This window comes from Sorghum bicolor, chromosome 9 (genome assembly GCF_000003195.3).
Source record: "Sorghum bicolor cultivar BTx623 chromosome 9, Sorghum_bicolor_NCBIv3, whole genome shotgun sequence".
Classification (NCBI taxonomy): Eukaryota; Viridiplantae; Streptophyta; class Magnoliopsida; order Poales; family Poaceae; genus Sorghum; species Sorghum bicolor.
In genome coordinates, this window is record NC_012878.2 from 56,088,792 (window position 1) to 56,341,478 (window position 252,687).

At 44.5% G+C, this 252,687-nt stretch overlaps 26 protein-coding genes and 1 long non-coding RNA gene across 34 annotated transcripts; 11 read left to right on the forward strand and 16 right to left on the reverse strand.

Moving 5' to 3' along the window:
* Positions 371-4,101, reverse strand: LOC8061090. Of its 5 annotated transcripts, none has more exons than XM_021446961.1 (13): positions 3,911-4,101; positions 3,613-3,760; positions 3,354-3,529; positions 2,935-3,131; positions 2,653-2,817; positions 2,377-2,523; positions 2,112-2,269; positions 1,609-1,705; positions 1,447-1,509; positions 1,272-1,334; positions 1,087-1,161; positions 907-999; positions 371-652 (listed from the first exon to the last, which is right to left on the reverse strand). In XM_021446961.1, exons 5-13 carry the CDS (start codon positions 2,815-2,817, stop codon positions 590-592), a joined length of 924 nt encoding a protein of 307 aa, XP_021302636.1. In that variant the 5' UTR covers positions 2,935-3,131; positions 3,354-3,529; positions 3,613-3,760; positions 3,911-4,101; the 3' UTR covers positions 371-589. The 5 variants fall into 5 exon arrangements, with proteins under 5 accessions (XP_021302636.1, XP_021302632.1, XP_021302635.1 ...); XM_021446957.1 differs by having other exon boundaries at positions 2,653-2,826; XM_021446960.1 differs by having other exon boundaries at positions 2,653-2,826; positions 3,220-3,529.
* On the reverse strand, positions 11,144-12,885 carry LOC110430490. The gene is made up of 2 exons (XM_021448204.1): positions 12,434-12,885; positions 11,144-11,482 (listed from the first exon to the last, which is right to left on the reverse strand). Exons 1-2 carry the CDS (start codon positions 12,883-12,885, stop codon positions 11,347-11,349), a joined length of 588 nt encoding a protein of 195 aa, XP_021303879.1. The 3' UTR covers positions 11,144-11,346.
* Positions 13,112-15,764, forward strand: LOC8061091 (protein ANTHESIS POMOTING FACTOR 1). Its single transcript, XM_021447670.1, has 9 exons — positions 13,112-13,285; positions 13,372-13,472; positions 13,904-14,077; positions 14,172-14,271; positions 14,396-14,512; positions 14,597-14,734; positions 14,840-14,921; positions 15,298-15,347; positions 15,423-15,764. Exons 1-9 carry the CDS (start codon positions 13,211-13,213, stop codon positions 15,540-15,542), a joined length of 957 nt encoding a protein of 318 aa, XP_021303345.1. The 5' UTR covers positions 13,112-13,210; the 3' UTR covers positions 15,543-15,764.
* Positions 16,261-20,016, reverse strand: LOC8061092 (farnesyl pyrophosphate synthase). The gene is made up of 12 exons (XM_002441413.2): positions 19,570-20,016; positions 18,873-18,897; positions 18,669-18,784; positions 18,496-18,582; positions 18,258-18,374; positions 18,083-18,171; positions 17,853-17,904; positions 17,650-17,745; positions 17,516-17,560; positions 17,324-17,413; positions 17,176-17,247; positions 16,261-16,648 (listed from the first exon to the last, which is right to left on the reverse strand). The coding sequence occupies exons 1-12, from the start codon at positions 19,711-19,713 to the stop codon at positions 16,520-16,522; spliced, it is 1,062 nt and encodes a 353-aa protein (XP_002441458.1). The 5' UTR covers positions 19,714-20,016; the 3' UTR covers positions 16,261-16,519.
* LOC8069000 (myb-related protein Hv33) lies at positions 37,333-39,543 on the forward strand. Its single transcript, XM_002440127.2, has 3 exons — positions 37,333-38,095; positions 38,225-38,354; positions 38,491-39,543. The coding sequence occupies exons 1-3, from the start codon at positions 37,954-37,956 to the stop codon at positions 39,185-39,187; spliced, it is 969 nt and encodes a 322-aa protein (XP_002440172.1). The 5' UTR covers positions 37,333-37,953; the 3' UTR covers positions 39,188-39,543.
* On the reverse strand, positions 41,275-44,733 carry LOC110430617 (chaperone protein dnaJ 10-like). The gene is made up of 10 exons (XM_021448442.1): positions 44,525-44,733; positions 44,280-44,408; positions 44,089-44,148; positions 43,551-43,633; positions 42,883-43,045; positions 42,636-42,765; positions 42,203-42,361; positions 41,953-42,125; positions 41,782-41,862; positions 41,275-41,625 (listed from the first exon to the last, which is right to left on the reverse strand). The coding sequence occupies exons 2-10, from the start codon at positions 44,364-44,366 to the stop codon at positions 41,545-41,547; spliced, it is 1,017 nt and encodes a 338-aa protein (XP_021304117.1). The 5' UTR covers positions 44,367-44,408; positions 44,525-44,733; the 3' UTR covers positions 41,275-41,544.
* LOC110430200 (phosphatidylinositol/phosphatidylcholine transfer protein SFH8-like) lies at positions 49,849-55,434 on the forward strand. Of its 2 annotated transcripts, none has more exons than XM_021447391.1 (15): positions 49,849-50,006; positions 50,151-50,239; positions 50,930-51,218; positions 51,459-51,555; positions 51,654-51,920; positions 52,022-52,099; positions 52,285-52,386; positions 52,490-52,539; positions 52,616-52,709; positions 52,968-53,066; positions 53,157-53,270; positions 53,538-53,664; positions 54,292-54,695; positions 54,916-54,990; positions 55,098-55,434. In XM_021447391.1, the coding sequence occupies exons 2-15, from the start codon at positions 50,206-50,208 to the stop codon at positions 55,116-55,118; spliced, it is 1,851 nt and encodes a 616-aa protein (XP_021303066.1). In that variant the 5' UTR covers positions 49,849-50,006; positions 50,151-50,205; the 3' UTR covers positions 55,119-55,434. The 2 variants fall into 2 exon arrangements, with proteins under 2 accessions (XP_021303066.1, XP_021303067.1); XM_021447392.1 differs by having other exon boundaries at positions 49,876-50,006; positions 50,109-50,239; positions 55,098-55,429.
* Positions 57,852-77,005, forward strand: LOC8061093 (DNA-directed RNA polymerase I subunit 1). The gene is made up of 21 exons (XM_021447390.1): positions 57,852-58,111; positions 59,402-59,571; positions 60,311-60,470; positions 60,564-60,860; positions 61,679-61,906; positions 61,993-62,172; positions 62,246-62,405; positions 64,845-65,032; positions 66,988-67,251; positions 68,303-68,391; positions 68,489-68,636; positions 69,082-69,294; positions 69,397-69,951; positions 71,153-71,294; positions 71,390-71,598; positions 71,702-71,904; positions 73,371-73,569; positions 73,686-73,954; positions 74,199-74,339; positions 74,498-75,308; positions 76,098-77,005. Exons 1-21 carry the CDS (start codon positions 58,088-58,090, stop codon positions 76,644-76,646), a joined length of 5,199 nt encoding a protein of 1,732 aa, XP_021303065.1. The 5' UTR covers positions 57,852-58,087; the 3' UTR covers positions 76,647-77,005.
* LOC8061096 (anaphase-promoting complex subunit 10) lies at positions 78,590-80,782 on the reverse strand. The gene is made up of 6 exons (XM_002441414.2): positions 80,485-80,782; positions 80,317-80,377; positions 80,137-80,229; positions 79,828-79,898; positions 79,317-79,421; positions 78,590-78,999 (listed from the first exon to the last, which is right to left on the reverse strand). Exons 1-6 carry the CDS (start codon positions 80,688-80,690, stop codon positions 78,930-78,932), a joined length of 606 nt encoding a protein of 201 aa, XP_002441459.1. The 5' UTR covers positions 80,691-80,782; the 3' UTR covers positions 78,590-78,929.
* On the reverse strand, positions 82,243-87,958 carry LOC8069001 (probable E3 ubiquitin-protein ligase HERC2). 2 transcript variants are annotated; one of them, XM_002441415.2, is made up of 11 exons: positions 87,715-87,958; positions 87,450-87,499; positions 87,203-87,277; positions 87,007-87,093; positions 86,834-86,923; positions 86,606-86,692; positions 86,368-86,484; positions 83,902-85,944; positions 83,672-83,818; positions 82,890-83,272; positions 82,243-82,708 (listed from the first exon to the last, which is right to left on the reverse strand). In XM_002441415.2, exons 3-11 carry the CDS (start codon positions 87,218-87,220, stop codon positions 82,618-82,620), a joined length of 3,063 nt encoding a protein of 1,020 aa, XP_002441460.1. In that variant the 5' UTR covers positions 87,221-87,277; positions 87,450-87,499; positions 87,715-87,958; the 3' UTR covers positions 82,243-82,617. The 2 variants fall into 2 exon arrangements, with proteins under 2 accessions (XP_002441460.1, XP_021303675.1); XM_021448000.1 differs by having other exon boundaries at positions 87,203-87,320.
* Positions 92,627-94,281, reverse strand: LOC8069002 (mitogen-activated protein kinase kinase kinase 3). The gene has a single exon (XM_002441416.2). It carries the CDS (start codon positions 94,169-94,171, stop codon positions 92,711-92,713), a length of 1,461 nt encoding a protein of 486 aa, XP_002441461.2. The 5' UTR covers positions 94,172-94,281; the 3' UTR covers positions 92,627-92,710.
* Positions 102,975-104,957, reverse strand: LOC8069003 (mitogen-activated protein kinase kinase kinase 2). The gene has a single exon (XM_021448230.1). The coding sequence runs from the start codon at positions 104,475-104,477 to the stop codon at positions 102,990-102,992; it is 1,488 nt and encodes a 495-aa protein (XP_021303905.1). The 5' UTR covers positions 104,478-104,957; the 3' UTR covers positions 102,975-102,989.
* Positions 109,563-110,456, forward strand: LOC110430608. Its single transcript, XM_021448427.1, has 2 exons — positions 109,563-109,724; positions 109,824-110,456. Exons 1-2 carry the CDS (start codon positions 109,631-109,633, stop codon positions 110,159-110,161), a joined length of 432 nt encoding a protein of 143 aa, XP_021304102.1. The 5' UTR covers positions 109,563-109,630; the 3' UTR covers positions 110,162-110,456.
* On the forward strand, positions 114,433-117,812 carry LOC110430174. The gene is made up of 2 exons (XR_002447478.1): positions 114,433-114,847; positions 117,451-117,812. It is a non-coding gene; the product is annotated as an uncharacterized LOC110430174 (long non-coding RNA).
* Positions 119,084-122,081, reverse strand: LOC8069004 (DNA-binding protein DDB_G0278111). The gene is made up of 7 exons (XM_002441418.2): positions 121,929-122,081; positions 120,911-120,976; positions 120,738-120,787; positions 120,564-120,628; positions 119,773-119,864; positions 119,602-119,673; positions 119,084-119,419 (listed from the first exon to the last, which is right to left on the reverse strand). The coding sequence occupies exons 1-7, from the start codon at positions 121,929-121,931 to the stop codon at positions 119,381-119,383; spliced, it is 387 nt and encodes a 128-aa protein (XP_002441463.1). The 5' UTR covers positions 121,932-122,081; the 3' UTR covers positions 119,084-119,380.
* Positions 122,223-123,308, forward strand: LOC8069005. Its single transcript, XM_002440131.2, has one exon. The coding sequence runs from the start codon at positions 122,367-122,369 to the stop codon at positions 122,982-122,984; it is 618 nt and encodes a 205-aa protein (XP_002440176.1). The 5' UTR covers positions 122,223-122,366; the 3' UTR covers positions 122,985-123,308.
* LOC8061097 (transcription initiation factor IIB-2) lies at positions 127,051-128,354 on the reverse strand. Its single transcript, XM_002441419.2, has one exon. It carries the CDS (start codon positions 128,337-128,339, stop codon positions 127,251-127,253), a length of 1,089 nt encoding a protein of 362 aa, XP_002441464.2. The 5' UTR covers positions 128,340-128,354; the 3' UTR covers positions 127,051-127,250.
* LOC8069006 (transcription initiation factor IIB) lies at positions 132,126-133,355 on the forward strand. The gene has a single exon (XM_002440132.2). The coding sequence runs from the start codon at positions 132,225-132,227 to the stop codon at positions 133,158-133,160; it is 936 nt and encodes a 311-aa protein (XP_002440177.1). The 5' UTR covers positions 132,126-132,224; the 3' UTR covers positions 133,161-133,355.
* On the forward strand, positions 138,674-144,986 carry LOC8061098 (ABC transporter B family member 11). The gene is made up of 12 exons (XM_021447634.1): positions 138,674-138,918; positions 139,426-139,480; positions 140,067-140,242; positions 140,481-140,702; positions 140,788-141,026; positions 141,451-141,976; positions 142,065-142,338; positions 142,417-143,067; positions 143,108-143,373; positions 143,469-143,735; positions 143,816-144,079; positions 144,195-144,986. Exons 1-12 carry the CDS (start codon positions 138,790-138,792, stop codon positions 144,864-144,866), a joined length of 3,741 nt encoding a protein of 1,246 aa, XP_021303309.1. The 5' UTR covers positions 138,674-138,789; the 3' UTR covers positions 144,867-144,986.
* LOC8061099 (ABC transporter B family member 11) lies at positions 147,678-152,300 on the forward strand. The gene is made up of 9 exons (XM_021448205.1): positions 147,678-147,710; positions 147,974-148,195; positions 148,272-148,331; positions 148,667-149,221; positions 149,308-149,581; positions 149,668-150,602; positions 150,946-151,212; positions 151,288-151,548; positions 151,662-152,300. The coding sequence occupies exons 1-9, from the start codon at positions 147,678-147,680 to the stop codon at positions 152,298-152,300; spliced, it is 3,246 nt and encodes a 1,081-aa protein (XP_021303880.1).
* On the forward strand, positions 153,109-154,893 carry LOC8061100 (pentatricopeptide repeat-containing protein At1g07740, mitochondrial). The gene has a single exon (XM_002440135.2). It carries the CDS (start codon positions 153,412-153,414, stop codon positions 154,723-154,725), a length of 1,314 nt encoding a protein of 437 aa, XP_002440180.1. The 5' UTR covers positions 153,109-153,411; the 3' UTR covers positions 154,726-154,893.
* Positions 155,075-158,042, reverse strand: LOC8061101 (uncharacterized membrane protein YuiD). The gene is made up of 5 exons (XM_002441420.2): positions 157,652-158,042; positions 156,764-156,920; positions 155,993-156,043; positions 155,766-155,861; positions 155,075-155,263 (listed from the first exon to the last, which is right to left on the reverse strand). Exons 1-5 carry the CDS (start codon positions 157,849-157,851, stop codon positions 155,204-155,206), a joined length of 564 nt encoding a protein of 187 aa, XP_002441465.1. The 5' UTR covers positions 157,852-158,042; the 3' UTR covers positions 155,075-155,203.
* On the reverse strand, positions 160,502-165,488 carry LOC8069007 (phosphomethylethanolamine N-methyltransferase). Its single transcript, XM_002441421.2, has 12 exons — positions 165,002-165,488; positions 164,717-164,841; positions 163,497-163,634; positions 163,272-163,409; positions 162,890-163,033; positions 162,673-162,783; positions 162,439-162,580; positions 162,070-162,350; positions 161,625-161,786; positions 161,467-161,520; positions 161,152-161,226; positions 160,502-161,046 (listed from the first exon to the last, which is right to left on the reverse strand). The coding sequence occupies exons 1-12, from the start codon at positions 165,066-165,068 to the stop codon at positions 160,951-160,953; spliced, it is 1,533 nt and encodes a 510-aa protein (XP_002441466.1). The 5' UTR covers positions 165,069-165,488; the 3' UTR covers positions 160,502-160,950.
* Positions 173,898-180,216, reverse strand: LOC8069010 (putative clathrin assembly protein At2g01600). The gene is made up of 15 exons (XM_002441424.2): positions 179,888-180,216; positions 179,637-179,706; positions 179,334-179,431; positions 177,991-178,129; positions 177,777-177,904; positions 177,547-177,639; positions 177,390-177,440; positions 176,784-176,849; positions 176,638-176,703; positions 176,448-176,528; positions 176,290-176,367; positions 175,789-175,965; positions 175,633-175,708; positions 175,421-175,542; positions 173,898-174,546 (listed from the first exon to the last, which is right to left on the reverse strand). The coding sequence occupies exons 1-15, from the start codon at positions 179,975-179,977 to the stop codon at positions 174,187-174,189; spliced, it is 1,695 nt and encodes a 564-aa protein (XP_002441469.1). The 5' UTR covers positions 179,978-180,216; the 3' UTR covers positions 173,898-174,186.
* LOC110430223 (serine/threonine-protein kinase STN7, chloroplastic) lies at positions 183,863-191,873 on the reverse strand. The gene is made up of 10 exons (XM_021447489.1): positions 191,203-191,873; positions 191,033-191,122; positions 190,578-190,697; positions 190,318-190,422; positions 189,557-189,725; positions 189,384-189,477; positions 189,141-189,234; positions 188,987-189,043; positions 184,695-185,108; positions 183,863-184,345 (listed from the first exon to the last, which is right to left on the reverse strand). The coding sequence occupies exons 1-10, from the start codon at positions 191,587-191,589 to the stop codon at positions 184,187-184,189; spliced, it is 1,689 nt and encodes a 562-aa protein (XP_021303164.1). The 5' UTR covers positions 191,590-191,873; the 3' UTR covers positions 183,863-184,186.
* On the reverse strand, positions 208,034-211,631 carry LOC8069011. 2 transcript variants are annotated; one of them, XM_002441425.2, is made up of 7 exons: positions 211,450-211,631; positions 211,152-211,298; positions 210,675-210,907; positions 209,812-209,894; positions 209,033-209,144; positions 208,571-208,645; positions 208,034-208,502 (listed from the first exon to the last, which is right to left on the reverse strand). In XM_002441425.2, exons 2-7 carry the CDS (start codon positions 211,267-211,269, stop codon positions 208,320-208,322), a joined length of 804 nt encoding a protein of 267 aa, XP_002441470.2. In that variant the 5' UTR covers positions 211,270-211,298; positions 211,450-211,631; the 3' UTR covers positions 208,034-208,319. The 2 variants fall into 2 exon arrangements, with proteins under 2 accessions (XP_002441470.2, XP_021302513.1); XM_021446838.1 differs by having other exon boundaries at positions 210,675-210,913.
* LOC8069012 (tropinone reductase-like 3) lies at positions 213,860-217,059 on the reverse strand. Its single transcript, XM_002441426.2, has 6 exons — positions 216,506-217,059; positions 216,240-216,356; positions 214,828-214,962; positions 214,629-214,754; positions 214,462-214,563; positions 213,860-214,197 (listed from the first exon to the last, which is right to left on the reverse strand). The coding sequence occupies exons 1-6, from the start codon at positions 216,635-216,637 to the stop codon at positions 214,048-214,050; spliced, it is 762 nt and encodes a 253-aa protein (XP_002441471.1). The 5' UTR covers positions 216,638-217,059; the 3' UTR covers positions 213,860-214,047.

The following is a 252,687-nucleotide window of genomic DNA, read 5'->3' on the forward strand; positions in this document are numbered from 1 at the left end:
CTCTCTCATCTGATAAAACTCTTTCATTTAATGACTCTTACCAAGTCAGCAATTTTACTTATGTAGCACCCTATTTAATATGCATAACATTCTCATAAAACATGCATTGAGACTAGCCTTATACAACATTTCGGGCTACCACATTTCTAAGTTGCACGGGCGGCCTACAACTCACATTTTGACGGATCTAGATTGTGGTTGGGTCTGACAGAACGGATTGTCATACCAATGACAAAGCTGAACACAAGGAATAAGAACAGGGTTTTTTCTGCGGGTTGAGCGCGAAGGAGACGAACTTTGTATTTTTACAAGTCATCTGGCAGATGCAATTATGCATCAACACATGTATAAACAGTAATAGCAGGACGGCTGCAGCAACAAACTGTAGAAATTTGAACACAGTTTATCCAAACTAGATAATGTTTGCAACGTGCCAAAATTTCATCATCATAGCATCAACACATTTCATTTTCCTCTTATGAGAAAATAGTCTAGAGAACTAATCACAGATTGTCCATAATAAGAGCTACGCCAATGCAGCAAAATAAAGAAGTTCATCTATTAGATGAGAATTCGGCATCATTATTCATTAGCTTGCTGTTCCATCGGTGTTCCCTCGTCGTTTCGCAAAATTAAAGCATCCTGAAAACCACTGTTCAAAAAAGCGAGAAAAACATTTAACCATATCATCGGGTAACAAGAACCGTGAAAACCAGGTATAAAAGGGCCAAGGCAACCATAACATGAGGTGGGCGGGTTAGTGTTCTGTATAAGTTCATTTTATCGAGGGGATGACACATGTTTGTCATCAGACCAAGATCACTTAAAAGATAGTAAGACGCTAATAGAATTCAATTAGGCAGAGCAGAAGAGTATGCCGAGATGCTCAAGCTCACAAAAACAAACCTTTTTGTGCCCACCAGCTTTTCCATACAGGGGACTGCTCTGTTCTTCACATACAGGGAGGGGACTGCTCTGCTCTTTCAACACATCTTTCAGCTAAAATAAAAGTTCGTGTTAGCAAGGAATTCCATGAAGAACATACACAAATTTAGCCTAGCTGCACTTTTTTTTTGAAATGTCTACCTTATTCTCCTCAGAAGTGGAACTATCGCCCTCATTGCTGCTTCCCACCAGGTCAACTTGTTTTTCTGTACTAGCCTTCAAAAAAAGCCCATGCTGTCAGATGCTTCGCAATCCAATATACATGTTAGTAACAAATTCCACTTTAGTATAGAGCACTGAACAAATTTTCTTTGAAAGGACTCTACCTTGGTTTCTGGCTTCACCTCACCCTTCTCCAGGCTGTTTCTTCCTAGTTTCTCATTGGGGTTCTTGACATTGATTCATCATAATTCAATGCATATCAGAAAGGGGCTCCATGAGAAGAACACAAAGGCACCAATTTGGTTGAGCTAGCTGCCCAATTGTCAGTGTAGACTATACCTGATTTTCATCTGTCTTGTTGCTTTCATCCATGTCATTTCTTGCTAGTTCCTTCGTGGAGTCCTTTTCATCGGATTCATCATACAATTCTTATTAGTAATGAGTTACACAAACAGAAACCAACTTACTTGAGCTAGCCACCAAATTTCAGTGTAGAAATACCTTATTTTCAGTCACATTGCCCCTTTCCCCATGATTGCCATTATCAGCCAGTTTATTATCTGATTCATTGGAATTCAAATCTCCAGTAATGTCACCCCTGGTGATAGTAGGGTAGAAAAATACATCATTATACCTTGCACAGATGAAAAGAATATGTATGGGGAAAAAAACTCAACCGGTGGGGAGAAGAACCTCCACCATGGTATTGTAATTTAAAAGGGACTGTATGGCCCTGGTCAAGAAATCCCCCGGACCCTAGCCTATGGCTGTTAGGGACAAACTTGGGCCGGCGAACACCGTAGCCACAAGCCAGCAAGGGGGTTGTTTTTGTGTGGAATACGAGGATTTGAACCCAGGTCGGTAGGCACAGCCACATCTAGCCACACCACTGAGCTATAGCTCAGTTTGCTATCTATATGGAATACTTGTCATGTACTCCTATATATTATGATAATCGAGAAATATGTGTGCAATGACAGGAATAGTATGTTACTAGGTCATACACAGTAGGCTCTACAACATCAGAACATTCATCACACAACTCCGACATAATAAACAAGGTACGATGCCGGAGATGATCGGTACACATCATCCTTGCATTGTTTTTCACTTGATCTCCCTTCAGCAAACCAATCAGCGACTCAGCCTCTTTCATGATGCCCTAAAAGTTATATTGCAAGCAGCAAGACATTCATAAACATCACGGGATTAATACTGAAGATTAAGTAGCTAGGTCACAGATTGTTTTGGTAGAGTCAAGGCATGTACCATCATGGCAGCGGTGGCAGGAACATAATCTGTGCAGGTCATTAAGATCAAGGCACGCCGCCGGACAGCATTGCTTATAGCGAAGGACACGACGCGATCCCCAGTAATAATACACTGGCACATCAGCTCAGCCTCTTTGGTGATACACTTGAAATTAAACATGGTTTGCAATCGGCACAAGAGGAGTCAATTTACAAACATTATTGATGAATATAATTCCAAATTAAGGAGAGTTTGCTTGGCATGTTAAAGGTAGGGATAGGGATGCAAACATACCTTAAGGGCGATAGCAGCAGTAGGAAATTCAGATCCCGAAACTTGAGCCATTTCACGAGTGTGCTTGGTGATTTTGTGACTCACCAATGAGACATCGTTCTCATCACCATCGATAGTGAAGGATTTAGCACGGCATTTCCATTGAAGTTGAAGATTATCCTCCATCTTGATACACTTCCACATGATTTCACAAATGTTATGAGCATATATAAACTAATCAGAAGATGAAGCTAGGAAACTTAGAAGCTAAACAGGACAACAAGGTGCCAGGCAGAAAGCTACCTTGTTGGCCAGAGCTGCTAGCAGGCCATTCCCATGATCATCTCCATCGAGACTGAGATCATCGGCACCAGCAGCATTGCCTTCCCTTTGATGATTGCGGATGTAATACTGCCGGAGGTATATATTGTATATCCATAAAGGAGTAACCAGATCGACTGGAAGTAAGGTATCCCATCCCCAAGCTCTCTCGAAATACTCTGCGTACACACACACAAAAAAACAGAGAACAATCGCAAAGTTATGTATTGAAGAAAATAGACATGGCATGGGGGAAGTTAGGCTCACATCAGCAGTGCTAGTGTAGTGGTGGACATAGTCGACAACTCCAATTTACCCAAATTGAATTCCAGTGGAGGAGGACGGAGGAGCACACAAAGGCAAGGCATGCACGCATCAAAAAAAATTAAAAAAAAAATTACCTGGATAATCGACTAACTCGGTGGTGGCGACGGGATTTCACCGACCCTCCTAAACATTTCCCCGCGTTCAGCATAAACGTTCAACAACACAGGAGTAAGTCTTCGCAGTGCGCCCTTACTAGCTCTGAAGAGTTCCATCCCTTCTTCCACCTCTTCTTCCCTCCGTGTGTTTGGATCTGCACAACTCTGACCTAATAAGATCTCTACGTGGGTGGGCGGATTTAAGGCAGGACAGGGTTTGGGGGAGGGGAATCGATACCATCGGCGACGGGGGAGGGAAGGGGAGCCGCCGATCCAATCTTCATTGTGTTTCCTACTCCCCTTCTTCTTCCCCTTGTCTGGCTAGGGGTTTAACGGCAGTAGAGTTTGCTGTGGCGGCTAGGGTTCTGGGAACTTGGAAGTCGGAACTGCTCCAGGAAAGGAAGGGAGAAAATGAGAAATGAAGGCAAATAAAATGGTTTCATATTTATTGTGTTGTTCTGCAACTATTGTGCTGTTCCTGACAAAAGCTGGGTTTATAGCAAACGAGGGGGAGCGGAGGAGGAGGGCAGCCGCACCTGCGCCGCCCCGCTCGCACGCTCCGTCGCCCCCACCGGACGCGACGGCCGGGGTGGCCGACGCCGTGAATCATAGCTAGGGCCAGAAATCAGAGAAGTTCGCAATGCGGTCGAGGTTTGTGCGAGGAAACAATGGACGGAGCAAACCAAGAGAAGGAAGAAGAGGAAGCGTCACGGAGGAGAAGAGAAAGAAGCTGCCGACCCGGAGCTGGAGGCACAAATATCAGATTCGAGAGAGAAGCCAAGAGAAGCTTAAGATGGGGCACAAAAATCACAGTAGGAGCCACTTCTCGCAGAATCCATTGGAGCTAGTAGAATCCACTTCAGCAAACGACAGCCACAAGATGCAAGATCGAACTGCCATCGTTTTTTTTGCTGCCACGGCACCTGCTTCCGTCCTGCAAGCTGCCGGATGGTTTAGGAGAGAAATTAGCGTTGCCTGCTGCTTAGTACTCTCTCCGTCTACGAAACAATTAATTTCTAGAGTTGTCTTAAGTCAATTTTTTTAAATTTTAACTAAATTTCTAAAAAAAATACTAAGATTTATGATATTAAATTAATATTATTAGATTCATCTTAGAATATATTTTCATATGATGTGTATTTCATGTTATAGATGTTGTTATTCTTTTATATAAAATTAGTCTAATTTTAAAAAGTTTGACTGATACATATTTTAGGAATTTATTCTTTTTACGGACGGAGAGAGTAGTATATAGTACTTTTTCGGCTGTTGGTTGTAGAATACTCCTTGTATGTACCATTGAACATGCATGGTGTCTTTCAGTTGTACTTTTCAGCGGAAAGCCAAATTTTAGCGAAACATTACTATTTAATTTGACGGTGAATACAACACTCTGAACTTTATTTGGGACATGGTAATTACCTGTACTTTTTCGACGTCGTTTTATTTAAGATGTTATGGTGTTGATTCTTGGCCAGCATAGTTAGCAAATGACAATGCTTGAGTACATAAACTGCGGCACATTTTGCATGCTGTCACATCAGTGAGTGAGAGAGAGACCGAAAGAGAAAGCATAGTCATAATTTAAAATATTTTTTACTTATCTCAACAAATCGGCGAACAATATTTTTATCCATAACTTTTCAGACAAACAAACAGGGTTGCTGTTTAGCAGCAATTATTGAAAGATATAGCGGAAGCTATTAAAATTTCGTATTTTTATATAAAATATAAATATTTCTAATTAGTTACGCACAGGAAACAAGAAAGTAAGAAAAATTCACAAATGCAAGCTCTCAAATATGTATAGGCTTTTAGAAAAATATCACCAAATCCATTTCTTAACATTTATTCAATCAATCACATGAGTAAGATAAACATCCACATTTATTTAGCAGTCAATAATTATTCAATAACCCATTACAACTTGTATTAAATAAGAACACAGCAGGGAGGCGTAAAGCTATGAAAATGCTATAACCAACTATTTAAAACCATGTATTTTATAGAATACAGAATATGCTACTACAGCGAAAAATAAAAGAAAAATTTAGAACTTACAACACAAAATTATAGAACTTACAACACACATATACATGTATGCAGCTACGGTTTAAGCTGAGTGGATGACGCCATAAGCTCAAAACTCCAGCCCAGCCATAACCTCAAAACTCCAGCCCACCCAAGGGTTCTTTATTATGGCCGTGTTTATTTGCTGAAGGGAAAAATTTCGCGACACTGTAGCACTTTTATTTGTTTGTAGTAATTATTATCCAACCATGGACTAACTAAGCTCAAAAGATATCTCATAAATTTCGACCAAACTGTGCAATTAATTTTTATTTTCGATCAAACTGTATGCTTAAACTCTATTCAAAATCTTATTCATATTAAAAAGCATAAACCCTAAATATTTAATGCCAACAAAGTTGCCGATAGAGTCACCAACACTATTGGAACTTGTTAATATGATCAAAACTGCAGATAAAGCTACATACAACATTCGACAAACTATGTGTTACCAAAGCCGAGTTTGTCAAGTGCCTTTTGTCGGACACTCAGCAAATGTTGTCGAGTGCCACTATGACCCTCGGCAAAAAATGGAAGTGTGCTTGGCCTGTGGCACCCGACAAACATCAATTTTGTTGTGTGTTTTGTGTTTGCCGAGTGTTCTTCCCTGGGCACTCGGTAAAGTGGGTGTTTGGCGAGTGCCCAACAAAATGCACTTGATAAACCCGCGGGTACTCAGCATTCAAGGGGATTCCGGTAGTGCAAGTAGTCTATTCTAGACAAGACTATGCAAGAGGCACTCCAAGGCCAAACGATCAATTAGGGAATCTTGTGCACAATTTCTTTATCACATTTAAATAATTTAAAAAAAAAATAAATCGCATCATTTTGAAAAAGAACTTAAATATATCCAAGTACATTTTGTTATGACTAATATATCAAAGTACATAAGCATGCTAGTTATGCGAGAGTATATAAAAAAAATAATAAGAGAAGCCTAGAGCACTCACAATGCAGACTCTATCAGTCTAAAGTTATTTATTACCTCAAACAATGTGGACTTAGAGTGTAAATAAGACTTGAAGTCTTATTTTTTTTTTATCTTTTTCTTCAATAAATATGCTATCATATTAGCAAAATATCATAAATAATATGTAACTAATTATGACTCTGTGATAGAGCTTTGCATTGTGAGTGCTCTAAATCCATGCAGGGGGTGTTCTACCACGCCTCACCCCTTGTCTTTTAAAGGATCAGATTAGGGAACTGATTCCGAGTAAAACTCCTTTAAAAAAAGATTAGGGAACTGATCCGAGCAGCAGAGAGGCAAATCTCAATCCATGTTAGTACGATAGATTCCCTAACGGACCTGGACTCGCGAGTTCGGTCCGGATCCGGATCCGTGCAGGTGTCCGAAACAGGGCGGATTACAGGGTGACGATGAAGGCGGGGCGATAGGTCGCCGTGAACCGGCTCGCGGTCGACGGTGGCGGCGGGGATGCAGAGTGCCGATGCGCTCGCGGTGTTCTCGAATGCGGTTCAATCCAGGCAGTTTTTAATTATAAAAAAATATCAGGCAGTTTTCTTTTTTTCATACAACAGATCGTGTCGTGATCGGATGATAAAACTGACCCAAGTATACCAATTTAAAGAGACGCTGAAGCTCATAGAGGATGAAGGTGATTCACTGATTCTTTTTCAAAGAAGGCTGAGATGTATTTCCAAAGAAGGCCTCTGCTTGTAAATCATGTCGAGAACTTCTATCGCATGTACCGTGCTCTTGCTGAGCGTTATGACAACGAGACTCTGGGGAATTGCGCAAGGGTCTTGCACTGCATGCAGTCTCAAGGCTCTGGTATATCTGAAACTGATTCCGAGACACAATCAATTTCACCAGCTCCAGAGCCTAACAAGGAACAGAACACAGCAAAACCGAAGCACAAAACAAGAGCAGTTGGCTTCGATGTGTTCCTTGGTTCTGGTGGAAGCTCACACATTTCCAAGAAGGGGAGTGATGGATCATCATCTTCTTCTTCTTCTTCTTCAGATTCTGATTCAGAGGTTGATGAGGCAAGTGAAGGAAATGGCAATGGGATTTCTTATATAATGGATGGACGGATTACCGAACTAGAAGATGAGCTTCAGAAGCAAGGCAACAAATTGAGGCACTTGAGGTAAAGAACATGCATTGCCAATGTGAAAAACTTGAAGAGAGTCTCAAACAATATAGATTATATCAAATTGTATGAAAAAAAAATTCCATTGCCATTTCCTTCACTTGCCAATATAGGTCATTGCAGGGCCTATGCGTCGAGGAGCCCTGCATGAACGTGGACATGAAGCTGGCCAACTGGACAGTCGAGGACGCATCCGCCAAGGCCCTATGCGCAGTGAGCTTGAGCGTATATATGGGCATGCAGCCCGGGCCCGTGAGCCTGGCACAAGGCCTGATATTTTGGTCTGGCCCAAAAACGGCCCGGTCCAATAACTAGCGGGCCTGGGCTGGCACGGTCTGGAGGAGTAGGCCGTACCTGGGCCACACCCTAGGCTCGTGAGTTGGTACGGCACAACCCGGTAAAAGAAGAGAGGCCTGTTAGTGGCCCATTATAGTTTCTTTAATTTTTTTTAATAGTACCATGTCATCAAGAAAATATTTTTTTGGCAATGATAAAAAAAAGAAAAAACGAATAGATGATCTTCGCATCAAAAAATGTTAGAAAAGATTTTAAAATAATTTAATATGTATACAAATTTGGTCTAGTATTTTCCTAGTATCTGGTGGGCCTTGGGCCGGCCTGGCCTGCTAAAAAGGTTGTGCTCATCGACCCGGCCCATCACAAAAAGTGGTCCAGTAGGGCGTGCTTGGGCCGGCCCGCAGGGCACGGCGTGTCCATCTATACTTGAGCGCGACGTCAAGTGGGGTTAAACGGAAGTGCGCGGGAGGGCAACCAGCGTGGGCGTGACGAGGAGGCATTGACCCTGCAATAGCCGCTGCGGCAGTGCTGAGTCGTTGTGGACGTTGTCAGAGGGCGCTCCCGTTCATCCAACGGTTCATGAGCAAGACGGTGGTGGTCAAGAATGGTGGCACGCCGTTGAGTTTATCAAGCAGTTCACGAGCAAAATGGTAACCCCACTAAGAGTATTGAACAGAGAGGATGAGAGGCTGGGCTAACGGACATCTATTGGCAGTGTTGGGTTGGGCAAAGAGCTTTCGATCTTGGCTTTTAATCTCGTCCAAAAATTGACTCGGGGCTAATAAAAGATTTAGTCTAGTTAAAATCACCAATCAGGACTAAAATCTTCTGACCAATGAATAGTGTAGCAGACTTTTGCAGTAGGAACATTTATTTACGGTTCATGGTTCAAACTAGGACTAAAGGGTAGCTTTTAGTCCCGATTGATTTTCATAAATCCAAACTAAAGGTCTTCTACTTGAGACTAAAGGTCTCCCACGGTTTAATTAAAAGAGAGCATCCAAAATTTTGATAGACATGAAGAGTGGTCTACTAGGATTTCAACTATTTTTTTAGTTGTAAGGATGAGTTTTAGTCTCGGTTGTGTAGCCCGGGACTAAAGATCCTGACCTTTAGTCCCGAATCCACAATCTCGGTTGGAAAAAACTTAAGTTGCGAATCCACAATCCTGGTTGAAAAAACCTTTAGTTCTAAACCCGCAATTCCGGTTAAATTTTATGCAAGGTAAAATATAGGTTTTTTTGCACAATGGCTGTCAGTCTCATAGCTGTGTTGCGCAGTTAATTATGCAATGTCTTTTGTCAAAGTGAAGATCATAAGTTCGTGACGAACTGGAAGTTCCATGTCTCTTCAAGCTATATTCTATTGAATTGTTACTCTATATTTTAACTTTTATAATCTTTCTTTTCTTTTTCTTCTTTGGGATGCAAAAATAATGGGAGTCTCAGGGTGTGACTTCAAATACATTCTTTTCTTATTTATTAATTATATTTTCATAGTATACCTATTTGATATCACAAATTTTTATAGTTTTTCTATAATTTTAGTCAAACTTAAAATATTTTGACTCTCTAAAATTCTTAAAATGCCTAGGAAATATGTAACAAGCACTTGTTCTATGTTGTGTGCAAAAACGTCAAACTGGTTGCCAATTGTTGTATGTGGTGGTTGAGAATGACTTTATTTAGCCACAAGGTCTGGTGTGTAACAACCACTTGTTCTATGTTGTGTGCAAAAGACCTCAAACTAGTTGCCAATTGTTGTATATGGTGGTGGAGAATGACTTTATCTAGCCACAAGGTCAATACACCCTACACTTTTTTTTGCTCCTATATATTTTCTTTATCTCTAATACTATTTACTATTTCTCTTTTTTTCCCTACACTAGTTAAGTGCCCGTGCGTTGCTACGGGTGTACAAAGAATCTCATTATGTAAGCTACACGTATAAAATAAAATATATGTAAAATCCCATAACATTTAGTAAATGTTGAAATTGGATCATATTGAATAATTTTGTTAGCAACTTTAGCCGTTATTGGGCATTGCGTTGAACAGGAATTTATTGCAATTTTTTTTGTGACTTGCTTGCCTTTCATTAAATCAACCGGTCGAAGCCTCAGACATTACCAGGTCAGACACACGCTCCGGAGTTACATACCACATCTCCAAGCGGTGTGTGTCCGAAACTTGTTTCGCCAAAATATGCGCTACCTTATTACAAGATCTATTAATGTAACAAAAAGAAAATTCCTGAAAGGCAAGTCTTATAGCATCTATTTCTTTCAGCAGTGGATCGATGATGGAGCGTTGTGTGTCCCTCTTAAACCACAGATTGATAAGCTCTAGGCAATCAGTTTCAAGCATCACCTTTTGCACGCCAACTCTTCTTGCCAAGTTCAGACCATCCCTGCATGCTATGGCTTCCATCGTGCAGGCATCTAGACCCCTGACATACCACTGTGCCTGCGCCGCTTTAAACAGCCCATGGTGGTCTCGGATAATACATGCCGACGCACCACAAGAATCATCCGTAAGAAAAGCAGCGTCAGTGTTGACCTTATGCCATCGTGGAGCTGGATTCCTCCACTTCTGCATCTCTTGCGTTGGCCCCTTGGACCTCAGCTGATGGGTCAAGTTCCAGAGATCAAAAGCAATATCCTTCACCCATTCTACAGCATGTTGCAAGCTGATTAGATGTTCATCATGGCGCTTTTTGTTTCTTCTCATCCACAATGCCCACATACCACACAAAAACACTGCTAGGTCCTTTTCTGGGCACACTCCAGATATAATATCTGTTGCCCAAGTTAGCGGGTTCAGATGGGGGATTTTCACTCCTATCCCCACCCTTACCTGATGCCAAAATTCCTTAGCAATTGAGCATTCCAGTAAAACATGGTAAATTAATTCTTCTGGAGCACCACATACTTCACAGAAAAGAACCAGCTCAATATTGCAAATTTGTTATAATAGATATACTGCAGAGTGCAGAACCCTTGTCTCTCTCATTTTTAGTTGGTGAATCATTGTTTTAAGTTTTTGGGCATGCCATGCAAGAATTGCACGAATTACTTATACTCGAATGTACACTCAGATTTAACAACATTTCAAACGGAGAACAATGTTACACAATCCCATACAAGATAGAATAGAAACCAATTGCAAAGAAAGTCAATAAATAACTTCAAAAGCATATAGACAGGATTCACACAACACAGAAATAACAAAGGCAACAGGATCAGTAGGTGTCTACCAACGTGTTCTGTACAAATAAGGAATCGTGAGTTGGTATTGCACAGTTTAATCATTCTTACATTGGATGATGGAACAATATCAGGCCTCCAAGATGTATGAGGCTCAATCAGTTGGGTAGGTGTCAAAAATCATTATTTAGCTGTGTCAAAAATACAAAGGTACACCCATTTATCAGTGATCCAAATTTCCTTTTCATTTGACGCATACCAAATAAAATTAGGGATGGTGCTCCTAAATTTTCACAACCATGCATTCATGGATCAACAAAAATAGATAAAAGCTCCCTCTGTAGTGTCGAACCAGAAGCATGAAGGCATCAAGAATGATATCATGCATGTTTCCAGCACCCTCCAGGGACACCACGGCCCTGCAGATGTTCATGCCAATATGCCATCAACGAGGAACTGTTGTTACTGATCCTTCAGGTCTTGTTTTGGAAATTTCAGTCATTTATTTGCCCAAAGATCAGTACCAATTGCAAAAATGCAAGAAACAAATGCTATAGAACCAGATGTCTATAACCCTCTGTTTCTCAGCGAAGGCTTTGCGACCTTGTAAATTGCACTGCCTTTGAAATTTAAATTACTGATTTCTCCTAGTTTTTTTAGATAAACTGTAGATTCTATATTTGAGATCACTTTTAAATTTAGAATTTATGACTCTGCATAATACTGCGAATTTCAGTATATCTGAGCCAAGCTGAAAAAATACCGATTTAAATCATCTGAATTCTAAAACCCACATTACAGAGATTATCAGGCTTTATAGGTACTCACTGTTTTAGTGATTTGGCAGAGGTTTTAGCTTATAAACTCCATTAGATTCATTGCTCTTGTAAGTCCTACAGTGGATGGAGTATGTAGTCCTCAACAATCCAACTGTTAATTCTAACATGTCACTTTCCACTTTGAAATGTTCAGAGGTATATGGATCTAGTGAATCAGCTAGCTTAATTATTTCATATCAAGTAATCATGACCGCACGTTGAGAGATCGCAGCTCATCCTCAATCGCCATGCATATAGTTATACTTAGTGTTTGGTTGAACTCATTCGGATGATCCAGCTCACATATCGCCATATAGTTATACTTAGTGTTTAGTTACTGAACCTACTTGAATGCCAGAATGCCCATTTGTGAGTGGTGCTACAGTGGCACATCTCTTCCGCAGTCACGGAGTCACTGACGTTCCAGCGAACAAAAAGTTGCTCTTCAACTAAAGAATTATATACATTGAACTAATGTCTCATCGGAGTGGAGATAATGTGTTCTACAAGAGAAAAATGATAACATTCAGATCGAAGCACAAAGAACCGCACCCGATGACGATCTGGCAAAGGGACCGACGAAGACCCTGAGCACCACGGCAGCCGACGTCGTCTACGAGCGCGTGGCGTACAACGGTGGAGACCTTGCCTGGCGTGACAAAGCAGGGGCGGCCTGGCAGCGTCGCGTCCCAACCATGTTGTACAGAGCAGCCATCGACGGACGGTGGGCCGGAATTGGGGATGTCGGGGCACTCTCCGTGCCGGAGCCGAAGGACGCCCGTCAAGGAAGGTCGGGAACTTGGGAGCAGGTGTATCGAGGCTCTCCGTGGCAACGTCGTGACGGCGGCCAAGTGCGCCAGATCAATGGGATTGGAGGGAGCAGGGAGCGAAGGAGCCCGGGGTTCAGGGGTCTGCAACCGGTTGGAGGCAGGCCGCAGGCGGCGTGGGCAAGACAGGAGTCGTGCGTGGGTGGGGGCGGCAGTTCCGCACGGGCGGGGGCGCATGGCGAAACTCGCGGGGCAAGGATGTTTAGCGGCGGGATTAGCACTGGCGGGGTCAGTAGCGGGGCAAAAACGATGACATTTGGATCTTTTTAGTTGTAGAGATAGCTGGGCCGGGCTGGCACGGGGCGAGAACGTGGGAACGCGCGAGATGGGCTGGGCCGTGGGATAGAATCGCGCGCTGGCGCGCGAGAAGATTCCGTGGTCGGCGTGGCACTGGCTGCCACCCGGTCGGACTGTAGTCGTCCCCCATCCTCCTCCAATTGAGATCGAAAACCTGGGCTGCGGCGGACTCGTCTGTAGCATAGCAGCAGCCACCGGGAACAAGATGGCGGCGGCGTTGCCGCAGCTGGACGACGAGATCGTCCGCGGCATGGCCATCGGCGCTGTCTTCACCGACTATGTGAGTTCCGGTGCTAGAAGCCCCAACCCACCTATTTTTTGGAAGTTTTTCGCCTCGCACTAATTCGCCACCCAAATCGATTGCAGGCCGGGAAGATAAACTGCCTCGACTTCCACCGCAAGGAAGATCTCCTGGTCACCTCCAGTGACGACGACTCCATCCGCCTGTACAACATCACCAGCGCGACGTGGGTACCCTAGCCTTTCCTTGATTTCTCCTCACTTTTTTGATGCAGCTGTAATGTGTGGAATCTAATGTGTGTGAAGGAAAATATTGGCTTACTGATTGATTTCAATAGACAGTTCGTGTTGCAATGTGATTTTTGGGTACCCTACTGCAAGAGATTATAGAATCCAATTTTTTTTTTTTTGGTTAGAATCAATGTTACTGAAGTAGATGCTATTGAAGCTAATTTCCTAATGGGTAGATGCAGCATGTCTGGCAATGACCAGAGATAAATATACATGGGTTATGTCTTAGTGTTCCTCTTCTGTCATGTTGACCATATTGCTAGAGATGCGATTTACTTGTGCTGTCAGGCAACATTTGTTCATTCCGGATGTTTTATGAAATCTTTGGATCATCCAACAAGTTAGAACCTGCTGACTATTGTTTCAGGTTGTTGAAGACTACATATCACAGGAAACATGGTGCTGACCGTGTCTGTTTTACTCATCATCCAAGTTCTATCTTATGCTCTTCACGATACAACCTAGAGTCTGCAGAGTCACTTCGTTATCTGTCATTGTATGACAACCGTTGCTTAAGATACTTCAAAGGGCACAAAGACAGGTTTGTTTTATTTTTCTTCTGATGCTCTGCATTTCTTCTTTGTGGCAACACATTTTGAGGGGCAGATGCTGATAGGTGTTCCCTTTCATCTCAGGATCGTTTCATTATGTATGTCACCTGTCAATGATAGCTTTATGTCAGGATCACTTGATCACAGTGTCAGAATATGGGATCTTCGCGTAAATGCTTGTCAGGTTGGCTACCAATCTTGGGTGGAACTTAGTTGATGAGCTCACTATAGCAATCAACTATGATTATTTTACATTTATGAGATGAAAGATGCCCTTTATCCTCTAAGCTCTTTCATGCTTGATTCAGGGCATACTAAGGCTGCGTGGTAGACCTTCTGTTGCATATGATCAGCAGGGACTTGTTTTTGCTGTAGCAATGGAAGGGGGTGCTATCAAGTTATTTGATTCCCGATCGTATGACAAGGTATGTAGTGAACATAACACAGAACAACCATGTATTTGTGGAAGGGGTGTGAAATATTTATCTTGTGAATCAATCCAATTTCAGGGTCCGTTTGACACTTTCTTGGTTGGTGGCGATACAGCTGAAGTTTCTGACATCAAATTTAGCAACGATGGCAAGTCTATGCTTTTGACAACAACTAACAACCATATATATGTTCTGGATGCATATGGAGGGGATAAGTTGAGTTATATTATCTTGCCTTTTTCTGTGCTTCAGATACCAATCCTTTTGGTGCACATTTTCTGATCTTACATCCTTTTGCTAATATCCCAATGTAATTTGCAGAGATGTGGCTTTAGTTTAGAGCCATCTCCTAATGTAACAAATGAAGCCGCTTTCACTCCAGATGGTCAATATGTAATTTCAGGTAATTGCATATTCTGGTTGATATTGAAAATTGCCCTCTAGTTTTCCTGCACTTAAGACCTAATAAGGTGCTTTTTCTTTGCATCGCTTTTGTGGATAGATCTGACAAGTAATAGAATTCAATATGTTATTTGCCTTCAGCTTCACTTTTGCCATTAACCAACCATGTATATTTAGTAACCTATACTGCCTAAAGTGTTAACCTTCCAATAAAAAAAATGCAGTGATGATCATTGTATCATATGATAGTATGTTGCACTTACATAGTTCTAGCACATCTTAGACTTTACACATGCTCCTATGAAGAAACCTTGGAAATTTGAATGTAGAAGATGATTTTTTCCTAAGAGAGCTACCTGATATGTTTGGTTTTGCAGGATCAGGTGATGGAACCCTGCACGCTTGGAACATCAATACAGTACAAGAGGTGCTTTTCTTTAATCAGTCTTTTAACATGTGTTGTTAGGTTGCTATGATTCTTAGTGTCAGATTTGTTTTGCAGATTGCTTGTTGGAACAGTCACATTGGTCCTATTACTGCATTGAAATGGGCCCCTCGTCGAGCAATGTTTGCAACTGCATCAACTGCTCTAACTTTCTGGATTCCCAACCAATCGAATTAGAATTAGGTGCCTGGAAAAAGAAGGGATGGAATTTCATATATGTTAACTTAGCAAGTGTTTATATCCTGTTCTTTTGTCCAAAAGATAGATGTCATGTATGCAACACTTCATTACCATCTGCGGAAACAATGACAGTTCCTGCTCCCTTTCCTTTTTATATGTACACTTGCCTGTTAAATTGTTGTGTTCTTATATAAAGTTGTCTTGGTGATTTACTCCAAACTCACTGGACTGCTGCTTCGAAAAGCTATGCGCTTGTAACTTATTTGCTGTTTGGTTCGTACGACTATAACACAAATGGAAATCAAATTAGTTCAAATGATATGTCTTGCGGTAACGGCCACAGCTTTAATTCGATTCCATTTGCGTTACCAATGCTACAACCAAATAGCACCTTATTCTTTTTGCTCTTACTGGAACCACTAATATAATATGGACATGTTGGAGAATCATTTTGTTGCGTAGAGTAAACAGTGCTTGTTGCTCAAGCTCCTGAAATTTAGGTTTTGGAATATTCTTCTATCATGTCATGGCGCTTTTGTTTCCAAAATAGTGTACCACAAAGTCATAGAAGATGCGGGCATCGTCCGGCCCATAAAATCCCGTTTCGATGAACAAGTAAAGTTCACTTTAGTTTCACCGTTTCACCTTAGCCTACTAATTTCCTAGATTTAAAGTGGCGCGCTAGAAATTTATTTGAAAACGGCTAGGAGGGCGGTGGCCAAAAGAAGAAGTCGATAAGATGCAAATAACAGAACAGCCAATTTACTGTTTGCAACATGCGGTCCACCAAACCGAAACAGCACCTTGCCTGAGTTGCCTGTTAATATTCAGAGCAGCAAGGTGCATCATACTACATCGATTTTTTTTTAACTATATAAGCTCCACATCATACTAGAGCAGCAAGGTGAGGAAGTCCGGTATCTGTCAAGCATGGGATGGAGTAACAGCTCCTGAGCTCCTTATCCAAGAGCACCCTACTTCTGCCTCTTGTAGATCTTGTGCAAGAAGGACTTCAGCACGTTCTGAACCGCGATGCTTGGCTGGGCTTCAATGTCTGCAATCAGCTTCTTGTAGCTCTCACTCTCGTACTCCTGAAATACCGCCTGGAACAAAGTGATAAACAAAATGTCAGACTTTAGAAAGGTTTGAGAAAGTGCTTCAGTATGTCATCCTATTTTCAGACAAAGAAGTAAGAAAAGGTGTGGCTGATTGCTACTTCGTCCAGTGAAACTTGTCACATTGCACACGTGTATAGTCTCCAAAGCATCAATATCATTTCAGTAACATATGGGGCATATGAACATACATATGGGGTGTTCAATTTGGTTTGAGAATAAGGTGGGCCCATCCTCAACTTTTTGTTTGGTTTGTTGAATGGGATGAGTTGATGCATCACCACCTCATTCTCACAAACTAATAATTATATAAGCATGAGGGATGGACTCATGTTGAACCACCTCATCTAGGATGGGATGGTTCCTCAAACATAACACCCCCGTACTATATGCAAAATGCACGTCACATTGATCTTTAATCAGTATTTACTGCATCATGTTTATGGTGAGCTTACATAAGCAAGTGATTACAATCTACAAATCAATAGAAAGCTTCATCAGGGGTAGAGACAGACCTCTAGGTTAAGTTCTTTGTAGAGGTTCTTCACTTTTGCCACACAAGCTGGATCTTTCTTGCCATAATTTTCCTGCAGAGCCATCAATTGTATAAAGCTTTAGACAACAAATTTCTAATCATTTGAAAGAGGTCTGGAGATGACTTACAAATAGAATGCGCTTTTGGCTCTCATCAGCACGCTCAAGGGCTTGCACAACTAGCCATGAGCACTTGTAATCTTCAATGTCAGTTCCAATCTATATTAAAAATTAACATCGATCAAATCACAATAGCTAAGAGAAAAAAAAAGTATGACAAGGATGCTAGTTCAAGTTACTAAAATAGATAAATGCACCAACCTTGCCAATAAATTCAGGATCACCATAACAATCCAGATAGTCATCCTGATAGAGAACAATCATATTAATACTAAGTAGACTAATGCTTGTGACAGAAAATAGTTCACATAGATACACAGCAAAATAGGTGTTACCTGGACTTGAAAGTATGTTCCCATTTCAACAAGGATGTTCTCTACATCACCATACTTGTCCAAATTCTCGCCAGAGAGCAGCAGGGCACATGCAACCTTTGATAAAGCAGCATATCAGTAACACATTCATGTGGTACTGATAATCTAGATAAGGGGTCACACGAAAATAGTATATGCAAAAGTTAAAAAAAAGAGTTAATTACCGGCAGATAAAATGAATAGTAGGCTGTCTTGTATTGAACAATACGACCGTGACTGCAAAACCAGTTGCAGGAAATCATCAGTAAATAAAAGGGACATCCTGAATCAGAATTACCATATATATGCTATTAAAGAACATTTCTCTAAAGCTAAACATCACAATGTGAGAGGAACATTTAGTTCACATGGTAAAGCATAGGAGTACAAAAGAATGTTTTGCCAGAGTCATTACACTGTTATGTTGTACTTTGTCAGATCTTTTTCTCCCTCATGGGTTGTGATAAGGTCCAGCAGCTGACCTGAAGCTGTCTTGAACTCAACCTAAGAAAACAAAACAACATAATCAGGACCTACAACAATCTGAAAGCTTGAGCTGAACATTGATGTGCATCAGAACATATAATTACCTCATTGAACAAGTCAAGGAGATCAGCATAGTAAGGCTTGCCCTTAAAGTGGCGCCTAAGGATCCGTGAGATATGGTTGCGAAGGATAATCCCGTCATTCACAGCAATGAAGCCAACCTATCGCAAAGAAAATCCACCCTTAGCTATAACTTAACAAAGAGAATTAGAAATTTATCTGCACTGAAGTTACTACACAGAGGAAAAATAGACGAATGCTTTGGTATTCAGTATGGCTAACCTGAGGCACCCTGAACCAGCAAGGCTGGCCACGACGAGTGTGGGACTCATCCATGATATCATCAAGCACAAGAAAGAAAGCTTGAAGCTGAAACAGATCAGCAAACTTTTAGATGAGCTACTCAATTGCTCGACTGACATTCTTCCTGACAACATTGGGGGCAAAAGCATTACCCATTCAATGCACCAGCCAAGGGTGCAAGCAAGGAACATTTCCTCCTCGCTCAGAGTATCAGCACCCTTCAGCAGCTTGTAGCTATCAACCACAGAGAGCCCACGGTTACACTTGCCTGTCATTGGACAACAGCTATGGATCAAAAGTGTGACTAGTTTTTTTTGTATAATGTAAAAGCAAGTAATTCAGAATCATCTCCTCACCTCCGAGTACAGTGTAGTCAACCATCTGTTTGAAGGAGGAAGACAGAGAAATATCATATTAGCAACGCACATCAAAAGCACTAGCTAATAGAACAAACAGTAAGCGACCTGCTAAAACACCCAAGATCCATTAATAGCTGCTACGGTGGTTTGGATTTAACTGCGGAGCCTAATAATCACGAGCTCTGCTCTGTTTTGGCAGCAATTCAATGTCCAAAAGCAGAGCCCGTCAACCCAACCCAACACCCAACTGAACGGAAGTTCCAGTTCCACTCCCCGTACGTGTTGATCCGTTCCATCCAGCCCACGTAAAAACATACTACTAAATAAACAGCAGTAACAAGCTGTTCTCAGAGGACTAATCCTCGCTCATTTATTTACCAGTGCGTGATCCGGTGCTTTCTTCATTTATTTCACCCATAATATGTCCACCATGTGCACGCGGTAAACAGAATTAATTTCGCTTCAATTAGAACCCGGTGCCTCAACGAACTACAGAGAGTCCGCCGATCCGGGGTGGAACCTAAACGGGACATCATGAAGAGAACCCGCTGGACCACACGGCGACGGCGCACGGAGCCCACCCCCACACGCCACAAGGATCAAACCAGGAAACAGCGACAGAAAAGGAAGGACCGCAGCGACAGCGAGCGAGAGCGAGAGAGAGGGAGGGAGGGAGAGGGAGAGGGGTCATTACGCGGTCGATCCACTGGTGCGACTCCTCAGTGAACTCGAAGGCGGGGTCGGTGAGCAGCTCCTCCTTGAGCGTCTTGTAGATCTGCGCGAAGACCGCCCTGGTGTCCCCGCCGGCAGCGGCCGCGCCGTTCCCGTCCGCCGCCATTGCCTTCTCTCGCCTCCTGGCGACGCAGACGGGTCCGACGACCGAGAGCGATCGAGGGAGCCGAGTGTGAGTGACTAGCGCCCCCCACTCGCGCTGCGCAGTGCCGGGGAAGGAGGGAGTCAATAGGGGCGGGGGAACCAAGGCAAACGTGGGACGCGGGCCTTTTCTAGGCCTGGCCGGGATTGGCGACGGCAACGGGCAAAGCTGGAGCGCGGGTGGCTGGCACTCGGCAGCGGCACGCGCGGGCACGGCACGAGGGGACGCGAACGCGACGCAGAGTTGCGCTTGGAGTTTGGACCGACCGGGGCAAGGAAACAAACGAAGCTGACGAGACGGAGGGAGACGGGACAGAGCACAAAACAGGGGCCGTCGTGTGGATCCAGATCTGGTGCCGCGACTTATTGGGACCCCGAGTTCAGGTTTACCCGTTTGTTTATAGTTTCCGGCACGTTTGCTGCCAAGTGGGTTGGTGGGCTGATCCGCTCATCTAGCGCCGGTTCTGAAATCTGAATGAATGGCAACAAGCTGGAGCGCTGGATCGTCACGTGATTAGATGACAAGGATTGGATCGATGCGATCATAAGCCGTTTGAGAATCGTGATGGAGCTTTTACTTTTTGGATTTGATTTGATATTACATTATACATTTTTTTTCGAAGTTTGTATTGCATATACATTTTCATCATCCTATGTGGGAGCATCTCGTTGGTACAAAAGAGGTACTGTTATTTCGACAACACCATTGGCTTTCGTCTTAGATAGATAGGTTGGATGCGTAAGGAAAGCGTGTGCAATTGTATTTGTTTGATTACTCGGTGCAATGATAAAAAGAATATTAGTTGCACTGGCATGGGTTTATGTATGGCTCAACACATACGTAGAAAGCCGTGAGCAAGAGAGTTAGTTGGTATTTTATTTTATTATTCTCGGTGAGTCCAACTCCATTTATACAAAAGCAAGCCGAAAGTTGAAGTTTTTTTTTGTTGTATTGATAACCGAAGACTTCGCTTGTTCTACAGCCTACCAAAAAAACAGCGGCTTGAGACGCACACAGAAAGCTATGAGAAAGAGAGTTAATTGGAATTTTATCTTTTATTATTCTCGACGAAGTCCAACTCCATTGATATCAAAGCAAGACGAAAGTTAAAGCATTTTTTTCTATATTAATAACCGATGACTTTGCTTATTCTGTAACCTATCTAAAAACAGTGGTTCAACACGCACACAGAAAGCCGTAAGAAAGAAAGTTGGATCAAATTGTATTTTATTAATTTTGGTGAGTCCAACTCCAATGATAAGAAAGCAAACGGGTTGAAGCGTTGTTTGTTGTATTGATAACTAATGGCTTCACTTTTTTGCAACCTACCAAAAAAGTGGCTCAGCACCCTCACAGAAAGTCGTGAGCAAGAGAGTTGGGTTGGGATTATATTTTATTATCCTCGATGAGGCCAACTCCATTTATGTGAAAGCAAGCTAAAGGTTGAAGCGTTTTTTTACTATATTGATAACCGATGACTTCGCTTGCTTTGCCTAAAAACTGGCTCAACATGTACACAAAAAGTCGTGAGTAAGAGAGTGCATTAGAATTATATTTTATTATTCTTGGTGAGTCCAACTCCGTTGATACGAATGCAAGCCGAAAGTTGAAGCGGTTTTTGTTGTATTGATAACCGATGACTTCACTTGCTTTACAACCTGCCAAAAACCCGTGGCTCAACACGCACGCAGGAAGTCGTGAGCAAGAGAGTTTGTGGGAATTATATTTTATTACTCTTGATGAGTCCAACCCAATCGATATGAAAGCAAGTCGAAAGTTGAAGCATTTTTCTGTATTGATAACCGATGACTTCTCTTCCTTTAAAGTTTAGATACATCACGACTGGAATTAATGCGGCTACATATATGGATGATAGCACTTCTAACTACGAGGTTAGAGAAGGCGGGTGCTATAGTTCTTGCTAAGTCATGAATAGAAGTGGTTGCTTATAATATGGGAACAAGTATTTGAGCACAAAATGCAACAAATAAATACATTATTTTTGTAAATGGCAATGAAGTGGGTCCACACACACCCCTAAACAATGACTCAACATTTAGACGGAAGCCAAAGTGAGAAAGTTAGTTGGAAGTGCATTCGACATCTTAGTGAGTCCAACAGTCCAACTCTAGTGATATGGAAGCAAGCTGAAAACTTGGGCATTTTTTTTGTTGAACTAGGAGGATTCCCTGCGCGTTGCCACAGATATGAAGAAGGAAAATAAATATGGTAGAATGTTAATTACTAAGAATTTATATATATGGTGTTAGTAATACAGTAATATATATTAATAAATAATGTGGTTCACTAATATGAATAGCTTAAATGAAGACATATGCATGTTGAGATAAGTTGAATGTGCTAGTGGGATGTTCTAGTGGATGTTGATGTGGACACTTTGCATGGCAAGAGAAATAGTTAGTAGGATTTACCTTGATAAGATATATAGATATAGATTCATGTATTGATAACTATCGGCTTAACCTGCTTTACAACATATGAAAAAGATAAACATCGTAGATATCATTATTCATCTTTAGATGTTCAACGTTATCCATGCTCCTTCGCCTCTATGAATAAAAAGAAATTATTTTGCGAGTAGCAATAATGTGGGCTGGTTCAACACACACATGGAATCTATGAGTGATAATAATGTTGGTTGGAATTGTGTATTATAGTTCTGAGTCCAAGGGATGTGACGATGAGTCCAAAGAGAATAATTGTATTAATAATCAACAACTTAACTTGCTTTCAAGCCTACCAAAAAAAGATAAACACCACATATACCTTTATTCTCCTTTTAAATGTTTGATGTGACTTGCTCCTTCTCCTTCACCTCTACCTAACAATGATCCTTAGACAAACCCCTTTAAGTTTTTGATTCATCACTAGTTTGGTGTGGCTACAAATATGGGTGATAGCACTTATAGTTGTGAGATTTATAGAAGATGGATGCCATAGTTGTTGTTGGGTCACAAATAGAAATAGTTGACTAGAGTAGGGGCACAAGCATTCCAGCACCCGACACAATAGATAAATAAATCATTTTGTGAGTAATAGTGGCATGGATCAACATGCCTTGAAGCAACGGATTGAAATGCTGATGGAAGACCCGAGTAGAAAGTTGGTTGGAATAATAATGTATGTTAATTCTCGATGAGTAGAATAATATTGTATTTTAGTTCTCGATCAATTCTAATTGTGACATAAAAGCAAGCCAAAATATAGAATGTTTTGTTGTACATAACTGCCGACTTAGCTTGCTTCAGTACCAGAAAGATAAGCATCACAGTTATCGTCATTCACATTTAGATATTCGAGGTGATCCACACTCCTTCACCTCTATCCAATGGTTCTTAGACAGACCCTTTAAAGGTTTATTACATCATAGTTGGACTTAGTGCGGCTACGCATACACGTGATATGTGAGTTTATAGAAAACGCGTGTTACAGTTCTGACAAGGACACGAATAGAAGTGGTTGGTTACAATGGGGAACAAGAAATCAAGCACACAATGCAATACATAAAGCTAGAAATCATTTTTGTGAGTTGTAATGACATGGGTCCACACAACATGATACAATGGCTCATGGAAGCCAAACGAATGACATAGAAACCTACAAAAAATATTGCAATTTTTAAGTAAATATTAAAAGTCAAACATGACCCATTTTGCTTGAAGCTGGTATCATAGCTTTTTGAAGTTTTGAAATCAAAATGCTTCTCAAAATGCTATATTTGAGTTTTTATTTAACCTATTTTTTATTATTGATCCAAAATGAAGGACCTATGGACTTCAAAAAAATCTATTATTTTTTTCAAGTAGATGTTAAAAATAAAAAGAATCTTATATTTTTTTCAAGTAGATGCTAAAAATCAAGCATGGCCCCATTTTGCTTGGATCTAGCATCATAGTTCATAACTTTAAGATTTTGAATCTGAAATTAAAGTCTTCCCGAAATATTATATTTTAGTTTCCAATTCAATTGTTTCGCCTTTAAATGTTTTCCAAAAATCATGGAAAAATCATCTAAATCCTTGGTATGAAAAGTATTACTCAAGTAAAGTCCAAAGTTCCTTAACAAAGCACATGCTTAAAAGTTAGGTTTTAATGTGAACTCAGATTTAAATGAGTTCAAACAAACTCAAAATCTTCATGGATCAAACCATAATGTGTAGTGTTCTGGCAAGTGCGAACCTCTAATCCGAAAACATGTTTGGCTATACATTAATTGGAGATTGGAGATCAGGAAAATAATCTGATGAATTTTCGAATTTTCCCATTGAGTCATTCAAAATTTCAATCCATGCGTTTTGCAGAAAAAAAATCAATCCACGCGAGGCCTGTTCTGGGTTTATTCGAGAAGATCACGTTCGTTTCTCCAATCTGTGTGTATCCATGCAAATGTTGGCTCTCTCTCTCTCTCTCTCTCTCTCTCTCTCTCTCTCTCTCTCTCTCTCTCTCTCTCTCTCTGGAGGAAATGTTGGCTCCATATATTTGATCCAGCGTGGTACCTTGTACCTTCAAGTGAGTGGTTTGTGGCCGAAGCCCATGTCCGAATTGCAATTAGTTTCAGCCGTTATGATGGCCCAAAAAGTACTCGTATTACGTAACGGGCCCCGTTACACAAGTTACGGCCTGTTAGCTGGAATGCAAGGATCAAAAGCTGGCCTTGACAAGAAACCAAAGACTCATCGGACTAGTGTCCATTTTGTCAATCGAAGTGGGTCAGGGTCGCGGAGCTGCAGAAACCTGACGGAATGCATGCAGGTATAACTCTAGCCTATTTGACTACTACTATTTGATACTATTTTGATTGAATTTTTTTTATGACGGAATGCGAATCTGTATGCATAGGACGCGAGCAATACAATGCAGGTGCACAACCTGACACCAGTTCCAAATCCATAGACCATACCACACACAGTTCGGACATCCCGACACGACCAGGGCCGGTTAGAGGCTTGCGGCGTCGCCCTCCAAACCAAACACTAGCCTAACCACCATGCATGCACGCACGCACGCACGTCGCCGTTGCCGTGAAGCTACTCATCGTGCGCGCCGGGCGAGCGAGCGCTCTCGCTCTCGCCCTCGCCCTCGCATCTCAAGCAAGCAACTGCCTTTTTACGCCGGACCGGGATCGGACGTGTCTCTGCCGGTCTCCTCCTCACGTCGCCCGGCGCCGATCCACCTCGCCGGCCCTACGTGCCGCCCCGGCCCGCATCCTGGAAAAAACACGTCCCCTTTCCGCTCGCTTTTCTCTTTTTCGGGAGGCGAGGAACACGCAACGAGAGCGAGCGAGAGCCCCGGCCCGGCCCCTGGCAGTGGCAGTTGTGAGCCTGAAGAAAACGCAAGAACCTCACGGACCCCCAGGCCTGTTGCACGTCCAGCGTCGCCTTTAATTCCCCTGGCAGAGTGACAGGAACCTCACGGCGGCGCGCATGGCCCAGCCGCGCGCCAGGTGTGAGACGGAGCGCGGCGGCGGCTGGCCATTGATCGACACCCTTCATCCCGCGCGTCGCCGTGGGCGCCGTGCGTCCGGCATCGGCATTGTTGCGGGGGGAGCACAGGTGTGCGCCCGTAGAAATCGCGAAAAGGAGGTGACGGCCATGGCCCGTCGCTTTCCTGGAACGCGCAAGCTACAACGATGCCATTGACGTCGAGGGGAAGTGGAAGGCGCGCCCGTCTTTTTCGCGCTGCAGGGACAAGCAAAGGGACATTGGGAGACTCTGCGCCTGGTGCCTGCATCCAGCATCCTTTACCCTTACCTGGCCCACGCACAGTGTCGAATGAGCACGAGAAACAATGGATGGTGGTGGACACAGTGATGACACCGCAGACAGCTGTGACGAAGAAGCAAGAGAGACAACGTGTGGTAGTATCTCTCAATGTTGCACGCTCACATTGCGTTGCATGCCTCGTTCCTTCTTTTTTTTTTTCCCCTCAAGTGAACTCTAGTACCTCAAGACGATCGACCATGCACTCGGCTCAGCAGATATATGATTGATGGATGCTTCAGCTGATGAATGAGATTCCTGAACCTCCACCCGATCTCCTCAATCGTCATTAATTGACACATGTAGGGCGGCACAGGCCGTACCGTGACGAAGATGCAGCACTAATTGACACACACACACACACACTCTGTCACAGACGACAGAAAAAAGATCGGCTGCTTGTGTTGGTTGCAATTATGCTGGGCTAATCACGCTTAACTTGCCAATTAAGCCAGTGCGACGCACGGCGGCCCTGACCACGATTTGCAAACCGATGCGTCATCTCATGAACATCCATCCGTTTTTCCTGGCTGTGGTGGTCCATCGAGCTAGAACGAAACTGGAGACGCCCGAGACCGAGAGCATCATCATTCCGGAGCGAGAAATCACTGCCTGAATCTGCATTGGAGTCGTCCGTCGTGCTGCCAGACGCTCCAAACGGGTCGGTCAGTTTGCTGTTCTCCGATTCCCCCAGCACAGGCCCGTGGGCGTGGGCGTGGGCGTCGGCCCCAGGGCGCGTGTGCCATCGACAAATCGATCGATGCGCCCATGAACATCCCGTGCCCTGTTGCTGATGGATGGATGCATTGCTAGCTGCCGAGTTCGTTCGTTCCTTCTCAATTTCTCATCTCATCGGTCATCACCCAATCGAAACACGACAATGTGTCGACGGAGCTGGTGACAAACAATCTACAATCCATCGGCAGCGCCGGATTACAGCTGACGAGCACACAAATAAAGGCGCAAAGGCGTGGCACACAATTTCCACGCTTTTGATTCCCCCCGGGCCCGGCACCTTTCGTGCGCCCATGCAAAGTTTCAACATTAACCCCCCCTATTTTTTTTCTCTCCCTTCGTTCCTAGCTACTACTACCAGGGTCCGGCCGGCCGGGGACAACCATATCGGCATCCTCTCAGTCACACAGTACGTTTGACGAATAATTACCCAGCCAGATGCAGGCCCGAGTGACGTGCACGGGTTCCCTTCCCTCCGGCCGGTGTCGCGCACGGCCGCGACCGGCCTGCGATCGACGTCTGCCCGCGCTCTACGATGAACCGAGCAGGCTCCATGGCGCGTCGGAGGCACGAGATCAACGCGGTCCATTCCGGAGACGTACTCATTTCGATCAAGAAACAGAGGAGGAGGTGAAGGTGGCCTTGGCCAAGACTGAAGACCTCAGCTCACGGCAGCACAAGTGCAGCGAGAGGAGGATCGTCGCCTCGTCGGAGTAGCTAGCTGCCGACACTTGACGCGGTCAACCCTCCCCGGAATGCGCCACGCGGGCCCCGCCACGGCGCCGCGCGGCGCCGGGCGTCGTCAAAAAAAAAAAAGCAGGGGCGGGACGCAGAAGCTTCCGGCCAGGGCCTGGCGTATCTATCGGGCGAGCTAGCTGCTAGCCATGGATGGACCCGATCGTCCTCGTCCCCCCATGTAGGAAAGCAACGTGTGATCATTTCTCGCCCTGCCTGGGCTGTAGCTGCTCATGATCACATGGTCAGGATGCGTGTGTGCGTAGTACAACAGAACGGAGCTGCCCGTGGCTGCCGCAGTCAGTGGCAGTGGCAGTGCCCTGACAGCGCGCGGCCGGCACGGTCGACAGCGCACGCCCGACACTTGTCCATGCACGCAGACAGAGCATCTGAGCATGATGACTGCATGAGCAGCAGCAGTAGCAGCAGGACGGACAAACGGATGTCTGTGCGCGTGCGTGCGTGCGCGCCAAGGCCCCTGCACTGCAGCAGAGTCTATCCAATCTGCAGGGTCTGCTGTAGTGGCACCATCCTTCGTAAAAGAAACAACGTCTGCAGTCTTACGTTATGGCAAATTGGCAGTTGCATGGCCTTTGGCCTCCCTCGAGTCGACGCCCAACACCTGTGCCTGATTGAAGCAACGGGCAACAACTGCTACTGATAGCTGACGCACTGGCACTCAGTTTCTGCGTTGCTGAGTCACTAGGCGCGGTTCTTAATTGCGTTTAATTCGCAGCTCTGAAAAAAAAAACCCCCTACAGCGACAGCAACGGCTTCGATCAGATCAGAGAGGCCGTCAGGCAGGTTCTCTCCTCCATGAACTGATGATGAACGAAGCGGCGGTCCACATCAGGGAAAGATTTCATGGGAAGCAACCGGCATGCATGCAACGCAACGCAACTACGCAAGGCTCCATCGATCAGTCGCCATGCACTTCACAGCGCGCGTTTAGAATATTAGTTTGCGCGCGCAAAGTGTGTGGCTGATGGGTTAACATGATCTGGGGCGAGATTGTTTGAGGTGGTTGCGCCTTTTTCACTGGGGAGTAATAATGCCTCCGATGGAGCCCCTGCCTGACGTGACGGCGGCCGGCCGGCGACTCGGACTAGCTTCTTGATCGAGGTGGCATCCTGCGAGGCTGCGATCGATCGCCACCGCGAAAATATCGTCGATCGCTTGGGAATAATGGAAAAGAACACTGTGCAAGGAACCGGAGCTCCATCCACGCTCGATCGACAGCGGGCCGGCCGGGCTCTGAAGAAAAGAACCGTGTTGTGCTGCTCATCTTCTTTTTCACTGTTTCTTTTTTCTGACGATGCATAAAAGGCACTGCGATTCTTCCTTCTGTCTTGTTATGTTGGAGGGGAAAAAAGAATTTCCAAGCATATATATATCGTGATTGCTTGCAGTTTACATTAGGTTATTAGCTATGCTTATAGGGTGGTCTGTACTAATTAAGTTATGCGCTTAGCTGTACTGTCAGCAGACTAGTGGCGCATCAGTATGAAAATCTGCTCGGGTACTGTTGTACAGATATTCGCATACAATCGTCAAGATTCTGAGAACAGGAGCTTCAACAGTTGGGCAAATCAATCGCCTGAATGATTTGTCGGTAAGGTCGATTCGATCATATATCACCCCCTCTGAATTGATTCCCCTTCTAGATTGACTGCCTATGGAATAAAATACGATCTATCTGACAAGCCAAAAGTAGCTAGCTGCTGCCCATCACAGAAAATGATTGTCGAGGAGGCCAAATAGTAATTCTGATTTCTGAACAAAAAATCGTTAGTTAAGTGTATAGTATAGACATATATATAAGCTTCACCCTAAAACCAAAAACTTTTCAAGATTCATCGTCACATCAAATCTTACAACATCTCATGCATGGAGCATTAAATATAGACACGAATAAAACTAACTGCACAATTTACATGTAAATCGCGAGATGAATCTTTTGAGCCTAGTTAGTCCATGATTGAACAATTTTTGCCAAATAAAAACAAAAATATTACGGTAGCCTAAGCAAAAAAAATTGGGAACTAAACAAAGCCATGCCGCTAGGTTTTTTGATGAGGTGCGTGTCGAGCGGGAACTGCCCCATTCCGGCCCAAGAGCAGTCGGATCGCCGCCCAGACGTTGGCATACATTTTGGCCTCCAAGCGGGGTGAGGTTCTCCTAAACAAACGACTGGGGATCGCTCCGCCGACTGCTGTGGTTTCGTCCGTGCCGAGAGGGATCCTCGACGCCCTGCGTTTCGGGACTTTATCGTCGAGCGAGGTGGAGGGCCTAGACGCGTTGTTCCAGTGTTCAACGGACGCGCGTGCGAGCTCTTCAAGGAGGACCTGTAGGCCGCGACGTTGAGCGCATTTTGGTTGACCCATTTATGTAATATTGATCCACGAAACCTTTTGCTAGGTCGGTCCAGTTGCTGACCACCTAGCGCGCTTGTTGCACGTTGGTTATATTTTAAACTTTTTTTTAATATAATGATACATAGATCTCCTGCGTATTCAAGAAAAAACTATAGGCCACATATATAGTACATGCTTTCTTAGGTTAGTATGTTTTACAGTAACTAATTTGAATTATTATATTCATTTTTAATTAACTAAGAAATAAAAAATGGCTATTAATTTCGTTTGCCGTACCTTGGCTGAAACAAGAATGAAGCGTGATTTTTATCTTTATGAAAAAATCTAGGGATAGTTCGAGCACTTGTAAGAAAAGGGCAGGCTAATTAAATTAGGTGAGCTAGCCTTCATTAGTGCACGGTTTGGTTTTGCATGGCTTGAACGAACGCTACCCGGCCGGCCATTGTACCGAACGGCTTAATCATGCAGGTTACTCACGCAAGGCAAGTGCACATCACGCTATCTGTTGTGATGGCAACGGCATGGCACTGCACACCAACCTCCGTCGCCATGGACTCGTAAACAACCAACATGTGGCTGCTCATATTTATAGCTAGTTTTATATCATTGTGAATTTGATATATGTACTTACGAAATATTATATATATGCAACCCCAAAGTGTATGTGTGCGTATGCATGGTGTCTATTAGTTTGCATAACTTCAAAGAGGAGCCAACATGATGCATGCTGCTCCCCTCCCTTTTTTATGCTTTCCTTTTCACCTTCTCCCTTTCCTTTCTAGAGGAGGCAAGTCAAGATCAGGGCAGCGAGTAAGATTCTAGCCGGATCTTTTTGTCCACAATAGGGACATGCACTTGTAGACACTAATCGAGTGGCAATTCTACGTGTTCCCGTAGATTCGGCATACGACGTAGTCTAGTCATTATAATAACATTATCACATATATGCGGTGGTGTTGCTCTTTATCTTTTACGTACTGATCTCCAATCGAAAATATCAGTCCATTTGGACATTGATACGGTCAGCGTTAAATCAATTGGATTTTACCAATGACTAATATCTATAAAAGTATATTTTAAATGGAAATGGTTACTCCTTTAGTCCTTTTGTAGTATATATGACATTAATTTGTTCAATTTTGAACTAACTAACATCATATAAACAAGGGTATATATACTATAAGAATACTTATTAATCGAGTATGCTACTCTTATGTTGTCAAACTATATAAAATTTGAGAAACACATAGTCAAATGTAAATAAGTTTTACTTCGAACAAATATATATAGACTTAGGTTTTCGATATGAGGAAGGACTTGCATTCTCTAGTGTGTTGGCTTTAGATTAAGTACATATATAGATAAAAGATGGTACTACTGCCAAGCGTGTGATGGAGTTTTTTTTCTCCATCAGCAGTGGGGGCGAATCTAAGGGCTTCATCGGGGTCCGCCGACTCCGACAAAATTTATAAAATTCTTTGTAAATTACTGTTTGGACTTACAAAAGTTTATATCTCATCGTGACGTTGAGCCCGATGACCCCAACGATGTTTTCGGCTAGATTCACCACTAGTGTTCAGCCAGTTTTTCATTAAGAGGAGGGATGATGGAGTTTTCTTGAAGAAATGAAGAGAGCAAAAGGTACACACACTTGAGTCATCAGTCAACAAATTATCATATATGCTACGTACTCTCGAAGTTGTAACAGGATGAGAAGCAAATGATTATCGTTGAATACAGTTGGGTGTACTGAGAAATATTTAGGTGACAGTGCAAAGTACGTACTAACCGTTGATATAGAGTTGAGGCCGTGAATAAATTCCGAATCATTTGCATGCGGCTGCATCTGGAATTAGTAGGTCGTGCGCTCTAGTCATGCGGATCGGAGTCATTCGTCCATGAGTAGAAGCACTCACCGGTCAGTAACCGACAGCTTACACGTTTGGGCGAGATGATTAGTATACGAACTTTTTAATTAAAGCAGCAGTGGCGACCCCCCGTTCTTTCCGTGCCCTTTTGTTTGGTTTGAAAATGGCACACACTGTTTGTTGATAAAAAAAAAAGGGTCACACACTGTAGTGTGTGCTTTGTGCGTAACCGCTGGACAGCTTGGTGGGACAACGAAAGCCCGCCTACCTTGGTGTGTGAAGTAGCTTCAAGCTTTGCCAAAGGAACAGGACAAGCTGCAAACGCATGCATGCATGCAAAGCCCATACATAGATATATCCTGTATACGCATCGCATCGCATCGCATTGCATTGTCCCACTGATATCGGATCAGATGGGCACGTAGTATAATAATGGAGTGCATGCCCTAGCTAGCTAGCTAGTAGCTAATATAACGACTCCCAAGTCACATCAAAAAACAAACAAAACCGCTACCACGCATCATATACATACATTATATTCCCGATCTATATTCTGTTTGCAGCTGGAATTTTGTACCGAAATTAAAGGGAACCAAGCAAAAGTGGTGGCCGGGGCCTGTCCTCAGCATTATATTGCCGCTAACCTCTCTGGATCGATCTCGCGTTACCCTGAGAGGGCTGATGGAGAGCCCGCCTGGCATGGCATGGATTTCCTCGTACGGACAATCTGGCGGGAGACCGATGCATCACATGCACGTCGGTTTCGCACGAACATGCGAGCGGGAGAGTAGTAGCCCAAACGCGAGCAGAGCAGCAAGCAGGGCACAGCAGCGGCAATGCCAACAACGAAGCGAGGCCGACGCGTCGCGCTGTGGGCGTACGTCTACGTAAACCAACCAACGGCGCCAACGGGCGCATCATGCTAGCTACCAGAAATCGGCAATTTGCCGTGTGCCGCGTACGCATGCGCATACCAAAACCACCGTCCCCATCGTCGTACGTCGTCCATTCAGCTTCCGTTGTTGTTGTTGCAGGAGTACTGCAGCAGCAATTAACAGGTGGCAGTCACCATGCAGAGCGCGCGCGCGCGCGCCTACTACATACTCCGAGCTAGTAGCTAGCAGCCACTAGCCCTGTCGTACCTCGATCGTCCAAGTCTTGGACCATGCTGGAAGCAACAAAGCGAGATTGGACTCTATCTGATCGCGTACCACGATGCACGACCGCACGAGCGAGCGCGCCGTACGTACGTGTCCGGCCGGCCGGCCGGGGCGCTGCATGCCCTCGCGCGCGTACTACGTGAGGACTGAGGAGCTGGGGCCGCCCAAGCCCGCGACCGGCCGGCTAACGCTAGCTCCGGCATCACGTACGCAGCGCACCCGCGCGTGTGGTACGCTCTCGCCGAGCGGCGAACGAACGGCGCCGCGAGAGCGTGTAGGCTCGATCTCGCTTTCTCCAACTCACGCTTCCTCCCCCTCCTCCAACCCCCCATTGTGGTCGATCGTGGGCTTTGTGGCGTTCGCAAGTCACCTCGCTCCACCGTTGGCCTCGCAAGCTAGCTCTCGGTCTCGGACATATGCACTCGGCTAGGGCCTTGTTTAGATGTGAAAATTTTTTGGATTTCGCTACTGTAGCATTTTCGTTTGTTTGTGGTTAATATTGTCCAATCATAGACTAACTAAGGTCAAAAGATTCATCTCGTGATTTACAGTCAAACTATGTGATTAGTTTTTGTTTTCGTATATATTTAATGTTTTATGCATGTGCCGTAAGATTCAATGTGACAAAAAATCTTAAAAACTTTTTGAATTTCGGAGTGAACTAAACAAGGCCCAGTGCTAGTGGAGTAGTGGTAGTGGCCAGTAGCAGGCGTTATCATCATTCGCCGTTGCTCCGCAAGCTACGTACGTACGTACCTGCACTATGGCAGAGGCACGCATCCAGTAGTGGCATGTACATATACTACGCGCTAGCTAGTACTCCGTACACACACAAGTTGTGCGATCGATCGATCACCACGCATTGTGCCAGGGCCATACTGGCTAGCTACCTAGGTCGATCGTCCGGTCGCTCGCTCCATTAGGGCCTTGTTTAAAAAAAGTTTTGCAAAATTTTTTAGATTTTTCATTATATCGAATCTTGCGGCACATGCCTAAAGCATTAAATATAAATAAAAGAAATAACTAATGGTATAATTTATCTATAATTTTTTAGACAAATCTTTTAAACCTACTTAGTCCATAATTGGATAATGCAATATTTGTTAAATATAAACGAAATTGCTATAATATTTATTTTGTAAAAAAAAAATTGAACTAAACAAGGCCTAGTTGCGATATGCGAACTGTACAGCAACGGGCTCCATATATATGCAAGTTTTCTACCAGAATTTGAAGGCTCCAGCACTCCAGCCCGTGTGCACGGCCGGACGGTCTGCAACGAGAAAACGGTTGTTTGTTGCCACCAAGAACGCGGCCGGCGGACCTACCGCGCTGCAACCCCCGCAAAACATGTGCTAACGTAATAACCACTCGTGCCAGAACAAAAACTTCAACGCCATCTTATGATGCGCTGGACGACGGCAGCACAGCTTTTTGACCTGCTGCTAGGCCGCTGCGGCGCTGCCGTTTCCCAGGATGATTTTGGCCAATCGACCGGTGGATCCATCCATAGCGCGCGGCCTGTGGACGGAGCACCAGGGGCCTTGTTTAGTTCACCCCAAAAAGCGAAATCTTTTCAAGATTCTCCGTCACATCGAATCTTACACCACATGCATAGAGTATTAAATATAAATGAAAATAAAAACTAATTACACAGTTTACCTGTAAATCACGAGATTAATCTTTTAAGCCTATATTTAATGTTTCATATATGTGGCACAAGATTCGATGTGACGGGAATCTTGAAAATTTTTTGGTTTTCAGGGTGAACTAAACAAGGCCTGGGGAGGCCACACACCGTACCCGCGGTGCCGTACAGTGCAGGCGACTCGTGCGCGCCGTGCTGCTGCTTTCTTGCTCGCTAGGCTGTCTTTTGCTGCTGTGGCTGTGCACCTGTGTGATCACGTACGCACAACTGTCGTCTGTGCAACATCTGTACCACTGTACGCACGCGTACAGGCCTCCTTTTCCCTTCAAGTACAAGGATCAGATCGGGCGCCTATTCCGGCTTCCGCCCTCGCATCCGATGGGGCCCCCAGGAGACCGTGCTGCCCTGTTGTCTCTTGTTCTTGTCTGCACCATATGGGCCTTGTTTAGTTTTTTTTTCTAAATAAACACGGTAATATTTTCGTTTGTACTCTATTTGACAACTATTATCCAATAATAAACTAACTAGGTTTAAAAGATTTGTCTCGAAAATTACAGTTAAACTATACAATTAGTTATTATTTTTATCTATATTTAATGTTTCATACATGCGCCACAAAATTTGATGTGACAGAAAATCTAAAAATCTTTTGTAAATTTTTTTGGGAACTAAACAAGGCCATGGTGGCTCCGCTCAACTCAGACCTTGTTTAGTTCATCCAAAAATTAAAATTTTTCAAGATTTTCCGTCGTATCAAATATTACGGCCCAGAGTATTAAATATAGACAAAAAACAAAACTAATTGCACAGTTTACGTGTAAATCGTGGTACGAATCATTTAAGCCTGGTTAATCCATGATTCAATAATAATTACCAAATAAAAATGAAAAGTGCTACAATGATCCGAATCAAAAAAAATTGGAAACTAAACAAGGCGTCAAACCAAAGTAAAGGCCTTATTTAGTTCACCCCCAAATTCAAAAACTTTTTAATATTCTCTGTCACATCGAATCTTACGTCACATGTATGGAGCATTAAATATAGATAAAAAATCACTAATCGTACACTTTGGCTGTAATTTGCGAGACAAATTTTTTGAGCATATTTAGTCTATGGTTGGATAATAATTACCAAATAAAAAAATGTTACAGTGTTAAGTCCAAAAACTTTTGGATCTAAACCAGGCCAGCCTTGTTTGTGCATGAAATTTTTTGAGTATCACATCTTTCATGGAGTGTCAGAAGGAGTGTTTGATACTAATTTTAAAACTAATTATATAACTCGCCTGGAAACTGCAAAATAAATTTATTAAGTGTAATTAATCCATTATTAGCACATGTGTTACTGTAGCAATCATGACTAATTATAGAGTAATTAGATTTAAAAGATTTGTCTTGTGGTTTTCATACAAGTATATTTAGTTTTTTTATTTATATTTAATGCGCCATGTATGTGTAACATTCCGACAGGATGAAAAGTTTTTGGGCGGAGCTAACCGTAATGCATGCATGTATATTTTGTCACGTTCAGTACTCGGTAACTTTCAGGCTTCAGCTTTCTTGCTTCGTTTTCTTATCTCGAGCTACCTGGTGACAGCAGAGAGCAGACAACCACTCCTTGCCTGTTCTTGGACATTTTAGTATTGGCATAGTGGACACGAGTTGCACGGAGTACGTACTTATTACTGAGTATATTCTTTCACGCACTAATGTCCTTTTCTGAATATATTGAGGCACAGCACTAATGTCAACACCCTGACGCATGCTTACTACCACGCACGTCCACGTACTGATGAACAAGTGGCATGGTAAAATAAGCTGAAAGGAAGGAGACGAGCAAAGCAGGTTAGTTTCTGAACGCTTTTACCGTTTACGCTAAACACACACTGTTCACTGTTGTCGACGCGGCTTCTTTCCCCGACACTGAGATGACGAGCGATTCATCACAGCCATCCTTGAGAAGTTATCAGCCAGCTTAGGTCTTGTTTAGTTTTCAAATTTTTTAAAATTCTCCGTCAATATCGAATTTTTGGACACATATATAAAACATTAAATATAATTTAAAAATAAGTAATTACATAGTTTTTTTTTAATTTGCGAGACGAATCTTTTAAGCTTAGTTAGTCTATGGTTAGATAATAATTATCAAATACAAACAAAATACTACAATATCCAAATCTAAAATTTTTCACCAACTAAACAAGACCTTATTACGCGCCTTTCCTGTCAGTTTTCTCTCCTTCTTTCCATCTCAGCTACAGCGAGAGGTCATTAACGAGAATGACGTGTGTTAGTAGTACTTTGCTTGAGCATCTAACAATTCTGCTCGATCATGCATGTTGTACTCTCTGCATAGGAGTACTCCTATGTGTGTTACTGTCAGGGCAAATCGGATCCACTGCAGACGGGAGATCATCGAGAAGGCGAGATGTTAAATCTGCTGTCATCACTGCCTGCAGCCGTAAAACGACTGATACTACAGTGAAGCAGAGCAGTTGCAGCGAACTGGAGGGCTGCGGCGAGTGAGTCACTGACGAGTGACGACCCCCAATTTTTCTTCCGCGACGACAGTGCAACCCCAACCGTCGTCGGCGGCGGCCGCTATCGGCGGATTGACGGGGCAAACACCGGCGATCACCCGTTCTAAATTATTCGTTATAAAAAACTTACCACATCGGAATCTGACGTGCAAAATCTCCGTAGACGAGGCCAATCAGTAGGCTGTAGACGAGGCCAGGCCACGAGGGCAGGGCATACATGTTCGTGCGCTGCAGGGTGACGTACGGACGGGATGGGACGCGGAGGTCGGCAGGCAGCCAGGCACCGCAGGCCATGGGCCATTTATTTACTAGTACACGCGACGTGATTGGTGAGGCCGATGGAGATTAGCGACGTGATTAGCTAGCTAGCTAGCCCAAGAGTGACCGGGCACTCGATCGCGCGCCGCGGGCGCGCGGCTGGCCAGCGCCCAGCGGCGGCGGCTCCGTGGCGCGCTCCGCTCCGTTTCCAACAGTGGACCAGACCAGAGCAATGCAAGCTGGCCAGCGCCGCTGGGCGGCGACGGGCGAGTGAAAGGAAAAGGGGAATTGAACGTGACGACGCGATGAGAGGAGGAGGAGGTTGTTTCGATCGCGTCGCGTCGTACAACGGGCGCGGTCGCGATTAACTAGACGTAACTCGCGAGTCCACGGGCCGCATTCATGGCTGGCTTTCGATTCCACAGTTGCCATAAGCAGTGTTTAGTCACTCGTAACAGGATGGCAAGAAAATTAGAGGGGGAGGAAATGTAGTACTAATGCAAAGGTCATGTCGCCAACTAACGCCGTGTTAAGGAGAGAGGGGGAGAACCGGAGAAGTTGCTCTCTTTCCTCCTTTCTCTCTCTCCATTGCCGTTGCAAGCCAGGAAAGCTCTCTATCTCTCTCTCCTCTCTCGTCCAGCTCCAGCACGGCGCACTATTTTAGGCCGCCACGGCGCCCACCATCTTCTCTCACAAACGGGAGGGAGTCGAGGTATCTTAAGCTCCAATTCATTGGCGCGAGAGAGCAGGGGGCCGGGCGCACTGCACCTTGCTTAGAACCCACTTGATCGCTGCCTCACCTCACCTTGTTCGTCTCTCACCTCACACCAGAGAGAGAGAGAGAGAGAGAGAGAGAGAGAGAGAGAGAGAGAGAGAGAGAGAGTGTCTGTGTCCGTGTGCAGGGCGGCGGGCAACGAGTTCTTGGTACGCACGCTTCCCCATATATACCCCCCGCCCATACATAGAGCTAGCCACAAGCAGCCACACCGATCGCCATTGCAAGTGTGGCAGCCGTCGTCGATCACCGACGTTGCCCTTGCCGCGTCTCTTAATTTGTTGCCGTCGTCCTCGGAGCAGAGAGAGAGAGAGAGCGCGCGGGAGGGGAGAATGGGACGGCTCTCCTGCGGCGGCGGCGGCGTGCAGCCCAAGCTCCGCAAGGGCCTCTGGTCGCCCGAGGAAGACGAGAAGCTGTACAATCACATCATCCGACACGGCGTCGGCTGCTGGAGCTCTGTACCCAAGCTCGCAGGCAAGCAACACTCTCTCACTGTTGTATCCATCAGCCTGTCGTCGTCGTCTTCTTCTTCCTTGTACACTGCCATCCATGGCGCGCCTTGCCTGAATTGCCTTCTCGCTCGTTGTGGTGCCGTGCGTGCAGGGCTGCAGCGCTGCGGCAAGAGCTGCCGCCTCCGGTGGATCAACTACCTCCGCCCCGACCTCAAGCGCGGCAGCTTCTCGCAGCAGGAGGAGGACCTCATCATCGCGCTCCACGAGATCCTGGGCAACAGGTCGGTTACAGCCGTCGCAATGCATTCATCCAGTCTCCACAATGCGGCGGAGGAAGATAGCTAGCATTATCATTATCAAATTGGCAACTGCGTTCATGGCCGGCGTGATGGACTAATAAGCGAATTATCCATGCAGGTGGTCGCAGATCGCGTCGCACTTGCCGGGGCGGACGGACAACGAGATCAAGAACTTCTGGAACAGCTGCCTCAAGAAGAAGCTCCGGCAACGAGGCATCGACCCGGCCACGCACAAGCCAATCGCCGCGGGCGCCGCCGCGGAGGCGGGCACGGCGCTGCCGGACGGTCGGGACCACGACCGTAAGCCCGGAGGAGCCGCCGACGGCGACGGCGACGCGGACGGCCTCGCCCAGAGCAAGCAGCTGCAGCCGGCGGCGGCCGTGTTCGACCCGTTCCCGGTGACCGACTTTGGCTTCGACCTGGGCGTGGCGGCATTGTACTGCGGTCCGTACGACGACGGCAAGGCGTCGCCGGACGCCGGGTTCGTGGCCGACTACAGCAGCGTGCTGGACGTGTCGGAGAACCTGGGCTACGGGGAGAGCTCCAGCAACAGCAGCAACTGGAACTGCGGCGCGGAGATGAGCAATGCCGTGCTCGACAGCGAGGTCCTGCACTGGGCCTCCGGCGCCGCCGCCGCCAAGCCGGAGCCCTACACAGAGCTGGAGCAGCAGCAGCAGCACAGCGGAGGGTACAGCGGCGGCGGGGGCCAGGCGGTGGACGACGACGACGACGCGCTGGAGCACAAGTTCTTGCTGCCCTGCGGCGGCCAAGAGCAGAGCCTGGCGCATTTCGACTTCAACTTGGAATACTTCTGAATTCTGATCTTTTTTTTTTCTTTTTCTTTTTGGCCCTTCATTCATCTTTGCCTGCCTTTCCTCCCTGAATTATCCACCCATTCCCCTACGTTTTTACACACAAGAGGAAGAGAAGAACAAGAATCATTTGGAAGATTAGGGATTGTACGTATAGTAACCAATATGTTAATTTTGTCTAGTCCATGATACACACTCCCCTTTTCTTTTTACCCTTTTTCTGTGTACTCTGCTCCTGCTTGGTCAGAGGAACAGAAGACATTGGTACATACGAGATTATTGTGTACTACAATATACAAAGGTGTTTCTTTTTGTAAAGAATAAATAAATTATAAACCTGCAGTTATTTCCCTTGTGAATAGTTTTTTTAAAACAAATATTTCCCTAGTGAAACGAACTTCACTTGTAGGAGTACCACAGAAAGCACCTGTACTTTTTTTCTGAATTTTTTGACTCCTCTTGACGGCGTTACTGATATTTTCTTACTCCTCTGATATTTCTCTGTTTTCTCTCTCTCTGTGCTGGAGTACGTGAAGGAGTTCGCCAGGCTTGTGTGCTCAGAACGGTTCTTGCTTGTTTACGTTACGCCGGTTGCTGTCGCGCTTTTATCCTTTTGTCCTGATTTGTGTCTCACGAAACCAGAGTGGAATGGAAGGTGGTAGCAGCAGCAGCAGCAGCAGCGGAGTTTGTGACAACGGTGCTCTCCTCTCCTGCAAGGCAGGGCAATGAAAAATATTCAAACCAAAAATATAGCCGGCCATGCCAATGCAGTGTGGTTTGGTTTATTTATTATCTGGGCGACGCACGGACGGACGGACGGGCGGACGATGCTTGCAGCACACTCCCGTTTGTTAAAGACGGCATTGGCTTGTGGGCGAATCCTCTGCCCGGCAGCGTCCCTTTCGGCAAGGTCATCACGTCAGTCCTAGGATCGGAGGGGGCTCCGCTCCTTCACGGTGCTCGCGTCGCACGCTCGGATAGGATCGACAAGGACAAATCCGATGGCTGCACTGTTGTTGACTAATGGCCACAGTTTTACGCGACGGTCGCGCGCGGCTACGATCCGGCCCGGCCGTCTCCATTTCCACAGGCTACTACTGAAGCTAGCCAGCTGCTGCAGGGATGGACGTGTCGGTAGAGGGGATGAATGGGCGCACGTCAGTTTTGTCGCTCGCCATGGCAATGGCACCACCAGATCGATCACCTCGTCGTGCAGCGGCAGGCTGCAGCGGACGTCGAGAGGGAGAGGAGAGCTGAGCTGAGCTGTAAGCCTGATGCCCTGATGTAGAGGGGAAAGCGTTGGGGCCAGACGATCTGGGCCGCCTTTGGAAGGCGAAGGCCTACTTTTGCGGGCATCATTTTTGGGCCAGCTCAGCCACATGTGCGGGCAATTACGTGGTGGATGGATAAACACCCCTGGGGCAGCCTCATGTGCGCGCTAATCGGGGGGTATTTATGAGACGACGAGGAGACACAAGTATGGACATGATGGAGCTTAGCTGGGGTGCAAGTGTAACCGTGTAAGCAAGGATTAGGAATGAAAACGGATCGGATACACATGGATATCACCGATATTACATTTATTTTCATATTTCTAATCGAATTCGGATTCAAAAACGGATAATGTCAACGATATCACATTTGTTTTCATATTTCTAGTCTAGATTCAAAAATAGATAAAATCAACCCTGTCAGATAAGATATGATTAGATATCGATATTATAAATATATAATTTAAGTATTTAGATATGGAAACGGTATCGAATGTTAAATACTCGGACTTAAATACGGACAGATCTGAACCCCTCTAAACGAATTCGGTCTCGAATACAAGTCCTCCAGCTTCGCACCGCACCTTGCACTGCCACGTGTGCTTCCCTCGTCGTGAAGCCCCTGCTGTTCGCCGCAGCTACCAGTGGCACGGGCGACGACGGGCCGAGCAGAGCAGCAGCATGTGTTCTTGAGGCTTGCCAGAAGATGAGGACGCTGCAGCAGTGCAGCATGCCCCACGCAGCGTACCGCACCAATCTGACCAGACTCAAAAGGTGCAGAAACGGCGAGACATCGGCGATTCAGAGTGAAATATGAAATGGCACAAAAGACACTTGGCGAATAAAAGTATACAGATAGTACAATGCTACTATCCAGAAAGGAAAACACAGCTACAGGTTATAATATAATGCTGCATCAAGCGCAGTTCACAGCCTCATGTTAAACGCTCACATAATCTACAGAAATTTAATAGAAGGGTACTGTAGACCGGATTTGCGTCTTCCGAATGCTATTGTTAGCAAACAAACAAAGGTGAAAGCCACAAAAAAAAATCATCAAATCCCTTGTTACACGGTGGTCCATAGGCTTCACTGTGATGGAGTAGCTTGTTGATTTGTGGCCGTTTCAACGCGCAGGCTGTTTTCACGATGGTACATAGACTTTGCGCCCTGAATTTACACAGAAACTGTTAGTTAAGTACTGAACCCACTGGGCCGGAGACAAGGTGCCACATAGAAGATTAATCCAAAGTTCATTGACTCTCGAACTCTTTTGGGTCGCAGAAAAAATAGATGGAGCAGCAGAAAACACAAATAACAACTCACTTGGAATATCGTTCCAAGCTTTTTCAACGCTTTGGCTCGCAACTTCAGGACATCTTTGGAGACAGTGTTATCTTTCAGAACCTGAAATATCAAAGATCATAATTTCTAGTTCAATATGCATAGTGGCATGCAATCTTTGATCCAACAAGTCTAAGGCCACTCAGGACTTACAGCTTGGCAGACACGTGAAAGTGTTGACTCAATATCAACCACATTAATTTTCCAAAGTGAGCTAAGCATGGCATCTTTTTTCTCCTCAAAACTCTTCATAAGTTGCTCTTCACTGTTCTCACTTCCCTCCATCTTTTTCATCCCTTCTTGAAGTTGTATTAGAGAGATAGCACCTACAACGGAAACTCGTTAGCAGCAATGAGACCACACATGGATCAAACAAAGCACTAAAGGGTGTCCTTGGAAGTACCTGAAGCAGCATTAACCTGTGATTTAATGTGGTGTCCTTTGTCTCTAACCCACTCAGCTATAAACGGTACACCCATATAGATTCTACTTTTCCCGAGTTCTCTTGCTGCTTGCCGCACATAAATATACCCGATAGTGTGAAGCATAGCCTCACCAAATGCTGAAATTTTTGTTTGAGACAAGTTAAAAACTTGGAAAGCCAATACTAAAACATCATATGTTCAACGAATAAAATGAAGACATCAGAGGACCATCATCACTGCTTGCTACACATAAAAAGATATATAATCTATTCAAACAAAAGTAAATATACTGTGTCTACCAGATGATAAATAAAATTGAAATGAAGTATTTGCAAGACACAGATGATGCCCTTGAAAAAAAAAACACATCTTGGTAGTTGTGCACAACAAATACACAATAGCATGATGTACCTGCTTCGGATAAACGCCTAGCTTCTGCACTTGCGTAACTCACAAATTCATCTTTTCTCCCATCTACATATGGTTGAAGTCGGTCCTTAAGGCTCTGAGTAAGCTTCCCTTCTCTTTCTCTTTGTAACTCCTGTACCATAGTAAAGTTAATTAAGTTCAACTTATAATCAGCAATGTGGATCCTAAATTGAACAATACCCCGAATGCAATTGATTCAGAAAAACAGCAGGAAAGAGAAAGAACATACTTTCATCTTTTCTTGAACCTTTGCTCTTGCCTCTTGACTGTTTGAGATTTCGTCAATCTCCACTGAAGCTATAGATGCTAGAGCAAGCTGACCAACGTAGTCTTCAAAATAGTCACTTCCAAAAAGCATCCCAAAGACAGCAGCAGGATCCACCATGTTATCCCTGAATGAGTTTTAAAACAACTAAGAAAGTAAGAAAATGATTTACAGAACAGCCACAAGTAATCTGCATCCCTTTTTTTTTTTCCATAGAAGCATGTGTAGCATCTTTCAACTTTTTATGAAAAGATTATGTTTCAAAAAGAGTGTTAAGATTGCAACTGAGCTTTTGAACAGCATTCAGTTGTCCATCCTCCCTAAAACAGGCACAGTGGCGAAGCTACATTGGTAGCTTGTGGGTGCAAATGCACCCACAAAAATTTAAAAAATCACTACTAAAATCAATTTTTCACCATGGTTGTTGCTTATATGTTTACATCAATAAGAGAAGCGCACCACCCTCTAAATAGCTTCGCCACTGCAGGCATTCTTTTATAGCTTGCACATTGTGATGCTATCATGTTCTATGCTCCCAAACCAGATAAATCACTTCAATCTGAATACTCATGAGCAGACTGCCCCCTTTTACAGAAATATTTATCAAATATCAGAAATGACACATGACTTACTGGGGAATACCCTCCTTTCCGTACTTATCATAAGCCTCCTTTTTCCCCGGATCACTTAGAACTTGATAGGCCTCTCCAAGTTCCTGTTAAGATCAAGTGATTTAATTAAATATTTCATAGCAGTCAAACCATAGAGAGGTGATACAGATTCGTCCCAAAGATTATGCATGTACAATACTAGTCAATAGTTTGGGTATTTAAAATCGGAGAAAGATCAAAATCAAACTACTAAAAAGCAACCTCCTATCACATTCAGACATTGAAGCGCCGTCAGTGATGCTCGTAGCTAACACTTTTTAGATGCTAATAAGTAATAACCAAACTCTGTCACATGGGAAATTAAGAATAGATGCTACCTTGCAAAGCTATGGTACCCCTAGAAAAAAATCGAGGCAAGCTGTAGAACATTGATGATTTACTTCTATAGCCAAAAGGCCTCAATGTTCGCTGGTTTCAGAGAATTTTATCTTCCTATATATGCACACATGGTATTCGAGGGCAGTCAATGGTATATACGGATCCAACACGGAAAACCTACCTGGAACTTGAGTGCCGCGTCAGGGTTCCCGGGATTCTTGTCCGGATGCACCAGCTTCGCCTGAAGAAAACAGGCACCCAAACAATTGAGAAAGGCGAGTCCAATAGCTACCTATCCGCGTCACAACATGCAACCGAACACAAGAACCGAAGAGAGGCGCGGCCGAGGCGCGAGGAGATGGTGGGGGTCACCTTGATGTAATAAGCCTTCTTGATCTCGGCGGGGGACGCGTCGACGCTGACCCCGAGGACATCGTAGTAGGCGCTGTCCTTCACCATGGCAGGGGAGCTCCTAGATCTCGCCGCCGGCAGCTGTCAAAGCTACAGGCACCGAGAGGCGGTCATTAATGCCAACGGCAATGGAGGAAGCCGGCGCTTAATCGACGGGGAAGAAGGGCCGGATCTTTCCGCGGCGAAAGAGAGGGAGAGCTCGATACCGGGGTCGCTAGGGCCTTCTGGAAGCCGCTTGGAAGGTTCCCGGGGAAGTGGAGAACCGGAATGGGATCGCCGGATTTGGGGAAAAATCTATCAAATCTTCTGGGCGGCCAGGCAGAGTGGGGGAGCGAGCGGGGAGGACGGAGGACGGAGAAGTCGTCGGGGGTGATGCGCTGTCTGTCCGATGTGGTCGTGCTGCGGAGAACACAGGAGAGGTTCGTGAGCTGGGGCCACGCGTCAGTGTCGTCACGTCACGCGGTGGCCACGCGGACATCGGGAGGGAGTGAGGGACATGGACGGACGAACGTCGTGGGGATGCGAGGTGTCGGGCGCGGCGCGGGCCTGGTGATTCCTGCCTCCTGGGCCTGGTGTAGTTCAAAAAAAAAGTAAAAAAAAAATTTCTTATCATATCAAATTTTATGATGTCTAAATATAAATAAAAAATAATTAATTATATAATTTATTTATAATTTGTAAGATAAATATTTTAAATCTAATTAATCTATAATTAAATAATATTTATTAAATATAAATGAAAGTGATACAATGTTTATAATTTATAAAGAAAAAAGAACTAAGCAAGGCCAATCCCCTGCAGGTGAGTACTGGACGAGATGCACAGGTGGCTTCGTTTGGAACACAATGATGTTTAGGCCTTGTTTACTTGAGAAATGTTTTGCAAAATTGCTACAATAACGTTTTTGTTTATATTTGACAAATATTGTCGAAGCATAGACTAACTAGACTTAAAAGATTCGTCTCGTAATTTTCGACCAAACTGTGTAATTAGTTTTTATTTTTATCTATATTTAATACTTCATACATACGTCTAAAGATTCGATGTGATGGAGAATCTGAAAAATTTTGCAAAATTTTTTGGAAACTAAACAAGGCCTTAAGAAATACTCCCACTGTCGGTTGAAGTTGAATGAATGTAACTCTCACTTTTTTAAAAAAAAATTATACCATTTAAACTTTGATTAAATTTATATAAAAAATAGTAATTGTATAGTACAAAATAAATACTGTTAAATTAGTTACAAAATATTTTTTAATAATAAATTTATTTGGGTACATAAATATTAATATAATTTATTGTAAATTTACTCGAACTTGAGTTAGATTGGCCGGCGGATTCTGTAATTATAGTTTTTTTAGACGGAGATAGTGATATGAAGTATTGTACATACTATATACCACAAGTAGAATAGATTTTTTCCCCGCGTCTTAAAGGATGATGAATTTCATTTCCATATCTGTAAGGCCGGAAGTCCGGAACCCACAGACGATGGCACCTGAGTTAATGATGACATCTTTCGTGATCAGCTTTGATTTTTTTTTTCATTTCTTTTTGCGATCGATCAACTTTGAATTTTGATACCGCGTCTGCGATCATCATCCTAAGTTATTGATTGATGAACAAACAGTTTTTTTTTTGAGTGGATGATGAACAAACAGGTGGAGTCGGTGAACGCGTTTTCTACGAGTAGGCCGACAGCAGCAGCAGCTCCTGGGCAGCTGGGCCGTTCCTTCGCGGGCCGCGGCAACACCACAGTGCTACGGTGCCGCGAGCCCACGGCCGGCCCGCGTGACGGAGAAAACAGGCGCATTGGGCTGGGCCAGGCCTTTCTGTGTGGCAGGATTGCTGGCCCCTACTCCCTTGCTGTTGTGGTGGTGATGCGGTGACTGGTGACTTGGTGAGCAGTAACTGTCATGCTGTGAATGTGATGCAATGCAATCATGCAAGAACAGCAAGACCATACGGTACGTCCTTGCGTGCATTTTCGCTTTCCGGTCGTTCCCTCGAGATGCCGTCCTCGTGTCGCCGCCGCCCGTGCTGCTTGTTTCTGGCGTTTAATTTCTTCCATTCGTCTCTGGCGTTGATTCAGATCTCCCGACCAGCCTCTCTTTCATCATGTCCTTGCTTCATCATGACAATTGAGTACAGTATACTGACAAGTCTGCATCTCCCTTGTTGAAAAGCTAATTCACCAGTAACTGCAAGTCTACAGCTTTCTCCAAGTCTATACTCTGTCACTCTGTTACTGGGATCAGAGTCTCAGGCTATGGACGGACCGCTGCTCCTTGAACTTGAAGCGCATCAGCTCTCGCCGACTGCTAACCTAATTTGCCAATTTGGATGTCCGCATCCTCCGGTTGCATGGCAGCTGTGCCTAAACTCCTTTCGGTAACCTTTTTTCCTTTCTTGCAAAACCCTTCTGTTAACTTTCTAGGTGAGCGTTTCTGTCTGCTGCTGAATGCAAATGCAACTGCCAGAATGTTAACGAAAAGGTTTTGCAAGAAACAAATGCAACTGAGGCTTGCCAAACGTCGATCTGTTTGGCAACCCTTTTTCCTAACTTTTTTAGTTGCATGGTGGAGTCCCTACTCCCTACTACCTTTCGTCGATCTGTACACAACACAAATGCAACTGAGGCTTGCCAAACGTCGATCTGTACGTACAGAAGCAAATAAATTGACACCTGAACTGAACTGTCTGTCCTGCAGCTGGTTCCAGTGCATCAGGGAGAAGAGAACGTCGGCTGAAGCTGCCTGTCCCCAACTCCAATGCTTATTTTTTATGTTTCAATTCTTCGAAACGCAAGGTCAAAGAACGAGTATTTAATCGTGAGTGTGTGTCCTCTGGCTGGCAAAGCTAAAAGAGTCAGCTGGCGTTCCAGTATTCAGTTCATGAGCTGCATTAATTAACACCCTTACTTATTATGAGTTTTCAGAAAACGATTAAAGGAACAACTGCCCCAACAGGGACCCTCTAACCTCCTCGAGCTAACGCCAGACAAATCGCTCATTATAAAATCGTCAGTTGTTTCGTTTGATGTGCATGATTATATATCCTATAAATCTATTTCGTAGTGGATTCTGTATGCACTCCCATTATGTCGAACAGGTCCAGCAGGCGTGTTATTCCCTGAGCACCTACCCCTACCGTTCCTTGGAAAGTTCTTGGCCTTGTGAATCCATGCATGGATCACAAGCCGGATTGTTTATTTATCCCCGTTTGAAATTTTTAATGAATACTTGTTTGGAACCAGTCATGTCTGTGCTGTAAGCCCCTTTCTCGGTTCAAACGAACAGAGATTTTGCTAGTGCCTATTAGCTACTAGTAGTAGATAGGAGATGTCATCTATCATAACATCAAAATATGCGGCCGAATTCATGAATTATTGTAGGGTTACGTGGCTTTGATAACCTTACTTGCTGCCACTGACAGGTATGCAGCTGATTCAACCAGTTTTATAGATCAAAACTCGGTGCATCAACATCATTTACAATGAAGCGAGATTGGAACATTCAACCGGTTACTCTTACATCGTTTGTGTCACAATCACCGGGAAAACCACGAGGTCACTTGATTGATATTTTATATCTGCGAATTGGCCGTAGGATTTTCCTGCTTTATCTGTTCCTTTCACAATACTTTGGACTATTCTGTCCACAAAGAATGGAAAGGAGCAAAATCTATAAATAAAATCAAATGAGCCGTGAAAAGCTCACCCAAGTTTGGTCATACACCACAAGTCATATATGTTTCTTTGCTTGGTCCTATCATATATATAACCTTTATAACAAAGCACATGCTCTCTCTTTAATCTTTTTGTCCTATTACCATATCTTTTATAATATAACAAAGCATATGGTCTCTTTACTCATTTTGTCCTTCAGGCTTTCATCAGATCACACTACAAACTTGTTTGATTTGCCAACAAACCCTTTCCCGTATGATATGATGACAGCCGAAAACTGCTTTAACATGGTTCACGGGTGTTTTGCAATCAGTGTAACTAACAACTAAAAGATAATAGGTAGGCAGCGGTAGGTTCAATAGACATGGACAAAAAGTTTCCTCGATGCCGACCCCATTGATGTGCCCATTTGTTTGGTCACTGTTCTGATTGATGCCAACAGAAAAAACACAGGTCCCAGTGAACCCTTCAATCAGCTCCTCTAGCTTATCTGCCTGTTCTTTAGCTGAACAGAGCACAATGGCAGGCTACTGTACTGTGGGCTACTGCCAGTAACTATTACTATCCGTGTATTATTAGTACTATGCATTTCAGCAGGAATTTTACTGCTATTTTATTAACAGTAGTACCATTTAGAGTTCAAATCTGTGGTGCCGGACTGAGACATGGATATAACCGCGGCGAAACCATCTATGAGTTTTTGGTAAACATCACTAGGTTATACGGAGTATAATCCAAGGCGGCTGGTATTAGCAATTTTTTTCTTGGTCTGTTCAGGAACAGGCTACCGTTATTATTATATAAAACAATAGAGTATGGCCAAAAAAGCTCATTGTTATTGTAGCCACGAAATTTAAACCAAAATATACTAGGTTTAGGTACTTCCTTTTGGCAAAAATAACATGGCAAGCAGCAGCCGCAACTGATCAAGAGAGACAGAAAAGGGTTATCAAGGTGATAACAAAACACCAGTCAGAGCAAAGCAACGCACGCAGGAATTCCGCACGAATTATGTATAAATTTTATCCAAATCAATTCACATTTACTAGAAAACACAAAAAAGAGATTTTTTTTGGCCTAAATGGACAGAAGTGCACAGGTGGTATATACTTTTTTTTTTGACAATCTGACAAACTTTATTGGTCAATAATGGTTACATCGTTTGAATAACAACGGCACAATAAAAGAAGGGGGATCATCGTCCCAAATTCAGCTCATTTTCATAATCATAGCTTTGCCTAGGTATCTCATGCGCCACCTGGTTAGCTTCCTTGTTTAAATGTTCAATAGAGATCTCCTGAAATCCTCCCCAAACAGTGATGCATTCATCATATATTGAAGCAGCCAAGCTCGCTGTGAAGTCTCCATTCTTCATAACTTCTACTACTTCCATGCAGTCAGATTGAATGCACAGGTGGTATATACTACTATACTTCACAAAGAATATTTCAGCATCACATATTTAATTCCAATTTGATTTCTGAAGAAGTCCCCTTCCTAAAAAATAATCACGGAACCACCAGCAGAGCTGTAGACCAGAGTGACGAGAGGAGTTTGTTCAACTTTTCCAACCAAACGAAAATAGTCTGACCTGGCCAACTCCTCTTCCACGTGTCACATCACCGGCACATGTTCCTTGAACGCGGTCTACGGTTCATGGCCACTGTTCTGTGGGCCCTCCGAAATCGTGCCGCGACACACGCTTCCACAGATCGTCCAAATCCAAATGTAACCGAGCCTACCAGACGCCTCGAGGCACCTGGGTGCACCGGGTCCATGGACCGGGCACGCGCGCGCTGCGCAGCTCGACCGTTCGGCTAGTCCGAGCGTATGAACCGGGTCCACCTGGGAAGTGACCGGAACCTCCCCTTCTCCTCGCATCTCCCTCCGGCCTCCGGAGTCTCCCCCCTCCCACACATTGAAAAGCAGAGCGGCCGAGGCTGGCTCTCCCTCTTCTCCTGGACACAATCATCAGCTCCCGAAATCCAAATTGATACAGGTGAGAAAGAACCCCACGAAATCCCCCGAACCGTTTCCTCCCCTGGGGTTTGCATGAATTTTATGAAACATCTTTATTGGAGTTTCGTCTTTTGGTGCGCAGTTCATCAATTACAGTGCTTTTCTCCTGAATGGCCGGTTGCAGGGGATTCTGAGCTTGGGGTTTGTTCCGGGGGCCGATTCTGGGGGCGGCGGACGGGATGTCAGGCCCCCTCGACCGATTTGCTAGGCCATGTGAGTATGAAGTGCTTGTTTCCGTTGGGACACGATCAATCGATTCCCGACGAATTAGCGCATGCTATCGGTTCATCTTGTTCGTCCTTGTTTCTTTCAAATTTATGGAGTTGAGTAAATTTCTGTTTGGGTAATAATGTTCTTATGGAGAGCGTAATATACTAATATTAAATTGTTCTTTCATGGTTATAGTTTAATAGGTTTATTAGGGGCTAGGGGAAAAAACCCACGCACTACTGTTATTGAAAGAAATCCCAATACAGAAGTAGATGTTTACCAACTGCCTAATTTTTACCTGTTCTCATGAGAGGACTTGAAGCTTATGCTTGAAGTTGGCCACACCTTCAAGGATAACCACAAAATGGAATCTCAGTTAAAGCAGAAAATTGACATATAGCAATGTTGTAACATGTGCAAATTAATAAGTTCATAAATCATTCAATCAGTCCATGTCCCACCTACTGTTACCATGTACTGTTTGTGTCTATGAAGATATGTTAATACCTATATTAACTTCTCTCTTCCTCTCTCTAGTTTAGCATCAATCTAATAGTCAGGTTGCAGTTCTAGCTCCCTGTGAAGCACAATTTTCTGTCTATAGTCTAACCCACCTAATAGTAACTGCTGCTACGGAACAAATAGCTTTCTTTGCTTGGATTTGGAGATGGAAAATTGAGACAGCCTGTGCAGGTTTTGAAGGGTTTGTGCATAACGATGAAAGGAAAGAGAGCAGATCTGATGCAGACAACTCAGAAGGAGATAAGAAGACTAAAATCGGATCTTTCAAGAAAAAAGCAATCAATGCAGGGAACAAATTCAGGCATTCCCTGAGAAGGAGAAGCAAAAAGAAAGAAAGGGGGGAGTCCATCAAGGACATAAGGGACGTTAAAGAGCTTCAAGATGTTGAGACATTTCGACAATGCTTAATTGATGAGGATTTGCTGCCACAACAGCATGATGATTATCACATGATGTTAAGGTACAGCACTTCTTGTTCACAGTTTTTTTCTTCTCTTTTGAATAACCTTCAAAAGATAGGAAGTTCCTTGTTCGCAAGGTTTTGATTTCTCTTTATGCTGCATATGTTCGCCCCCTTTCATATCTTCCTAATAGCCACACACTAAACCTTGTACATGTGCTCAAGAGGCCATGATTAGAAGAAAGTGGCCACCATCCTAGACTGGGCTGGGATTCTCATTTGATCTCACTTGCATTGCAGGTTCCTAAAAGCAAGGAAATTTGAAGTTGAGAAAGCTAAGAATATGTGGTCAGACATGCTTAAATGGAGGAAGGAATTCGGGGTCGACAAAATAGAGGTAAAGCTGAAGTTAAATAGCATATCATAATATGTCGTAGTTATCAATCTTGCTCAGATTAATCTCTTATTTTAACCCTTCTTGGTCCTACACCTCAGGAATTTGACTACACCGAGTTAGATGAAGTTACGAAGTATTACCCACAATTTTATCATGGGGTAGATAAAGAGGGAAGACCTGTCTACATAGAGTTAATAGGAAAAGTTGATGCAAGCAAGCTATTACAAGTGACAACTCTAGATCGGTATGTGAAATACCATGTCAAGGAGTTTGAGAGGTGTTTCCAGATGAGATTTCCAGCTTGCTCCATTGCTGCAAAAAAGCACATAGATTCATCGACTACTATTTTGGACGTGCAAGGCGTGGTATGCTGCATTATATTATAGCCAAATATTTTTCTTTACAATATAATGCTACATTGCTAAGAGTTAGTACTTTGTTCTTTACTTCTTCTTTGTAAATTTAGGGTTTCAAGAACTTCTCGAAATCTGCCAGGGAATTAATCACACGATTACAGAAGATTGACAGTGATAACTACCCAGAGGTTGGTAACACTGTCAAGGATCCTGAATGACAAGTTTTGTTCCAGCTTTTTGAAAAAAAAACAAAGAATGTTTCCATTAATAATTTTACTAAAATTCAAAAGAAAAAGAATATACTTCCTTCTTGGCACTATGTCTATATTGGCCCAACTTTACGACCCCTAATGCATTTTGGATGCTGTTACAGACACTGTGCCGGATGTATATAATTAATGCTGGCCAAGGCTTCAAGATGCTATGGAGCACAATAAAATCATTCCTTGATCCAAAAACTGTTTCCAAGATTCATGTATGTAATGCTTTGTTAAGCACTGATTTGATTGTGTCTTTCTTGAGTAATTTGATAAACATATAATTGCCAGTTAATGACCCGTTCTCATTTTCTTTTGAAGGTTCTTGGGAATAAGTACCAACATAAGTTGCTCGAAATAATTGACGAGTGGTTAGTATTTTGTTTCTTGGCCATACATTTATGTTGTTTACTTCCATTCTAATTTCTGCTTAATGCATGCATGCAGTGAATTGCCAGAATTTTTCGGTGGCAAATGCAACTGTATTGAAGGTTGCCAAAGATCTGACAAAGGTCCTTGGAAGGATCCCAACATAATAAAGGTAAATATCCTGTCACTTGACCCCAGTCCCCAAGTATTATGAGAAGGAAAACATGAAGTTGTGGGGTGTCTGTGTGTGTGGGTGTTGGGTCTCTTGGACCTATGTACCTTTTTTTCTACCTTATTGAAATGACACGCAGTTCTCCTGCGCTGTTCGAGAAAAAAAAAGTATCAAAGAAGAAAAAGGATATGTTCCATATGAGACTTTCAGCTGGACAATTCTTCTGTTGCTAACTTGATGCATCTCCAATTTCTCCAGAGAGTCCTCAATGGTGAGGCCAACTATGGCAGGCAAATTGTGACCATATCCAGCACTGATGGAAAGATAATCAGTTATGCTAGGCCAGGGCACCCAACTGTAAGTCTGTGAATGCTTGAGTGTACAAATTTCGAGAAACATCATTCTCAATCCTCAGTCAGTACTTACTCGATTATTTTACTGAAGCAGAGAAAAGGCAGTGATGCGTCTGCCGAGTCTGGGTCTGAAGTGGAAGACGTAGTATCTCCTACTGCATCAAGGAACCTGATTACACATCCTATTTTGACCCCTGTTCACGAGGAGGCAAGTGGCTAACCATGTACTGTTTAGTGTATGAATAAAAACCTGACACTACTGGCATAATCTGGAATTGTTGACACTAAATTATAATCATTCTGTAAACACTACACCCCCTTTGTTTTTCCTGTTCCTTTTGGTAATATGGGATTTCCGCCAGTTCGCTTTCCTAACAAGTTGGAATGTAACTTTGCGCTACAAATGCTATTGCCATTTTTGCTATTGTCTACCAGACTACCAGTATTAATGTGTAACCTATGTTGCTACCTCCAGTCAAAATTGTCGGCACATGGATCTGCATTTGTTGCTCATGCTTCTATTGAAGAAAGCATTCCTGTTGTGGACAAGGTTGTTGATGATGGATGGGGTAGTCCCAAAGGTAGTCTACAAGCTTCTTCAGGTATTCTATGTTGCTATATAATTGTTTTTTTTATTGTGAATCTCTTGCCTATAGTTTTTGTTCTTCATTTTACACCTGTTCAATTTAAGTTAGTCCATGTGTGTTCCCACCAAATTTTTTCTACTATTGATATATAGATAATTAAGCTAGCAAAAGTATCTACTGATGTACTTCGTCAATCCTTTAAAAAAAATAACTCCTATGCCAATGTGCTTACATTTATACCAATGTTTTGAGCTTTTGGTTGAGTACTTCTTTTCTTTACTTTTTATAAAAAAGAATTTTGAGGGAGTCAGCTTACAACTTAAGCTGGAAAGTTGATATATAGATAATTAAGCTAGCAAAAGTATCTACTGATGTACTTCGTCAATCCTTTAAAAAAAATAACTCCTATGCCAATGTGCTTACATTTATACCAATGTTTTGAGCTTTTGGTTGAGTACTTCTTTTCTTTACTTTTTATAAAAAAGAATTTTGAGGGAGTCAGCTTACAACTTAAGCTGGAAAGTGCCCTGTAGTGTTAGGATGTAGTTCTCAAAATTACAGAAACATGTGATGCATATGCAATAATATTGCTCTATATTACTTTGTGCTGAACCCTGAACCTTTTATAATTCTCCACACCAGGTTCATTGTCCTCGAGAAATTCACATGGCGCATTTGAAGGACTCCGCATTCAAATTATCACATGGTTGACATTCTTGATCATGACCCTTTTTGCCATGCTTTGTTCTGTCCCAAGCAAGATGGCTAGAAGGATCTCTAACCAACCTAGTAGGCATGATGACTATCGTGTTGAATATCCTCAAGAACAGGAGTACAAGGAGGAATTTCGACCTCCATCTCCTGCCCCATCCTATACAGAAAAGGATGTACTTTCATCGATGCTAAGACGACTAGGTGAGCTGGAGGACAAGGTGCAGGTGCTTGAAACAAAGCCGTCTGAGATGCCATTTGAAAAGGAAGAATTGCTCAATGCAGCCGTCCGCCGCGTGGATGCATTGGAAGCTGAGTTGATTTCCACAAAGAAGGTAATTCTGTTCAAACCTGCTGTTTTCCATCTTTGGTCTCATCTGTTAGACTGTTACTCCGTGACAATGACTAATACATGAAAAATATTGTTCTAACCCTTTTTTATGATAAATGAAACAAGACTGTAGAGGCTGTGATGATGTTTATTCCATCATATAGAGAAAAGGAAATACTAACAAGGCCATGAACTTAACTATCTATTCCTACTTCCATGAGCAGGCCCTTTATGATGCTTTGATGCGACAGGATGAGCTACTCGCATACATTGACAGGCAGCAGCTGATCAAATTTCGTGTATGTTACTGTTCTCCCACCCTTCTTTCTAGATCTAAAAGTGTATTATTACGTTTCCATCAATGTCTGATCTACTGTAATTGATTCTTGTCCCCTATGTGCTGCAGAAAAAGAAGTTCTGCTTCTAAGGTTTGACCGTGGAGCAGCTGTTCATGTCCGGAGCCGTTCGTGTATATTGGATTGCGGCTAATATGTTGAATGTAATGTGTCCATCTGTAGAAGTGTGTAACAGTGTAAGTATAGTAGGAAAACAAAATAGTTGCGTTGTGCGCCTCCCCTCCCCTACGTATATCATGTTCCGAGTTCTCCAGACCTACTGGAACGACGACTTGTTCAGGTCAAGAATGTGTTGTGTGGTCTAGCACTTGTGTGCTAGCCTAAATTGTAATCTTGCAAAAGTTGGTGCATAGCTGATTCCGTGCTAATACATAGCTGTAAATGAAACCCCGTGTGCTCGTGTTTATATATATATATATATATATATATATATATATATATATATATATATATATATATATATATATATATATATATATATATATATATATATATATATATATATATATATATATATATATATATATATATATATATATATATATATATATATATATATATATATATATATATATATATATATATATATATATTGTACACGTACGTGTAGTTACTCTCATCTTCATAAACTACATTGTGTATGTATTCATACTTGTTTATCAGTTTGAGTATGTTTATATACTCATATTAAGATACTCAGGATCTTACCACGCGAAAATTTTTCAAAAAAAAATTATTTTAGATATATTACTAAAATGCCACTACTATATTATATACAATAAGTATAACCATATACTCTATGTATGTATGCATACTTAACATACATATCCTCTAGATGGTCTAGTATGATCATATACTTTGTCTATATACATTTCGTCCGGTCATATACACCTTAAATCTAGAGATACATAGATGAGAGTAACTACACGCGCGTGTAAAAGAAACGCGTCCTATATATATATATATATATATACAGAAAAATCATAAAATGAAAAGGTTCAATTTTGATGGACTCTACATGAGTAGATCTACACAGTGAACATATACTATGGTATGCTTATCATAAAGTTTTTGTTGTAACTTTAGATCTATGTTTTTTAAATTAATTGGAATAATTCATAGTTGTAGCTTCTATAGTCTAATTATAATAGCATAGAAAAACCTAAGTAAATCTATAACTAAGCTATACATGATCCAATGAGTATGAAATTTTTACTATAATTCTAGCATACAATAATTAGTCCACTATAAAAATTTCACCACAATTGGACCATAGCAGTTACAACTATGAATTTTTTAAATTAATTAAAAAAGGTATAGATCTAAAATTACAACAAATAGTTTATAGTAGAACATACCATATTATATGTTTACTATATAGTTCTCCTTTTGTGGAGTCCAGCAAAATTGGATATTTTATTTTATGATTTTTCTATGATTTACTAAGATTTTTTAAAGATTCAACAAAAATAAATAAAAAGACAACGACCATTGTTATTGTAGCAAAACCACCGTTCAAAAACGTTTGGGGGTTATTTGACCGGTTTTAGAAAGTTCAGAGGTAGAAAAAATCGGTTTTATAATTTAGGGTGAAGTAGTCTATCCTCTACAGTTGAAGAGGTTATGTAGAATTTTTTCTAGTTATAAGATATTTTTTAAGAATTATTTGGATTCTCCTCTCTAAACTTTAGAGCTAAAGCTTCAAACTAGAGGTCTAAAGCTAGCTCTAAACTTTATTCTACATCACATTAGAGCTCTAAAACTTAAAAATGCCCATAAAAATGCCTTAAAAAGTGATCTAAAGTGCTCTAGAACTTTAAAATCTAGAGGAAGGATCCAAACAAACCCTAGATGCTAGTTTTTCTTATGTATTTGGATGTTGAAGGATTATAAGCTTGTGTTCATCGGAGGATTCCTCTAGGTGATGTTTTTCTAGTGGATACTAGACCTCGTTGTTAGCGGTGAGTAGATTTTGCGGTCTTCAAAGCTATGTGTGTAGCGAAGGTGTCTGCATATGTCTCTTTCCTTTGCCATCTTTGCAATGCGATCTTCAAATTGAAGGCGAACAATTTAGTCTTTGATGTATTCTTATTTTTTAAGGTCATTTTGTGTCTTTTTTGTTTATCCTTTGTACGGACTTTGTTCTCATTGAGATGTGTCAAAGTAAATCACTCTTTTAAGGCCTTGTCTAGATCCATTTTTTTTGAATTTGGATACTGTAGCATTTTTGTTTATATTTGACAATTATTGTTCAATTATGGAGTAACTAGACTCAAAAGATCCGTTTCGCAAATTAAGGTAAACTATATAATTAGTTATTTTTTATTTATATTTAATGTTTCATACATGTTTCATAAGATTCGATGTGACGAGAGATCTTAAAAAGTTTTTGAATTTTAGGTGGAACTAAATAGAGTTAAGTGTCTTTATAAAAAAGATATACATTATATCTAGATATGTAGTAAAACATCGTCTTGTAATTGGAATGGAGGGAGTAGCATAATATTTTCATGCAATCATCAAGTTTTAGTGGATTTGTAAAAAACTCACTTGGACATTTTTTCCGTAAAAAGGAATTAACAAAGAAATAAAAATTTTGTGCTCCTCGAGTCGTTACTCGTTAGCCACCTCGTCCCAACAAGGGCCAAGGCCCAACAGCAGCAGCCCAGCGACTCACGGGAGCCACGACCACCAACCACCAGGCCTTTTGCTCAAAAAAAAAAAACCAACCACCAGGCCTGACTCCTGAGGCCTCTCCCTATCTCCCGACCGGTGATCGCTCGTGCAAGCCAGAACCCTAAATAAACCCTCGGCCCAGTACCTTCCCCACCCGGCCGCCGCCTCTCTCGGCGCTCTCCGCCGCAGGAACAACACAGCCCCCTCACCTCCCGCGTTCGGACTCCCGGGTCGCAGGCAGCCGCCTGAATCGTCTTCGTGCTTGCTCTGGGCTTGTCGCGCTGCCATCTCGGCCATTCGCTCCGGCCTCCGTCTCTACGAGGTTTATCCGGCGAGGAGAGAGGCCGCACGCGCGGAGTCTATAATGGCTGACGGGCAGCCTATTCAGGTTGGTGTCTCGTTCTCCCAGCTGTGAAACTTGTGTTTTTGATAACCTCATGACTGTTCTCCTAGTATGCTGTTGTCAATTGCTCTGTTTCAGCCGAGGAAGTTTCCTTTAATGATCGACTAGCTCCATAATTTAGTAAGCAGTAGTAGTTAGAAACCTTTGCCGAATGAACGGGCTCGGCAATACAAACACCTATTAACTGCGAGGTTGTTAATTCATACTAACGTGACAATTGACGAATGAACTTAACGTGATGCATTGTACGAAGTTTTACACCACACCAGGTGCTGAATCTTGCTTTATCAATAAGTTACCAAAATTTATACTAGAAATTGAGACTGGGTTGGGGATTTGGGTTTAAGGTTTGCGGTTTACCTGTTCTGGTGGCTGTAGAGGGAGATTTGGGAAGACATTCAGGCAGCGAGTGGTAGGTAGGGAGATTTGAGGCACGGCCTGCCAAAGTTATAGAGGCTTGCTGGTGGGTGTGAAGGTGGCAGGTCGACGGTGTGGAGGTTTGGGCCACCAGACTCGAAGAATATCTCTGGGCATTCAGGGAGGAGAGAGGAAGCTTGCATGGAGGAGGAAGGTGCTGGTGCCTGGCGGGAGGTGGTGGAGCGACAGTAGGCAGGGAGCGTGTGCATGTGGGCAGTAGTATCGTGTCGCATGGTGAGGATTTAAGAAGAGGAAAAGAAGGTACATGATCTGTACCATTAGATTTGGACCGGGCAATTAAAAAAAGTGACTGATAAACAAACCAAATTTCAGTCAACCGTTATGTCGATAGAACCATATGTTCTTCACTAGATATGACGTGCAGAATTGTAGTGACCTTGTGTTACCCTGTGCTACATTTGCATTACAGTTTGCTTAAACAGTAGCAACTACAGTGAGCAGCAAAAGATCTATTCTTAAACAGTAGCAACTACAGTGAGCAGCAAAAGATCTATTCTTAGGACTTAATTTTTTGACCTGTCACTTTGCAATGAATTTCATATTTGAAGCATGGTCTTAGCCGCTATTGAAGGTTTTGTGCAGTTTTGTCTTTTAAGTTTCAGTTTCCTGTTCGCAGAATGCCATTGCTCTTACTTTTGTGCTTTACTTCCTTCAAGAAAATGCATTTTCATTGTTTGTATCACTATAATTGAAACTCTTTGTAAAGTTATCTGCAAACTACTAGTTTCAGTTTCTGTAGACTTTGGATGCCACGCTATGGTCTTTTGTACTCTTGCGGCTTATACTTCCCTATTAATGGTTCAGTGGCTGATGTTACATTATTTACTTCTTGAGCAGGCAGCATCAGAGGAAGTGGATTCACTCCACTTCAGCTTCTATAGTGATGATGAAATTAAGAGGATCAGCATTAAAAAGATCACCAAGTTGGAGCGCCTTGATGCCAAAAACCTTCCTGTGCCAGGTGGATTACTGGACCCTGCAATGGGACCTATCAATGATACTGATACGTGAGTTCCTTGTCCCACTTCTGAAATCCTGCTTCTGGACTTGACATCTTAGTTATGGTCCGGAGTCCTTGAGATCAATTTACAAGGAAGTGACATTGTATTTTCTTATGTTTTAAGACCAATTTCTATATTTCAGCCCCCAATGAAAACCATATGGCTTTGCCTCAGTACATATAAAATGTATCAGTATCATAGAAGCTGAGTACCTTCTGTATCGTATCTTAAGTTGCTGTCTTGTAAGATTATGACATGGTCGGATTTGGTTAAGCCAAACACTCCTGATGTGCTCTCCACTTCTCGTTGGTGAAGCAAACTGGCACCATAAAATTGATGCTATACAGTGGCTTGATAATACACAACATTTTGTAGGTGTACAGACTACAGAGTAGTTTCATTAATTCTTATTTAGACTATGTGACTTGTTGATTTATTCGTAGTTGATGACTGGTTGAACAAATTCATGAAATGGAGTGAGCATATATTTATGTTTTTGCATCCAGCACTGGGGAGAACATATCTATGGAATACGTTTGTGGTGTATCATGTATCTGTTTTATGGATCTTGGCAAACAATAGAAGTGACATTATTACATGTTTTGATAATTGAGTTCAGGTTCTTACAGTTTATTTGATTCAAGTGAACCTTGTGGATGTGCTCCCCTTGGATATTTGCATATGGTATGGGTGTAAAAAAATACATTTCTCTAGTTTCTGACTATGTCGAAATTTTAATGGCCAGCTGCAAGAGTTGTGGTCAGAATTCTGTTCGTTGCCCTGGTCACTTTGGTCATATTGAGTTGGCAAAACCATTATTCAATCCTTTGCTGTTTATGAGTCTGAGAAACCTTCTCCATGTCACATGCTTCTATTGTCACAAGTTCCGCTTGAACAAAGAACAGGTGAGTCCATTTTCATCTTGCTACTTAGGTTTTCATCTTGGGCTAAGGTTATGCATGCCAATGCACAATCTTATTGTGATTTCACTTTATTAGGTTGACAGATATGTGAATGAACTTGAACTTTTAGTAAAGGGTGATATTGTTGGTGCTAAAAATTTGGAAGACTCAGTTAAAGAAGCATATCTTTCTGAGGAAGATGAAAACATTACCGAGACCACTTCAGGTGATAAATCATCTTCTGTGAAAGACAATAAAACCTGGACATCGGTTCAATTGAAAGAGGTTTTGTCTATTTTTTCCAAGATAATGAAAAAGAGACAGACGAAGTGTGCAAAATGCGATATGAAGAGCCCAACAATCTCAAGTCCTATATTTGGTTGGCTGGTCAAGGTATACTTGATTTTAGCAGTTTTTGGTTAGTGCTTAGTGGTTACTTTAAAATTTTGTGAACATATTCCAAAATGGACTTATTTAATTTTGTTTGATATTTGCTTAAATCACATGTTTCTGATTAAATTGCGGCAGATACACATCAGTTACCTGACACTTATGAAATTTAGACTACTGTTTCAATCTTCTTAAAACTGAACCATTCAAAATTTCTTTAGCAATTAAACAACTTATCTCTATATTATCACTAAGAAACAAAATCTTTTTGTGTATCGTCATTGGGACAGGATCACAGCTTCTGAGAATACAAAACCGGAAGTGTTGGTTTTATATTGTTTTAAAACCTGGATAATTAAAACTTCAGACTATTTGAACATTAGTATACATTGAAGTATGTAGACACGTATGAATATAAAGTTATTGAATTTCCTATAACAAATATTAGTGTAAGCCCTTTTCATAAACATTAAGATTCCACCCTATAATTCCATGTGTTGTCATACACCACTAATGCTGCACTGGCATGTGGACCAAGCCCTGTCAAGCACACAATTAGTGTGATATTATGCGCTTTGTAGTTATTCAGTGGCATATCATGGGTTCTCATGATGCCATAACTGTTGCAAGTACTCACATGAAATCCTATAAAACTTCTAGACAATGTACATGGAGAAAGGACTTCATTATCTATGTCTATTTTGTGTTGGGTATGTTTAATTTTAATCTTCATCTCATATTGTCAATTCAAATTCCTAATGGGAAAGCATTTGCTGCATCTTAATTCTTCATTGCATGTGATTGCATCTTCTGATTTGTAGGACACAAGTGCTTCTGCTGTAAGAGCAAATGCAATTGCTGATTTTAAACTCAAGGGAGATGGTGATGCTCACAACTCAGGGGACACGGGGGTTTCTGGTCTTGACGAAGAGACAACTTCACCTGGAATGGTCTCCAAAGGATCAATCAATGAAGTTAGACGCCTTTCTGATGATGCAGTTAAAGAGATGGTAGCATCATCAGGAAAGAAGCATCTATTGCCTACAGAGGTATGTTTTGTGTCTTCTTGAGTTTAAAAGGGAAATGCAAGCTTTGGAAGCAGATCGCTAATAATTTTATTACTCATTTTCTTCAGGTTGAATCTATTCTCAAGGACTTGTGGAACAATGAAGCCAGGTTCTGCATGTTACTCTGTGACTTCCAGAAGAATACGTTAAGTGAACCAGAAAAGAGAAGGGGTTATGAAATGTTTTTCTTGAATAGTCTCCTTGTGGCACCAAATAGATTCCGCCCATCAACTAACTCTAGTCTTGGAGTAAGTATCTTAGTCATCTAACCGACTGAATTTTGTTCTAAAGCTGACCTCTTTAGTTATTTTGCTGTTGTAGATGATGGAACATCCTCAAAGTGTTCTGCTAAGTAAAGTGCAAGAAGCCAATCTTGCGCTACAGCATCACAATGCATCTTCTAACCATATGGATGTTATTCGAAGATGGATGGATCTACAACGGAGTGTAAATGTGTTATATGATAGTAGCAAAGGCCTTGGTAAGGATATATTCTTTTCATAAGGATTTGGACTGGCGCCTTTCACTTCCTGATCCAATCATGTGTTACCGCCTTACTGGGACATGAGTGCAGTTGTTGTGTCTGACTTGGGTGTGGGCGTCTGATTCGGCAACTATAAAATAGGATCTTTGGATTTGTCTATTATATATTTATTTATACTATTTTTAACTAGAAAAGGAAATACATTCATATTGTGTCACATCTGTAACTAGGCCCTGTTTATATCCTGCTAAAATTGGCACATGCTAGCAACATGTACCTTGCTAATTTTTGCTAGTAGCTAGTACACCTGTTAGTAAGTGGCATGTTTGGTTCCAGGCTTGCTAATTTTCAGTTGCTAGCTATTAGCAACATCGATCCAAACAGAGCATGATCTATATATGTCAAATCCAAAAGCAAATGCATCACATGCTTAAAAAGGAGAGGGATAAAGAAAGAGAGTGCTATTAAGCTGCCTTTTGCACCTGTGTGTATGGTATATCAGGGCTCTTACCCCATTCTTCTTTAATATAGTGATACACAGCTCTCCTGCATGTTTGAGGAAAAAATTGCACCACTTGGCCCCACAAAAATAACTTACCAGTTGCCCTGTAGGCCTGTACGCAGGCATGCAGCTAGCAGCTGCTGCCGCCTTTCATTCCCCTCGCTGTGCCTCTTGCTCCCGTTGCAGATCTGCTGCCACCATAAGATGGCCATTTCCTTGCATATGGGACTCACAAAATTGGTTGCCCTGCCCTTCTCATCCCTCCGGTGCTCTTCGATTGCCTAGGGATCAGATGTTGCTAACCCAATGGACTGTGAAGGACAAGGCTGCAGACCTGCTATCCTCATTGTCTTCAACCTTGGCAGACTGGCAGCACCGTCGGCCCTTCTCTATATTCCAATCCTCTTTATTCGGTGGTCTTCGCTGTCTTCCAAAGGAACTTGTTTGATTTTGAAGGCATGGCTGATTTTTTTAAAGGTCCCAGAATACAGGGTGGTACCTCCTCACGTCTATGCATGCACTTATTTCATGCATAGCTGCAACTCCTTGGCTGCCATACAGGGTGACTCTTACTCTTCCAAGTAGTACTGCACCAGCACTTGTATTCACCTCTTGGAGGTGGTTCGGGCTGATCGCAGGCGCCCTGACACATGCCGCTGCAGATGCAGGTGGAGCTCGGTTGTGCAAGCCCTCCATGTCATCACCGTCTGCTTGCGGCAGCATGTGCAGAGGTTAGCTATGCAGAAGTGCTCTGTGATCACGCTGTCTACATCAGCTGCAGACAGGTGGAGCTAGGCTGTTTGCGAGCTTTTCTGCGATGGTGGCCAACTGGCCATGGCAGTGTGGTTGAATTGGTGATCATTGGTGAATATGCATGGCATGTGGAGAAAGCTGATCAGCAAGCGTGTGGGGGCCAGGCGGTAGGCGGAGAGCACATATAGAATTTGTTATTTGCGTGTGTGAAAAAAAGCAGGAGTGTGGGCTTAGCTGCACGTCGAGCTTTGTGCTGGGCAGATGTTGGGCGAGCAAGAATCAATCGCTTCATTGGTGTCTGCGTTGAGAGCAGTTGTGCCCTGTACTCTGATATGGAGTAATTTACAAGTTGGGCCAAAGGATGCTAGACCAGCTGGTTAAGCAGTTCCGGCGGCACCCCTCAGGTCCTGAGTTCAAACTCTCATGGGAGTGAATTTCAAGCCGAGGGTAAAAAAATCTCGTTGCTCGCCCCAGGCCAAAGCACAGGTAAAGAGATCAGCCCTTCTCATGGGTAACATCTTGTGTATGGATGGGGCGGGGGTTCGCGGATTTTCTCGGTCAGTGTGAGAAGACCTTCTTCTTAAGCACAATACCCGTTGGGAGGTCATGATATATAACTACTTCCTGGGAGTAGGAAATAATTTCCCTAAATACATATACACACACATGTTTATTTATTTATTTACAAGTTGGGTTTGGGGGGGGGGGGGGTTGAGACAACCATGCAACTTCTGGGACTAGTGGCGCAATTCTCTCTTTTCTTTTCGATTGTGGTTGGTAGTGGATGGTTCTTGGTATTATTTGCCAATGGACCATCTTAGTCCTGAACTTCAAGATAATTTGATGCTTATTTGTGCAGTATTGATTTAAAATGTCAATTTGAGAGCTGTTTGAAAATAAGTTTGCGTTCATTTAAGATGCAGTAGTTCTTGCTTCTTGGGAAGGGTTAGGTTATGTATAATATTGTCTCTACTCATTTGTCTCTCTGTGCTGTTAGTTTGTTTGTGAGCCATTTTGAAAATAAATTTCTGTTCATTTAATATGCAGTTGTTATTGGGAATGGTTAGGTCTAGTATAATATCACCTCTAGTATTTGTCTTTGTGTGCTGGTTAAAATATTAGTTTGCGAGCTGCTCTGAACTTAAAGGTTGATGGCTAAATGTTTATGTTGACAATAACAGTAAAAAGCGAGAAGAATGCTCATGGTATACGACAACTATTGGAAAAGAAAGAAGGAATTCTTCGACAGAAGATGATGGGAAAGAGGGTTAATTATGCATGCCGATCTGTCATATCTCCAGATCCGTACTTGGCTGTTAATGAAATTGGCATTCCTCCTGTTTTTGCGACACGGTTGACATATCCTGAGGTATGTGCTTTATGCATTGTCCATCATGCTGTATGATTATTTTTGGAACAGCTTCGTTTATGTTTGTGTTCTGACTTGCCTTGGCCCCTCCTATCCCTTTTTAACCATGTCATGCCTTGGCCCCTTCATACCATCTTGATCTAATCTATTAATATCTGAGATATCAATTATATACACAAGGAAATAAACCCAACTAACAAGAAACACAAATATTTTTATCTTGTCCAAATTTTTTTCTGGATTCTCATGCAAGAAACCAGGTTGGCACAAGAACCAAGAAAGGGAGAAGTGGGGATACAGAGAGGATAGGATAGAGAAGAAACGGGATTGGATGAAGTCATTTTTGAAGAAATCATCCATGGGGAATATAGTTTCTATATTTGTAGTGTCTACATGACATGACAAGTATGGAAACTACCAATAGTCCCACATAATCAGCCAGTCTGGACCGTATTTTAAGCACCTAATGAACACCGGTACCTGATAGACTGGACATGCTACCTGGCAGTCTGGGGTCTGGATACCACTAATCTTGAACATCTGATTGTTCAGAGTGTACCATCCAGGTGGCAGGTTAGCTGTCAGGCTTAAGCTGGAGAAGGGTATAGCCAATGGCAAAGTGCATGATCTTTCTCTTTGGATGCAAAGTCTGTAAGGTTTCTAGCCCCTCAAGTGAAATGCATGCTAGTTTGTGGCTGAGACACTAAAACAAATTGGGAAGTATTAGCAAATCATTCTCTAGTGCAAAACACAAAACTTTCCGGACAGCGATCCCAACTTTTGAACAGGTATAATGTTGTGAAAGCATCCTTAGCCTTCATTTTACCTTTGTCTTGAGTAATTTTCAAGTACCCGAATTTCTTGTTAGTTTTCTAACAATGCTTTCAGTTTCTGGGACTGTTCATCATATTCCCAATATGGTACCATTATCAAACAACCTACTAGAGGCCATGCTTCTTTACTTTAGTAGTATATATGACCTGATCATGATGTGCAGTGCAGCATAGTGCCAAGCGGTACTGTCCTACTGTATTCCCAGCAGTGTGCTGATGGTCATCTGGGTTGTGGGGCTGGGGGGCAAAACATTAAAGGGTAGGGTAAGAAATACATATGAGTTGTTTGTAATAAGATTGTAGTTGAATGATATGGAGGGTCGAGATATGGGATTGTCTGTATCCTGTCGCATTCCCACAATACAAATAGCCCGAGATAAGGGACAAACCTGATTTAGATTTTTGTACCTGTTGGGAAAAGGAAAGACTACTAAAAGTCTAAAACTAGGCATCCTATTACAACCAGACCACAAAAGTAAAAAAATACAGAAGACTTCACATGACTATAAATTCCATTTCCATTTGGCTTGTGTAAATCATTTGGATCAACACGGCTTCTTCAGGCATGCTCCGGTGGATATTTGATCTGACCATCTTCAATTCTTGGCACTCCATTCATGGGTGGATATTTGACCTGACCATCTTCAATTCTTGGCACTCCATTCATGGGGATGCTTGAAGTTAACACCGAGATACTCTTAGTAGTCTATCATAATGTGCATGACTTCGATCATCAATACCTGCATCTCCACTCCACTGAACATAGCATGTCTATTGTTGTGCTTAGACTAACTGTTCCTTTATGCCAGTGATGCAACTGTAACGACTTCATCAACAGGTGTACTTGTACTGATATACATGGTGAACTTGATCTTTCATTGTAGTTTTGATAGCTTGTGTTGTGATTTAGTAGTCCTAGACTTTTCTTCAAGATGTTACAGCTAAGAAAAACAAATGCTGAAACAGCTTTATATCAGAATAATTTCCTCTCTCCGTTCAAATATTCTTCTCCTAATGAATGATTCATTTTTCACTGCTCTTTCCAAGCACCTTCTATCTTTGAACTGTTGACTTGTAGGATTTTCCATAATTTTTGACATTCTTTATCTTTTTTCTCCGCAGAAAGTAACACCCTGGAATACCAAAAAACTCCAAGAAGCTATAAGGAATGGTGCTGATATCCATCCAGGTGCAACACATTACAGGGACAAAAATAACACGTATAAGTTACAGGCAGTCCCTGCCAAACGCCATTCCGTTGCTAAGATGCTACCTGCATCCAGAGGATCGATTTGTCAGCCAGGGAGAGATCCTAATTGTGAATTTGAAAGCAAGGTTGTATATCGGCATCTTCAAGATGGTGACATTGTACTTGTCAATAGGCAGGTGTGTTTATACTCTCACAGTTCCATATTCTTGATTAGTAATATATGATTTTCCCCCTCCAGTCCCATTGAGACACCATTTTAGCAAAGTGGTTTTGGTTTGTTATCGATTGCCATTTTGTTTTTATACACAGCTCAGGCATCCAAATACCCGTACTACTCATTCTTAGTATTGTTAAGGATAAGGATGGGTGGTTGTGGGGGGCAAAATAATTTGCTAAAAAGTAGTTCATAATGCTTTGTTGTGATTCCGCAATATGCATGAGATGACATTAAATATTTAGGTCAGATGAAATGCAATTTGAATGTTTAACATATCTGAGCTCAGGCAAGTTCCTGCCTGTTGCTCCCTTGCTGCCCACAGGTAAGCAATTAGCTTACCAGCACACTCACTCACTAGGCTAGAGGTAGAAGAAGAGGTTGAGCTCAGACACGCACTCGCACAGCACAAGCACCAGCGCTGGCCAAGGCTTCTGCCTCTGTTTGTGGCAAACTGAACTGCCCTTTTCATTGCATTGCTTGTGGTATATATACAACTCTTGTACGATTCTGCCCCTAACCATACTGCTTACGATTCTGTACGGCAAGAATATGGCTGAGTACAGCCCCAACTACTCCTAATACTAGCAGTACAATACTTACCTAAACACACTACCCAAGACATGGTTGATGTATTAGCTACCAACTAATGTACTAGAGGTGGCCTATTGCCATACTGCTACAGCAACTAGTACAACAGAGAATGACCTATTGCCAAATCTGCTGTGCAACAATTAAAGAGAGGGAGATAAGCAGCTGATTATGTCTTACACTGCCTGCTTCCCTAAAAGTTTCAAAGCACACTTTGGAAACAATTCAGGGCTTGATTTTGCGACAACTCATCATTCTGCCCCTAACCATACTGCTTATGATTCTGTACGGCACAGTGGCTGTTGTTGACGATAGGGCTATCACTCTTTTTGTCAATCAACCATGAATCCATCATATAGCTTTTCCTGTTTATGGATCATGAATTTCACTAATGTCTCATTTTTCTTGGTTGTGATTCAAAGCCTACTCTTCACAAGCCCAGCATGATGGCTCATTTTGTTCGTGTGTTACCTGGAGAAAGGACGTTACGAATGCACTATGCCAATTGCAGGTACTTGGATATCATCTTTTATTCCATGCTGTGCTACCAAATGCAGGTACTTTGCCTACATCACACGAGCAAACAATTGACTGCTATCTCTTTTTAGCACCTACAATGCTGATTTTGATGGAGATGAGATGAATGTGCACTTTCCACAAGATGAAATATCCCGTGCTGAGGCCATGAATATTGTTGATGCAAACAAGCAATACATTGGTCCTAGGAGTGGGGATGCTGTCAGAGGTCTCATACAGGTATAGAATGCACAGACAATTGTTACACCTTGATTATTTTGTGCACTGATGTATGGAAGACATGTCATACTATACCCATATGCACTGGTATAGTGTGCATGGTTTAATGTCAAATTCATCTATCCTCATTAGTAAAATAATTCTTCCTGTTAGACCTTGCAATCATATTTTTTCCTGGTATATTGTGCGTGGTTTAGTGTCAAATTCATCTATCTTCATTAGTAAAATAATTCTTCCTGTTAGACCTTGCAATCATATTTTTTCCTGTAGTGCCTTGTTTCTAGCTAGTTTTTAGCTTGTTTTTCTCTGCTCATTTTGTAAACTTGGTTGTTTCTAACCCCTCTTAATGATACACTCACAAAGCACATTCTTTAAAAACTATATTTTCTCTTGACGTTGTAACTGTTATTGTTTTATGTTAAACTTGTTTTATTTTCATTTATAGGACCACATTATTGGTGCTGTACTACTGACAAAACGAGACACGTTTCTAACTCGTGAAGAGTATAGTCAGCTTGTCTTTGGGTCTTGTATGCCATCCTCAAATCGTGGCTCTCGTCACCCTGGTAAAAAGGTGTCTGCTATTGAGGATTATGGTACACTCGAACTTGTCCGTCCTGCTATTTGGAAGCCAAAACCCTTATGGACAGGAAAACAGGTTAGACATTTCTGAGTTCTGACAAATAATTCTGTCCTGTTGATGTTGAGTCATTCTTGGAAAATGGCTTAAGAACCGTCTATGTAACTTTTTTGTTTACAGGTTATAACAACCATCTTGAATCATTTAACAAAAGGTCGTCCTCCATTTACTGTGGAGCAGAAGGGAAAAATACCAAAAGAATATCTAAAAGAAGGAGATCCTTTTGCTCAAGAAGAAAAAGATTCTCCTGCTCAACAACAAGAAGAAGATCCTTCCGCTCAAAAAGAAAAAGAAGATTCTTTGGCTCGAAAAGAAGATCCTTCTGCTCAAAAAGAAAAACAAGAAGATCCTTCTGCTCAAAAAGAAACACAAGAAGATCCTTCTGCTAAAAAAGAAACACAAGAAGATCCTTCCGCTCAAAAAGAAAAAGATTCTTCAGTTAAAAAAGAAAAAGAAAAGCAAAACAGAATATGGAAACAAAAACAGAAGCAAAAGCAAGATGATTGTTCTGAACTGGTCTTATATATTCATGATAATGAGCTCATAAAGGGCATAGTAGATAAGGCCCAGTTTGGGAAGTATGGGATAGTTCATACAGTTCATGAACTCTATGGTGCAGATATAGCTGGGATACTGCTCTCGACATTCAGCCGCTTATTTACACTTTTCTTGCAGGTAAACTTACAAATAACACTACCTTTTTTTTAATCGTGGGTGATTCACCAGTAACATCTGTAGTTTTTATTGTGAGTGCAGCCTAATTGTCCAACCAAACTAAAGCATAGTGTGGAAACTCGTTAGCAGTAAACTATTACCTGCTTATTGAATGTCTTTGTGAAATATGGCACATTTATCATTACTTTTGTGCCTAGTGTGTTTGGCCATAGGACATTTGATGTGATCATTTATCACTATTTTGCTTTTGTAAATAGCAAGACTAGCCTGTAGCACACTACCAACATATCCAAATTGCCATGTCAATGTTGCATTTAATGTGTTTTGTGCAAAACATGTATATCTAGTATCACATCATGAACTTCGAGATGGGCCATGAGGGCCATGAAGAAAGGGGAAGAAAAGAAGGTTGGATGAGTGGTTCAGAGTAGTTTTCACTGGACAAACACACTATCAGGCCGGCTGAGTTTGTGTTATTCTACACTCGTTGAACCTTTAGAGCAGTCATATGGCAGCTCATAAAAGATGAGCTTTTGCAATACAGTATCTGTGCACTCTGGTACATATGACAATTTACTTATCTGACACTAACCTCAATTTACTTAATTTTTTGTTGACCAATTAGTGTGTACTAGTGTTTTGAGTAACACAGTGCCCTGATTTTGCTTAGCCTTACATCTCTTTTTTTTTTTGACATATCATGTAACACCGGCTCCTGCACATGTGTAGTAAGGCATAGGCTGTGTATGTCTGCTCCCATCCTGGCCTGTTCTAAAATATTGTTTGATCTACTGGTACCTACTAGGAGTCATTCTGTAAGATATTTAAGATGTAGCTAGAAAGGTATTTTAATCACAGTATCATCAGATGCAATTAGAAAGTCCTTTAGATTCTACTTTTACCAGATCTATTGAATTTTGATGCCATATCTCTTTTGGATCTTGTAGGAGAATACCACTTGAGGATGACCTTGCATTTTTTTTAATTATTTTTTTAGTTCGATTGCATTTCTGCTGTTAGCTCCATATTAGTTAGCTGGCTAATTGTATAATATCCTATTTGTGTCATCCTTTTCCTAAGCGGTTTTGTGTTGGACATTTTTGAGCCTTTGACAGATGATTCTTTTAGTCTTTCTAGTACAAATTTATTATTTGTTTGTGATTCCATAATTGATGAGGTAAAACGATTTAATTTCTTTCAGTTGCATGGGTTTACTTGTGGGATAGATGACCTGCTACTATTGCAAAAGGCGGATAAACTGAGAAGTGACATTCTTAGTGGAAGTGAAAAGTGTAGCGAAGAAGTCCACCTGAAATTTACTGGAGCTGGAGAGGATCTTAAAGGTTTGTGGAAACTGGAATGTTATAGCAGAAAATAAAATAGTTGATATTTTTTGGCCTTTCCTTAGCTTCATGTTGATTGTTTATTTGTTATTAAGGTGATCCGGTAAAATTGCATATGGAGGTGGAGAAGGCTGTAAGAAGTAAAGGTGAATCGGACACGGGTAGCTTGGACAATCTTATGAAAAGTGCTCTAAGTGGAATAACAACCGAAGTCAATAAAAACTTATTTCCTGATGGTCTACAAAAGCCCTTTCCTGGAAATTGTCTCTCTCTTATGACTACAACTGGAGCCAAAGGTGGCCCAGTAAGTTTTTTTTTCCCTTCAGTCAGAACTTAAAATAGTTTATTATTAATTTACCTGAAAGCAAACCAAGGCTAATATGGTACCGTTTTATATGTCTTGGTAGGTTAACATGAATCAAATATCATCATTGCTAGGCCAGCAAGAGTTAGAAGGAAAGCGTGTTCCACGGATGGTTTCTGGGAAGACTTTACCATGCTTTCCGCCATGGGATATTTCTTCAAGAGCTGGTGGTTTCATCAGTGATCGATTTTTAACTGGTCTGCGCCCTCAAGAGTATTACTTTCACTGTATGGCAGGCAGAGAGGGGTAATTTGCTTCTCAACACTTCTTTCTGACACATAATAAACATACATTTGCATCTGCACTATCCTCACATTAGGTTAATTTGATTAAAATAGACTTAACAGGTTAATTACAGTATAAGATCTAGCATCTCGAGGTTGTATAGGGCACCATAGGTCACATACACTGCATGGATATGTGAAGTTGGGATACACGACAGATGCATATCCGTGAAGTATCGGTGAAAAATAAATGCAAAATAAATCCGATACTTGGTCTGATATGTATCCACACGATTTGATGAATTACGATGCGTATCCGCCATGGATGCCTGGCTGCACGAGCGCCGCCGCCTGACGCGCCTCTGCCCACTCGCATGCGTGAGTGCTGACGATGCAGCAAGCATGAGGCACAGCACCTCCCGCCCGGATGCATAGCAGCATGACTGCCGCCGCCTGAAATAGGGCTTCCTGCCAGTATGCTCGAGTGCCGATGGCGCAGCCTGCCTGATGCCTCCCTCCTGGTCGCCAGCCTGCCTCGGTGGTGCGACGACCTCCTGAACTTCCTGGTGTCGATTCAGCAGTGACTGCCGGTGTTCTCCCCTTCTTAATTTCTTCTCCTCCTGATCTAGTCACTTGTTGTTTCATTTCTTCCTCAATGGCAACCTCTGTTCAGTTCTTGTTGCCGGATGATTTCTGTCTTCCTCTATGGAATGGGGTTAACTGGGGAAGCAAAGGATACAAACTGCGGTGGAGAGCTGTGCTGATCTTTTAGTGGTGTTGGTGGGGTTACCGGGTGAGTGGTGGATACAGAGAGCTGCGTCAGTACTTCTGTTGTACGAAGCCATTAGTCTAGATAGAAGCAGTTAAATAATTGTAGATGTGGCTCCACAGTGCGTCCATGCATCTTGAATTCCTGATCAGCTTCTACTAATTTTAACATGTATTGTTATTTTTTAAAAAAACATAAAACATAACCCCCCCCCCGTCCCAAAATACATGATGTTTTTGACTTTTGGACATCTTGTTTGACTGATTGTCTCATACAATTTTTTTTTGGGAAATATTATTTATTTTGTTATGAATTATTTTATCATTAGAAATACTTTAACAATGACTTATTTAATTTATTATTTGCACAAAAAATTGAATAAGCAATTGATCAAATATGATCTAAAAGTAAAAAACGTCATCTATTTTGGGACGGAGGGAGTATCAGCGTATCGGAGTTTTTAGAAAAGTGACGTATCCGTGCTGCATAGTAGGTCACTTTTTGAAAACAGGCATGTCAAGTTTTGAATTACATGGGTATCCAATATTTATGCATCTTCACAGCCTAAACTGTATGGATATGAATTGGTTGGCTGCATCTTTCTAAAGGAAAAATTGATATTTTGATACTTATTAGAACAATATATGTGAAATTCTGAATGTTTCTGCCACATATATTCTTTATATTTACAATATTAATTTTTTGTGAGTTCTTTGCAGGTTGGTTGACACAGCAGTCAAAACATCCCGTAGTGGATACCTTCAGCGTTGTCTTATGAAATGTTTGGAATCATTGAAAGTCTCCTATGATCACACAGTTCGGGATGTCGATGGATCAATTGTACAGTTCCAGTATGGAGAAGATGGAGTTGATGTGCTGAAAACTAGCTTTCTCAAGGAGTTCAAAGAACTTGCTAATGTAAGGAATTCATTACTCAACTATAGTTTAAAAAACCACCTTGAATTTGAAGTATGTCTCCCTATTGCTTGTTTGGTAGGCTTCCTAATGGTGTGCTTATCTGATCCAAATTGCAGAACAGAAAAGCTGTCCTTGCCAAGCTCGGTGGCCACAGTACGAAGCCCACATATAATCAATACATTACAAAACTGCCTACAAAGTTGAATAGTGACGCGGAAGAGTTTCTTGAGCATTCAAAGGAATTTCAACACTGTCGATACAACATTGAGGCAGAGGAATTAAAGGAGTTACTGGAAGTCAAGTACCTCTCTAGTCTTGTAGATCCTGGTGAGGCTGTTGGTGTGGTTGCTGCTCAGTCAATAGGAGAACCTTCTACGCAGATGACGTAAGAGGCTCTCTTAATTTATATATAGTTGTTGAGTTCCCACATTCATTTCTCCATTTTATGCTAGACCTTCTGTGGTTGAACTTATATATATCTTATAAAAAGAGACAGTAGTATTTAATTATTTATGTGCTAACTAAGCTTTTTGTCCTCTCCTTTTGCTTGTGCTGTACTATTGTTTATCTATGTTATATTTTAGAACTTAGATATAACAACTCAAATATTGTTTTACTATGCATTGCAGGCTCAACACTTTTCATCTTGCTGGAAGGGGTGACCTGAATGTAACTCTTGGTATACCTCGGTTGAAAGAAATACTGATGACTGCATCAGCTAATATTAAGACGCCTGTTATGAAGTGTCCTTTGCTTGAACATACTTCTATGTGAGTTTTAATTGTGATTACTTTTAGGATAATGAAGAACCTGAGTTTTGTTTCTGCTGTAATTTCATTACTCTATCAAAGCTCATGCGTTCATAACTTCCACGTGCATCAAATCTGTGAGATATGTGCATTCATTTGTTCTTTCGGTGAATGTGTAGGGATGATGCTAAAATGGTGGCTGCAAAGCTTATGAGGGTTCGTGTGGCTGATATAGTGGAGAAAATTGAAGTGTGCACAGTTCCTTTTTACAACTGTAATGGGCATGTTTCAACCCTGTACAAGTTACAGATGAAACTCTATCCAGAAGACCAGCTTGAGTCAGGCCTTACTGTAAATGAGTGTCAGGCAACCTTGAGAACAGTTTTTGTTGACGCAATGGAACATGCAATTGAAAAGCATCTAGATCTGCTACACAAAATAAATGAAATCCGTGCTGTTAAGGTAAAAGATACAGATGGCTCATTATCAGATGGTGGTGAAGAATCTGAAAGTAGACATGCTGATGGAGGAGACACTGTTACAAGTGATGATGATGATGATCAAAATGATAATGATGATGACTTGGGAACTGATGCAGAAAAGATGAAACGGCAAGAGAAAGATGAGATGGAGTATGATGATGATACTGAAAACGAGGAGGGAATGGGTAGCGAATCTGAGGAGAGCGATGATGATCCAGCTGGCGATGATTCACAAGAGGCTGACAAAGAACACAAAATCAAGTCTGAGACGACTTCAGTGGATGACCTGTCATATTCCGCAAAAAAGGGGAAAAAATCAAAAGATAATCATGGAACAGCTAAACTAGAAGAGAAAAATCAAAATAAGGGACGGTTAGGTGACCAAAAACAAGATCAAATAACGAAGCGCAGGAAAAAGTTAACACGTACTATCCATGTTGAATCCAATGACTTGGATTTTGAGATTCACTATGCCTTTCTTGATGAACCTCATATTTTACTAGCTCAGGTAACAAGTGAACTTGAACTTTAATTTTCTTTCTAGGACTAGTTACTTTAAAACTCAAATATTTCCTTCATCGGGTTGACTACATTTAACTTGATAGCGTCCATTTCACTATTGAAAGCTAAATAAAATACTTGCACACCATGTTTTGTTCTCACCTGTAAAAGAACCCTAACCTATTGTATAGTACGTTCGCAAGGGTCAGCATACTGCACTTGTATTCAAACAAGATCTTATTCAGTAGTACAGCTTCTGGGACACTTGATTAGCTGGAGTATGAGCTTTGCTGATTTTTTCTTGTCCGACACCGCGTTGGCCATCTATATAATGCCCCTTGTTCACATGATATGTTCCTCTTTCCTATCCTTAATTTGTGTCGCTCTGTCATGCTCATGTCACTGTCAGACTATATTAAGTTTGTGCTACTTAATTTCAGTAGCACTATAGTATCACCTTTAAGAAGCTGGTACTTTGTTAAGTATTAGTCATACACTATTGCTAATACTAGTAACCTCTGTTAGTTAATCTGTACAGAATTATGTGGAGCGTGTTTTACAGTTTATTTCTAGGTATTTATTATTGTGCGTGACTACTGGCTGTAACTACCACCGTGTAACCTTTTAGCACTTATCATTCTTGTAGATGGCCATTTTGTTTGGTACTTTTTAAAATATGGATTGGGCCAATTTTCAGAACAGTCTGCTTTACGTACTATTGTATAATTATTAATGCTCCAGTTGGAAAATTCTTAATGGATTCTTCTTTTTTTACAAAAAAAAAATCTTTGTTCAGATTGCCAAGAAGATAGCTAGGACTATTTTTGTGAAGGCCTGCAATAACATTGATGATTGTAAGATCGTCAAGCCAAGGGACGACCATGCCCGTATACAGACGGCCGGAGTGAATTTTGAAGTGGTCTGGAACCTCAACGAATACATCAGCGTGCATGACATCACATCAAATGACATCCATGCAATACTGAAGACATATGGGGTGGAGGCCGCACGGAATACCATCATCAACGAAGTGAGCGGCGTTTTTAAACCCTACGGCATCGATGTTGACATGAGGCACCTGAGCATGATCGCGGACTTCATGACCTTGGATGGCGGATACCGGCCTATGAACAGGATAGGGATCGGCCAGTTCAGCACCTCGCCGTTTGGCAAGATGACGTTCGAGACAGCAACCAAGTTCATTGTGGAGGCAGCAACACATGGGGAGGCAGACTTTCTGGAGTGCCCTTCAGCGAGTGTCTGCCTTGGGAAGCCCCCGAAGGTTGGGACCGGGATCTTTGGGCTACTGCAGAATCTTGAATTGGAGCAGCCCATGGAAACCTAAATCTGCATTTGGTGCACGTCTTTCCAAGCTGCCTTCTATAGGTTCACAAGTTTTGGTCCTATTCCTATCTGCCTTTGCACGGCAGTGAAATGTGCTTTAGTTTGCTTATATGGTTTGGTACGCTGCTGGAAAAACTAGCAGAACATGTCAAATACCAGTTAGTGATCTAGATTAATTTACAGCATGACAGCTAGTTGTACACATGCTTTAGAATGCTATATTGTTGAGAACGAACTGGTTCGTCTTTGTTGCTAGGGTCTCAGAAAACAACTCTGCATGACGTCAAGGAACCCAGGCACCAGCATTATGTTTTTTGACGGTCATACATCATATATGGGCGCAATATTCTATTGGCACAATCTCAGGTCGTCTGCTCACCTATATTACTCAATCTGCCTGTGGAATACTGAAGCATTCGTAAGACTTCTTAATTGGAGCATGCGTTCAGTTCATTGCAGGCACCGTACTTCCCGGCTAGATGCTTACTTCAGAATATACTACCATTCACATCCAAATCGCACATGCGTTCATGTAGTATACTACTGTGGTAGATAATCTGATGTATCGTTGGGAGTAATGTCCAAGGAGAACCATTCTTTACGAAAATGATAATGTATGTGCTGGGCTATTCGGACTGCTCGAAATGGCAGTATCTTTAGAGGTTTGCAGCATGGAGTGGCTTCCTGTAAAGCCACCTACAGGCGCTCTAGTTAAGCTTAGACTTAATAATAGCTTAAAAACACTTTTAGATCAATGGCTAGAGCACTATGTGCAATTCTTCTGATTTTCTTCTTTACTTTCTTTGTTTCTTGAGATACATGCTCAGAACTGTAAATCTAGTTTTTAAATTTTAATAAAAAGTTCAGTAGGGGGTAACCCCTCCCGTTAAGCTCAAAAAAAAAAAAGTCCAAGGAGAAGGCAACATGGGGAAGTGAAAACCTGCTCTCTCCTGCTACTGTCCATTTAGGCAGCAAAGAGAAGAAAGAAGAAAGCAAAGAAGGTGCAACACATTAAATTGAGAGATATTTACTTGTATGGTACTGAAAAAAATATCTGTTTCTTATATGGTCTATTCTTTTTTTAAACTTACCTGTGAGGTTCTGAAAAAAAAAATTATCTTATCTATATGGTCTTTCGTCAAGTCTGTTAGGGTGTTCTGTTAGTTTATCCACTAATAGATAAGCAGAATGGCTAAATTGCCCTTATGCTCTTCATCTGTTCTAGCGCCCGGGAAAAAAAACCCGAGCGCATACGACCGAGCGAATGGAGGAGGGCGGTGACCGGATCTCCGGCCAGGGGTCGCCGGATCCGCCGCCGGCCGACTCGACGGTCCCTGGCGCGCGCACGGCAGAGAGAGGAAACGAGCGGTTGCTGACTTGCTGGACTGCATGCGACCGCAGGCCAGAGGGACTGCGTGGTGTGGGGCGCTGCTGCTGGTTGACCAGAGGCACGGCCATGCAAAACGGAGATCGAGAGAGAGAGGTGCCTGCTTCGTTGTGAACACCGCTGTGCCGTCAGCCAGCCAGCAGGGCGCCGTCGTCTCCGACCAAGATGGCATAAGCTCCGAGCCTCCGACTAAGACGAATGGCTTGAAGGAAGGCGTTTTACCTTTCACTTATAACACCTTTAAGTGCCAAAACGGATGGAAGGTCATAGAAGAAAGAAAAATTCATTTTTAGGCCTTACAGATAAATATGTCTTAAATTAAAGAGGTCAAGAGGATGCACTCCACTCTGTACATGTTTATTTTTACACCCGGTACAAATAATAGAAAACAATTTTTTTCTTGTCTCATCCTCTCGCCTTGAAAGAAAACGGCTCTCTTCCTTGAAAGTCCTGCGTGAATTTTGATCAAGGCTCGCACTTGAAAACTTCTCTTTCTCCATTCTACTGCAGATAACTCCAGCAAGGACTGCACCTACATATGATTAGGTACTCACCAATTGTCAGTAGAACCAAATTTCATTACCAACATAACGAAATTACAAAGTTCAAAGGTTTAACAGTACTACCGCCCGGCGCCCACAAACCACATACCCTAACCTAAGGCACTGAACACCAAGGGCTCAGAATCACTGGGACCAACCAAGCAAACACTGCAAGCCAACAGAGGCTGCGGAACAAGTTCAAAAGTATGTCATAGCTACTTAACGACTTCATTACAGGCCTAACACCCGACAGACAGCACGCAGGAAGACAAAGAGACTAACTACAGGGCACGATCATCCAGAGCCATGAGCTGCCGATCCTCAGTGTTTTCTTCTCTTCATTGCTCACCCATTGTCATCTAATAGTAGAGTATGTGATGAACTCCCTGGAAGTGAAATGAAACGGCTGGGCAGGAACAGGATTCCTGAAACAAGAAAAAACATAAAATCAAGACTTTAACCACATTTTTGCTAGTATGTCAGTCACAGTAGTTTGTTCCCATCCTTGTAAGATTTGCTCTAGTTCACTGTCTGCTCTTGGAAACTCTTTGTATGAATGGAATTTCCGTTGTTTTCAATGGAAATGGGGGAGATCCCTCGTCTCGAAAAAGATGTGACATGAGATGGGTACAAGCATCAAATTCTATGTTAACTCTACTATAGCTCCATAGATCTTGGTCTAGTAGTCAAGCATACTCATGTATTACAAAAAATTAATAGACATGCAAGGCATCCAACTTACGGTCTTGGCCCATAGATCTTGATCTGTCGGACATGAGTATCCCTCCCGTTCAGATGATTGGATAAAACCGCAATTTGGAGCATAAATGTGTGAATGAATGTTTCTCTGCATACACATACCCAAAAAGAGAGTAATATATCCGTCTACTTTACAGAAGTAAAATCAAGTAGAAGTAGTACAAGGTTTAAACAGAGTGTCCCTTCCACTAAATTTTTAAAAATAGTTTCACTTCCTAAATTATTACGATTTTCAAAATTCTTCAAGCATTCACTAGAAATATTTTGACTCTTTCCTGGTGACATTATAGATGCCGTATTATCTGCCTCAAATGTGTCAGTATCAGACAACAAACCTGACAGGATATCCAAGTCTTTTCAAATTCAACACATAGATTCAAACAATAGGAACAAAAAACCAAGGCTGTCAGCTTAAGTCTGCACATTTGTATGCATAAAGGGAGTATACTCATAATTTTGGGAAGTAGCATTCATCTCCATCTTAGCATGCATACCGTGGATCAGCCCCGGATAATGATATATGGACCCATCCAACTGGCTTTGCAAGCTCCACAGTTTTAATCTCCTGGAATCATGAGATATATTATTGGCACGAAATAGCAGAAAAAACAGTCCAGTTACTACAGTGTATAAAATCAGTTCAATCTTAGCCTCAGAATGATTACTTATTTCACATGTTGAAACTCAGACTCCCTGTCCTACTCAACTCGGACGAATCAACATGTTAAATCTTGCTTAAATCTACTACAGCCGACAAGCTTCTGAACATCCTTCAAACGATCTCTCATGGAAAACAAGCGTACCTTAAGGTTGTGGAAGCCATCCCCGGCACGGATGGAGATCTTGCTCGGCGTGTAGCTCTCGTCGAGCTTGAAATCCACGTAGAGCGCAACAAGCTGCCGCGCAACATAGAACCAATTAATCTAAAAACCATCAGAATCACAAGACAAGGCAAATCTTAGCATCTCTACTGAAGCAGGCACCTGCAGCTGCACCTTCTTCTGGAACTGGATGTTCACCAGGTGCGGCTGCGCCCCATCAGACCTGAGACCAAAATCGCAGAACCCGAATCACCAACGCTGGCCTTCTAGCTTCAACTAACAATTCAACAAAGAAACAAAAAAAATCGGTGATGCGCGGTTGCCACTGACTGCCAGTAGGTGTCGAGGTTGTCGTCGCGCAGGGCCGCGACGCCGTTGCCGGCCTTGCAGGAACTGACGCTCCACGCGGCGGTCTTCGCCATCTCCCGCATGTCCGCGTCCACAGTCAGCTCCGGGCTCCCCTTCAGCCGCCCAGCGCCTGGTGCCCCCGCGGCCGCCGGGGTCGCCGCCGCCTCCTCCTCGGCGTCGGATTCCATCGGACCAGTGCGAGGAGGGGAAGAGAGGGTGGGGGAAATTTTGGACGCCTCGAGCACTTCTGCGGGCAAGGAAAGCGGAAACGGAAATTTTGGACGCCTTGTGCAGCGCGGCCCAAAAGCGTGCAACTTGCAGTAGGCCTTGCAACAGGAATCACAAAATGTAACAGGCTGGTCGGCTCCGACGTGTGTGGCTTCCCGTAATCAAAATGGGCTGGTGGTTCGGCCTAGCATGCACGTGGAGTTCCACCACGCATCATTTTGGTTTGCCTTTTAAAAATTTGATATATTTCTAACAGAGTACCCATTTTTTTAAAAATCTGTATATGCACCATAGCATTGTTTTACAATGAAATCTATAAAACTAGACCATGAAACGTTGCGGAGGGGTTTCGACACCCTGGTCTTCTTGATTGGCTGGTTGCTTTGGAAGGAAAGGAATGCTAGAACCTTCGATAGAGTGGCTTGGGAGTCGGCCGGTTGCAGTCATCTTGGTCTTTTGCTTGCCAGGCTTTAGCGTGCCGCCTCCAGTTGCTTTCTTTCGGTAACCTGTAGTCCTTGTTTCGCTTGGTGGTGATGGTCGGTCCTTTTGGGATACATTCTGGTAACCGGTTGTTACTATTGCGTGTCCGGTTTGTAAAGTCCTGCAAGAACTTTGTTTCAACTTTATTCTGCTTAATGAAAAACACGCAACGGCGTGGTCTCGAAAAAAAAAACTAGACCATGATACATATGTTTTGAAACATTTTTTTTTTGTATATTCACAACTTATGTTGTATGCAATTAGGTAACTACTATGTATTATTATGATGGTAGTGCAACTACATTTAAGTTGAAAAAATGTTATAGAAGGCTTGCAACATCCATACTGATTAGGGCGCACAACATCCATACTACCAGTTACGGTTGCAGCATCCCTACTAATTAGGGTCGCATTAGTCATGTTGATTAGGGTTATAGCCGACATGTATATTAGGGGGTCCTACCACACATACCGATTCCGTTTGCTGAGGAGACGCTGGCAGCTTGCGAATTTCAGTAATTTTGGTGATGCAAAAAACTTTAATACACTAATACATATTCTATTATATTGCATATTCTTCTATTCAATAGATATATAGTCATAAATCATACTAATATTTGTTTAGATCTATTTTTTAAGGAAAAAACATACTTCATGCACTAGTCTCTAAAAAAATCGACGAAATTTCAGTGGTGGCTGAAATTTTTGAATACCGAAATTAAAAACTTTGGGTGCTTATTAGAGTCACAATGGTCTTACTTATTAGGGTTATACATTTTTCCTTACCGTCCACTCATGTTGTTAAATTTTAAGTTCTTAAACATGGGCCTCCTTTGCTGCTTCGGTGAGTGGTTATTGGCTAGCTCGCACATGAGGAGCGTCAGCCAGCACGGCTGGCCTGCTGGCTGTGAAAAATGCTACCCGTTCCTTGACACGACTTTAGTAGTACAATAAATATCTCACCATTACATGCATTCTCATTTCTCACACAACACAAGCCATCAATGGAACCTCATCACAGTCACGACGGTGGAAAGCATGAACGGTTGAATGAATAATAAATGAATATAAAATGAAATATCAAAACTTTGAAACAGTTAACTATACGAGGTGAACTGTAGAGGGTAGTATCCTCCACGTGACGAACCACACACTGCCATTTCCGTAGGTAGCAAGCACAACAACAACAAGAATCTATGTCAGCATCTTGCCCATTCACAACCTAATTCCACATCACCACAGCACACAGCAACAAGAGCAATGCTCCAAGCAACACGAAGAAAACTTTGCTTCATTCAAGTACATGTTGATGATCACCCAATAACAGGCTCATCTCCAACTCCTCATGAGGGGGATGGGAATGGAATGGATGGCGTGTCCAGTGGCCGAGTCTGATGAGGCTGCTGGTTAGTTGGCCGGGTGATTGTATTTCCTGAATACTCTCTCTTGGTTCTCCCTCCACCATTCCTCTGCCTGCTGCTCCGCAAATCTCCTCTTGCTGATCGAGAAACCACCAAGAGAAAACAAATGGTCAACCCAAGTTGTTCCTAGAAGCAAATTTGTCTTGGCACAAAAATGAAAACAACGAAGTGCTTTGGAGCAATGTAATTAATGTACTAAGTGATTGGTGCTGGTTAATTCTCTATGCAATGAAAGAAAAATGACCTGCGATAGGGTACCTGAATCTGACACGTTTGAACACTTTAGTGCCATCTCTAAGCTGGATGAGTGTCACATATACCCCTGGTTCAAACTGCTCAATCAGCTGCACTTCTCCATGAGTACCAAGCTTTGGTGCTAAGTCACCATTAGCTCTTGAGCTATTTTCCATTATACGATGGCATGGAGATTCGCTCGCCAAGGAAACAGTCGAGCTACTTGCAGTTCCAGCGTTGCCGTCTTGAGACATTACGAAATTACCGATGCTTGCAGACTTACGATGTGTACCTGTGACTTCTAATGGACGCATACCTTGTTCTGTAAGAAATCTCTCTGAATGATTTTGCAAGGTTTTTAAATTGTCAACAACATCACTGGGTACCCTATCTGCAATACTCTTGAGCTGAAGAATAAATGGATGTGATACAATGAGCACTCGAAGACAGATCAAGCAAACATGTAAATAAAAGAACCCCTATTTTATGTGTGAGCTTATATTGACTTAGGTTATTCTCTATTCAAATTTAAAAATAAATGCTCTTAATACTATACTTTTTCATTCACAACAATGTTGAGCCACACCTATGTTTGTATTTTAATTGTATTATAGAAATCTTGGTACAGCAAAAGGAAGCATAATATTGAGTCTTAAGTATGCAACACAGTAAGACTTGTAATTGCTCTCCTAAAAGCAGAGTAAATCTTCTTTCAAAAAAATATGCAGCATGTTAGGCACTTGAAATTTAAACATGCAAGCTCAAGAGCTGCATAGCAAACTTACAAAACTAGTTTAATAATTTACCTCATTGTCAAGAAACCTAATGAACTCCAAGACACCATTACGCCTTGAAGACTCTTCTGCGGCTATAGAGTTAGAATTTTCAGCTCTCCTTTCTGCTTTTTGTAGTTGCTCTTCTTGGGCGTCACATTTTTGTTTTAGTTTATTAACCTGACCAAAAAATCGACCATTTTATCAACATAAAAAATAAACATGATAAAGGCAAAAAAAACCTATGGTATTCTAAATCATACCTGAGACTGCAACTTTGCGATATCTTCATTCAGCACCTGTTTAGCTATTTTCAAGTTATCAGTTTCACTTTTACCACAAAGAGGAGTCGTTGTTGGTGGACATGGCTTCTTTGTGAGAGGAGATTGTGACATAGGCATGGCCATTGGCATTGGAGCCATTACCATAGGCTTCAGACTAGCTGGACCACCAAATGTTGCACCAAAAGCGAGATTGTTAAAAGGTAACACAGAAGGAACTTGAGGTGCCCTCATTGTGGACATAGGATCTGGTTTTATCTCGTTTCTAACTGGTTTTATCTCAGCTTGCTTGAGCGGTTCCGCTGTTGATCCAGTTGCAAGCCTGGAAGGCCTTATTTCTGGCCTCTCTGACCTGTCTTTGCTATCAACAGAGCGGCGAGCAATGGCATTTCTTTTGCCATGTGAACTATTGTTGCTGGTATCTGCAGCCTTAAGTTTCATGAAGCATGAATCACATACGCGATGTGGTTTGCCAGGCGTTGGTGCCAAAGCAGCTTTCAGAACTTTTCTTGAACTACACGCATGGCAATGAACAAGCCCGCAGTTATAGCAATTATGTCTCTTTCTTGTGAAGCCAAATGGTTGCCTACAACCTGAGCAGACTGACTGATCAGCACCTGAAACCCACTTATGTATACAAATACAGGTTGTGAAATTAGAACCACATGCTATACTTTTAACATGACGATCTTTTAATGCTTCCACAAGAGTTGGTTTTTTCTTATCTTCAACACCACCATGTCCAAGCCTCCCATTGGCTCCCATTCCCCATGTATATACTTCGCTTCGTGAAGTCAAGACTGCAACATGGCATGAGCCACATGAGATCTCTTCGACCAACTCTCCAGACAACCTATCTTGTACAGGGATAGGTTGTTTACCGTCAGACTTTGGATTCCCAAGCTGACCATTGCTAGAGCTACCCATTGTGAAAACATGACCAGATGTAGAGAGGGCGATGGTCATACTATGTCCACAAGCTACTTGATGGAAACTATAATCAATGAGAGATTGAACGCAAGTAGGAACTAGCCTAGAATCTTTATCCCCATGACCTAGTTGATTCTTGTCACCAGCACCCCAGGTATATAGCTTCCTAGATATCACATTTATACTTACATGATTACTGCTCTCCACAATTGCAGCAGAATGCCAGAGTCCACATGCAACTTTCATTGTTCTAAATCCACTCAAAGCTTCGACTTCCTTTGGGTATCCAACAGTTTCACGTTTCCCATGTCCAAGGGCACCAAATGTTCCATCACCAAAAGTGAACACTTTACCACTTGATGTGGTCAGTGCTGAATGCCATGAGCCACATGAAACAGACAATACCTGAACCCCTTCTAAAGGTCCTGAGACTCGTTTTGGAAGCCAGTGGCTAGCTCCAGCACCATTTCCAAGCAATCCAACATTGTAGTATCCATCACCCCAGGTGTACAAATCACCAGAGGCAGTTACAGCACAAGTATGGAACTCCCCACAGGCAATATATTCTACATTTGACACCGCTAAGGCTTCAACAAGTTTAGGACGGCTAATATCCGCATCAGTGCCATGACCAAGTCGTCCACCAAGTTCTTCACCCCATGCAAATACTTCTCCTTGCCTAGTAGTGAGTGCAATGTGCCTATAACCACATGCTATCTGTTGTACGTCCAAGACAACATCTGATTCAAGTGGTTTGGGAATTAAAATGTCTGCTTTGGAGCACAAGTAGTTTGTAGATCCTTCTGCAGGGATCACATCAGTCCACACCTCACCCCACACATAAACATCACCAAGGGATTCAATGTCATCTTGTCCAGAACCTTGACTTGAAGAACTAGGGGCACTGGAAATACTAAGTCGGCTACTATCTGTACTTGCTCTTAGCATATTTGCTCGATCAGATACAACATCTGTTTTTGCTGAGTTGAGAGAATTGTTTGTGCTATATCCAGCTGAGTTAAAAGTACGTGTAATACTCGAGGCAATATCTAGTGTTGTATCATGAAAAGCATTATCTTGGTAATGTGATACTTCCTGAAAAACATAAAGAAATGTTCAGCTTGAAAATTCTGCAACACTTGATCAAAGGTAACGAACAATCCAATCTGCGACAGTCCAGCTTATATAAAAAAGTTTAAGTGGATAAACTACTAAGTACTACTTTATTAGAGGCTAACTACTATGTGGAATAAATAAGAACCAAATAGCCCCCCTGTTTTGTTTGTTTGTCAAAGGTACCATAGATCACATACACGCTTATCCTTATGACTTTGTAAACATATAATGACTTATGTGTACATTGATCAAAATACCATATCTAAACAAGGCCTCACTAATGTATTAATTAAATTTGAACCAATTGTAAATATTGAAAGCAAACCTCACACAAAGTAAATATAAATATTGATTTAACTATAAAGTAAACAATGTGGCAAGCTATTAAGAACATCAACTCACATCAGAGATTGATAACCTATCACTTGGACCATCAACTGAATAACTTTTACGGCATGAAGTAATAAGTGTCTCAAGCGTTGAAAACCAGACCTCAACTTCCGCTTGATCCTTGCAAACCTGTAGATCAGCTAGAATCTCATGTAATTAAGGTCTTCCACGAATTGTTGTAAAAGATAGATCTAAACACAAAACTTTCGCCACTAGTTTAATGAAAGTTGTATAATCATATGTACTTTACCAAGTCAAGGGAACGTTGACCGTTCTTGTATATCAGAGAAAATGATAGATAGTCCTTCTCAGGGCGTAAAAACCTCCTAAATACAGCCTGGCAAGAAAAGAAGATGAATTCATGCAAGCCAATTTGAAATGTCTGGAACCCCATGTATGAATAATTATTTGACACTAAATTATTTGTATAGAAGCAAAGTAACTATCTAACTCAATAAAAAGTTGTGCTTTGACTTACAGTTCTCTGTCCAGGAATAATTCTAGAGACAGAAGATAGTACAAGGTGCTTCACTTTGCTATGAGAATGCCAAATTAATGATGTTTCATCCTGTAATTAGAAATTATCAAAGATATATTATTTTTGTACTATAAGAAGGCACTTAAGAAGTTAAAATTGGCATAAGAACTTACACTAGAAAGTCTAAACTCGCGAATCTTGGGTCTTCCCTTCCGACTATACTTGATAAGATTACTGCCTTTTTTTAGAGTGATAAGGGCCTTTGGAGCATATGGAAAAAAATATATGTGTTAGTATTTCAAATTGACTAGGGATTAATACCATAGCTCAGGCAAAATAGAATGAAAGGGACAGCATTTAGATACTCACATTATCATCTGGTGTCATCTAAACAGTAACATGTCAACATCCTATTTTCAGGTAGTGGATCTTGATCACCTGCAACTGCACATGCAGGCTAACATTGGGACCTCAGCATCACCAAGAACTGAGTTCAGAACAAATCAATATGAAACACTATTGTCAATGATATCAGATAAAATTGTGCAGGAATTATAACAATATGAAATTTCCAGATTGATCGACGGCAACCAATACGTTCTTATACGATACTGACCCATGCGCAGATGAATCTCTTAACCTCCCAATCTTGGCCGGATCTTCTTTCTAAAACATTACAGAAAAAATGGTTTGACATTTCCAAACATATTAAGGGTGTTGTATATATGGGTAAAAATAAAATAAAAAACAAACGAAATGCAACAGAATTAGTACTCAACCACGAAGCGTATAATTTTGTTCCAGAAAAGGATAAAAGATTTGAAATTGAGGGCTCAGAACAGAATGCACAATCCAACGCAGCCCCTGTCTTGCATGCTTACCTGCAAAAGAAGAAATCAATTGGAGCATGGATGGATCTTCACTCCACGCCAGTCTAGGGGGACGAGGACGACGAGAGAAGGGCGGGGAGCGTAGTTGGGGTGGAAGGACACATTGATCTGCATGGGGGAGAGAGAGGCGTGTTCGGCGGGGAGGGCGGGGAGGAGGAGCCTAACCATAGTTGGGGAAGGAACGAGTGGTCTGCAGGATCGGTTCAACTCGGTCAGGTTGTCGTTGAACACAAGCATAAGGGTGGGCAATTGGCTATTGTGGCTAAGTGTCGTATGACTCGAGTGCTCATTGAAGTCTTGGTGCTTATATAAACTTGAGCATTTTTAAAATTTTAATTTAACATAAATGCATATGAATTCTTATATTAAAAAATAAAAATACAATATGAAGGCTCCTTGCACGAGTGTAGGTAGAATATTTTTGCCATGGTTATACACAGTCTCGTACTAGAATTAATTGGCACCACCATATCGACCGAGCTACTTTTAGATAGACTATTATAGGCACCGGACGTCTGTGTATGTAAAATTTTCACTAGTGCTTTCTTGTAGTACTTCACTAATAATAGCAAGCATTAACAAATAAAGTATTTTTCTTAGTACAATGATACACAACTTTCTTGTGTATTCGTGAAAAAAAAGATAATGTACTAGTCCATGTCGTTTATGCAAAACATGAGCTTAAAAAAATTATGTAAGGAGAGAAAAGAAAGAGAAAGCAACATGTGAACAGTGCAGGTGTCTAATGAGAGATGAACAGTTCGATCTTCAGACTAGTCATACAGCAATTTGTTTGTTTTTTTTCTTTTTTTTGTTTCGTCCTTCTTGTTCAGTCTCAAAATTTGCGTAAACATGGATGAATATCTTCTAATATAAATTACGGTAATTTTGTATGTACTTTTGAGATGCTACTTGAGTTTATCTGCTGAATTTACCAACCATTGGACAGTGTTTTTCTTTTTTATAATAAATCAGCAAATAATAGTTTCAGCCATAGCTTTTCAGCGAAGGAAGCAAGGCTTTGATCTGCAAAAGAATACGTATGGTCTCGTTTACTTAATTGACCCAGCAGCAGCAGGCCTTGTCGGGAGCCCAAGTTCATTTTTGCAACGGTTTGGGATTTTGGCCCATCCAGACACGTACAGCTTTTGTCTGATCTTTTTTTCTCTCTCTCTGATGAAGACACAGCTCCTGATATGTGCTATGCGATTTTGATTTTTATATTTGTATGGAAAAGTGACGATTGTGTATAATATACTGTACACTAATTATACACGTAAAGCACGTTCCCTGGCAACCATGAACCCCCAGTCTCCTCTCCTCTCCTGTGAGTGTGAGGCCTTGTTTAGTTCCAAAATATTTTGCAAAATCGACACTGTAGCTTTTTCGTTTGTATTTGACAAATATTGTCCTATGGACTAACTAGGCTCAAAAGATTCGTCTCGTCAATTTCGACCAAACTGTGTAATTAGTTTTTATTTTTGTCTATATTTAGTACTTCATGCATGTGTCTAAAGATTCGATGTGACAGGGAATCTGAAAAATTTTGCAAAAATTTTTGGGAAGTAAACAAGGCCAGAGAGAGAGTCATGCCCAGTTCAGGGGGCCTGTTTAGATTGGGGATGAAAATTTTTTGGGTGTCACATCGAATGTGTCAGAAGGATGTCGGGAGAGGTTTTAGAAACTAATAAAAAAAACAAATTACATAACTCGTCAGGAAACTGCAAGACAAATTTATTAAGCATAATTAATCTGTCATTAGCATATGTGGGTTACTGTAGCACTTACGGCTAATCATGGAGTAACTAGGCTTAAAAGATTCGTATCGCGATTCTCAACTAAACTGTGTAATTAGTTTATTTTTTTATCTATATTTAATGTTCCATGTATATGTCCAAAGATTCGATGCGATGGATGAAAAATTTTAGGAGGGGAACTAAACAGGGCCTGAGCCCAAACGAAGGAAGGTTCTTCCCACTGCAGAGCACGGGCAGTGATGAGAAGGCGACGGGATGATCCAATGGTGAGGTCATGGTTGATGATCAACCGGGTCAGCGAGTCCGCGTGCCTCCGGCTGCCCGGCCGTTACACCCAACCCAACCTGATGGGTTGTGGAATTGACCCGCTGGCCGCCGCTCTGCTCCTCCTCCTAGTCCAGTCTCAACTCAACTCTCAACGCGCACACACACACCCTATAACATGTCACCAAAGACTCGAGTAGTTGAGTCTTCCTCGTCGGTCCACGAAGCACGAGCTTATAGTATCTTCTTCCTAAACGGCGTTCGTTGCTTGTGTGCTGCAGACTGCAATAAAATGGTCTGAAACCGTCGCTCCTGTTATGCGGTCGAGTGAGAAAAGAAAAGCGTACTTCTCTCAAAAAAAAAGAAAAGAAAAGCACACCCCTACAGACAGACAGACAGACACGACGTGCTCTCCCGTGCTGACCCGGAACGGCACCGGAACCGTCCGCTTGCCCGTCAGCTGAGCTCTTCTTCATCCGTGGAGGCTCAGCTCAGGCTCATCCTCCGCTCTTATCCGCAGACACCACACGAGTACACCACCACCAGCCGCGAATGACTTTGGAACGTTCTGAAACGAGGAGGAATCGAAAGCAGCAGCCAAATTAAAGGAGAGCCGCCAGCGGACTAGTGCCCGAGCCCGACTGCCACGGGAAACGGAGACGAAGACGACGACGCGCACCCGGCTCCTCGGTCGCTCCGGGAACGTCCAGGCCCCGCGCCGGACCGGCCTTTTTTTTGTGCGTCACGGCCAGCGTCAACAGCGGGCATGCTTCGGATTTTTTGTTTTGAAAAGTCGCAGCTTTCGAATCCCCTTCTATTCCCCATTTCTGGAACGGAACGGGGCTGACCTGAAGATCGAACGCTGACCTTTCACGGGTGACGCTACGCGTGACGCAGGATTACGTAACGACTGATGGTTGCTTGCTGCTGCATGGGTTCACATTCTTGGGACTCCACCAACCTGTAATAACCTCCGAGCAAGTCAGATTAGGCGATGAGAATGAGATGATTCCCGTCAGCCAGATCGAGCGTCGTTTACGACTGCAGCGTGGTGCCTACTATGTACCTGTGCAAATGTGCAATTCGGTTGCCCGTTTGGTGGCTCTGCACTTTGTGCCTTTTGTCTGGTCTGCTCCCTTTGGGACGTTGTACACCTGGACAGGTCTCTAGATGCAGCACGGCCACCACGGCAACACCACTCCTCACAGTCTCCAGCACTCCCTTGAGGACCAAGGAACGACCCTTGGAGGAACTTGACACATCCATGATCCATTGCAGTTGCAGGTGGTTGACAGTTGGAGAGCTGGCGCCTGGCAGCAAGAAGAAAGAAATGAGAGAATGCTTGCTCTGCTCTGCACTGGCTTGCTCCATAAGAAGCACTTCTTTCTTGAGGGCTACTCTGTATTGTAGGAGTAGTGTAGTATACTAAGGCCTTGTTCAGTTCCCAAAATTTTCTAAAAATTTTTAAAATTTCTCGTCACATTGAATCTTTAGACGTATACATGAAGCATTAAATATAGATAAAAACAAAATCTAATTACATAGTTTGCCTATAATTTACGAGACAAATTTTTTGAGCCTAGTTAGTCTATAATTAGATAAAATTTGTCAAATACAAACAAAAATACTACAGTAGCCAAAACTAAAATTTTTCATAGAGACTACAGTAGCTAAAACTAAATTTTTTTATAGAGACTACAGTAGCTAAAACTAAAATTTTTGCGAGAGGAGAGGACTACGATCGGTATGTGTGTGAACGCAAGACTTGAACCACTCCGTGTTCTATAAGTCAATGCGTTTTCTATCATCTATACAGGCTAGTCAACTGATCTCCAGAACTGAGAACGTGTTAGGTTTACTAGTAAATGGCGTCTAGATACATACCGTAGCAGTAGTAAACTGTTAGTCCAAAGTTGGAGAAGGTTAAACGATGGTGCCATAGAGGAAAAAGATCACTGCCTCGGAGGATCTACTAGAAACGAGCACGAAGCACACACACATGACACATGTCTGGGGGTGCGCTCATGGAAAAGCACCTGGACAAGCGTCATGGCGGTTCACATCACAACAGATCACAGCTTTCCTGCCAACAACCAAGCAGACGTGTTTACGTGTACGACAGCGCGTCTCTGGGATATACTCCTACCTCTCGCGCTCTCGCTGCACAGCACTCTGTCCGGGCGCGATCACTTGGCCGCATGCCACTTGGCCGGCGTCGCGCGCGGACAGGTCGCGGCCCCGCGTCTCCACAGCGCCGGCGTTTTCTTGCAGGGCGAAAAAAAATTCTCTAGAAGCCGGGGGGCAGCGGCTGGCACGACGACGAGACGCCAAATGACATGACACGAATCGCGCGGCGAGGCTTGGAGCGCGTTTCTGGAGATGGAAATATGGAACGGCGCTGCGGTTGCTGGGCGCACGCCTGCCGCCTGTGGCGAGAGCGAGATGATGGGGGGGTCGCGGCCCGTCGTCGGCGTGTGTGTGCTGCTTGCCACAATTGTCGGCAACTCCCAAAGTTGCCGAGAAAATGTCCAAGCTTTTGCAATGGACGTTGCTTTGGGTTTGGGACATAGAGAGGGTGGATTAGTAGTAGATATGGTTGGGTAAGGGTTGGGTTGGATGATTTGGATCTGTGACTTGTCGACGAGGTGTTGATCGGTGTCACTTCATGTGTTTCGAGGGTAAACGTTCCATAGTTTTCACTCAAGCGATTACTGCGAGTACGGACAACCTAGTTACTGTTACTGTAAGAGTTCATGTTCGTCTTGTTCTGCTGGATAGTGATGCTGCATCAAGCATCATAGAATGGAATGGGACTCTGTTTGGGGGCATTGATTGTATTGGGCAGGAAAATGGATAGAGTGTCGAAGTATTTTTTTTCAATTAAAAAAAAATCCTGTATTCAATGGTTCCTAAGTCTGTCAGTTGTGGGAGTCATCATTAAAAAAAAGAAAAAGGGGGTGACAAAATTAGAAGACATGCAGAGGAAGAGGAGGAAGAAAACAGGGGGCGATTTGACCATGAAAAGTAGTTTTTGCTATTTCTTCAGCGGAAGTATCAAGATGAAGTACAATCGGATCACTGGTGAAATTCGCATAAACATCTAGCTGCTGCTGCTGCTGATGGGCATAAGCATCATCGGCAGCTCCTACATTATGCACAGGATCATCGCCAACATCCAAGTCAGCGTCAAAAAGCTCAGCCTCCGATTCAGCTTCCGTTTCGTCTCCCCAGAACAATTCATAGCTTGTCGTCTCCGATGCCGGCGCAGCCACGGGTGGTACGTCAGGGACTTCACTGTGCACCTGCTCCGATGATGTCGCCACCGCCGTGCTAGGAATTTCACATTGTGTGGTTGGAAATTTCACTTCTTGGCCAGCGGCGGCGGCGGCAGCGGCAGAAAGTTCAGAGCAACCGCTGCACACTTCGATCCAACCGTCGTCGGATTCCCAGTCCGGCAAGGCCGAGCAAGTGCCTACCAGTGCTCTGATCCTATCGGCTGCGCTCTCTGGCACCTCCTCCTCGTCGTCGTCGTCGTCGTCTGACTCCCAAAATGCGGCATCCAGCGTGCTCTTGGGAGACACCCACCTGGGCTTTACATCCTCTGCTTTGCCGGCGGACGCCAAGAACGGGTGCTCCAGCAGCTGCGCCGCCGTCCACCGCTCGCTGGCGTCTCGCCGCAGGCACTTGTCCAGGAAATCCTTGGCCTCCGCCGACAGCCACTCCGGCGTCTCCGGGACGGCGTCCGTGTACCCGATGAGGCGCACCGCGACGAGCACGTCGTCGACGTGCGTCCACGGGGCGCGCCCGGTGGCCATCTCGATGACGGTGCATCCAAGCGCCCAGACGTCGGCGGCGGGGCCCTGATCCTCCCCGCGCGCCACCTCGGGCGCCATGAACGCCGGGGTGCCGCCGACGGGGCCCCTGCTGGAGCCCACCCTCCTCGCGCACCCAAAGTCCGCGAGCATGGCGCGGCCGTCGGCCCCGATCACCACGTTCCTCGCCTTGACGTCGCCGTGCACCACGCCCACCTCCTCCCCGTGGAGGTACGCGATCCCACGGGCCACGTCCGCCGCGTACGCCCGCACGGCGGGCTCCTCCAGGCGGCCCCCGTTCCGGGCCACCGCGTCGGCGAGCGAGCCGCCGGGCGCGAACTCGAGGAGCAGCTGGAACTCCTCCTCCCCTCCCGCGGCGGCGCGGAAGCCCAGGCAGGGGAGCACGTGGGGCGAGCGGAGCGACGCCATGATTCCGCCCTCGCGCCGCAGCTGCGCCGCCGCCGCCGCCGTCGCGCCGCCAGGCGCCGACTTGACGGCCACGAGCTCGCCCTCGCCCGCCGCGAAGAGCGACACGACGGCGCCCGACGCGCCGCGGCCGAGTGTGCGGAGCCGCGTCAGGCGGCGGCCGCTGCTGATCCGGGCATCCGTCAGCATCTGTGGCCTGGGTGTGGATTCGTGATCCCACCGGGTTTGTTTCGGTTTCTTGGGGCTAGGTCTCGGGCAATGGCAATTGGAGTCTGCGTGGCTGCGATGCCGCCGATCTGGCTGCGACCGCGTATTTATAAGCGTGGGTTGGGTTGGGGGAGGCCGAGACCGAGACGAGTTCGGTGGCGCGGCCGTGAGAGCACGTGAGGAATGCGGTGACGCGGGGGCGGGGGCGGGAGAGGCCGAGCCGAGTTCGGTGGCGCTCCCGCTCTTCGCGCTCCGCTCGCCGCGTGCGGTGACTGACTTGTGGGCCACGCAGGGCGGGTCCTGATCGGTCGAGATATTTGGCCACGTGGGACGCACGGAACGTGGGTTTTGCGGGCAAAAGCACAAGTGGAAAACGAGGGCCAAATGGTTATTTGGGGCTGCAGGCTGCTGGTGCTGGATGCAGAGGACCCGGGTCGATTCCGGGAGGAAGCTTCTTGGGTTTTTATTTGTGGTGTGGTGAACAAAACAACAATTAAAATTCATTTAGTCTGTTCGGCTCCATTTATTTTCAAGAAATTATAAATTTAACATTTCACAACTTTTCCAAGCTCATAAATAAGCCTATCTTCGATTTATAGGGTGAGAGATAGAAATTGATTCTACACATAACCATGTCATATTTCTACTTTTCAAATTATAGCATACTCTTCAACTCACTTCTCTACAGTAAAAATGCAATATATAAGTATTCCTCTTGTATGACTAACAATAGTATACAAATATATTATATATATAATCATACTAGCTTAATTAATTTGTACCTAAATTATAATTATTAGAATAACTTTATTTCTGAGGATCTAAACGGAGCCTAGTAAAGAGAAAAATCCTGAAGGTGCAGCCCACAAAATACTATGACATTTGCATAGTCCCATGGATATCACAAGGCAAAGACAAAGCTATCTAAAGGTATAGATAATATGGCGTCTAAAGTACATCAAAGTTGTTGGTTGTAGATATGACTATATGAGTATGGATGTATAAATAGCAAGATTATAAATAGCTAAAGGAAGTGTTGATGCCAACACATAAGATTTATGATGGTGAAAGAGTTGAAGACTTGATAGTGTGTAGAATTATTAGATTATTTAACTAAATAAAATATGTCATATAACATGCAAAATATCCATATATAGCCGAACATTATCTTAGTTTTTTTTCATATAAGGAGCATTCTTGCCATAACGATGAATAAGGTAGCTCTAGCTGCTAGCTACTAGCAATGAATAAGTAGATAGCTCTAGCACAGGGTCAATCCACCACTCGTAATAAACAAATGTCGCTCATCATCTAATAGGTAATAGCTCATGTTAATGACATGTTTTGATAGTGGTGGTAGACAACAAAAAACTCTTCTTTCTCCATGATGGTTAGGAGGAGAGTGTTGGTATTAAAATCCTTTTGGTGTTGTTGGCAGTCTATCTATAGAGTCTGAAAGAAATATGTCTTGCCTTTTCAACACCGAGGGCCAACATCAGGCATTGAAGAAAGAAATCATGCAAGGTGCAGCCAAAGAGGATACTAAGACATTTATCTAGTTCAATTAATATGCATGAAAAAAGTTATCTAGAGTTAACACGCCATAAAAAGTGCATCAAAGGTGTTGGTTGTAGATATGAGTGTGGATGCATTGATAGAAACAATAGAAACATGTAAAACAAGTGTTTTGTCAACATATAACATGTGTGGAGGAGGAAGAGCACAAGACATGTATTCCACTTGATAGTATTTATAGTTGTTGGGTTGTTTAGTGGAAAGGGATTTTTGTGATGTCCAAAATACCCATAGAAAAAATTTCCTAGTTGTATTTTGCTTATATGGAGCATGAAATGCCTAAGAAGATAACACTATGTAGTCAATTTCACCACTTAGACAACAATATGGTTCATTATCTAATAGCTCATTTAGAGACGTGTTTGAGTAGCAGTGATATCCTTATGGGTATCAAAATCCTTTCTTTTATTCAAAATGGCTGGCAAAGATCTTCTAAGCGTTTATTAATAGAGATAGGAGAGTATCAGTGTCAAGGTGTTGTTGGGAATATATTTGAAAAACTCCTAATGCAATGTATCTTGCTTTTTTTAACACTGAGTCCAGTTGAGGTGTTCAAGAAAAAAAAACATGCAAGATTTAGCTAAAGTGAATACTATGCCATTTGCTACTTCAATCAATGTGCATGACAAAGTTATCTAGAGTTTTTTTTTTGCATCGGGGCCACAACTAACAGAGACACCATAAAAAGTGCATTGAACATGTTCCTTTAGATGGGAGAATAGATGTTTTTTAGATCTGTGGTGGTGGAAGAGCATAAGATATTTAGGATTGTCGTTTTGTTGCACTGAAAGGAGTTTTGGTGACGTCCAAAATATCCATAAGAAAAGCAATGCCCTAGCTGTATTTTGCTTATATGGAGCATAAAATGCCAAAATGACGATAAGTAGATAACACTACACAGTCAGTACCACTGCTTATACAAAACGACACTCGTTGTCTAATGCCTTATGTTAAGGACATGTTTGGATAGCAGTGATAAGCATCAGAATCCTTATCCTTCTCCAAAATGGATAGCAAGAGATCTGCCAAGCTTGTATTGAAAGAGGATAGCATCAGCAGCAAAAAAAAAAATGGGTGTTTTTATATCTATCTAAAGAACTCTTAAGGAAAATATCTTGTTTTACCAACATGGAGTCTAGAGATGAAGCATTGGAGAAAACAACATGCACGGTGTAGTCAAAGAGGACACTATGATGTTTAACTGGTTCAATGAATGTGCATTATAAAGTTATCTAGAGTTTGCCGGTATTAAAACTATAACTGATTAACATGACATCGTAATTTTCACTAAGAAGGGTGTTGTAGATATGAGTCTAAAAAAATCTATAGCAATAATATGAACATGTAAAGTAAGTGTTGAGGGACATAAAGATTTGTACTGGCTGAAGAGAAAAAGATTTGTGGTCCATTTTTAGGGTTGTTTGAAGAGCAAAATATTTATAAGAAAGACAATGTCATGCCTGTATTTTTCTTGATTACATGGAGGAATAAAATGGCAAAATATTCATCGATGTAATGCTCATCGTCTAATGACTTATACAGAATACAGTCATCATTGACCTCAAAGTCCTTTTATTTTGCAAAAAATAATTGGCAAGATATTCGTCGAACCTATATATTAAGAACATGGAACCATAATACAATGTATTAAAGTTATCCGTCTAACATCAAATCTGCCACAAATTGAAGTCTCTATTTACCACCCCCAAGTAAATAGGCAATTAATGGAATACAGTAATTTGAATAATTTAGTCACTAAAGTTTCCATTGTTTTAGCTTTCGAGACTCTAAACAGATAGTCTAAAGTATTATCTAAAGATTAGTCAACCTCACAAAAAGACCATAGCTAGGCTTAAGTGATGTCTTACCTTTAGGCAACTAAACTATAGATCATATAATCCAAACCGTTATATATATTAACATTATATATTACTGGAAAATAAAGATTTCGTCTAGGTTATCCCACCATCACCAATTATGCATCAAAACGAGAAGTAATCCGTTGCAATAACATGCAGAAGCCTCTGAGGATTAGCTGAGCTGATCTGCACGCCGCGTCTTAGGTAGCGACGTAACGATTTGCTCTCATCAGGCCACTCATCACAAATCTCGTCTCTCGCCACGTTTATCAGCTGACGCAAGTAGTCTTGCAACCCCGTGGTTGACCCAACCTCGCTACCGCTTAGTTCCTGCAGCCTCTTCTTTCCCCGGCTGCAGCCGGGTGTGCTGCCAGCATAGTGCCATGCGGCCATGCCACATTGCCATCTGTTTCCGGCACGCCTGGTGCTCGAGAGTTGGCGGAGCACACAGGTTGGTAGGTTCAGCCGAACAGCGGCCTGCTACACGCACACCCGGCGCTTTTGACAAGTGTGGCACGGAGCCGGTGTCTGGTGCCGCTCGCCGCTCGGTCTCCTCCTTTTCTCGATGCAGAGTCTGGAAACAACACACTTGTCCTTCGCAGGATCCGTAGTTGAACGTGAACGTGTGGGGGCAGCTCTCTACGCGGCAGGACACATCTGACCCCTTCGTTCATGTGTCCAGCTTAAACAGAACTGCTATTGTTTTGCTTATATTACAAAGTAGGAGTATATATAAACACACAATGCTTAGGACCGACATGTACAGGCAAGCAGAAACGCGTAACTGCAGGCTGCTCGAGCTTTTTTTTTCCTTGAAAAAAAAAAACCCGTGCATCTACATTGACTGGTGTGGTGACGCAGCACGAGCACGAACTTGGATCGCCGAATCCAGCGGTGTTGAACAACCGTCGGCGTGATCTTCTCTGACGTCGTCCGGCGATGGTTTTTATCCTCTGACCAAAATATCGGGGTTTGAGTTCTGCTTCGTGCCAATTGATGCCGCGGCAAAGCTCTACGACGACACCAGGCGCTCGCTGATGTGAAGTCAGCCTGTGTCGGTCGTTGTTTATCCCCGTACGGCAGAGCCGGTCCAGCCCGGACAGCGCCAACACTCTAGTAGCCCACAGAAGGAAAAAAAAAACCCACATGTGGGCAGCGGGAGGCGCAGCCATGTGGCTCACGGGGCAGCTAGCCGAAGTGAGAAGAAGATCGAGGGGTGCTGGTGCGAGAGGACACGCAGAACGATCGATCGAGCTACTCGTATCCAGTTGGCAGTTTGGCACGGCGCTGGCGTGACGGAGGATATCGGGCTCGGGCAGGCGATCGATCCAGGAGATACGGCACGGCACACGGCAGCAGCCCAAGCCTCCCCCGCGAGTTCGGTGGGCTGCACGCCACCACCACACACACGGGCCTTGTTTAGTTCCGAAAACTGAAAAGTTTTCAGAACTGTAGCACTTTCGTTTGTTTGTGGTAAATATTGTCCAATCATAGACTAACTAGAGTCAAAAGATTTGTCTCGTGATTTACAGTCAAACTGTATGATTAGTTTTTGTTTTCGTCTATATTTAATGCTTCATGCATGTGCCGTAAGATTCGATATGGTAGGAAATCTTGAAAACTTTTTGGATTTCGGGTGAACTAAACAATGCCATGGTAGCTGCTGCGTGCCGGCTCGATCTCGATCGCCGCCTCATGATTGGCCGCCACCGTTGGGGCGCCGTTGCAGGCTTGCAGCCGCAGGGCCGCAGCCTTGTATTGACGCCAACCGCTGATGGGGGCTGCTGAGCTGGTCAATCTCGCGCAGGATCCAAAGCCGTCGGTACGTAGGAGTACTCTACAGTAGGAGGAGCAGCACGCAAGGATTAGCTACGGCTTTGTTTATTTGAGCTCATGATTAGCTATCGGTTTTGGGGGATCATGGGTCCTAATGATTGTTCTGGGTGGGACGTCTGTTTTTTTATATTGGATCCGGATATATTTGTCTGTCAGGCCAACTGTTGCTGTAAGTAGCAAAATTCAGCCCCCCTGTTCTTCCAGAACACATAGCTAACTTTTTTTTCTTTAACAGAGCAGTAAGATTTACTTAACTGGGTACCAAGATCCATCGCAAATTATGGTGTCATGATGATGGAAGTTTCTGTACTGTGACTCCTACACAAGTCCATCACTAGTAGATTACTACTATTACGTGCATGACTGGCTACTAATTAGAGGTTGACACGAGTACTACTCCTAGGATTATTACTACATTACACCACCGCTGTAGTCTGTGGTCCGCCTATCAGGTACTACCAGGTGCACTTGGCCTTACTTGCTTGGCTCGCAAGAAGCATTCAGTTTAGCCGCACTCATCTATATATAGAACTATAAAATATCTGTGACTACTCCTACTCCTACTCCTAAATTAATGAAAATAACAATAATGTCGTTTCACGGGATCCTGAGACGCATGACTCCTCCTCCGCGTAACCCAGCACGTACTCTTGATGCGTGATGTGATCGCCGAGACGGCGATTTTAGACGCTGCATCAGGACGCGCCGTGAGCCCGTGACAGCGATCGGATGCACTCCTAAAAGTATACGTAATTAACCGTCCGGATCTCTCCGGCCCTTGAAGATTAGATTCCTTCACTCGGTCCGTTGCTTGGAAGGGAGGGGAAAGGCGGCGAAAGCAACAGAAAAGCACCCGGGGGAAAAAGGCACTCATCAGCCGGCGAGGCGAGTCAGCACGAGAGCCCGGGATCGGCAACCGGAAAAGCAGCTGGCTCACTCGCTCTATCTTTCTCTACTGCTCCTGCTCGGGTGAGAGGTGACGACAATCAGATGATGGCAACGAACGGGCGAGGTGGCTGGCGGCAGATGCATATCCCATATCCTGTTCCCGTATATATCCGCCCGCCGGTCACTGGTGGACGGCGGTGGACCGTGGACTCGCTGCGTGGTCCGTCAGGCCTGACGCCGGCCCGACTCAGAGACGTGCGGCGGTGTGCAGAGTGCTCGGTGCGGTGCCGTCCACGGTCCACTTGGGCCTTTCACCCCGAAATCCAAAAAGTTTTCAAGATTCCCTGTCACATCGAATCTTGCGACACATGCATGAAGCATTAAATATAGACGAAAACAAAAACTAATCACACAGTTTGACCGTAAATCACGAGACGAATCTTTTGACTCTAGTTGGTCTATGATTGGATAATATTTATCACAAACAAACGAAAGTGCTACCGTTCCGAAAACTTTTCGGTTTTCGGAACTAAACAAGGCCTTGTACTCGGGCGCGGTGCGTCCATGCCGGGCCTCAGTCTGACGCGGTTGCCGCCTGGGAAGATACTACCCATACCGCCGTGGCCGTGGCGCCGTCCCCCGTATCGGTGCGAGTGCGAGTGCGAGGCGACCATATCCGAACTCGACCCAGCGTTTTTTTTTCCCTTTTCGGTGATGTGATGAGGTGATGACTATCCGTCTTGCGCCACGAGTGCTGTTGGCAAGATACTAAATAGGGTTTGTAGCGGATAGCGAGTGCTATAGTGGACACTAAATACATCCCATGTGAATTTAAACATATACATATATATACCATGAATATATGTATAAATAGAGATTTAATTATAGTTACATAATTGAGGTTTCACATACTTAAATTAAGAGAGAGAAAACATGATGTTCCATATAAGTCATAATATATCAAAGTTCATAAAAAAATATGAGCCATAAAACTATTGTACGTTACTATTGTAAAAAAAATAGCAACCTCTCATGATCACTTAAACTATCTGTGTATCATAAGTGAGCTAGCAGCCTGATAATTCAAATAGCGGTTGTTAAGTTTCGATTTCCTAAATCCAGTCCGCTACATCGTAGTGGTAGCTGTAGGAGGCCCCTACCGCTATTGCAGCTGCTATACCAAGGCCAAGGCCTTGTTTAGATGCGAAAAGTTTTTGGATTTTCACACTGTAGCACTTTTTGTTTTTATTTGTCAAACATTTTTCAATTATGAAATAACTAGGCTTAAAAGATTCGTCTCGCGATTTACAGGTAAACTTTACAATTAGTTTTTGTTTTTATCTATATTTGATGCTCAATGCATGTGCCGCAAGATTCGATGCGACGGAGAATCTTGAAAAGTTTTTGGTTTTTGGGTGAACAAGGCCCAAAGCTGTTTAGGCGTTGTTTAGTTCTGTAGCACTTTCGTTTTTATTTGACAAACATTATTCAATTATGGAGTAACTAGACTTAAAAGATCCATCTTGTGATTTACAATGTGCAATTAGTTTTTATTTTCGTTTATATTTAATACTCCATGCATGTGTCGCAAGATTTGATGTGACGGAAAATCTTAAAAATATTTTGGTTTTTGGGTGAACTAAACAAGGCCTTTAGTACCTTGGCTGTTTTTTTTTTTTGACAAGATAGTACCTTGGCTGTTGGATCCGTCCGGCGAGTGACCTGAGAAATCCGAACCAAGGCTGCGTCCGCGTCGAACATTACACTTGTGCCGGGTAAGATTACTCCGCGAGGGGAGGGATTGCTGAGGCAGGCAGCCGCATCGAGCATATCGTTCGCTTCGCTTGCGTGCGTGATCAGACGGCTGGCAACCGGCTGTACGTGCCGTGTGGACCAACTGAGCTGAGCTAGTGAGCTACGCCCCCTCCTCTCTTTCACAGTCTGGAAACGTTGGAAAGGCACAGGCAGACAGCGGTGAAGGGTGAACGAACGAACCAGCGTGGCCAGGAGCCACGAGCCAACTCCTGATCCCGCACCGACACGCTATCCTGAACCAGATCAAAACGCTCGAGGAGTCCGCAGTGCATTCGCAGGCAAGCAGGGGAAAGCGCTGGCCGCCGGGCGGGGTGGATCGGCACCCACGGCAGGATATCCCCTGCCTCGACTCCTCGTCGAGACCTGGCTAGCCTGACGGATCCCCACCGGGAGAAGCAACCGGAGTACGCGAACGCGACGTTACTTGTAAAAGGGGCACCCCTGCTGGTAGTGCTAGGACTGTGCTAGCCCCCGTGTTTTTTTAATTTCGCCAGCCGGCGGCTCGCACGTGGTCCGTTCCTGGACCCCCGGGTTACGGATCCCGAATTCTCAAGGTTTTTGACAGTGCGCGCTGGCGAAGTTTTACTCCGGGGATGGCATTGGCAGAGACACCTTTCTGCGTCCGCGCTGACGCTGCGCTTTTCCGTGTCGACGCGGCTCTTTCGCCTTGGAACCTTCGGTGCGTGCCGTGCTGGGGAAGCTCGGCTGGAGTTGAGCCCGGGGATTGGAGATTGACCTGTAGTAGGCTCTCGTCTCGTGCCCTTCCCCGTCATCGTCAGGGTCACACACAGTCACGGCTACGCGGTCGGCACAAAAGACTGGTGTCCTCACGGTTTTACACCTGTACGCGCAGCGCAGCGGTGAATTTTACGTGTGAATTCGAAAGCAGCTAACAGGAATGTTCGCGTCCGCGATTCTTTATGCCAGAAAGGGAGGATTTTTTTTGAAACGAAAAGAAGAAAAATTCTGGAAATCCAAAACGGGGTTGATGAACAGAGCAGAATTGGGGCAAGAACGAAATCCATTGCATTGTTTGTGTCACACAGTAATTTACATGGAGTTTCACCAACACAGGGTGAACTGACACGGAGATGCCACTCGTGATCAGGTGAAGCGTCAGCTTCTCCTACATTGTGGGCGCCGTCGACGTCAATGTCGAGGGACTCGGCGGCCTCTGCCCTCGCCACTTCTTCCTCGGTTCCGGCACCGCCGTCGTCGAGGTAAGGGACCTCCTCGTCCGCCGGCGCGTTCGTCGCGTCGGACGACGATGCTTCGGCTGGTGTGGACAGCACATCGATCCAGTCCTCGTCGGAGTCCCAGTCCGGCAGCGCCGAAGCGGGGCAGGCCAGCGCCGCGATCCGCTCGGCGGTGCTCTGTGCCGACACCACGTCGTGCTCGTCGTCGTCGCTGTCGGACTCCCAGAATGCCGCGTCCAGCGTGCTCTTCGGCGACACCCACCTGCCCTTGGCGGCGGCGTCCAGGTCCAGCGCCGCCCGGCAGTTGGAGATGCCGCTGGCGGAGGCGATGAACGGGTGCTCGAGGAGCTCCGCCGCCGTGGCCCGGTCGCTGGGGCGCCGCGCCAGGCATCTGGCCAGGAAGTCCTTGGCGTCCGCGGAGAGCCACCGGGGCACCTCAGGGACGGCGTGCGTGTACCCGATGAGGCGCACGGCGGCGAGCACGTCGTCCACGCCGCGCCACGGCGCGCGGCCGGTGGCCATCTCGATGACGGTGCATCCCAGCGCCCAGACGTCAGCGGGTGGTCCCTGCGCCTCCCCGCGCGCCACCTCCGGCGCCATGAACGCCGGCGTGCCTCCGATCGGCCCGCCGACGGCCTCCGCCGATCTCGCGCACCCGAAGTCAGCGAGCATGGCGCGGCCGTCGCCACCGATGACGACGTTCCGCGGCTTGACGTCGCCGTGCACGAGCCCTGCCCCGTGGACGTACGCGAGGCCCGCGGCCACGTCGGCCGCGTACGCCGCGACGGCGCGCTCCTCGAGCCCGCGCCCGCCGCCATTCCTGGCCACGGCGTCGGCCAGCGACCCGCCGGGCGCGAACTCGAGGAAGAGCTGGTACGAGCCGTCGCGCCCGCCACGGCCGCCGATGCAAGGGACGACGTGCGGCGAGCGGAGGCCCGCCATGATCCCCCGCTCCCGCCGCAGCAGCTCCGCGGCGCCCGCCGACGACGCCGGCGCGGACTTGACCGCGAACAGCTCCCCGGAATCGTGGTCGGTGGCCAGGAACACCTCTGCCCCGGACGCGCCGCGGCCCAGCGTCCGCACCCGCGTCCACCTCTCCGCGCTCACGGCCATCGCCATGCGCAGTTTGCAGTTGTTGCTGCGATCCGCCTTGTTCTTGTTTCTCGCGTGCGCCTTTGTTGTTGCTTCGGTGCCTCTGCTGCTGTTGGTGGTGGTGGTTGTTTCTGTTGGCCAAGCCTTGTCTCGAGCTGGCCTTGCCTTGCTCTCGTAGCCTCGTGCTGAGTCTTTTTGTGGCTGGTGCCAGGTGCGTTTATATATATATAGGGGTGGTGGTGGATAGATAGAGGAGGATGCTTGTGCTTGGGGACCGGGATTAGGAAGGATTGCAAGTTTAGAACATGGAGGAAGGTGTTTGGCGTGTGGCAAAAGCGCGGCGCGCGCGGGGGAGATTATTAGGATTTTAGGAGGAAAATCGATGGATACGGAGGCCACTACCAAAAAAAGGCGTGGGAAGCAAGTCTCTCCCCCGCGGCCACGCGCTCGTGCGTAAATGCGGTGTGGTCTGTGGTGTGGACGGCCCGACGGATAGGCATGGACCTCGCCTTCTCGCGGCTCGCGCGCGTGGTGGGAACGCGCCGGGCGTCTGCGGACTCTGCGGGTGATTAACGGACGAAGACGAACCTTCGCAGTCCACTGTCCACCACCTCTTGTGTTTACCCTGCGCCCGTCAACTCCCGTTCCTCACAACGGAGGGTATTTCAACGCCCGTTCCTCACTCGTTCGCTGACAAGTTCTGGTCAAGTTCACGCAGTGTAGAGGAGAGAGTTCTACGAAACAGTGTGGAGTGCATCCACGGCGGTGTAAGGGGAGGTTGGTGTACACTGTTGTGTACTTTGGAGTTGCAACAGATAAGCCGTCGTGTCGATCCATGGTCCAAGTCAGCGCGTGCGCACCTGAAAGGCGCTGTTCATGCAGGCAGCCTGTGCGAGCGCTTTGCTCCGGGGCCCTGGGGTCCACGGTTGGTCGTTCCACACTCCTTTGTCTGTAGCGTTGTACAAGTCCACAGCAAAGCTATGACCTTGTTTAGTTCCTAGAAAAATTTTGTAAAATTTTTGTAAAATTTTGTTCGTCCGTGGCCGTGAACCATGCCGGTCGTCACTGCTTCCTTCCGCCTGAACCACGCCGCCGTTAGAAGGATTAGCCTAGCCCGACGCCGCAACGCGGGCGGCCGAAACGGCAGCGCCTCCTCCCCGGACAGAAAAGGGAAGTCGGAAGTCAAAACCCATCAGAACGGCCGATGGGTTTTGACCGAAATCCCGCCGAGAGTATGGATATGTCCTCAGCGGCGTCGGGAGAACGACACGAATACGCACCGTCCCGCGGCGGAATATTCCCGTGCATATGCACCCACCGCGGGTCCGCGGCGCAGCGGCACGTTCACGCAGACGCAAACGGACAGCAGGCGTCCGCCGCGCGGCTGCATATGCTGCTGCTGCGCGCGGCGGCGGCCGGGAGACTCATCAGCGCCGCGGAACGACGTGCGCGGCTGGGCTGCGGACGGCGCAGACGACACTGGCACACGCGAGCGACGTGCGGACGGCGCAGGCCACGCCGGGCGGGCGCAGGCGCAGCGAGCGGCGTCGCGTGAGCGTGAGGGCGCGGCCAGGCGGTGGTGGTGGGGACTCCCGCGTCTCTGTGGCCCCCTCCCAGTGGCCCATGCCCTGCGCCGACCGAAAGCGGCGCGGTGGATGCGTGCGGCGTGCGCTTTGCGGCGCGGACGGGCCACAGAACGGTGGAGGGGGTGGGGGAGGGATGTGTGGATGGCCGGCTCGTGGCGTGCGGTGTGGTCGCGTCGGATGCGTTGCGTTGCTTTGCTTCCTTGGCCAGCGTGAGCTCAGCTCCACTAGTCCTCTCCAGCGGCTGCCCTTGCCCCTCGCCCCTTGCCCTGCCAGAGTGCGCCGTCGGCCCGCCCGGGGCCCCCCGCGCCTGGCTCTTCTCCTCCGCCGGCCACCTCGCTTGATTCTACGCCACTTCACTTCCATTTCCACCCACCCCAGCCAAGTAAGAATCCGAGCTTTTTGCCGTCGCCCGGCTACTTCCAGATCACCACCACCCGCAGATGGTATGGCCGGCCGCGCCGTTTCTGCCGGCATGGCCGTCCGATTAAAGAGATCGAACGACCGTTCCGGAGTGGACGGCGGCGTGTCGGCGTTGCTTGGGAATTTGGGATCAACGCATTCGTACGTGCAGGGTGAATGATACTCTGCTGTCTACTTAGTTAGAATCCAGTGACCCAAGGTGTCACGGCACACGGATTATGGCCGCGCGCACACCGGTTATATATGCTTCGCTGCATTTTCACTTTTCACCACGAGCTGCGTCGTGAGTGCGCTGTCCATTGTCCACTGCCCCCGTGACGGCGGTGCCCGGCCGTGCCAGCAGCCAGCCTCTGAAACACTGGAAACGCGTCAGATCTGGCGACGCGGGAATGGAGCTCGCGGCGGGTTTCATACGATTTGTGCACATGAACTTCGACTTTGTGGCGATCCGGAGACGCCTCCCTTTTGCAACGCCGAACTCTTGAGTTCGAAGGAGATCCACTCATCTTCTGTTAATTAATAAGTGGCACAGCCTAGACGCACATATACGTCAACCATCATCACGTTCTTTATTGAGGGTTTCTAAGACTTTTAAAAAAATGCCAACCCGTCCAATGATTGCACCGAAAACGAATCTTCCATGATTGAGCTCGGTACCATTGTTCCACTGCGCATTTCCGTGGCTTAATCCTTCTCCGCGCCAATGGCAGCCAGGGTATCAGGCTGCAAGGTGCAAGGCGAACGAATGGGATCCTTTTCGCTGGACCAGCTCCAGTTGTGAAGGCTGTACGCAGCAGGTCAACCATTTTGACGCCTCTCGATTGGTCTGTGTCCCAGGAAAAGAAAGTGCCGATGTACTTGCAAATCTTCTGCCGGTTGACCGGTCGAAACGTCGCTGATGTGCAAGCATGAAAGGCCGGGGGCAGGCGACGCGGTTGATGAGCAGCGAGCGAACAAGGCGATACGGGATCGGAGGTCGTGCGTCCGGTCTGATCTCGCCGGACCGATGACCGATCGAGGAGATCTCCGTGCTGATAAGAGAGTGACGCCCACGAAGCCGGCCAAAAAGCGCGCGTACGGAGGTGATGCCTGAGTTGCCCCAAGCCTACCGTGAGACGACGTCGTAGTGCTCGCGGAGTGCCATGACTCATCCATCCATCCATATCGTTTGACTGCTTGCACCCTGCACTGCTCATTGGTCTTGTAGTTGCTTGCAGAGCACAGGTTCAGTGGATCCGTGATGTTTCACTGAAGTATTGAACCCAGCATCAGTCTGCTGTTCGCTGCACCTGTGGTCAATCATCTCCTAGTTGCTTGCAAGAATTTCATGCAACGATTTGAGCTCAGATGTGGTTCTTTTTCCCATGTTTTTGTGTGGCATTTCAGCAACAGGGAAGTGTAAAGATTGTGCTGCACTCCAGTACTAGCCAAAGGTGAGCTGACCGGTTATGATGCCTTTGAGGAATGTCAACCTAGTTGCTTGTCAATGGTGCGGGCAGTCGACGAAAAATGTCTGCGCACTTTGCTTTATGTTACGGATAGTTTATATATAGCAGGGTCAGCGGCCAAATTATTGTGATGAGTGGAGTGGAGTCAATATGTCCTTGCAAAAGTACCAAGGGACACTGAAAAGGGAGACTCAACTTTAGGAATGAAGCTGGCCAGTGGATGTTGTTGACTTGGAAAGGCTTGACGAACCCTGTAGTAGTTTATTCGATGAAGAAGTTGACGAACTGAAAAGGATGGGATTTGTTTATTTCATCGTCCCCCTTTTTAGGGTCCAGCACTGTATCGTCATATGTTATATCAATAATAAGATGAAGGGTATTATCTTATTGTTCCTGAAATGGATGGACATGAGATTGAGAAGCCTTTTGGGCTGGCCAACTCCACCAGATCACATCAAGTCTGGTCTGAACTCTGAAGTTTGATTCCTGCAATTGGCAGCTTGGCACTGGCCTTTGGCCCTTGGCGAACTGGTGTGCTTGTAGGATAAGGCTGTTAGTTGGCTAACCACTCGGCATCTCAACCTCCAGTGATCAAATGGTGGACTCGGCAGATGAGGACCGAGGCACTAAGCACTGCAGCAGCAAGAAGCATCGTTGGTGGAAGCAGTTATAGTCTGCACTGCACGGTCCTGGTCTATACTCCATAGATTGTTAATAGTGCTAGTAGCTGAGAAACTATGGACAAATCGGCAAAAGAGCTGCTGTATAAATTTCTCCATGGAATTTCTACGAACACAATCTGTCAATCTTCTTTATTTTTTTATGAAAGAACACACCATGTTTATATATCTTCTATTTTCTTGGTTAACAACACCCGCATCCCATAACTGCAACTCACACACCATCGGACCTTTTCAGACAGAGCCGAAATGGCCCAATGAGTACTGATCCAATGCGAAGCCCAGTAATGAATTGACCAGATGTGGCTTGCCATAACGAACCAAGTTGGGCTTTCCGCTTTCATCTGATCATTGGGCCTTACCTGTGCCGCAGAGTTTTATTTACTTTTTTTTGAAACTTTATTTACTTTTCTTTTTGCGAGAGTCCTGGTGATAAACGATATTTGTCGTTTCTTTTTTTTTTCTCGAATACGCAGGAGATCTGCGCATCATTTATATTAAGAAGAAGGAGTTTACAGTGCACCAACACGCAACAAGCGCGCTAGGTGGTCAACAGCTGGACCGACCTAGCAACGAGTTGTGTCGTTTCTCCTGTCGAATACACTGCTGCAGCCTCGCAGAGTCGCAGACTATTCTGAGGGGCAGTTGCTCCAACAACTTGCGCGCTTTCAAAATAGAACAACTCGACGATTGGCTGTTAGCTGCTAATGCATGTTTGTCAGTGTTTGCGCCGTGTGCGAGATAGCAACTGTACTGTACACACTACTTAAGTAAAAGTAGTTCTTGTTTTCTTGCAGTCGCTGGGCGTCCATTGTCCCAGTCCGCGCTTAGGGGGCCAAGAGTTGACTTGCCCCGGCCCGTCCACACATGCATGACACATCACACGGCCACTAATAATCCAGCACTGTACTCCTCAGATCGATCGAGTATATAGGCAATCCAGACCACACAACCACGGTTCCTGAACTCCAACCTCCACAGGTCACAACCACACAAGAGAGAGACCCGGCCAGCCAGTCGTCTCGCACGGCCGCCATATATTCGCCATGCAGAGCTCAGTTTCTCCCAAGCTTCTTCTCCTGGCGCTCCCTCTCCTGCTGATTTTTGGTCCGGTGCTCCAACTCCAAGCACGAGAGCTCGGTGCGCTTAATTATTACGTGCACGCTGCACGCGGCGTTTGTTTGTTTCTTCTTTTGATGCCTTCCGATAACTGACCATAAACCTTCTATTGATCATCAGGTGGTTCGACACAACAAGCGCGGCACGTCGGCGGCGGCTTGCCATCGGTGTTAGTGTTACCAAGCGGCGGCGGCGGCGGCGACGACGACGACGGTGCGGCCGTCGTCCCTCCGAAGCTCAACGCGCTGCCAGGCGTGAGCAGGCCGGGAGGGCTCGCGCCGCCGGCGCCGGCAAGAGCCATCGCAGGACGTCGACTCATCTCCCGGTGTGACCGGGAACCAGAAGGTGGCGCCGCCGTCTCCCGCGGGGAACACGCCGCCTCACTACCGCCGCTTGGGTCCGGCGGCGGACTTGTTCCGGGACGGCCTCGCTCGTGTTATGTGGTTGTTGCTACCTGAACTGCTGCACAGACATCACATGAGTAGAATCCTGCTTGCATAGCTGCATGCAGTTGCAGGCGCGCGGTGGCCGGTGTGCCAGCAGAGCGAGCTCGGCACGTGCGTGCGCGGCAGGAGTTTGTATTAGGGCTTGTTTTGGCACGGCGCCGCCGCCACTGCTCCGGCTTGGACAGTATGTATGGCGCACTGCAGTGTTTTTGATAAGTTGGCTCCGGGCTACACAACACATGTGCCGGTGCCAAACGAGCCCCTTGCGTATAGCGAATATCATGTTGCAAGTGTTGTCTTGTTTAAAGTGCCCGATCTCGACCATGGACATAATTTTTCAACTGTTTTGAATCTCTCTTATCTTGTTGCTAGGACTTTATGAGCAACAATGGCGGAGCTGAGGAGGATCAATACTATGAACTACCAACATCGATCACATGCTAATGAATAAAAGTAATGCTAATATGTAGATTTAGCTGAAAAAAACAAAAGAAATACTCTAGTATTTTTCCCCACGCCTAGGACCATGGCCATATTGGCCCTAGGCTATACATGCATGGTAGGTGTTCGGCTCATCCTCATCCATGCATGTGTTGGCTCCCTCCTGCTCCTCTAGCGGTTGTGGCCTTGATGAGCATGGATGGAGCTTGCAACGGTGATTGGCGCAGTGGCAATGAGCATGGGCGGAGCTAGCTTGCGGCAAAAATTACAGCATTGTGGTACCGTGAGGAGATGATGCATGTAGGAGTAAGCATTAAGCAGAGGCGATGCAATTTGAGATGAGGTAAGGATTAAGTAGAGATCTGGAGGAGGTGATCGAGAGGTAGGGGAGGGCCTAGTGGATGTCTTGTCACTCGAGCTCAACATATGAGTGAGAGGAGGAAGTTAGACCAAAGCAGAAGAAGAGGGCAGAATCTTCTGGTCACATGAGTTGGAAAAAAGAAAAGAACCAAAAAAAATAGAAGAGGAGAGGGAGGTCCTTCAATTGATGAAAGTTGCGTGCATGGTATTGGATTTTAAAAACTCATATAGATTAATTGGGTGTCAAATTTTGAAGATATCACATAGATTTGGTCCGAATTCAATGAGGCACGCAGATCGAGTGCCAAATATTGAAATCTCTCCATCAACTTCCCAGTATATGGTTCACAATAGAGTCGATCATGGTTAAGACAGCCCAACTAAACACTCCCTCTGTTTCCAGAATTATTTGTGTTTTAAACAATGACACAATACATTTAACTGGTTCTGAACATGATTTTGCAATGTAATTTATAAACATCAATAAATATATATTTTCTAGGATTACTTCAAGACTAAAGTATACTTCTTCCATTTCTAAACTGTTGTTTTTTTAGTTTTGATCAAAGTCAAACTGTCAAACATTGTTAACTTTGCTATCAATTCTAGAAACTGATAGTTAAATATAGGAAAAATTAGTCTAAGATAAAGGTAGAACTATAACCTTTGTGAAAGGGATGGAGCATATACTATCTTGGTATCTTGAAACAAAATATTTTCATAGTTATTTATACTCATATAGTTATAGTTATTTGACTTCAATTTTATACAAAACAACAAAAATATTTGATCTAGAGGTAGTATCCACTAGAATCACAAGCATTTATTTTGTTAATGAGAAATTTCCATCCATACTAATGTTAACAAGCAAAGTCTAAGAGTTTGCATAGTTGCTGGACACTACGTGTGTGGTGACCCCACGGTTCTAAGGCGGCTCAAATCGGTGCCACAAGTGTGACATAAATACAACAAGAAATCAATTGACTTTTCCTATGGCTGCCGGACATTAGTGGGCAATCAAACAATGACTATTTTTGTGTGGGGTTGATGAAGTTTTGTTGTGGCGAACGCTGGCGGGCAACTAAACAGCCCCAAACACCACCATCAAGGAGATAGCGATGTATATGATTCATGAATCTTCTGAAAAAAGTACACGCACTCCTCTTACCAGTTCTGAGAACGGGTGTGAAAGGAAAACCTAACGCATCCTTTTTCATGCTTAAACTATCCTTAACTCGCCTTCATTATGAGGTCATTCTTTAAACTGAAGAGGAGATAGCTGGAGGTCGGCAGCTTGCTGCCAATGCTTGGCCTACCTTGCAAAGTCATCGTGCCATCTGAACTGAATAAAATGTTGTTTGGGCTTAGGCTATGTTTAGTTGTGGTTTGTCCTTATTTGTAAATTGGAAGTCCAAGTCCAAAGAAGTTGACACATCACTTCGATTACAGCAGCCACAAATTGGACTATTACCGTGTGTTTGGTTGGGGGTTGGATGGGTTGGGTTGGATACAACCCAGTTTTTGGAGACGAAGCTAACCTGTCTAGTGTTTGGTTGCACTTTTGCTTTTGGGGACGGAGCCAACCCGTTTCAGTGTTTGGGTGAACGATTGGGGACAGTGCGGCTCAGTGTTTGGTGGGAGTCAACCCGGTTGGAGCGGCCAGTAGCGGAGCCAGGATTTGAGTCTTGGGTATTCACTTGCTAGTGTCTGGTGAATCGTTATTTAGCTGTTGCCTCTAATCTTATGACTGACGTGCACCCTCATCAGTCTCCATGTAGACATAGCATAGAGATAGCGTCATTTAGCTGTTGCCTCTAACCTTATGACCGACGTGCGCCCTCGCCAGCCGCCATGTAGGCATAGCATAGAGATAGAGGCCGCGCTCGCGTTGCACGTCCCGCGCTGCCAGGAGCTTAGGACACCGGGAACCAGCAGTGCCGCCACCACGTCATGCTTGGTCGGCTAGGGTTAGAGATGTAGGAATGAGGATTATGGAATTGCCTCCTACTCATGCCTCGTTCACTCACAAGAAAAAAATACTTTTATTATACATGTTGCCATGTGCATATTCTGATTTATCTCGAAAAAGAGTTTAGAAACAAGATATGATTTGTACTAATATTTGGTGGCATGAGTCAATATGTATGTGGTCTGAAGATAAATAATTAGGTTCTCTTTGCAGAAACAACAAAATAAAATAATTTCAGTAATCGAGCTAACATAGAATCTGTGTGGAAAAATGAATATAAGGATAGATTAAAAAGAATGAAAGAAAATTTTTATTTGCTAAATATAGAAATGCTAATATATTTGATATACATATATATAAATATACCTATATACTCAGTGCATAAAAAAGTTGGGTATTCCTGGGAATACCAGGAATACCCGGTGTATCCGCCCATGGGAGCGGCTCCGTCCGCCAGATTTTAACGGACGAGTCCAACCCGCATCTGAGAGGAATATTCCACTCTAGAGTCAACTCAACCCTCACATCCTTCAACCAAACAGCCACGGGAACAGTTCGCTCCGACTCGACTCGCCCCGCTCTCCAACCAAACACACGGTTAGAGACCATGAAGATTCAATAATCAAGAGTGAATCGACCAAGGCCTGTTCTTACTTCTCCACAGGCCTCCCTACTAGTGTAACAGTGTGACCGGCTCTACAGCAGGTACCCAAGGACGGTTCAAAGTTCAAACCCCCCATGACCGCTGCAGAGACGGAGCCAAAATTCAAAGGAAAGCAAACAGGCAAATCTTTGGCTATCTCTCTGGATTCGCGGTCCTTTTTCCCGTTTCCTGAGACACCCACGATTAAAGCAAAGCAGCTGCCGGCAGGCAGGCAGAGGAGGAGACAGAGCCAAGCAAAGCCGTCTCTGACTCTGTGACTGTGCGTGTGTGCTGCTCGGTCATCACACACAGCGCAAGCGCAGACGAGAGACAGAGTACAGACACCGTGCATGCGCGCATGCTCCGCGTTCAAAGACAGGCCAGGCAAACAAACCGGAAAGAGGAGCTTCTTTCGCTACGACTACGTGGTCCTGAAACAGTGAGATATATACTATGAACCATGTCCATGCATGCAAGCCAATGGTGCACGGACAGGCACGGTCGGTCGTCGTGGCCATGCTTGTGTGAGCTGTAGAGCATTGGAACTGCCATCGGCCATCGCACAGAGCAGCCTGAGAGATTTCAGTGATGGATGGAGCCATATGGAGAGACAAGGAGCTGAGGAGAGGGAGCTAACACTAACAGCAGCGGCAACCGGCAATACAATCAGCAACGCTAAACAATCTTGAACCCAGAACATTTCAGTTCAGGCCTCAGGGGCTCAGGGCAGCCAACGAAGATTCTCTTATCTCTGGCAGGTGGTCCCCCATGCCATGATGGGTCTTCCTCCGTCTGGTGATTGCTGATGTGACACGATGGTGTGCTTTGCAGTCGCATCCGCTTGATAAGACTGACATCCGGCTCAAAGCAGTCCGCTAGTCCAACAACACTTGCAGTTCCAGACAGACAGAGGAGAGAGTAGTGTGCCTTGGTAGCAAGCAAGCATACAAAGCAGTACAGTACTGTGCAGGCCGGAGAAAAAGCAGAAATAATAGCTGACAGCCAGCCATTGCTGCCTTCCGTTCCTTTGGCTCCTTTCCTTTGCGTACAGAGCTACCAGTGCCTCCGCTCTCCCTCTCTCCTCCTCCCTCCTCTCAGCTTCCTCCCATTTCTCCTCAGCGCGGCTTCTTCTCCGAGTTCGTTGCTCCTTTGGAAGCCCGGCCAGGGCGGCTCGGCTGCAAGGAGAGACGACGGCGGCAATGGCGATGGTGGACAAGGGAGGCGACGCCTCCGAGTTGGCCCCGGACATCCATGGATTCGGGGAGATCACCAGGATGAGCAGCAGGTCAGTTACTTGCTCGTCCTGCTTCTGTCATGCAGTTGCAAATATTCGTTTGCTTTTCATCATGGCGTGAAGGGAGAAAAAGGGCAGTAGGAAAGGATATGCATGGAGCTATGATTTGCCTGTGAGTTCTTTAGAACAAATTAAAGGTTTGAATGTGCATATGTAGAATCAGTTGCATCCTTTTCTTTTTCTTGTGATAATAATGCTGAATGTACTAGCTAGGGTTAGCTAGATTTGTTTCCTGCATTGTATCAACACATTCACAAGGCAGCAGATGCATCTTAATAAATGTAAATAAAAAGAACAAGGTAGGAGATGCTTGCATGGCTAGAGTAGATGTTGATGATTCTTGGTTTCTGAAGCCCTTGGCTAGCACTTATACAACTGCTGTTTTGACAAAAGGAAAAGTTGAGTCATTGAGTGCAAAGTGTTGATTTATGAAGGAAATAGTTTAGGACACAATCCCTAGCTAGCATCCAAAAACACTACTACTCAACTGAAGTGGCTAGGGATTTAAGTTTCAAATACATGTAGCTGTGAATTTGACCGTTTAATTTCATCTACTTGCCCTGTCCCTGTGCCTGATATACAACATCACAATGAGTACATTTGTGGATCTTTTTCTAGTAACTTCCCTTTAGTCAGTAGGCCTTGTTTAGATGTGAATACTTTTTGTATTTCGCTACTATAGCATTTTTGTTTGTTAGTGACAAATATTGTCTAATCATAAATTAACTAGAGTCAAAACATTCGTCTCGCGATTTACAGACAAACTGTATAATTAGTTTTTGTTTTCGTCTATATTTAATGCTTTAGGTATGTGCCGCAAGATTCGATGTGATGGAGAATCTTGAAAACTTTTTGGTTTTTGAGGCAAACAAGCCTAAATGGAACACAAAGACCTTTTTTTTTTGGTTGTTGTTGAGATGAACATTGCACAAGAGTAGAGCAGCACTGTACTCTGGTCTACTCCGTAGTAGAGCATGCATTGGTCTCTGCTGGAGTGCCTGGCGTGTGTTGCATTGATGCCTTGCTGCCGTACGGACTACAGAGTGCCCATAAATTCGTTCAGTTGTGTCATGTGTGCTAAGATTTGTGTGGGCCAATTGGGCCTTAATGGCAACCGAACCAATTGCCTTTGCCTTTTCTCCTGTTACACGATCTGCACGTCCTACATATGGACCTTCCTGTTTGGTCCTTTGCCGTGCAATCAATATCAGCAATCATATCATATCGTTGCAAAGGGCAAAGGCGCAAGTGCAGTGGTACGAGTACGTGCCTCTCTCTCTGCCTGCCGCCCCACTCGGCTGTGATTTGACCACACTATTTTAAGATTGGAAAATAGCTTAAATTTCTAGCATATTTAGTTGTCTGAAAGGCTATGACTAAAAATACTGCTAAAAATATTATTCACGGATTTATTATGAGAAAAAGATCATTATTGAACACTACTAAAATGGTGGAGTTCTCCTAGTGTTTTTAGTTAGTAATAAAACATTACCACTAGTCAAACACTAGGGAATCATCATTAGGAGACATTTACTAGGGAAAGTTTATACTAAATTTTAAATGCTAAAACACTAAGAGAACTCCATATTACTAGGAGAAATTGAAAAATCTGGTTGTGGAATGACCGAAAGATTTGTCAGATAAGATCAAACAAACGTTTACATTTCTAACGTGTGTTCGACGATTGATGTTAGTGCTACTCCCTCCGTCTCTCATAAATAGATACTCTCTCTGTCCCTTATTGATTGTTGTTATGGAGTACTCTAACTTTGTCCATGTTCAGAGCTTTTGTTGTGCACCTCGACCCTCCCACTCTCCACATTCATAGACTCTATGTTGTACGTCCATAAAAAGATAGAGGAAGTACAATATTATTATAAAAATATATTTAATGATCTATCTCAAATGAATAAATTATGTAACATAGATATTAGTATGAATTAGTCTGTTAGTTCGTGCTGGTGCCTAGTCTGCCACTGCCCATCTGTACTGAATTCAATTGAAGGCCCAAGCAGTTTTGTTAACAGTCCTGTCAGTGCTTAAAATACGCTAGATAGGTCCATTGTCATTTCCACGTTGTTACTATTGTGGTCGAAACGAAATGATCGTCGTTGAGCGTTGAAAGTCACCAGTTTGGCCCATTGTCGTTAAAAATCTGTTGTTTTACCATTCAACGATCCTAGTTAGTAAAATTTATATCTTTATTTTTTATGTTTTTCTTTTTGATTTACAATCTTGTGCCCTCTCATTCCGTCATTCGATTTAGGGCTTGTTTAGATGCAAAAAGTTTTTGGATTTTGACACTGTAACATTTTCGTTTTTATTTGACAAACATTGTCTAATTATGGAGTAACTAGTTTAGAAGATTCGTCTTGTGATTTACAATTAAACTGTGCAATTAGTTATTAATTTTATCTATATTTAATACTTCATACATGTGCCGCAAGATTCGATGTGACGGAGAATCTTGTAAAGTTTTGAGTTTTGGGGTGTATCTAAACAAGGCCGAATCTAAGATTTTGACAACCTTTGTTTTGGTCCTGTCTGGATGTGTCATCTCATTTTCTCTCCCCTGCATGCAATGCAAATTCCAGGCCGCCGCCGTCGGAACTCCATGGTGGTCAGTGGTCACTGATGTAGTCCAACCCAAGGCGTCCACCCATCGGCAGGCGCCCCGCGAGACTCGTTCTCCATGTGAATTCAAGTCTGTGCGTGTCGTGGAGCTGGAGGTGGATGCTTTGGTGGCGGAGGTGGAAGGACAAGGATGCCATGGTCACTGAAGCCAGCAAGCAAGCAAGCAAGCAAGCAGGGTGGGAATGAAGCCGTACGGTCCGGGAGCTGTATACATGCATAAAATATTTTTCCGTCTACCATCATTAATTGGTAATAACTGGTTATTATTAGCAACGGTGATGATTCTAAAGCCAAATGAGGAGGCTATATGGTTTTTGTTGCATTCACTAGTGCTCACCAACGCACGCACGCACGCCGGCGCTTTGGTCGCGACGGGGACCGGCCGGGTGGGGTGAGCTGCTGCTGCGATGACGATGAGCATGCGCGCGCGGGTGGGGGCGCCACGCCGCGCAGGCCTTTGCCGGTTCCCAGTTCCGGTGGCGTGGCCCGCGGGCGGGCGGCGCGGCATGGGCGCGCGGTAGGGCCTGGTGGACGCATGCGGCGTGCGCTTCGAGCGACGCGCGCGGCCGGGGATTGGCTCCGTGCCCCTCGTCCGTCGTCGCCGTGGGGACGTCCGACCGGCCGGCCGGACTGGACGCTAGCTGCTGCTCTCGTTGGATGCATGTGGCTGCAGTAGGCCAGCAGGGTGGCGTGGTTGCCAGACAGAGCCAGCGCCGCAGGGACGCAGCGGCAGCGCGCTTGCGTGCGGTACCCACCCGGTGGCAGCGCAGCGCAGCGCTCGCCGCCGGGTACACGCCGTGGCCGGCCGTGCTGCACCAGCACCAGCACCGCTGCCCCGCATGATATGCAGCTGCCACGATGCCAGGGCATACTACGCCATACGGGGAGGGACATTCCCTGGCCAACACGTACTTCGTGCCGTTGCGCGCAGATAGACCAAACCAAAGCCGGCGAAGGAATAAAAAAACTGACTTCTAGTTTAGGCTCTGTTTGGATACAAAGTTTTTTTAGAGTTTAAGATCAATACCATGGTTTTTTTAAAATACCTAGGTATTGAAAGAAAGGAGGTATTTAGATGTAATTAATTTGGAGTTTTAGAAATTACAGTTTAATAAAAACACAGCTTTTTTTGGAGTCTAGAAAACCTGGTCCGTCCACCTCTGATGGCACATCTCATTTTCACTACTATTTTTACTTTTTTAGAGATACATGCTTTATTTAACATGGAAGTATCAAATGCAACATATTGATGTGTAGCCAAACACGTCATGGCTTTTCAAAAAACAGAGAAACACTGCGGTTTCTAAATACTATAGTTTACATGCCTACGGTTTTTAAAACTCTGGTTTCGTAATACTAGTAGAGTTTTAAAAAACAGCAGCACCCAAAGGGGACCTTAGTATTTAAGAAAGAGAGAGGAAAAGAGTTTATCTGAACAATGCTACAGAGGCATGCACTGATGCACAGCCTCCACTGCATGGATGATGGATCCATAGCGCACTGTACATGACATGTCATCTCGTCGCGAGCAACGCAACCAAAGTTGCAAAAACAGTGCGACATCACACAGACACGTACTAATAACTGAAGAACTGGACCAATCGAAGTGGAGACAGACATCCATTAACAAATGCCATAACTCAAGGAAGAACGGTGTTTCAGGGATAAACGACACAGCCAATATCGACTGTCCTCAATGGGGCACACACACACCAATAAGACATCGGATCATATACAACCGAATATCCATGAAATAGTCTACCAAGTACCAAGTTTTGATGGCTGTTGATAGTCGCATCAGATCATTGTCTTTAAGCAAACAGTTCGGTACCGCTTTTAATCAATCACCAGCCCATCATACACTCTGAAGCAAAGTTTTGCAGGTCGCATCTAATCATCGTCGTCAAGGACACTTCGCCGCCTCTGAATCTGTAAGGCAAACAAGAGTTAACATGACTGCTAACTTGTTCTGACAACTAAGTCAGTTTCTTCTATAGAAGTCTACCCACTGTTGGAGACATGCACAGTAGCTTTGTTCAATATAAGCCAGATAAACCGATGCAAGAATAGTATATGTTCAAAGCTGATAAAATCCACCATGCTTTACATACCGTAACTTTGGTTTGCTTGTTTGTCTGGGTGTTAATTTGCTCTAGAAGGGAGATAAGCCTTTCTTCAGACACCTGTAAACCAAAGAATAACAGGAATTTATATGGTTGCTCTATTGACTTATTGAAGTACCAAAAAGCAAAGGGACAAAGGAATCTGTGCTTAACTATTACCTTTTCAGATATTCCACCAGTTTGGGCAGCTCTCAGCAAAACATCCTCCACCCCTCTTGCTTTGTCAGGTTTGACCAAAGCTATGCGGGAGACTGTCAAATTCATTGCAAAGATAAGCATTGTAATACGCTTCCTTCCTCCACCTCAACCGTTTACACTTAGCAGATTTACAGACACATTTGCTATTCAGAACATTTATTTCTAACAGTAACCATAGTCACAAAATTTCTGGGTCAATGGGGTCGAGGTATGGGGTCGCGGTACATGGTATGCTACTTGCGAGAGATTTTTACACTTTGGGTTGAAAATGAACCCATGAACCCGGGTCGAGGGTCGAAGGTGGTGAACCTGTTTTATGTGACTATGACAGTAACAGACATCTACTTCTGGAACAACATAGCTATTCTACCCCTGTGCAGAAACCTAAATTATTCATTCAAGAAAAATATGTCACGATCAACTACAACCAAACATCAACAAACAAATTGTACTTCAACATGATTAGTATTTTTCATTTGTTCGTATATATCGATGTCACCCAGATACAATTACTCTAAATATTTACACGAAGAGAGAAATTAAGAGACTCCAATAATCGCATAGCAAAAGAAATTTTGTAAAGCATTTCATCCAACTTTTGCAAGTAGACTCGCAGAGCTCCCTAAAAACACATAACAGTTTCCATGCAATGGAGGAAACAACTCGCTAAAAGATGCATCAGCCATTTGAATGTAAATGATTTAAAAAATGCAATAAGCACATAATACATGACTTCGATAACAAGAACTTACGCCTTTCTCTGGCTTCAGAAGATAATATCTGAGCAAGCATCATCTGTCGGCGTTCCTCAGCTTCCCTGATGGAGAGTTAGATTCAAAGACAATTCAGTATTCCCCAGGTTCCACAGAACATAGCTTGAGATGATGAGCTATAGCATGAGAAGATGGTGGAGGAATGGACCATACTGTTTCGCATCTTCCTGAGCTTTTTGTTGGCCCGCATTCTGCTGATTTGCCTAATTAAAAGTTAACAATTGATCAAAAGTCAGTAAACTAAGGAGCACCTGAACAAGCACTTGTGTTTGCAAGGAGATCTACACGTGACAGCTCAATTTATGTCATGGAGTTTGGTATCTTACCCCACCACGCTGTGCCATTAGTTCTTGCATCCTCCTCTGCCTGATAGCTTCCAACTCTGGGTCAGCCTGGCAAACAAAATTGTATAAATTCCACCAGAAGAAATGCAACAAAAGTATATGTCTGTGGATACTAGATAAAGCAAACTGTTCCTGCTTGTGCCATATCTAAAGCAAATCAATACATCTGGGCATCCTAAATTCCATTAAATTTAAGATATTTTCTTTTTCCTAGAAGACCAAGTTAAACAGAAACATGAAAAGACTTAAACCAGAAAAAAAAACAAGTTAACCAATACTGATTTATTTCAACAACTCCTAGAGTTCTTATTCAGTTGGGTGATTGATTGCGTCAAAATGACAGGGAAGCTATCACAAAATATCAGAGAAGTAATCTCTTATCTCTCAAAGGTAAAGGAAGACATGCTGAATTGCTGATATCAGATATGAAGGCACACCAAACATGACAGAAGAGATGGAAAAGAACTCTAACAAAATGATATCAGATATGAACATATTTTCTTGTTCTTTAGGATGTACATGTGCAAATACACGCCATGAAACATATCAGTATAAGCGTCAAAATTACTCTCAGTCTCAGCACGCTTACATGAGCAGCTCCAAACAACATCACTCCAGCTCATCTGTAAAGGTAACTTACCGCTATTTTTTTTCACCGTTATTCAATTACTTGCATTTGATAAACCAGAACAATCACTCAAAACAGCCTGTTTAGTCTTAAGTGCCAAAATATTGGGCGCAGTTCCCCTCGCCCTTTTTAAGAAATCAGACAACTAAAACCAGTAGGCGCCGAATCCGAGTGAGGCATTAAGCATAAGAATAGGGATCAGCATGAGTAAGTAATCAAAGAACGCAGCAGAAAAGGGAATCGCAGATCGCAGCCCATCAGATGCTTAATCTTCCCGCTCAAACAGAACTAAAACCCTAAGATTCAAACACTGACAGAAGTCCACAGATCATCATAACCAAAGAAACATAGGAATCCGAGCTCCAATCTTACCATCTTGCGCGCGCGCAGCGGAGATCGCAAGGCTCTTCACTCCGGACCTTCACTTGAGCGGGGACGACGTCCGCGGCGAGCTGTGGACTTGTGGCAGGAAACAGCGAATCGAGCCTTTTTCTTCTTTTCCGCGTGGGTGGAACGCGACCCGTTTTTGCTCTCGCCTTTCCACCCCCAACGTCCAATCACAGCCGTCCGATCTGAAACCTCTTCTCCACACCGTCCGATTGGAACATCCGCATCGCTTTTACTGGTCCAAATATATATTCCTTTTTTTTAGACGCCTCCACTTTCGAAGGCAATTTTCTATCTCTTTTATTTTCCTGTTTCCATTTCCACCCTCGCACCGCATCCACCGCGCCGCCGAGAGAGAGAGAGAGAGAGAGGGAGGACGAGGGTTTCAAGCGAAGCGAGAGAGAGGGAGGACGAGGGTTTCCGATGGAGAACGGCGAGGAGACGTTCGCCTCCCCAACCGCGGCCGCCGCGGACTTCGAGTTCTCCACCAACGGCGGGGACGGCACGCCCAAGCTCCACGACGCGGCGGACGAGATCGAGGCCCTCCGCGCGGCGAAGCGCGACCTGGAGGAGAAGCTCGATGCCGTGGGCCACGAGAACCGGTTCCTGTCCTCCGAGTCCCGCCGCCTCGAGGTCCTCGTGTCCCAGGCCCGCGAGGAGGTCGCCGCCGCCGAACAAGCCGCCGCCACCAATGAGAGCGAGGCCGCCACGCTCCGCGCCGAGGTCGAGCGCCTCCAGGGCCTCCTCGCCGCGGAGAAGGCTAGCCATGAGGAGGAGATGCGCAGGGGCGCGGGGCTCGGGGACCAGCTGCAGACCGCGTACCAGGAGAAGGCCGCCCTCGAGGAGGAGATCCAGACCCTGAAGGGTTCCGCCGCTTCCGATGGCAAGGGTGGGGAAGAGGAGGAATGTGTTTCGGTTGCTGCTACGGCCGGGACGCCTAAGGATGAGGGCGTGGTGCCTCCCGTACTGGTGGCTGCTGCGGCTGCTGGAGGAGCTGCCACGGCTGCAATCGCAGTGGTCTTGCTCAACCTCAAGAGGTAATCTGGTGGTCCGGTGCACGGGAAGTTTTGATCTGCTGCTATGGCCTATATGAGAATGGATTGTCTGTTTTGTCGTGCTACTAGTGTTACTGGACTCAGTAGTAGTATCTTCACTATCAGCTGGATAATAGATTAGAGCGACCTATATCGCAAGTACCTCTACTTTCTGCAGTTTTCCATGCTAATAAGAGTTGTGAACACAAATGAGAGAGATAGTGAGTTCTGGTCTGTTCTTTTGAAGTTGCATCTAATTCCAGACTTCGAATTATTATGACTTGGATGGTTTGTACTGTTATGCCTCGTGTCTCTAGTTGTTATCTTTGTTTGTGAAGTCTCATGTGGTGGAGATGTTGATGGCTCAGAATCAGGGTGCGTTGTTACTGGGGGTGAATAGCTTCTGGTTGTCTGTTTGACTTGGCAATAGTGAGGCTGTGGATTGGCTAGCCCAGAAAGTGTTGTTTATCATACCAATTTTCTTGCGACATTTGTTGTCAGTGTTTTCAGGTGGTTGATGAGCAAGGATGCTGTTTTGTTTAATGGATGCCTGGAAATGTCTTTAATTGCAAATTTGAAATATGTATGATTGTTTGCATGTCTCTTACTGCTTGATGATTGCAGAAATGTTTGTTGAATGATATGCTGACTGCTAGGCTACATCGCTAGTAATTAAAGATGTGCTGATTTGAATGGATTATCAAATGAATATATTTTGCGCATCAATGAATTTGTTATTGGGGATCCATGGATTTTTTAGCTGGGTTATTGCTTGGTGACTAATATTTGTTACTATTGAGCTATTAACTAATGTCTGGCTCTTTTTTATAAGAGAAGTTTGTACCTTGATTTATGTTCCTCAGCAAAAGATTTCATGCTTCTGTAAATGCTATTAGGTTGAGACTAATAGGCAAGAGAAATAAATAGACATTACGAATTTCATGGAGTCAATGTTAAGTTAGCAAATGAACTAAGTATATATTGTTCGATTAAAGAGGTAGAGGTCAGTATCTTCAAGTCTTTAGCAAATTAGTTCAAAGAGTTAAAACTCTGCACAATCTCTTATGTGCTCAGGTAATTGGAAGATACTGACCAGCACCTGATTGTTGATTGGAAGATACTGACCAGCACCTGATTGTTGCTTGTCTTTCATCCTGTAAAGATATCAACTAGCAGTATAGTGTATTGGTTCAAACAGAAAACTTTGTCTGTTGCTTTACTAGAATTAGTGGTGGGTTTTGTTTCAAAGTCATGTGGATGTTGTAATCACCATTTTTAGTATAATGTTACTGTATTTGAGATTTGAGATGAAAAGTTGTAGAAGTATAGCATCCCTTACATTTAAGCTAGGTCTATCCCACATTTTAATATTGATAACTGGTTTGGATACCCTTTTAGGCATCAAGTTTGATGTAACACATGTTTGTTTAGCCTTGTTTGGATATCCAAGTCAGATATGTCTGTTCCACTGGCAATAGGCATGTGCCTTTTTCTTGTAGATAAATAAATAGCTATATCTGCCTACCTATTGCTCCAGGCAATTCTTTAGCAATTATCATAGTCTTTGGGTTTATGACTGAATTGAGTGCATATTACTTAAAAGAATAGGTGGAAGTATAACCAAGCACTTCTAGCTTGTACGAATCTATCTGCACCTGATGGATGCCTGTGGTTATTCATTCGTCAAGTGTGTACACAGTATATCATATTGCTTAATCTCTTTGTGTAAAACAAGAAATAATGTGGCTTGTCTGTTTGTGGAGCACTGTAACTTATTGGTGGAGTTTATCTTATTCTGTCAGTCATTTTCTATTAGTGGATTCCCTGGAATGTCATAGTATTTGACTATTTGTGATGAGCAGCAGTAGAGTTAGCGTTTCGGAGCTTTAAGTTAGGTAGAAATATTTGTGATGAGCAGCAGTACAGTTAGCGTTTCAGAGCTTTAAGTTAGGTAGCAGCGTATCAGCCTGGAGTTGAGTTCTTTGGTCAACATATCTTATTGGCAACTATGTTTGTTTAGCTTGGTTCCATTTCTTATCTTTATACAAGCACCATGGGCATGTTCTTATAATGTTAATAACTAGTTGCCTGCACAAACTATTTGTATTAGGGTATGTTCCAGTACCATTTTCTTAGTGGCGGTTATCTCTCTGTGTCTTCTGTTGATGGTTGAAGATATGTGGTGTCAGGAAAGTGTGATGGATGGTAGATTTTTGGACGGTATGACGCTTGGAAGTGGACTTGGCGTCCATTTCTAACCAAGTGCCTCGGCAGTAGATTTCTGTGTTGGCTTTGGTAGACGTTATTAGGTTACTGTACATACTGGACAGTGCGATTAGTTCCGATAGTTCTCATTTTTGCCTGATTAGTTCTGATAGTCATATAGTTCAGTTCGTATAAAATGATATGCCAGTACCGTTACCTGATTAGTCGTGATATGCCACTACCGTCTGGAAGGTGACAAGATGCTCAGTGACGAGCTTTTCACATGCACGATTGTGGGCTTAAACAGACTATTATCCTGTCCATAGTTGAAGTTGTAATGACTGATGATGTATAGGAAGCATCATGAACACCACCGTTTTTTTTTTGATACTTAACTTGGCACTAAGGCCTTTCATTGATCGACTGAGGCTCAGCAAATTCGCGAGCACACAAACTAATTACAAATTCAGGGAGGGGATCGTCTGTCCATACCTCGGACTGACCTGGGTCCCAACCAAAACCACTCCTAACAATATCATGAGCAACTGATCAGTTTCAAACTCACGAAATATTATAAATGGATTCACAGCTAAAATCATCAAGCAAACTATCCCGATGATCTCTGAAAAGTCCTCCACCAATCGCCAGGTCCATAGAGGAAGATGACAGGGCTTGTTTCAGTTGGCCTGTCTCCAATACAATCCGTGATATGCCAAGGTAAGCTGCAGCTAGAGAGCGTCATGGATCATCACAAGATTGCCGGCACCAGCAAAGGACCGGTTGCCCTTCATGGTCGCGCACAATGAAACCCCAAGCCTCAACATTTATTTCGTGCACGAATGCACCATCGAAATTACTGGGTAATCTTGAGGCATCGCTTAGCAGGTAGGGATGAAAACGGATCAGATACGGATGCATATCACCGATATCATATTTGTTTTCATATTTTTGGTCGAATTCGGATTCGAATACGGATAATGTCAATCATGTCAGATAAGATATGTTTGGATGTCGACATCATAAATATATGATTTAAGTATTCGGATACGGATACGGTATCGGATGTTGAATATTTGGACTCGGATACGGATAGATCTGAACCCCTTTAAACGAATTCGGTCTCGAATACGGTCGGAAAATATCCGTACCGTTTTCATCCCTACTAGCAGGTGGACACCGATGTAGAGTGACAACCGGTATCTATATTTTATTTTAAGCAAAAAGAAGCCGACACACTATTCACGCTGGTAGCTTGGGAGATCTGAAAAGAGCGAAACGCACGTTGCTTTCGGAGCACCCTTTCCACCATCAACAAGCTTTTGTCAACCATCAAGCTTACCGCCGATCTATGGATCGAGGCCAGGGCTCGAAATCTAGGTTGTCACATTCGTGAGTAGTAGGTTACGAGTTGAATGTGGGAGAGGCCTACTTGTAACACCTGTTAGGCCCTCTCACCGGTCCAGCGCTACGGCGCATCTGTAAGAATTTTTTTCTATTTAATACAAAGATGTATACGTATTTGAGAAAAAAAAACTTCTATATCTTATTTTGCAAAAGAAAAAAGTGGAGTCGTGAGCCCAATAGAAAATGTAGCCGGGGCCTAAATTTTAAACGGCCCGTCTGAATCGCCCCCTCCTCCCCTCGTCTCCTGGGACCTAGCGAGTAGCGAGCGCACCGGCGGCGGCGGCAACCGGCAAGGGCATCCAATCTTGACGGCGAGATCCCCAGTCGTGGAGCCCTCCCTTCGTCAACGCCCTGCCAGACGACACCAGCTTTCCTCTTTCGAATGAACTCAGTGGAAAACATTAGCAATTGGAAAATTTGAAAAAAAAAATCTTGTGCACACACAGAAAACAAACACAGGGACAACAACTCTTTACACTTTAGGTTTAGAAGAAGAGATAGAAGATGAAATAATATTTTTGTTACAGATATTATATATATTCCAAATGATAGATGAATTCGTCTTGTTACGGAAACAAGGGAATGCCATTAAAGAAACAGATCAGCTATAACCAAAAGGAACCATATATACAAGCAAAGCCGATAATAATAATGTCGCCCTACTTCAGCCGAAGAGCATGTCGGCGTGCGGGTAGAGTTCCCTGTACGCCTGCTTGATGGTGTTCTCGGCGACGCCGGTGGCCGCGGACACGTCCCGGATGGACCTCCCGGCGCCAGCCCGGCGTTCCATGGCCATGTAGATGATGGCGGCGGCGGTGGAGTCCGGGTTGCGGCGCACGTCGAGCTGGTCCTGCATCCTCCGCGCGGCCTCCTGCACGGCGCGCACTTCGCCTGCCTCCATCCCCAGCTGCGAGCCGAAGCGCGCCACGTAGTCCGCCGCGCGCACGACGCCGATGTCCATCATGGCCTCCCCGCCGCCGGCCTCGTCCCCGAGGCGCTTCCGGATGAGCGCGATGAGCTTGCCGATGTCTTTCCTCGCCGCGGGCCCGTCGCGCGTCGCCGCCGCCAGCTCCTTGAACGTCCGCGGCGCCCCCGCGCGGCGGCAAGCCACGTAGAGGCACGCCGCGTACAGCGCGTCGCCGCTCCGCCCGGCGCCCTTGGTGTAGTAGTGGTGCGCCTTGCCCTTGCGCTCCTCCATCCTCAGGAACACCTCCACCGCGCGGTCACGCGCGCCCGCCGCGATCCCGAGCCGCGCCGCCATGTTGGCGATGGCGCCGTACGCCTCGGACATGGCCTTGTCGCCGCCGCGGGGCTGCTGCACGGCCGCCGCCGCCGCCGTCGCGGGGTCCTCCTCCTCAACCGGATGATGACCCGGCGGCGGAGGCGTGGTGTTGAGCGAGAGCGAGAGAGACACGGTCGGGGGCTCCTCCTCCTGACCGGGCGTCCTGAGCGACAGGGTCACGTAGCCGCGCATCCTCTGCAGGCCGAGGCCGGACGAGGATGGTGCCTCCGGGGCCGAAGGCATCCTCCTCGGCAGGGCGGCTTCCTCGGCCGCGGCGTTGTGCGTGTCGATCGGCGCCGAGCACGCGTTCGTGAAGGGCGCTGACGTCACTCGGCGGCGGCGTTTCGAACCAAGAGATGCCGTTTCGATCGGTGGCAGTCTGGCTGGCTGGGTCTCGTGTTTCGTGGCCTTTGTGTGGGCAGTGGGCGCTCGCTGGTCGTGTCTTTGTGTGTTGTGGCGGCGACGTCGCATATAAGGTGTGGGGTGCTATTTAAAGGCGCTGCCCCAGGGTCGGTGCCGGTTTCCGGACTCCGGCCCTGGATAGGCGTCTGCTGCCGCTGCGGCTATACGCGTCGTCGGATCCGGATCGAACGGACGCGGCGGCCGGTGATGCGATGGTACAAGTACAACATGGGCCCACGGTATGTGGACCGGATTTGGATCCAACACGACTCCTGTTGTTTGGAGAACAGGTTGAACTCCGTACGTTTTTTTGTTGAAAACAGGTCCATGTGTGTATGTATTATTATTATTATATTATTATATATATCCAGAAGAGTCACGGAGGATGATTTTACATAAAACAAAACTTTATGGGGTTAACCAATTGTAAAAGCACATATAAGCATGTCTTCGAACAATTTTGTGGTCCTCTATTGATCAAAACATAGAGGCTACCAAATGTACAAGTATTTCATATTTTATCCACATAATTATAGATGCGGATTTGAGTACAATATATGTTGTACGTTAACAAAATTACGTACAAAAACATTTACGAATGTTTTCTTAGACAATTTTGAGGAGAATCCCCGCTTATTCCAGCCATAAAAACATGTCACTTGTAACTACAGATTTATTCAAACCTTAAATAAAAATACAAACATTAATAACTTTCAAACCTTTTGGTTTGGATTTTGGAGACATGTAGAATATTTGTGTAGAGTTGTATTGGAAACTACTTGCACGATATATAAAATTTTTGAAGCACTTCAAAAAAATATTTTAAAAGATACTATTAGTGGTCAAAGATATGTCAAGTTTGTGTGACCGGGGAGGTACTAATACCAAATGTATAAATATTTCTTCGTCACGCCAAGTGAGATTTATGAGGGAAAGTAGAGGCCACATGTTTAGCCCCTGTTTGGCACAGTTTCTTGTGGTGCCGGTTCCTACTACACCAGCATAGGGATTGTTTCTCTTTTCTTGCAAAATGAACTAGGGCCTTGTTTAGTTCCGAAAAAATTTCGGATTTTGGCACTGTAACATTTTCGTTTTTATTTGACAAATATTATCCAATCATAGACTAACTAGGCTCAAAAGATTCATCTCGTGATTTATAGGCAAACTGTGCAATTAGTTTTTATTTTCATCTATATCTAATGCTTCATGCATATGCTTCAAGATTTGATGTGACGGGAAATCTTGAAAAATTTTTGATTTTCGAGGTGAACTAAACAAGGGCTAGGAGTCCAAAGAAGTCATGTTTTATATAGGGATGAAAACGTCACCCGTCCTGAAAGGGTCAAAACCCTGTATGGATTAATCTGAACATTTAATATCTAATCGTACCCGAACTCGAATACTCAAAATCGTATTTCTGATGTGTATATGATATAAATATACGAATGATAAATATCTGGTTCTAGGATCCGAGAAACAATATGGGATCAAATATGTGATATGGGACATAATATAGGATCACTGATATTCATCTGTATCCAACCCGGTTTCACCTCTAGTTTTATGGCTCCTTGGTTAGCATAGAGCTTGGCTAAATAAGTCCTTAGAAAGGCAAACTGGCAAACGTACATTTGAAGAAACATTAATGGGCATAGATAGTGGAGGGGGCTCTAACCCTGATACTATGCATGAACACTATTAGGGCTAAAAAAGAGGAGGTGGAGGCGGAGTAGAGAAAGGAAAGGAGGACAAGATTGAAGGGGAGATGTTGAGTGTAGAAAAAATTAGCCCAAGTTCAGCCATGCTCTATAAGTACCACATGAAGTGTCGAGACCTCACATCAAACATTGTTGCCAAAACAAATGAGGAACATGGATTTACATTATAAAATGTTGCTTGGTAGATAACTAATTTTGAGGACACTAAACATTGGCATCTTCATTAGTCTAGCTTTAGCACAGAACATGGAAAAGAGAATGAAAGAAACCAATAATCTACCTTTTGGTCCTCTATTCTAAGCACTAGGCATAAGATGAGGAGAATGTGACTATACATATTACTGAGGGAAATTCCTCTGTCTGAAGCCAACTCTAGTGCCCTATTTGGAAACATGCATAATCATTCAAACCTTAATAAGATGCCTATTAGAATCTTGATAATCTCTAATTTATAGACGCCAAATTCTAAATAATGGGACGATGCTCGCAAAATAATGTGGGCTACATGTTCTTGATATTATTTTATAGGTTCCCAAAATCTTAGGTGGTAGACCTTATATTCTCTATTAGAGGCCATATGTAGATGGACAGTGCTCATCAAGACTGCATAGAAGGTGTAAATCCTACAAGTAGTTTGGGAAGACAAGTTAATCCAACCAAGAACTTGATTACTTAAATATTTGCATGGAGGCTACTCAGTCTAGCTCTTGGAAGAACTTCTAGGGTGCACAAAATCATTCAAAATATTGACGAAACCTACTTAAGATGTGCTAAGTCAGAAGATGAATATCACCCTTTTTTTTAATGTAGCTTATGTGTGGACAATGACACACACACAATGTTTCCGTGTCTTATGTGTGGCATCAGGGGACTATCTTAGCTCTAGTACATAGCAACATGGTTCAGTGACCCAAGTGTTTTGGTGCTTGGTGAACTAGCAAGAGTTGTGAGGTTGGACCATAGTGATGAATCGTGCTTCATTTGGTGTGATTGCGACAACTTACTGCTGGTGGCTGCTCACTTTGGTTAGAACCACGCTATGGGGCTTTGTGATTTGCGAGAAGTTCTTGCTCAGCTACGCTAATGATTATAATAGCGATGTCTGTGGGTGTTGCATACCTTGCTACAGGCATTGTTATGTTTCCTCTTTCTCATTTCCGCCTTTATCTAGGAGTTCTTTTCTAGTTGAAAAATCTCTACATACTGCTGCTCTCACTTCTTCAAAACATGAGCTGACACACACATGTTCTCCGGTTTACTGTCAAAGGTAGCCGATGTTCATAATTAAGATAACCAATAATCAAACTCTTGCCTCTACAGTCCAATGAAGACCATTCCTCGCGGAAATTGAGAACATCAGGGCCTTGTTTAGTTCTATTTTTTTTTACAAAATGGATACTGTAATATTTTTGTTTGTATTTGATAAATACTCCCTCCATCTCAGGATATAAGGCATGTACATATTTCAAAATTTAAACTTTATTATCTTTGACCAATAATTAGTCTACTAATATAAAAAAATATAGTACAATCATGGTAACATTAAATTTGCCTTTACAAATACTTTCTAATGATACTTTTGTTGTTGTCATAAATTATATATAATAGTATAAATTAACAATTAAAGTATGATTTTGAAGACCGCACTAAGTCAAATTGTGTTATATCTTGAGACGGAGGGAGTATTGTCTAATCATGGACTAACTAGGCTCAAAAGATTTGTCTCATAACAGTATAATTAGTTATTTTTTTAATATACATGCACTGTAAAATTTGATGTGACGAGAAATCTAAAAAAATTTATAAAACTAAACAAAGCCCAGAACGATCGGAGGTGAAACTATCATTTGACCAAGATTAGACGGGACATAAGCAATCACGCAGGACCTGCCGAGCATCTTTCATCCGACCGTTCGGAGCCATGCTCCACGGTTTTTTTTTTTCGGGCGTCCGACTCCGATCCCTCCTCGCATTCCGACACCGACTTTGACCCGTGGCCGTGGGTCCCCTAAAGCCCCGGAGCAACCGACCTAACCCGTCTATAAATTCAGCCGACCCCCCTTCTCCTCACGAACTAATCCCCAACTCCGCCGCGCCGCCGCTGCAACTTCCATCGAATTGATCTGCACCACAGCAAGAGCCTCGCCCCCAGCCTTCCCGCGGTAGCCGGCAGCCTCCCCGCTCGCCGCCAAGCCTTGTCCCGGTAGCTGAAGACTTGTCTCCGCGCGCGGTAACCATGGCTGACGAGTCGGTCTACTGCCCGGACTGCCACCGCACGACCGAGGTGGTGCTGGACCACGCCACCGGCGACACAATCTGCACCGAGTGCGCGCTCGTCCTGGAGGCGCACTACATCGACGAGGGCTCCGAGTGGCGCAACTTCGCGGACGACGGCGGCGGCGAGGACCGCGACCCCAGCCGCGTCGGCGGGCCCAGCGACCCGTTCCTCTCCAACACGCCGCTCGTCACCCGAATCGCCTACGCCGGCCCGCAGAAGACGCAGGGCGAGGGCGGCCACGCGCTTCCGAGAATGCGGGTCAGCGCCGGCGCCGGCGGCGCGGACCACGAGCAGGCGCTGGTGGATGCGTTCCACGCCATCGCGGACATGGCGGACCGCCTCGGCCTCGTCGGCACCATCCGGGACCGCGCCAAGGACGTCTACAAGAGGCTGGACGAGGCCAAGGCGTGCCCCACCAGGGGCAAGAAGCGGGACGTGTTCTACGCCGCGTGCCTCTACGTCGCGTGCCGCAACGAGGGCAAGCCGCGCACTTACAAGGAGCTGGCCACGGTCACCGCCGCCGGCGCCTCCGCCAAGAAGGAGATCGGCAAGATGACCACGCTCATCAAGAAGGTGCTCGGGGAGGAGGCCGGGCAGGTGATGGACATCGGCGTCGTGCGCGCCGCCGACTACATGCGCCGCTTCTGCTCCCGGCTCGGGATGGGCAACCAGGAGATGCGCGCCGCGCAGGAGGCCGCGCGGAGGCTCGAGAACGGCCTCGACGTGCGGCGCAACCCCGAGTCCATCGCGGCCGCCATCAGCTACATGGTCGTGCAGCGCGCCGGCGCCGGCAAGACCGTCCGTGACGTGTCCATGGCCACCGGCGTCGCCGAGGCCACCATCAAGGAGGCGCACAAGGACCTCACTCCGCACGCGGAGATGCTCTTCGCCTAGCAGGCGCGCGTGTCCTTAGCTTTTGGATGCGTTTCCTGGCGATCTTGGCATGTCGGCCGACGGCCGTGTTCTTGGTTCTTGGCATCATGGCGCATGTCTTTTACATGTTCGTGTTCCTAGCAACGAGAACGTTTGTGAATTGTCTGTTGGACTTCGATTCTAAGTACATTCAAACGTGAATCCGTGCTTTGATTCGATCGAGTGAGTCCAAATTCATGGACCGATCATCTGAGATGCTTGCTTGCTGAATTGCCAAGTGATCACGATTCATGAATAATGACTTCGTGATGTACATAACTCACGCATGTCTTGGCGGCAGGCATGGAAACGGGAAGCTTGTTCTTGTGGGAATCTGACGAATTGATGTCCAGGATGATGATGCCTGGCATGGCATTCAGGGAAGTTACTCGACTAGTACTACACCGAGTTAGTACTTGGACATGTGCATATCAATCCATTGAAAGGAACTGGCCTGCTGCATTGTTGCCTTGTTGGCCTGACTGCTATTACAGTGTCTGTGATGAATTGATAACTCATTCACAGTGCTACTGCTCTTCGATAGGCCAGGTCTGGAAAGGCCTGGCTAGAATTTTGACCAAATTCCTGTCCAAAAAAAAATATTTTAATAAAAGCAAACTCCTGTCCAAAACAAATTTTAATAAAGACCAACGTGAAAGGGCTATGGCCGGGTTCTACTTAGGGCACTCACAATGCAAGACTCTATCACAGAGTCCAAGACACTTAATTACATATTATTTATGGTATTTTGCTGATGTGGCAGCTTATTTATTGAAGAAAGAGGTAGAAAAAATAAGACTCCAAGTCTTATTTAGACTCCAAGTCCACATTGTTCGAGGTAATAAATAACTTTAGACTCTATGATAGAGTCTGCATTGTGAGTGTCCTTAGTGCTTATACGGTGGAGCTAAAACCGTTTTGAAAGTCATTTGATAAAAACGATTTGGTAATAATTTGTGTTAAGTATGAGGAGCCTGCAAAAGCCATGAGGGAAGCCTTATTTTTGCGGCTCCGGCCTAGTATAACAATAGTTTTGGCTCATCTAGAATCCTTGCAAGGAGCTGTTTTCTTTAATGCACGTTTGGCTCGACCCTAAATATTTTCTAGAAAAGAGACTCTAAATAATGCAATGTATGTATAATAGTTTAAACTCACATCCTTCGTTACGTGGGGCCAAACTTTAGAAGATAAGTACTTAATATAGTGTATTTTTTAGATTTCAGGATGAATTAAGAGAGAACACAAAAGATGCATATATCATTATTTTATTTTCTAATCGGATGCTATCATTAACATCATAATGGTCATTGATCGATAAATGACAAGTAGCACAATAATGGCTATGAAATTTATACAGCTATTTAATGCAATCCCTTACAATCCTTTATGTTTGTGTATAGTTTTTGAATGCTTGAATACACTATATTATAAGATAAAGGGAGTAGTATTTTTTTTTTAATTTTAGAGTAGCTTGAATAGACTGGAAACCTTTTTATTCCGAGCACTAGAGTAGATTTTTCAGTGGGCTCATTTGCTTACTTCGTTTGTTAATGTTGTGGAAGTACTCCATCAGACTGAAGTTAGTGTATTAAAAATTATACTTTCTTTGTTCCAAGTTATTATAATTTATTTTTATATTTGTTTAAGTTAAATTTATGTAATTCAATCAAGTTTATAAAAAATGGAATAGCATCTACAAGCTGAAATAAATGCACTATTAAGACACTATTTCAAAGGAGAATTTGATGAAGCTAGCAAACAATCCTATGCGTTAAATGATATCAACAAGTTCTGTGGTTAGCTGGATCTGTGTGCGCGCGCTAATAATGAGCTAATTATCCTCCTTGGTTTTAATTGGGATGGGCTCAACTCCATTTTTTCATTTATAAGTTGGCTTACTGCCATGTGGTTTTTGGCTTTTTTTTAGATGAAAGAAGAATTGTATTAGATTATAGCTGAGTATATCATCACACTAGAAGCACTCTGTAATACACTAAGTATATCTAAAAATTGATCATCTAAGTTATACCCATGCTTTGTATGGCTTCAAATCTCAAATCCAAACTTGTATGACGATTTGTATGGATAACCGCACAGGCAAACACTCAGCCAAAGGCCTGAGAACAGATGCCTAGCGAACCATGGCCACCATTCTTGTAGGTGGAGTTGATGCACTTCTTCTTTCTTGTGCCTCTCTTCTTCTTCTTTCTGCCACCAAAGAATAAGGGAGACTGGTCTGAAACATATTTTCTCTAGTCCTTCATCATAGTTATATCTAACCACAACAAAACGGAGAAGAGACTGGAGAAAGTTATTTTATAGTAGCGACATCATCTCTGCCTTGATGTCATCGTTTAGAAAAATAAGTCTCTATATCATCATGCAAGGAAGTTGCTGATGCTATTCTTGCCTCATCTTCAATAGAGCCACCATGGAGAAAATAAATTCATCATGCCTCCTCGCCGTCGCCGAGAAGGAGGGGGAGGAGGTAAATCCCCGGTACCAAGAAACTTGACAGGAAGAGACTCTAACCCTAATGACTCGATCTACTAAGAAAACTTATTAAAATGACAAATCCTCACTCCCTTTGACCTTCGACGAGATACCGAAGGGGAAGGGAAGGGCGACTGGCAGTGGTGGAGACAAGGGCGATGGCGACGACGGCTGTGGTGGCGGCCGCGATGGTGGTTGTGAGTCTTGCTAAGGCGAGGTGGTCACAAGCCAAGGCATTTCCTGATCCTACGGGTTTGTTTGTGTAACTTGTCAAGGCTGTTGGCTTTTTCTTATGGGCTTTTGTAAATTCTTAGCACACCAAAAGGAAACACTCCTCTCAACATGCTTTTCATATTTTAGTTCATTTTCTCACAGCCAACCTTTTATTAGCTTTTCAAAAGCTAATTCAACGGTTGGGTTGTTTGTTTCACCTTTTGGCTTTTGACTAGTAGAAATTGGTAAAAAAAAACAAAGACAAACAGACCTTGAGGCGAGCAGCTAGGTCCCTCTTTGACAGTGGTTTCTCGGGCTTTAGCTTCTTTTGACAGGTGCATTGCAGCATCATTGTTTAGTGTACTGTAGCAAATGCTCCTTTTCTTTCTTCAACCTGAAATACTCTAGAAAGATGGAGAGGCCAAAATTTGAGGGTTTTAACTTTAGGTCTTTAGCTATAGTGTGGTACAATACAATTCCAGTGGTGTAGCCGAAGCCATCATAAGCCTTGCCAAAGAGGCCCTAGGTCATAAGTTGGCAGGGGAAGGGAATAATGGTGACTTGGCATCTGACCAGAGTGATGCTTGCCTCACAAGCAAGTAGGGATTGGAATGGACTATCCTAGACTATGGCCTCTTACGGTTCGCCTCTCCACATAGGCTAAGCTCAACACAGAGAGCAACGAGCTACTGAAGCAAGCCACCAGCCCACCACATGTGGGACATCAAAAAGTTTAAATTAAGTTTGGAGCAAAAAATTAATATTATTCTCTTGAAGCTTCAAGAACTATGATTTAGGAGATAAAATTCCGGATTGAGGAGCATAATATTCTCTAGACTATTTGCGGTTCACAAAAATATGTAAGAGAATTTATGCTCTTGAGCCTAGATCGAGCTTTGAGCTTCTTGGCTCCTCAAGTAAGTGTTTTGATGATTAATGGCAATATTACTTTTTGTAACTAATGGTGTGTTTTGAAAAAACAGGTTGACGTTATGTCATAAAGCATGAAGGTGAAGTGTCCTCAAGCATTGATGAAGAAGAAAGTTGAGGACAACTTAGCATGTGTGGCTAGCATTTGGTTTGGAGGATCAAATGTTAATGCTAGGCCACAATGCCTGAAGAATAAAGACATCCACACATGTTGATGACAAGACAATCAAGAACTCAAGATGAAGACGAAGAGCAATCAAGAGTCAAGAAAATCAATCAAGGATTCAAGATTAAGTGGATCATGGATGAGTTAAGTGTTGCAAGTGAAGCCTCAAGGTTGAATACCTTTCAAGATTTAGGTTCTCTAAGAAGAGGATTTAAATATGCAAAGGCTCGACCAAATAAGTGTGCATGTTGGTGCAATCTTGAAGAACATATAGTCTAGAGAGCTTGCATGTTGCACCATTAAGTCCAACGAATAAGGTTTTGCTTTCACCTTAATCAAAGTTCATATGAGAAAGTTAAAAGTGAAATTAGGGAAGAAGGCACATAGAGGAGTAGAGGACATTCTGACATAGAGGAAAAACATGTACTAGACAATTGTTGATGAGTCCGGCCAATGCCTTTGCGTGAAGGACGATGTTAAATTTAGTTTGGCTAGTGAAGAATGAGGGCACTAGATAATGATGTAAACAGTGATAGAGGCTAGGGCTTCCGAGTGTCTATTCAAACAACTACAATGGACAGTCTAACCAGATGGGATTATGAATCCCACCAATTGTCTAAAGATGTGTTTGACTATGTAGATGTGAATGGAGGATACGCTAAGAGAAGATTTAAAGTGTCGGACAATGCCATCAATTAGTCATTGGAGTGTCAGAACTAGCCATTAGAAGTGCACTATGCGAATGAATGCACTAGACTATCAGGTCGGTACTTGCAGATTGTTCAATCTTTGTTTTTTCCTCAGGTGACCATTGGAGCACTTTGGCATTGTTTGCCAACGACCCTCTCCCAAGGTTTGAGCTAGAAATACGCCCCAAGGGGTTTTTCAGCCTTTTGGCCATGGGTTAAGTGGAAGGGGTATGAAGCTCAAGGAGAGAAGAATGTAACAATAAAGCCCATGTGTTGGCATGAGTGCTTGTGACTGTGAGGCATCCATGAGAACTGAAGTTCGTGAGGTGGAGCACCTGAGATCATGTATGATCTTTCGATAGAAAGTAGTAGGCTTTATGGAGGTGACCCTACAAGGATGATGTGAAGCGGCCCTATATTGGTATGTGGGTGACGATGATAGAGGTATTGTTGCCAAAAACTAAAATTCTTAGTTCAAGTCCAGCTTGAAACATTAACTCTATTTATTTCCACACTAAAAACTCATAGCTGTCCACCAAAGTCTAGGACCAAATTCAACTAACCCAATAGAGTTTTTTTGAGGGAACAACTAACCCAGTAGAGTTATTGTCATATTCATCAAAACAATTGTCTGATTGAGCATTAAGTTTAGGTTGTCATAACATTTTTAACTTGAGAGTAGTGAGTCTTGGCACAACTATGGCATCCGATTTTCACGCCTCACCTTCTACACCGCCACAATATGGTGTGGCTACATGTGGCTAGAAACAAAATATCTTTTGTAGAATAGATATAGATATAGATATAGATGTAGGTATAGATGTAAATATAGATATAATATAAAAATAAATAAGGACCCTAATTCTAGCAATTTAAAATCTAATTGCAGCCCAGCACTTCTGCGCCTAGCCCCCGCTGCTACAAAGCGCGCCTTGGTCCGCCCCAGCAATGAACTCCCCCATCATCAAGCATGTGGAGTCGAGGAGAAAGAGGGATGGCCTCACCAGCACCAAGAGCCCTGGAGGAGGAAGACAAGGGGTTGGTTGGCTTGAGGAAGAGAAGGGGTTGGTTGGGCTGCACCGGCTTGTTCCAGTTCGCGGATGGCGTAGACGCGGTGCTCATGGCCACAGGTGCCGCTGGTGCAGTCGCCAACGGCATGGCACAACTGCTCATGACACTCATCTTCGGCGAGGTCGTCAACGTCTTCGGCTCTAGCTCCCGCAACGACATCCTGCACCGTGTCTCTGGGGTACGCCTCGAATCTCCATCCCTATTTTTTTTATCAGGTACAACTTAGATGCACATCACCCGCACACTCCACACTCATACCACATGCACACACACGCGTGCATGTCCAATACACGCAAAGAAGAGATTGGGAGGCTCTATAGCCTACTAAACGTGCACGTGTGTGTACCCTGCAAATTCTAGAAATAATCTAGAAAATAGGTGAGCTCTTGTGTTGCCATTCCTAGTTTGGAGTTTGGAAGGGATTGACAAATACTCCTAGAATGTTAAAGGCAAAGTGTGGGAAATATCGATCTGTTGATGTACTTCGACCAATTGTTCAACTATTCTGATGATCTGATCACACGAGTAGTGTTAGTTCCTAGTAGGCACGTGGCATTCCATAGTATTACAAAATGGGATTGCTACCCATTGTACTACTTGTTGATTATTTGCTGGATAACATCTTCCTACGATAAGAACAGATCGGTTTTATCCTCGGCTAAAATCTTTAACACTGATGTTTCAGGTGTGCCTGAAGTTCATCTATTTGGCCATTGGGTCATGGTTTGCTTGCTTCCTACGTGAGTATTAGTATTTCCTCATTGGTTTATTGTATCTATTTGGCCATTGGAACATGGTTTGCTTGCTTCCTACGTGAGTACTAGTATTTCCTTAGTGGTTTATTGTGTCCGTTTATGCTTTAGTCAGCCTTTATAGTGAATTAGTGATGAACATTAGTTATTCAGTCACCCACTGAATCTTATTAACCTTCATAATGGAAAAGAATAAAGGAAGGTTTTGCACCTACCCCATGTGACCATATATACGAAGAAGGAAATGAGCACAAGGAATGGGAACCAAATTTTCCCTCCCATAAATAAGACACAATCATCTAGCTGTATGTTAATCATGTGTAAGTCTATTCATATGATGGTATGTCATTCATATTGCCATAAGTCCATAACTGAAACCAAGAAATACCATAGTAACATTATCTTCTTTTTAGAAAGGAGAAGCATTAACCAGGTGTAATAAACAACTTAGATCCATTTTCTGCAGCATAGATATTGCCAGGGGCATCTAAAGGTGTTACTGTTTTTCATTGTTTTAAGGTACTGCTAGTTATAGATTAGCACTAAGGTGTTACTGTTTTCATTGTTTTATCAGAGGTTGCCAGTTGGATCATCACTGGAGAAAGACAAGCAGCTCGCATACGGGGTCTCTATCTTGAAGCTTTATTGAGACAAGACATTGCATTTTTTGACAAGGAAATGAACACTGGACAATTGGTTGAGAGTATGTCTGGAGATACAATACTTATCCAGGATGCAATTGGTGAAAAGGTTGAACCATGTAAACTGTAAACACGTCATTGTCAGCTTGTGAGTTGTGATGCTGGTTCATATTAACTTTACTAAAGCTAAGCACATAGGCAGCATATTTGTATCTAATGATTTAAACTTATCTTCTGTGTTTCGAATTAAGGAGTACATTTTCGTTATATGCGAATATGTGATTGCAAATTGTTTTGATCTGATGTCTATTCTCGATAGTCAACTAAAATATTCACTCCCATTCCAGGTTGGGAAGTTTATACAACTTACTGCCACATTTGTTGGAGGATTGGTGATTGCTTTCTCTAAAGGATGGCTTTTAGCTGCTGTTATGATGTCAAGTGTCCCTCCTGTAGTAGTTGCTGGAGCAGCTATTTCATGGACTGTATCGAAACTGTCAAGCCAGGGTCAAGCTAAGTACCATGAAGCAGGCATTGTTGTTGAACAGACAATTGGAGCCATCAAAACAGTAGACCCTTGCTTAAATATTCTCTTTAACCCTTACTATTGGTTTAGATTCGTAACCAACTTCTTCTTGGGTTAACTTTTGAAAGGTTGCTTCCTTCAATGGTGAGAATCGGGCCATTGCACTATACAATAAGTATATTAGGAATGCATATGTATCTGCTGTCCAAGAAGGAACGTTTACTGGCCTGGGCTTTGGTTTCGTTATGCTTATTCTGTTCTGCAGCCATGGCCTAACAGCATGGTATGGTGCAAAATTGATTATTGATAAAGGATATGAAGGAGGTCAGGTTGTAAGTGTCTGGATGGCATTCATGACAGGTGCAATGTAAGTCATCAATATTCATTGAACCTTGCTCTAAAATGTCATATGCATATATTTTATTTCTTGAACGATTAATTCTTGTGCAAGGTGCATAGACACAATTCTATGATTCTCAACTACAGTTTTCTAATATTTTGAATTTGAATCCACTGATTACATGTAATGTGCTCTGGCCTGCCCAACCTGAGGTATACTATTTGATCATACTCTAATTCATGTATAACATGACAGATTCATTAGGCATACATTTTCACAAACCATCTAAACGATTGGTTTAAATCACTTTGTTCCAGAAGTGATTTCAGTAACGGCTTTCCATTGTACTGACAGTATTTTGATTTATGGTGGAGTTGATATTACTATTCATTGTATCATGAAACTGAACATTTGTTCCTGCATAATTGTTCTTCACATTTCTCCTCATCAGGTCATTAGGTGAGGCAACACCATGCATAACTGCTTTTGCTTCTGGCCGGGCTGCTGGGTATAGAATGATGCAGATAATCCAAAGGAAGCCCCAAATTGATCGTAATGAAACAGATGGGATCGTACTAGCAAACATGAAGGGTGATATAGAGCTAAGGGATGTATACTTTTCGTACCCATCTAGACGTGATCAATTGATATTTGATGGCTTCTCGTTGCATGTATTAAGTGGAAAAACAATGGCTATAGTGGGACAAAGTGGTAGTGGTAAGTCGACAGTGATTAATCTTGTGGAGAGATTCTATGACCCTCAGGCTGGTGAAGTTTCAATAGATGGTGTTAACATAAAAAGCCTGAGGCTTGGATGGCTAAGGGAAAATATTGGTCTTGTTAGTCAAGAACCACTGTTGTTTGCCACTAGTATTCAGGAGAACATTGTCTATGGGAAAGAAGATGCAACAGACGAGGAGATAAAGGCTGCGACAAAGCTTGCTAATGCAGCAAATTTCATTGATAAGTTACCTAATGTATGTAGATTAAACTAAATTGTTTTATACTTGTGCAAAATTTCTATACCATAACTAACCGCAATATACCGTGAACTTGTTATTTCAGGGCCTAGACACAATGGTTGGTGAGCATGGAGCACAATTGTCAGGAGGGCAGAAACAAAGAATTGCAATCACAAGAGCAATACTGAAAAATCCCAAAATCTTGCTGCTTGATGAAGCAACAAGTGCACTCGATATGGAGTCTGAGAGAGTGGTTCAGGAGGCCCTTAACAGAATTATGCAAGGCAAGACCACGATCATAGTTGCCCATCGGTTGAGCACTATAAAAGATGCTGACACTATATCAGTCATACATCGCGGAAAAGTAGTTGAACTAGGTCTGAACCTTGCATGCTTTCATTATGTTTATCTGATGATTCTGGAGTTTGATCTTGTCACCTTTAAATGTTAAACAGGCACACACACTGAACTACTTCAGGACCCCAATGGTGCATATTCCCAGCTTATCCAGCTGCAGGATATAACTGGAGAACCAGATGCATCTGATGTAGATTATCAAAGGTCTACTTCAGCTGTCAGAAATGTCGAGTCCTTGAGCAAATGTATGCAAGCTCCATCTCTCAAGGGGTCAATAACCGGTGGCGCTTCATTTGGGAGTACCAGCGTGCACTTGATCACAAGTGCCAACATGATTGTCCCGGAGAGCACAGATACTGAACCACTGCCTAAAGTATGGGATGAAGGTGAAGAATGCAGGAAGGTTGACCTCTCTCGTCTTATTTCTCTGAATAAACCTGAGATGCCAGTCCTTCTGTTAGGTACAGTGGCTGCAGTCATATCAGGTGTTATGTTTCCAATATTAGGTTTGCTGATGTCCAGTTCCATCAATTCATTTTATGAGCCTCCTCATCAACTCCAGAAAGATTCACGGTTCTGGACATTGATGTATGTAGCATCAGGAGTTGCTTCGTTTATTATCCTGCCAGTGGAGAATTTCCTTTTTGGAGTAGCTGGTGGAAAATTGGTTGAACGCATCCGCTCGTTATCTTTTCAAAGCATTGTTTGTCAAGAAATCAGCTGGTTTGATAGGTCCTCAAATGCTAGGTGAGCCTCCAAATATTCACCAGATTTATGATGACAACTGCATTACATATTTTTTTATGTCATTAATTTCTATGTCCAGTGGAAATGTTGGCACAAGGCTGTCTGTCGATGCTTCAAATATACGACGTCTTGTAGGCGATTCATTGGCATTGATGGTTCAAAGCACTGTTACAGTTATTGCTGGATTTGTCATTGCAATGGTTGCAAATTGGAGGCTTGCCCTTGTTGCCATGGTAGTGCTTCCTTGTGGGGGTCTCCAGGGATTCCTCCAAATAAAGTTCTTGGAGGGATTCAGTACAAATGCCAAGGTAGCATGCTGAATGCCATGCATCTCTGGTAAAAGAATAATGTCATTTGGCTAACTGAACTTAGTTATTCTTTTTCCCTGGATGGTGGACTGCAGGCAATGTATGAAGAAGCAACTCAAGTGGCAACTGATGCTGTCAGTGGTATTCGAACTATTGCTTCTTTCTGTGCGGAGCGTAAGGTAATGAAGACTTACTATGGAAAACGCAAAGCTCCAATGCAGCAGGGGACCCGTCAAGGCATTGTCAGTGGCTTGGGCTTTGGTGTATCATTCTTCCTAATGTATTCTACATATGCTCTTTGTTTCTACATTGGAGCCAAGTTTGTTCTTGATGGCAAGGCCACGTTCACTGAAGTATTCAGAGTAAGCAAACTGTTCAGATTACGTACTAGGCTTCAAGTTCGCTCGCATTATGCATAGCAAACTGCTGTATTCTTCTGCAGGTGTTCTTTGCTCTGCTCTTGGCAACCGCAGGCGTTTCACAGAGAAGTGCGTTAGGTTCAGATTATGCCAAGACCAAAGCATCAGCATCAACAATATTTGCACTCATTGACCGTAAATCAAAGATCGATCCTAGCAGTGATGACGGCATGGTCTTGGTTGACGTCGCTGGTGAACTTGAGCTCCACCACATCTGTTTCTCATATCCATCCCGCCCTGATATTCAAATATTCAGAGATCTCAACTTGAGAATACCATCCGGGAAGGTATGAAAAACACCGAACATTCCTTCCTTCAATTTTACTGCAATCATCAGTACCAATACTACCATCAGTTACCAGCAGGCAGTTAAACTCTGATGGTCTCTCTCTCTCTCGGCAGACGGTTGCCCTCGTCGGCGAGAGCGGCTGCGGCAAATCCACCATCATCGCTCTCCTGGAGAGATTTTACGACCCTGATTGTGGCACGATCACATTGGACAGCGTGGACATCAAGAACCTCAAGGTGGGCTGGCTGCGGCGGCAGATGGGGCTGGTGAGCCAAGAGCCGGTCCTGTTCAACGACACCATCCGCGCGAACATAGCCTACGGGAAAGAAGACGGCGAGGCGACGGAAGAAGAGATCGCCGCCGCCGCGAAGGCCGCGAACGCGCACGCGTTCATCTCGGCGCTGCCGCAGGGCTACGGCACCGTGGCCGGCGAGAGGGGCGCCCAGCTGTCCGGCGGGCAGAAGCAGCGGGTGGCCATCGCGAGGGCCGTGCTGAGGGACCCGAGGATCCTGCTCCTCGACGAGGCGACGAGCGCGCTGGACGCCGAGTCGGAGCGCGCCGTCCAGGAGGCGCTGGACCGGGCTGCCGTCGGCAGGACGACGGTCGTGGTGGCGCACCGGCTGTCCACGATCAGGGACGCCGACGTGATCGCCGTGCTGCGGAACGGCGACGTCGTCGCCCAGGGCACGCACCAGGAGTTGATGACGGCCAGGGACGGCGTGTACGCGTCGCTGGTGGAGCTCCGCATGAGGTCCGAGCGCGCCGGTGTCTCCTCGTCAGCATGACCTCCTCCCTCGATGCCTGGGCTCACGTGTCAGACACCATTTGTACGTGACTGACCGGTGTTCATGCTGGGAGTCCATGTGTATAGCGAACAAACTGTATTGTGTCGGACACCATTTGATGCCAACTCAAGGACGCAAAATATCCAGCACATGATTTTTCTTTTAAACTACGGGCTCAATCGAATTTATACAGCAGTCACTATGCGCTCAGCGAGCCTATGGCCTTGTTAGATGCAGTCAAACAGCTAAAACTTTTGGAGAAATGAGATTTTTTTTGGAAGAATGGATCTAAAGAGGGCCGATAAAACTTGGCTGTAAAGATTTGGAATTTAGGACCTTGAAGCCCTAAAACTATGTAAACTTGCTTAGTGACCCGTGTTTTGTATGTTGCAGATCAAAACAATTTAAAAAGCATCTAAACACCTATTTGGAATATAAAGTTTACAGCCAAAAGTTTAAAGATTTGAGATCTAAACAGGCCCTATATCCAGTTGGTTTGATATGGATGCTTGGCGCCAACCAGCTGGAGTTTGATTGAGCCTTTGAGGCAGTACCAGTACGCCACATGTCCTTGCGTTGGGGAAGCCCTCAGGTTGTGACATGTGTCAGCAGGACGTTGCTCACTTGGCCTGCCAAACGGTTTAGACAAACCGACGAAGGCGATCGAGCTGGTTGATACTCATGGCGCCTCAACCGGGATCCTGCGGTCAAGCAATCTTGTCATTTTGCGCTTGGTTCGTACGTCCTGCAGTCAGTTTCAGCAATCAGGAGATGCATGTACCCAAATCCTTGGCAACACTCCAACACACACACACACACACACACACACACACACACACACAAAGAAAAGAAAAGAGAGCCCTGTACGCAAAATAGGAAATCCATGTATGCATTATGCAAATGCCTATGCACTGGTTTAAACAAAGTTCAGGCCGGCATTTGGGCTGCCGTGGTTCTGGTTCCTTCTAAAACAGAAACTACGCCGAGTCACAGAGAGCAAGTACAGATATATCATCGCAACAGACAGCAAAGCTGCACGACCGGGTCATGCCGTCGAACACATCCGGTCGAGTCCGAGCAAACTCAGCCAAATGTCCAGTCACCTTATGATGCAAACACCTGCTAAATACAAGTGGTTGCTTTCTTTGTCACGAAGACCTCAGATCTTAGTTTACATCTTCATGATTAGTGTTAAACATAACTAATCTTAATCTAACAAATTTAACTCGAATGCTGACTGAAGCTATGATAACAGCTGACGACATTATACACATGCTTACAAGCAACTACGGTACATCAGAATGCTCCATAGTGGACTCAGCTCCTCTGTCAGTTTGGACGCTTGCCTGTGTTATTATCGTTCTTGCGAATGGCAGTTAACATCAAACAAACAAGGAAATAATAGCACCTGAAAAGCACGAGTTTTGTTTATAAAGAAACCTAGAAAACGGCACTACAAAAGGTACTCTTCATAGAGCAACCGGAGCCATATGCAGCAGGGAGAACCTGGTGCTAGGCAGGCACGGAATGGCAGAAAAAAGCTTCCCCAAAGATTCCGCGGTTGGTGTAGTGAATGGTGGGGAAAAGGAGGAGAATGGCGAGAAGATGGTGGCAATGGCTAAGGCTCCATTCCACAGCATGTTTAAGTATGCTGACAGAACAGACGTTCTGCTGATGCTGGTCGGCACGGTCGGGGCACTGGGCAATGGCATGTCGATGGTGATCATGACAATCATCTTCGGGCAGATGATTGATGCCTTTGGGGGTGCCACCCCGGACACCATTGTTCCCCGAGTCAGCAAGGTATGGCTGTAACGGCCCTCTGGAAGCCACAGTCTGCGAATCTTATTATATAGAGGATTAGCCATTGATTACTTGTAAAATAGATGATAAATTTGATATCCGTGCATCGTCATGTCCTCAATTTGCTATGTAAGTTGTGTTATATAGAAGAATAATTGTTTTGTTATCTTCCTGGCTAGTTATTGGATGTACTAGTGATATGGCTAGCATTTTCTTTCAGGCATCTCTGAACTTCATTTACTTGGCCATTGGAACAGGGTTTGCTTCTTTCATTCGTAAGTATAACTGTTATGCACATTTTTTTTAGTGGATAAATGGTTGCCAGTCTCCAGAAGATGATTTGTTAAAAGCTGGAAATAATACTTCTCTCCCGACCAAGTCGTGTGAGCATGCCACACTATCCTATTTGGCTGTCTATAACATACACGATATTGAGCAACTTATGAACTTGGAATCTTATTTGATGAGCAAGATCTTTGTGATACTAATACCTATGCATAGAAATCCGAGTATCAGATTTGCCATGTAGTACTTTTGAGGGTCATTAAGAATTGGAATGCCACTGAAATCATTCTTAAGATGTGTTTGGTTTCAGGAATCACTCCATCCTAGATGAGGTGGTGCATCATGAATCCATATCCATTCCTCAAATTTAGTGGAATTATTCCATTCCGCATACTAGTACTAATTATTAGCTTGTGAGGAATGAGGTGGTGATGCATCAACCTATTGCACTTCAGAAACCAAACAAAAAAGTGAAGAATGAGTAGATAATGGACTAACTCCTTTATCAAACCAAACACACCCTTACTGTCTTAAATAATGCTCAAATGCAAATACATGATCATAACACAATGCTTACCAGAGATATCATGCTGGACAATGACTGGGGAGAGGCAGGCCACTCGTATTCGGTCATTGTATCTCAAGTCGGTCCTCAGACAGGATATGACATTCTTTGATGTTGAAATGACTACTGGACATGTAGTCTCCAGCATATCTGCTGACATGACCCTAATTCAGGGTGCTATTGGTGAAACGGTAAGAGCATAAACCTTGCATCTTCTTCAATATTTTAGATCTGATACAAAAGAACAAATAAACTGATCAGCTGCTACATCACAGAAAAAGGCTGTTTTGTTTATTTCATTTCTTCCTTTTTTTTTCTGATGGGACCACATCACAGAACTAAATATGTCAGTAATTTTACTAAAAGTAAAACTCTGATATAATTGAGCATGCACTTTGCATATCTCGCAGTTTTTTTTTTTACACTTGCACATTCTTGATTCTTTGATCTTCAGGTCGGCAAGTTCATACAACTTGTTACAACTTTCTTCGGTGGGTTTGTGCTGGCATTCATCAAAGGCTGGCTTCTAACTCTCGTTATGCTTTCTACTATACCACCATTTGTTGCTGCTGGTGGAATTGTCGCAAAGATGCTATCCAAAATATCTAGCGAGGGCCTAGAGTCATACAGTGATGCAGGCGATATTGTTGAACAAACAATTGGCTCCATAAGAACGGTAGGCCTATGCTATCTTGATCATACACAACAAATAATAAAGTTTGTGACTGACTTGTAATCGTAGTAAATAACAGGTTGCTTCCTTCAATGGTGAAAAGAAAGCCATTACCCTGTACAACAATCTCATAAAGAAGGCATACAAAGGCGCAGTCAAGGAAGGGGCTGTCCGAGGCTTTGGAATGGGTTTACTTTCATTAATATATTTTTCCGCCTTTGGACTGCTTATATGGTATGGCAGCAAGTTAAGCCTTACTAAAGGATATAGCGGTGGAGATATCCTAAATGTAATGTTTGCAATCATGATAGGTGCAAGGTGAGCATTGATGCTGAAAATGTCCTTCTCTAAAGTAAAATTCAACAAATAACATGCCTTGTTCTAGCATTTTAAGAAGTTTATAGTAATGATATCTGCTTTTGATCCATGTTCTAGTACTTTATCACAACAAAATATATCACATCTGTCTGCTAACATGAAATTCTTTTAACTGTTTGGGACAGAAATTTAGGTGATGCAACCCCCTGCATAGCTTCCTTTGAGGAAGGAAGAGTTGCGGCTTACAGATTGTTCAAAACAATCAAAAGGAGACCAGAAATTGACTATGGGGATAGCACTGGCATTGTGTTAGAGGACATCAAGGGTGAAGTAGAACTGAAGGATGTATTCTTCAGCTACCCAAGCAGGCCAGATCAACTGATATTTAATGGATTTTCAGTGCATGCATCAAGTGGCACGATAATGGCCATAGTCGGGGAGAGTGGGAGTGGGAAATCAACTGTGATCAATCTGGTCGAGAGATTTTATGATCCACAGGCTGGAGAAGTTTTAATTGATGGGATGAACATCAAAGGTTTCAAGCTAGAATGGATAAGGGGAAAGATTGGCCTTGTTAACCAGGAACCACTGCTTTTTATGACGTCCATCAGGGAGAATATTACCTATGGAAAAGAGGACGCAACCCTTGAAGAAATCAAGACAGCAGCTGAGCTCGCAAATGCAGCAACATTCATTGAGAACTTGCCTGATGTACTTACATGAACATGATCTGCACAATAATAATTCATGGTCATGTATAAAACTATAAGACTGATCATATATTTATATGATTTCAGGGTTATGAAACAACAGTTGGACAACGGGGTGCTCAGCTTTCTGGGGGACAGAAGCAGAGGATTGCGATCGCGAGAGCCATCCTTAAAAACCCAAAAATTCTTTTGCTTGATGAAGCAACTAGCGCATTGGATTTGGAGTCTGAAAGGATAGTCCAAGATGCATTAAATAGGATCATGGTGGGGAGAACCACACTTGTTGTGGCGCACCGTTTGAGCACTGTAAGAAATGCTCACTGCATCTCAGTTGTTTCTAAAGGAAAACTAGTAGAACAAGGTAATTGCGTCTTGAGCACATTCTTTAGCTTCCTTTTGTGCAAAAAGGTTCAAAGAAAGATTATTCATTTATACCTGTAAATGCAGGACATCATGATGAATTAGTAAAGGATCCTGATGGAGCATACTCTCAGCTTATACGGCTGCAAGAGAAACAACAAGAAAATGGCCGCATGTCAGATGCTAGATTATCAGGCTCAGCATCTAAAAGGAGTGGGTCACTCAGACGATCAATAAGTAGAAGTTCAGCAGGGAGCAGCCGTCATTCTTTAAGCCTTCCCTTAGGTATTCCTGGACCCACTGAACTAATGGAGTATAACTTTGGACAAGGTGCCAGACAAATCGAAAATATTGATGACAAGGTACCAAACAAAGCACCAATGGGACGCCTAATTAACCTAAACAAACCAGAGACTGCAGTTCTTCTGTTTGGGTCTATTGCAGCAGCAATTGACGGAGCTGTCTTTCCAACACTTGGTTTAGCAATGGCTAGTGCTTCCAAAATATTTTATGAACCACCAGACCAGCAGCGCAAAGATTCTATCCTTTGGGCATTACTGTGTGTTGGCCTCGGTGCAACTGCTATGATATCAAAGATAGTAAATAGTTTTCTTTTTGCAATAGCTGGTGGGAAGCTTATACAACGAATCCGCGCTTTGACATTTGAAACCATGGTGCACCAAGAAGTTGCTTGGTTTGATTATCCTGAAAATTCGAGGCAAGTAATCTATATTTCAATCTATTCATGGGACCAAACAATCTATATACTGACAGTCATTTGCATTATTAACAGTGGGGCACTTAATGGAAGGCTATGTATCGATGCACTTAATGTAAGACGTCTAGTGGGAGATAACTTGGCCTTAATTGTCCAAAGTACTGCAACACTTACTTGTGGAGTAGTAATCGCATTGATAGCGGACTGGAAGCTTTCATTGGTAATCTTATTGGTAATCCCTTTAATGGGTCTCCAAGGTTATGCTCAAGTGAACTTCCTACGGGGGTTCAGTCAAGATGCCAAGGTGAGCTATAAATTAGATTTCTAGATTTTCCTTCTCATGTTCCAGCTTTCCAGCTACAAATATGCCAACTTTGTTATAGTGTTATGTTGTTCCCAATAAACCATAAGTTATTATTTCCACAAGTTATTTTGTCATATGATAAAGAGACCTGAAACTTAGATTTGATAGATCCCTCATGCTGGCAAAAGGAAGACAAGTAATCATCTTTAAAAGTAATCCCTGAATTAAATGTTGCCAATATTGCTTTCTTTTTCTATTGGATGTGGTCATTTGGATGACACTTATGGTATTTTTCTTCCCTTCTTTTCTGAATTTTACTATCACATCTGGTATGTGCTTGTAGACAATGTATGAGGAAGCAAGTCAAATTGCAACTGAAGCAGTTGGTAGCATCAGAACAGTAGCATCTTTTTGTGCCGAGGAGAGAGTGATGGACAGATATAATCAGAAATGCCAAGCTTCTAGGGATCAGGGAATTCGAACTGGAATAGTTGGAGGCCTTGGTTTTGGTTTCTCATATATGATGCTATACGCCAGTGCCGCTCTTTGTTACTATGTTGGTGCAAAGTTTGTTAGTCAGGGAAAATCCACTTTTGGTGATGTCTTCAAGGTAAGTAATAGTCATTGTATTTTTTTCCTTTTTGGTGAATATAATATTTGATATTTATGTTTTATTGGAATGCAGGCTTACTTTGCTTTAGTTATGGCCATGATTGGAGTGTCACAAACAAGTGCTATGGCTTCTGACTCAGCTAAGGCAAATGATTCTGCTATTTCCATATTTTCAATATTAGATAGAAAATCCTTAGTTGATTCCAGCAGTGAAGGTTCCACCTTGGAGAATGTCAAGGGTGACATTGATTTTAAGCATGTCAGCTTCAAATATCCATCCCGTCCTGATGTTCAAATTTTCACTGACTTCACCTTAAGCATTCCCTCTGGAAAGGTCTAAACTATTACCCGGATCCTAATTTATCGATCTTCTCTCGGTGTTATGAGGATTTAATTTTTTTATGCCATCATATTTCTGAGGACTTACACAGAAACCTTCTACTGCAGACAGTTGCGCTTGTTGGTCAAAGTGGTAGTGGCAAGTCCACGGTCATATCTTTGTTAGAGCGCTTCTATGAACCCGACAGTGGTGTGATTTTATTAGATAGAGTGGAAATTAGTAGTCTAAAGGTCAGCTGGTTGAGGGACCAGATGGGATTGGTAAGCCAAGAACCAGTGCTTTTCAGTGGAACAATCCGTGACAATATAGCTTACGGAAAGCATGAAGAGGTAACAGAAGAAGAGATTGCCGCAGCTGCTAGAGGAGCCAATGCCCATGAATTCATCTCAAGCATGCCACAGGGGTACAATACAACTGTTGGAGAGAGAGGAACACAACTTTCAGGTGGCCAAAAACAGCGAATAGCTATCGCGAGAGCAATCTTGAAGGACCCAAAGATACTTCTTCTGGACGAGGCAACAAGCGCATTAGATGCTGAATCAGAGAGCATCGTGCAGGATGCATTAAATCGTGCTATGGTTGGCAGGACAACTGTCATTGTGGCACACCGCCTCTCAACAATCCAAGGAGCTGATATGATTGCTGTCCTAAAGGATGGCGCAATTGTGGAAAAAGGAAGACATGGGACGCTGATGGGCATTGCTGGTGGAGCTTATGCTTCACTTGTGGAGCTTCGCACCGTGTAATATAATACAAAATTTTGAGCTATGCAGTTGATGGCTACTCTCTTGTCAAAATTTAACAGTTTATGGAAGAATTTTTTTGTGAACACCTATAAGTTTGCTAGGGTAGGGTACCCATTGCAGTGTTGGTTGAGCTTATCTGCCGAATCTGCCAGCCATTCAGCAGTATTTTTCTCACAACAAATCAGCGAACAGTACTTTCGCCAAGCAAGCAGGCTTGTTTAAGTTTGCAAAGGGCAAAGTGTTGGGTACTACAATGATCAACACGATCTAGAACACTTATTAACCAAACAAGTAAAACAACCTTACGGATCACTTGCATTGCATTTACCTTGAAGAGCATTTAAATTTAAATCAATAAAGCTACTACACCTACAAATGCAAACTAGCAAAAAAAAAACATAGAACAGTGACATGCCTTTGAAATCACGAAGAGGAATGGTTGTCAACTCACGTGAGACGAACCATACTGTCAAACGCCATAGATTCTAAGACGGTATCTGCAATGACAACATTTACCATCAATCAACAGTAGCTCAATCTCCGTTTGACAGCCCCGTTTGCATTGGTACTGGCGAAACCCGAAAAAGCCAGGCGGCAATTCGTACGAGGCTACCAGATACCGAACAGTTCAAGCAGCTCAGCAATCAACAAATCAGTCCTGCAAAAAAAAAAAAAAATCAGTGCCGTTCATTTTGATTCGACCTGGCTCCGCGCATACGAGCTCAGCGGTGGAAATTACAGGAATGCAATAAGAACTTTAGAAGGGTTCAAGGCTTAAGACCATACCTCAGGTAGCGCACTCCGCGCGCGTGGGAGGAGACGGGGAGGTGTACAGCGCAGCCATGCCGGATCCACGGTACGGGCAGACCTCAGGGGAAGTGAAGAGCCTCGCCGCGAGCGGCGGATGCGAGGATCGCCGCTGATCGGAGTCGGGAGTGGGACCCGCGAGGACGACCGGCCAAGGGGTTGTTGGGCCGCCGATGGTAATGGGCTAATTTATAGCATGCTAAGTTCATGCTTTTCGTTAGCCCAGGCCCACTAATGCTTTCACCATATGAGCATGGAAAACGGGATCTGGGCTCCCGCCACCCACCACCACCTGTGATGCCCGATGCCGGCCACCGCCACGGTACAGCGCCGCCGCCGCCGCCCGAAGAAGTTTCCCTACAAGCCAAAGCCCCCGCCGGAGCCGCACCCTTTCCTCCTCCACCTCAAGTCCCTTCCTTCGCCCGTGGCCGCCGCGGCCTCGCTCCTCTCCGCGCCGCGCCACCTGCACGACCACCCTTTCGCGGCGTGCGTGCTGTACCGCCTCGCGCGCGCGCGGCTCTTCCCGCTCGTCCCGCCGCTCCTCACCGCGCTCCGCACCCTCCGCGTCCCGCTGCAGCCCACCGCGTTTGCCGCCCTCATCGACCACCTCGGCGCCTTCTCCCGGCCCGACGCCGCGCTACTCGTCTTCCGCGCCGTCCCGGCCTTCTGCTCCCACTCCAACGCCACGTTCCACGCCCTCCTCCACTCCCTCGTCTGCAACGGCCGTGTGGACGCCGCGCGGGACATGCTCCCGGAGGCCCCTAAGCTCGGCGTCCGGACCAACGCCGTCTCCTACAACATCATTCTCAAGGGCGTTTGCCACCGGGACGGGTTCTCGGGCGCCCGCGTGGTGCTCGACGAAATGCTCGCCCGCGGCCTGCGCCCCACGGTGGTGACGTTCAATACGCTGGTCGGGTCGGCGTGCCGGGAAGGGGAACTGGCCGCGGCGGAGCAGCTCATGGACGAGATGGCGCGCCGGAGTGTGCCACCGAACGCCGTGACGTACGCCCTGTTAATGCAGGGGCTCTGTGACGCCGGGCGGTACGATGACGCCAAGAAGCTCTTGTTTGACATGGAGTACCGAGACTGCCAGCCCGATGTGACGAACTACGGCGTGCTGATGAGCGCGTGCGCGGCATGCGGGGATGCCGGCGGCATTAGGGGTCTGATCTCCGACATGCGCAAGCGGAAGCTGACACCTGACGACGCGAGCTACAACGTCCTGATCAAGTGCCTCTGTGACGCCGGCAAGGTCGACGAGGCACATAGGGCGCTGGTCGAGATGCAGCTCAAGGATGGCACCGTGCCGAGCGCGGCCACCTACCGCGTCCTCCTCGACGGGTGCTGCGAAGCGCGCGACTTCGACCTGGGTCTGCGGGTTTTCAACGCTATGCTGGCGAGCGGCCACTGCCCTCTGGCTCTCACGTTCAGACGCCTGGTGAGAGGGCTCGGCGAGGACGGCAAGGCAGAGGAGGCCTGCTTTGTCTTGGAGCAGATGGGGCAGAGGGGGATGCGGCTGGATGCACAAGGGTGGCAGTCTGTTGCTGCATGCGTTTGCAGCAGCAGCAGCGCAACTGAGATGAACCTCATCAATCACCTGGTGTCATCACCATCTTGATACTCAGTTCGAGCGTCATTGTTTTGTTGTATTTGATTTTGATAATCCTCAGAAGGCAGCCACTGAATGTTAGAATCTATCTTAGTCTAAGACATCATCTCCCTTTTTGACCCAGGATCTTGTTTAGTACTTCAAGACGGTAAATTAGTAATTATTACCAAAGTGAAAGATTACCAGCTTGCTCACTTGAGCATATCAGCCAAATCTGTCAGCTATTCTAGCTTTCAAACGACGCAGCTGTGCTGCATAACCTAAAGTCCTAAACGGTTTGTGTCAGCAAACGCAATATCCAAACCATTTTCTAAATAATGCCCTCTGCAGTTCACTCTGAAGTGCAAACAGAGAGAAATTGAAGCGGTTGATCAATGAGACATTTCTCAGGGAATTAGGGGCAAAGATGTACAAGAGATTTTTTTTACAAAAAGTTTTATATATTAAGTCAATAGAATTCGTGTACAAGCCAAATCCTAGCTATTCCTTATACAGATTTCCCAATACAATAAGCGACTGCACAGCCAACAAGTGCTCCTGCAAAAACCTGCAGTGACAAAAGAAAGAGAATGAAAACAATCTAAGGTAAGAAATAGAAGAAATGCAGAAACATATAACGATAATGCATCAACTAACAATTCAACAGTTGTATTAAGATATACATGCATCTAAAAATACTAGCCATGGGCCAAGAACCCCAAAATTGTTTTCTTGGTCAGCATGAAATGTTCCAGATTATATTCTGGAATACAAGGCACAGTTAAGAAGACACATTTGACCTGCAATGCAACATTTATTATCGTTTGGCCATTTGCTATGCAGAGGCAACAGTATAATACAAACGGGCACCAAATCAAAGATGGGTCATTCCACCACCAAGCTTCATTTCAAGAATAGAACTCAACAAGTACCATATTAACTATGTAAGGAATAGATGTAGGGATGCAAATGGGGTTTATACTCGAACCCACAAATAGGCCACTTTAAGCGGACGGTTTGCGGACCACTTGCATCCATCAATAGAAGATAGGAGTATGAAGTAGAGCTACCTGAAGTGGGCTGTGTCCAAGAGGTTCCCGTAGTGGCCTAAAGGTTGAAATGATTGGATGTTCTGGTGGGAAATCACAGACTATTTGATTCAACAACTGCAATAAAAGTAATTAGACTTAATTAGAAGACAGGCACAGATAGATAAAGTGGCGACATTCAACTAACAACACTGTGCAATAGAACAGTGCCATATGCTTGCATTATCCATGGAAAATCACAAGCTTACCGCAGCTTGGCGACCTGTGTGCCATCTAATTCCTGATGCATCATACATTACCTATATGAAGAAAATTTAAGGTTAGGACATTTTTAAAAACTAATAAAAAAAAAGGCAGCTTACATTTTTTTTATCTATAAAAAAGGCCTCATGTGAATATGCTTGCAACAAAACCTAGCTGTTTTTCATTCTCTTTCCTAAATAACGATGAAATACTTAAATAAACCAGGGGGGGGGAACATATTAGTCATTAGTGCAGAAACTGCTTTAAAATGCAAATCCTGGCACAGTTTCAGAGTGAGTGATGGCACCAATGGAACATCAACTGGCATGGTTCCAGGATGCAGAAGCTCTTCCACATAATATAAAGAACTTTGTCAAATTGACATGTGAACAGCTTTGGCATGAAAGTGCATGGAAATGTACAACTGAAACAAAATGAATGTTGGCCACTAGTGCAAGTCAGCCACTGCCATAAAGGATGTCCATATTCATCATAAATAAAGTGGATGTGGAGCAATGTCAACATTACTATCTCCAATTATATATTTAAAAAAAAGAAAGAAAGAAAGAAACATGTCCATGCCCAGCAAGGCTAAGAGATCAACTGTTGGTTGAATTTGTACTAAAAACCCTACTTTTATAAGCAATATAAAAACCACTACTGTGTAGGAAGGAAATTAGATGCCAACATCTACAGAAAAGGAATGATTCAAAGGTTGCAACACCCACATGCTTACAAAAAGAAATTCATGGGACCTGATTGATTTAGGTACATACAACGGCAGCTAAAACCAATGCGAGGGCAAATGCAGAGCTATCTGCGCCTTCTTGTTGACCCACAGCGACGGCCAAGCTCCCCACAGTTGCAGAAAGAGATGACATGACTCCAGCTGAAGTAAGAAATTTCCTTGCATCCCACCTCTTCTCTTTTAGCCTGCGATGTCTAGGAAGAACAAATTACGGATTACTGGAACAGCACCGCAAACTCTTCTAGCTTAAAAACTCAATAGCTCTGAACATCCAGCTATATCCAATCAGCCTTGCGTTAATGCCACATAGTCTCATTCAGATATAGTTAGTGTTAAAAACATATCTAGGAGGTTCAGTTTGCAATTTCGCAAGACAAAACAGTACAATCAGACTTTCAAGCCATTAGGGCAATCAAAACTCATGTTGAAATGCTGTGTGGCCAGAAACAGGAAGTAACACTCTCGTGCAATATGTCTGTCAGCCTTGCCCCAGTGTCATGCTCGCAATCTCTCATAATGAGAAGAATGATTCCTAACAAACCAGAGTCACTGCCACAACCCATGAGGTTACTGACGTGCTATACAGATGGCAGTCTTCTCCACATCCTCACAACAAATGTCAGCGTTCATCCTCGAGCTCGAAATCAAGCTTCGTGAAAGTAAAGCTCAAATCCTTGCTTCGACAACACATCACACGACACGAGAGGAAACCCTCAATCCAAGCCTTCCGCAGGAGAGCGAGAGAAAACAAAAATAAACTTTCCCGGACCAAACCCCAACCCCGATCGCAAGTCGCAACCACCACCACCTACAAACGCGACCGACAGGGGCACGGGAGCAATCGCGATGGAACCAACGACCCAAGTATCGATCGCCCCCGCGCGTTAGATTTAGATCTAGGAGAGGGGGAACGCACCAGATGGAGAGGAGGTTGACGAAGTTGGCGAAGGCGAAGGCGAGGAGAGCGACGGCGAGGGGGAAGTTGCCGCCCCCGACGATAGCGCCCGAGCCCCCCGCTCCGGCAACCAGGTCCGCCGCCGCGGCCGCGGCCGAGGTGGCCGTGGAAGGGGCCGTGCCGGCGGCCCCCGCGCCGGTCAACATCTCGCTGCCCCTCATGGCGCTGGGTGGGTAGTCTGGCTCGCTCACTTGGCTCCCGTCTCCCCTCCGTTCCGTGCCTCGTCCCGTCTCGTCCGTCACTTCGTTCGCTTGCAGGCAGTTTGTAGGGTCGGGACTCGCCGACTCGGGTTGGTGCTTGCCGCCTGCCGGTGGCGTCGGGTCTCGCGTTTTCTCTGCGCCTCCGCGTGGGGCATCCTTGCCAGTAGGTGCACAAGTCGTTTGTCTCCGCGGGTTCAGCCCTTATCAGTTATCAGTCTCTCCGTTCTCTTATTTTAGGTTCCGGTAACGTTTACGTTTTAGAAACATGAATATTTTCGTTTTCACATTATAAAATAATATCTTAAGCTAAGTCATGAGCGACTTTATAAATGTGGTCAGCTATAATAACAAGAATAAAAAAAATATAGTTACAAAATCTAGGAGGGGGGTCACTCCATATCATGGATTTGATCTTGTTCACAATCCAACTTGAAACTAGCAAAATCATGAGCACGAGTACTACAAGAACAAGAATGAAATTGCAGTTCTCCTTTCTAATTTCCCCAGCCTGATTCGTTTAAAAATTACAGTTTTTTTACTACACAGTAGAACTCTAGACATTCAGCACACCTTTAGAATGCAAGATTCTTTTTCCTATTTTGTATATTTTTCATGTGAAAATGAAGTGATGTCTATAAACTTCATGTAAGTTTTTATGAAATTCCTATGTTTCAAAGTAACCTTTAAATTATTCGTTTCTTGCTGAACTCCATGATCATTATGATCTTGGGTGATAATATCTTCTACCCCGTTTGGATGTAGAGATATTGGAGTTTGGAATTGAGAATTGGAATCATCTTTTCTGAATTTTGCTGTTTGGGTGTCCATGGAATTGAGGTTTAGAATTGCAACCTCCCATACCTTTGGTATTGGACTACAAATATAAGTGGTCTCTCCCTTAAAGAGAGATAAGGCTCTATATTGGTATTGGGTGAAATTGGGCCTCACCTCGCATGTTTGGCTCCCTTTCAACGTGTACTCTCGATCCTCGGTGCCTCCCTCACAAGTTGCCACAGCCATTGCCTCCGTCGGCCGCCGATCACCTCCCCCACTGACACCGGTTCCCAACCCGATGCTGACCTGGCCAATAAATTGTTGGAGAGAAATGGATTACAAGGACCAAAGTTTTTTTTATTTCAACGCTACCTTGCACCTCTAATGATATTCTATCCACCTTATCAACCCCCTCTAGACAAACCTCATCTCGTAACCAATTCACATTTGTTTTAGCGAAGATTTGAGGTGCTTAAAATCTATAGGCATGCTTTCCTTTTGGAAAACTAATCGGTTACAACCTTTTTATAACATTACGTGAGTAGATAAGCAGGGATCAAACCCTTGATTCTAAAAATTTACTAAACACTGGTTTGAGGTTTTTGCACCTTCTCTATATGACAGTGATTCAATAATAACAGGTGTTCTCTCTCTTAAGGCATGTACAACAAGGATTGTATCCATTATTCGACTGACACATTAGCCTCGTTGATCAGATTGAGGAGTGAAGCATGACACTCATTCCATCGATTGGCTAAACAAGCCAAGATTTCTTTTCCCCACGTACCAAGCCTCAACAAGTTATTCTATTCTTGCCTATTGAATAGAAAATATTCCATCCGTTCCAAATTATAAGATGTTTTAGCTTTTCTAGATACGTTGCATTTGCTATGTATAGATATACACTATGCTAGATATATAGTACAAGCAATGTATTTAGAAAAGTTAAAACATCTTATAATTTGAGATGGTTTAGTAGTATTCAAAGTATAGAAAGAGATCATTTGTTATATAACGATTGGCTCTATCTATTGATGACTTAACTTGATTTGTAGATAAAGTCACAAAAAAACTTGATTTATAGATAAGTTTAATTGAGCTTGCTCGTAACTCCTAAGGATTGTTGTTCTCTCCTTCGCCTAATAAAGAGTAGATTAAGGTCTTATTTGGTTTCCAACATTAAACTTTAGTCTCTATCACATCGAGTGTTTGGACACATGTATGAAGTATTGAGGCTTTGTTTAGATACACCCAAAAACTAAAAACTTTACAAGATTTCCCATCACATCGAATTTTGCGGCACATGCATAAAACATTAAATATAGATAAAAAAGTTAACTAATTGCACAGTTTATCTGTAAATTACGAGACGAATCTTTTAAACCTAGTTGCTCCATGATTAGATAATGTTTGTCAAATAAAAACGAAAGTGCTACAGTGTCAAAATCCAAAAAAAAATTTGGATCTAAACAAGGCCTGAATATTGATATAGTTACAAATAGGCTGATAGCACAGGATTGACACGCGGGACGTACGAATGGGATATCCACCTGCCTCATAAGCTGCCTAGCCCATTGCCGACATTGGTATCGAATGTTTAAACACATATATAAAATATTAAATATAGATATAGTTACAAATAGGCTAGTAGCATAGGATTGCCATGTGGGATGTATGAATGGGATGTCCACCTGCCCCGGAAGCTGGCCCATTGCCGACACTGGCAGGATTCCATCGTTGCTTTTCCTTAAAGAGACGCACGTTTTCTGTTTTTCCCGAATCGCAATACACGGTACTATACTTGACACTAGCTGCCTCCATCCAAAAGAATAGCACGAAAGCGACAATATATTATACATAAAATATACTTTCGAATAGCACCAAAGCACGTCTGAATTGATCAGGGACCTCCAGTGACAACGTGACATCGACTCTGACAACAAACTTATTATCTCGTACACCGTTAACTTAATCGAGCAGGCATCCATGTTCTGCAGCTCTGGGTGCGCAGTTCACCTACAACAACTGAAATGCTACGTAGCGTAGACACAACCACAACAGCGAGCAGTACACATTCTGCAACTCTGGGTTCGCAGCTTACATAGAACATAACAACAGAAATGCTAGTATAGCTGTAGACACAACACCACAACAGTCAACAGCACACGTTTTTATTCCGACGAAGACGAAGATCCTCTACTTCTAGGCTGAATCAACGGTCTAGAAGCAGAGCCACAACCATTCTTATTCCCAAGAGGCGAGAGCACTCTGGACTTCCAGGCCAAATCACTTGGTCGCAATGAACAGGCCCCACCTCTGCTCACCGGCAGAGCTCCGTTTCAGCTTCGCGTTCCAGCCGTTCACAATGTCGTCGTAGTCCTCCTGACAACAGATGGAAATGGAATGGTAGAAATCAGAGGCGCCCAGAAGAAGAATAGGCACAGCACAGATCAGGGAAGCCATGAATCAATAAGCTCAATGCGTCACCTGGGTGAAGTCTGCCAGGAAAGCCTCTTTGTTCTTTTCAACTTCACCTAGCTCCCTCCGTAGAACATTCAGGAACTGAAAAAATAGCACATGGAAATGGGTAAAATATTGTTGGCATAGTTGGCTCCTAAAAAAATTGATGACATATAGTGCTAAAACACAAGGTTGAGGTCATTTATCAAGTTTTCTCTCAACTTAAAAGAATAAATATATTCTGCCCCTTCTATTCATTTTTTCAACTTCTACAAGTATTACACACAAGAAACAGGTAATGAACTGCTCAACAACAAGAGAGCTTTGAGGGATGGAGATAACCTGCTCAGTGCGATCTTCTGCAATGACATCATGAAAACCAGCATCCTTGAGCATCTGGGTTGTCATATAACCAGTTGTTAGACGAGCTCACCCTTCTGATCGAAATATTCCAGTGCAACTATAGACAGTAATACGTGGCTGTAACAGTAGAAACAAACCTGTCCATAAGCCTTCACATCGTGGAGGTCATAACCTCTCTGCTTAATGTATGCAGCAAATTCTTCTGATGGTTTTCCAGGATTCTTACAGTAGTCACTGATTAGGACTTTGCCACCGGGTTTTAGCCATTTGAAGAAGCTTCTGAACAGAGCAGGCTTGTCCTATAAACCAAAGCAGAACATGTCAGGAATATGGATTTTGATGCTGACTTTAATATTCAGATGTCATCAACAATCTAAAGGAAGACATCTCGAATATTTTTTCCTTGAAACCAACTTCGAGTACATTTATCAATTTGGTACATATATACAAGAATTAATAGGAGTGGCACAGCTTAAGTTCTTTTCATCTGAAGACGCAGTCCTAAAATTCCATGAAATAACTGTGGAAATAAGTAGTAATACTTACATGGAACAACATTGAATTATAGAAAATGAAACATACTTGTATGTGAAGGATAGTGTCACGGCTGTAGATGACGTCAAAACTATCTTCTGGGTAATCCTTTGTGGTGCAATCAGCAACTTCAAATTCAACAGAGCACTTGCGTCCAATGGCACGTTCAATTGCAAATGAAACCATGTTAACCGAAAGATCAATTCCAAGCACATGGACATCATAGTTTTCAGCCATGTAAAAGTCGCCGCCTCCAATTCCACATCCAACATCAAGTACTTTCTTGCCAGGTTTAAGATCCAGCATGCCCACAAATTCCTTTGTAGTCTCTGTTCATGAAACAGGTATATTGTTGATTTTTGTATATCGTAAATAATTGGCGAGTTAACAGTAAGCCAAGGCGATTTGTGGGCTCACCGATTCCACCAGTGCTCACATAACCTTCACCAAAGACACGCTCATAACGTAAGATTCCACTTGTTTTGTATTGCACGTTGTCCAGGAACCTTTGAAAATCTCTGTCTTCTGTTGATTTTACCTTTTCCAATAACCAACATATCTGTTGATATTATGTACTTATGTCAGTCAGTAATTCCAATTTCGCCACAACAACACAAGAGTTAACAAGTGCATTCAAGAATAGCAATGTACCTGGTTTTGATTCTTCTTATTTTTGACATAAGCCCCAATACATTTACAAGTCACTAGAGAAAGTTCAAAAGAACCTCCATCTTGATCAAATGAATGGCCTTCTTTAAATACCTGTGTACAAAAAAGTGTTAGCTACTGGAAAACAATGATGGAGTATGGTTTATTAGTGACCAACTGATTGTATATATATGAAAGATAAAACCCAGTTCTCTTGTACCTTAGTATAAAACCTTGGTTCTCGATAATGTGTTGGGTTCACCTTCCTTTTGGAATCTCCAGATTGGTGAAAACATGATTCTCTAAAGAAAATATGGCCTCCGACCTTTAACCATTTTACCATTTTCCCCACAAGCTTTTCAACCTATAATATGAGATAACAGTTAAAAACTTAAAGTAAAGAAAAATGGGGGTTTTGAGTATATTTTTCAAAATAAAAAAATGTTTAGACCTTTTGAGTATTAATGTTATTATTTATTGAAGTGAGATCAGATGAAGGATGGAAGAAATTACTGCATATTAATATTTTATAACTCTTCTAAAAGGAGAAAGTGATCTTAGGGCATCATTATTCATAACTCATAAGTATTTCCGTTTCTTACCTCCTCATCTGAAAGGTACATTAATAGCCAGTTTGAAAATATCAGATCAACAGAGTTATCTTCAATCTTCAATTCGGGAGATGTTACATCAGCACACTTGAAGGTTATGTTCTTGTGATGCCCATTTATGCTTTGATTCTACAAGAAGAGAATCAAGTGAAAACTTATGTAACTAGGCACACAAGTATTTCCAGATGAATGAGAATTCAAAGGTAGAAAATCCACCTTCTTAATCACACTTTCAATAAAATCTAGTGCTAGAACATGCCCAGCTTCTTTTGCCAGATCTCCAGTAAAGCGTCCTATTCCAGCACCAAGTTCTAGAACTGATTTCCCTTTGTAAGAGGGAAGCAAAGACAGGATCTGCAGATCAATAGTGAAATTAGCCCTCTGAGGAAAATAATACTGCGTAGTGTTTTTTTTTAACAAAAAAGGAAGAGCAAGAAGCCATTTCTTACTTAAACCATGTTTCGTGAAAAAAAATGTTCAGTAACAATTTGATTATTTATTGATTATGATAATATGTGGTTGTAGCAAAAGCAAGGTATCATGTAAGTGACCACTTGGAGGCTAAGTGACTTGGAAATCATAATAGCTACTAGTAACAAAATAATGGGGCAGTTTGAGCGTGAGAGGACCACAGGTAGGGAAGGTGGACAAGCTAGATATTTTACAACACAGAGATGCAGTAGTAGGGCCCTTGCTTTCACTAGTTTCAGTTATAATACTATGACCTCATAAGCCTCCAAGTCAATTGTACCGAATCATGATTATTTATACCAGCAAGCAACAAGGCACGGGTATTATCGTTTCAATTTAGTGTCCGTCTCTGTCGGACTCATATTAGAAAGCACGTTGCCATCGTCAAGCCACCATCACCAAGCACCTGTGCTAAAAGGTTTTTGTTAGCGGTTCGTTTGGCTTTGACGCGGGCAAGTACCAAGCACCGTTCTAGTGCAATTGGCTAGGTGTCTAGTCTTGAGGAAGTTCAGAATTGGAGCAGTGATCTGCTGGTCTCAGGACATATTATAATTGGAATGGAGAGCATATAAACACTCAAAAAGAAGTGTCAGCATCAGTGTCTCTGCCTCAGCTGTCAGCTCCTAGTGCTTTATTCATTTTTTTTTTCACGTTTTCATTGATCAATATATCTCTGATGTGACTGTACTGGGAAAAAAATTACTGTCCAATTATGTACGTTTAGAGGAGTTGCTGTCAACTCTTTTTCAGGGGGGTGAAAAGAGACCGTGCCATGCCATTACAGCACGGACCAATCATTTTTCTGCATCCAAGATATGGCAAGATTCCGGTATGGTCAGAACATACAGAACCCACAAAAAAGTTAATCAATCATTCAGGAGGCAGCAACAGAAACGATTGAGTGATAGTACGAAGAAACGAAGGGCGAGAGGAAGGAGGAGGAGGATGTTTTCATGTAGCAGCACCTCGGGTCGCTCCTCCTTGTCGAGGTCGGCGGCGCGGGAGTCGAGCATCATGGACTCGACGGTGAGGTCCTTGGAGTGCTCCTCCCAGTAGCTCTTCTGCACCTTGCGCTCCACCTCACCGATCCCTGCATGCACGACGCAAGCCGCCGCCGCCGTCAGCACCACCCAAAATGAACCCAAAACCCCACCCCGTCCGCCCACCACCTGTTCGACCCGGCACTACATACGGCGAGAAACAGTGAGCAGATCAGCCGCGCGCGATCCGCGGGCCGCCCGTCAACTTACCATCCGCAACGTCCACCACGGGGACGCCATTCGCCACGGCTACCACAGGGACGCCGACGGTGTTCATCTCGACTCCTCTTCCTTTCGGGCGTACGGACGGTGGTGGTGGTGGTGGTGGTGTGGTGGGTTTTATTTCTGTTGTGTTTGTTCTCTTTCGTTTTCTACGGCGTTAGAAAAAGCTGCAATAACGCGAGGAAGAGCCGGATCGGGGGGGTTTCGGTTGCGCTGGGTGGCGTGCGTGCGTTCAGGCGCCCTCGACGGCGACGCGGGAGCGGGAGAAGCCGCGGGAGCGGCAGTTGTGGGCGAGGCCCCGCTGCTGCATCAACCAGACCACCACCAGCGCCCGACCAGCGCGCGCGCGCGGCGGCGGGGGGGGACGGGAGCGGGTCCAGAGGACAGGTCCGCTCGCCGGGTGGAGGGGAGACGACGGGTTGTCGTCTCTGCGTGCGTGGTGTGATGGGTGGTGAAGGGGAAGGAGCGGCGAACGGGTCCTGCGGAGTGGGGCGGGGCTTTATAGCCGCGCGGCGGTGTGGAGGGGGGCTCGGCGGTGGGGAAGCGAGAATCCCCGTGGAGATCTGGGTGGGGCAGGCCGGGCGCGCGCCCTCGGATCGGATCGCCTGCTCCCGTTGGAACAGCCGCGCTGCGCCTGCGCGCGCTCGTGTCGCGCCGTGGCCGTCCGTCCCGTCTCAGCAGCGTCTCTCGTCGCGATTGATTGATGATTGATCTCTGCTGCGTGCCTGCGTCCCAGTGTGGTCGTGCTGCTACGTTCTATGGCTTTTCCAGTCTACTGGAGCTAGCTCGCTGATTGCACATGCATGCATGCGCTCCGCTCTGCCCAGCATGCCCCAGGACGGCAAAAAAGCATAGCATGTCGGCTTTTTTTTTCCATTCGATCAATCAAGATTCAATAGAAGAAGAAGAAAAAAGAAGAAAGTTGTGCATGTTTGCAACAATTCATTCAGTTGTATGTACCATCTGTAATGTGTTGGTATTTGGTCGGCGACACTGCTGGCGTGTTTAAGGCCTGTTTGATGCGCATCGGCTAAACTTTAACTGGCTTTATTTAGCTGTTAGGCATCCAAACATCCTAGCTAGGTTTAGTTATTCCAACTCAGCTAAAATTTAGTTAAGTATATAAGCTAGAGCATAAAAAAATACCCATCTAAAATTTAGGTGGAAAACTTATAACTGGTTAAAGTTTTACTTTGAAATTTTAGTTAGCTAAACTTTTAGTTGAGTGTATCCAGACATGTCCTTAATTTGCCTTTGTTTTTTTTTTAAAAAAAATGGTTAACTCGCTTGCATATCACATATATATGCCATAACGGCTGAGATAATAACATGCAAACCAGTTGGTTTGACTGTTCGCACTAGCGATCTGATTGATTGAATTGTTATGCCATATATATGTGATATGCAAAAAAAAAAAAAAAAGTTTAGGCTGGTTGCGGCGGCTACCGGTTAGTGGCCCGTGAGATGCGCTCTGTGGTGTTTGGTTCCCTTGACAAGTGCTAGAGCCTGGCTGGCAGCATGCAACAAACCCTACCGAGCCTGGCTCTAGCTAGGGAAACGACAATACGAGCCTGGCTCGCGGTAGTACGAGTGCGCGTGTGCCGTGGCCCGTGCGAGAAAGAGTGAGCACAGCAAAAAATACAACCAAACAACCGATCGATGTGTTCATCTAGTATATAGTATACCTATGCAGTCAATGGAACGTAAGGATGTTACATACTACAGCCAGATATCCTGGTCTCCAAACCAATGGGGGCCTCAAGTGAATTGAACCAGCAAGTCAGCAACGTTTCATGTTCATGGTTTTCTGGTCCGATTTAGTTTTGTATTCAGAGAGGGGGTTGGTGCACTCATCCCATGTAACAAAATTTCAGGACGTAGTTTACGGGGGAAAAAAAAGGTTGATCATTGCAATTGGTCTAGATATTTTTTGGTTTCTGACCCTGATAAGAGGCTATTTTATCCTACTGCTGTGCAGGGTGGATCCTTCCAAAAAAAAAAACACAGTGTTCAAAACCACGATAATAGTAAATCTAGCGATCCGTTTAAAATTTTTTTTTTGACGGTCAACGGGGGGGAGTCGCTCCCCACCTGAAATTTGTATTACTCACGGGCCAAAATGCCTCTAAATTACTTTACATAGATCTTTTGTACAAGGTGCACCTGGACAGGCGTACACTAGGGTCACTTAGCACAGAGGAAGAAGGAAACATCGTTTAGAGTAGTGAAGACAGTTAACCTTCACCGTGCCTCGCCCGCCGGAAGGCGAGTGCCCAAGCCTGTGCGATATGCCTCTTGGATGCCGGAAGTCTGAAGGCCCACTGGTTGGCGGCATTTGTGCACTGCAGGAGTAGTGCTTGAACGCTGGTTGTATCCGTTCTGAAGATGAAAGCGTTTCTTGCTTTCCATAGTTGCCAGCAGCAAATTGCCAGGAAGGAGGAGAAAGCCTCTCGCGGGAAGGTTGGTGGGGGAGACCATGAGTGAATGAAGTCCAGGTCCCCGGGGTTTACCTGTATCTGCAGCCTCTGCCACAGCTGACCAGCAAGGGTGCACCCACAAACGATGTGATCTGCAGATTCTTCAGAGGCCCGACAGATTTCACAAGTCGGGTCGTCAACCACGGTTTTGGAGAAGAGAACCGTTCTGCATTGGATCCTTCCCCTAGTTAACAGCCACATGAAGAGTTGGACGCGTGGGGGAGCGTATGATTCCCAGATGAATTTGGCCTTGGGGCTAGAGGGTTGGGTTTTTGCTTTGATCATCTTGTAAATGGCACCGCTGTCCAGGCTGCATTCTTGTCTTTCGAACACCGAATTCCTGGCATCACTTTGGTCTGATAGGTGCAGACTGCTTATCGCTTCCTGGGCATTCCGCAGTTCTTGTTGAGCAGCTGTTGATAGCCGAGGAACCATAGTGTTCTGAATGCCAACATCAATGATTTCTTTGACGGAGGCCGACTGAAGTTTGCAGTGACTGAAGAGAGCCGGGTATACATCTGCAAGTGCATCATCTTCCAGCCAGACATCATTCCAGAAGGAAGTCGACTCACCGTTCCCCACGCTCGCCGTGGTGATAGCTTGGTAGAGAGGCAGGAGCTGCCTAAGTGTAGTCCAGTGGTCACCATGAACGTCTCCTTGCAAGTTTGCTAAGGATATCTTATTCTTGACCCAAGATGACCAGGCTGACGACTGGGGACAGTGAAGCCTATGGAGGAGTTTGAGCAGCAAGCAAATGTTTTGGATGCCAATGTCTCTGATCCCGAGACCACCTTGCTCTTTCGGGTTGCACACATTAGTCCAGGCGACAAGGCAGGAGGCAGGAGGCACCTTCCCCGATTTGTCTCCAGCCCATAGAAAAGCTTTCCTGGTTTTATCCATTAGAGAAACTACCCCAGAAGGGATTTGTAGGGAGCCCATGATATATACCAGCTGTGAATCGAGTACAGAGTTAATTAGCACGGCTCTGCCCATCTTGTTTAGAAGGAATGCCTGCCATGAGCTTAGCCGTCTGTCAGTTTTTTGGATGTAGGGGGTGAAGGCGGTAAGTGGTAATTTGTTCACTGACAGCGGCAATCCAAGGTACGTTTGGGGGAAACCCCCCCTCGAGCACCCGATCGCTTGAACACAGACACTAGCTTCCTGTTCCGCCATGTGAATCGGCACTAGAGTGCTCTTGCTGTAGTTGATGTGCAGACCAGTGGCAGCAGCGAAAGAGTCCAGAATTTCCCTGACAGCAGAGGCACCTTCCACGTCTCCTTTGAACACGAGAAGTGTGTCATCAGCGTACTGGAGCACTGCACAAGGGAGATCAGGCTCAGTTGGATGCCTGATCCTCTGCGAGCGTCTGATGAGGCATTGCAGGGTTTCAGCAACGATTAAGAACAGGTATGGGGATAAAGGGTCCCCTTGTCGTAGCCCACGCTTGCAGGTGATCCAGGGGCCAGCTGACCCGTTGACAAGAACAGCAGATAACGCTGAAGACAACAGGCACCTGATCCACCGGATCCAAGTGTCAGGGAAGTTCCTTGCCCTCAAGACCTGAAAAAGACCCTCCCAATTAACTGTGTCAAAGGCCTTTGCAAAGTCCAGCTTTAGAACAATTGCCGGCATTTTCCTTTTATGGCAAACTTGAACTAATTCCATTGCATAGACAAAAGTGTCCGTGATGGATCTTCCCTTGATGAAGCCAGTTTGATTTAGGTCAATGAGCTTAGGGATTTCAAGTTGCAGCCTTGTTGTCAGGACCTTGGAAATGATTTTCAGGCAGCAGTTTTGAAGAGCAATCGGTCTGAACGCATTGACCTCGACAGCCCCAGGTTTCTTAGGGATCAAAACCATGTGAGATCTATTCAGTCGCTGAAGGTCGATGTCACCCTGGTGGAATGCACACAGCAGACTGTGGATGTCTGTTTGAACCGTTTCCCAGGCCGCTTTGAAGAACATCGGCCCGAAACCATCCGGGCCAGGAGCACTATTCATGTTCATGGACAACAGAGCTTGCTTCGCTTCATTGGCAGAGAAAGGTTCAGTTAAGGTTGCGCTTGGGCAGTAAGACCCCGCGTATAGGTCGTTGAGGTCAAACGGCTGGCAGCTTCCTTGGACCCCAATGATGGATGAGAAGTAATCCGTCAGAGCAGCCACCTTTCCAGCGTGGTTCACAATTTGTTGCCCGTCAACCTGAACCTCTCTGATGTAGTTGGTTCTGAGTCTTTGGGTTGCATTGGCATGATGGAATCTCGTGTTGGAGTCGCCCTCTCTGATAACTTTCTGTTTGCTTCGCTGCTTCCAGTAGGCTGCCTTCATTCTGATATGTTGCTGCAGCATATGCCTGGCTTGGCTGCGAACCTGAAATTCTTGTGTCGACAGGTTCCGAAATTCTTCAAAGAAGTCGAATAATTGGGTGATAAAACGGCAGTTATTAAGGATAGAAGGGGGTGCCCTGTTACACCGAGCCCAAACCTTTGCCTTAGCCCTGGCCGACTTGATACGGGCGACAATCTGTCCGGCCGCATCGCCGACGTCGGCCACCGAACGCCAGCTCTGAAGGATGGAAGGAAGGAAGGTGTGGTTGTGAAGCCAATGTTTTTCAAATCTGAAGAATTGAGCTTTAGGAATTTCTGTATTTAGGGTTAGCAGCAGCGGATTATGATCCGAGGTGGGTCTTGGTAGAGAGGAAAGAGTGGCAATAGGGAAAAGGAAGTTTAGATGGTTGTTGGCGAATGCCCTGTCCAGGCGAGCTAGGATGGGAAAGGATTGAAGGTTGGTCCAGGTGTAGAGCCTGTCCGAAAGGTCGATCTCGTTGATACAAAGGTCATTTATCGTGGAGTTGAAAGCACTGGTGAGGGAGGAGTTAATCTGGCCGTTGTTTTTGTCACTAGGCTGTCTAACAAGGTTGAAGTCACCGATTAGAATCCAAGCACCATGAATTAGGCTCGGCAGTTCCAGCAAGCATTGAAGGTAGTTGGCAGAAAAGATGTGGTCCGAAGGACCATACGTGTTTGTCACAGTGAAATCAGTGTTGGATAGGTTGCAAGCAAACTCACAGGTGATAGTGTAGGGTTTACAAAAATGGTTTTGCAGGGAAAAAACGTTTGGGTCCCAAGCAGTGAGAAGCCCACCGCGTGAGCCGTCGCTGGGCTGGAGAACAAATTTGAAACCGGGAGGCAGAAAAGTTTTAGCTTTGAAGAAATCAACTTCTCTTAGCTTAGTCTCTTGAATGCACAGAATAACAGGATTAGCATTGATGAAAGCGTTGCGCACAATGTTGCATTTGTCCGGGTCGCCTAACCCACGCACATTCCAGGAAATGATAGAAAACGAGCGGAACGAAGACAACGTTGGTTCGGTGTCGGAGTTCATGTCGCTACAGTCCCGCACCCGACAGCAAGGTTCAAAAGCGAATTACAAAGACTAGAAAACGAAAGATACACGGGCTTGCAGTCCCCTTTGGGACAGCCGGCAGAACTACCCTGAGAAAAGCTAGGCATTGTCGCTGGAATCCACCGCCGCGGCGCCCCCAGCGCCGAGGTCTAGCTCTGCCGCAGAGACGAGCTTCCTCAGCTCGGTCGCACTTAGGGGCAGGTTGTTCCTTGAGAGGATGTCCCGTTTTTTGATGTGCTTCTTGAGCTCCCTGGAACATCCTGACAGAGAGTTGAGCAGGGCCTTACGTTGCACAGCCTGCGTCGTCATGTCGATGAAGTTCGACGGTGCTTTGGCCGCCAGCCGCGAGCTTGCGCGCCGGGGAGGCACCGCCTGATGCGTGGAGCGCCCACGGCTCGCCGGGGCAGAAGCTTTGTCCCTGGGACGTCGTTGGTAGGTGATGATGGCCTTGGTAGATGTGCCCCGCAACTCAGCTGGAGCAGCAGTGTCGTTGGGCTCTTCTTGAATGGCGCTTATTGAGCCATTTAGCATTGGCGCCTGGAGAGCTTGGACATGGCGAAGCAGGACCTGCACCCGGCCGCCGAAGAGGAGGGCAGCAGCCATCAAAGCTGCTGCGTGGCGACGTGCTGCGCCGTGACCACCTCTGATCCCCGACGACAGGGGGTCAAAAGGGAGGCTTCCATGGGCCTCGGAACGTGGCAGCCGTGGGTACATGGCGCTGAAGTAGTTCGGCTGCGGTCGGCTCTGTTGAATCGAGCTGAAAGGGCCTGGTGGTCCTAGGCTGGGCCCAGGTGATGGAGGCGACGGCGGTCCGAAGAAGGGCGAGAGCTCCCCCCTGCTGTTCAGTTGGAACTCACGTGGCCACACTCTGATGGGCATGATCCTGGCGACCGCCCCGTCACGGCCAGCACCGTTCCTGGCGGAAATCCGCAGCTCGAGGGGCAGCTCGAGGCGGTCATTGAGCTCCAGTAGCAGCCTCAGGGGACCGAAGTGCTCGCCCGAGAGGCAGAGGGGGTCAATTTCCGCGACAGCAGCGAAGGCACGGAAACATTCCCGGATCTTGTCCTCGTACCAGTGTTCCAGGGGGAAGTCCACGACGGCCACAAAGGCAAGCCAGGTGGGCACCCTGAAGAACCTGTTGGCCGTCTCGTGCGGCTTCTGCAGAAAAACACATGTATCTAAAATTAGTAAATTTAATGTGTTGATGCGGATTTGTGAAAACACATGCATTTCTCAGTCACATAGATAAGGAAACAAACCACATCATTTATTTTATTTTTCAAATATAAAAACGTTACAGTGAAGCTAGTATAGCACCAGCACGACATGCGATCATCTGGTCCTAGATTCTTTTCTGCGTCACGTGTGGAGCAGTCAGTAGGGGGTAGTTAGACGCGTGGTGTGCATCTGGTGGGCAGATTCTGGTGTTTCGTAGGACAGGCGGGATATTGTGTGGGTGTTGCCTGACGTGGAGGCAAATAATTGGGTAGGTGGATACCCTTTGGTTCCCTGGGCCCCACTTGATTGATGCTTTCGTCTTCTCCATGATACCGCACCGCACTGAAAAATTTTGTAAAAGAAAATTTTCTTCATATAAAGATAATGCCGACTTTGTCTGCTAGGAATAGAGAAAAGGCGTTTATGCAGAAAACCGTATGCGCGCTGTTGCTCTCGCTCTAGCGAGAGGCCACGTCATCGGGCATGAGGTTGACACGATCTTTTAGCGGCATGCGGACCGTCTCCTTGTGTGCCGTGCAGCTGTGCTGAAAATGACGGTATCTTGAATGCAAAGGTGCCTGAATATGGTGAGGATGCGCAGGACCATCATCGTATAGGCTTCTTTATTTGATCTGTCAAAGGACATACGAATCCTTAACAAGAATTAGTAGTATCTTTTTTTTTTCCTTTGCGAAACATTGTGCATAAACAAACACTGTGTACGTACATTTAGCCTATGATACACGGCTGCTAGCGTAGGCAAATTAAGCCAGCTCTATCCGAAAAGAGTAAGAACAGATATATAAGATTAAAGATTGACGGAGCCAGCATAAACGTCTTGTTGACAGATATTGCCATTCATTACTAAAAAGATTGCATCGTAAAATTCTAACTAGATCCAAGAAAAGCTTAAGTTTTTTTTTCTTTACTGTTCTCGGACATGGCAACAAAACTTTACTTGGAAGTTGAAACTCAAAGGGCTTTTTTTTTACCGTTCTCGGACATGGCAAGAAAACTACTTGGAAGTTGAAACTCTGAGGGCTTTCCTTCTATGCATCCATATTGGAAGCATTTTCCAATTTTTACCTCATGTACATGTAATATAATCTTGTAAGATTCCGATCTACTCCTACATGACTAGAAATATAGTGGCAGTTGCGTAGGTGGGGGCTAACCATAATAACCCCAAGGCCTTTCACGAGGCGAAAAGCCGAGCTACTGATTGAGGTTCTACTGTTTGCTGCTTTTCCTCTAGCTCAAGAGACGACAATCGAGTTCGGGGCACTGGTGATACGTTGCTATACTTGAGATGCAACATCAACTTTGATTGAGCCACTGGCGAAAACGAAGAGGTGAAGAACGACAACCATACAATTGGCAAAGTAGGGTCGATCCGCTTAATAAAGTACATTCCAATAGATAACTTCTTACCAATTTCATTCATATGTATTTGCCAAATTATGAGTCATATAAATTTACTATGCATCTAGATACCTAGCGAATCATAAAAAGAAACGGAAAGAGTATGTTTAGATATATATAAAACCTATACATCTAAAAAAAATAAATCAACTTACAGTTAAAATTTCAGCAGAAGACTCAACCAGATTCACTCGTTAAATAATAAGCAATTTAAAGTATGCATGTCACAATTTGGATATGCATGAGCATGAGGTCTGAGCTACAGTAAGTCTCCAATTCTGGGCTTAGAACTTTCTGCTGAACATGATGATCAATCACACGGCATGCCAAAAAAAAAGGTGGCAATCAAACAGCCACGGAATGGCTTACCAAAAAAAGCAATGGAATATACAATATTGAAAATTCCTACATACCACCGCTCTTTTGTTTTTAATTATAATAACATTGCCTACTGTTTATTGACATATATCTGATGTTACACAGGTCACTAATTTCTTTACAACAAGGGTTGGGTCACGCCATAGCTCCCCGTGTGGTGAAGCCAATACATAATACATGCGTTGCATACAAGAATGGCCAAGCACAATGCATGATATAATCACACAAAAATCGCATTTGCTGGGGCACAAATTTGCTCTTGTTTAACTATGTAGCCTACAGAAGTTGGGCACTGCCAAATGGGTTGTGTTGTTGATGGCCATTGTTCGCTACTGGGAATGCCCCGAAGCCAGAATCCAGAAAGGGATTGTTTGTTGCAGGACCCATGCTCATCTGTGGCTGCATAGGTGGTCCAAAGGGATTTGGTTGCATCATCGTTGGGATCTGCGGATGCTGCTGAGACATGGCAGCCATTTGAACTGATGGTGGGGGAGCAACTTGGTTTGACATGGCGAAAGGATCATTTGTCATGAATGGATTAGGTGCTGCTGAACCATACAGCTGTTGCTGTTGCCTCTGCCTGTAGGCCCCGTCATCATAAAGGCTGTCCAAAATGAGCTTGTCGAATCCACCACCCTGTAAAATGAGGCCAGAAGTTTATTTTGATTGAACAAATTGTCAAATTGTATGAAATGTCATTGCTATGATTCAATGCTTAGCCTGCTAAACTGGCTAAATTGAATTCTAGAATACCAATCAATTGGTTCAAGTGCTCAAGGTCAAGGTATACTACTCTTCTATTTCAAATTGTAAAGTCGATTTAGCTTTTCTAGAGTGCATAGTAAAAACTATGTACCTTGAAAAGCCAAAACAACTTATAATTTGGAATGGAGGGACCATTTCACAAGATGCACATGGTCAGCCAAACATGCAATTAATGGCATTGGCATCATGCAGTCTAGAGCTACTCATTATGGGTGCAACACAAGGCATAAGACTTGTTCATGTTTATCTTCACAAACGCTGTAGTGCAGACAAGGGGCAAGGGGAGCTGCTCATTATGTTTATCTTCAGCCATGAATCCATAACACTGATCCGAACATATCATGCAGTTAGGCACTCCACACTCTTCAAATAAGGGAGAACGAAAGTAAGACTAAAAATGCCCTATGATGGTCATATGTAAGATATGCAAGGCTGCGTATGATGTATGGGCCACAGCAATACTGAGAGTACATCAAACGATGTGGTCTTGATCCAAGGAACAACCTAGCACAGGGCATGAATTGTCTCCAGAACATATGCCTACAGAAATGTTGCAACAAAGTTTTGACCAAAATGTATGGATTTACTTATAGGATGACCGAAAGATCATACGAAATAGTGCTGATGATGTGGGGGACATGTGAATATAACAGCTGTGACATATTCAGATGCCATAGCATTTCAACATGCAATGGAAACATAAACACATCATAAAAACTGATATGAAGGTTATAACGAAACAAACCAATTGACCAACAGAAGAAGATGAAGTTGTGTTGCTCGGTGCGGTAACAAGGGCAAGTTCCCATCCTGTAGCATCAAACCCCTTATCTTGAAATGCAGTGTTACTAGTTGTTGAAGCACCATCTGATAAAGATGCAAAAAGAATCGACCGCTTAATGAAAGATCCTTTACAGGTACTTAACATGTGCTAGGAATTCAGAAGTAACATACTACCTGTTGGAACAATAGCCAAGGCAAGTGCATTGCTTTCTTCTATAGCTGATACAGCAGGATTTGGATCGTCTAAGCCCTATGAGCAAACAAAAAATCAGATTGTAGAAACAAGCACATAAGGTTTAGACCATAATATTAATGTGTTATTTTACCCACCAGTAAGTCACCAGTATCGGCCACCTCAGTCTTGGGAGGAGATGAAACAACTTCAGTAACTGGTGGTACCGGAACAGGTTCTTCAACTGGTGCCTTCTCCTCTTCAACAGGAGCAGGCTCAGGAATTTCCTCTGATTCTTCAGGTTTGTATGTAAGAAGAAGCCTCTCAGGAAGTTCCTGATGAACATGAAATTTAAGTTTAGTAATAGAAGCAAATGGAATAATTAGTTGAAGTTTAGTATAGAAGCAAATGGAATAATTAGTTGGTGTGTAGACCTATAATTGAAACAAGAGAATGAAGGAAAACTGGTGAATAAATTATGAAGGTTTAAGCCAGAGCAATGTGTGCTTGAATCAAGCTATATATTTTCACTTTAAACAAGAAAAAAGTATTTTTAATCACAAGCAAGTTAGGGTAGGATAGACTGCAAGATAGCAAATCCAACAATTGAGTACACATTAACAGAAATTTTATACTAATGGTATCACCCAATCACTAACCAGGGGTTCCCGAACTGGGACCATGCGTGGAGCCTCCTTCACATACTCCTCCATAGTTGCAAGAAATGTTTGTGGTGGCTGAGAATTTCACCTCATAAGATGTCACAACATAATCCAGTGCAAATAGTCAAGACTAGACAGACAGTACAGGTCCTCACCTCCCTCAGAGTGGGAAACTGAAAATTCCTAGCTAGTTCTAAACCCCGGCAATTCTCGTAGAAATCAGACAGACTCCCAGCCTGAAATGTGTCAAATAACCTAAATAAGAGCAACGAAAACACAGTGTTTTGATCTTTTTAGAATCTTGTAATACTTCAATGATCATCCTCTTCTGGACTCAGGTGTTACCTGTTGGCCAGCTCTTCTGTAGATTTCAAGAGCTTTAAGTGCTTCATGTCTTGGCATCTCAAAGAACTAGACAAAACGAAAACCAACATAAGTGCACATTGTGAGCCATGCGCAAGAATATATTTCCACATGAAAACTAGCCTTACCTTATCAACAAGGTTGATAATTCCGTCATTTATTGCACAATAAATTTTAAAGCTTTCTTTTAGCACCTGTGCAAAATATAGCCACAATATGAGGTCACATCAACTATTAAGGCATGAAACAAATGTAGAATAGATCATACTATTATTTACTATTTAGTAATTCAATGACAGTTCCAAGCAGGAAAAAATAGGGGCATAATTCAATTACTTGTATAAGGTAGATTACTTTCACATATCAATGAATAATAATATAACACAAGCTTTCATGGATGCTTCAGAAACAACCAACAAGGAGCATCGAAGGAAATATTTCCCAGCAGTAGGCATAGGTAATTTCAGGAAATACTTTCTTACCGTCGTATCAAAGATATGATGCTAATAAAAAACAATATAAATTGTATGCACTATAGTTATAGCAGAAAAAGTTGCTCTATTTTCAGTTTTCCACCAACATCATTTTGATAGGTTGAACTTGAAGAGACAAGGCTGACATATTTGTTTAAAAATCAGAATTATATAAGTTGAAAATAAATACTGCTTTCCTAGCCTAAAACAGCAGGCATGTCACTACACCACAAATAAATCGAAACAAAGATCAGAGCTTACCAAAGCTAGAGCGTATTGCACCAAGTAGTTACTATTTGCAGCTCCTTCAGGCTACAGAGGGGGGGACAAAGTTATGTTATGTTGTAAAAGAAAGAAAACAAAACAAATGATAAGGAGCTAGCCGACTAGATAGCCAAAAGTTAAAAGAGATAATCACCCGACATCCAACAAGACGGTATAGTAACTGCTGCAATGCTGGCAGCTGCTCTAACAGATCCTGTGAATCCAACTCTCTTGTTCTACTGTGACCCTGATGGCAAAAAGAGAATTACTTGATGAATTAATTAGTATAAACTGGAATTGGTACTGGAATTAAACACAGTTGCAATCCTCAAATCTAATCATTTGCAGGCTTGAAGTAACAAACTGAGATGAAATGTTTCAAACCTTTTCAGGACCTTGACCTTGTTTGGACAAACGCTCAGCTTCGACATCATATTTCAGAACTCTGAAGCATTCCAACCTTTCCTCCAAAAACAAACCATATGTGCGCACCCAGGCAGAACAATCCCAAGCTGCACAGAACTCGGTATCAGAAAAAGGAAATCATAAGGTGATAAGCAGGGTAGGAGCAATTTTCTACCAAGCCAGAAATTCTAACCAATTGGACTGGAGTCATCCTTAAAGTTTGAAAGTTGCAGAATCCGTCCCCTTTGTGTAAAGTTAAGAAGCTCTTCTCGAAATGTAGGATCGCCCTCGCGAAGAAGTCTATGGATTACTACAAGTGTTTTCAGAGCAACCTACATGTCACAAAATATAGATAAAATCAATTACCAGCAGATGAAATAAGAGAAGAATTTTAAGATTGTCTCGTAACTGCAACATTTAGCTTTGCTAATCATTCACGAAGAACCTTGAATGGCAATACTAGTTAGTAGTTACTATCAAAAGAGAACCAATCATTTTCAAACAATTATCACAAGAATTACATAACCTAGATCCAAAAGGTTTAATGCATAACACAATGCAACTATTGACTTCCTTCCAAGCCTCAATTAACATAATTCAGGAAACTACAAACAATCGATCTACTAATCTAGTATACAATGAAACACTACCAAATGAAACAAGGCATTGCAACTTCTGCTATCCACTTATAAATCTTTGATAAGAACATACCAGAAATAGTGCAGGTAACATTTCAAGTCACATATTTTCATCTCAAATCATACGAAATATTAACTCAACTAGGGTATCAACCATAAGTAAGATTTTTTTTCTCTAGAACACACAGGAGATTTGTGTATCTTTGTTTTAGAGATGAGAGAAAGAAACCTCCCATACAACACAACCCTCATATCTCACTGGAGAATAAGCAGGGGACGACTTATAAAAGACTAGAAGAATCACAAACACCTGAAACAGAAAATCAAGGAATGACACTAGCCCGGACTAAGCAGGTTAGTCCTAGCCCCTGGCCTATGCCCAATTCCTTAAGCTTTCTAGCTCCAGCCAAGGCCCCAAATTCTCATCTCCTCCATATAAAATACAGATAGGCCATTGAGAGAGGGAGGAAGCACCATCAAAGAAACTTGTTTCTGTGAATCCATCATATCCAAGCACCTAAAATGACAGCGCAGTTATGCTAGCCTTATCAATATTCTGGCTAGCTTTTCTCCAACAATCAGCGAACCTCACTCCATAGTGCTAGACGATCAACAAGCAGCATATTGTGTGTTGCAATGTTATTTGAATCAAGTAAATTGTTCACGCTGACTCAACCAATGCTCAGCATTTTAGTTAAATCAAGGGTTTGTTCATGCTTATAAACAACTCAACAGAAATTCCACATCTCATCAGGGAAATATATCATCCATAATATGATGACATACTAATGTGCAGCATGTTCGCAAAAGGGAAATCCAATTAAAAATCCACCTAAAAACAATTAAATCTCGAGAGTAAGCAGAACAAGAAAAATTTTCATGTGAGCATAGAACTTACAATCCAGTTGCGGGTCTTGGCAAGACGGCGGGCAAGCGCGTGGATGCAGTAGGCGACATCCGCCCGAGGCCTGGCGATGGACGTGGCCGCAACAACCTCTGCAACACCACCACACACCAATCAACCATCATCAAACACTGCACGAAACCTAAAAGCACACACGCCCTTCCCTCCTTCAGAGCCTCCCCTCCCCCCTTAGCCTCCCCCTCACCACTCAGAGACACGATCTAATTCCGCCCACCCCCATAAACACTAAATTAGGCCCAAGCCTAAATACGCGGGTATAAAAATGAATCAACGCACTGCGCAGGTGTCGCTCCTTGGGCGGGCACTCCACGTGGTTAGTAGCCTTCACGATCGCCACATCCAGATCCTACAAAAGCGAGCAAAACACCGATCAAAACCCGCAGATCCGAGGCTGCTCCCGCGCCCCAGCACACCCCCTGCTCGCCTAGCAGGCGGAGAGACTAGGGTTTGGAGCAACCGCCCAAACTTAGGTCGGGAAAAAAATCACGGGAAAATCGGGGGGAAGAGGGCGCCGGATCGAGCCGCACCTTGAAGTCCGAGTTGAGATTGGCGAGGCTAACGGTGGTGGTGTCCTTGATGGCGCCGTAGGCCTTGCGCCAGCTCTGCATCGACGCCATTTCCTGGGCGCCCCGCTTCGTCCTCCTCGCCGCTATTCTCCTCTATCAGGCGGGCCTTCTGGTTCCGGGGGACGCGTATGCGTATGATTCGGGTTTTTTCTATTTCCTCCTCAGGGCGGTTTTGCTGGCGTGTAAAATTCCGCCGGCGGGAGGAGTAAAAATGAACAAGGCCAGGCTGCTTTTTGTGAAGTTTTTTTTTTTCGTACGAGAAGGGTGCGTCTAGAGTGACGACTTCCCTCTCGTGGTTTACGAGCGGAAGGTTCGAGGCTTCGAGAAAAGGCTGCGTCCCGAGAAGATGCCTTACATTTTGCAATGAACCCCTTCGACCTAGGAGAAATGTGTTTTCGGTTATGTATGGGTTTTCATGGTAAATAAGAGGAAGTAGAGACATCGTTTAATGATGAAAGTGTGGTCTATCTTTGACCTGTGTAAAGGTCAAAGGACAGATGGTGCAGAATGCAGATAAGTAGGAGTAAACCTGATGGTGGATTGTTGTCGCTCTCTTCATATTAGATAGAAAAGGTGTACATGTGACAAAGAAACAATTATTCAATAAATAGACTATGGCGTTGTTTAGTTCATCCCGAAATCCAAAAAGTTTTCAAGATTCCCTGTCACATCGAATCTTACGGCACATGCATGAAGCATTAAATATAGACGAAAACAAAAATTAATCACACAGTTTGACTGTAAATTACGAGACAAATCTTTTGACTCTAGTTAGTCTATGATTGAACAATATTTACCACAAACAAACGAAAGTGCTACAGTTCCGAAAACTTTTCAGTTTTCGGAACTAAACAAGGCCTATGTAGTATCGGTTAGTAATCAGTTCTTTTTATCATTCTTGATGTTATATTTCGCCTACATAAACAAAGTTTTTATGTGGATAGTTTATAGCTAACTAAGATATGTTATTTGGAGAATCCCTGATGTGTTAGATAATATAATAATGTTTTCATTATTGACAAAAACTCAACTACATGCAAGAACACTCTTTTATTCAAATACACGACTTCAACTACATTAATTAGTACCGGAGGAGATGTGAGAATTAAGGTACGCATGCTATAGTAGGCAATAGACAAACTCAAGGTATGGTAGTGGCCCCACCTTGACATAACAAGTACTCCTCCATTGACATTTATGGTACAGTTTTCTATGTATATTTTAGCGTAAATATGATATATATGACCATTTAATAACTAGCTAAGTTCATCACTAGAGATGTTGTTATGTTGTACACTAGTGCATTTTCTCTTCGTTGGCAAGGAACGCGGTCGTGGTGCCATGGCATTAGGCAAGGGTAACACTACACTATTTAAGGGGTGCAAATATATCCCTCAAAAGTATATAAATATAGTGTTTATTTTACCATACATACACCCTGAATATAAATTTATGCATCCATAAGCCAAATATATTTGAATATCGTTTTAACTTTGTCGTTGCATTACACCATGCAAAGAGACCGTCACCTCTATACCCATTTAGTCATAGTTAAAGTGACCTTTTAAACTTTGGTCACCGTAGCTATGCCTTGACCAACTAATAGAGTATGAAAAGATAGAACTAGTCCTAACGTAGATGCACACATATAATTTTTTTAAAATGAATAGTTGACTTTAGATAACACAATCATAGAAATAGTGTTTTTCACAATGAATTAGCTTTAAATGGCTTATCAGCTACCGAAACCATTAGCCGAGCATGTCGTCAGTTATTATCTGTGATGAGGAGGTACAGTTAACTACAGTTATGATGTACTCATATACTTATCAGCGTGACAATTTCAGTATGTATGCTACTAACAAATACACGAATGAATTCACAGAACTGAAGGGTCTCGCGTGAAGAACGTATTTCATGCGACATGCGTCACGCTTCTCTCTGCCTTTCGGTTGCTCGCTTCGTTGTCACTTGTCAGGCACTCTCCCGCGTCGGACAACGAAACGATGCTGGACTGTGGACCCCTTTTCTACCATGGAAAAAAAAAGGAGGGGGGGGGGGGGGGGGGGGCGGGGACGATTCGTTTCAGTGATGTTTTCTGCCCATGACCATGATTAGCTGTTTGCCTTCGGTCTGGAAATTCTGAATTCCAAAGAAAAAAGATGAACAACCTGAACGACGACATGATTAGTTTCTAGCCGTTCCAAAGTGACCATTGCGCGTTGATAAATGAAGACAGGATGGCCCGAGAATTTGACACCACTTGACCACTGACCACTGCCATTATTGATTTCTGTTGTACCCAATCATTGCTTGGATTCACTAGGTTTTAGGCAGCCATGAATGATGAATCTATGGTTGTTGCTAACTTGACATCTGGTAGTACCTCTCCTGCAACAATCGTACTAACTCCTTTTGGATGCAGTTCGGTGGTTGGCAGTTAGGGTTTACCGTTAATTTTATCCTGATGATATTCCTTTTTAACAAGGAGACCCAATCCCATTCTAATTTCTTTAAAAGAAGAAGAAGATTGATTCATTTATCTGTGCTAATGTATAGTACCCGGAGAAGCCACAACAAACCTGTCAAGGGCGTGTTTAGTTCCTCAACGAAAAAATGTCGTGACACTGTAACACTTTCGTTTGTTTGTGTTAATTATTATCCAACTATGGACTAACTATGCTCAAAAGATTCGTCTCATAAATTTTGATTAAATTGTGCAATTAGTTTTTATTTTTATTTTTATTTAATATTTCATGCATGCGTTTAAAAATTGGATATGACGGGAAATCTTGAAAATTTTTAAGTTCTAGGTGGAAGTAAACGAGACTAAAAAAACAATATGAAGCGTGTTCATCAACATTGCGTGAAGAGAGAAGGCACAAGTGTTTTGGATATGAACTGGTACTAGCATGTATGGACTGTTTCCCCAAGGAATGGCAGGCATATGGCCCCACATGTTGACATGCCATGTCGACATGTTCTGGAATCTGGACCAGGCTATGCCCCATGACCTCGCCGTCCATGGCGGTTTGGCGGATGGTACAGCAAAGAGGGCCCGTTCTGACCGTGTGGTGCTTTGAGCTGTCCCCTTCCAGTCTTCACGCTGCTTTCGGTGGGCTTTAACTTGGGTTTTGTTTAGATCTAAACTTTTTAGATTTGAGTACTCTATTATTTTTATTTGTATTTAGTAATTATTATTTAACCATAGACTAATTAGATTTAAAAGATTCGTCTCGCAAATTATAGGTAAATTATTTAATTACTTATTTTTTATCTATATTTAATGCTCCATACATACTGAAAGATCCGATGTGATGGGGATTTTAAATTTTTTTTGGATTTTTGGTGTAACTAAACAAGGTCTTGGTTTATTATTATACAGTACTGTATTAGTACTACTTGACAGGATCCTCTGCACTCTTCAACTCTACGCTACGTTGCTCACAATTCAAGAACCTTCAGAGAACAGGCATGCAAAATGTTCAAGTTGGGGATTATTCTCACTACCCGCGTGCCGTGGCCTCAGATCAATGTGATCCACCGGTAAACTACCATCTGATAAATAAGGCCATAGTACTCAGATACGTAAATGCAGCTCCCAGCCAAGTCAGTCGTTGGCACCCTGGGAAACTGGCAAAGACGAGGACCGTGGTCCACGAAGGACCACTTGGGTAAAATGCAATGACAATGCAACAACAGAAAGGAAAGGCCGGCCAAATGGTACAGTTCAAAGACTTCTCCCAAGTCACCCAACTGACCAACTCCAACCAACTGCCCCATAAACTTCATTAATCAGCCATCACGAGCTGTAGTGTTTGCCACAGTTCAAAAGATCGCTGTCCCAATCATGGCGCCACGGCACAAATGATGACCTGTCATGGAATCTTATACACCACATATGACACGATCACACGAGGGAGGCTCTTATTCCAGTGCAGAAAGCTTCGGCAACCTCCAATCACAGGATATTCAGGCAGAGCAGAGCTGAGTGCTTATGATGAACTAACCTCCTACTTTTTGATGAAAGTGCCTACGAACTTAGGACAGGGATCTCAAAAATCATGATGCTTCAATAGCAAATATTTACAGCTATACACCGTGTTACTCCGATCTTTTCAGACAAACTTTACTCACCAGTCATCAGCATGTACTGTACGAAGTACCGTAGGATAGTGTAGTATACCATCACCAGTGCTACTGGGCGACGTTTTATACAGCAAAAGTGGACAATGTACAGGTGCGCCGGCGGCCGGCGGCCTACTCCTCCCTGGGTATCCACCGGCTCCACCAGATGCTTTTGCGCTGGCTGGCGAGCTCGTCCATGCTCTCGTTGATCGTTTTCACGATCTTCTTCTGCAGGCGCAGCACGGAGGCAAGCACGTTCCGCTGGGCGTTGCCTTTCTTCGGTTTTATTTCCTACACGAAACACAGAGAAAAAGCAAACACACAAGCCGTGAGTCTTCGGTCTTCTCCTGACAGATCATACGTTTTATGATTTATCCCTGGAGTCAGAGCATGCAGAAAACGAAATGAAATGCTGCTGGTCTTCTAACTGCTTCTACAGCTCTTGGTATTTCAAATCTTGTGTTTTATGTAAGATTAGTGATTTCAAAGGAAAAGCTTCAGTTTTTTTGTCTAAGAACTGCTGGAACAAAGCAACAACTCCAGTACGTATTTTTCAAGCCTTTGTGTTACCGTGTTAGAAACTACTGGTTAGTATGCAATCATACTGCCTCAAAAGGTTTTGTAAGGCTGTCATACGTACCCTAAGCTCTTGAAGCTGTGCTTCTGTAAAGCCTCCCACTTCTTCAGTTCCTGACCTTGCCATGAGGCCGATAACCCACCGAGCGGCTTCACTGTAGTCCTTCTGGGTTGCCCGGAACAGTTGCAGTCGTGCGTTTTGCATGACAGAGAGGCCAAGGAGCCCCTCACGGTTAAAGTATGGGTGTGCCAATGCACCCTCAGCACTGGTCCTTTGCCGTGCTTTGTACCGGACCATCGACGTGAGGAGTTCCCATCCGATACCATTGTCTAGATCCATGATGTCAAAGCCCCTCCGAAGCTCAGCAGTCGCTCGTGGCTCCACCAGATTCCTCCAGGCTTGTAAGTCATAGTCGCATCTCTTCAGTTGGCGATTAAATTGTATGAGGCTGCTGTCAGTTCGTAGTGAAGGGAATGCCTACAAAAGAAACCAATGTCCTGTTAATAAAGATATTACAACAACTTAAAGATATCCAATGTAATTCCATAGAAAGATGCTGCCACTCAGCCACTGCATGTCTGGAATTGGGAAGAGACAAAACAATAAGATCCTTCAAGCAGATTTTATTGCAAATCTGCATCTTACAACACCATGGTAAAAAAAACAGGATTGAAATGACAGTGTAAAAATCTGATTTCACTCCACGATATATACAGGTGATGCTTGCTGAACCAGAGTGTGGAGATGTAGCTAGCTGCAGAGCAATACTCCACATACATTAAGAAGGCGAGGACAAAGTGTATATTGCTAGAGCTAGAAAAGGAGGTTGGATGAAGAGAAAACACAAGTCCCCTGCATCAAGGCCACCCGGTCCGCGGCAAAGGTTTGGAAACGGCGAAACAGGGCGCCACCTCAAATCCTACAAAACTGCAAATTCAGTTGTTCGATTACTTTGAGGAAACAAGAAACTTGTCCACCAGTGAGTTTCAGGTGCGACGTCAAGCCCAAGACCGGTTGCAAGAGCAAACCAAAGCAAGGGCTGCATACTGGCGCCTGCGAAGCAAACAGAAAGCGATCAAGGAAAGTGATGCAAACACCGTTTACCATCACGCCCATGCAACTAAACGTATGCGCCGGAAGTACATCAGGATGGTAAAGGTGGATGGACAAGAGATCGTCAGCCATGCCGGGAAAACGCAGGCCCTATCGACCTACTTCAAGTCCATCATCGGTGTTCCGGGTCAAGCCGTCGAGATGGACCTGCAGTCACTCTATGCAGGAACCCAAAGGCCAGGGTGTCAGCTGACGAGGCGATTCTCTGAAACTGAACTTAAGCAAGCAGTCTGTCAAATGAACCAGCTAAGTGCTCCGAGGCCGGATGGATTCGGACCGGCTTTTTTCAGGATTGCATGGCAGACAGTTAGAACACAAATCCTGGCCTTTGCCGAGGCTTTCCACCAGGGGGTTGCTGATCTGGATCTTATCAACCGCTCACACATGGTACTGCTGCCGAAAAAGCCAGATGCAATTGACGTGGACGCCTTCAGACCAATATGCCTCCAAAACTGTGCTCTGAAGATCTTAACTAAAGCCCTAACAACGAGGCTGCAGCTTGAGATTCCAAAACTCATCGACATCCATCAGACCGGCTTCGTCAGAGGAAGATCGATCTCTGACACCTTTGTATATGCAGTTGAACTTGTTCAGACTTGTCACAAGAGGAAAAGGCCAACAATTGTGCTGAAGCTTGACTTTGCAAAGGCCTTTGACACCGTCAACTGGACCGGGCTGGATTCAGTTCTCCGAGCAAGGGGCTTCCATCAGAGATGGCTCGACTGGATGCACAGCCTACTGTCTTCTTCTAAATCAGCAGTACTAGTGAATGGCTGTCCTGGGCCGTGGATAAACTGCAAAAGAGGTCTAAGGCAGGGTGACCCTCTGTCCCCGTATCTGTTTCTGCTGGTTGCGGAGACACTACAACGTCTGATCACTAAGGCAAATGAAATCAGACACCCAACAGAAGACAGCCTACCTTGTGCAGTTTTACAGTACGCTGACGATACTTTGATTGTCTTCAGAGCTGAAACCTCGGCAGCAGTCAAGCTGAAGGAGATTCTGGACCAATTCGCAGCTATGTCCGGACTACACATCAACTTCGACAAGAGTACCTTGGTCCCAATTCATGCAAATGCTGATCTGATACAGCAGTGTGTACAGGTTCTGGGCTGCAGTCAGGGCTCCTTTCCGCAGCAATACCTGGGCCTTCCACTATCGGCAAGCAAGCTTCCGGTATCTGCATTCAACATGTACATTCAAAGGACTGACAAGTTCCTTGGATCTTGGCAGGCTGACCTGCTTAACCCAATGGGAAGGTTAGTTTTGGTAAACTCGGTGCTCGACTCAATCCTTGTCTACCTGATGAGTTCGCTTCAGCTGCCGGCCTCTGCAATGCACACCATGGACAAGTTAAGGAGAGCTTTCCTCTGGTCTGGGGATAAGGCAGGTGTTGCTTCCCCGGCCAACTGTCTGGTTGTCTGGACAAGCGTTTGCAACCCCCGGGAGTGTGGTGGTCTGGGCGTCAGGGACCTAGGGGTGCAAAACATTTGTCTACTCCTGAAACTGCTACACCGGCTGCACTGCCCCCAATCATCTGCATGGGCTGCGTGGGTGCAAAGACGAGCATCGATTACGACTCTAACTGGAGAACTGCATGGAGATCACTGGCAGACCTTGCGGTCCATCGCTCCCCTTTACCAAGCTATCACCACTGTTCAGATCGGCGATGGGAGATGCACGTCGTTCTGGTACGATGTCTGGGATGATGAGGATGAAGCCCTGGCTGAGAGGTTCCCAGCTCTCTTGTCCCACTGCTCCTTCAAACAGGCCACTTTATGGGAGATCAAAACCTCTGGTTTACTTCGTACACTCGTGCCTCGACTATCAACAGCAGCACAAACAGAGCTACAGCAACTGCTCCCGGTCATTGAACAAACTGCTCTATCTGAAGCGCACGACAAGAGATGCTCGCCTTTCATCAGGCCAGACAACAGCCTAGACAGCGGTGCACTTTACAAGTTGATCAAAGCAAGAGGCCAGGGAGGCAGTCCAAGGGCAGCCTTCATTTGGGAAAACCTAGCTCCGCCAAGGGTGAAGCTGTTCCTGTGGCTACTAACACAGGGGAGAATTCAGAGTCGTTCGGCGCTTTGGAGGAAACGCATTGTTGACTCTGCAACCTGTGAAATCTGCAGCGCCACCGATGAGACCCCAGAACATATCATCCATGGCTGTGCTCTCGGCCGAAATGTCTGGGCAAGCATGAACCTCCAGTCCATAATCTCAGTGGATATGAGCGAACTGCATACAGTCCGAGGGCCCTCGGGCGACCAGTTTCCAGAGTTCCCATCCTTTCTGGCATTGGTTTGCTGGCATATTTGGAAGGCAAGAAATGCAAAGATCTTCAGGAATGAATCTAAAACGGCAGATCATGTGCTCCAGGAATGCATATCCACCACCCTGTTGTGGAAGTACAGATTTCCGTTGAGGAAAAGGATTGTTGCTGATCATTGGTGCTCCATTCTACAAATGGCTAGAGCAGGTCTTTCCTAGAATCTGGAGAAAGTTAGTTAGCAGAGGGCTCATACCACTCTCGGTTGTCTGTCCTCCTCTCTCCTCTCCTCTCTCTCTGGTTGTAAAAGTAGCCAAGGCAACACGAGGTTGCATTGTAACTCTTACATTTCGCGAGCCGGTTTGGGCTAAAATAAAATTTTTCACAGGTGGGGATCGCCTCCCCCCCGTTGACCATCAAAAAAAAAAGGTAATATAGCATGGTGCCACAGCCTCATGTACTGTTGCAGCAAAAAATAGTTCTCATTTCAATAAAATATAACGATGATCGCATACGTTAATAAATATGTGTGCTCATAAATCATAATGATCAGATGAGCAAATGCAACCATCTTGCAAGTCAGTGATAGCTAATACAACAGTCACTGCAAGCACATGCACTGCTAGCCAAAAATTGGATGGTGTTTTGAAGAGACGAACAGAGTAGAAGAGCCTATCCAAGCAGCAGTTGTAGAGGGAAGATCAGCACTATGATGGGATTCGAACCATGAACAAGAAAAAAATCATCGCGGCATGTGGAGATTGGAAAATACCAGTTTTAGACCTTTTCAGATTTTGTGGTCGTGTGCTCTAAGATATACCAGTGCCGCTGCTGCGCCTAGCATTCAATGTATACTCATACTGATCTTTGATACACAACTGTGCCTCTACTATTTTTTAATACATAACTGTGCCAACACATCTGTTTTGCAGATACCTACAAATATATGCTATTCCCTGTAATCACTCACCATCTGCAAGAATATGAGCCCCAAGCTATATATGTCGAATCTGTCAGGAAGATTCAGCTGTCAACGAAAAATATCACTGTATAAGCTTAAGAAATTATCCTTATTGGAACAATTATCTCAAAAACATGAAAAGAAAAATCAGTTCGAAGGAAACCTGCCACAGGACTGGAGACAAAGTTGTTGCAACTGGAACAGAAGGAGCAGATGGGGTTTGCGTGCTCATAATATATTGCTCTGGTGCAGCATACCTGCCAGGTAATTTTATAGCTTCAACAACTCTTTCTAGTGAAACCATTAGCACAAACAGCTTTGCAAGGTAAAATGTTTGACTAGTGGAGAATTTTCTTTGATGTTGCCATGTTATGCACTTATTGACAATGAAGGTAGCCATCAGTACCTTGGATCCAAAAGGAACTCTTTAGGAATATAGTTAATTCCTACCCGTAAGTCAGCTGCTGCTCCAAGATCAATAATTTTGAAGGTTCGTGATCCTACCAGAGAGAAACATTTGCAAATCAATGCAAAATATTTTATCATGAAATTGCAAACAAACTGAGATCCTTTTATTACCCTCTGAAAATATCACATTTTGAGGTTTTATATCTCTGTGAACAATCCCTGTCGAATGAAGTCCATCAAGAGCAAACAAGAGTTGTCTCATCACCGTTTGAATGATCTTATTCTCTCTCGCTATACCTTTTGGCAAGTCCTGGACATTGCCAAGAATTTTTGTCTCCACCTAATTGGCAAAAAAAATCGAGTCAGAGCTGTTTAAGTCTATAACAGCTACTCCATGCCACTGTAAATTTGTGATGACTGCTTGGTTGACTCAAAAGTTAGAATGCATCAAATGGAAGGTTTAACTTATCTCTCCGCAATAGATAAGTATGAAATATTGCAATTTTCCATAAAGTGATAATGCTAACTTAACTAAAGGAAGACAATAAGACATGCCTGACTATTCTTAACCAAAAAAGAAAACGAAATAAAAACATGCCTAACTACTCTCACTAACTGTGGATCACAAACTGAGGCTAATGTCTAATAAGCTAAAGGATCATACTTATCACGCTAAAGTTCACTGGAACTGATTAATCAGCTTGATCATTCTAGTACAGGTAAGCAAGTCAACACAGTGCAAGGTAGACATAAAGTACACCTGAGAAGATTTCAGCATCAAGGTGGCAATCATCAGTTAAATCAGCCACAGTTCATTCAAACAAGTAACTAACGCAACAAACATGAGAAAAAAAGCTGGTTCAGCTGAAGTTTAAGCAACCAAAGTAACTGGACTGACTCAAGACTTTTTCAAGGTGGATGGCAGAACTTACATTGTAAGGGAATTCCTTGCTTTGCATGAGATCATAAAGTGTATCCTCGCCTTCAAAACGCCAAATAATCCAGTATTCTTCAGCTCCCTTACCCTTTGTTTTGGTCTAAAAGGCAACATGCAATGCCTCAGGAATCAACCAAATTCTAGTAAATATAAATCTAAGACCATTTTGGACTTATCCTTTGTTGAGAGAAAGGGACTGGGAGAAAAAAACAACAACAATCATCCAACACAAACGAATTGTGACTGTGAGTATACCTCGCGAAAGCCATAAAGAAAATCCGCACAACTACTGGCACATGCCCTCCTGACACGTTCATTCATCCAAATCTCCACTGCTCCATACTCTGTTGCCTTCTTCACGACCACATCCCCTTGCTTCAAAGATGAACAAAAGAATTTAGATGCCCATTCGTATGACCGTTTGTTCACAAAAATGACCAGGGTTCTAGATATCATGAAGTCATCAAATCCAACGTTGTCAATAAACTATGAAACTGATTCACATATATTAACAACAACCACGTAGTGCACAGTTAGCTACTTAGCTCGTGTGGTCACAATATTAAACGTATATCCATGTTTTTTTTTCTCTAATTTCTCTCAGGACTACCGACTTTGTTGTCTAAGCAAAGCAGAAAGTATTGAGTCGATTAGCAACCGAAGTTCTACATAACTGAATATTTACATGCGGATGCAACATTAGGCTTTACCTTCTTAGCCGCTTCGGGGTTCGCCAGTGACGCCTTATACACGACCCCGAATGCGCCCTCCCCAAGCTTCTTCCCGAGCACGAAGTCATCCTGCCGAAGCAGCACCATATCAGCACAAAACGGTGGCGATAGAGGACCTAGGATTCGGAATTTCAAGCGCGAAAACCCACCTTGCGGAAGGTAGGGCGGAAGAGGCGCTCGGCGAAGGCGAGGACGAACATGTCGAAGAACCCCGGCGCGACGCCGGGCGTGGCCCAGAGGTACGACACGGCGGCGAGCGCGAGCGCGACGCCGGGGGCCGTGATGGTGAGCCCATCGTTCTGGGGGAGCGTGCTGCGGTAGATGACGTCGCCGCACTGCATGACGGTGCAGGGGAGCCCCACGCCCACCGCCTCCACCAGCTGCCGGCCCAGCCCCGCCGCGACGCCGCCGAGCTCCGCCGTCACCGGCCGGAACGACGCGGTGGAGGGGCTCGCCGGCCGCCGGCGCCGGCGCCGGAGGAGGGTGTCGTGGCCGGGGAGGAACGAGGTGGAGAGGCCGAGGCCACTAGCGGCCATTTCGGATTTTTCCCGATTTTTTCCTGGTTGAAGAAATGCGGCTCGCGCTATTTATTTCCCCGTGAGTTTGAATTATCGTTCGCAGATAATTTCATTCAATTCAAAGCGTGTGGCCCGGAAGAGTTTGACACGTGGCAGAGGGTCCACATGTTAGTGGCTCAAAATGCATGTGACACGGCGTGCGGGCTCCGAGCTTGCTGCTGGATTTCGCATTTTGATCCGTTATTAAGCCCCAGACTTCAGCGGAGATGAAATCAATAGAGTTTAAATTTTGATTTACGCCATGACTTTTTTCTGTTTCTGAAATCATTCAGTATAGCTAGACTTGAGAAAAAAAAAATAAGCAAAACGTGCATGTTGTATGTTTGACGTGTGAGTTGTGACCTTTCACAATGAGTAGAGTACTCCCTAAATAGTGCATGTTGGAATATACTCCCTTCGTTTTTTTCTAAATATTTAGTTTGTCCTAAGTTAAACATGTGTATTTTCTACCATTGATTTCAAAAAGTTTATATTATTTCATATCATAAGGTTTATATTTTTAGATTTATTATGAGAAATACTATTCAATATATAATTTATATATTGCCAGACTATAAGAATGTGACACTTAGAAAACGGAGGCAGTATAACTAACAACTACAGTACTCGGTAAGAAGATATTTATCTAGGTTTATTTATGTGACAAAAATACAAAAACGAAGAGGCCACAATTTGTGGCTATACGGAGATAGACGTGGAGTGGAAGCATCGGTTTCTTCCGTGAGCTAGTGGCTAGGATCTGCTCGATCTCGGCCTCTCATTCTCTGGCTCCCCTATAAGACATGGACACGTCAATTCTTCTCTTCTTTTGAAGCAGCAGGAGTTGTGCCTGATATAAGTATAGGTCATATTAGGAATATAGACTAGAAAATGTTTTATTTCATAGCAAAATGTTCTTTTAGGAGAGAAAATTTTGAAGCTAACATCCAATTCGTGAGTCTTTAAGATTTGGCACTCTAACCCACATGTCAATGACTTAGATTGACTCCACATGTCATTGTGATAGTGTCAAATATTCAAAAAAAAAGGTGGTCAAAATACTCAAATCTTGAAAGGCTTCTGAGGGGAGAAAGGCTTGAACAAATGAAGTAACTGGAGTGGGTAATCATGGTTCAGACGTCCCAGTTTTTTTTTTATATCTGTTCAGACGTCCCAGTTACTTGCAGGTAGCCCAACAACTTAAGTACCCAATGGGCTGTCCAGCAAGGCCTCTTTGTGACTTGGGTTTTCATCATGGGCCTTACAGGCTGGGGAGCCCAGCGACAATGCCCAAACACACACTCACTGCGCGCCAGTTTTTTCGTTGTCATATAAGTAGCAGATTCGGTCTGCTCTCAACTGTTCGTAGTCTATGCAGGTCGGTGGAATAGAATCTCTCTCATCGTGAAGCGACTCGCATATAACATGGGCACTTGGGCAGGGCGTGGACGAGGCCGTTGTTTATCGAGGTCAAATGTAACTAGTGTCCTTGCAATTGCAAAGAATAATCGAATACGAGGGGGGAAAAAACCATTTTTAACTGCCATGCACACCGCGCATGCATGGGTCTGTTCATGCGGTTCATGCCTGTTCTGCTTCAAATGGTGTAATTTCCAGAGTCAAAGGAGAATAAAATAGCCCTTGTCAGATATTGCTGTGCTTGGAATGAAATCCTGATGGTGTCCTTGTTTAGAGGTTTCAGGATTGTATGCACACCTAAGTTCTTCACATTATAGCCAGATAGATAGTAGCGCGTAGTAGATATTGTTTCTGTGGTTTGCTAAGTTTGTTTGATGATTAGGGGAGAAATAGTTTTGGTCATCTCTTAAGGAAAAAAAACTGGTCATAGACATGAAAGTGTGGATTTGTCAATCACGTTCTCATTTCCTCGGAATAATGTAAATCAAAGCCATGCCATGACAACTATATGTACTATATATCTATGGCTTCAGGTATCCATGGAATGATTTCTTGTCCCGGATCCTTGTATACACATATCCTGTACGAAGCCTCTATATGCTTATTTTATCCTGGAATTGAATTATTCAGAGATATATCATACAGTTTGTTAGGGGCACCGTACCCATTAGACAAAAAATATACTCCCTGATTTTGCTGCTCTCCAGAGTCCAGACTTGAGGAGAATCGATCTGGTGCTGGCTCATGCCCATGCCAAGAGATCATGTCTCGATCGGCTACCAATTACCATCGATCTAAAAATCAGACCTTGGTTCTGAAGATACAGTTACCAGTTTATTAGCACTGTACATTTTCTCAGTTAGCATGGCAAAATATAATCAACCTGCCGCTTGTTGTCCTGAGAACTAATTAATCCTGATGTTTGATTGATGACTAATAATCCAGTAATAATCCTTCTCTGAACTCTGAAGCAAAACATGGCAATTGGCAACATCCATCATGGAAGCATTGCATGCGAACGGACCTCTCTATTACTCTTGATTCTCTGAAACAACCACGTTCCCTCCTGCCCCGCATAAATAGACAGCAGCACGCACCCAGGCCACGCCGATCGACCAGTGAGCTGTGAGCGACTGTGAGGTGGCGAAGGCTGGCCGTGTTCAGTTCAGACGTAGTAGTAGCTCCCATGTGTCATCTGCGGTTTTTTCGAAGATGGCCGTACGGCGACCCGCAAAAGAAACGGCAATAATACGCTTGCCTTGCCCTTGCTTGCTTGCTAGTGGCCTTTCCGTCGCCCGAAAACGCAGCTGAAGCATGGAATCCGTGCACGTGATCGCCACATGACATGACCCGATCGAGCGACCGAATGGACGTGTGATCGAGTGACTCGGTTGCCTCGGCGTTCGGGTCTTCGTGGATGCGTGCAGACGTCAAGTCCCAAGGCCTAGCTCGTTCAGCTAGCTCCGGCCATGACCTGGGCTGGGCACAGGGCATGGTATATGTACTGGTTGCTCAAGCTGAACTGATTCCAGATTTCCCAACAGCATGCAGTTTATAACGGGAATCTGCGAGTCGTTTCACTGGATGGTGCAGGTGTGCGTGACGGTCACGGTGTTAGTCCTGGCCCTGCCGCAGTAGCATCTCCATGGCCGACGCTTGTGGTAGGGTGTTTAACAGGGACAGGGGTTTGTGGCCTTGTGGGGGACTCTGGTTCTGTACTGAGGTTTGGCATTTGTGACGCGTTTGGCGCCATATTCTTCCTTGTTAGACGTATTGCCGCGAGCCTGCGAGGTCCTATTGTCCTGGCGTTTGGTTGAAAACTTCCCCCGTTCTCCGTTGACGGTATTTGAGGATGTTGTTTTCTCCCTGGAGGCGTCGCTACAAGAAACCCCACACTTTTCATTCCTCTTAATTTCTTGCTGATGCAGCGGCGCGCTGAGGCCGGCGTTTTTTTTTTTGCTATTGCATTGGTGGTGCGTAGGTTGTATGTTGTTGTGATGGTTACCTTGTTTTCGCTCCCATTATAAGGAGTTTTTGCGGTGGTAGTTTCTTTTTTTGTCTTTGTTCTTAATGTTGTATATAAGTTGTTCCTTCTTTATTAATATAATGTCTACTAAAATTCTTGCCGGCTGCTTTACAAGAGAGTGAGAGAGTGAGAGAGAGAGAGAGAGAGAGAGAGAGAGAGAGAGAGAGAGAGAGAGAGAAATGGAAGAGAATAAGCTGTTCTAGTGAAACAACCTGAAGCTGTTCTAGTCTTTGAACCACATGTATTCTGCAATCTGCATGTACACTTTTAACTCTGAAGCACAGAACCACTATGGAAGGATCTCTAAATGTCGACGCAAATAAAGCGGCTACTGTGCTGGAAACGAAATGACCTGTTACTTCTTTGTTATGCCAGTGCACTCCCCCACTTCATTTGCACACAGGCATCTATCATATCTTCGACCATGAATGATCAGGATCAGTACACTGGAGTTCCGAGTTCAGAGTTGAGGCTAGAACAAAAATCTTCTCTTCAGATGATGCATGGCTGCCTGATTGCCTGTACGGTTCCATACGATGGATGGATATCTCCGCGAAGAAATCATTGCTGCATGTTCCATGACCGCCTTTTCTTTAATAATAACACAAAGATACGCAAAACCCCTTTGCGCGTCCTCGGAAAAAAAAGATAAAATGTTTCGTGAACATAGAAAACTGACCACTCTAATTTCTGTTGGAATAATAATGTGGCGTTATAATTGTACTGGACAAGCGACTAATATCTCCCTTTAAAATAGCATATCATCTTCTCCAAGTTGAGGCCGGCGTGCACACTGCGCAGCCGACCAAGACAGTTCTGCAGACCAAGGCTAGGCATCACCTACCTGCTACTGCTAGTAGCTAGGCTACTCCTTCTGCTGTCATCTTCCTGGAATCAATTCCACTTCATTTCATGCCTAAGGTCATCCACAATGGTTATCAAATAGCTAGCTAGAAAGAATTATATTGGCTCTCAGTAGCATTTTACAAATAGCTAGCAAGATGATATATAAAAATAATAAAAAAGTAGCACTCTCATTGACTATCGAGGAGAGAGATCAAATAGCTAGCGATTTCCTAATAGCTAGCGACTCATAAATAGCTAATCTAGCACGATCTTCTAAAAATAACTCCCTCACAATACTATTCACAATAGCTACTGACTTCCTAATAGCTAGCGACTTCCTAAGCTAGCTATTTGCAAATTGCCATTGAGAGCCAATAACATTCTTCCTAGAGATCAAATAGCTAGCGATTTGAACACCATTGCGGACGCCCTAAATGGCCACTAGCATACACCCAATTATCGCCTTATCGGTTAGAAATATCTAGCAGAGGCAGGACATGAATCCGAGAGAGAAGCTAATAAGCATCTGGCCGGAAACCAGAATCCGGCATCGATCGATTCGGTGTCAAGAGGGGCCGGGGCCAAAGATGGCATTGTCCCAGGCCCGGCCTGGAGGCTGGAGCTGGAGTCATCGGAATTCGCGCCAATTGACAGAGCTCGGCTCCAGACGCCAGCCACCAGATGCCGCACCACATGTGCTTGTGTTGTGGAGTGGCAGCAGCCTCCCGGCTCCCGCTTGCAAGGGAGGGGTATATGCCCCTTCCAGGGCGATGTGATGTGATGTTATGATATGCACAAGTAGGCATTGGGATGGGAAGACGTGAGCCTTCGTCGCCTCTCCTATATTAACCCTACGGGATGCTGTCACTTGGCCACACGCCATTGTAGAAGCAGATCCAGCAGGAGTAGTAGTAGTGGTGGTGGTGGTGCTGCAGAGCCAGCCGGGTTCTTCACAGCTCAACGCCGCCTCTGTTCGTTCGGGTCGAGCAGGAGGATGAATAAGCCATGGAGCAGCCACAGCCAGGGGAAGCGCAGGGGAGGAGGAGGAGGGCTCAGCAGGGTGCTGAGGGAGCAGAAGGCCAGGCTCTACATCATCCGGCGATGCGTCGTCATGCTCCTCTGCTACCATGACTGATCTGATTGATCTCATGCTGCTCTGCTCCTCTTCGTTCTTGGCCGTTGATTGAGTCTAGTTAGGTGCTCCTGCTGCTTCTGATCTTCAGTTTCTAGCTTGTAGGGTTGACGATTCTTTCATGTACATAACGCTAGTTTGAGGTAGCTACTAACATCTGATCTGAGTGTTGTGTTGCTGGTTTCTTCTCCTAAGTCCTACAATGGCAAGGATGTATGTGCTGCTAGATGGTGTGTATTTGCTCTCTATAAGACTTGGAAGATCACAAAAAAAGTTGTCTTTTGGTATCTAAGTACCTTTTGTCTTACATTCAGATTCACTTTAGTCTGCAATGCCGCACGGTATCGTCTCAAAAAATACATCATTACAGTTTGCAATTTTTCCAGGCATTTGAATAATCTTTTTTGAAAGGATGATAAAAGCTTTGCCGTAATTTTTAATAGAAGACGAAAATGAAACAAAATGTTAACCCAATTTGTTGAGTGCAAACTGAAAAAAAAACCCACACGAATTTCCCCATACAACTCAAGACAAAGACCAACCGAACCCTAAGCCAACTCAAACGAAGCCTCAACTAAAACTAACAACTCACACTGGGCATTCGAATAATACTGTTTGGAAATGGTACCACTGATGCACATGTCATAGTTCCCAGTTTTTAGGTGTACTCTCTACCTTTCAACTAGCAAGGATCATCCAGTTTTTCAACAACCTCTTTTATTGAAAGAATAGGTTCCTTACAAATTGGTAAATAAACCACCAACTTGACAACTTGTCTGTGGTGCTTTCAGTTTTCCAGCAGCAATCGAAAACTTTAGTCCAAAAAATATACATAGTTTCAGACTTAAACCGCCAAAAGATGAGCCATGAAAATCTGTGCAGCAATTAAGTAATAGCTTGATAGTACTACTACAGTGAGGAGCAAGAAGCTTCAAGGTACTTGCATATACATGCAGCGTTGAGTTGAAAATGACCCACCTGCCTCTCGTTTTTGAATTCTGAATTTTGAGAGGCACAGCTCATTGTGAGCACAAGCCTGGCAGATCTCGTTAGGTGCAAATGTATGTCCTTGTTTTCAATAATGACAACTGTGACTAGATGGTTGAATTGAAAGTGTTCTGTGATTTGAATGACTAGGCACTGATTATATATGTAAAAAAATATCTATCTATCAACTGAACATGCTCGTTCATGCACAACGAGTAATGGCGTTCAGCTCTCTCAGCAAATATCTTAGCGATAAACATTTGGTTAAAATGCTGTTCTCTCCATCACTCTATGAGAGTGTTACATGCCATATACCAGATGATCTTTGGAGAACGTTATAGCCAAGAGAAAAAAGAAAATCTTGTTGCATTCAGACTTCAGTTAAGCTTTTCTGCATCTGCAGCCACATTTGTATACCCTAATCCTGCCTCTGACGAAGTGGGCAGCAGCGTAGTCCAATCTCCAATGCTGCTGTAGTGCTGTTGCATTGGATCGCTTCAACACTTCAACCTGAAGCCAGCGTGCAGGACGCTTTGCACAGAGATGAACTTAGGTTAGTGCAAATTGGGGTGGTTCCAATTCCAAACCGCTGCTCCTTTTACATAGGGTCGGCGAAACCAGCGGTTTAGCTGCCATGGGATGGGAGCTCGGGACAGACGCTCGTATCATACAACCATTTGCTTCAGGAACCATGTCCAAGTTCAGGCCACTGCTGTTAACAAGAGCTTGTAACTAACAGCTCGAATACTTGGTCTCCAGTGAAGCGGGGCCACAGGTGACTGGCCATTAATTACTATGATGTTTTGGCCGCTTCTGCCAGCAAATCAAAGACTAAATTCCTTTTTTTAAGAAAGAACGGCAAAAGCTTTGCCGTGGATTTTATTAGACGATGAAAAAAAATGACGAGGGTTTTTTTAGAGTCAACGGGGGGAGGCGTTCTCCACCTGTAAAAACTTTATTTTAGCCCAAAACGGCTCGCGAATACAGTAAGCAATTTACAATACAGAACTGCAAAGCAGTTGAAGCCGACTGAAGCCCGGCAAGGGAACAGATAGAGAGAGAGACTACTATCTAAGAGGGAGAGGTCCTAGCCATTTCAAGAATGGAACACCACTGGCTAATTACAGCCCGCTTTCTTCTTGGAAGTCTGAAATGCCATAGTTGTGCTGCAGATTTGCAATCGCTGAGAGTACGATCAACTGAGATTGCCTCATTGTTGAAGATTTTTGTGTTTCTGGCTTTCCAGATGTGCCAGCAGATTAGAGCAATGAAGGATGGGAACTCAGGAACTGGGGCCGACGTGCAGTTGGAGACATGTGCAGCTGTCTCATGTCCATGGAGATTATGGACTGCAGGCCTAAACAGCGCCAAACCTCCTTGCCGATGGTGCAACCGTGAATAATATGCTCCGGAGATTCGTCGCCGGAATTGCAGACTTCGCAAGTTGCTGAATCTACAATGTGCTTCTGTACCATGAGCGAGCGAGACGTAACCCTCCGTTGAGTCAAAAGCCACATGAACAACTGAACCCTTGGAGGAACAAAGGTCTTCCAGATGAAGGCTGCTCTTTGGTCGTTGCCCTGACCTCTGGCCTTGATCAACATGTATAGCTGCCCACTGTCTAGGGAGTTGTCAGCTCGTAAGAACGGCGAGCATCTTTTGTCAGGTTCATCACGTAGCTCAGTGTTGTGTAGTATGTCCTCTACCCCATGCAGTTCCAGTTGAGCCACTGCGGATAGCCTGTGGACCAATGAGACCTGGATACCAGAGGTTTTTACTTCATGCAAAGTGGATGTCTTGTTGGTGCAGTGAGACAGCAGTGAAGGGAACCGATCGGCCAAGGGTTCATCACCAATCCAGACATCGTGCCAGAAGGATCTGGTTTTGCCATTCCCAAAGGAGACGGACGTGATCGCTTGGTAAAGTGGCAAAATGGACCTCAGAGTGTGCCAATGATCCCTATGAAGGTCCCCCTGCAAGGAGGTAACAGAAGCTCTACCTTGAATCCATTGTGCCCAAGCAGACGACTGAGAGCAGTGAAGGCGATGGATCAGCTTGAGTAGAAGGCAAACATTTTGGGTTCCCAGATCACGAATTCCCAACCCCCCATATTCTCAGGGCAGCACAGACTTTCCCAGGCAACGAGGCAGGCGCCCGGCGAGGAGTGTCTGTTTTTGTCTGCAGACCAGAAGAAAGCTCTTCTCTTGCCGTCCATATATAGCTTCAACTGTCGCCTGAGGTAACTGTAGGGAGCTCATCAGGTATACCAGTAGGGAGTCCAAGACCGAGTTGACCATTACCGCTCTGCCCATGGGATTTAAAAGATCGGCCTGCCAAGAGCTAAGGAACCTGTCTGCCTTGTGAATGTAAATGTGGAAGCTGGATACCGGCAGCTTGGTTGCAGATAGGGGTAGCCCCAGTTACTGCTGAGGGAAGGAACCTTGGCTGCATCCAAGGATTTGGACGCACTGACCCATGACATGGTCTGGGACATGTATAGGTACCAGAGTGCTCTTGTCAAAGTTTATTTGTAGCCCAATGAAAGCTGCAAACTGATCTAGTATGTGCTTTAGAATTGATGCCGCCTCAGGGTCGGCCCTGAAGATCACCAGTGTGTCGTCAGCATACTGTAGAACCGCGCATGGCAACTCGTCATCAGTTGGATGTCTAATCTGCACTGCAGCTCTGATCATGCGTTGGAGTGATTCTGCAACTAGAATGAAAAGATAGGGGGATAGCGGGTCTCCTTGCCTCAGACCCCGCTTACAGTTTATCCATGTCTCTGGAGAACCGTTTACTAGTACAGCTGATTTGGAAGTAGACAGTAGGCTCATCATCCACTCAATCCAAGTGTGGTTGAAGCCTCTTGCGTGCAAAACTCTCTGCAGGCCATCCCAATTGACAGTGTCAAAAGCTTTGGCAAAGTCAAAAGCTTCAAGACGAGCGTTAGATTCTCCCACAATTCGCTTGCCTAATGCAATAGTTCAACACATAGGGGAGCCAATGATTTATACCCGTAAGCCATAGCCCATAAGCCACTATTTGCATTTGCACGAAAACTCACTGACGATCTAGTTTGTTAGTCTTGAAACCGTAGCAAATAGCATAGCATGATGATTTAGCTGATGAGGCTCAGACTTCATGGGTGCTGTTGAAATGTGATGCGATATGGCATATATAACGGCATGTGCGATGTTATGATATGCACAAGTAGGCGCTGGGAAGACGTGAGCCTTCATTCGTCGCATCTCCTATATAACCCCTACGGGATGCTGTCACTTGGACACACGCCATTGCAGAAGCAGATCCAGCAGCAGTGGTGTGGTGCTGCAGAGCCAGCCGGGTTGTTCTTCACAGCTCACAGCCACCTCTGTTCGTTCGTTCGGGCAGGATGAATAAGCCATGGAGCAGTAGCCAGGGGAAGCGCAGGGGAGGAGGAGGAGGGCTCAACAGGGTGCTGAGGGAGCAGAAGGCCAGGCTCTACATCATCCGGCGATGCGTCGTCATGCTCCTCTGCTACCATGACTGATATACATCTCATCTCATCTCACGCCCTCTTCTTGGCCATTGAGTCAAGGTGCTCTTGCTGCTGCTTTTGATATTCAGTTTCTAGCTTATAGCCTTGTAGGGTTGACGATTTTTTCATGTACATAGGCTAGTTCTCAGGTAGCTGCTAACATCTGAGTGTTGTGTTGTGGTTTCTCCTCCTAAGTCCTACAATGGCAAGGATGTATGTGCTGCTAGTTGTTGTCTTGTGTATTTGCTCTCTATAAGATAAGAATTGGGAGATCACAAAAAAAACTTTTGGTATCTACCTTTTGTCTTAGGGCCTGTTTAGATTTAAAAATTTTTGGCCTAAACAGAAAAAATTTTGTGGATTTGGAGCCTGAGAACTAAACGGGGCCAAAAATTTTTGGGACCAAAATTTTAGGTTGCAACTGTGTACGCACTTCCATGGAAGCCCACCAGTTGTTATTGGTGGGCTTCCATGGGAGTGCGTGTACAGTTGCAGCCCCGTTTAGTTCTTAGGCCCCAATTCCACAAAATTTTTTCTCTTTCGGTCAAAAAATTTCAAATCTAAATGGCCCTTAGGGCACTCACAATGCAGACTCTATCATAGAGTCTAAAGTTATTTATTACCTTAAACAATGTGGACTTAGAGTCTAAATAAGACTTGGAGTCTTATTTTTTCTACCTCTTTCTTCAATAAATATGCTGTCACATCAGCAGAATACCATAAATAATATGTAATTAAGTGTTTTGGACTCTGTGATAGAGTCTTGCATTGTGAGTGCCCTTACACTCAGATTCACTTTAATACAGCTGTTGGACCAATCTTGTATGAAAGGTCTCCGATTTAAATTCGTGCTAAAATCAAGATAAATTTAAGAAGAATCGTTCTGTGTTTAATTTTGTGTGTGTGTGTGTGCGCCAAACAGGCACTTATGCACGTAAAAAAAATGTAAATATATGCCCGTAATCTGAAGATATAATCAAACATAGCCAAACATACGCTACTAACTGAAGACAATAATGCCAATCATGGACTGCAGTGCCGCACAGTATCGTCTGAAAAAAAAACACATCATTACAGTTTGCAAATTTTTCCTGGCATTTGAATAAGTTTTACCGTAGTTTTTTATTAAAAAGAGAAAATAAAACAAAGTGCTGGTCCAATTTTTTGAATGAAAACCAGTCGAAAAAAAAAACCCACACAAATTCCTGATACAACTCAACACAAAGACCAACCAAACCCTAAGCCAACTCAAATGAAGCCTCAACTAAAACTAACAACTCACACTGGGCATTTGAATAATACTGTTTGGAAATGGCACCACTGGTACAACATGCCATACTTTCCAGTTTTTTTTTAAGGTCACCGGCGGGGAGGCGTTCCCCACCTGAATTTTATATATAGTGGCCCAAAACGGCCGGATAAAGTTACACAATTATTTACAACGGCACACGCCCAAGCACAAGGGTGAAAAGTGCCAGCAACCAAAGTATAGAAGAGGAGTGAAGAGAGAAAAAAGAAAAGAAAGGAAAGAAAGAAGAGCAAGAACAACAACCGCACTACCACAAAGACCAAGACACATGAACTCAATGACGATGCCTCCAGAGAGGTGAACGACGTCGCAACATAGCCATCGTCAGCCAAGCATGAAGAGGAGCTCCACATGGGCATTGGCAGGGCTTTCGCCCAATTCATGTGCCAGAGGTGTTGAGCGGGTCGAAACGAGGAGACTGCAGCTGAAGCTGAGGTTCTTCAGTGACGCCTTTAGGAAGGAGATCTCGTCACTGGCCCAGAAACATCTGAGCTAAGCTTTCGCCCAGAACCAATGCAAGTACTCCCCTTAACACGCCCAAAACGACGTTGACACAAACACAGACAAGCAATGACGCGTGGACGTGGAAGTTGTGGGAAGACCGGTTGCCGCCAAACCGCGCGGAGCCGAAGCCGGACTCGCCCGCGACAGCAGTAGGCACGCAACGACAACATCCACACCTAGCTTGCCAGCCGCCGCCACACCTCGCGGAGCCGTTACCGGACTCGCCCACGAAAGTGGGAGGCGCGCACCGGCAAGTTACGCCGAGACGGGGGCTAGGGAGCTTGCCAGCCGCCGCCACACCTCACGGAGCCGTTACCGGATTCGCCCGCGAAAGTGGGAGGCGCGCACCGGCAAGATAACATGCCGAGACAGAGAGGGTCGTCGGTCGCCGCCACACTACGCGGAGCCGTTGCCGGACTCGCCCGCACTAGTGGGAGGCGCGCACCATGACCAGCCATACGCCCGGTCCCAGCCTGCCACGGCTGCTGGCCAGGACGCCCTCGGCCCGCCGGAGACGAAGGGGAGGAAGAGCGCCGTTGTTGTAGATGTCGTTCTCACGCCGGTGGTGGAGCACTAGGCACTATATCTCTTTCAACTAGCAAGGATCATCCAGTTTTTCTCAACAACCTCTTTTATTGAAAGAATAGGTTCTTTATAAATTGGTAAATAAACCACCAAGATGACAACTTGTGCCTCGTACTTTCAGTTTTCCAGCAGCAATCGAAAACTTTAGTCCAAAAAATATACAAGTTTCAGACTTAAACCACCAAAAGATGAGCCATCAAAATCTGTGCAGCAATTAACTAATCAGACTCTTAACTAATAGCCTAATAGTACTACTACAGTTGGAGCAAGAAGCATTGGACCACAACTAATGAGACGCTTCAAGGTACTTGCATATACATGCAGCGTTGAGTTGAAAATGACCCACCTGCCTCTCGTTTCTTGATTTCTGAATTTGAGAGGCACAACTCATACAAGCCTGTCAGATCTCGTTAGGGGCAAATGTACGTCCTTGTTTTCAAATAATGACAACTGACTACATTGTTGAATTGAAAGTGTTTTCTTAACATGAATGACTAGGCACGGATTATATGGATTAAAAAAAAATCTATAACTGAACATACTGATTTGTGCATGGCGACTAAGGGCGTTCAGATGTCTCAGCAAATATCTTAGCGATAAACTTTTGACTCCATGAGAATGTTATGTTACACGCCATAAATCGGATGAGCTTTGGCGAACTTTATATCCAAGAGAAAAAGAAAATTTTGTTGCATTCAGACTTCAGTTAAGCTTTTCTGTATTTGCAGCCACATTGTACATATATATCTGTCGTGACCTCCAACGACCAGGGCAGCAGCGTAGTCCAATCTCCAAGGATTCTGTAGTACTGTTGCATTGGATCGCTTAAACACTTCAACGTGAAGCCAGCGTGCAGGACGCTCTGCACAGAGATCAACTTAGGTTAGTGCAAATTGGGTTGGTTCCAATTACAAACCGCTGCTCCTTTTACATAGGGTTGGCAAAACCAGCGGTTTAGCTGCGATGGGATGATGGGAGCTCACGACAGACGCTCGTATCCTACAACCACTTGCTTCAGGAACCATGTCAGCCGGGCCATTACTTGTAGCACTAGTTGCTGTACTTCTGTTTCCATTTGCACGAAAAGTTGAAAACTCACTGATCTAGCGCGTTAGTCTTCAAACCGGCAAATGTGGTGCGATTAGCATAACACGATGATTTAGCTGATGAGGTTCAGAGGTTCTGTTGAAATGTGATGCGATGTGACTCCTTTTTAAGATATTGTGAGGATTGGAAATAAGCAGAAATTAAGATGAAGCATCGATGGCCTGCACTGTTCACGTTTTACAGTATAAAAAATGGTTGGCACCGCTGAGAATGCACGCCAGTGGTTCAGTGTATCTGTGTATGCGACGGATTCATGTTAGTCAAATACTTAACAAATGCCATCTCCATCACACAACTGAAGAAATTGAAAAAGGAAAACACAATGAGATCAGCGTCAGCCAGCCGGCAGCCTAGTCCAAAGCCAAAGAGCTGGATAGATTTGTTTAGGTTTGCAAGTCAGAAGCTGTTGTTCGCACGAAGGGATATATATCATATCAAAGTGTTTGGTCGGTCGGAGCAGTGTAAACTAAGGGCAGTCGTCCCAACCCTCCATGTAGGATGGTTTCCCAACATCTCAAGCCTGTGAATATTTGTTACCTACTACATATCAACTTTATCTAACAAAATGATCTTGGTGTGATCTTTGGGAATGTTGTAGCAAAGAGAAAAGGAGAATTTTGTTGCATTCAGACATCAGTTAAGCTTTTCCTTTTGCAGCTACAATCTGTAGAGCCTATCTCAAACCAGTGAGCTCACAAGGGAGCGAAGTCCAGTGCTCCTGTTGCATTGGATCCCTATCAACACTTCAACCTGAAAACCAGCGTGTAGGACGCTCTGTCCAGTGCAGAGATCAGCTTAGATTAGTGCAAATTGGGTCGATTCCAAACCGCTGTTCCTTTCACCCAGCGTCAGCAAAACCAGCGGTTTAGCCGCCATTTGGGAGCTCGCGACAGACAGTCGTATTCTACAGCCACTTGATGTACTTGCTTCAGAAACCATGTCCAAGTTCAGGCCATTGTTGTAAACAAGAGCTTGTAACAGCTCGCTTAATCACTTACTCTCCAGTGAAGCCGGGCCGCTGGCCATCACGTGTAGCACTAGTGTCGGCTAGTCTCTGTACTTGATCAGGAGCTCTGAGGTTTCGGCCGCTTCTGCCTGCAAATCGAATATCAGAATTCAGAAAGGGAGGAAGCCACGAGCACGCGTTAGATTCTTCCACAATTCGCTTACCTCAAACGCAAGAATTTCTAATTCAAAGTGTGCCAGCTATTGATACCCGTGTGGCGTGTGCTATAAGCCACTCTTAACTGTTTCCTCTAATGAACTATTATATTCTAATCTGAATTTACGTTTTCCCTAACTTTTTTTACCCGCATCTGTATGAAAACTAGCTGATCTAGTGTGTTAGTCTTCAGACCGTAACCATTAGCAGAAAACGAACCTGATGGTTTAACTGACAAGGTTCAGAAGTGATGGCTATAGAAATGTGATGCGATGGCATGTAAGAATCGATGTGACTCCTTTTGAGACGTCTTGACGCGTTGCTTGGAATCAGCATCGATGATCTGCACTGTTCACGTGTCACGGCATAAAAATGGTTGGCACTGCTGAGAACGCACGTCAATGGTTCAGTGTATGTTCAAGTTAAGTCAAATACTAAACAAATGCCATCGCCAAGAAATTAAAAATGAAAAAAAAAACCATAGTAGGATGGGCGTTGGCCAGCCTAGTAGCCTACTACTTCAATGACGAAGAGCTGGATAGGTTTATTTAGGTTTGCAAGTCAGAAGCTGTTGTTGGCGCGAAGGGATGTATATCATTTTCAAAGTGTTTGGTCGGTCGGAGCTGTGGTGCTATGCTAAACGGGGCCAAGGTTGGATGGGATATGACCGATTTATAGTTTTTGAGATAAGATCATCCATGTGAGGTGTTTAGTTTTGTGGATGGGGCGTAAATAGTTAACTCATGCTGCATTCAGATATGGCTGCCATGTCTGGTGTTCACACCCACACCTGAACTTGGAACATACACATTCACGGATTCACCGATCACGGTATTGGCTCTTGACATTGTTGTGCCCTAATTAAGGTCCCTCTTGCTCCACAAAGGCTACCGTCACCGTATTTACAGAGATCAGCTTAGATTAGTCCAAATTGGGTCGGTCCGAAACCGCTGTTCCTTTCACCCAGGGTCCGCAAAACCAGCGGTTTAGCCACCAGCCTGCCATGGGAGAGCTCGCGACAGACAGTCGTATCCTACAGCCACTTGGTGTTCTTGCTTCAGAAACCATGTCCAAGTTCAGGCCGTTGTTGTAAACAAGAGCTTGTAACAGCTCGTTTACTTACTACTAGTAGTATTCATTCTCCAGTGAAGCCGGGCCACAGGTGACAGGCCATTACTTGTAGCAGTACTTGCTGTAGTTGCCTCAGTTGTTTTTCTCTTTTCTTTTCTTTCCTCCCGAATAGAGCACTGAGGTTTTGGCCGCTTCTGCCTGCAAATGAAATGTCAGAATTCAGAAAGGGAGAAAGTCATCTGCACGCGTCAGATTCTCCCAAAATTCGCTTAACTCTAATATGAATTTACGTTTTCCCTAACCTTTTTATTTATTTATCTGCGTCTGTATGAAAACTAGCTGATCTCGTTTCTCGTGTGTGTCTTCAAACCGTAATCAGCAGAAAGATGAAGCATCGATGATCTGCACTATTCACGTTTCACGGTATAAAAATGGTAGAAGCTGCTGAGAACACACGCCAGTGGTTCAGTGTATGCGATATTCAAGTTAAGTCAAATACTTAACAAATGCCATCGGCAAGACATTAAAAATGAAAGACACGGTAAGATGGGCGTTGGCCAGCCGACTTTCAGAGTCAAAGAGCCGAATAGGTTTGTTTAGGTTTGCAAGTCAGAGGCAGTTGTTCGCACGAAGGGAGATATATCATTTCAAAGTGTTTGGTCGGTCGGAGTCAACGTACGACAAACCATCGACCCAACGGTTCAATTGGGCACTCCCGAAATTAGCCTCTGAGTAATTGTGACCTCAAGCACCAAATATACACAAACAATTACTCTTCATAAGGAGTACAAACTATATAAGAGGGGGAATGATGACTTTGCTCAATCAATTCCTTCTCAGCTCAAATGTCAATATGTCATCCAAGCTTGTTGAAAACATTCGCTTAGGAGGGTAAAATCTACTGAGATAATATGATGCACGCATTAGATGCAGTTAAGCTCGACAAAGTAGAAGCACAACTATCTCAAGCAAACATCGTGAAAAATCCATCTTCTGAGGACAATCGATATTTGGAAGTTCAGTGCTCGGGAGAGTAAAAGTCAATCAGTCGCTCATGATCTCACTTCCATCTGAATTTTCAGAGGCATCAGTAACATCACCTAGCTCTTCAGCCTCTTCTCTGTCGGTTTCCATAGCATCAACTTCAGACTCTTCATCATCAGTGTCCTTGTCTTCATAAATTATCGGTGGCGGTACCTCCTCCTCATCAGCTTCATCGTCAGCAATCTAGATCATAATAGTAGGATTAATTAAAATTTCAAAACTGATCACCCATTGCTGGGAAGGAAACTTACCTCGCTGAAAAGGTAATCTAGAGTGGTGGAGAGTTGCAATGCCGACTTGAATGTTGATGTTCTTGCATCAATAAGCTGGAAAAAAAATGTAGCCAGTAAATTCTGTGTCCAGTAGTAAACATGACTTAAATTGCTATCATGTTATATGAACTGTACAAGGACCCAAAAACTGATAGGATAGACTTTTTAAGGCTACATTGTCTTGTTGCAGAACGAACTCAGCATGTCCAGGGAGGAGTGATAGAATATCCTTAATGCAGTGCAAGTTCACTTTTAAATCAGGTAGTAAGGTCCTATACAGGCATGAATCATCAATAAATGACCACCAGGATGAGTGTTCCTTTCAAGCATAGTTTAAATGTTGGCACGCAGGGTTCTATTAGAGTTTTTTATATCACTTCTTAGAGACAGATATTGCATTGAACATTCTTCACAGCAATGGGGTTACTTCGTTTTACTAACCTGGTAGAGCGAGTTGAGCAATGACAGAGAAGACTCCTGAGACACTATGCTGCTCATGTGTCGACTTAGTAAAGTTTGCAGCCATGGGAGTAAACAAACCAACACTGCGCCCCTGAGGAGGTAGAGGTCTAGAAATTAGTCGGTTGTATCAAATTACGATAGCCAATTAAAGAGTAACACTGAAACTTAGGAATGTACAGCATTAGCATCCTTTGAGCGGCCAGGATCCTCGATCCCAAAAGGTAATCAAATCATGAAAATATACAAATCAGCACTATGTTTAAACAAATCGTGACAATATACACAACATTACAGCAGAATAAGGAACTTGACAAGAAGAAAAAGACATTGGGATCAGGATGCCAACACTATGCTTACAAATTACAATGAACACACATATACAAATAAGATCTGCATACACACCATGTTACATGCTTATGCATTCCAATGGACACAAATATATGAATCAGATATGCATAAACGTCATGTTGTCTCTAAGCAGCCATTCACTAGTTTCCAAACCACAGCCCCCAACAGCAAGGCAAGGAGTGGAGAAAGCCACACAAACCATGAAAATAATAATAAATGATTAGAAAAGAATAACAATAGACTAATTACTGTAAGAATTGGAAGCCCCTGGTTCAAGCATGAATATATAGTTGATGGTGCGCAAGCCCCACATGGGCCATCTCATACTCAAGGAATTATCTCCAGTTACATGCACCACATAACCTTTATGTATTAAATCGACAAAAAAAAACACCTCCACATAATATTACCTAGATTGTATTTGCAGCACAAAGAACTTGAGAAGCTTCACAACATCTGCTGGTGTTAGGAGTGATATAGACTTTGTGATAACCTGTGTAACCCAGCAGTAAATTATGAGACATAGTGAACTCTCTGCTATTTGCCAAGAACAATCTGAATGTTACTGAACTTTAGTAAATATATGGACTAACAAATTTTTTACTACAGTTTTCAAACAACCTATTCTGTTTATTTTCAATTTTGTCAAGAAATAAAATCATTAACATGGGAGAAAGAGAAAAGATGACTATATATGATCAACCTAAGACTAGAACACATTTAGTTAAACCATCCAATTCATCATTCAGCCAAGTACAATTGGTCAGGAGCAGTTCTGTAGTTCTCCTTTTCTAATTATGATAGAATTCTATGACCTCAAGAAAGGAAAACATGTGAGGCTAGCGTCACTTAAACTTGCATATGCCAGAGTGTGCAGGCCTACTTAGAGACACAAACATATGCTGCTTTGGACATCAACATTGTCTCCCAAAGAAAACTTTTGAGTGCTGAGTATGTTTTATTGATACAAATGGATATATGTTTTCTATTTTTCCAGTCTAAGAACTTTGAACGATATTGATAGTCCAGCTTCATAAGCTTGATAGCATGTAATGTCAAATCAACAAATATTTTTTGACTGGAGGGAGCAAAACTTTCATCAGTGATAACAGGTATGAAGTTGATTTCAGATTAAATGTGTAGTACAACCAACAAAGGATATCTATCATCTTAATATAATGCTGCGCAGCTCTCATGCGTTTTTGAGGGGAAAAAAAGCTAACAAAGGATACAAGCCAGAAGGATAACATGTTTTCACCAAACTTAACAATACCTTCTCATCTCTATTATGCAAACAAGTCAACAATGCTACGTTATCATCAGCACGAAGAGCTTGCTTCAGCAAGATATGAACCGAATCTGCACTTGGTGGTGCCATAGAGAGCGATTGCTTTTCAGTATCACTCATTCCATTCTCTCTATTGATCAGATTTAAGGTTGCGAGTTTTTCCTCCATAGTGGGTTCATCAAGATTATACTCAGACATTTCCTCACTGATGACTGTGCCTGAAACTTCCCAAAGAAAAAAAAAATGCAAAAGCCTGTTAAGCAAAAAGAGCAAGAAAATAAAGGGTGCCCTTAACTCTGTTCATTCATATTCAAATAGTTAGTGCACGAGATAATCAAGTTTTCAATTCCATCAGTGTTATATATTAAAAAAAAAGGAACTGTGCCTTTGTATAGGAAATGTAAACGAAAGTCAGAGTTTCAATTTTAAAGAGGTGCTAAACTTAGATAGAACATGTCTCACCATTAGCAGAATCCAAAACAGATGATGTTCTCTTCTTTCCTCTTTCTTTTTTCTTTGCACTCCCTTTTTTCTTTTCTTTCCCTTGATGAGTGGGGGTTGTCTTCTCTTGCAAATCCATAACTCCAAACTACTAGTTATTCACGGTTGCTGCACAAGAATAGCAGCTTAGATCAATAACACACACATCTAAACAGGGTTCCAAAAAAGCGGCACTAAGCTCGCGGCGCACAGCGCAGCCGCCGGGGCCGCGCGCCGTTGACGGTCCAGCGGAGGCGGGAGGGGAGAGGGAGGTGCGCACCGCAGGGTGGGGAGGACCGGTGGCGAGGGCGTGAGGAGATTGGCGAGAGGCGGGAGGGGGAGCCGCTGACGCCGCCGCCGACCTTGTGACTGCCCCGCCGTCGCTGAGAGCCCGAGCCTGAGCGCCAACGCCGTCGCCTGCGTGCCGAGCGCGAGTGGGGGAGGGAGCAGAAGATGGAGCGCCGGCGCAAACCGAGCTGGGCTAGGGTTATCCTATTGGGCCATTACATCGTTTTGGGCCAAATTTCAGGGTAGGGTACGGACTACCTGGACTATCCTTTGAGCCCGCCTACTTACCATCACACTCACAGACTCACGGTCATCACTTTGCTATGCGTTTTTTTTTTAAAAAAAAAAACAGTTTGCTATGCGCAAATCTGTTGGAGGCTTATTTTCAATAATATAATAATCCATCCATTTATTTATCGCAGTTATTTTAGGATCGTGGGTATTGACTAAGGAGAAATTAATTCGGTCAGTGAAATAAGCTACATGCAGATGGTTGAATTAATTAGACCAGTGAGAGGAGCCGCATGTGCTTGGAAAAAGATAAAAAATAGTGTTCCCTAGCTTAGATGATTCTGATTCTCGGATAATTTTTTTGGTAAGATGACTCCGATAAATGGATAGAGGGAGTAAAACACATTGAATTCCTTAAAAAACATATTGAAGTCTATCCAGGGGCGGAGCCAGGATTTGAACATAGGGGGGGCCGTGCAAACCAAGAACAATCATGTGTGTCAAAAAATTACATGACAAAGGTGTACATAGCACCAAAATAAACGTTTGTGTTGCGATGCAAAAAAAGCAGAAAAACTAAAAAAATAAAAGAAAAATTTAACTAGTCTCAAGCCTCTAACATTCACCTGATCATTCTATTTCTTTGTCCAGGAAAAGAATCACAATAAAAACAAGTAGTTAAATGGGGGCAAAATTAATTAGTACTAGATCCTAACTTCAAATGACAAACAATCAGTTACATATCATTTAGTCTTAGACAAAACGATCACTTAAACAGGTAAAACGGTTATTTAAATAGAAGGTTAAACAGAAACACCATACCACTGTTAGTGTTTAAAAGTTGAGTACAACGGGCTAAATGACCGTTTAGAGTTTAGACGAATATTGATAGAAGCACAGGAGATAAGAAAGATAATAGCAAGACTAATGCTAAATAATATAGATCCCATCGTTGGAGATCAATCAGAAGGATTAAACAAGGAAAACGGTGATTTTCAATTAACTAGCTAATTAGAGTGTGTGGTAGGAGACAAACTGATGTTTGATAGGCAATAATAAAAATAAAAGATATGAAGAAAATATTAGAAAGATTTAGATTCTATTTGTATAAGAAACTATTAGAGATTAATATAAAATAAGAATAAAAATCTTAGTACAGATAATATCATTAACTAGCTAATTAGATAATTAAACATCTAATCTATGTGGTGTATTAAGGGAGTTATGGGAAGGTTGGGGGGTGCCAGGCCCCCCTCAGCCCCCCCTTCCCTCCGCCACTGAGTCTATCCACAACTGATGAAGCTGATTTGTTATGAGAGAAAAATATGAGTTATGCTGATAAGTTCGAGCGAAGAGAAGATTTGAACCCAATTTGGAACAATCATCTCATCCCTACCAACACATCTACAAGAATGAATAGTCCATATCTCCTATCTCCTATGTTCGGAGTCTGTTTTGGCCATTTGAGTACTCTATATGAAAAAGCTTATTTGATTGTCGGAAGCTTCAGATTCAACACACAACACTGTTGCTCCGTAATACCCATGAGAAATAGATAACGACCAGAGTCCAAATTTGTAAAGAATCTTTTCTAGATTTAGGCCCCCTTTGGAATGTGAGTTTTTTTTTTTGTTCTGTTCCGGCGCTTTTCATGTGAAAAATGAACTGACTTCCGTCGAATTCCTATGTAATTCCTATGAAATTCTTGCGTTCCAAAGGGGCTTAAATGTCGTAAGTGCTATATAAGTTAAGGTGTGCGTCCTTATAAGCTGAGACTTGAGTTATGATGAATTGATTACCTATTTTCTTCTACATGATGAGGGTCTCACCGTCTCATGCCTGGTTCTCCCCATGTAGTCTGCCCATTCTCCCCATGTAGTTACGTAATCCTAAGTCGAGAAGATCGCCTCCACTCCTCACATCAGTGTCTTTTATACTCCACCTTGTAGTACTTTTAGTTATCCTAAGTCAAATTATTATAAACCTGATCAAGTTTGTAGAAAAAATATTAAAATCCACAACATCAGTTAAATTATAAAAATGCATTTGATCGTGTATCTAATTAAAGAAGCTCATTTGGTATCGTCTCATTTTTTCTACAAACTTGATCAAGTTTAGGATGATTTGACTTAGGACAACTAAAAATCTATTACATTTTATGACAGAGGGAGTAGTCACACTGCAATCCAATTGAAATAACAGTAGCCAAACTTAACACAAGCTGCAGCTTCAGAGTGGATTATTACAGTATAGTTTTTTTGAAAAATCTTATTACAGTATAGTTGCTATGTCACCGGCCTAGTGGCAATTGGTACTTAGCACACATTATTAGCCGAGTCAGAATAGACTTCAGCCAAATTTACAATCTAGACGGCACCCCTCCAGCAACAGCAATGGTTTCAGCTGTAATGAATGATGCATCGTCAGATGCCAGGAATGCAGCAGCCGCCGCCATATCTTCCACAGAACCCAATCTCTTAAGCATAGTCCTCTCATTAAGCTTTTTCCTCTGCACAATAATTTAGGTTAAGTACGTACATGCATTTCAATGGAAGGTAGTTTAGTGCATTTTGAATTGAGTTTCCATATATTTTTCCCCTCTAAATAAATTGTGATCCACATAGACCTTAAAGATATATAGAATATATTGAACCTTTCTAGGACAAAGAAGAAACGTTGTAACTGTGTCAAATGTTTTCTTTTTCATTGACCAATCATAAAAAATATATGAAGACAAACTATGCAAGCAGAGATAGAGAAATTAATCACTTACAATGGTCTCATTGTCTATGAAGAAACTAGCAAACCGTGTAGGAACAAAACCAGGGGCTATACAGTTAACACGAGTATCGGGTCCCATCTCACCAGCAAGAGCCTAAAAGGTGAAGATCAATAGCTCAGTTGCGTTCAGAAAAAGAAGATCAATAGCTAAGCATATACCTTTGTGAGACCAAAGAGAGCAGTCTTTGTAACACCATACATTGTCAATCCTTGCTCTGGATTGTAACCAGCAATTGAAGAAATAAGAATCACAGATGACCCCTTCCGTAGGTGGGGAGCGGCGTCCTGAAAAACATTCGATAGAGGAAGATAATGATGTCACCTGAAGAATGTCAAGTAGGTGGAGAATTTTGCTCACCTGAAGAAGAAGAATAGAAGCCTTGACGTTAATGTCCCACAGCTTATCAAGAACAGCCTCTTTCATTTCAAGTATGCCCTTTACAGTAGGATTTGCAGCAGCATTGGAGACAAGAATATCAATGTGCCCAAAGTTCTGCAACAATATAACCAGCTGATTACTACTAAACGAATCATCACATGCGCCTTACACTATTTAAGACATGAACAGAAACTAAAACATTGTACAACTTGCTCAACGAAAATCCCTCCAAAAAACATGCTCAACGAAACAAGTGATTTGAGATATGAAAAAGGTAAGATGCAAACAAAGTTACTTTCCATTTCTATAATGAAAAGGCAGAGCACCTGCTGTTCCCCCTCAAAAAAAAAAAAGAAGAAGATGCAAACAAATAAGACAAGCAGGTATGACTCCTGTGTGTCGAAGTATCAATGTAAGTTCAGGTAGCCATCAACCTCAATGTTACAAGATGTAAAAAGAGAAATGACACATAATCTTTTGGCTTGAGACTTTCACATGGTAAATATATACTACAGTGCTCATTGTCTTGACTCAACTAATGGATAAGTGTTATACTCATCAGTGAATCTCCAGTAGAAATTTGTATAGCTGAGGCTGTCTTAGTTTTTCATTACGTAAAAACAGTTCTAAGCTCTAGTAGTGCCATTATTTGCACTTGTGCACAAATTGTTTTCTTCCTAGTTCAGACAATGCCACTGCACCCAGAAATGGATTAGGCCTTGTTTACTTCCACCCAAAATCATAAAATTTTTCAAGATTCCCCGTCACATCAAATCTTTAGACACATGTATGGAGTATTAAATATAGATGAAAATAAAAACTATTTGCATAGTTTGGTCGAAATTGACGAGATGAATCTTTTGAACCTAGTTAGTCTATAGTTAGACAATAATTACCATAAACAAATGAAAGTGCTACAGTGTCGCGAAATTTTTTCCTTGAGGAACTAAACAAGGCCTTAAGCAAGCAGCTAGAAATACCAGGTGGCAAACCAATCCCAATTTCGCCCCAAAAAGAGAAACGAACAAGGGCAGGGAGTTAATGTCGGGTGAGCAACAGAGCCAGCTCCCAGTAGGGACAAAAAAGAGAGATGGCAGGAGTTCCTGATGCTTATCTACTCCAAACTTAATTCTACGCTCCCCAGCAAAACGTTGAATGCAGGGAGGCCTGATGGGATCGCTCAGCAACAAGAGGAAACTGACAATGTAATGTAACCCATCTGAGATCTCGTTTGGCTGCACTCCTGTTCGCCTTAATCATCCACTAGTGTTAGAGTGAATTGGACTGAAAAAAAATTAACTAATGTAGATCGAGACAAATATACGAGGACAACCAAACAAGCACTCAAAGAAGACTAATGAAACCCCCTTCCACAATTTCAAGTTTTCAACCTTGACGGCCGTCTCGATGAGGTTCTTGCGCTGCTGTGCATCGGACACGTGGCAGACGGCGCCCACCACGGTGATCCCCTTAGCCCTGAGCCCCTCCACCGCCTCGTCCACGTTCTTCTGCAACGCCGGCCCGGCCAATCGATCCACAGAAACCCCCCCAATCAGAAAGCAGCAGCAAGGAAAACCCCAAGAGAAGACAGCAACAGCAAGAAGGGGTGATCAAAGAAACGATCGAGAAGATCTGCATGCCGGCTCAGCTGCTGGACCTGTTTGCGGGAGGAGATGACGACGGCGGCGCCCTCGAGACCGAGGCGTTCGGCGATGGCGAGGCCGATCCCCTGCGTGGACGCCGTCACGACGGCCACCTTCCCCTCCAGACGCCGGCATTTGACATCCATCACCACCACCGCAGGCCAGGCCAAGCAAAGCTTCAAGGTCGCTCTCTTCTCTGTCGAGTCTCAGCTCTCAAGCTCGCCGGCCCTTTGCTGGTGGTGGTATAGCAGCGGTGCCCGCACAGTACTACTCCTTGGCCGTGCACGGGAGTAGGAAGGTTGTTGCGAGTAGCTCCTAGGCCGTGCGTGGGCTGTGCGTCGCCCAAAGCGGCAAAGCCATCATTGTTCACCACGGCAAGGCCGAGAGTGGGGGCAAGAGGACGCGTCCTAGGGCGAGGGAGGAAAGGCGGTGCGGCCGTGCGAGGACGCTGTGAGTGGGGATCCTTGCCCAAAGCGGCAAAGCCATCATTGTTCACAACAACAAGCTAGACCGAGAGTGAGAGGACGCGGCCTAGGGCGAGAGGGAGGAGAGGCGGTGCGGCCATGCGGGGACCGGAGCAGGCGCGGGAAGAGCTGACGAAAGGCGGTGCGAGATGCCGAGACCTCCATTTGCATTCGATCTTCTTTGGTCGTTCATGATTCATCAACGAATCATCAATTTCGGCGAAGGTTGGGGTGGGGGAATGGCAAGGTCGAGAGCCTTGTTGGAGTAGCTGGTTGATGAAGAGATTGCGCAAAGATGTGCTTCAAGAGGCCAAGTGCTCATTTGGTTGTAATTTTTTCATTGAAAAGGAGTGACTTGATGCTTAAAGGGCGTGGATAGTCCAACTAGTGAAAAATGTGTTCACCGGGCAATCACAGGGTAGAGGCTAGCTAGGGTTTAAAGCAGGCTCTATGTAAGTGACTTCGTCAACGCATAGTCTGGCCAGGGTCCTTTATATATGAGTGTCGACTGTCGAGCAATTGAGTTAGACATTTTTATTTTTTTAGAAAAAAGCTTAAAAATTACTCCCTCTCCGTCTTGAAAAAATATCATTCTACAGTTTGAAAGTTGTTGAAAAGAAAGAGTCATTCTAGCCTCTCCAGTCTACATCGCCTAGCCCCTACTTCCTCTGTACTGTAGCTGTCCCTGACTCACAAAGGCATCAGCCTTCTACCTTCACTCCTGTCGGCCAATGGAACTCAGCCAAGAATAAAAAAAAGCAAAAACCTCCATCGCCACCTGTTACTGCTTGTACTAGTACTGCACCTTTTAGCTGATGGAATCATTGCATACTGGAGTACACAGCTATATCCTTGATACATGGGCCATTCTCCCAAACGACACAATTTATGGGACAGAGGGAGTACTCTCTAACAGTTTGGCAATTGACTTTGGCAAATTTGGCAACTTAACAAATGGATGGTCAAACTGTGCATATATGCCAAAGCCTGTGAGGCTTGGTATTAGTGTTTTTGCGCGACGGAGAGACTCCTCCCGCGCGCGTATCTTTCTCATACACGCCTACTCCTCCCGCACGCCGTCGTCAGAGTTCCCGCATGATTGCTCCGTGATGTCGCCATCTTCATTGCTCCATGGTGTCGCCATCTTCTGTCAGAGTTCATGTTGCCGGCTTGGTGGAGTCTCCAGCGAAATCCATAGATGTTGTGCTTGCTAGCTAGCTTAGACGTGCAGGACTTGCTAGCCGGCTGGATGCAATTGCTGGCACCGCCACTAGCGAAGGAAAACAAAAACCGCACGAACTGACGGCGGCGTGCGAGGAAAAAAAGCGCGGGCAACAAGTGGATCCATAATTCTATTTTTTGCAAAAGAATTATGAGAAACAGTGGAAGATGGAATTTTTTTAGCTTTGCTATTTTCATTTATGAATTGGCAAACTCTATGTTTTGCCAAACAAAAAATACAAAACCGTTGGAGTTGTGTTGGGGAACAGCTGCATCCTTCCCCCTGGTAGCATCGAAGGTTATCCTTCACCCAAGGAACCTCCGACGCCTGAAGCGTCGAAGGATATCCTTCACTGGAAAACACTAATGTTGACGACTCGTCTGGTCGTGCTAAGTGTGTGCAGGGACTGAGACACCGGCGGAGGCCCACAAGCAAGGAAAGGAGGGAACCTCCGACCTTCCCGGGTCCGAGGATGGCGAGAGCGCGGCCAGGCCGGAGACCTCCGACTCGACTAGGCTAAGGAGGAACCCCCGGGGTGGCCGGGACGAGCAACCTCCGACCCGGCCAGGCTGAGGAACCTCCGACACCGAAGTGTCGGAGGATCCGCGATTGGGCGGAGGATCCAAGCCTCCGACCGACTGAAGCCCCAGACAGAGAATAAACGAAGGGCTTGCAATGTAAAATTACACAGGTGACTTAGGGTCAGTAGACTGCGGTGTAAGAATATGCTAGAATATCCTCCCACCGTCACGGGGTATTTATGTAAATGTCATTAGGTCGGTTTCCGGGCCCTATATAAGGGGCGCGATGCCGTCGTTAATGAGGGGGGAGAGCATTCACTGTTTTCACCTACTGTTGAGCCTACTGTTCGTTGGAGCCCAATCCTCTCACGGCACCGAGTGAGAAGGTTCACAATTCACCGTACTGCTGGGGAGTGCGGAGCGCATCTTCCCAACATTGGCGCCCACCGTGGGGCTCGAAGTATAACCTGCGATGGCTGGAAAGAGAACAAGCACCACAAGACCTCGGGCAGAGCCCTCCAGGAGAGGAAGGCCGAGGAGGGCCGTGCGAAGCACGTACGCGACCGTGGAGGGAGAAGGTTCTGAGGGCGAGCAGCCAGAGAACGAGCAGCCGGAAACACGCCAAGAACCTCCTCCCGCCGCAGACCCGGCGCAACCCACGGCCGCGCAAGAGCTTCAGCAGCTGCAAACGCAATTGCAGAACCTTCAGCAAGAGCGAGACCGGATCGCTGCTGCCTACGCCGCCAGCCAAGAGGCAGCGGTAGCCGCGACGCAAGCGGCCGAGATCAGGCAGCAGCTTTCACTCCTGCAGGCAGAAATCCTTAGCATGCAACCTCCACCTCAGCCGACAATTCAACCCGCTGTTCCGAACAGCGCCGGCCCAACATTAGATGTGCAACCGGCGAACTACGGTGGCATGCTGCGGGGCACGTTGGACCTTCGTTCCCCTTTGTCCGAAGGATTGCAGACCTCGCCTTGGCCAACAGCCTACAAACCTATCACGCTCCCTAAATTCAGCGGAAAGGCCGATCCGCGCCAATTCCTGATGAGTTTCGAGGCAGCCGTGGCCTCAGCTGGAGGGAACGAGACTGTGATGGCAAAATCCTTCGTGATTGCAGCCGAGGGAGACGCCTTGGCATGGTATTCGATGCTGAGACCCAGGTCGATCTATTCATGGGAGAACCTTCGAGACAAGATTTTAGCGAATTTCCAGGGATTCGCAGTTGAATCACTAACCTCCACGGACCTGTTCCAGTGTCGCCAGAGTCAGGGAGAGGCACTGCGGGAGTACTTCCAAAGGTTCGTGCAGACTAAGGCGAGAGCACCCGGCGTGCCGGAGGAGGTTGCCATTGAAGCGGCCATCAAGGGTCTTCGCATAGGGCCCTTTGCGGCTCATTTGGCCAGAGAAAAGCCAGCATCCATGCACGAGCTGTACCATGAGTTTGAGAAGTATTGCAGGTCAGACAACGACTACCGCAAAAGGTTGGAAGACCAAAACTCTCACAAGAGGCAGAGCAATGATAGAAACTCACAGAAGAAGAACCTCAGCCAGGATGAACGCCGGCCACAGCGAGAGGCTGGTGGACAGATGATGAATATCGAGCAACCGAAAAATGATAGGCCGGAAAATAACCGTCCACCAGCGGAAGCGCGAAGCTCGGAACGCATACCCAATCAAGCCGGAAGAGGGGGTCGAAATGCGGGATGGCGAAAAAATCAAAGTCAGCGACCACGGAAACAATATTGTTTCTTCCATGGAGAGGAGAAGGGTCACTCCACCAGAGATTGCCCAGATGCAAAAGAAACTCAGGAGAGGATCAAGAGCAGGTCGGCTCCGCAACCTCCGATACCAGTTGCCCAACCTCGGGAAGTAAATCACACATTCCCTCAAACCTTCTACCATTCATACGTCGGAGGTTCAAGCCAGCAGCACCCAACTCCACTTCAGCCCAGCGCGCTAGCCTCCGCTTACTATCCCAGCTTCCTACCAGCTTGGCACCCAGCCCAGCAAACCGCGGACCACAACCTTCCACCAAACTATGTTCCTCCACGACCTCCACATATCACGTACATCGAAACCCCGCAACCCCGCCAGCAGTCACTACCTCCTCCCCCAAACCAGCTACAGCTACTCCAAGCCCCACCACCACCAAAAACCGAACCCCACCCTGATAATCAGATCGGCCCTCATACACCCCTGCCCACGATTGGAATGATTTTACCAATAGCTGGAGGGTCCTCAATGGAGTTCCAGACAAAGAAACAGAAGAAGGATCACCTCCGGCTCGTCAACAACGTTGCAGTTCAAGGGCCAGTGAGATGCACTGATTGGTCCAGAACCCCAATAACCTTCACCGAGGAAGATCTAAGATTGGAAAGCTACCCTCACACAGACGCCTTGGTCATAACAACAAATGTTGCGGGTTGGGGAGTAAGCAGGATCTTAGTGGATTCAGGGAGTTCCGCAGACATAATATTTGCTGGAACCTTTGACCAAATGAAGCTCAGTAGAAGCCAACTCCAACCTTCGGAGTCACCTTTGATCGGGTTCGGAGGAAAGCAGATACATGCTCTGGGGAAGGTCGCGTTGCCCGTATCCTTCGGCACAACGGAGAACGCAAGAACAGAGTACGTCACCTTCGATGTGGTAGACTTGCACTACCCATATAATGCCATATTCGGGCGAGGATTCTTGAACAAGTTCAATGCGGCCGCTCATATGGGATACCTGTGCATGAAAATCCCGGCTCTGCACGGAGTGATAACGGTTCACGGAAGTCAAAAGGAGGCAAGGAACATAGAGAAAGCAATCTACAAGTCCTTCCGGAACATAAACTCCGTAGACTCTACGCAGCATGAAGCTTCCCAGCCACCAGACATGCCAAGGGGGAAAACAGACCTGGCTGATCAGGAGGAAACAAAATGTGTCCCTCTGCAGGAAGCTGTTCCAGATAAGAAGGTCACCATCTCCGCCACCCTCGGTAGAGAGGAGGAACTCGAATTGCTAGACGTGTTGCAAAAGAACCAAGATATCTTCGCTTGGAGTGCCGCTGACCTACAAGGAGTCAACAGAGACATAATAGAGCATTCACTGGACATTGATCCGAGGATGAGGCCGAAGAAGCAGAGACAGAGAAAAATGTCTGAAGAAAGAACCTTAGCCGCGAAGGCAGAGGTACAAAGACTCCTGGACGCAAAGGTCATCAGAGAAGTCATATACCCAGAATGGTTGGCAAATGTGGTCTTGGTCCCCAAGAAAAACGGCAAAATGAGAATGTGCATAGATTTTACGGATCTCAACAAGGCTTGTGTCAAAGACTCCTTCCCCTTGCCAAGGATAGATACCTCTGTGGACAAAGCAGCTGGTTGTCAGAGATTCTCACTGCTGGACTGTTTCTCTGGTTACCACCAAATTTGGCTCAAAAAAGAAGACGAAGGAAAGGCAAGCTTCACAACCCCATTCGGCACGTATTGCTACACCAGAATGCCAGAAGGTCTCAAAAACGCTGGAGCAACCTTCTCCAGAATGATGGGGAAGGTTCTAGGAAGTCAGCTACAGAGAAACATCATAGCCTACGTCGACGATGTTGTCGTCATGAGCAAGCGCAAGGAAGACCATATCAAGGACCTGCAGGAAACCTTCGTCAATCTTAGATCTGCCGGGCTGAAACTTAACCCGGAGAAGTGTGTGTTCGAGGTCAGCAAGGGAAAAATGCTGGGATATATAATCAGCTCCGAAGGAATCAGAGCTAACCCAGACAAGACAAAAGCAATCATGTCAATGGCAGAACCTTCAAACAAGAAAGAAGTGCAAAGGCTGACTGGCCGAATAGCAGCCCTCAACAGATTCATCTCAAGATCGGCAGAACGGAGCCTCCCATTCTTCAAAGTGTTGAGAGGAGAAGGTAAAACAGAATGGGGTCCGGAACAATCAGAGGCCTTCAGGCATCTCAAAAAGTACATTGCAACCAACCTGGTGGTAACAATGCCTGAGCCAGACACCCCACTACTACTGTATGTGGCTGCCTCCGATCACGCTGTCAGTGGTGTCCTGGTGCACGAGACAAGCGACAGTAGGGGAACGGTGCAAAGACCCGTTTACTACGTATCTGAAGCTCTGTCAGGAGCAAAGCTGAACTACACGGAGATAGAAAAAATCGCGTACGTAGTCCTGTGTGCATCGAGGAAGCTCAAGCATTACTTCCAAAGCCATGAGATTAAAGTGCCCACTTCGCAGCCACTGGGTGATATCCTTAGGAACAAAGAGGCTTCCGGACGTATAGGAAAATGGGCGGCCGAACTATCACAGTTTGATATCACCTATGTCCCCAGAACCTCCATCAAATCTCAAGCCCTGGCTGACTTCATGGCAGATTGGACACCTTCGAACAAAAACGAGGAGAAGGTAATCGATCAGCCGTGGACGCTGTATACAGATGGCGCCTGGGGCCAAGCGGGAGCAGGAGCAGCAGCCGTCCTAATCGCACCATCTGGACTCAAACTAAAGTTTGCTATACGACTCGAATTCAAAGCAACAAACAACATAGCCGAGTATGAAGGTCTCATCCTCGGGCTGAACAAAGCTAAGGCTTCGGGAGCAAAAACCCTACTCATCAAAACAGACTCCCAGGTGGTGGCAGGGCAAGTGGAGAAGGAATACCTAGCACACAACCCGGAGCTGGCAAGGTATCTGGCCGTCGTAAGAGGCCTGGAGAGAAGGTTCAAGGGATTCACTCTGCAGTACATTCCAAGAGCCGAAAACTACGAGGCAGACGAGCTAGCGAAAGCAGCAGCCAACAACACCCCCTTGCCAGAAGGAACCTTCCACCAGATTGTTGCAACACCCGCAACCGAATCGTTGCCAAAAGCCTTTCGCTCAGTCCTGCTGACAGAAAGCGAAGATTGGAGGCAGGCAATAGCTGATTGCCTCAAAGGCGAGACAGCTGTAGATGACGAAGCAACAGCCAAGAGGATGGAGGCAAGAGCAAGGAATTACACCTCCATTGACGGGATCCTGTACAAGAAAGGCGTAGTCCAACCTTTGCTGAGATGCATATCACAAAGCGAGGGCAGAGAACTCCTACAAGAGATACACTCCGGGATGTGCGGGTCTCACATTGGACCTCGCGCGTTGTCTGCTAAAGCATTAAGACAAGGCTTCTACTGGCCAACTCACATTAAAGATGCTGAAGAAATAGTGAAGACATGCAAAGCCTGCCAAACCTTCTCACCAATTCAGTCAGGACCTTCAGCACTAACTCAGCTCATACCAGCATCATGGCCATTGCAGAGATGGGGAATGGACCTGGTAGGACCAATGCCAACTGCCCAGGGGGGAAACAAATTCACAGTCGTGGCCATCGAATACTTCACAAGATGGATCGAAGCTAAGCCAATGGCAACCATAACCTCTGAAACAATCAGGAAATTTTTCTGGCAGAACATAGTCTGCAGATTCGGAGTTCCACGCTTGCTCACAGTTGACAACGGGAAGCAGTTTGATTCAGACAGTTTCAAGGAATTCTGCCATCACATAGGAACCAAAATTGCTTTCGCATCTGTGTATCACCCAGAGTCAAACGGGGCCGTGGAGAGAGCAAACAGAACAATATTCTCCGCAATCTCCAAGACCTTACTCAACCTACGCAAGGGGAAATGGGTTGAAGAACTACCAAGAGTTGTATGGTCACATAACACAACAGTTTCAAGAACAACTGGGTTCACTCCATTCAAGCTCTTGTATGGGGAAGAGGCAATGTTGCCCGAAGAAATCAAACACCAAAGCCTGCGTTCCATGAAGCAGCAGTTGGCTGAAGATGAAGAGTACTGCAAGGAAACCTTAGAATCAATAAGACTTGAGGCAGTGGAGAACATTACCAGGTATCAACAAGAAACCAAGAATTGGAGAGACCGCAAGGTAGTACGAAAAGACATACAAAATGGGGACCTGGTGCTCAGGAAAAAAGGAGATCACCCAAACGCTGGTAAATTGCAACCCAAGTGGGAAGGACCTTATACAGCAATACAAGCGGGAAGGTCGGGATCCTTCTACCTGAAAGACCTCGAAGGAAGAACCTCCACCCACACGTGGAACGTCGACAATCTACGTAGATTTTACATTTGAGTGTAAGGATGACCCCTGCAAAATAAGCGGCGGCATCCACATCCCTAAATACGCTTGTTTTCTTTTTCTACTTTTTCGCATTCCAAGGTCTGCACTCTTTTCCTCACAGGGGTACTCCTACCAGGAGGTGAGGTTTTTAACGAGGCAGAACCTATGTAAAAACCTCTGAAATATAAAGAGGAATCCACCCCAGAACCAAAGCCCAAAAAGTCGAAAAACAGCCAGCAACGAGGCTGTAGCATTCGACAAAACATCACGTGATCACAAGGACCCTCCGCAGCTTTCATCCAAAAGCTAAGAAAGCTCGGAACGTCCTCAAAGGTGAAAAAACACCAAATCCTTAGCAAAAGACCTAGCCAAGAGCCGGGCAGCAAGGATAACATGGCCAAAAAGTGAAAAAGTCCTGTCCTTCTCAGGCATCACAACATGGCCAGAAGGAGCAAAACCTTCAAACCTGACAAAGACCTGAGGAGAATCAGGCATCAGGAACTATATTATTTTCGCCAAAAGGCAGCGGAGGTTTAACATTCACAGGACAGACCTCAACAAAATTCACATAACCTTCACCAAAATAAGGTCGAAGGTATCCTGCTACTCTAAGCAGACCCCCAACAAACAAAGTGTGAAATTAAAACGAAACTAGAACAACCCTCATTCAGATACAGCAAAACCAACTACCACAACAACCATCAATAACCCGACAATAAATTTTAACCTAACTAAGTACAAAAAATAAATGCACGAAAGCCTATAAAACCAGGCTCACCCTACCCCCACCCTCAATCAGGATCAGTATACAAAGACCCGAGCATCGAGTGCAAACCTAGCAGTCAAAAAGCAAAAATCCTAGGCCACCATGGAAGCAGGAGTTAGCCTCACAACACCAACAAAAGTTTGTATCGCACGAAGCTTCGTAATACTAGAACTCTGGCGTTGTGATGAACATCGACCACAAAGTCGTGTACAGCCACAACAGAAACAATGGAAGTCAGACTCAGAGGTCTCTGAAGGGTATCGCACGAAGTCTCGTAACGTCCCTTCAGAACCTCCGACTCAGATAGCCGAAGGTTCTCCTCGACAACACTCCACGGGAGTCGAGCAAAGGAAAAAAAATAGCACAATTCAGCGAAGGATCCTTCGCGCCAAAAAAGTCGAAGGTTCTAAGGCCAAGAAGCGGCGATCCTCCGCGCAAGAAAAAATCAACAACACCTTCGCAACATCAAGCATCAAGAACAAGCAAGCCACAGCAACACAAAGATCCTTAGGATCAACACCACCGTGACGTTGCAATATATAAATGCTGTAGCGCGAAGGTTGTAATAAAAATGAGATCGAAGGTTGTAGCAAACTTAAAAACTTTATTATTGATGAAGAAATCATTACAAAAGAACGTTTACAAGGAAAGAATAAAATCATCCTTCGACCCATAAAAAGTCGAAGGTTATAGGTAGCTGAGACCATGTGATAAAAATGTCTGATCTTTATTAACCATATACAATGTACATAACAGAAGCTTACAACAAAAAACGAGAAACATCCTCCGACCGTAAAACGCCGAAGGTTCTAAGACCCTCGCACAATTCTAACATACGAATCTGGAAAAAGCCTAAGATCATCGCAGTAATCACGAACAAGGAAATCAACTAAGTCATCAATACTACGCGTAGGATACTTATGGCGCCACCAGTCAACTAGATAACCCCTCGCATACAGATCTCCGCGCTTGAACGTCACCGGGGTAACGTAACTTCCTTCGACAAAGTTCGAAGGAAGATCTTCCAACGGAGCAGACCTCACAACCTGCGCACAAAATAACAACTTCAAAACCAAAACGTATTACGAAGGATAAAACCAAAACGTATCATGAAGCTTTCGAACCTCCGGATATCCATGGAGAAAAGGCTCAGCAAAATCCTCGGAAACCTCCGACACCCAGCGTACCCTATCCTTCTCACCAAAGATGCGAAGGATAGGATATGGCGTCTGCATAAACACATCAAACCAAGTCATAAAAAAAAGAAAAACACAAATAACCTACGGCAAGGTAGAAACAAAACAAAAACCACCACCTAAGCCGGAGGCCATGAACCTCGGCGCGCAAGCGACTGGATAAATCCAGATCCTTCGCCATCAATATCATATCCAACAAACTCGAACATATCCACCAATCTCATGTTAGGGAAGGCAACTCGCCAGTACTCCCACAAATCGCCAGAAACATAAATCCCTTTGTAAAAAATCGAAAGGGGAGTAATGAAATGATCCTGCGCAGGTCCTCCGCCAGAGACCTGCGCAGGATCAAAGTGTAAAACAAAGGCTTATCTGAAAACAACTTAATATATTACATCCTCAACAGTCTGTACAAAATAAGCAAAACCTCCGGCCTTATTTATAAAAAGCGTCACATGCTTGGACGCAAACAAAGACTAAGAAAAACCTAAAAACTAAAAAACCTCACACCTGAGGCGGAGGAGGAGCAGAAGTCTCGGGCAACTCTGAAACCTTGGCACCAGATCCCTCCGGAGCTTTGGCACCAGCATCACGAGCCTCCGCTTCAGCCTGGGTCGGAGGACGCGCCTCGCTTGGTGGACGCGAAGGACCGGCCTTGTCAACCTTAGCCTTCTTCTTCGCAATCTCCTACAAAATACCCATTTTAAGTAACATTGCAAAGCAGCAAAGAAAAATACAAAAAGAAAAAACCAAATCAAGAATACCTCAGCGCGACGAGCCTCCGCCATCTTCTTCGCCTCAGCCCGCCCAAACCTAATCCAGAACGAACTGATAAAGTTCCGGACAGATTTGCGCAGGCCGGGGGTGCCCTCGCCAACGTCCTCCGCCGTGGCAAACTCAACCTTATCAACCCCCTCGGCGTGGGAGCAACCTCCACGCCGCAAAAGCCGCGCGAAGGAGCTAACCGCAGCCAAAGCCCCAAAATCAACAGCTCCTCCGACAAAGTCAGGGAGCATGCGGATATGGGACTTCAACCACGCGAGGCTAGCCCCAACGTCGCCGCTGGGCGGAGGTGCAGAGGTGCTACCTCCGAACTGCGCCAGCGAGTGGGTGTAGAGCCCAACCACAGCCGCAGCCTCCACCTCCGCCTTCTGCAGACGGGACTGCAACGCAGCAGCAGACGTCCTTTCAGCATCCAACTCCTTGCGCAGCCGGTCAGCAACGTCTTCGGCCTTCTCAGCGCGCTGCACAGCCAGGTCCTTCGACCGTTCATGCTGGGAAGCACTCTCGCGAAGGACAGCCGCAGCAGCTTCAGCCTCCTCCTTCTCCTTCTTAAGAACCTCCGACGCAGTCTTAAACTCTTCCTTCTCCTTCCTTAGCACCTCAACCGCCTGCCGAATAGAAGCAAATCCCTTAACTTCCTCCGACAGGCGAGTCTTCTCAGCCTCCAAAGTTTCATTTTCCTTTTTAAGAGCCTCAATTGCTTCATCACGGCAAATGACCTCTCGGGAGCAACGCTCCTCCAAGGCAACAGCCATGTGATGACCCTGCCCAAGAACAACACACATGAAACCTCCGAATAAAAAACGACGAAGGAAAATACAACACTTCACGAACATACAAGGCTATGGTGCTCATATTGCACGCGGAGGAGCGTGTCAAAGTCCATGCCGCGGAGCTTCTGACGAAAACGATCTGTAAAACAAAAACAAGTAAGAAAAAACATCGTAAGAACCATAAAACCTTTGGCGGAGGTCAGACAACGAACCTCCGACCAAGGAATGAACCTCGCGCAATGCACCGGTCCAACCTGTGATCGAAGGATCAGAAGCACCTGCGCAAAACCACAACCAACCTTAGAATAAAATACCAAAAAACAAACCAATGGATAGAACAAAAAATAATAAACTTACCGGGGCCAAGTACATCAGCAGGCGAAGGCCTGTTGGCCAACGCAGAAGGCGCAGGCTCACGCCGCGGAGGAACGGCAAGTCCTTCCTGCGCAACGCTGGCGCCTTTAGCCATCTCCTCCGCGGTAGCCAGCCCAGCAAAAACATCCGCTGAAAGATAAACAAAAAACATGAGACCAAGTCAATCAAAATTTGCAGAAAAACAAATAATCAACAAAAAATCATTACCCATGTACAACGAATTAATACCGTCACCAGCCGGACGAAGGGGAGCCTCCGCCCTCCTGATCCTCCGAACAGAGGCGGACTCCGCTTCGTCGCTGGACTCCACCTGAACCTCCTTAGGCGGGGAACCTCCTCCAGCAGATACCACACGTGCAGGACTCGCCTCCCGTGCAGGACTCCCCCTAGGGGCCTCCGCGTCGGAGGAATCCTCACCAAGAAGCGACGCAAAAGGCGCCCGCACAGACGAGACCGCACGGGAAGCTTGAACCTCAGGACCTCCACCAGCAGCGGCGATCTCCGCAGGAGTAGAAGCCACCGAGTTCGACTCGGCAGCAGAAGATCGCGCGGAGGAAGACTCCACAGGAGTCTCCAGCACAACACCCGCCATGCGCTTCTTCGCAAGTTGCTTGACTGCGCCGCCCCCTTTCCTCTTCTTCGACTCCGCCAAAGCAACAGCCTTGGAAGAGTCCTTCTTCTTCTCCAATCCAAGCAACACATCCGGAGGAATAACATAATCCTCATACTCGATCCCCAATTCCTCAAAAACACGGTTGAAGCGGGGCATCGTCCCGAGCGCAGACCTCCGCTGAAGATATTCCTTCTCCGAGATCTTCCCGACGATCCTCCGAGCAGAAACCTCCACACGATCAAGGAAGGACTCCTTGGTCTCATCCTCCGGAATACCCGCGCCAAACCGGGGAAACGGTAACCCCTCCGGAGGACCAAACACAGGGACTTGCACCATCTCAATGGTGAACTCATCGGTCCTGCGGCCAAGGGGCCAGTAGTCAGCAGCGACCATCTCCTCAACCAAATCCCGGCCTCCGGAATATCGGCATGCCAGCGCAAATGCCTTATCACAGGCCAGTCGCTCCTCCGACATTTCCTGCGAAGGATCAACCTTCGAGAAAGGCTTCAGCTCCTTCATCAACGACGCGTAAGGATAAACTTTATCAACGCTGCCGTCATCTAAAGTCTTTGACGCAGCGGGGGTCTTCACGTAGAACCAGGCTCTCATCCAATCCTTCTCCCACTTGCCCTTTTGACAGTAGGAGATCTCGCACCTTGGCCCAGGCATTGTGCGGCGCGGCATGAACGCGCAGCTTCCAAACTGCGCAATGCACTCAACACCTTCAGCATCCTTCACCTTCTTAGGTTGACGCTGAAGTTCAAAATACGAGCAGAAAGTATCAATGTGGGGCATGGCTCCGTAGGATTCACACGCCCAGGCAAATTTGCTAAGGGTTAGTATCCCATTGGGGCTGAAATGCTGTAGCTCCACGTTGAAACTCTCCATCACTTCGCGAAGGAAATGATACGGAGGCATCCGAAGCCCGCAGGTGAAGAAATCCCTAAAAACCACCGCATAACCTTCCCCAGGCGCAGGCACCGTTTGACCCGCAGGTGGAGCCTCCGCCCGACCATCCTTGAAAAATCTAGCCTCAACCATATCGGCGATATCCTCCGTCCTCACAGTCGACTGCCCAAACTCAAAGGTAATCGCCGCCATCTCCTCAAACTCCTTCGCACTGACCAAGTCACCAACCGAAGCTTCGACGTCAGATAACGTCTCCTCCAGATCTTGAGCTGCGGCCACCTCAAGCATCCACTCCTCAAAACTCCGCAGCCAACCTCCAGACCTCACACTAAGGAAATTGCGCAAAGGACCAGAAAAATCTGACCTCGAAGGACGCGGCGGAGGAAGTTGAGCCACCGTAAAACCTCCGACAACACTTGGGAACTAAACACAACCAAAAGGCGCGCGAGCAGATCAGAGAGCAAGATGTGGCGAAGGAAAGTGTGCATGCAAAGCGAGGCAGGGGTGAGAGCTCAAAGCTCCCCATCATCCCCTTTTATAGGGGGGGGGCCTGCGACCACGTGACCGTTGCGATTCCCCGCGCCCAACGGCTAAAAGCGGAGGATTCGGGCCGACCGTTGCGATTCTCCACCACCAACGGCTAAATCCAACGACTATAATAACCTCCGAAATATAAATCACGAAGGATAACAAGGTATCAGAACAGTAATGACCATAGGATCCTTGCAAAACAAACAAACCAAGGAAATTATGACTAAGTAAAAGAAACATTTTTCCAACAATGCTAACAAGCACATCCTGCGCACCAGGGGGGAAGGCAGCAACCGTGCTCGTAGCCTCCGCAGCGCGGCATGTTTTTGATCACATGGACCGCAGGAGTGCCATTAGCCCAAAAAGGGGGGAACTGTTGGGGAACAGCTGCATCCTTCCCCCTGGTAGCATCGAAGGTTATCCTTCACCCAAGGAACCTCCGACGCCTGAAGCGTCGAAGGATATCCTTCACTGGAAAACACTAATGTTGACGACTCGTCTGGTCGTGCTAAGTGTGTGCAGGGACTGAGACACCGGCGGAGGCCCACAAGCAAGGAAAGGAGGGAACCTCCGACCTTCCCGGGTCCGAGGATGGCGAGAGCGCGGCCAGGCCGGAGACCTCCGACTCGACTAGGCTAAGGAGGAACCCCCGGGGTGGCCGGGACGAGCAACCTCCGACCCGGCCAGGCTGAGGAACCTCCGACACCGAAGTGTCGGAGGATCCGCGATTGGGCGGAGGATCCAAGCCTCCGACCGACTGAAGCCCCAGACAGAGAATAAACGAAGGGCTTGCAATGTAAAATTACACAGGTGACTTAGGGTCAGTAGACTGCGGTGTAAGAATATGCTGGAATATCCTCCCACCGTCACGGGGTATTTATGTAAATGTCGTTAGGTCGGTTTCCGGGCCCTATATAAGGGGCGCGATGCCGTCGTTAATGAGGGGGGAGAGCATTCACTGTTTTCACCTACTGTTGAGCCTACTGTTCGTTGGAGCCCAATCCTCTCACGGCACCGAGTGAGAAGGTTCACAATTCACCGTACTGCTGGGGAGTGCGGAGCGCATCTTCCCAACAAGTTGCTCGAGGTGTTGATTATTGAAAATTAACTGTGCAAATGAGTTTAAGGAATAGTCCGCAGATGAGGTGAAAATGATCGAGCACCGAACGCTATCTAACATATGACAGTCTATACCTAGTCGTTGGAGATGTCAGTATTAGCCATTAGACATGCAATGTGCAAATGCATGCATTGAACTACCCGGCCGGTGGTGTTGAACAAATACTGTCCAATCAGACTAATTACTGTCCAATCGGCGACATTGGACAGGCGACTGGAGGTGTCGCCATGGTATCGATGTACATGAGGAGTGCTACCTCTGCGAGCAGGGCGGAGAAACCATCGATCGCATAATCAGTCAATGTCCAATTACCAGGGAAGTTTGGTAACACGCCTTGACGGCGCTAGGCTTGCAGTTCCCTCCGCCTGCCCACACAACCTTCTACTGGTAGCTAGCGTCGTCTTCGCTCCATGTTCCATGGTGACAGCCGCGCTAGCCTCGATTCTCTGTTCGCACTCATTCATGGGTAGTGGATTTGTTACGGTAAATTTTTAGACCCTGAATTCATCCTCCCCTCTTTTGGGGTCATCCGGTCCTTACACCATTCTCCCATAGTCTAAGGCATTGTTTAGTTGTGAAAAGTTTTTGGATTTTGGCACAGTAGCATTTTCGTTTGTTTGTGACAAATATTGTCCAATCATGGACTAATTAGGATCAAAAGATTCGTCTCGTAATTACAGGCAAACTGTTCAATTAGTTTTTGTTTTTGTCTATATTTAGTGTTTCATGTATGTGCCGTAAGATTTGACGTGACGAGAAATCTTAAAACTTTTTTGTTTTTGGGGTGAACTAAACAAGGCCTGATTATAGCCGTAAGCAGCACCAGCATCGATACAGCCTAGTCTCCTAGTTTTATAGGGAAGGTGTGAGGGAGAGAGAGTCTAGAACACGAGGGATGAAGGGGTGATGAGGGCAAAGAGGGAGATATACCTGCCAGCTATTGCTCTCCAGTTGCCACCACAATTGTGGCTTCATGACTCTATGCCCCATAAATCGTGGTGCATATGACACAAGAAAGAACTCCAAATGACACAGAAAAATCCTCGATACGTATGTACACATGTATATACAAGTTGAACAGGTAGTGTAGTAGGCTTTTGACTTGATTTTTGGGGTGCTCCATGGCTCCACCTCTTGAGCATCTCCAACGGTTTTGTATTTGGAGTTTGCATTCTTGTAATTTGTCAAAAATCACAAAACAAGGTATCTAATAGTTTTACATTTGGAGTTTACATTTTGAGCAACTTGGCAAATGAGAGAGCAAACTTGGGATGGCTTGGCAAAAGCCCGATCGCGCGAGTCTCCCGGTCCCCCGCGCGATCCGGACTTTTCTTCGCGCCATGTATGCTCCATCGATCGTGCCAGAAACCCCTCGGCCCTCCACGTGTCGCCGCCCGCAGCCGATCGAAGTCGCAAGGGACTCCATCCATGCACCGCCGTCAGCTGCCGACCGCGACCAACTCCATCTCGCAGAAACTCCCTCCACGCGCCGCCGTCCACTGCCGAACTCGCAAGAGACTCAATCACGACAGAAAACCGCCACCTCACGCCATGAGTTCAAGGACACCCTCCTTCCCTCCCACGACAACCTCTTGGCCCTAGTTGCACTCTGTCTCGCCCGTGAGTCGATCTACTAGAGAAGCAACGATCGTACCTATGACCAGTGACGGAGCAGCAGCAACGACGTTCCCAGGGCAGTAGCGAAGCACTCGATGCCTTCCCAGGGGCAGCAGCTATGGGGAGCAGCAAGGCAGGAAATAGTGGTGACCTGATTGAAGATAGAACTGGCGACGATACAACTGGCGACACGAATACCTAGGCGTGCGAAGAAGTCGACCGCGCGGGAAGGAACCGCGACCGCGCGCGACACGGAAAAAAATCATATCCGGGTCCACTTTGGGTAAATGTCAAGTCAATTATGCAAAACCATTGGATATGCCCTATTTTTAGACTTTGATTTTGTTTTGGGGGTTTGCAAACAACAACAAATACTAAGTCAATTATGCAAAATCCTTGGAGATGCTCTCCAATAGTTTGGCATTTTTTCTTTACCATTGTTGGAGTTTTGCCAACTCTGGAAAGCAAATGAGAAGGAGAAAAATAAGACATTTCCAAGAGTTTTGCAAATCTAACTTGCCATTTACCAAAATGTGGATCCAACTGCCGAAAATTTTCACGTGCGGTCTTGGTCCGTTTGCGGGCTTTCTTAGATTGTTCAGAAAGTCGGCCGCCACTCGTGTTGAGGCGTTCGAAGAGGACGAGAAAGAAGAGGAAGGAGACGAGCCAGCGGAGGAAGTGCGCGAACGCCGACGAGTCCGGGAGCGGGCGGCGCAGGAGCGCCGCGCGCGCGTCGGCGAGCATGGTGGTCAAAGATCGGAGCGCGGCGAGCGGCAACGCGAGCAGTGCGGCGCTGAGGCCGCCACGAAGCGGGGGCTCCCAGAAGGCGACGAGCGCCCGCTGCGTTTTGCGGAGCAGGACAGAGTAGAGAAGCGCCCACTACAGCGGGCGGAGGAAGTCGGCGAGCAGCTCAAGGGTCGAGATGGCGGACTAGAGGGGGGGTGAATAGTCCTTTCTAAAACTTATCGCGCCGGCTAACCGAAACAAATGCGGAATTAAAACTATCGGTCTAGCCAAGACTACACCCCTCTATCTAAGTTCTCTAGCACCTTGAAAAGATCCTAAACAAGCAAGCAAGGTGCTACCTTAGCAAGAGCTCACCTAACCAATTCTAGGAGCAAGGTCACACAAACCTATGCAACTAGTACTTAGCAAACCGGGGGAGCTCCTACACAAACTAGTGAGGCAAAGCACAAAGCTCCTAAGCTCACTAGCAAGCTCAATAACAAGGCAACTAATGCCAAATTAGAGAGCGCAACTTACTTAGCTACACAAACTAAGCAATGTGACTAACAAGGTTACACAAACCAAATTAGTCACGCAAGGGGAACTACTTCTAGCTACACAAGCAAGAAGGTAACTAGCAAGCTACACAAGCTAACTAATTACAAGAGCAACTACACAAGCACAATTATATGAATGTAAGAACAAGCTTGTGTTAGGGACTTGCAAACCAACGGGAAGAACAATGTTGACACGATGATTTTCTCCCGAGGTTCACTTGGTTGCCACCAAGCTACGTCCCCATTGAGACAAGCTCCAAGGTTGCCGCCGGTCCTCTTGCTAGTGGTGACCCGCAAGTCACACTCTCCCATGTGGAGTGCTTACCACAAGCTCTAGCACTTGACCCGGCCGGACCACTTGTTGCTCTTCACGTCTCGCTCAACTAGAGTTGCTCTTCACGATCCCCACGGGGTGAGCACCGTACCCCTCACAATCTCTTCTCCGGAGCACCGCACAATCTTCTTGCGTGCTTCGACGGAGTCACAAGCCACCAAGCCGTCTAGGAGGTGGCAACCTCCAAGAGTAACAAGCACCACCGGCTTGCAACACGAACACCTAGTGCCACTCGATGCAATCTCTCAATGCAACGCACTAGAATCGCTCACTCTCACAATCAGATGATTACTATCAAGCATATGTGAGTTAGAGGCTTCACTAGCACTCCCCAAGCATGGACACTAAGTCCCAAGGGTGCTCAGCATCGGCCAAGGCCGGCCACCACTTCTATTTATAGCCCCAAGGGCTAAACTAGCCGTTGCCCCTTCACTGGGCAAAACACGTGAGCACCGGACGCTCTCAAGGAGCCACCGGACGCTCAACACCCAGCGTCCGGTGCTCAGCTGACCGCCACGTGTCACTAGCCGTTTGAAGTCGACCGTTGCCGCCAACGGCTACTTGGCACGCGCGCCTGCACAGCACCACCGGACGATGGGCACCGGACGGTCCGGTGCTCACCGGACTCGTGCGCAGAGAGTTTGTCAAACTCGCGACCTCACCGGACGCTAGGCACCGGACGGTCCGGTGCTCACCGGACTCGTGCGCAGAGAGGGTTGCAAAAACCCCTCACACCGGACGCTAACCACCGGACGCTCTCAAAGTGCGTCCGGTGCTTAACCCTAGCAGGGTCAAGCTCACCGGACGCTGAGGCCAGCGTCCGGTGCCTCCGCACTCAGCGTCCGGTGAGTGTTTCTCAGTGAGAAAACACTCCCGCGACTTCTCTAAATTTCCCACCGGCGCAATAGAAAAATATACACTAATTTTTCTCAAAAGCGCCGAATCCCGCCTCGCAAGCTCGGCGGGAGGGAGAGAGGAACCCACACCCCTCTCAACCCTAGGAAAAACACCTCCTTTGCAAATGTGCCAACACCACCAAGTGTACACCACCATGTGCATGTGTGTTAGCATTTTCACAAACATTTTCCCAAAGGAGTTAGCCTCTCAAACTTGCCACGCCACTCGATCCTAACACGTATGCAAAGTTAGATCGCTCAAGTGGCACTAGATGACCGATATGCAAACAAGTTTGCCCCTCTTGATAGTACGGCCATCTATCCTAAATCCGGTCATAAACTTCTCTACACACCTATGACCGGTGAAATGGAAATGCTCTAGGTTATACCTTTGCCTTGTGCTTTCCATTCCATCTCCTCCAATGTTGATGCAACACATGCACCAACCAATCACCTAATGATATGATCCACTTCATATCATCATGTGACCGTATTGGTTCATCGATCTTGACCTCACTTGCTCTTCACCGTTGCCTCGGTCCATCGGCGCTAAGTCTTGCTCAAGCTTCACCGTCACACGCGGTCCCTCGCTTCAAAGCCTCCGACTTGCCCTTCACTCTTGCAACCAGTCCATCGAGCCAAGCCTCATCTTGATCTTCTCCATCTTGGTCACATGACTCCATGTCATGTCTCATATGCAATGAGCTCCTCCATCATCATATAATCACCTGTGGACTAATCTCCTGTGTATCTCACATAAACACTATTAGTCCACCTAAGTTGTCACTCAATTACCAAAACCAAACAAGGACCTTTCAGCAGCAGATAGAGGCCATAGAGCACGAGCAGCGCGGTGGCGAGGCCCGCGTGCGCCATGACGATGTAGAGGGACGCGGCAGATCGGTGTTTGACAAGTCGCGGATGGGCTTGCATAAATGCCAAGCCACCCCTAGAATTTGCTAAGTTCTCAAAAATGCAAAACCAATATGCAAAACTGTTGGAGAGGTGTTTTTTATGAATTTTGAAAAAAAATTAAGAATACAAAAGCAATATGCAAAACTATTGGAGATGCTCGTGTATACTACTCTTAATAGAAATGGCTAGGACTCTTATAGTCGAGGGGGTAGGGTACGGCGGACCGCGAAGATAGAGTTAAGGACGAAAATTTGGAAGAAAGAAATTTTCATTTTTTTAGGCCTTGTTTAGTTTCCAGAAAATTTTGCAAAAATTTTCACATTTTTCATCACATCAAATCTTTAGACGTATGCATAGAGTATTAAATATAGACGAAAATAAAAACTAATTACACAGTTTGATCGGAATTGACGAGACGAATCTTTTGAGCTTAATTAGTCCATAATTGGACAATATTTGTCAAATACAAACGAAAGTGCTACAGTGTCGATTTCCTAAAAAATTTTGAAACTAAACAAGGCCTTAATAAAAGTATGTATAGAGAGATATAGGTATAGAAGAAATTTGGCCTAGGTCGAGAAAGAAAAAAATGTGCAGACATCGTCATCATCAAATGAAAAAAACACAAGAAGAAGATTTTCAAGTATGAGTTAGTCAGTCATGACGTAATCCCCATAGCATATGACTCAAGATTCCGCCATGGCAAATATACTATTGCTTCAGGTAACATGTGTATGATTTCTTTTGTCCCTGGTATTATTATGATCAGGATCCTCCCATACGTTTAGCTTGTAGATAGTATAATAGTATCTCTAACCGTATTACTATATGCTTATCTTAGGATTATTCAAAGATATCATACAGTCTGTTACACTAGACAAAAATATCTTCTTCTGTATGGCTCTGCACTTTAAGAATCTTGTGCTGGCCCACGTAAAATATCCGGCTTCCAGTGAAGCAAAAAGTCATAGCCCTGTCCTGAAACATACACAGGCGCACGGTACTAGCCCTGGCAGTACATAGACTTTGAATACTCCTACTAACAATGGGGTAGTACATAGATCACTTCTCTTGCGATGAATATATGATTTATTCCACAGTTTTCTCTTCATCAGTTTTAACTTATAAGTGAAAAAGCAATGCAGCTTCATTGAATTTTTAACGATTAATATTTTTTTATCAATACATGCACTCAACACATATCGTAATCTTCTGTGATTACAAATTAAAACATATCGCCATCTTCCAAGTTGAGGACTGAGCCAGGATTGTGAGCACATTGTGCTGCTAACTGCTAAGTCAGTTCTGCAGACAGAGCTGCCTATTATTAGGCTGGGCACTACTACTTGGCACTAGCATCTTCATGCAAATCAAATTTCATGGCGATGTTAGCTACTAGCCTACTACTGGCTGGTTTGGAATATTTATTAAGACATGAATACCAGGGGGAGCTTACTAAGCATTCATACCCCCTTTATAATAATATCCTAATTACACTATCTGTTCGGTATCAAGACTCAAGAGGCATTGCCATTAAAATTCGTGCAACTTGGCAAGCTGCTGCTTAACCCAAACCAGTGGAGCATGTGTCTGTGGCTTTCTCCATCCCCCTCTCCCAAATGACAGGGGAGAACACCTTGGAATGGCATGCTCTCGGGGCCTGAGGTGCTCCTGTAGTTGTCCCAATGCAAAGGGTAAATTTACACAATGAAACTAAAATAAAGCATATATAATTATGTGAGAATTTGTTACCAAATTAACATGAAAGGTCACCGCACGAATTGAGTATTCTTGTGGTATATGATGTGTTCGTTGGCAACAAGACAACTACAGCGACTTTGTCAACCCTAGATATCTTTGATTCGTTCCCAACCACATATTGCTACCATTTACCATAAATTCCTGCCAAACAGTTAAGTGCTTAAACTATTTCCTATATCTTTGTAAGTTTAGGAGAATCTTGTAACACATTTTTTTAGTCTTTGATGTGTAGACCTAATTTAATGGAAGGGAATCTTGACACACTTTATGGTGTGCAACTAAACAGTACACAAAATTGATCAAAATTGTCTAACCTTGAGCGTGGTAAATGGTGACTAGTAACCAAACACCCTCTAATATCCCATAGCTTATTAAACAATCGTAATCTGTTCCAATGTTTTGGCATCAAACTCTGTACTATCATTTGATCCGTCTTGGAATTGGACTATATGTATGAGAACGAGTCCTGAATCCGGTTCACATACGGAATATGGAGGACGTGAGGACATTACAAGTAGTAAAAAAAGACAGATGGAAAAAAACAATCTACCTTTTAACATTAGGTAGATATATATATTCATGTTTTCCTCCTTAAAAGTATTGCTAGGACGGACACCGGCCTTGTTTAGATGTGAAAAAAAATTAGATTTCGCTACTGTAGCACTTTCGTTTGTTTGTGGTAAATATTGTCCAATCATAGACTAACTAGGGTCAAAAGATTCGTCTCGCGATTTACAGTTAAATTGTGTGATTAATTTTTTTTTTGAAAGATCCGGCAGTGCCGGCATTGATTAATAAGGAGAAGTGAACAACAAAGTTTTGCATGCGCGAGTTGCGCTACCCCACACTGCCTAGGCCTTGCAGGGGTTTTTACATGACTTACTACTCGCTAAAGGTTGACTCGACCCTAGGATGCCTCAAGGCTTTACATCCTGCTAGCGACCACTGCAGCGTTGTTTCCTTTATCTCCGATACAATCATCTGGGGTGTCTTTGTGCCTCCTCTGAAAATCTTATCATTTCTCCAATTCCAGATACTCGAGAGGGTTAAGATTAACAAGGTTTGGCATTTCTTTTCATTGCTTCTGAAAGCTTGACTGTACCAATCCTCAAGTTCTAGTTCATGGCCTCCTACCCAGCTGTTTGGGTTGAGTGTGCTGCAAGCGCTCCATGAGGCTACTGAATGCCAGATCATCCGCGAGCACGGGCATTCGAAGAACAGGTGCTGCGCCGTTTCCAAGCTGCGTTGACAGAGTGCACAGAAATAATTATTTTCCCACCCGCGCAACTGAAGCCGCGCCGCCGTCCATAGTCTGTTATGGAGAAGCAACCAGATAAAAAATTTGCACTTCGGAGGTGCCCAGACCTTCCAGATCAGTGTTGGAAATTTTGAGGAAATTTGGCCTGCAAACTGTGCTACATAAGCTGACTTTGCAGAGTATACTCCCGAGCTGTCAAGTGTCCAGGTTATTTTGTCATCCCCGCTCGCTCTCATCGTGGTCAAAGCCAACCTCATCAATAGTTGTCCATAGTTTAAAAAACTCACTTAGGAGGTCATGATTTAAATTGTAGGCTACATCTCGGACCCAATTCTGCCCAGTGAGTGCATCTCTGACCGAACGGTTCTTCCTCCTGCTATGTCTGTACAATAGCGGATAGAGCTTTGCAGGTGGCCGACCGTCCAGCCAACTAGAATGCCAGAAGGAAGCTTTAAGTCCATTCCGGACCGTAACCGTGGTGGTAGCTGCAAAGAGGGCCATATCCACTGAATCAACCGACAATGTTGATGTTGAGCCACTCCAAGATCTTTCTGGGTTTGTCCATTGAAACCACAGCCATCTGAGCCGCAAGGCTCTGCTAAATTTTTCTAGTTCAATTAGACCCAGCCCCCCAAACTCAATTGGTTTGGCTACTGACGACCATGCCACCTTGCACTTTCCCCCCGTGAGTTCCAAGTCGCCAGCCCACAGAAACCTCCTTCTGATCTTGTCAATGTCTTTGCAGCAACTGCTTTGGCGGCCTCAATGTGGTCAGCAGATATACTGGCATCGCACTCAGCACCGAACGAGTTAGTTCCCTTCTGCCTGCTTGGTTTAGTAGTCGCCCTTGCCAACCTGCAAGTTTGGACCTTGATTTGTCTACAAAACCTCGCACATGTGCCACTTTCAGCCGGCCCAAAGTTAATGGGAGCCCCAAGTATGTCAGTGGGAAGGTCACTCTCCTCCCTGCAAAATTCTCCAGGATGTCATCAAGGTTCATTCCTGCACATCTGATCGGGGCCACTAAGCACTTCTCAAGATTTAGTTTCAGCCCGGTTGTTGATCCAAACATCTCTAGAATTCCAAATAGAGCAGCAACTTCCTCCTTTATTGGGTTCAAGAAAATAACGGCATATAAGGATAATCGAAGTCTTGCATTTCTACCATGCAAGGGCGAGAGGGTGCCATTCCCAGTTGCCAGCTCGAGTAACCTGTGCAGGGTGTCAATAGCCAGTATGAACAGATAGGGAGATAGCGGGTCACCTTGTCGTAAGCCGCGCAAATGGTCAATTCGTCTCCCCTCCGTGCCATTTAGGAGGACCCTTGAGTGCGAGGACCTGAAGATAATGGACAGCCACTCCCTCCATCTATTGCTGAAACCTCGGATCTCTAGCAGCTCCATCATGTACTCCCATGACACCATCTCAAAGGCTTTGGAAATGTCTAATTTGAAAAGTAATGCTGGAGTTTTCTTTCGGTGGTATGCCCTGACAAGGTTCCTTACATACATGAAATTGTCCTGTATACATCTTCGCTTAATGAAGGCACTTTGGGCACTCGAGATAAGTTTGTCCATGTGAGGACTTAGGCGTATGGCTAGAGTTTTGGTGAGTAATTTCCCAAAAGAATGGATTAAGCTAATCGGCCGGAAATCCTTCGGGTGTTCTGCCATATTGGATTTTGGGATGAGCACAATATTTGCACCATTTAGCTTGTCCATCGGGCCTGCCCTGAGTTCATGGATACAGTTCATCGCTGCAAGCACATCCATTTTTATGATATCCCAACATCATTTATAGAACAACCCGGTGAAACCGTCAGGTCCAGGGGCCTTTCCAAAATATAGACGAAAATTTAATGCTTCATGCATGTGCCGCAAGATTCGATGTGACAGAAAATTTTAAAAAACTTTTTGGATTTTGGGGTGAACTAAACAAGGCCCTAGAAGCACGGTCGATAAAACTACGGTTGTGAGCTTCCCAAAATGTTTTATGTGCTGATTGCTTCCTATACGTTGGGAGGACAGGAAGTACAGGCGGAGCACCTGGCGGTATGCCCTGTCAGCAGCTCCCTCCCACAGTCCCACTTGGAACCTCTTCCAATGCAAGGTGGTTGCCACAGTGCCAGCCACGATGATAATTGATATGCATAGAGCACTAGGCAGCCATTGGTGGATGGAAGAGAACGAAGAAGATCCGAGGCAAGATGACGTACTGTGAGCCCTTTTCTCCCGGCCCGTATATGTAGAGTATATAATCCTAACAGGTGCTCCATGTTGACCACACCACGGCAGCGGCAGAGATGCAGGTCCGGCAGTAGCGGCGCGGCGCCCTTTGGTGCTCGGTTCGCCCTCACCCTCCCCGTGCCTCTGTTCGTTCGTGTCCAGCAGGGATCGGATGAACAAGCCGAGGAGTGGGAAGAATGGCCAGGGGAAGCGCAGGAGAGGAGGAGGAGGAGGGCTCAGGCGGGTGCTCAGGGACGAGATGACCAGGCTCCGAATCATCTGGAGATGCGTCGTCTTGCTCCTCTGCTACCATGACTGATGCATCATCCATCCATCATCCTCTAGCTGCCTCCGCGGTTCTTCCTGGCCATTGCTTTTCATTACTATTACATATATGTATCTTTGATTCCTTGATGTCTGTGTGACTGTGTCTGTGTCCTTGTGTGTTGCCTCTGCTACTTCATTCAGTTTTTACTCCTAAGTCCTACAATGGCAAGGATGTACCGCAAGATGTCAGCATGTATCTTTTTGTGTTTTTGCTCTGTACAAAATGGAAAAAGGAACAGAAGAAAAAAAAACTTGAGGTCTACAATGGTAATGAGTACCTTTTTTTTGGCTTACTCGTTCAATTTATTTATTTATTATACGGCTGTGATCTAGCACCTGAACTTTGAAGGACGAATCTTTCCGTGTTAAAAATCCTTGGACCACACAATATAATCAAAGATTTCCAGAGAATATATATATAATAACTGGGAAGACTAATGTATAGTAGTGTACTTCCTTCATTCTAAATTTTAAGTTTTTTTTAAAAAAAAATCAAGTATATAACTTTTGTTAGAGCAACTCCAACCATTATGCAAATGGACTTGGCATTTACCAAAATGCATAAAACTCCAAAAAAACCGCTCCAATCATTATGCATTTGGACTTTGCATTTTACATAGCTATGCATTTGGAGAGAGAAACTTGGCATATATGCCAAAGGAGTCCGGCTATGCAAATAGAGATCACGGGATTCTCGGTTCCACCTCGCAGGCTTTTTTCTTCCCTTCGCGCGGTTTCCCTTCGCGCCGCCACCACTTCGCGCGATAAGAGAAGCATCGCGCATCCTCCTTCGCCAGCTTCGCGCGCGCGTTTGGACGAAGCAGCGCACAATAGGACGATGCAGCGCGCGATAGGACGAATCTACGACGCCTTCCTCATCAACGCCGGCTAGGTACGCCTTCTTCATCAATGGTGAACGGGAGACGACGGCGGGCTGTTTGGCGCGGGATCGATTGGCCGCGCGGGAAGGAGTGCCGCGAAACAAAATTTTCGAGAAAAAAAAGATGATAGACTTAGCATTTTGCATAACGGTTGGAGATCACCCGATTTTAGCCTTGCCATTTTCATTTGGGGGTTTGCAATTTGCCTAAAATGCATAACTTCAAATGCATAATGGTTGGAGATGCTCTTATGCACTTATATATATGCTATGTCTAGATACATAGTAAAAAGTTACGTAGTAAAACTAATATGCCTTATATAACTTAGAATGGAGGTAGTAGTATGAGAAATGGCAACAGTGCAGTTACACGTTTTTGCTCTCTGCATATATATGCTTTCTTTCACAAGCTCTGAGAAATGGCTTTCTGAGCGTTAGGTGACCTCAGTCAACGGAACTATTTGTGCCCATGCTCCCAAGATTTGTGGAACTACTGTTTCTCTTTTCGAATAGTAAACTCACATTCTCTTTAATTAAGTTGTACTTATAGTACTAGTACAGTAGCATATATAAATGATCAGGTTGGCAAGTTAGTTATATATACACGTATTTTGAGAACTTATTATTAAACGCACAAAAAGGTGAACCACACAAGAATTTCTACAATGATTAAAAAATAGCCTAATGCTACTCTATGGAATCTGTGGAATTTATAATAGTTAAGGCAGGTTAGCTATTGCTTAATACATCATGTTAGTTTTTTTAGGTATACATTATGTTGGTTTTAGTAATAACTACCATCCGCCCTAAAATATAAGAAATCAAAATCTGTACCAAAATATAAGATATTATGGCTTCCTCTGTTTTCTGGTAAGAAATACTGAGATTCCTTTAAACTTAAGCTAAGAAGCCAGCCAAAAGCTAAGGAAAGTAACAACTTAAGCTACTCTCTCCATCCTGATTAGTGAGGGGCAAGGTGGTCTTTTGTTAAACTCCTTATTTTATATGAAAATTGCTTGGATTTCTTATGTTTCACGGCGAAGGAAATAGAAAAAAGGTATATCGTCACCAAGTAGGTAATCTATAGCTCGAACCTTGGTCCCTACATATAGATGAGTATATCTTCATCAGTAGGTAATCTTTAGCTAAGGATTGGGTTAGATCTATAAAAGGGCCTCGCTCTAACTAGATTTTAGCAACTAAGGCCTTGTTTGGCTGCGCCTACGTGCCCCCAGCCACAGCGGTAGTGGCGTCGAAAGCGCGGCGTCTGATTTCGTCACCTGACTTTTGACAAGTTCAAATGTGAAAAAAATAACTTATTTATAATTTAGAAGCTACGGCAGCACCAAACGTTTGGGAAGCTACCAAATAGTAGCTAGAAGTGCAGCGGAATCTAGCAAAGTGTGGGAATCAAACAAACACGCCCTAAAACCTTCTAGGGGTTGTTAAATAGATGAATAGCACACACATAAATTATACTAGAAATTATATATAGTATTCTTAGGGAACTTTTCCTTTTTTTGAAAACACTCTAGCAAAACACCAGTCATAGCGATTGGCCTTTGCAGGAGACGTTCTAGTCCGAAATTAATCACCCGAGTCGTAAGGTCCTCTAAAATTCGAATAGGGAGGAGCCATTTGATTCAAATGGCGATATTGTTCTAGAAATGCCTGAAGGGTAATTTTTGCAGTGAACGTTAGATGTTTTGGGTTATAGGCCAAACAATTTCAAATAAATCTCAAAGGTCTACTCACACATATATGTATATATGGAAAAGGTGGGGGACTTTAGTCCCGTCTTGCTACTTCAAGTGGAGTGATACCAACTTAAATAGTTAAGCTATCTCCATCTTGTTGAAGTTATTGGAGAAAAAAAAAGGAAGAACCACATGCGCGCGCTTGCTCACCTTGCCGAGCCAATGGGCGCGCATGCACGACATGCGCGTGATGGTCCGGCGCGGCTTTCTTGCATGCATGGAGGAAATTGCGCTCGTATTATGGCAAGTGCGTAAACGGCAGGTAATTACCATAATGCTGTGATTGATTGAGCGACTAATTGCTTTCCTTAGCTGTGTGCGATGCCATAATGTTGTGATTGATTGAGCGGCTAATTGCTTTCCTTACACTACACCACAACACCGAGATTGCCAATAGACGATCTGACGCTAAAAGCGCGCGAAAAAACTATAGCGACAGACTTCTGCAGCCGGTCAAACTATAACGATAAAGATAAATGTGAGTACCTATGGCGACAGACCGTGAATCGCTAAATGCAGATTTAGCGTCGGAAAGTCTGTGAGTTACCTTTAGGGACAGATCATCTATCGCCAAATATAATTTTTAGCGTCAGATGTCTGACGGGGATACGGTGTTGTGGTGTATTGTTTAGCTGCGTGCGACGCGTGTATAAATATGGGGCGAGACGTCATCCTCAGTACCAAGAGATTCATCTCTTCCTCGCCACATTGTTGTGCTGCCACCGTCTTTATCATCCTGTCATCGATGTGCCATCGGTGTCGGGAGAGCAGGCCTCCGAAGCCTACGTCTCCTCGCGTCCCTGCACGGGGGAGGGGACGTATCAGGTTTTTGAAAGCGTCGTCACAACTGCTCGCAGGACGTCTTCTTCCCTCTACGCCCGGTGTTAGCCGATTTCCATCGACGGTCTCTTTCTTCTTTCTTCGCGCCGACAACCCCACTGTAAGTATGTTTACCTTCTTCTTGTTGTTTGTTCTCGCATTCTTTCTGTTGCTAGCATTAGATGTTGTGACTGTCTCAGATCTTAGTGCTAGTCTTGGTTTATATATTTGTAATACATGGTGTTGGTCTTTTTCTTATTGTCGGAATTAACTTATATATCACTAAATTGTTTTTATTCCCAACAGTGAATGTATTGTGAATAGGATTTGTTTATTCCCTAATGACTAGGATCCTTCGTGTCATCTATGCGTTTAGCTTGTATAGGATAGTATCTCTAATCGTATATTATATGCTTAATTTAGAATTATCTAAAGACATCTGACAGTCTGTTGCAGTAGACAAAAATATCTGGCTCTGCACTTTAAGAATCTCTTGCGCTGGCCCATGAGAAAATATCTCGGCTTCCACTGAGGCAAGAGCCCTGTTCCGAAAATATCCCAGGCGCGCGCATGATACCAGCGTGGCAATTTTATATTCGTCACTTGTATACCACCACGAAACGTAGGGCTCTATAATCCTTCTCTGAGACGCAAATGTGAACATCATACGTATTGATTTGTAGAATCGACCAAGGCGACTAGAGGGAACATGAACGTGATCCTCTTTTAAAGTTTGGATTGCATTTCCTACTTCCTTATCATTACTAGACTGCACGTTAATTCACACAACAAGCATTAGAAAGAAAAATAAATAAATTATCTAAAAATCGGTAACATCTAATCATCATCATTAATATAATATCCATTGGATGTTTTTTTATTAATATCATTGGCCCTTATATTAAAAAAACATAAAGTAATCCCTACATCTGTATCTAAATTACCCATCTCTATCATTATAAAAGATAATTTAAAATATCTTCTAAAGTCATATTTAAATCATCCATATATACCATTATGAAAATCTTGATTTTACAAATAAATTACGCCTTATGCCATTAAAAATATAATGAAAATTTATTGCATATTTGCATCTATATTATTAAAAAACTAAAATAATCCCTAAATCCATAATTAAATTACAAAAGCAAAAACCGAGAGAAAACCAAAAGTATTAGATGTGAAGGTTTGTTTCCTATACAAGGCTGCCTAACAAAACTAAGTCAGACTAGTCCAAGCCTACCTCTAGCAAGCCAAGATCTGTTTGTTTGGTTGTGTACGTTGTTATCTGTTGGTGCTGAGACCTTCATTGAGGGCGGCCTAGACTCCCTTAGCGAGCACAGCGGCAACAACAAGGCGAGCAAGGCCGCGCCATAGCACCCTGTAGCGCCGTGCGGGGTCGTGGGAGAGCAAGAAGTAGACGACTGTGAGCATGTCATGGAACTTCCCCGCCGCGTAGGTGCCCATGAGGCTGAGCAGGTCTAGTACCATGACGACACGGAGGACGCCGAGCAATGGCATGAGCCTAATAAACCCAACCCTGTTGTCGATCTACCATCCCTGTGCTCGAATCCTCTTCTCCGCAGGCGAGCGAACACATGAAGGAGCTCGCGCTCCTCTTCAGCATCCTCTTCCCCAGCCTGTGGGCAATGTGAGCGGTGTCGTGAAGTGTGGCACTCCTGGCTGTGTGGTAAGGATTCAGAACGAAGGGTGGGGATTCGAAAGGGCGGTGCCAGCAATGGTCAGCGGTGGCCCGTCTGATGAGGCTGGTGACATGGACTGATGCCGATGCAGAGGAGGCAACGAGGAGGACCATGGGAGGAACACCAATGGGAAGGAGCTCGGGAAGAGGTTCGGTGGAGCAGAGGAGCATCGCTGCTAGACGAGTACGACGGTGACCGAGTGGTGACAAGACAGCCTCATGGGGCTAGCTCGGGTCTGGCTCTACTCAACGTCTGAATCATCGTTAAGTCTGGCCTGGCTCCAGCAGTATGGATGGCCGGACTTAGCTCCAAAACCCACTCCTAATCTTGATTTTTTAGCAATATAAAAAAACTGCTCTCTAACAATTCTATCTCAACTCTCAATCTTTTCGCACATGGAAGAATTGATCCAGTCACGGGAAATATATGTGCATATTCACTGAGCTAGTTTGGAGGTGGAAACAAGTGGAAAAAAATATAGAGTAGAGCGGGTTTTCAATGCAAATATACAAGAGAGAAAGAAAGTATAAAAGCAATTAGGATGATTTGGATATAGTTCAAGATTTCCGATACAAAATTGTCTTCTACATATTTTAGGAGTGAGATTTTGAAAATTATTGGCCCAACAAATGTGCTCCCAACATTTTTAGCCACTTGAAAAAACTCATTAGTTTACTTATTGTTTTTTAACTATTGGAGATGCTCTAAGCAATAAAAGAAGTACAAGAAACCAAAAACACAATGTGTGAAACACAGCTCTGCATTGGCGTGGACTTAAAAGAATGACCGACCTTTCAAAAAAAAGAATGACTATAAAAAGGTATCTTGTGATATTACCGAACAATCAAGGTCTTACTTGACACGACTTCTTCATCAGTTTCAGAAGCCGTTTGAAGTTGTTTCTGCTAAACGGAATAAAATAAAACAGCTTCACCTAGGAAGTCTCTTAAATCGTGCTTTCACAGAGGTTTGAGGTGGGATGAAATCAAAAATAGTGGCTTCACCTTGTCCTAGTGGGCCCTGCATGGGGTTGTGTGAGAGAGCATGTTAATTTAAAAGAGCTCTATATGTGGAGCTTTTTGGTCAAATGGTTTATCAAAATGGCTTCAACTTCACCAATTAATGGAGCTATTCATTGAGCCGAAGTTAAAAAAATGGCTTCCCTGGTTAAGTGAAGTCGTGACAAATGGGTAGTAAATCTCATAAACAAAATTTGTTTAGAGAGATAGATCTAAATAAGACTGGATAACCTTCTAGTTAGCAGGGGTGGAATCCTTTTGATTCAAGGGCACTCAACTGAACATATACCATTTTTAAAAAGAAACCTCTATGTTAATAATAGGATTAAATGGTATATTGATGTAGGCTAGAAGATGACAACAAAGTATTTTTCACATAGCAAAGCACGAATCCAATTATATGTATGCATAAATAGCTCAAAAAACAGTGCAACATCAATGATTTCCCCCCTCTTTTTTTTGTTATATATATATGCCTCCAAGTTTGAACACGCCCATTGTTCCAATCCTAGGTCTGCCTAGTTATTAGTTAAAGTCTCCTGACAAGTCTGTCTTCAATTTCGATTAAAAGATGGAGGTGACTATCTGGTTTCCTTAGAATGATATGATGCTGCACGTGCATGCCTCCCGACGACCCTGTGGTTTGTGGAGATGGAGTAGCAGCCTTCAACTCCTTAAGTACTGTGTTTAGCTCCGAATTACTACTATATAGTACTCTTTTCCTACTCGATGCACATTCAGAGTTTGGATTTCAAATTTTACCGAGAGATGTCATGATCTTTTTCTTGATCTTCTGGGGTGTTCGTGCTCCCATCATCAAAGCCCTGCATTTGCATTCGGCAGCCCGCGCTGCCTGCCACCTCCAAGAAGAACGCCATGTTGGTTCGACTCATAAGCTATAATAAAAAATATTATTTGATAATTTGTTGGGAGAGAAAAACACTACTAGAATACGCAAGGGCTAGGGCGGGCACAACAGCACAGCTATTCAGCTAACTAACGAGACATTGGCATGGTCGCATGGAAGGCCCAAGGCAGAGGCAATGACGTGAGCCCTTCCTGGTTTCCTGCCCCTCGGTCGCTATATAACCCTACCAGACGCGCTGGATTGAGCACACCACAGCAGCGGCCGAGATGCAGATCCAGCGGTAGCGCGTCGTCGGCGGGAGCCTTGGTGCTCGGTTCCTCACCCTCCGTGCCTCTGTTCATTACCTCGCCGCCGCCGTCAGGCCGGCCGGGACCGGGACGATGAACAAGCCGAGGAGTGGGAGTGGCCAACAGGGGAAGCGCAGGGTAGGAGGAGGAGGCGGCGGCGGACTCGGCGGGGCGCTGAGGAAGCAGATGGCCAGGCTCTGCATCATCCGGGAGTGCGTCATCATGCTCCTCTTCTACCATGACTGATCCAGTCCCATCCACTGATGCCCTTTGCGGTTCTTCCTGGCCATTGACTACCTTTTTCTTTCTTTTTTTTCTTTTTTTTTTCCCCCTCGTTCATTGATCATATCCCTTGATGTGCCTCATGTATGTACATATAGGGTGGTTGTTCTTGTTCACATCTGTATCTCCATCATCTTTTAACACTTGTTTGTGGTGTGTTGTTGATTTTACTCCTAAGTCCGACAATGGCAAGGATGTACCGCGAAATGTTGGCATGTATGTATCCTTTTTGTTCATTTGCTCAGCTTTATAAGAAATGCGAAAACAGAAGAAAAAAATTGCCTGTGTTCTATCTTTTGGCCTACTTGTTCTGTTCATTCATGCAGCTGTTCCGAGTCATCCAGCGCATTTCCACGTTAGAAGCCATTGAGCGCATGATGTCTAACCAACGATTTTCGTAGACCAGAGAAGGCCATTGTATACACTCATACGCCTTCTTAATAATGAAATAACACGCAGTTCTCCTGCTTAATTCAAAAAATACTAGTCCGTACGTAGCTCTGAAGCTACCGTGAACAACTTCAGAAATGGCAACTCTGCGTGCTCTGCTCTGAAAAATGGCAGCAACGCAACTCCAGGTTTTCGTCTAGGGCAAGTTTATTCTTTTCTCGTACATTAATTGAGAGCAAATGCAGCTACTGTATATCAGCAGTCAACTCTTCATTAGCTGATATCTGCATAAGAAGCTCTGAAAAATGGCATGGTAAACTGAATATTTTGGTGATGTCTGGCAACGGCATTGTGACATTGTCTGTGATGCTTCTCAGCTTTCAGGTGTTACTGCTTCTCTTTTTCAACTTGTAATGAGCATGCGGATCCTAATTTTGTTTCTTAAAAAAAGAACAGATCCCTCACAAGTTAGTAATAAATACTAGATGACCAAGTAGGCAGTTGAGCATGGTAACAAGCTAACAATACCACTGAATATTTGTCCAAGAAGCATACATATGTGGAAACTTAAAGTACGAAAAACATGAACTAAGAAAATCTACGCAACAGTTCAGTAAGAGGTTAATAGCGCAGCTAGTTACAGTGAGCAACAAGCGCTGGACTACGGATGAAATATTAAGGGTATGTTTGGAACGCATAAATTTTGCAGAAATTGTGCATTACGTTCACAGGAACCAGTTTAATTTCACAAAAAAATACAGAAAAAGAAAAAAAATCTGCATTCCAAATAGGCCCTGAAATGGTCTTTTCAACTTTTTTTTTTTGACAAGAGTCTTTACAACGGTTGAGATCCTGCAGCGGCTATTGCAACCACACTGGATCCCGGTCCAAGTGAGAAGCTTCAGGGATGAAGCTGCAATAAATTTGGTCAAATGACGCTCTCCTTCCCAACAGAAGAATGTACACATGTCATGCTCTAGTATGGCCATCAAAGTAAAATATGTACTCCCTGTCCACGAAAGAATCAATTCCTAAGATCCGTGCCAGTCAAACTTTTTAAAGTTTGACTAACTTTATGAAAAGAGTAACAACATCTATAATATAAAATGCACATTATATGAAAATATATTCTATGATGAATCTAATAATACTAATTTGATACTATAAATCTTAGCATTTTTTTCTACAAATTTGGTCAAAGTTTAAAAGTTTGACTTAGGACAACCCTAGAAATTGACTCTTTCGTGGACGGAGGGAGTATCAGTTAGTTGGGCATCTCCTTGATGCTTCAACCTGAAATGAGCCAGCACGAAGCTACAATTAGTTTAGCCCAGAGATAACTTAGATTAGTACAAACTGGCTCGGTTCCAAACACGGTGTTCGTTTTTAATTACCTAGGGTCGGCAAGACCAGCAGAATTCTCGCCATCAGACAGAGAGAGCTCAGGGTGGAGAGGCGTATACGACAACCACATGGACATGGTGTACTGACTGGCTTGAGGAATCATGACCAACCGTCCAAGTTCAGAGTTCAGAACTTCAGACAGCCATTGCTGTAAAAAATACAAATACAACACATAACAGCTTACTTACTCTCCATTTTTTTTCTTGTTGTACTTGGACCAGTAGCTTGGATGCTTTGGCTGTTTCTGCTTAGCATGAGGGTTAGTTTAACTGACGAGGTTAGGAACTATGAAGTGGTGTAGGAGTGATGATGATGTGATTGATATGGGCATGTGAGAGGTGACTAATTTGTGAGATAGAGATATGGTGAGGACGATTGGATCCCACGCAAAGGCTAGCTAGGCATTGCTCTGCGATTCTGCATTGCTCACGTTTTTACAGTACTGAAGTGGCTGTCACAGACTCAGATCATAGTACCTGCAGTGGTTCAGTGTGTGTATATATAAGCGGCTGTTGAAAGTCAAATGCTTGAAAATGCCATCACCGTTGCGATCGCACAACTTCAGCCATGAGAATACCTGGAGCTGTTGGAATGGAAGCGGCGCATGCAGTGAAATCGGTATTGGTCAGCCTACTCCAAACTCCAAGAGCCAGATAGGCATTGTTTGACGCTGCAAGTTGGCATGGAAGGGATATCAAAGTGTTTGGTCGGTTGTGCCCGTGGTTCCTGAGCTTGAGCTTAGTTTTTTTAACTGACGAGTCAGACTGACTCTTTAGAACTTGCATGC

Bases quoted from the DNA above. Each gene is read 5' to 3' on its own strand.
- LOC8061090 (XM_021446961.1), bottom strand. From the start codon at position 2,817: ATGGAGGATAATCTTCAACTTCAATGGAAATGCCGTGCTAAATCCTTC. The intron at 1,510-1,608 runs GTATTTCTACAC...TCCGATGAAAAG, and splicing joins GCAATGTGACTGAAAATAAG to GACTCCACGAAGGAACTAGC. The intron at 1,335-1,446 runs GTATAGTCTACA...ATCAATGTCAAG, and splicing joins ACAAGACAGATGAAAATCAG to AACCCCAATGAGAAACTAGG.
- LOC110430490 (XM_021448204.1), bottom strand. From the start codon at position 12,885: ATGCGCCCCCGCCCGTGCGGAACTGCCGCCCCCACCCACGCACGACTC. The intron at 11,483-12,433 runs GTGCGGTTCTTT...GAACATCTGCAG, and splicing joins CTTTGCCAGATCGTCATCGG to GGCCGTGGTGTCCCTGGAGG.
- LOC8061091 (XM_021447670.1), top strand. From the start codon at position 13,211: ATGGCGGCGGCGTTGCCGCAGCTGGACGACGAGATCGTCCGCGGCATG. The intron at 13,286-13,371 runs GTGAGTTCCGGT...AATCGATTGCAG, and splicing joins GCGCTGTCTTCACCGACTAT to GCCGGGAAGATAAACTGCCT. The intron at 14,272-14,395 runs GTTGGCTACCAA...TGCTTGATTCAG, and splicing joins TTCGCGTAAATGCTTGTCAG to GGCATACTAAGGCTGCGTGG.
- LOC8061092 (XM_002441413.2), bottom strand. From the start codon at position 19,713: ATGGCGGCGGACGGGAACGGCGCGGCCGCTGCCGGCGGGGACACCAGG. The intron at 17,746-17,852 runs GTAATTAACTCT...GCTTTATCAAAG, and splicing joins ACTATTCATTTTATCTGCCG to GTTGCATGTGCCCTGCTGCT. The intron at 17,561-17,649 runs GTAACACCTATT...GTTCTCTATCAG, and splicing joins GAACATACTTTCAAGTCCAG to GATGACTATCTGGATTGTTA.
- LOC8069000 (XM_002440127.2), top strand. From the start codon at position 37,954: ATGGGACGGCTCTCCTGCGGCGGCGGCGGCGTGCAGCCCAAGCTCCGC. The intron at 38,096-38,224 runs GCAAGCAACACT...CCGTGCGTGCAG, and splicing joins CTCTGTACCCAAGCTCGCAG to GGCTGCAGCGCTGCGGCAAG. The intron at 38,355-38,490 runs GTCGGTTACAGC...TTATCCATGCAG, and splicing joins CACGAGATCCTGGGCAACAG to GTGGTCGCAGATCGCGTCGC.
- LOC110430617 (XM_021448442.1), bottom strand. From the start codon at position 44,366: ATGGTGAAGGACAGCGCCTACTACGATGTCCTCGGGGTCAGCGTCGAC. The intron at 43,046-43,550 runs GTAAGTCATGTG...AAACTCATTCAG, and splicing joins GGAAAGGAGGGTATTCCCCA to GGATAACATGGTGGATCCTG. The intron at 42,126-42,202 runs GTACTTCCAAGG...TTTCCGTTGTAG, and splicing joins ACAGGTTAATGCTGCTTCAG to GTGCTATCTCTCTAATACAA.
- LOC110430200 (XM_021447391.1), top strand. From the start codon at position 50,206: ATGTCAGGCCCCCTCGACCGATTTGCTAGGCCAT. The intron at 53,665-54,291 runs GTATTCTATGTT...TCTCCACACCAG, and splicing joins TAGTCTACAAGCTTCTTCAG to GTTCATTGTCCTCGAGAAAT. The intron at 54,696-54,915 runs GTAATTCTGTTC...TTCCATGAGCAG, and splicing joins AGTTGATTTCCACAAAGAAG to GCCCTTTATGATGCTTTGAT.
- LOC8061093 (XM_021447390.1), top strand. From the start codon at position 58,088: ATGGCTGACGGGCAGCCTATTCAG. The intron at 60,471-60,563 runs GTGAGTCCATTT...TCACTTTATTAG, and splicing joins TCCGCTTGAACAAAGAACAG to GTTGACAGATATGTGAATGA. The intron at 74,340-74,497 runs GTGAGTTTTAAT...GTGAATGTGTAG, and splicing joins TTGCTTGAACATACTTCTAT to GGATGATGCTAAAATGGTGG.
- LOC8061096 (XM_002441414.2), bottom strand. From the start codon at position 80,690: ATGGAATCCGACGCCGAGGAGGAGGCGGCGGCGACCCCGGCGGCCGCG. The intron at 79,899-80,136 runs GTACGCTTGTTT...TCATGATTCCAG, and splicing joins ATGGCTTCCACAACCTTAAG to GAGATTAAAACTGTGGAGCT. The intron at 79,000-79,316 runs GTAAGTTGGATG...TTCTTGTTTCAG, and splicing joins AAGATCTATGGGCCAAGACC to GAATCCTGTTCCTGCCCAGC.
- LOC8069001 (XM_002441415.2), bottom strand. The intron at 83,819-83,901 runs GTATGATTTAGA...TTTTTTGGTCAG, and splicing joins TCGCAAAGTTGCAGTCTCAG to GTTAATAAACTAAAACAAAA. The intron at 83,273-83,671 runs GTAAATTATTAA...TTTATTCTTCAG, and splicing joins TTAGGTTTCTTGACAATGAG to CTCAAGAGTATTGCAGATAG.
- LOC8069002 (XM_002441416.2), bottom strand. From the start codon at position 94,171: ATGCTGACGGATGCCCGGATCAGCAGCGGCCGCCGCCTGACGCGGCTC.
- LOC8069003 (XM_021448230.1), bottom strand. From the start codon at position 104,477: ATGGCGATGGCCGTGAGCGCGGAGAGGTGGACGCGGGTGCGGACGCTG.
- LOC110430608 (XM_021448427.1), top strand. From the start codon at position 109,631: ATGCAGAGCTCAGTTTCTCCCAAGCTTCTTCTCCTGGCGCTCCCTCTC. The intron at 109,725-109,823 runs GTGCGCTTAATT...ATTGATCATCAG, and splicing joins ACTCCAAGCACGAGAGCTCG to GTGGTTCGACACAACAAGCG.
- LOC8069004 (XM_002441418.2), bottom strand. The intron at 119,865-120,563 runs GTAAGTTCTTGT...TGAATTTGACAG, and splicing joins TTCTGAAGCCAGAGAAAGGC to TCTCCCGCATAGCTTTGGTC. The intron at 119,674-119,772 runs GTAATAGTTAAG...TTTGGTTTACAG, and splicing joins CTGGTGGAATATCTGAAAAG to GTGTCTGAAGAAAGGCTTAT.
- LOC8069005 (XM_002440131.2), top strand. From the start codon at position 122,367: ATGGAGAACGGCGAGGAGACGTTCGCCTCCCCAACCGCGGCCGCCGCG.
- LOC8061097 (XM_002441419.2), bottom strand. From the start codon at position 128,339: ATGCGACGTCGCCGCCACAACACACAAAGACACGACCAGCGAGCGCCC.
- LOC8069006 (XM_002440132.2), top strand. From the start codon at position 132,225: ATGGCTGACGAGTCGGTCTACTGCCCGGACTGCCACCGCACGACCGAG.
- LOC8061098 (XM_021447634.1), top strand. From the start codon at position 138,790: ATGGCCACAGGTGCCGCTGGTGCAGTCGCCAACGGCATGGCACAACTG. The intron at 143,736-143,815 runs GTAAGCAAACTG...ATTCTTCTGCAG, and splicing joins CGTTCACTGAAGTATTCAGA to GTGTTCTTTGCTCTGCTCTT. The intron at 144,080-144,194 runs GTATGAAAAACA...CTCTCTCGGCAG, and splicing joins TGAGAATACCATCCGGGAAG to ACGGTTGCCCTCGTCGGCGA.
- LOC8061099 (XM_021448205.1), top strand. From the start codon at position 147,678: ATGACCCTAATTCAGGGTGCTATTGGTGAAACG. The intron at 147,711-147,973 runs GTAAGAGCATAA...TTTGATCTTCAG, and splicing joins AGGGTGCTATTGGTGAAACG to GTCGGCAAGTTCATACAACT. The intron at 148,332-148,666 runs GCATACAAAGGC...TCTGTCTGCTAA, and splicing joins ACAACAATCTCATAAAGAAG to CATGAAATTCTTTTAACTGT.
- LOC8061100 (XM_002440135.2), top strand. From the start codon at position 153,412: ATGCCGGCCACCGCCACGGTACAGCGCCGCCGCCGCCGCCCGAAGAAG.
- LOC8061101 (XM_002441420.2), bottom strand. From the start codon at position 157,851: ATGAGGGGCAGCGAGATGTTGACCGGCGCGGGGGCCGCCGGCACGGCC. The intron at 156,044-156,763 runs GTATGTACCTAA...TTCTTCATATAG, and splicing joins CATTGGTTTTAGCTGCCGTT to GTAATGTATGATGCATCAGG. The intron at 155,264-155,765 runs GTAGCTCTACTT...TTGTCACTGCAG, and splicing joins TTGGACACAGCCCACTTCAG to GTTTTTGCAGGAGCACTTGT.
- LOC8069007 (XM_002441421.2), bottom strand. From the start codon at position 165,068: ATGAACACCGTCGGCGTCCCTGTGGTAGCCGTGGCGAATGGCGTCCCC. The intron at 164,842-165,001 runs GTAAGTTGACGG...TCGTGCATGCAG, and splicing joins CGTGGTGGACGTTGCGGATG to GGATCGGTGAGGTGGAGCGC. The intron at 161,047-161,151 runs GTGACGCATTGA...ATCTGTTGTCAG, and splicing joins TCCTGGCAGACTTCACCCAG to GAGGACTACGACGACATTGT.
- LOC8069010 (XM_002441424.2), bottom strand. From the start codon at position 179,977: ATGGCGTCGATGCAGAGCTGGCGCAAGGCCTACGGCGCCATCAAGGAC. The intron at 177,905-177,990 runs GTTAGAATTTCT...AGTTCTGTGCAG, and splicing joins GGATGACTCCAGTCCAATTG to CTTGGGATTGTTCTGCCTGG. The intron at 176,368-176,447 runs GTGAGGACCTGT...TGAAATTCTCAG, and splicing joins AGTTTCCCACTCTGAGGGAG to CCACCACAAACATTTCTTGC.
- LOC110430223 (XM_021447489.1), bottom strand. From the start codon at position 191,589: ATGGCCGCTAGTGGCCTCGGCCTCTCCACCTCGTTCCTCCCCGGCCAC. The intron at 189,478-189,556 runs GTAATAAAAGGA...TCTCTCTGGTAG, and splicing joins AAATGTGATATTTTCAGAGG to GATCACGAACCTTCAAAATT. The intron at 189,044-189,140 runs GTTTCCTTCGAA...TTTCGTTGACAG, and splicing joins TGTCTCCAGTCCTGTGGCAG to CTGAATCTTCCTGACAGATT.
- LOC8069011 (XM_021446838.1), bottom strand. From the start codon at position 211,269: ATGGATTTGCAAGAGAAGACAACCCCCACTCATCAAGGGAAAGAAAAG. The intron at 208,646-209,032 runs GTTAGTAAAACG...TTTTTTTTCCAG, and splicing joins TGCTCAACTCGCTCTACCAG to CTTATTGATGCAAGAACATC. The intron at 208,503-208,570 runs GTAAGTTTCCTT...ATTATGATCTAG, and splicing joins TAGATTACCTTTTCAGCGAG to ATTGCTGACGATGAAGCTGA.
- LOC8069012 (XM_002441426.2), bottom strand. From the start codon at position 216,637: ATGGATGTCAAATGCCGGCGTCTGGAGGGGAAGGTGGCCGTCGTGACG. The intron at 216,357-216,505 runs GTCCAGCAGCTG...CCGGCGTTGCAG, and splicing joins TCATCTCCTCCCGCAAACAG to AAGAACGTGGACGAGGCGGT. The intron at 214,564-214,628 runs GTATATGCTTAG...TTCACCTTTTAG, and splicing joins CTCTCTTTGGTCTCACAAAG to GCTCTTGCTGGTGAGATGGG.